This window comes from Bombus huntii, chromosome 6 (assembly GCF_024542735.1).
Source record: "Bombus huntii isolate Logan2020A chromosome 6, iyBomHunt1.1, whole genome shotgun sequence".
In the NCBI taxonomy this organism is placed as follows: domain Eukaryota; kingdom Metazoa; phylum Arthropoda; class Insecta; order Hymenoptera; family Apidae; genus Bombus; species Bombus huntii.
In genome coordinates, this window is record NC_066243.1 from 7,881,672 (window position 1) to 8,131,232 (window position 249,561).

At 35.6% G+C, this 249,561-nt stretch overlaps 19 protein-coding genes and 3 long non-coding RNA genes across 47 annotated transcripts; 10 read left to right on the forward strand and 12 right to left on the reverse strand.

Moving 5' to 3' along the window:
• Nucleotides 1-5,138: 5,138 nt before the first annotated feature.
• On the reverse strand, nt 5,139-20,493 carry LOC126867189 (solute carrier organic anion transporter family member 74D). Of its 2 annotated transcripts, none has more exons than XM_050621432.1 (8): nt 20,301-20,493; nt 16,641-16,829; nt 11,770-12,195; nt 10,275-10,522; nt 9,467-9,737; nt 8,707-8,902; nt 6,953-7,551; nt 5,139-5,661 (listed from the first exon to the last, which is right to left on the reverse strand). In XM_050621432.1, the coding sequence occupies exons 2-8, from the start codon at nt 16,819-16,821 to the stop codon at nt 5,489-5,491; spliced, it is 2,094 nt and encodes a 697-aa protein (XP_050477389.1). In that variant the 5' UTR covers nt 16,822-16,829; nt 20,301-20,493; the 3' UTR covers nt 5,139-5,488. The 2 variants fall into 2 exon arrangements, with proteins under 2 accessions (XP_050477389.1, XP_050477388.1); XM_050621431.1 differs by having other exon boundaries at nt 16,641-16,834; nt 20,301-20,492.
• A 4,627-nt stretch (nt 20,494-25,120) lies between these two features.
• On the reverse strand, nt 25,121-53,738 carry LOC126866905 (RNA-binding protein 24-like). 4 transcript variants are annotated; one of them, XM_050620900.1, is made up of 7 exons: nt 53,315-53,738; nt 50,229-50,445; nt 48,353-48,758; nt 46,774-46,900; nt 43,426-43,486; nt 29,836-30,206; nt 25,121-28,204 (listed from the first exon to the last, which is right to left on the reverse strand). In XM_050620900.1, the coding sequence occupies exons 3-7, from the start codon at nt 48,623-48,625 to the stop codon at nt 28,041-28,043; spliced, it is 996 nt and encodes a 331-aa protein (XP_050476857.1). In that variant the 5' UTR covers nt 48,626-48,758; nt 50,229-50,445; nt 53,315-53,738; the 3' UTR covers nt 25,121-28,040. The 4 variants fall into 4 exon arrangements, with proteins under 4 accessions (XP_050476857.1, XP_050476856.1, XP_050476859.1 ...); XM_050620899.1 differs by lacking the exon at nt 50,229-50,445 and having other exon boundaries at nt 53,315-53,737; XM_050620902.1 differs by lacking the exon at nt 50,229-50,445 and having other exon boundaries at nt 29,989-30,206; nt 53,315-53,732.
• LOC126866911 (uncharacterized) lies at nt 36,204-40,722 on the forward strand. The gene is made up of 2 exons (XR_007690080.1): nt 36,204-39,418; nt 40,004-40,722. It is a non-coding gene; the product is annotated as an uncharacterized LOC126866911 (long non-coding RNA).
• A 5,522-nt stretch (nt 53,739-59,260) lies between the features above and the next one.
• On the reverse strand, nt 59,261-61,834 carry LOC126866902 (uncharacterized). The gene is made up of 2 exons (XM_050620896.1): nt 60,945-61,834; nt 59,261-60,248 (listed from the first exon to the last, which is right to left on the reverse strand). Exons 1-2 carry the CDS (start codon nt 61,509-61,511, stop codon nt 59,700-59,702), a joined length of 1,116 nt encoding a protein of 371 aa, XP_050476853.1. The 5' UTR covers nt 61,512-61,834; the 3' UTR covers nt 59,261-59,699.
• Nucleotides 61,835-62,157: 323 nt separating this feature from the next.
• On the forward strand, nt 62,158-69,140 carry LOC126866910 (gem-associated protein 7-like). Its single transcript, XM_050620909.1, has 3 exons — nt 62,158-62,355; nt 62,728-62,930; nt 68,725-69,140. Exons 1-2 carry the CDS (start codon nt 62,226-62,228, stop codon nt 62,910-62,912), a joined length of 315 nt encoding a protein of 104 aa, XP_050476866.1. The 5' UTR covers nt 62,158-62,225; the 3' UTR covers nt 62,913-62,930; nt 68,725-69,140.
• On the reverse strand, nt 62,919-64,160 carry LOC126866906 (mediator of RNA polymerase II transcription subunit 30). 2 transcript variants are annotated; one of them, XM_050620904.1, is made up of 4 exons: nt 64,046-64,160; nt 63,533-63,949; nt 63,209-63,465; nt 62,919-63,129 (listed from the first exon to the last, which is right to left on the reverse strand). In XM_050620904.1, the coding sequence occupies exons 1-4, from the start codon at nt 64,158-64,160 to the stop codon at nt 63,031-63,033; spliced, it is 888 nt and encodes a 295-aa protein (XP_050476861.1). In that variant the 3' UTR covers nt 62,919-63,030. The 2 variants fall into 2 exon arrangements, with proteins under 2 accessions (XP_050476861.1, XP_050476860.1); XM_050620903.1 differs by having other exon boundaries at nt 64,043-64,160.
• LOC126866908 (uncharacterized) lies at nt 65,683-67,613 on the forward strand. 3 transcript variants are annotated; one of them, XM_050620906.1, is made up of 2 exons: nt 65,683-66,332; nt 66,432-67,613. In XM_050620906.1, the coding sequence occupies exon 2, from the start codon at nt 66,521-66,523 to the stop codon at nt 67,355-67,357; it is 837 nt and encodes a 278-aa protein (XP_050476863.1). In that variant the 5' UTR covers nt 65,683-66,332; nt 66,432-66,520; the 3' UTR covers nt 67,358-67,613. The 3 variants fall into 3 exon arrangements, with proteins under 3 accessions (XP_050476863.1, XP_050476864.1, XP_050476865.1); XM_050620907.1 differs by having other exon boundaries at nt 66,628-67,613; XM_050620908.1 differs by having other exon boundaries at nt 66,901-67,613.
• On the reverse strand, nt 67,455-70,866 carry LOC126866907 (uncharacterized). Its single transcript, XM_050620905.1, has 4 exons — nt 70,648-70,866; nt 69,933-70,066; nt 69,446-69,658; nt 67,455-68,285 (listed from the first exon to the last, which is right to left on the reverse strand). The coding sequence occupies exons 1-4, from the start codon at nt 70,727-70,729 to the stop codon at nt 67,866-67,868; spliced, it is 849 nt and encodes a 282-aa protein (XP_050476862.1). The 5' UTR covers nt 70,730-70,866; the 3' UTR covers nt 67,455-67,865.
• A 5,964-nt stretch (nt 70,867-76,830) lies between these two features.
• LOC126866913 (uncharacterized) lies at nt 76,831-80,291 on the forward strand. Its single transcript, XR_007690083.1, has 2 exons — nt 76,831-79,355; nt 79,861-80,291. It is a non-coding gene; the product is annotated as an uncharacterized LOC126866913 (long non-coding RNA).
• LOC126866903 (heterogeneous nuclear ribonucleoprotein A3 homolog 2-like) lies at nt 80,145-85,291 on the reverse strand. 2 transcript variants are annotated; one of them, XM_050620897.1, is made up of 6 exons: nt 85,124-85,291; nt 84,308-84,511; nt 83,116-83,745; nt 82,110-82,197; nt 80,433-80,486; nt 80,145-80,345 (listed from the first exon to the last, which is right to left on the reverse strand). In XM_050620897.1, exons 1-6 carry the CDS (start codon nt 85,203-85,205, stop codon nt 80,336-80,338), a joined length of 1,068 nt encoding a protein of 355 aa, XP_050476854.1. In that variant the 5' UTR covers nt 85,206-85,291; the 3' UTR covers nt 80,145-80,335. The 2 variants fall into 2 exon arrangements, with proteins under 2 accessions (XP_050476854.1, XP_050476855.1); XM_050620898.1 differs by having other exon boundaries at nt 82,110-82,149; nt 85,124-85,290.
• Nucleotides 80,392-82,083, forward strand: LOC126866912 (uncharacterized). The gene is made up of 2 exons (XR_007690082.1): nt 80,392-80,535; nt 80,628-82,083. It is a non-coding gene; the product is annotated as an uncharacterized LOC126866912 (long non-coding RNA).
• A 10,692-nt stretch (nt 85,292-95,983) lies between the features above and the next one.
• Nucleotides 95,984-102,460, reverse strand: LOC126866914 (uncharacterized). Of its 7 annotated transcripts, XM_050620914.1 has the most exons (6): nt 102,255-102,460; nt 101,044-101,370; nt 100,560-100,627; nt 100,439-100,485; nt 98,924-99,654; nt 95,984-96,598 (listed from the first exon to the last, which is right to left on the reverse strand). In XM_050620914.1, the coding sequence occupies exons 5-6, from the start codon at nt 99,305-99,307 to the stop codon at nt 96,224-96,226; spliced, it is 759 nt and encodes a 252-aa protein (XP_050476871.1). In that variant the 5' UTR covers nt 99,308-99,654; nt 100,439-100,485; nt 100,560-100,627; nt 101,044-101,370; nt 102,255-102,460; the 3' UTR covers nt 95,984-96,223. The 7 variants fall into 7 exon arrangements, with proteins under 7 accessions (XP_050476871.1, XP_050476872.1, XP_050476868.1 ...); XM_050620915.1 differs by lacking the exon at nt 100,439-100,485; XM_050620911.1 differs by having other exon boundaries at nt 98,924-100,485.
• A 4,070-nt stretch (nt 102,461-106,530) lies between these two features.
• On the forward strand, nt 106,531-111,436 carry LOC126867017 (trimethylguanosine synthase). 3 transcript variants are annotated; one of them, XM_050621097.1, is made up of 8 exons: nt 106,531-106,785; nt 107,331-107,466; nt 107,586-109,429; nt 109,501-109,747; nt 109,802-110,414; nt 110,567-110,698; nt 110,756-111,054; nt 111,166-111,436. In XM_050621097.1, exons 1-8 carry the CDS (start codon nt 106,676-106,678, stop codon nt 111,274-111,276), a joined length of 3,492 nt encoding a protein of 1,163 aa, XP_050477054.1. In that variant the 5' UTR covers nt 106,531-106,675; the 3' UTR covers nt 111,277-111,436. The 3 variants fall into 3 exon arrangements, with proteins under 3 accessions (XP_050477054.1, XP_050477055.1, XP_050477056.1); XM_050621098.1 differs by having other exon boundaries at nt 109,817-110,414; XM_050621099.1 differs by lacking the exon at nt 106,531-106,785 and adding an exon at nt 106,796-107,222.
• On the reverse strand, nt 111,088-115,582 carry LOC126867018 (zinc finger protein 836-like). 3 transcript variants are annotated; one of them, XR_007690134.1, is made up of 8 exons: nt 114,360-114,996; nt 114,193-114,300; nt 113,912-114,114; nt 113,640-113,815; nt 113,116-113,568; nt 112,817-113,023; nt 112,272-112,745; nt 111,088-111,358 (listed from the first exon to the last, which is right to left on the reverse strand). XR_007690134.1 is itself a non-coding variant. In XM_050621102.1 (8 exons), exons 2-8 carry the CDS (start codon nt 114,930-114,932, stop codon nt 112,381-112,383), a joined length of 2,085 nt encoding a protein of 694 aa, XP_050477059.1. In that variant the 5' UTR covers nt 114,933-115,001; nt 115,327-115,582; the 3' UTR covers nt 111,088-112,380. The 3 variants fall into 3 exon arrangements, 2 of the variants coding, with proteins under 2 accessions (XP_050477059.1, XP_050477057.1); XM_050621102.1 differs by adding an exon at nt 115,327-115,582 and having other exon boundaries at nt 111,088-112,745; nt 114,360-115,001; XM_050621100.1 differs by adding an exon at nt 115,239-115,582 and having other exon boundaries at nt 111,088-112,745; nt 114,360-115,001.
• A 238-nt stretch (nt 115,583-115,820) lies between these two features.
• Nucleotides 115,821-117,286, reverse strand: LOC126867020 (leukocyte receptor cluster member 1 homolog). Its single transcript, XM_050621103.1, has 3 exons — nt 117,141-117,286; nt 116,962-117,061; nt 115,821-116,883 (listed from the first exon to the last, which is right to left on the reverse strand). The coding sequence occupies exons 1-3, from the start codon at nt 117,161-117,163 to the stop codon at nt 116,083-116,085; spliced, it is 924 nt and encodes a 307-aa protein (XP_050477060.1). The 5' UTR covers nt 117,164-117,286; the 3' UTR covers nt 115,821-116,082.
• Nucleotides 117,287-117,335: 49 nt separating this feature from the next.
• Nucleotides 117,336-118,165, forward strand: LOC126867024 (small nuclear ribonucleoprotein F). Its single transcript, XM_050621110.1, has 2 exons — nt 117,336-117,505; nt 117,769-118,165. Exon 2 carries the CDS (start codon nt 117,792-117,794, stop codon nt 118,056-118,058), a length of 267 nt encoding a protein of 88 aa, XP_050477067.1. The 5' UTR covers nt 117,336-117,505; nt 117,769-117,791; the 3' UTR covers nt 118,059-118,165.
• Nucleotides 118,154-119,134, reverse strand: LOC126867023 (chromosome transmission fidelity protein 8 homolog). The gene is made up of 2 exons (XM_050621109.1): nt 118,696-119,134; nt 118,154-118,610 (listed from the first exon to the last, which is right to left on the reverse strand). Exons 1-2 carry the CDS (start codon nt 118,767-118,769, stop codon nt 118,283-118,285), a joined length of 402 nt encoding a protein of 133 aa, XP_050477066.1. The 5' UTR covers nt 118,770-119,134; the 3' UTR covers nt 118,154-118,282.
• A 139-nt stretch (nt 119,135-119,273) lies between these two features.
• LOC126867021 (type 1 phosphatidylinositol 4,5-bisphosphate 4-phosphatase) lies at nt 119,274-121,378 on the reverse strand. Its single transcript, XM_050621104.1, has 6 exons — nt 121,150-121,378; nt 120,879-121,063; nt 120,593-120,802; nt 120,376-120,516; nt 120,212-120,266; nt 119,274-120,068 (listed from the first exon to the last, which is right to left on the reverse strand). The coding sequence occupies exons 1-6, from the start codon at nt 121,232-121,234 to the stop codon at nt 119,983-119,985; spliced, it is 762 nt and encodes a 253-aa protein (XP_050477061.1). The 5' UTR covers nt 121,235-121,378; the 3' UTR covers nt 119,274-119,982.
• Nucleotides 121,379-121,448: 70 nt separating this feature from the next.
• LOC126867022 (uncharacterized) lies at nt 121,449-122,997 on the forward strand. Of its 4 annotated transcripts, none has more exons than XM_050621107.1 (3): nt 121,449-121,584; nt 121,903-121,993; nt 122,089-122,997. In XM_050621107.1, exons 2-3 carry the CDS (start codon nt 121,905-121,907, stop codon nt 122,699-122,701), a joined length of 702 nt encoding a protein of 233 aa, XP_050477064.1. In that variant the 5' UTR covers nt 121,449-121,584; nt 121,903-121,904; the 3' UTR covers nt 122,702-122,997. The 4 variants fall into 4 exon arrangements, with proteins under 4 accessions (XP_050477064.1, XP_050477065.1, XP_050477063.1 ...); XM_050621108.1 differs by having other exon boundaries at nt 121,477-121,993; nt 122,089-122,264; nt 122,352-122,997; XM_050621106.1 differs by having other exon boundaries at nt 121,478-121,810.
• LOC126867025 (E3 ubiquitin-protein ligase lubel) lies at nt 122,734-147,282 on the reverse strand. Its single transcript, XM_050621111.1, has 22 exons — nt 147,131-147,282; nt 144,174-144,263; nt 143,693-144,097; nt 142,295-142,501; nt 141,319-141,546; nt 140,398-140,870; nt 138,662-139,956; nt 137,428-137,687; nt 137,238-137,333; nt 136,478-136,642; nt 135,679-136,035; nt 135,216-135,399; nt 131,268-134,855; nt 127,846-130,865; nt 126,042-126,239; nt 125,435-125,713; nt 125,272-125,361; nt 125,024-125,180; nt 124,187-124,517; nt 123,616-123,741; nt 123,347-123,515; nt 122,734-123,063 (listed from the first exon to the last, which is right to left on the reverse strand). The coding sequence occupies exons 1-22, from the start codon at nt 147,245-147,247 to the stop codon at nt 123,034-123,036; spliced, it is 11,865 nt and encodes a 3,954-aa protein (XP_050477068.1). The 5' UTR covers nt 147,248-147,282; the 3' UTR covers nt 122,734-123,033.
• Nucleotides 147,283-151,413: 4,131 nt separating this feature from the next.
• LOC126867193 (hillarin) lies at nt 151,414-177,506 on the forward strand. 5 transcript variants are annotated; one of them, XM_050621436.1, is made up of 12 exons: nt 151,414-152,148; nt 156,699-157,148; nt 163,050-163,314; nt 169,331-169,447; nt 170,014-170,186; nt 171,421-171,664; nt 172,378-172,604; nt 172,868-173,089; nt 173,183-173,332; nt 173,725-173,914; nt 174,410-174,667; nt 174,901-177,506. In XM_050621436.1, exons 2-12 carry the CDS (start codon nt 156,805-156,807, stop codon nt 175,210-175,212), a joined length of 2,502 nt encoding a protein of 833 aa, XP_050477393.1. In that variant the 5' UTR covers nt 151,414-152,148; nt 156,699-156,804; the 3' UTR covers nt 175,213-177,506. The 5 variants fall into 5 exon arrangements, with proteins under 5 accessions (XP_050477393.1, XP_050477397.1, XP_050477395.1 ...); XM_050621440.1 differs by having other exon boundaries at nt 163,083-163,314; XM_050621438.1 differs by lacking the exon at nt 151,414-152,148 and adding an exon at nt 154,002-154,025.
• Nucleotides 177,507-223,034: 45,528 nt separating this feature from the next.
• On the forward strand, nt 223,035-230,209 carry LOC126867026 (toll-like receptor Tollo). The gene has a single exon (XM_050621112.1). It carries the CDS (start codon nt 223,692-223,694, stop codon nt 227,619-227,621), a length of 3,930 nt encoding a protein of 1,309 aa, XP_050477069.1. The 5' UTR covers nt 223,035-223,691; the 3' UTR covers nt 227,622-230,209.
• Nucleotides 230,210-249,561: the final 19,352 nt, after the last annotated feature.

Genomic DNA, 249,561 nt, shown 5'->3' on the forward strand with positions numbered 1-249,561 from the left:
AGTTTGCAAACTACTCCTCGAAAAAAGTATTGAAATGTGATTAAATTGTTTTTATTTCGATTCATAGGTGGATCATAGATGTTCTTTGCCAATTAGATTTGATTAGGAAAGGGTGTCAAATAATTGTAGATTTACGACGATTATGTAGACGAACACGCTGAGCACTTATGAAATTCGTTGAACGTTTTCTTCGTTTGGCGAACAGAACAATTGAAAATTCATAGCGACGAACCACTGTGCATAGTACTGTTTACTCGCCTCTCATTAAATCTTGCACAATTTATAAAATAGATGTTGAAGCTTCTTGCAAAATGACGACTACCGGCTATTTCATGGGAACAACAAATAAGACAATTGTCTGATACACGTGTAGAACTTTTAATTACTACTATCTTTCTGGCACCGTATTTAGGAAAAGTAAACGGTCGTAAAAGCACAATTCATTCTTTCGGTAAATTTAACGCATTGACAAATCTTATGAGATTAATCAAAATAAAGTAATTGACGTAATTTAAGATAACCTTTCGAATACAAGATCTCTTTCCCGTCAAACATATGACAAACGAGACAAATCAAGAGCAGAACTTGTAAATCAGTATTATATATAACCTATTTCAACAGAATTCTAATCCCTCAACATCGTTCCCTTGAAATTGCAGAAATACAGTTGATACTTTTATTTCTCGTCTCAAACGTAGATACAATCTTAAAATACCAGTTTTGTCCGTTAAACGGAGAAGCATCGACGTCTAATACTTTTTTCCTTTTTTTGGAATCGTGAAATCGAAAGTTTTCTAATAAATGACGAAGACGATTGTAAGGAAAACGTATTAATCACGTTGCGGTCGCGTCACAATAAGAATGTTCGTATTGTGCGGCTGATCTGGTAAATTAAAAAGCAAGAGCCTGGAGAATCGGTCTAATAGATTGACAAATTTTGTTAGACGCGCTGAACGCTACAACCCACTTGCGTCGCTAAATTACGCAGCATTCGTAGAATAGAAGAATCAAGGCCGGACGAGCTGTATTAGAATCATTATTATTACCCACAGTTAATGCTAATCGTCGTTTTTCTCGAGGGCGAATGGCCTTCTATTCCTTGCATACTTTTGCCGACATAAATGCGAATAAATATATTGATAGCTCTTGCAAAATTGTTCCCCTGCTCGATTAATTTTGTAAATCTTTTACTTTCACTTATTTCGTTTATTATACATTGAATATTATATTTATTATTATATATATATTATATTTATTATTATATATTTATTATATTTATTTATATTCATTCTCTGTTTTAATCAACGCTGCGTTTGTGAGTCTTTGATTTCGTATTAGATGTAACTCTGTGTATGCACTTTATATGCTGACTGTTCTTCGTGCACATAGCCTCTTCTACACATAGCCTCATGGGCCAACCATTTAAAATATAATTTAATATAATTATACAAGGTGGTTGGTAACTGGTGGTACAAGCGAGAAAAGGGTGATTCTACTCGAAAAAAGAAGTCGAAAATATAGAATAAAAAAATTTTTTTTAATTTTTCCATCGAGACAACGATCTACAGTGTGATCCGTTATAACGTACCACACGCGTACCGAGCGAAAATTCAAAGTCGATTTCCTCGAAAACAAAGCCTCAAAGGAAAAATTTTCGTTCTATATTTGCGACTTCTTTTTTCGCGTAGAATCACCCCCTTTCCGTTTGTACCACCAGTTACCAACCACCCTGTATATACGTATACAACATGCGTATTGTATTATGTTATAGGGTAATTACGATAATTACATATTGTAACAATGTAATAAAATAACTGAATATAAGGGAAATCACATATATCGCCTGTAATTAAATTTATCGAATTGTCATGTCGGTAATCCTTTATATTTATCTCAGTTATGGTCTGAGATGTCCGACCAGAAATCAAATAAAATCTTCTGGAAGATAGCGAAAGAAATCGATTTATATATAAACGAAACGTGTTTCGACCAATATTAAGAAAGAAATGCAGGTTAGAAATAGCAAGACGACGGTTGAAACCGGTCGCTTCCGGTAAGCCGCGCCGCATACCTCTATCCTTGTTCAATGCGTATTGTCGACGTTAGTCTAGATCAGACTATACCTCGACTCAGAAGACGTTGATGAGGTCTATATGAAAGATGGGTCAGGGTCATGCACAATGCACCGTGTACACACAACGACAAAACTTCCTAATACGAAGCCGACCCGTACATTCACGGTAACGCCTTCGCGTGCTTTCAAACGGCCGGCATTGATAAAAAATGTTCAACTTCTACTAGTCGTTTTATCTTCGGTCGTAACAACTTTATCAGTTGTATCGCGATACGTGATTTCGTATTTCATACAAATCCAAGTGTCACATATTCGTTTTATCGATTGTTCTCGGTTTCGTCAATATATCGTGATTACAAATAGCACGGCAAACATTCGAGCGATGTAAACATTTAAGAAACAAGTTAAGAAACCGATCACATTCGATTGTCCTCTAACTGCTATTCTGCAAAATTTTCCATTTATTATTATAGCATTCCTAGACGATCAAAGATTTTTTAGACGATCAATATATATACTACAAATATTAGTTAAGCATGAATTTATACTAAAATTCAAGAAGCTATTTCATTCTGATTGATTTCAAGTTGGTTTTTGTTTGTTTATTGAAATTACTGGAAAATTGAACAGCCTTTAATCATCGAATGCATCACTGAATCCTTAACGAAGCATTAAAACGTAACAGAGACTTTAACAAATTATGCGATAATTCATATTTTAAGAATAAATTGGGCCTCAAAATAAAGAGGCGATAAGAAAAGTGAGTACTTCTTGGCAACGTTACGTTACCAAAACCGATATTTAGATTAAAATAACTGTTAACGTTGCGTGTTTTTGCATATGTGAGGTTTATTCAAATCTTCTTGCTAGCCGTTCACCTCGGCTGTGATCAGGTCGCGTGGAACGATATAGCCGACAATCGCCACGGTTCGTGGTACTCGGCGAGCAAGAAATTCTCCTACAAGAAACACCGAATCAGAGACAAGGTCGAGAAGCAAGCGGATCCCGAGGGGAGCGGGTGGTCGAGCGACGAGCGACCATCGTAGTCGTGATTTTTCTTTATTTACGGTGGAGTAAGGCAGGGCACTTAATCCTCCGGTAATGCCAAAGCGCATCCTCCAGGAGCGTGTCTAAGGATGCGATCGATAGAGACGACCTGACGTCACGAAGACGTCGCGGAATTCATTACGCGGCTGGGCCTTCTGCCTCTGTCTGTCTGGGCTTAAAAATTAAAAGGCTCTCAAACAGAAACTCCCTTTTTACTTTCGGGCTCGCGGGTTTGTAATCCTTTGACTAGCGGAGGTCTCTGCACGAGCCTCGACCCCCGAGAATTTAGGATGGAAGTCTGAAAACAAGCCTTCAGACCTTACCCCCTTCCCAAACGCTTTCCTTCCTCTGTCGTTGAGCGGCGAATCAGCTGAAACCGTCGATCGCCCGATTTAAGTTTACTTTCCGTTTTTTTTTTCCTGTTTCATACAGCCAGTCGAAACCCCTTTCTTCCCTGTGAGCATTACGGCCTATTTGCGGGCGATTTAACGAAACCATTACGAACCATCGGACTGCTCCAAGGGGACGATCTTCGTTTATCGTATAACGAAATTTCAAATACGCTCGATCAAGTAAACATTTCTTACCCTGTTCGCCGGTGACGAACTCAGCTGCGTTACCAGTGATCTGCATGGTTTATTAAAATTGTTGCTTAAAGATATTTAGTACATTTTTGTGAATATATAACATACTTTCTTATTCAATCGTTGCTCAGCGGAGATTACCCCTTTTCTACCTCTATGTGACAATTAAATTGACGCTTATGCTCGCGTGAGACATGAGCTCAGCCAATACACGATTTTTGACAAATCATTTTCTTATTCATAAAAGCGCCGCTTTTTCTTCACTTTCTGTTTTTTATTTTGCATTTTATTGTATTAAGAACGTAAGATATGACGTTAGAATTATAAAACAATATGTTATTATCTATATAAGCAATTTCGTTAAAAAAATCGCGCAGTTTTGACTGCTTAAGTCGATGAAAATTGCATATTAAGGGATGAAAAAATACAGTCGTTCATGTACAACGGTTCACGACACGTATTATAGGAAATTTTTGTGAATATATTTCGTGTGTTGTACAAAACTTTTTCCATTAGCGTTATTGTGAAACACGATTATCGTTGTAGTGACAAAAAATATTTAATATATAGCGTGAATAATTGCTATAAACATATAATTAATGCTAAAGGTGTTCGCTCTAAATTAATTAATATAATAGAAAATCGATTGTTTAAATAATTTCGTTACCTTCGTGAAGTGTGTTTTCAAGAAATATCGTGCAACTTCTATATACATTTTCCGATTTGTTTCGAATTTTACCAGTGTGATTATGTTGCTTGTATCATGTCATATGTCATACAAAATCTTTTACATAACACACATGACATATTCGGGAACAGAGTCTATGAATCTAAATACTTTCGTGAGCTATTGATATGTATATTTCCAAGTAAAACTAGCCCGGGCTTCGTTGTACAAGGATTAGACGTAAATCATAGGATATTTATAGAGCCTAAATGTCTTTTTCTAAGTTATAAGTAATATATATAAGTTGGAAACCATTACATTGTGCTGGAAATGATAATAGTTTTACAATTAAATCGTTTGCCACATAATATTACATTATTAATGCTAATTGATTGATATAGTTTAAACAACCTACTGTTAAAATTTATATATTGAAAATATATTATAAGTTTATAAAAGTTTGATAAAATATATTTTATTAATTATTTCGTTATACATCATTGTACGTTAGCATTACTTTTATGCAACTCGCTTTTTAATGAATATGATTAACTGTTACAAAGGAACAACGCATTTGACGCCAAAATATACATACCTGGTTGTTTTGAGTTCAGTTCGATCAAACGTTTCTGTCTCGTCGAGTATTATAACTTTGTTTGCCATAGATTTAACGAAGAAAGCCCGATTTTCCTCGAAAATCAGTTTTTAATATTTACTTGCACAAGAACATTTAACGATCAAAAGAAAGATCATACACGATCAGAAATTTAATAAAAACTCATGTTTTATTTACAAATAGATAGGAATAACGCTGTACAGTCGTGCAAATATTTTAACAGTCTGGAATGTAATTTAAAAAAGATAAAAACATCAACATTATTTAAATGCTTTGAATTTTACTTTAATTTACAGTCGATCTTTCTAACTAACTATTCGATAGGACACGTGAAATTTATTAAAGATACCCCTATGCAATTTGATATGTAAAATAATATCATTCTAATCGTCGATATTGAGTATGGAATTTTTTTTAATTTACATAACAACGAATAAAACCTAGTGTTTTACGTGGAACATTTTGACTTGTAATCGATAGAAACGATTATTGCTCGTCTTTTAGTTTACATTTCCGTTCATTTCTTTCTTCTTCTCACCGTCGGCAGTTTGTGACGCCTCGTCTTCTCGAATAAATTCGCAGTGTCTGTCGCTTTCTTGGGCGCCGTAAAGATCCAAATTCTTCCCGAGATAACAAACCGCTGCATCGAAAAACACTCCTATTATGGAGAATCCTAAAAAAAGAAAACACATTGTCGTGCAATAACAAAGTACTTCCATGACGAGATCGCTAAAAGTTCAATATGTACAACGAAGATTAACCACATCTTCGACATGAATAAGATAAAACGTATGAATGAAAAACTATGCTAATTTCTAATAACATTTGATGATATTTAATTTGTTCTATTTAAAAAAATTATTTAATTTGTGATATCAGGCTTGCCCAATTATTAACAATCGAAAGTTTACAATTGGATCAGCATCGAATCGTTATGTCACTACATGTGGTATAATTTACACCGTAACGGTATATTTTTAAAGTTCCACCCAGACGAGATAAGATAAAAATTTTAAACTTCTTTATCGCTTATTTGCTACCATTCGAATCTACTATTGTATTTACATTATTTTGTAATAGGTAATAATGTAATCAATGTTTTATGATACTTCCCTGAGTATGATAGAAACTCCTGTATTCCGATATACATAACAGGGAGACGTGTACGTTACAATTATTTTCGTATGGTACACATCAGTATGTTTGATATAATTTTAATCAGGCTTTATCCTTTTTCTAATTTTATACATATATCATAAATATTTATTTAGCGTTCCTGTTGTAAAAATTGAAACGCGTTTGAGTTGAGGGAAGTTGACAAAATTTGACACAGTATATCTTTTCCTATAAGCTCCACCGTAAAGTCTAACATAGTACTCTCAAACAGGCACAATTTAAAAAAAGACATAAATCAAGAGCGAAAATAAAACTTTTCTAATAAGACTTCATTTTCGAGAAAATCAGTTTTTGAAATTTATACGTGTAATTAATGATTTGGTGGGCCTTAGTATACATCTTTCTTTCTAAATATTTAGAAGCATATGCTTACATTTACAAACATGATTAACGTTGCAGTTTACCACTTACTATGCTATTACTAATAATAAGCTTGTTATTGATATGAGCTACTAGTTTCTATTAGTTTATCGATATTAGAGTTAAGTGCGTACGTACCCTTCTGACATATTGCACATTCTGGAAATCAACTGTCTCGAAGATAAAATTTTATTTTTAAGCAACTTAGTTTTCGTTTCCACCTTATTTTACGCTATACTAATCTATTTATTACATTTCACTTTCCACATGTGTCAAATCTTTTCTTACTAAAAGCATGTAACTTCTAAATATAATACTTTTTGTCTCCGTTTCGACTGAATATTCGACAAATTGGATTATCCCTCTGTTGTCCACTTAATCAAGACAATTTATAATACACTGTAGAATTACTACTAATAAACACTTACCTGCTGACGTTATATTAACTAAATACCGGAAGTTTCTTCCATGGTGGAACCAGCAGTTTCCTTTGGTTCCGCAGGACTCCTCCCAAATCAAGCAAGTCGAGTCAATAATGGCTCCGTAAATAATCGGGCCCGGTATCAACGCAAACAAGGAAATGATCATCAGCGTAATACCCTGCGCGAAGCTTTTATCCTTCTTCTCGACGCTGCGATAATTGACCAGCACGTTGCCGATTTTTCCGGAACACGCTAACGTTTGTATGACACAAGTGAGCACCGTGAACAAAAGATAAGGGCGGCTGCAGTCATTCGTGCATGGACCAGCTCTGACTTTGTCAAAATTCATCGCATGTGGATCGTTCACGTAGATCGATTGATTCCTCGGATTGTAATCGGTAGTGTATCCGAAATGACTTTCGAGATCTGGCGTGCTCAGTAAAGGAAGACAACTGCAGTTTCCAAATTCCTTGTCGTTAATTATTGTTCGACAACCAGCATGGCAAGCAGAGAAAAAGGTCGTCTTCGATGATACATGACAGACTGGAGAATATTTAACGCCATCGCAGTTACAGTCGGTGTTGCAACTAAATGTTAGGTTCATCCTGTAACAAAAATGAATTAACAAAATTTTATTCGTATCGATATAACGTTGTAATATAAAGGTGTTAGATAACAATTTCACAGCAATGTATAACTGATTTATAATGTTAGTATACGTTTAGAAATAAGTATGAAAGTTTACCGTGTATTAAATATCATATTTAAATACATAAAGGATATGTCATAGTATCAAGTACAAATCAATTACAGTAAGTACAAATAATGCATAATTAAGTAGAGAAGATATTGTGAAAATGGTATTATAGAAAAAATTATAATATCATAAATATATGTTAATAATTTACTTGTTTTCATATATAGTCGTCTGTTCTATTATTTATATTGCAATGAAGAAATTAGAAACTTATAGGAATTACATTCTTCAATAAAAGTAGCTAGAGAAATTAACTATGTAATTATCAAATTTTAGCTTCAATATCGATTTACACTATGTAATTTCATGTATATCAAATAATACAGCAAACAGTTATCCAGAAGTTCTGAAAAATTATAATTTTTATACTTTCTAATAATTTGTACACGACGAATGCGCACATGATCCTAAAATATATTCCTCGGACCTAGCATTTAATGTTTTTAATATATGTAACTTCAAGACACTGTAACTCATGTAGAATACGTAAAAGTCACATTAAATTGTATAAACAGCGCTCTACATATTAAAAAAGAATAATAACTTACGTTAACAGAGAAGTATAATAAAACCTAAAGAAATGTTTTATCCAATGATTTTTAGAGTATGTAATGCTCTTTACTAAGAATAATTCAAATACTAATTATTTCTATCAGTATACATTTTTATGTCAACATAATAAAGCGACTCTATTCATAATTAATTACAATTATCTTGTTACATATTAGAGCACTACTATATTACAAGATTTTGAGAAATACAGGAGTAATAATAAAATTATCACATTTTCAACACAAAAATTTACAAATGAATTTACAACTTAATTCCTTATAAATCAATCTATAGGTTCTTTCTTATGTTACTTTCCTTTACGCATTACGTTATTCTTAGTGACGGCTTCATGAAATTGTACTTTTCCACTTTCCTTTATTTATAACGGAGCTTTTATTTATAATCTGAGAGTAATGTAAACAATGTTCTATAAGCAAGAAAACGTACTCACTGCATAGTCTCTAAGTTGAGACCCTGAATGCCAGTATCGGAACAACCAAGAAATATAAAGAGTATCTGACCAGCGACGAAACAAATACCGACAAACACATTCCATGCTAACAATGGTCTAGGACCAGGTTTAAATTTGCTAATGATTAATCCAGAAAGCAGAAATCCTAGTACCATACCAACAAGCGATATCGGACCTTAAAATATAAAATCTTATGTTTAATAGCTTTGAGGAATTACATACTTTGGTAATCAATTGCTTTAACCCTTACAGGACTGATGTTTACATATACGCAACTCTGTACATTAATAAATTATCAATTAATCAATTGGCATATCAATCGTTTCTACATTAAAAGTTTCTGTTATATATTATTTTTTCTCAAACAAAATCACTATCTATTATCCTTAATAATCAACAGTTAGAAAGAAATACAGTCTGCAAAATATTATATATCGAGTTGTTGAACAACCAAGAATTAAATTACACAACGTTTCAAACTTTGGCAGACGACTGCATGCCAATGAGTTAAACAATAAATTCATTGTCAACAATCCGATCTTTACATTCTAATGCACAGTATTTGATACATTTGATACATTTTAATACGTTGTGTCTTCTTTACAAAGACATCAGGAAAATCGTGCTTTTATTATTAATAAAAAATCTCGTCTACGCAATCAAAGAAAGATTCAATCCTGAAAGAGTTAAATAACTAACAACAGTTATTTTCAGGACGTAATTTTTTCAAGTGACACACCTGCAATCACAGTACCACCAGCAGCAGATGTGCTGTATTGAACCTCAAGATATTTCGCCAAAAATGTTATGTATGCCGAAGCACCTAACACGTAAAACACTCCGCTTAGATTATTGAAAGTTAGCAGCCAATTTGTTAGCAACCTCATCATCGCTTTCGGAAATTCACGCATAGTTGGAATATATTCACTTTCTAAAGACTTTGTTGGTTCCATCGGCTTCATGTATTGCTCTTGCACAGTTAGGTGCAATTTCAATGGAATACTACCATCCTGAAAAAAATGCATAAAGTATCATTAAATTCTCGACTAAAAGAAAGACGTGTGAACATATGTGAAAGACGTACATATAAAATGTGATCAAATATTTCAAAGTATACCTATACAGAAAATATAGCAAGTAATTCAATTAGTTAATTTTCTTGTTGATATTTCCACTTATCTACTAGACGTATGAGTGAAGATATGATGTTGTAAAATTCTATTATTAAGGGCAATCAGAAATCTTTAGTAAAACTTTACCGTTGCAACCATTACGATTATTATTTTACACGTCACTTTGAAATTGTCCATATTTTTATCTAAAATAGCTATTATGCAAACAACAATTTGCTCCTTTAGTTGTATCACGAATACATAATTACATCATTGTATATTGCACAATTCAACTTGGAAGATTTCAACATTATCGATACGTTTCTGTGCATACGTAAGCTGCATATGTAGACATTGCAAGGTAAGCAAACTATATTGTATTAAATTCGTATTATGCATTGAACGATAAATTCTATAGTATTAATCATATTTCACCTTCTTGGCAGTGTCGATTGCAGTATTTGTTTCTGTCGGTAGATTTCGTGGAAACATTGCTATTAGAATAGCAAACATGCCCATAGTGGCGCCTAGAATAATCCAACCGAGCCACCATGCACCTAACCAGCGTGGATCCTTCTTTGTAATCACAGGATGTAGACTGGGATCTATGTACAAACTGAGACAGCCATAACCCAGTAGGAATCCTATTGCTGGCCCAACAGTTCTCAGAGCAAAGGTGAAACCTGGATAAAGATTAAATAAAAATTAATATTCTTGTGTTCTATAAATCGTACATGGCGCAGATATTTGGGCAATTAATAATAAAAAAATAATTATTCATTATTTCTATTAATTAAATTGGAACATATATGTTCGAGCCTTTTAGAGTTTACGAATTGTATGTAACTTGAATAACATTAATTATAATATTAAATGAAAATATATAATAATTGAGCTTCCTAAAATTTGTTTCAAAATAGAATTAAAAAGACTCAAAATCGAGTAAATAAAATTATCAACCATGCAAGATTGATTCCCAGTAAAATAAAGAATTTATGTTTGTACCTATACTGTGTTGACTGCTAAGATTATTTGGTAAACGAAATATTTGGTAAATATTTATTAAAAGCAACAGAGGGGGAGAGAGTTTCTTCAAGCTTTATTTATAGATATTATTAAAGTTCTCTTTTTTAATGTTTTAAGATTAGCTAGTAGTTGCATTTAGATGCAAAAAAAAATATTTATACATCTTGGAACTTCCTCCCCACGCATCTAAATCAATAATCTTAACTCTGAACAACTGTAGAATTTGGCGATCTATTTACATTTACACGTACATTAAATTATGAAACTTTAATACATTACATTATAATACCTTGTATAGATACACTATTTGAGTCTGATCAGCGTGTACAAATTAATGATAAATCGATGATTAGACCAGTACTTACTACCTTCCTATGAAATCAACCGATTATAAATTCAAATTACCTGTTAAAACACGCATGTCAAAGGTATCTTTTACAATTCATATATATTACTATTATACATACATTTACTATTTGAATATCAAAAATTAAATTTGAAAATAAAAAGCTTACCAAATAACAAGACAGAAATTTTAAGCTGCATAAATGCACACAATGCAAATAATATACAATATACGTATATAGTATCCAAAATATGGTACTTGTTGTGTTATATAATAGATAAAATAATCTTTCATTTTATCTCTGTTCCACCTTTTTCGCTATATTCATAAAAATATGAGTTTGCATAAATATCCATGGTTCGCTTATATCAATAAATATTTACATAGAATAAATAAATAAATATATAAATATAAATATAAATATAAATAAATATATAAATATAAATATAAATAAATATATAAATATAAATAAATAAATAAATAAATAAAATTTATATAAATAAATATTTATATAAATATAATAAAAAAAAATATATAAATAATATAATAGGTAAATACCTAGAAGCATCGGAGTATTCTTCTTTTTGGTATTGTCATCCAGGTACGTCTGACCAAGACCGTAATAGAGAGTGGTACCGATTCCAAGGATAAACTGAGAGAGGAAGACCAAGAGTCGTGGAAGAATGCTGACGTCCAAGAGCGTTTCCTCGTCGCAATGGTCTGGTTTGATGACGCGTGGACAAATTGCTAGATCTTGGGGTATTGTGGTTGCGTTCAGCAGAGTTTGGTCAAGGTACTCCTTCGTTAATGCCAAAGCATCTCGTCCTGGTCCGTACAAGAAGTGTGGAAGAGCGAGGACTAGGCACGAGAAGGCACTAAGACCGACACCAACCGCGATCCATCTTGGACGGTGACCAGAACCTCCGTAGTAGGTTAATATCAGAGATAAAATTTGAGAGATCTCATTGCCAGAAAGGATTAATCCTGAAATAAATTCGGTTCAAATAAATTCATGTGACGTAACTATTTCTTATTTCGTGGTATAAGAAGAGATGCAATGGGAACAATGCTTGATTTTTATTTATGACAATTATCGCACGTGATTGTGTAAACACACGTTTATGTATATCGTATATTATTGTGTACGAAGCTCAAAATTGTAAATTCAATCAACATCATATTAAAGCAAAACTTTAGTAGGTTGAATTATTCTACTCTCTGTAATAGAAAAGTATCAAATTATGATAAGACGAAATGAAGATTAGTTTAGCATATAGCCGATCAAAGTTACAAGGAAGTTATTTGTTGCGCCTGAAACGTTTCGAAAAGTTTCGAAATTATTGTAAATAATTTATAAGATATTAATTATAATGATTTTATAATTAATTATTTTAATTAATTTATATCTTATATCGGTACATTATACAGAAGAAACAGTTTGTTGAATTTCGCGATCTTCTATTAATTAAATTAAACGGACCGAGTTCATTATAGATATTTTTGCAAATATAGCCACCGCTTAAAGATGTTGATATTATAAATGCTCTTTGTGGAATCTGCATTTCTAGAGAAGAATTGCTTAAAATCTCCGAAAAATGATTAGTTAAACAAATTTCTCAATACGTTGAAGGATCAGATGAATATTTTACTCAAATGATTATTATGAGAGATTATTAAAAGAAATGATTATTACGAGAATATTATTTCAAACGATTTGTCGTATAAATAATAGACGTTGCAACTACGAAATGCTAAATTTTTCCAAAATATTTAAAACAAAGTATTACAATTCTCTTGATACATGTCAGAATTCTTCATTTAATTTAACGTAATATCTATGTTTGCCTATGTAAATTAATGTAATATAATGTTTAGTTGTGTAAATTAATGTAGTTACTAATCACCGAAATGGGTTGATGCAACAGAAAAATAAAGTTAAAAAATTAAAAGCATTAATGTAACTAATTAAATTACTGTATAGAGTTTACTTTCAGTTTAAGCATAATATGTATTCATAAAACATTAAGATACAAACTATGTAGACTGTGGAGAATGATTAATCTGAATATTTGCAAGATGTCAAAAAATCATACATCTCTCATACATCTGTATATCATCTTATCCATAGAAAACAATCAAATCAAAAATAATAATTGATATTTTTCATGTCTATCAAGTGTTAAATAACTGTACTTTGATCAAAAAGCTGCGTTTTTTGAACCATAATATCAAATCATAAAGATTAACCACATACGCCAATGGAAATAATATTTTTCTTTTAAGCCGGACATTAGTATGATTCTGTAAATCCTAACTACGACTACTAATATTTCTTCTTCTTTATTTTATACATTTTATTGATTTATTGAAATTCATGATAATATTATAATACGGAGACTTCAACGAAAGAACACAAATGTATAAATCGCATTTTTAGTCTTTTCTTATAGAAGAGCAACTTTACAATAATAAAACAATTTTATTGTTTATTGTTATAATAATTTTAAAATAAAGAAGACACTATTCTATTTCGTTTTTGCATTAAATTCTTGCTATTCTCCAGAACGTTCCAAAAATATTAAATGAAACAGAGAAATATTCTCACATTTTCAGGAAACCGAGTGAATTTATCAACTGTTTGTCAATATATTATCTTCCTAAATTAGACATATTATTCTCATTTTCGACTGTGTTATATTAAGTTATGTACTTATATTACATCAAGTACTCTTTTTTACATAACTGATGGTATTAAAACCAGGAAAATCTGTAAATACGAACTTATTAGCTTTATTTCCTACGATCCTCACATAGAATTTTGTCTAATTATCCATCGTCCTAGTCGTATGGAATATTTGTTTCGTTTCTAAAAAAATCACGGAATTCGACAAAACGTATCGTTTGTATCGTTAACTCCAATGGATATGTACAGATATCGATCGATCGAATCAACGTAATAATACCGACCTCGTAAAACCGCGAAGTCCACCGGCTGAATACTACACGTTCGTGTGCGTAAGAGTTGTATCGATTTCTCACGCAGCCGCTGTAACACGTAATTAATGTTCATCCAATTGCGTGTCCACGATGCAAATAATGTTTCAATCGGTGGGCCAGTTAATAGCCAGGGTGACAAGCGAAACAAACGAGAGTTCTTCGATTCTTTTGCATCATACAATTGTGAGACTCGAACAAAAGAAGATGACAATAAAGGATTAATTTGAAAAATCAAAGCGAGGTCAATTAGATTAACATCATTACACGTGGACTCAGCAATAAGTTTGCGCGATATTCATTACTACTAAGGCTTTTCTTAAGCGAATCGGACATTTTTGTTTTGTTAAATCATTCTTGATAAAATGAAAAATGTAATATATGTAACATCTAATCAATATATATATAAGACACGTAAATAATGCGTACGCATAATATGACACCTATTGCTATTAATCCAATAATCTATATTCAAGGAAATTAATTAAAAATTATATTCGATGATGTTGATATCATTATCTAGTAGAAAATTATGGTTGAATATAAAGAATAATTGAAAAGGAATTGTTGACGCGTTGTCATTGATTGATTTCGCGTGTTAAACGCGGAGCAACTTTAACGGTGGGACGAAATCGAAATTGATAAAATAGCGAAGGAAGACGATGATTATTTCGTATCAGAATTGTTTTATTATCACAATGTCTTTATGGGTTAAAAGTTTGCGCACGAAGCCACCGCTGTATATTTCTTCGGAGACATATTGCTTGGTCGAGAGTTTTATAATAATTAAAATGACCTAAGAATCCTAACGAAAATTAGCGGTAGTAGGGGCAGAGCACGACGACGCGTAATTAGTCGATGAGCGTTAGACGAAGTTTAGACAGGAACAGTTCTATATAATAAATCTACACATACACGGTTTTGACTAATACTAAGCTTCACAGAAGCAGGTTTCAAATGTCTACTAATTCGCAATTCTCTATGCACCTATTTAATACGCTTTCTAACTTTGTCCAATAAAATCAAGCAATAGCAACAATAACAATAAAAAATCAGTAATAAATTTCACCTAATACAAAGTGATTTTCGAAAGTTATAATTATCTAAATTCGAATTATCCAACTACGAATAATTATAACTCAGCTTGCTCGAGCATTATACGTACATTACTTTTAAATAGTATAGGATCATTTTTATCCATCTGCGTTCTATCTTGGCCTAAAAATGAATCGTCCTTTTCAAAGTGCTGTTTGAAAACAGCATATTCTATAACAGTATGTTCGTATGTCTTTATAGTATCCAGCACTCGTTATTCTAACGACAGATTTCTCACTTCTATGATTGCGACACTACTTACTAGACGAACGCACACCGACACGCGATTTATCTTTCGTCGGGGCCGAATGCGTGTACGTGTGCAAATGCAAGTCCAAGTACTTTAATACGACTAGAATCGTAACACTTGGCTACTCGGTATCAGTGACGAGAGAAATCACAGTAAAAATAAGAACCGCGAAATACTCGAATGTTCACAGCTTCCTATATCTCGGACAGATTTTATTATTGTTGCACGAAAGAGTCGGTTTTATGTGATACACCTTACGATAACATAAAATCAGAGAAAATATAATTATTTACGTAGAATTTGTTGAAATTTTGTCCTTAATACATAAGATATTGAAAAACGAAAGGATGTAAAATTTGAAAAAGTCTTGTAAAGTACAATATAATTCAGCATAGGTTCTAGGATCAATATTTCTGTTATAACTTCATATCTTTTTTGGAAGCTTAATAAATTTAGTCCATTCGTTTATAATAGAAAATTGTAATAAAATTTCAATGACAAGTAAAAACTGTACGTTCGTCAGAGAATATGAGACAAGGGAAGGAACATTTAAATATTTCTACATTATACGTCAATTCATAATTTATACAAGTGAATATTCATATGAAAGGAAGACATATTAAACACAGTTTATAAAAAAAGTTGTTTTATATTCTATGTTCCCTTTTATGTTAACGATAACATTTCTTCTTAGATTTCTTTAATATATTTTCAGATCTGCATCATTCCTTGCATTTAACGCGTTATCGAAAAATATATTTTATCCTGATTTTAGCTTCTATATCGATTAAGTATTTTTTACTTCTTCCAGCTGCGACTGTAAATCTTTAACGAATTTAACACTTATTATTTTAACGTCTTGCATACATCTATTTAACAACAATATATCTCATATACCTTGAGATAATAGAACGTTCGATGAAGTACGAGAATAATTATAAACTATCTTAGATATTACTTTTTATTTTAAACCTTGGAATTAATTAATATGATACGTTCGATCATATTACTCCAAAGGCGATAATTATAATTCAGATTATACAGGTAAACGAAACAAGGTGACAGGTTAATAAAGTCAAAAGGTTCTTACCAGTTGTCCGGCTAGGTATCTTAAATCTCTTTTCCAAGGTTGTGAGGGTGACGACGATATAAATAAAGGCCATCGCCTGTACAGTACCGAGGAGCCCGTACACGGCGATGAAATTTTTTGGGGTAGCACGATCTCGTAGCCATCGGGGATAAATCCCACAAACTCCACAACCTTTGCTCATCCCTCCGACTACACTGTAACATTCACATATCTCATTTTTTCGAATTTTTTGGAACATTTTAGAAAATTGTTATAAAATATTTCCTTATCAACATTGTAATGACGATATATAGCATACACCTTGTTAATTACAATCTGATCGAAGAATAAAATACATATCGTATTTCACTTATAATCTGTTAAAAGCTCTTCATTTTGTACAGTAACTTGCAAAAGTATCGTGCCAATATCAATATTAGAAACGAAGAATAAAGATCGAATAATTTTCTGATAACGGTATAACGATAGATCTTTATTACTGATGCAAATTACAGACTAATACTTTGGCATACTACTATAAATCATCAAATATCGCAATAATTTATGTATTTTTGCTTCTTCTTATCAAACAACTAATATAAATCATTTTTGTTTATCTATGTAAAAAATTGTTGCTGTTTATTATATCGTATGACCTGAGTAGAAGAAAATCATATGTCTCGACAAAGATACGAAAAACATGTTCATCATGTTTAAACGTAATTTCAAATATGAAGAGCCTATAAACCACATGTATATGTGTATAGAAATAAAAAGCTAACAAGGTCAATTATAATAATTGCATTAACTTCTCTATAGAACACTTCTCTCTTCCATACAATTCCTTTAGCAGCGATAAGTCTGTTATCTACCGTTATAAACCGTTTTAATCATTTAACGATTAGCAGCGGTCGCTCCACTTATTACCATTTCATTAATCCTTCTTCATTATCATATAAATATATGTATTATCATATAAATTATGTGGCCGCAATGATTCAAAGCGTTGTTTCGACGAATGTATGTGTGCAAATGTTGATTTTATCTATTTCGCTGCATCAAATCTTACATTCTGGTAACGATTAGTCCGAATTTTCGGATATAAGTCACAACAGAATGTTCCTGCGTTAACAAATCTGTTTCAAATAAATAAATTACCTACTTTGAAAAATCTTTAGATATGTTTAGATGTATTCCCCACTCATGATGAATTTTCTCATATTCAATAAATCGTCTAATTGCGACAACACAGAATTGACGAGCGGAGGAACTAAAATAATGATACGCATGGAAAGTAAGCAACACTCTAAAAGCTTCGACATCCTAGCTGTCTTACGCCTCGTAATATTTCAAGTTTACACATTTTTGAAAAAGTTTCTCAACTCGTAAGTATCTTATAGCTGGAATAACCAATGGTTCCTATCCTTTCTGTAATAGGCAATTTCATGAATCAAATTCATAAATAAGCATAGTCAATTTTATCAATGACACTTTCGACACAAGAGCGATATCGCTTTATGATATGCTTATTAATCGACCGTGAATAAAATTCTGAAATACAGCGAAATTGTCATTAGAAAGAGATTAGAAAGAAATTACAAAATTAAGATTAACGAAAGATAATAAATAAAATCAATCATAGAAATACGTGCCTGTGATTACGAAAGTGTTTTGAAGAAGAAATTATTAAAGTTTTGCGTTTGACGCACGAACTGAATTCAGCTCAACGGCGCAACAACCAATTGAATCCAATTCAATTTCTACTACCTTGCAGAAATTCTTCCAGATTATTGTAATGTAAATAAATACAACGCAGAATAAGCGATAAACTCGTTTTTTAAAATTCCTGACTTAGGTCACTTTCGTAATCACCGCCACATATGTGTAATGTATGTTTGATTTTACATTATGAATTCAACGTATGAAAAGTTCGTTGGTAAAATATCTGAAAATTTTGCAAGTTACATACGCGCATAGCGTACACGTTAAAAGCACGCACAAGTGAGACTTAATATCTAATGAGAAATTACAGTAAAATAGAGTAATGCTCAATGTGATTAAATATGTCCAATAATAGCATTCGCAAATCATTCTTAGAAAGATCCGCGATTCGTAAGGAAGATAACAACTTTGCAAACTGAAATTCATATTGTCAAATAATTTGTTTGCTAAATGTTCAGATACTGCGAATGCGTGTCTCGTTGCATAAAGCGATAAAGCGAAATTCGTATATAACATCGTCTAACCGTTAGAAGAATCACTATAATATTACTTTTTTCAGCAAAAAAAAAGGTAATATGTATGTCTCATGTATGCAAATGTCAAAAAGTCAAACGATGTAATGGATTTATTTACCAACGATTTCCTTGGTAATTGTCGAGTGCGCCACGGGCACCTGAGATGATTACGCAATTGCAATTTAACTGGGTATAGATTTCGTTGTGACGCTCGGAGACTGCATTAATACGGAGTTCCAGCCGATTGTTACTTCCGCCTCGTCGTGCCACAAGAAGCACGCAAAGAATCGCGGACCTGACTTTATGATATATTCGCGAGTGAGAAGAAGTCGCAGTACCAGCAACGTTCAACGTAAAAACAAAGATTTCAATTAAAAGCTTGTGCAAAAATTATCAAGGCTTAGTTGACGTTCGTCGTTCGCGATAAAACTGCTAAATAGACAAGAATCGAAAGAGAGAAATGAAAATACAACTGAGAAAAGCTAAATGTTACGATGATGTTCTCAAAAACAATAAAATTCACTGAAATTCATACAGGCTCCATGACGATGACTATGTACTGTAATTAGTAAGTATTGTGAAACGTTACGAGCTTCCGGCATCGGCTATTAATCAAAAGCACGAACATTTTTATATGCGAAACATGCGCGTAATAGAACTATAGGTGTACGAGAAACCGGTAAACAGTTGTGAATGGAAGTAAATGTCGACAAAAAACGTCCATGATGATATAATAGATATAATAGTTATAATGATATAATAGATGATATAATGTAATAACCTAAGATAGTTCTATACCAATCTATAGAGTAAAACGATCAATTTAAAGTAATGTTGATCAACGTAACATATTTATGAAAGAATAGGATGAAAATTCCGCCAAATGAAATATTTAGAGCGAGGAAGAATTGACAAATAGAGCAAAATGAAAAGATGGAAGATTAAAATTGTCATTGTACGAAGAATCTACTGTACGTATCAAATAAATCCAATGAACAATATTGCACACCATAGTACAATAATGATAGATATTTGACTGTCATGTGTAAAAATGACAAAGCTACATTGTTTTTAAACAGTTACGTGAACATCGAATAAAGAACGTAGACGCTATACTATCATCTACTTACTATGATAACCGATAGAATTTTTGTTTCCCAAAAAATCCAATATTCTTATGAAACACAATGTATAAATAATATTATAAATTGTATATAAAAAAACCGTGAGATGCGTTTAACTAAGCTTGTATGCACTGCAATAGAAGCACATGATCGTTTATATACGTACGATGTAATTCGCAAGATATTTTAGCAATTGATTAAATGTGTAATAAAATAGTGTGGAAAAATAAGCGATCCTGATAGAAACATTAGCACTTACAACAGAGAGCACAAAGTATGCAAGAGAAAGCGAAAACACGCGAGAATTCTATTAGTCTCACCTTGACCTTAGGCCACGTGCTTCCGCATGGACTCAGGAAGGACTTCCAGGTCGCGAGTCCTATATGGATCGCGATCCTCGAGTCTTTCCTTGCTCGTGACCTCCCTCGTCCGCCGAGTAACTAAAAAATCACTGAGCGCTATGAGCGCTCTAGTTTACGCGAATAAACGCGGGGTAACTGAGGCTCGCTCTTGTGTCAATGGCAATGCTCCCCTACTACATATTTCTCTATCAAAACGAATAATAAACGGGGCATCATTCAGAAGACGCGTTATCAACGAAGCACCGGTGCTGACATCTCATTATGTTTACCCACGATGACCAGTTGGCACCGATTCCAAAGGTATCTTGAACTACGGTTGGTTGCAGTCTATGCTAAACATACAACGGCCAACGTTCATTGTTTGAACGAGCAAACTTTTCCACTTATTTCTTTGTTTGAGGAAATGAGAAGGGGTACACCTCACCGATTTCAATGAGCTTGAAATATGTTGTCAAAACCAACATTCTGAACAACTTTCTCGCATACATGCAACTGTCGTTCGTTCTTCATTTCCGAGATATTCACAAAAATCTGCGATTAAATTTAATTTCGATTGCGCTTCATACTGGCATACAGGTCGTCACATTTTGATATAGCTCAACCTACACTTAACTCATTGACGCTAGTCATCTTTAATATAAATAAAACAAGATAAATCAGCGGGCTATAGGTTGGAGTAGATTAATATTCGGCCGGTAACGCAAACGTGACTTAATTCTTAGTTCATGCGATTTTGTAGGTGCATGATAAATTCGACTACTACGATTTATTATTATTTATATACAGAGTCCGAATAAAATGTAAGTGCGGGAACGGCGTGACTCGCTGTGTAAAAATAAGAGAAAGATATAGAATAGAACTTTTTCATTTTCGGCTTAGTTTTCGAGATCGAGTTTAGAAATTTATCAAGTATACTTGAACATGGCTAATTTCAGGACAGAACTAAGTAATCGACAGGAGGTCATTCTACGTGTAAAAATATAGTGGAAATATATATGGTATATGGATATCATTAGGTTACGTGTGTTCATTCGGAGAACATGTATACATATGTATTTACTAATTCTGATTATAACTGTTGGAATACAACGATATCAGTCGCATGCGGATAGAGTGTTTGATCATACGGATTCTTCCGTTCGTTGCCCAGCGCCATCCCCACCAGCGTGCGTTCGTGAGATGCACCACGGCAGTTAGCACGTGCATGCTTTTTCAAAAAACGCCGGAAGAAGCGTGAGGATATGGATGGAACATTCTAGATGGGCACGTCGAGAAGCTACTAGAAGGTTCTGTGCCACATGTGACGCCACACAGCACCCACACAGGTCACACTTATTACTGCGTAGAGAGTGGGGCTCTAAACCTTTTCAAGGGCCATGGGTCACTAAGCCAGTCTGTGAATAACTAGCCAACTGTCTACATTCCAGAACGCACATTTATAACTCTCGAAATAATTGTTTAATAAATATCACATTGTATTATTTCAACACAAACATTGTGTCTTCCACAGAATATTAATCCTAATTCCAAGATTAAATTCTAACAGCTTATGGGCCCAGACCCAATGTGCTAGTGTTGAAATAAGTTCGTGACTAAAGTTAATGTTAAACAATTAACATAAAGTATTACAGTGAGGTATAAGTGTATAAGTGTATAAGTGCGGACTAAAGCAAAATAACAATGGCAGGTAGTGCACGTTTCGAGATTCAAATCGAACACAACGAAAACTGTCAACATACCTGGCACAAGCATTTCGGGCATAGAAATATAAACGCGATAAAGCAATTAGAAAACGGCCTTGCGATCGGGATAAAGATAAAGGACTGCGGAATAAGGGAAATTTGCGAGTGCTGTATAAAAGGGAAAATGACGAAAAAATCTTTCCCTAAAGAATCAACGACAAGAACGAGTAGTATTCTGGATCTCATACATACAGATGTTTGTGGCCCAATGCAGACTGCAACTCCAGGTAAGAAACGGTATGCTTTAACTATAATTGATGATTTCAGTAGATTCACAAAAATATATCTGATGGAAACAAAACATGAAACCACGAAATATATTAAAGAATTTGTGCAATCAATGAAAAATCAATTAAATAAGGTACCTAAAGCAATAAGATCAGATCGAGGAAGGGAATACGTCAACAACAACCTGAGGAATTACTTGCATAATGAAGGTATAAAGATTCAATATACAGCAGGATACTCACCGCGGCAAAATGGAGTCGCTGAAAGGAAGAATCGCTCTCTAATAGAAATGGCTAAATGTATGCTTATTGACGCCGACATGGACAAGAAGTACTGGGGTGAGGCAATACACACAGCCAACTAGCTGCAAAATGTCCTACCCACAAAACACACAGGTAAGACGCCGTATGAATTATGGTATTCTAAACTACCTGACGTCAAAAATCTTCGTCCTTTTGGTACTATGGCATATGCACATATACCTCAAGAGTGTCGAAGAAAATTAGACGAGATAGCAGAAAAATTAAGGTTTGTCGGATATTCGGAAGAATCAAAGGCATACAGACTACTCGATACAGCTAAAGATAGAGTAAAGATAAGCCGTAATGTGATCTTTCTTGAAACTCATAAGGAACCCGGGACAGAAGAAATTATTTTTGAAGAACAGACCGTTACTGAAGGTACAGTAAATAAAACAGGAGATAACAATAAGGAAATTATTGAAGAAAAAGGACCCAAAGATGAATCCGAAGATATTCAAGGTTCAGAGCCAAGGCGATCAAAAAGACTAAATAAAGGAATTCCTCCTGATAGGTACATGGGAGCACTAAACATGACAGTTAGCCTAGAAGAGCCAAAGGATCGAAAGGAGGCACTATCAAGGCCAGATGCAGAACTGTGGATAAAGGCGATGGATGAGGAAATGGATTCGCTGAAGAATAACAAGACTTGGGACCTCATGATTCCACCTAAAGAGCGAAAGGTTTAAGTGCAACTAAATTGAATTTTCTGTTACAGAAGTGCAATTTGCAGAATCAATGATCAAGCGACTAATATCGTTGAGGAAGGGTGTTGGAATACAACGATATCAGTCGCATGCGGATAGAGTGTTTGATCATACGGATTCTTCCATTCGTTGCCCAGCGCCATCCCCACCAGCGTGCGTTCGTGAGATGCACCACGGCAGTTAGCACGTGCATGCTTTTTCAAAAAACGCCGGAAGAAGCGTGAGGATATGGATGGAACATTCTAGATGGGCACGTCGAGAAGCTACTAGAAGGTTCTGTGCCACATGTGACGCCACACAGACACCCACACAGGTCACACTCATTACTGCGTAGAATGTGGGGCTCTAAACCTTTTCAAGGGCCATGGGTCACTAAGCCAGTCTGTGGATAACTAGCCAACTGTCTACATTCCAGAACGTACATTTATAACTCTCGAAATAATTGTTTAATAAATATCACATTGTATTATTTCAACACAAACATTGTGTCTTCCACAGAATATTAATCCTAATTCCAAGATTAAATTCTAACAATAACATTAGTATATACGTGACGAACAAAGAGATAGTGCAACATTTCCTATATCAATAAATTCATTAAAAATTATTTCTTGTTAACAATGCCGGCCACTTAATGACGCCGATTACACTAGTACTGAATAGATACTAGAGTAGAGTGGATATTACTCTAACCCAACCCACAACTCAAATAAACAATAATAAATGTAATAATAATTTAAGTGATCCATACATATTTCGACGTCTGGCGCTTGTTTTTGCATCAATCGATTTCGATGAAATTTTCAGCATGTATAGAATTGATATGGATCTACTAAACGTACTTTTTCGTTGCAAGCACATATAAAAAGTTTGTACAAATTGATCTTTACTACTTTCATCGCCATTCCTACAATATAAATTTTCTTCTTAAAGTTCTTTTTTCGTATCATCCAGTGAACTAATCCTTTCAGCTCTTCACAAAAGTTCAAGTTTGACTGTATCTATTTTGTAAAATTTTGAAGAGATCGGTTGATTAATCATTGATATATCATGGAAGTCAATTCGCTAAACACAATTTGAAGTTTCGCATCCAGCAACCTCTAAAGCAATAACTTTACCATTTTATCGAATTCAGGAGTAAAAATGTAGGAAACCATTTACGAGGTATAACAGTTTGAGAAGAATGCAGTAAAGGAATCGTCAATTTTTTTTCTCCACTAAATGGGAATATCCCCTGAAGGAATATTAGCTTAAAAATAGATGCACGAAATTCACAAAAATAAATCGATTGTACAAATATGTACATCACTTTTAAATACACCACCAACACTACTAATCTAACTAAAGGAACTCTGCTTTTTCTTCCTTGAAGACATTTTGTAAGGCAGGACATCAAAGAGTGACGAATTTATAAAGATTCACGAAGGAAGCCAAATCGTTGAGTTATTTTGCCAAAAGGCGCAACTGGTTATTTTTGTTCGGTCGTTGCGGGTCTGACTTAGACGTCGAGGGCGGTTTCCCCTTTGCTCGTTTTTGCGGCCCGCCGCGACGCTTGGCGTCCAATTCCACAAGGCCATTAAGATTATCTTTAGCCACGAAAAACGACAAGATCGGGTTCCATCGAGGCGACGAAGTCACTTGCCTTAGTTACAGGAGAAAAAGGAAATTTGTCGTAAAACTGGTGAACGATAGCATCGAATAAACCCGTAATTCGTTTCGTATCATTAAGACAAACGATTCATAAAGGACTTTCTGATGGAATAAGTTTGGACAATGAGGATACCATTAAATAATATATAATCTTCTGAAAATTAAGATTTTATTTCTTTTTTTTCTGATTTTTCGGTAATCAATGTTTGTGTTTCATCTCTTGTAAAGAGTTCAGATGACATGCGAAAGCAACAGACAACAATAGTCGCGATCTATCATTAGACCAAGACGCATTCGCTTTTTATTTCTCTCCGAGACGATATACATATTTACTTCTGTTTCGTTTCGTTAACTTACTAATGGGGTGTATAATATTAATATTATTAATGATAACAGGCGATATATTACAACCGTTAATCCTAAGAGTATAGGATATTCGAAAGTGTGATGGTAGCCGTGACGAAAATACGCATTCCTCACGGCTTAGTCCTAAAGTTTTTCTTCATCACGTCGCAACAGATTTTTTCCGTTCGCAGTAAATTTGAACGATCACGTATCGCGTTCGCTTTGTCATTAAGTACATGAACAATAGTGAGTAATCGATAATGACAATAATATTATCAATAATTAATAGTAATAATAATTATCAATTTATAATAATAATAATAATAAAATAATAATAAAATAATAATAATATCATGTATCAATAGTATTAATTTATTTTCCTATTATCTTAATCGAACGATTAATGTAATAATTAATTCCTAACACTAAGCCTCCCTAACAGCATTTTTTGCTAACTTTTTACAGGACTTTTGGTTACCATCTCCATTTCTTCGTTCATATTACCTCTACTTAAAATTCTAACAAATCTAATTAACTTCATCTCGAAGGGTTTAGGACTAGACAGCCTCATTGTTCATAGCCTGATCCTCTGTCTCCCTTCTTGTGTGCTAGTTACTTCTTTTATTTTCGATCTCCTCGTTTGGTCTCCTTTTATTTTTTATTTCACCCCTGTACACGCGTTAGCGAATAGTTTTTCGCTAACGAAACACTGACTAGTTTTTAACCGTTAAAATTATTCGGTCGTGCTAATTAAGGCACCTGATTACTTTAAAATGGGACGAACGAATTCCTTGTGTCTTGCAATTTTTTCTTAAGCAACAAACAATTAGTAGTAGCGCACATTAACGTTGAAGAATTAATAATTAGGTAAATTGATCCGTATTTAGAATAAATTGTAACAATATATAACAACTGTAATTCGTTAATAAATATATTGTCGCAAGTATACAAATGAAGTCGCGCTAAAAATTAAATGATACGCCTATTATTCGTATTTAAAAATTTTAACAACATTTATTCGCGTGCAAAACAATAGTTTTTGTTGATCAACGGAATTTTGGTGCTTTTACGTCTTCGTTTTTAAGTATTCGTCTTCGCTTAATTTCATGATTATCAACATTCGATAACCAGCAATGTCGATTCGTTCGTCCGTTGGTCCTCACTGTTCATTTAAATAACATCTATAAATTATGCAAAGAAGGCATTATCTTAAGACACTTGGTGATTTCGCTGACACGCGATTCTAAGGCAACATCGGTTTAATTGTAACGCAATCGTCATTACTTACAATCCCTTGATATGCTTTACTCAAATGAATCTTTTGAATCTATTGACAGAATTTTCATTTCAGAATAGTTGTTTAATAAAAATTCTTTTTAGCGAATTTCAAATAGAATACTTTCGAATAAAAAATTAATTCCACGAAACTAAAAGTTTTTACTAAATTAGAGTTTAACAAACATTTGATGTCGAATTTATAAAATTTAACATTTTAAGTTAATCTTCATTTACTACAATAATTAAAAACAACGTATCGTTTGTACATAAGCGGGAGTTGCTAAAAATATAATAACATCGACGTAATTTAAAATCAAACTTAACTTATTGAGAAATACTTCCCTACGTACTTTAAAATAAAGGAACGAGAGTGTATTGAAAAATTATTGCTCTTTTTGTATCTAAATAGATAAAGAGTTACTTTAAAGTTTCGTGGACAATTTATTTCTAAATTTTTCATATGTCTGCCATAAAAAGAGCAATGTTCCTCTTTCATAAAGTGGAAAACATATTTCATTAAGTTCAATATAAATAAACTGAATTATTCATTTAAATGTAAAAAGTTTATAGTTTTTGACCAATATTCAGAAATGATATCTGTATCACTCTCAGTCCTAAAGGATCGTAAGATAAACAATTGCAATGAAATAGCGATTCGTGAAGAACACCAAAAGTTATTCGTCGATACTGGAAGTATCCGTTTCATCCCCCAAAACTTATCATCATTTAATTAACGCTTACTATCTCGTAAAAATACATGTCTCGAACAATATCAATTCTGAATACGGATCAGTCTTTCAGTTCTACCTAATAGCGAGTAATTGTCGTTCGAATCGTATCTCAGTTACTTGTAACTGTCAACATCGCAGATCTCGATCTCGGATTTTTCCTTAACGTACGAGCGGTATGTAAGCGTACAAAGATCCGGCGTTTCTAAAATGTTCGCGCGTCTACTGAAAGCTTCTATTACCCATCGTGCTCCATTAGTTATAAATAATCATAATGCTAACAACATTACATATCATCTTGTATCTCGAAGTACATTGGCCGAGAATGCCAAAGTTTGGCCCTATAAAGGAGAACGTGGAAAGGAAGATTAAGGTGGGGAAGATTAAATGTTAAGTTAATAAGAAACTGCCAACCGCCGATCCTGAATCACATCCACAGAGCTTCCTCGTTTTCTGCCTCTCATCGGGCGTCGTTCCCAAAATTAACTCGTGAGAACGTGGAGTTAGATTCCGAGTAGTTGAAACAATGGCTCCTTCGTGCGCGGTACACCCGCACCAAATAATGCCTGATCCTCGAATAAGGAAGGAACTGAGTCGTCGTAGAGGCAGATGAAGACTACACGTTTATACGGCAGCGAGGATCAAGTTTTGTGTTGCGAGTTTAATGCCTGTGGGACAATTGACGACGGTACGAATTTCCTTGCAGCAATTTGTCCAACTTCTATTGCAATCTTGCTTCCTGAGGCGTCGTTTGATACGGGAGTCCTGGGAAGGCCGCGCCTGCCGCTGTTGCAGCTGCAGCCGCTGCTGCTGGTAATCCTGCTGCTGCACCTGGTAACGTCGCATACGTATACGGTGTCACGTAACTTGCTGCTGCTGCGTTCGCTGCAAAAACAAAGAAACCGCTTTCTAAGCTCCTGGATGTTTCTCCGATCTTAGCGCAGGTAATCCTTTGAGAAAACAATACCGATTACGACTAATATGAATGTAAACCGTATATTTTCAAATATTGCACAAAAGCATTTCTATTTACAATATGCTTTTACGCTTTCCACTCTAAATAATTCGCTAGAAGGAAATCAACCAGTTGACACAGATTGACAATTTAATTTTTCTTCGAGAAATTAAATTACAGAATTTTAATGTCTTTTAATGAATTTTAATGTAACAGGATTACCCACGCTTCTTCCTAAAAAAATATCATTATTGTAAATATATCTTTAATTTTTACTCATTTTTTATTAAGTCTTACATTTATCGAAATTCATTTTCGATTCTTTGCCAGGACAATATCATTGCATGATAAAAGCTTACTGTCATCCATCGTGACATTTTTCCCACCACCACCGTAGACAGCACATCAGAGCATTAACAAAATTTGCATGTCGATCGTGTTGAATGCAAAGCCAGCATAAGCATGCAATGTTGCATTTCCACTTTTTACCATGTCTGTTATACCAACAGCAGAACATTCCAGCGCAAATTAAAGAAACCTCTGTACAAGCACTTTTTGTGTGATCATATTTCTGAGAACGTACGAATAACATAAAAGTAATAACAAATAATCTTGAAAGTAATAAAATGATCATTTAGCACATATTTCGGAAAACAGACTGTAGAAAGTTCTCCTGGTAAATGCAAACTGCATTGCTTTAATTTTGAGAAAGCTTTCCAATAACCGATGTAAATCGAAAGAGCTACAAAACATACAAATGTGAAGAAGCGATAAGTGAAACGAATAAAAAATATTCTCAGCAAGATTCCCACTAAAGATATCAAAGATATCATTCCCTAATTCTAAAAACGTACGAGATCAATTTTTTATCTCATTGTGTCAATTTCTTTTAAGAATCATGTTAAGGTTCGTTCTCAGTAAGAAAGACGCAATAAACGAGATATTTGAGAAGCCTTAAAACACGAATTTCATCATAGTCAAAAAAATCTGCCAAAAATGTCGACACGTGCAGCTTTTTAAGTATTGTTAATCTTTACTAAAACTACCTTGTTACGCAAACTTTATCAAGTGTAATCTAGCTTCCACATGCAATCTTCTATGAACAACATAAAAGATATTAAGATACATTATACGCACATGCGTTCAAAATTTATAGAGAAATATTTTATCCTTAAACACTACGACTTTATGAATTTGCAAAACTTTTAGATATACAGTAGAAAGAAACAAATTTTAAACATTAACAAATTCGAACTATTTTTTTTTAACTTTTCGAGAATAAATGTGAGATTAACTTTGTAAAAAGAGAAAAAAAACTAATTGAAACCCGGTAAAAACTTGTGCACATTTGAAGAATAAGTTTGATAGTTAATTTGGAAAATTTGTGGGAATCTTGCAGAGATTCCTCATGGAAGTAGAGCTACTTCACTACGACAAAAACAGAAGAACGATATGATCCAATTCCTCTTTTATTCTCTCTCACTCTCGCATACATTTCCGTTCGCTCTATCGCTTGCGTTTCTTCTCTTTCGGTGCGCTTGGTTTTCTAATAATTTTCTACCGTTGCTACGTAGCACGGACGGCAGAAAGGGCGGCAGGAGAGCTTTCTCCAATCGTTGGCGTGCCAGCACCGCAGGGCTGCTACCGTTGTGCTGCTGGTGGTGGTGTATCAGCCCGTTGCTGTCCTTGCTCTGGACACTTTTCAAACACATACCAGCCGCGGCGGCGCTGGTATAAGGATACGCCTCGGCGAAATTGTACGATGTTCCCGGATACGTGGCGGCCGCTGCCGCGACGTTTTGGTACTCGTAAAATTGTGACGCTGCTGCCATCGCTGCTGCATGGGTCAACTGTGTCGCCGGAAGCGGTACCAAACCACCTGGCGCCGCAGCCGCCAGGTAAGGCGACTGGTACACGTAACCTGGTGGCACCCTGAAACCAAAATCATCCAACGGTTAGACAGTTCTACGGTCAACGATCACGCAACGGCACTCATACATCTAATACGAAGAATACTCGCTGGTTAATCATGGTGGACTAGGAAATTAACACTATAACACTGGCAACGAGCCGTTTAAAACGTTATACGGTTGTATACTGGATAGTTATAATAAAACGATTATAAGGTAGTCAGTTGATATTATTGGCGACTAAAATCATTTCACTTTTAGTACGATAGTAAATCCTATTTACGCAACGTTTCATTTGCAATTCTTGTTCTGTTTTTTAATATTTAAAAGATTCAAGGATTTGCTGAATATTTTTTTATCGCTATTTCCTCTTCTACATAGATTTTGTATGAAGTTCAAAGAAATTAATGTATTCATGACACTTAAGTGAAAATTATTCTTTTTATGTTGTGGAGATTTGTTTTGTGTCTTTGATTTGTGTAATGGACTTTCGTGAAATACCTTGTGTTATTCTCATTATTTTTTATATCGTAACAAAACTATATGCGGTCAGAGTATCGCGTTTCTTAACTTCTCTACTAGTCCTCCGTTTACTTAATTTGTACGAATTACTCCATCTGTTTGGTCCTTATATATGTTTTTCATAGATTTGAAGAAAAAGACTTCGTACTAGTATGGCATAATAATACTCATAAATATTTATGTGTATTAAATCAAAAAACGCAATCATCTTCTAGATGCAGAAGCCAATAATATCAACCCTTGGTACTGTGTGTTTGAACTTACATTGGAAAATAGTAAAGCAATTGCAATATGTTGGGTACATAGTAGCTAACGCTATAGCAATTGCTATAATTAACAAGCTGCAAGGTATTCCAAATATTTCTCATTTTAGTTTCAAACAATCATTTTTTCCTTGTGTTTAGTCCACCAGGATCATTTAGTCCTACGTAATCACACTTGCTGTTCGTAACAATCTGTGGTCCATCGAGTTTCTTGATTCTATTATCATCTCTCTTACCTTTTCTAAGGTAATCAACCGAACTTGATGGACACCGGAAGCTTTAACAGTACATTTCTCCCTGTGCAGTTAAGAACTGGAGGAAAAGAGTGAAAGGAAGACGGTTGGAAACTTGCGCGTGTAGAACTATGTGTATAGTGAATGTTCCACGCAAGCGATGTTCTGCGTGCAGCTAAGTAAAGCGCGAATACAATCTCGTACTTTACCCCTCCCTCAATTAAGATAAACGGTTTATTGGAAAAGCGTTTGGTAATAGCTAACTTTCTCCAGCAGATAACACGACGATCGCTAATGGACTCGGACTTGACATTATGTGACTACGCGTTCGTATTTGTATTTCATGGCTCCCGACGCCATAGCTGTGCCAGGAAATCGTCGAAAATACGATCAAGAAAGAAACGAACTTTTACGTGAATTCCACTTTGAGAGGATTAATGGTCGTAAAGTTTTTCCTGTAAAAACATGTGTCACTGTATTAATAATCAATTCTGTGTTATCTGAAACCGTACTTTGATATAACATTTGATAATCGAATCTGAGTATTATCCGCGTTTTATGCCATCATTTCAATGTTACTTTCACGTGTATACCACTGCAAACGATATATTACTCGATAAAAACGCGAATGTAAATGTGTAGTGTTCGTGTAGGAATTATTCGATGCGTGAGTAAAGGACAAGGGAGGGCAGGTGGACGGAAAGCGGCGCGTTATGAGAATGGTAACAGTGTGGTATCACTAAGGCGTGACAAAAAAAATGCGCAACAAATCCAATAAAATAAAAAAAAAAATCCTCAATGTGTCGGCAAAACAACAACAAACCAACGACAAACGTGTGTGTAGGTCATTTCACGAATATAAAGATACTTCTCGATACACGGCACACGATTACCTAACACCAACGTTAGTATACCTAAAATTCACAGGCGTAAGAAAGAAACAGAAAAGTGATACGTTCCACGGCAGTGCCTCTGTCTCTATCTCTTTTCCCTCTTTTTCTTTTTCAACGCGAAACGATCGCGTGTAAAAACTTGCCGCCCCGTCACGATTCTCCTTAGCGCGTTCTTCAATTTATCGTGACACGATCATTTTCTTTTAACCAACGACCCTTCAAACTCAATTATCTTTCTGCAAATTCTTACCGATAATTGATCGTTTAGCTGTATGAAACTAAAAACCGGTATCGAAATTAATTCGTTGCCTTCAGCTGTAATTAATAATTATATAAATATTAAAATATGAAAGATGCGAAACTTACGTTTCAAGTGAAAGTTTTTTTGCTACATCTGTAGAATATTTTTTTTTTTTTCATTTGTACCTATATTATAGTATTGTTAAACACGATATTTCACGTAATTATTAATACATTGTTTGGTAACTGTTTCATACTTTTGTGTGTAATTTTTATAACAGACATGTAACCAGCAAATCGCGTTTTGAAAGGACATACATACAAACACAGGAGACAGCCCTGAACTTTTTCGCGGATCGATAATAGCTAGTGTCCAGTCCACGAAGGAAATCAATATGTTGTCCTGTGGCTTCGAACGATAGTTTGCTTCGTCGAATTAGTGCACATCAACATAGATTAATGAACGTCGAAAACGTTCTCAGTAGCGCGTATTTCTTACCCGTCGTCTCAAAATTGAGTTACTATTCTGATTCGCTACGAAATTCTGTATTTTTAATGAAGATAAAAGAATTAAAGAAACAAAATGAAACGATAAAACAATTATCTGACATCATTAATAAATCAATAAATCATGAACAAATTGATATTGATAAGTAAAACGATATTAATATAACTCGGTTAAAACGAACATTTTGTTAACCAGTGACTTGAGTTGAAACGATACGTTACAAGATCGAATAACAAAAAATTAATTGTAATTTCAGTTATTGTCTGCTTCGATTAATTGCACGTTTTAAAAGATTACTTACGTGGGATATTAATAACATTATAGCAACGTTCGTATGAAAGAAAGAATGAAATATAGCAAAGAAATGACAAAAATAAGGCAAGTAGTATGGAATTAAAAAAGTATCTCTGCATACCTATAATCTTTAATCAATTTATATGAAGAAATTTTCGTAATAACGTAAAAATATTCATCCTTATATATCACGTTCGTAAATACTGGATAAACTGTAATATACATTTATAACTGGTAAAATCCTTAAGTAATAGTTATCATAAATTAGAAACATTTATAAAACGAGTCTACATAGTGTTGGCAAAACGAAGATGAAATCAGGAAAATATCATAAAACATAACTTACAGAATAAATGAAGATGATAGAGGTAAGATTGAAGCAAACGTTTTAACATTTTAATTTACGCAAATAATCGTCGATCTATTAAACGCGATGTTGGTGTAAATGCCACGCGATCGAGCTTAGGTTTACAATGCTTTATTATTGTCACACTGAATGCATAAAAAGACATCACCTGCTATATTTTTTTGCCGAACTGATCGTCTAAGAGATTGGTATATCGGCGATCGTCGTAAAAATATTACACTTGGCTTGTTACCAGATGGCCACCAGATGCTTTCTCGAGGTACTTGCAGCCAATTTCTCGATTCTGACAATTTCCCCCGGCGAGAACTCCACGCCAAGTTTACGGAAATTAATAGGTTATTTCGAATCAAGTTTATTTCCATGCTTGAATATTTCTGTTTAACTGCGAATGACGACAAAGTAATCTGATTTACAAACAAGAATTTTGCAAATAAGAATTTTTGCTTCAATGAATATTTGTTACCGAAGTCTATTCCTGATGACATTATATATGTACATACACAAACATAGAAACTCCGAGAAAGTACATACTTATTATCGTCTTAACCTCTTAAGCCCCACTTTCGTAATATTACGTTTGTTGCGTACAATCTTAAAATTCTACTTCCGTAATATCGCATTCGATAAAAATCGTAATATTACGTAAAGCGTTTCTTTTCCACACATTTTTCTAAAACTCAGTGAGCCCTTAAGGGGATAAATTATTTGAAAATCCGTTACATCATGTAAAATAACAAGGCGAATCTATTTGTTAATATGTAATACGATTAAACATTGATATTACAGTAAGTAATATTATATACTAATATTTTTAAATATATTAAAGAATTTTCTCATTTCCCTATTTATTTATTCATTCTATTTTAGACTTGATCCCTGTGCTTTACTACTTCAACAAACTTAAAAATTACTCAAAATAGTACATTCAGTCATTTCTTACACGAATTTTTTATACTACATCGTTGTTAAATTTTTCATTTTTACGTCAATCTCAACCATATTTATTAAAAACTTACGTAACTGAAATGCAATATTGAATATCTGCATTGCACGATTCTCAGTCCAGACCTTGGACAACTTAATAAATTCACGAAATCGCCTCATCAACTTTTGTATGATCTTTTTTTTTTCCTCCATTTTCTATTGGATTTATCTTGCTGACGCATCTTCACCGCGGTCTGTGCATTATGGATGGCTCGCGTGTCCTCAACCCCGCATTTTCTACTCTGCGTGTTTTTATTTTACCCCCTCTATCTTCATTTCTCTATATATTGTTCTACCCAACGTGTACATATATCTTCCTAGTTGTCAATACCTTCTAATTCTAATATCACTTTAGACAACTGACAATCGCGCACAACACATTTTAGTTAACCGAGTTGGCATTGGAAACCAGTGAATCTTTTTCGATCATTCTAACGTAAATTTTAATTACAAAACTGAATTTTTGGTATGAACATATTTGGTATTTGCGTAGCAGAGATTCAAGATCGTACTCAGATTTTGCATCACAATTCACATATCTAAATCGAATCGATTTATCTATGCTTGTTGTTAATTATCGTCTACATGGGAAAGTGTACACAAACTAAACAAAGTTTTTTGTTGCAAATTTTCGAAATTTTCTTTATGAATATTCTTTATTAATTCAATTATCCATGTAATGAAAATTATTCTTCAGAAAGTCATTTGCTATTAATGATCAACGATATCGAAAGGACCTAAAGGACTTAAAGTGGAATCTGATTCAATTTTTGGAAACTAAAAGAAGTGTATAAAACCGTTTTCAGAAGGATTAAATATTCATGTGTATCGTATATAACAATATCAATATGAGATACAATTAGATATATGATCAATTACCGATGAAAAAAAATTATTACAAATTTGAACGATATACAGGGTGGCTGGTAACTGGTGGTACAAGCGGAAAGGGGATGATTCTACGCGAAAAAGGAAGTCGAAAATATAGAATAAAATTTTTTTTTAACTTTTTTTGTTTAATTTTTTCATCGAGGCAACGATCTACAGTGAGATCCATTATAACGAGACGTGACAAAGTGCACGCGTACCGAGCGAAAATTCAAAGTCGATTTTCTCGAAAACAAAGCCTCGAACGAAAAATTTTCGCTCTATATTTGCGACTTCTTTTTTCGCGTAGAATCACCCCCTTTCCGCTTGTACCACCAGTTACCAACCACCCTGTATATCGCATTTTCATCTAATTAAAAGGTAATCGTAGATTTTAAACATTCAGACGATGTAATAGCACGGTACTCAATGAATAGTGTGACTAATTGTCAACAATGAGTTCGACCTAACTATAACAGAATAATTTCTGAGCAATAACATTGATCGCCAGGCGCATTCGTCCTTGGGATCTTCGTGCAAAAACGAGGCGGTTGTTTTAATGGTCAGCATAATTTTCGCGATGAGAAATTGTCGGCGACACATCACGAGGAGACTCGCATAGAAGTTTTCATACGATCGATGTAACCCGTGGATATGCTTGTGAACGAAAAAAACATGCCATATACCACACAATTTCTCCTGGGATTAAGTGTGACCATCACGTACTGACAATTACAAAAAGAGAATGTCATTTTCGTTCCACTTCGAACTGATAAAAATAGATACCAATACCGATAAACTTATGAGATATTAAGGTATTATTAATTCAGTTGTCAATGGATCTAAACGTAGCACGTACTTTAAATTGTTCGTTAAATTGTTCAATATTTCATATTCGCTCTCGAAATCGATTCCAACGAATCGTATCTGATGTTAAAGGATACAATTTCGTAATACGTGGGCCAAGATTAGGTGATTTAAGATAGGTATCTGCTGGACGAGTAATTCATAATTAATAAAATTATGCAATGAAATCATACGGAACTATTTGAGGAAGCGATCTTAACGATTGGAATAACGTTACACAGAACACTCATGGATACAGAGGAACAATATTATTGGAGAATACACACTTTCCTAAATTCAGTTTAATTTTGTATCTCATATTCTTGTACCATCTTTCCCTTAATTACTCCGTGTATGAAGATTATCAGTCGCAAATAAAGAACAATGAATAATTGTAAAAACGAGCTAATTTCGAAATAAAAAGTAAAAATTTATCACAATTTAGGAAGAAAATCGAGATCCGTCCTCGCGAAGTTTAAACTAGACTGATCGTATCATCCAGGAATTTCCGTTCATACTGTGCAATTGGTCACAAAAGCACAAGCAGAAATATTAGAAGATAATAAGGAAAGAGAAAGTTAGAAAGAGCAGTTAAGAGTATAAAATATATGAATGGACGGATAGGTAGATAGATAAATAAGAAAAAGAAAGAGAGAGAGAGAGAGAGAGAGAAACAGAGTGAGAGTGAGAGAGAGAAACAAAAAAGGCGTTTCATAGTCACGGAAAGGTTTGCATTGTCCTTTCGTGACATACCTAAGTGACCACCCTCGATTTCCGACGCAAAGTGGTCGTACACCGCGATTAAGATCTCCTGACTACGCGAAGTAACGCGAGGGCGGGCGCGTGGACAAAGATACTTAATAGTCCCTTCTAATTCATGCGCGCACGCTTCCAAGGACTTGTATATTCAAGTACACGAAACGTTCGTTATATGTACGAGGGTTGTAAGAATTCGCTAGAAACTTATGAAACGTCTAATTTAGCCATGCCTAGCCTTAAACGAAATGGGGAATAATCAAAAGTATCGTAATTGCAAATTCCTTTAATTTATATGTATGACTTGTGAGCGCAAGGATACGGTTTCTAGAACAACTTCAGATGAACGTAGAATACTATTGGACATGATAAGACCGTATCTGTTTTGTGATGAAATTTCAAGTTTTGAAATTGATCTACCTCTGACTCTGAAGTAGTTTCTTACGAAATTTAATTTAAAAGAAGCTACTTTGACATCCGCGAATCTCCATTTAACTGCAGCAAAAATTACTTTATTGAATTGAAGTATAACTTGTCTTCCCATTATATTTCCTCCAGATTTAATTTCCTCGGCTTCCTCCACAGGCTCTACCTATGTATTCACGAAACTGAAATAACTTCTTAGTGATTGACGATTGCATGTGGAAAAAATTTCAAGAAATAAATTTCCTTGGTGCAGGACATGAAAACACTGGAGCATCAGTACATAAAGTACATCGAAGTTGAAAAGTGTCACATTAGAAAATAAACAATTTGTATGTTTCCATAATTAGATGACAAAATTTTCAAATTGGCTTTATCTTACATTGTCTTTTTCAATGAAACCCTTGAAGAGTTGGAAAGGCTATATTTGTATACATAATATATCGTAAAACAATGGTTCATAATTTCAATGTTATATCCAAATACTGAAAATCTAATACTATCTATGTATACCATGCAATCGATGACATTGAAATTACGCTATTTACATACGAATAAGCCTCTCTAATTTCAATGAAACATCCTCAATGAAATAACAATACTATAAGCAACAAAATTATTAAGTCTCTAATTTAGATAATCTGGCTAATTATATCATTGAATACATTAATTACATTTCACTCCTATATATTTACCTATTTGTTTGATACAGTTAATAATAGACGATGCGCGAAATTTTGATAGAACTATGTATTCCTTGTCTCAAGTTAATTTTTGCTAATTCGCAATACAATTAGTGAAAGAATATTTGACACGATTTCTATATGATCTTATGATTTCAGGTACATTTTTAGGGAGTTCGAAAATTGTCCCATATAACATCATCAAGTTCACACATACACGTGAAACTGTGACGGCACGTGTGCCAGGTGGTCGCACCGTAATTTTCCCTTTAGTTTGTTTCCGGATTGCGTGTTGATGAGTACCGTACTTTCCAGAGTGTATAGGTATATCCGAACACCTGTGCGTTACAGAATACCTGTTTAATCGTCAGCTCTGCGATGTATGCGTATCAATTTGTATGTGTACGCGTGTGTATACTTGTAGAGTCAATGCGCAGTGCACAAATTGTATGAGCGCCGGCGCCGTGGATAATCCAATAGGATGATCTGCCAATCCTTGGGAAGCAGAACAGACCAATGGTGAGTTCGAGGGTGGTTCTTCCACAACTTAATTGTTTTTTTGATAGCACGTTCTTCTACTACTATTCAAACTACCAGTCCGATTAGAATAACTTGGACGTGGAAATGTGGCAACCCAAGGTCGAAGAAAGTAGAGCATCGACGAAAAGTAAATAAATGAAGGTGAACGCGAACTTCGAAAAATGTTATTAAAGTAGATTTGTACGAAGATTTCTGGAACACAGCTCACGGAAATAGAGATCTGAGAATTAACCAAGATATATAAACATTTCGATGCAAAGTACAGTAATTTATTGGAATAGCTTTTTTCCAGTACCTACATGTTAAATGACTAACTGTTAAAGGAATTACGTAAAAGAAAAGGCGGCAACCTAGCAGCGAAAATATAAATTTATCTTTCAGTACATGTATCATTATGTGTTGAAAAACTGATTATTCATGGTCGTCCTTGAGATATTAAGGTAATAAACTGCGCTTCGAACGTGCAAAAAATTATGATCTCGTAAAACGTAACTTGAAACACGACATTCAGGAGGACTCATTTTACGGTTATTTGGAATACTTGATTTTACCACTGCAAAATTAAGCGCCAGAAACTAGAATGTTTATCTGCAGTAGGAGTGTATAAGACTCGCCGAATGAGTGACAGCGACAGGTGGATAGAAGCATCGACAATGAAAATAGAAACAGACATTCCATACGGAGCGCCGACTATGAACCTCTTTTCTAAAAGCAATACTTCAACTACGACAAATTCATGGCTAACTCTGATGAATATATTAACATCACTCATCTAGCTTTGCAATGGATGGATTCCAACAAAATATGATTATTGCGTACGTTTCAGTTTCGTATTCGGTACTAATTTTTGTCGAAATGTCTAACAGATAAAAGCACGTCATATGAAGAATTTAATTAATTCGAAGCAAAAGCTCTATATTTATCATTAACAATTATACTTATGTATATGAAGTAGTTCATCTTAAATTAGTTTTGCAATTGTGACCTACAGTATATTTTATATCAATAATATAACGTGTATTATACTAGAATACACGTAATATTAGCAGTACTACCTCAATTATTTACAAATTAGTATCAGATAGAATAAGATATAAAATATTAAAATCGAGGAAATAATCCTCACGTATCCGATGTAAATTAAAGAATAATTTATGAGTCTATTTTATTGAAACGCTTCTAATCAATCAAAAATTAAAAAATCATAAAGACTCGCGATTATAACAATTGTCTCATCTAATAATACGAACACTAAAACGGATCGTGAAAAAGGAATTTACTGATATAAAGGAAAACGACCAACCCCAATAGAAATAGAAATTTTCATTATGGCACGGCTCTTTGTAATTCCGTTCACAGAGAAAGAACAGTTTTAATTCGTGTTAAAAATTCTCCCGTAGAAACCCTCGACGGAATGGCTCAAACATAGAAGCTGACACGGGGGACAGGTGGATCTAAATAAAGATTGGACCAACGCCAGAATCTCCAAGATGGCTGAAGCGAGATGCGAGGCGTGTCATCGTCGTGGTCGTCGTCATCGTCGTTGTCGTAGTCGTCGACGGCGCGACGGACCGTTGTGAAAGCTTACGACACTACGAATTTACTAGCACCGAGAAAATCCTCTCTGACGTACAACACATCTTCTGGTCGGTGTTGGATTTCACTTTTCCACCTACGTTCCGCTAATTTGAGGACATGTGCTTCGCAACACGGATCTACGATTATGCGTTCGATGTAAATGATATTCTTGCCAATCTTCTTTCATATTAATAATCGAGATATATATTGAATTTGCGTATTTAATATTTGATGATATTTTATATTGGCAAAATTCTCTCATTCTAATTCTTTTACTATAAATAGAAAGATATTTTTGTTTTGCAGTTTTGGAGTAAATGACGACGGGCAATAATTTTAATATTATTCAGAAATTATAAAATAAAAACATGAAAGTTATTTTTACAAAGCCACTACGACTTTATCTACGACGTTTTAACAAATTATCATATATGTATAAGTTAGTTAGGTGATTTAAAGTACCAATTTCTCCCCAATCAGTTTAAAAAAAAGATAGTTTGCATCGTTGTCCTATCATAAATAAAAAATGAATGTAAAATTATCGTAATTTTTGTACCCATTATCTACCGAACATTTTACACGTAAATTTCTTTTGGACTTACTAGATCACATAAAATGTAATTATTCTCACGTTCAATTTCACTGTGAAACGTAATGTAACACAAGTCAGGGCGCCTCCCGTTGTCTTTCGATTCAAATAAGAACATTCGTTTGATAGCTCGTTTCAAAGAAAGAAATATTTACTGGCATTTTGCATTGCAGCTTTGCTAATTGCCAGTACATAATTTTGATATTGCATTGTCATGGCATAAAATATTTATGTCCCTGTAAAAACAAGTTACAAGGAATACTTCGATTTCCAGGCTTGTTTTCTTCAATTTTCTAATGACAGACGGTACACCGTGTTATATTAAAGTCCAAAAACCACCACGTACAACACCAAAAAATACAACACCAATAGCGACACCAAGTGTAGTGTAAGCCTTAACCACACACACAAGGTTATTAATATTATAATGGTTAGCGGAGCCTGTACACTTGACGAATCTCCGTTTCATTTGAACAAAATTCGTTCATACATCAAATGGTAATGCGTTAGTAAATATTTTCTTTTTTCCCTTAGAATTAAGATATTTAAAAACGCCGGTATTTACTCGAAATTTATAATACGGGAGATAACGATATTGAGAAACGTTACGACAATTTTTGTTAGTAAAACAGGAACGAATGTATTTCTGGTTCTTTTTTCTCTTCGTAGCGATTCTACCTTTCGATACCGTTCGATATCTCCACGAATTTCTATGCTGCGCCCAAGAATCTGACTGGGCCAAACGGGGTAAACCGCGATAAAATCGATTGCCACGATGAAAAATTAATGAACGTTGTCGTGTTTCGCGGCGGTGCGGGTCGATTTCCGGTGAAAAATACGGGAGATCCACCGCTTCGAAGAATCGACCGTATCGTTCATAATTCAACGAAATTCTGCTGCACACGGTTAATCTCCTCTTGCTATTTTCTTCTCCTTTTTTCAATAATCAAATAAATAATTCACAAAGCAAGCGTTTTACGTGACGGTTTTCCGCAAAAGATCATTCAACAAATTGAAATTCATAAAAATAGTCGAAACTTCGCGAATGATATTCTATACTAGTTTCAATCCGAAAAGATAAATACTTACAATCGTAAACGATATTATACTATATTCAGAAAAACGAGTTATCACGATTATAGTAAAGTTCCAATCTTTTAAAACTGAAGAAGACCCGTCACCAAAAACAGACCAAAATGATATAAAAAAAAAATGAACAAATACGTGAAAACAATGCACGCGACAAAAAATTTGAAATTTAGGAAAAAAGAACAAGATACTCCATATGAAACACACTTAATATAAAAAAAAGCCGAAGTGGTAAAAAACCTATACGAAACATAACAAAACTTTAAGTAAACTAATTAAGTGAAATAAAATGTTTTGATATTTGATAATAAATGTCGCCATCGGTGTTCGACTTTGCAACATTTAATAGCAAATTATACGTCTGTTTGTGTTACAGAATTTGGATTTTAATGGAAAACATACTACGTTGCCTCACTGTTATCTTGTTCACTAAATTAACATATATTATTGCGAATTAATTAGACAAATTCCTATTAAGATCATAATTATACATAACATTATAATTATTGTAATTAATATTAATATTAATATTATTACGATTATTATGATTATGTTGATTAAGAAAAAGAGTGTAAAAGAGTAAAGACCAAAAAAGTCAAAACCAATAAACAAACAAATCTCTCAGCAACCGCAATCATTATCATATCACTTCACGTCAACCTCATCAAGAAAGAAGAAACAAAAAACACAACCAAAAAAATACAGTAGTAGAAGAAGAAGAGGCCGATCCTCGGAAGTCTTTGATTTTGTAGAAATAAATTCGTGGGTACTCATGGCTTCTGATACGTGTGCGTGTGCCGCGTTCTTTCTCTCTCCCTCCCTTTCTTTTTCATCGATTGTAAATATCTCTGCCCCTTCTTTCTGTTTCTCTTTTCATATATTTTTCGTTTCATGTCTCTCTGACTCTTTCCATTCATCTCTCTTTACATTTTTTTATATTTGCGCTCCTTAGAACGGCCATGGCGCTCTCAAGGATCTCGAAAAGGGAATTCTCGTCTTGCTCCCTTACGCGCAAGCGTCAGGATGCTGAAACGTTATATATAGTCTATCTTTAACAAAATATTCATAACATTATCAAACTGAAACCGTCAAGCGAGTACCTTCGTTCTCGATTTTCGAGTATTTTCTTTTTTTTTTTTCTTTTTCTACCGACCTTGTACGATTTCTCAGTTCCCTAAAATTGTTCCCTTCTTTAGTTGTATGTAGTAAACAAAATTAGTACCAAAAAATCAGAGAAAAATTATTCTAATGTGTCTTTCCCTTAATTTTGTAGCAAAATACGTCAATTATTGCACATTGTTAAAAAAGCCATTTGAAAAGTATACTCGGTATGTCGTAAAAAAAAATACTACCTTAACTACTCAAAACCGAAAGATCGTTGGTGCATCGTTTTTGTCTCGATACGTTCATGTTAGATTATGTATAAACGATGCAACTTTACAATTCAATTTCAATAATGAGAATGCTAGCGAGGACTCCTCTTGACTTATGCTATTTTTCAATGACTACAATTACAACATGTATATTCTTAATATTTTTCGACAAATCACATCAACATAGACTCACCCATATTGGCCAGGAAGAACTGCGGGGTATCCAGCTCGAATGCCAGCAGCGAACGGGAATGCTGAAATCATAAACAGTTCGGAGTTAATCCTATTTACGTTTCTAATGGCCAGCCCTGAACTCGAGCACCCGTCTTCGTGTAAATCGAACATCCTGTTCTTTGCAAATATCTCTACATATTTCTTTCCACCTAGTCTAAACGAGAATATTATTTACCGGTGTCCGTAAAACAGTATATGCGACAACAGATATATTAAGATACGTGTATATTCTTTTTTCAAGAATAGATTTCCGATTTCAGAGAGGATAAAGAGATAAAGAATAAAAAATTTATTAACATTTTTCTCATTTTTGCTATAATATTTGTGATATGTAGAAATAATTATCGTGAAACATTTTTCTTACCGCTTTCATGAGTTAAACTTAATAATACTTTGTTTAATAATACTTTAGTAAACTTTAATAATAGGTATAGTTAGTATAAAGTATAAAAATACACATTGTACTTCGTATATATGGACATAATATGAAAAATTACAAAATGTGTACTATATAGAATAAAACTTCAGGATTAATTTTTTTAATTTAAATTAAATTAAACTGCGGTATATTAAAAATCTTAATCGAAATATTAAAATTTTTCATTTATTTTAGATAAAATGAACTTGTAAGATATAATACGTTTCAACTCCACTATTTTCTTTTTATTGAATAAATATTGTAAATATAAGGTTACAGATAATAAACAAGTTGATTTTAAATATCAACTTGTTCGTTTCCGACACAAAGCTTTGTGACTTCTTTTGTGATGAAATAAGTATGAAGTATGTAGCTGCATTGAAAGTTTATGCGTATGAGTAATATGCATAACATAGCATTCATTTTGGATACATTTATATTCTGATTATGGTAATGACATGCTTTCTGTCAAAGAATAGATTATCATACATAATACGATTCAAAATCATTATTGATACACTCTCGAAAATACGATACAAAAAAAAGCAGAGTATCTCAGAAAAAAACATACACTAAAGAAATTGATATCGATAAATCAATGCAACTAAGCAAACTAAAAGAAATGTTTCATATATTGTGATGACATATACTTGTCATGCTTCAATGTTGCTTACAAATACTCAGACTTATATTTTTTTAATATACGAGGCATCTTATAAAAATGTACTTTAAAAGTCAAATATTATAGCGTAGAATACGATCGGTGATTACTTGAACTTTGAATATAAAATATAAATTTAATTTAAATGATAATATTAATTATATCGAATTTGATACAAAATTGGTAAATTCTTTGGGAAGGCATACTTTAATATTAAAATATTAAAAGCATCACAGACTAACTTCAAGACAAAAATGATTCTTGCACGTTGAAAGAAACAAGAAACAAAAGTAGAACCGGCAGTCGGGTTAAAGCAATTTTAGACTTAGGTGCCGAAGCGCCAAGCTATCTTGGCCCGGAGCCACGACTAGAGTTCAAGAAAGTAATTCGAGGGACGCTTTTCGATTTGCACAAATGTCGTTCGTAATGCTGTCTTTTGCCCTTTCGTTGTTGCTTCAACTTCTCAAATTTAAAAGCAGTGAACTTAAATAGTTACAGAAGTGGTAGGGTCGTTATTTTCCAGGAAGTTTAAATTTGAATAAGATTAGAAATTCTAATTATGTATACATCTTTTACTTTTCCCATAAGGTAGAAATTCTAAATTTCCTGATTGGTATCCAAATGAAATATCTCATTAAGAGAACCTTTGTGATGAATTTCCGAGTAACTTGAGCACGTGTTCTCGATATATCAAGCAGAAGTGTAACTCTTCGGCCAAGAAGTACGTATATATTATCTGTTGCTCTACCGAATGGGATTTGCCGATTTGGCTATGTTTCAACAACGTAAAACCCGTGACAATGACGCGCAAAAATCATCTGAAAGATTACAAATGATATCTATTCCGGTAAATTTATCAATGTCTCGGGACAAGGTTTTGGAATTGCATTCTCTGTACAATTCTACGAATTATGGATAATTTGCCAAAAATTTGAAATTAGTTCGTTGGTAATACAAACGAACCATATTCCAAAATTTTATCAAATATTAACATTAATATGAAATGAAGAATATTTGTTAATATATGTATACAGGGTGGTTGGTAACTGGTGGTGCAAGCGGAAAAGGGGTCATTCTACGTGAAAAAAGAAGTCGAAAATATAGAATAAAAATTTTTCGTTTGAGGCTTTGTTTTCGAGAAAATCGACTTTGAATTTTCGCTCGGTACGCTATAACGGATCTCACTGTAGATCGTTGTCTCGATGGAAAAATTAAAAAAAAAAAAATTAAAAAAGAAAATTTCGCGTAGAATCACCCCCTTTCCGCTTGTACCACCAGTTACCAACCACCCTGTATTTTTAAATACAGAATAAGTCAATAAGATCTAACACTTGAAATAACTCGTTATCTATTTATTTAATGCAAAAATGTTTGCAATTTATTGTATTCGAGGCGACTGATCGGATAAAAACATTTTCGTTTTTTGACGCCTTATATTTTGTGAGATATCAAGGTGACTTTGAATTTTTTAGATAATATCGGTTTCTTTATACTCCGTTGTAGCCGCTAGGAAGATCAATTCATTTGGCCTTGAACCTCAAAAGGAAACGAAAATTTTTGATGCGTAACTGCATCCCGCGTCGAGCAAGCTCTGTATCGGCTTGAAGATAGGCACAAATTAGTATTTTGATATTTGAAACGCGTGTTTTCTTACGTTTGACTGTATCTGTGATAACGTTATTTGATCACCAACGACTAAAAGAAGCTACCTCCAGTATTTACATTACTTTGGACCTTAGATTTAAAGTAAGCAATGCAGTACCAAAAAAAAAATATATGTATACATAAAGTCAATCTTAAAAAACTTAGAAGATATAAGACATCAAGGAAATCAAAATGTATTCATGCGATCAATCCCTTCGAAACAATAAATTTTATTTCAAACATTTTTCGATAAAGTCAATAGATAACGAATTATTTCAGGTGTTATTCCTTGGCTCACCTTGTGTGTAAAAAGATATCTTTTATAATATTTTGTTAAAAGGTTCGAGACAATTCGAACTCTTTTTATATCCATTGATAAGTAAAAATAAGTAATACTAGAATACCAAAGTAATAATTTAAAGTAAATTTAACCGAAAAGTTAACACCTAGGCACCAGTCAAAATAAAAACGTTTAAGCGACAAGAGACCAAGACCAAACACCAGCAATTGTCGAGTTTGTCCCAAATATTTCGCACAATTCATGTTCATTGAATAAGCATTTACATACTGCTGAACAAACTTACTCGCTTGTAGATTACCCCTGGGCTTAGCTCCTAGAATTGCCAGGTTGACGTTTGCTTTGCGACCGTCGATTATAGGGTTAGGGTCTTTGCACGCCCTCTCTGCTGCTGGCCTGTCTCCCATGATCACCTGCGTACAGATCCGATCGATTATTCGACTAATCCTTCCGCTTCACCTGGATCTTGCACGCCTCTCCCTCATAAGCAACGATACAAGCCGTGTATGTACCATACATGTAGTACCCGGATATTTCAACGACGTTTCAGATAATCTATTCTGTTAGTTGTTCTAAAAATCGATATCAATTTTTCAATATAAGCCTCTATTGTTATATACAACAATTATTCGGTTCATTAACGAAAACCTGGTTTCTAAACTAATATTGGTAAACTGTGTAAAAGAAGCTTAAGAAACAATCAACTTTACGTTCAAACATATTTCTTTGATTATTTTTAAACTTTGTTCGAAACTTCCTGCGGAAACTACTATTTCATGTATGTATGGCATGGAACGTGTTCTATTTTCTTCATTACGCTTTTATTTGTAGCTTGATATTAAAAATATTTAATTTCAAAATAAACGAAACTTCTTTAATTTATCGATAAACGAATGAGGAACATTTAAGACAAACTTTATATTTTATAATAAACGGATCGAACAAAGTATAGATGGTTACGGAATTCATAGATACAGTACAAGAATACAAAATGAGTGAGTAAATTAATGAAAAAAGAAAATGTCTAAGATATTATGGAATGTTACTGGAATCACCGTAATAATGATCGCCAACTAGTTTTCAAGTGATAGTGTAAGCACTACTACAGGTAATAACGAATATTTTTAACAGAATTTCCTTTCGACAATAAGAGCAATAAGGGCAATAAGGGTAATAAGGACGTTGACTCGTAGATTTCCATATTATCCTTTGTATAAGCAATGTATATTTGATAGAAAGGGAAACTGGTAATGAAGTACACCTACACGTATATACCTTTACGGAAGAAAGAACATCACGGTATACAGAAAATTAACAAAACAAGTCTTTTTGAATATGAGTGAACAAACTGGTTACGTTATCGTAACAAATTATACTATTATCTTTGTGCACTTAACATGTTTATTCCAACGGTCAACGACGGTTGAAGAATCTTTTCGAGTTTATATTTTAAATGAAAGCTTGTAAAAATATATAAATCCTATGGGGATAAAATTATTGAAAACAAAAATTACTACAAAAATAATGCCTACATAGGAATGACATCAAATTATACATTTGTTAAAACAACAATTTTTCAAACAAAATCATTTTGATTATAAATAACTAAAAATTAAATTCTATCGTTCCTCGTAGCTCCATTTTTTAATTGTAAAACCTTATGCTGCAAAATTGTTAAGATTTGTGATCGTCAAGATTTAGTACATATATACCTTTGATATTACTAACAATGGTACAAATAAAAATATACATAAGCTACTCACTCTAAACTATTCACAAAGTCAAAACATTTCACAACAACAGCTATGAATCAGGAAAAGTAAAAACATATCGAATAAATAGAATGTGTTATTTACGATACTTACGAAACCATAGCCTCTACTTTTCCCAGTTTGCCTATCGGTAATGACCACGGCTTCCTCGATATCGCCATATACGTTAAAATGTTCCCTGAGACTTTTGTCAGTTGTGTGGTAGGGTAAACCCCCAACAAAAAGTTTTGTCCAAGTAGTATCTTTTTGTTGAGGCGTAGTACCAGCTAACGCACCAAGGCCTGAGACTAGTTCGTCCGGCCCTGGCGCCCCAACAGCGCCAACCGCACCGACGGCACTGAGACCAGCGGCACCAGGCATCAACATCCTCCAAATTTTGGCGAGATCACCGCCGGACGGGAGGACGACTTGCTCAATTTTGACACCTTCTGTGATACTTTGGTCAACGCTAATTACGTCACAGGCTTAACACCATTTAGACGATTGACGATCTGGTTATCTAGAATTGAAAAGAAATTCAAATTTTTATTAAGTACTAATTCTGTCAGTAGGACGTTCTAATTCGATAAACATTCTTCTTTTAATATAATCTACACTACTCTTAAAAAAAAGCATATTATGACATAAAGAAAGTGTATTATAAATTTCCTTCCCTTTCCTTAAAAAATATTTTTTATTAGAACTTAGTATTCATTGAGAGAGTAATTATTTTTTATGCGCTGTAAAAAAGGAGAATTTTTTCTAAGATGAAAAGATAACTACTGTACGTTTATGCAAAGTATTACTGTCATTAATTATTAAGTATCAGTTACTGTTATCTCTGACGTAATTTTCACAACTAAAACACGAAAAGCGATAAATTTTCTTTGCATTTGCGAACATATTTGGCTTTCTAGTCATGATACTCCAGAAATACTTAATAATGAAATTCTTTTTAAAAATACAAACGAATAAAAATAGCATCAAAAATACATATATAATAATAACTATTATGCTAAGACTTGAGAGAAATTGATAAAATTGTACATACATGGTTAAAAATACAAAATGCATGAAATACAATTTTATTGCAACCGAAGAGAAGCAAAATCAATAAAATTCTACGAGAAGACTGAAACATCCTGAAACGGGGCGCGATATGAACAAGGGAAAAGCAGAAAGTACGCGTTTAGAATTCGATACCCGTGATGGACGACCCTCCAACGAATCGCATCGCCCCGCATGATCTTCGTGAAATGCATAAACATACGTGCACAGGCATACAAGGATTTACGTTCATATAAAAAAGATTTCATGTATCCTACATTGCACGACAGTGAGAGAAAGACTAAAGTAAACTGTTTCTCCCCTTCTTATCCCGATACTCCAAGTACTGTTCTACCCTCTTCTCTCAATTCCCTTGAATCGATAATTCCTTCGTGCATATAAAGAGAACAGATAAAAATCCCCTTCTGCGCGGAAGCGGGACCCCCGTACACCGGGAAAAACCGGCGAGCCCGCCGGGAACAAGAACAGAAACAGGCACCACTGGTATCGTGCCAAAAGAAGAAGGATGCGGAAAGGTGGGTACCTTGAAGAAAAAGAAAAGGGCAAGGAGAGAAGGGACCCTGACCTCCATTCAAGGCTCGGTAACGGCCTGAAAAGGGAGCCAGTTTTACTTCTTGTGAGGAGCAAAACTGCCCGGGCCGAACCTAGCTAGTACGGAGGGTATTTTTCGTGTGGCTCGGCTTTCGAGTTTCTGCAATGCTGCAGGCAAGGATAGAAACAGAGGTCTACAGAAGGGGCCCTCTTTTTCCTTCCCTTCCTCCGTCTCTCTTTCTCTTGCGCATTTTTTCCTTTTTCCTCCTTTCCATATTCTTCCACTTCTTTCTCACACTCATATTGTGAACACCAGGCGCAGGCCCTGCGCGAAGTGGGCCCTACGTTCTCTCCTGATCCTCTCCTCTACCCCTGCAACCCCCCACCCCACCTGCCTTACTACTACCAGCACCGTTCGTGACAGTGCACCACTTCGCCAGGACGGCCCTTCCTCGTCTGTTCTGTCGGATCCCCCAAAACGACGGCAGCTGCTGCAGAAAACCGGTGCAGCACGCCGTATAATCATATTGTTGTATTGCCATTGGGTTCCTCCTCCACCACCATCGTTGCTCTTTCTCTTTTTCACTCTTTCTCCCTCTTTCCTCATCCTAGAACCAAACGTAACTACACTTGGGACGTTCGGTCGAGCATAAAGGCCGCTTTTCTGAATTCAGTTACCGTGGAAGCAACGACCGTATTACGTACATAGTTAATAAATACTATGTTTTTACAATTCCAACATTTTTGTAATTTTCTTCTTGAATACGCTAGCAAATGAGATTTCGACAGCCGGCTGCGAGAATTTTTAGGTATTCCTCCAGCACAAGTGTGCTTCGAAGATCCAAGTTCAGATAACAGGCACGTTAGTATAGCCTATACAATTCGAACATCCCGGTTCTCGTACAAATACTACAAGAACTGAATCTCTTGAAAAAATAGAAATTCAAACATGGAATATTCTCAACTTTGTTATCATTTAAACACTTGATTGTCTGTTGTCTTCTACATATTTGCTGGCTTCGTTACAACAATAACAACAGACTACTTGAATTTTATATCGAATTTCTAACTTAAATAAAAATTATAATTATGTAATATATAATTATAATTTAAGTTACAATTATTTAATATATAATTATAATTTATAGAAAGTGTACAAAAAATAACTGTCAAAGGCCAACCGAATAATGAAAATAACAAGAGGTCGTTTTGTTAACAATATAAACATAGAAAATCTTAGAAGAAGAAGATATTGTAGAATATCCATGAATGTTACTTGGGTAACATTCAAAATTAGAAAGTTATTTAAAACGGGAACGTTTGTGCATTTGGTTCAGTGCACAAGAATCTTCACACCGAGTCGAGTAAAACGATTCTATAAAAAGTAATATCAGCAATTCGAGATTCTTATAAATCAGTTGATTTTTATAAAGCAAGAAAAAATATGCGCTCGTTCGTATAATATACTTGAAAGCTACGTGCATTAACATTGTAAATATGTATTTCGCGCACTTTCCTTTTAATAGAAATCATTATGACATGTATAAAGCATCGGAAAAAATAGTTCCATCCTTTCAAGTAGTATAACCGGCCACTGTAACAACTGTACCTAGAGCATGATAACTAAGATCTGTGTCGTGCATAGATATGTTTAATCCTACTACTCTATTTGAAAATAAGATCATTAATAAACGTCTGATATGTTTCATAGAATCAAAAAAATAATTTATGCTATTAATAATTTTAGTATATTGAATTTATCAATCATATAGTAGATAAAAAGTTACTCATAAGCTGAAGAAAATAGGTCAAAATAATATTCAAGTGAAAATAACATACATAATAGTATCTGAATATTAATTAGTCACTTAAGAAAAAAAGATACGCGTGCATTAAAATCTAGAATTAGTAATACTGAAGCAATTTCATAGAAATAGTTTCGATACAACTAAAGAAAGTCTCAACTACATATAATTGTGTTCTGATCACGGTGCAGCCTCGCACATTCGACACTGGCCGATTGCCACGCGCTCGACGAAACACACGAAAATATCTTCTCGGCCAAAGTCGCAAAGGCCAGAGTTTTAGAAAACACGAGACGATGCCCGGCTTTGCTCGTGGACCGTGAAAAAACTTTGCAGAAAGAAACTTTTTAAACGTGAATCAAACGATACCATTACCAGTTGGATATACGAAATTTCTTTTTTTAACACGTTGGTTGAGATGTTATTGTAACTCTAAATGTTGTATCTCTTAAGAGTGCATAGAATTAAAAGCATCGTTAAATTATTTATGTTCTATATCAGAAGACTTGTTGAAACGCAATTGACAATGATCGTGTACGGTCTTGAAAAATGTATATGCTACAAATACTCAGAACCATGCAATTTTAATTGCTACTATTCTTGAAATGCAAGAATACTATACATATTCTTCAAAAACGATTTCTACTGGATGAAGATTATATTTTAGATTCTTATATCAAGCATATATTCTTTTTCTAATAACAATAAAACTTATATTCAAATCAAATTATTTTATGGAATATTTGATAATATATAGGCAATACGATGACACTCCAATTAGTGACCTTATTACGCGATCATTATTTTAATTTTAATATTGCGCTACACTTTGTTTACATAATATTATTTCTTCTATATATAAATCTTCTATACATTTCTTCTATATAAAAATTCCTATAAAATATACGTATCATTGTATTGTACATAAAAAATTACAATTTTAAATAAAAATATATTTTCTTTTTCTGGTAAAAAATATTGTATATCCTGAAGCAACGTATCTATCGAAAAGTCAGAAAAAGAAATTAAAAAAAAAATGATGATTCTCCGTTCATTTACGCCAGACGGCTGTAATCACCTGCACACGTTTCCAGGCCTTCTGCTAAAGAGAAATCGTCGAGCCGACGTCGAGGTTTATTAATAAACGTTGTGGTACACGTGCCCGTCGTCGTGTACCCCTTTGTCGCGACGAGACCGCTGCAACGGGGGTGAAAGAGGAGCGACCGAGAGAATAAGCAGATCGTTTTACGAACACGCAAGATGGCCTCGCCGAAACATTTGGCCATCGGATAAACAGTATTTTCTAGACATATTTTATAATCTCTTGCCCCATTTCGCTTACTTTATTAAAATGATATTACAATATGGGAATATTCAAACATTCATACTGCAAATATCGACCTAAATTCATTAAAGCATTGTACATGCAAGAAAACCTTTCATAACGTTTCCAACAAATTATTATTTAGAAATATTGACATATAACAATGGCGAATAAACAATTACATCAAAATATGTATTTGTAACGGTATTGTGCTATGCAATGCCTACTTAGTAACTCCATAATTATGTTATCGAAGAGCCAAAATATCGGATATGTTTCAACACGATTGAGTAATCGAAACTCCAACGGAATATTTGTATAGAAGCGACGTAAATGTTCAATACGCACCTTTAATTTTTCGAAGCACTATCACCTGATGCACTGGAACGTTGCTTTTTAATCCCAATGAAAAACACCAGGAAGATCTCCACACCAATAACGTAGGTATCCTTCCAGCAGTGCAATTATCAGTTGATGATAAAAATCGACGTTATAAATTAAGTGCACACGTTCAACAGCCGTTCGCGTTAGGAAAAAATTTGATTCATTACTACGATATGGGAGAGAATTTCCCGAAATCTGACACGTTTAATGAACTGATAATATTAACGCGAAACACTTTTGATGACACGTAAGTACGTAACGAACGATATACTTTACAACTGACAATTTTTTGTACACGCACACATCCGACACGAACGAAGATCCACGTGCGAGTACCGAACTGCCTTTAAGTTTGCAGTTACCGTGCTGCGCGCCAGTTCGTCGGGTTCTTCGACGATTTGTAATTTCATTGGTCCACTCAAACCCCCACTATTGTGTAGTACCAGTAGCGTAGCGCTACGACGACCAAATGAGACACGAATGAGATGCAAAAAGTAAAATCAGTTAGTGACGACGTGTTGACAAATCTTTCGTCATTTTACCTCGTAGAGGGATTTTAAATGCTAATTAACCGTGGATTAGAAGCTTTCGTGTTATTATCGAAATGAAAGATCCTATGTTTTTACTTTCTGATAATTATACGTTTTACTGATGATTTCCCATTCTTGAGAATAGAACAAAGAAATAGAGATAAAATTGATTTTCATTTACGCCATTTGTAATTACTCATACAGCACGAGATATAACTTTAACTATGCGGCATTCGTTTATTCTCTTTTTAAAATTTATGACACCATTATTCACGCTGTTATAATGGATAGAAAAGCAAACAAAAGACATTGTGGGTTAACTTTTATGCATACAATCACATTATTGCCACCTATTTCTTCTTTTAATTACTACTGACTAACGTATTTTTAACAATGTCGAAATTAAAATGTAACAAAATTTAGAGACAATGTGGCATTGGTGCATTTGCGATAGCGTTGGAAAGTAGCAATACCAATCCGAAATGATCCTACAGGATCCACGAGGCAAGGCGGTGGTCCGTCGAGGAGTATCAGCTGTTCGAATTATTATCGTTGCAGGCGACGGCAGATGTTCACTAGGCTAAAACGCTCCCTCGAAGGCTTTGAACCCGCTGATCTCTTTTCTTCGGAGCGGGTGAAAAACTTTCAAGGAAGCCTAACATCCCGTTCAATCTCACACAATATCCAGTTCCTTATCCTTGCTTTCCATAAGAGAATGAAACAAATTAAAAAAGAAACAATTAATAATGATAATAATGAAAAGAGGAATAAAAGCTTTCTCGATTTAATTCAATAGGAATCTTTTTAAACACGGTGTTTGTAACTTCAAAACTATATTTCATTTGACTTTTATTACTTCAAATGCTTCTGAGTGTCCTTCTTTATGACCCTATTTTAATATTATTTATTATACAAAATAGTCAGTTTCATATGGAATAACAACTTCCAAAACATTGAATATACATATATGTATGAGGTGTCCGCAGTAATAAACAGACAAAAGTAATGTTTTTAAAGGATCTCATAGATAATTGCGACAAAGATAATTTAACCAATCTCTTCTTCGATTTTGCACAATCGGTAACCTCTGTGTGTAGCATTGTTCGAAACCTGCCGTAGTTACGTGTCACGAAGTACGTATAAGATATCATCGTCGTCTGCGTTTGAAGGAGACCCCATAGGTTTGTGGCACGCGCTGCCAGCTGCCCCACAGCTGTCTCTCTTCTCTGTCGTCCCCCATACACGAGACCGGGGTTCTTACCAGAGTGTAGTGCATTTACCACACAGAAGGAGTCTTTTCGCCTCTACATGCATGTACACCAAGTTCAAAATGCGTGTGTCCAAAACATATTTCGTAGGTATACTTACGTACGTTGTTACGTCGTTGCGTACTCGATGAGGTGCACCCTTGAGAAACGTCGAGACGTACGGCTCCAAGAGATAAACCGACACTTATTGTTTAGGAATGAGGTGTTTCTTCGACACATTTTCAAATATTTATAATATTTCGCATTCCAGTAGACACTTTTAATTTTTCTTGCAAATTTGTCTGAATACGTAATAAGAACGTGCGGCTAAAATTATAATACATAATTATTACGTGTATTAACCACAATAAAAAACGTACATTTTGTTTGTACAAAATTCATTAGATCAAACTACTTTACTGATCACGCGTGTATACTAATAGATATACTCGCAAATAGTAACACCTTGTAAGAAAGAAATCTCGCTACAAATGTGCATAAAAATGTTCAATAAGATGTAAAATACACGGAAGGATGAGATAACACGCTAAACAGAGAATAAACGTGGAATATAAAATAAAGATCTTGTGAAAAGATCAGTTTATATTTTTATGAAAATTCTATGGTTCACATTGTTTTCAAATATAAATTGAAACTTCGTAGATCTGTACTATATGTACTTCTATTCACATCCAATTGGTCCTACAATAATTGTTTCTTGAATATATACGGTAGCAATATTTTATCGTTTTACTAAAATACTCTGTGGGGTTTTACATTTGCGGTTTCTCATCCGGTTTGTCCGATACGCAGGAAATAGTCCTGAAGTGTCCTAGAGGATGCAAGGCTATTAGGTTTCGCGTGGAAAAAAGTATGAGCGATGTAGAAAAAGGTGGGGGGAGGAATAGTGACAGGAGATGAAGAGAGCAAAAGTGCTTATACTGAAAGTAGAAAAAAAAAACGGAAAATCAAAGTACGCACGATGGAGACCGGAAATCCCAGGGCGTTCAACCCTGACACCCGGTATATATTTAGACTTAAGGAGACACACTCTAATCTGATCGCATAGATAAGGATGAACAGCCTATCGAATGCAATATCTTAAAACATAGTAAGTTTGTTGTATTTTAAAAAACAAATCAGTCACTTTCTAGAGAACAACCAGAATACAAACGATGATAACAATAATAATAAGTAATATGCAGAAGATCCCCGGCTCGTGTTATATAAAATGGAAATTAATTAAATGAACTAAAATAACGTGTACATTGGCATCCTTTGGCAACTTGCAAATTTGTGCAATAGATAATCTACGCCGTTTCTGAGGAACTATGTTCGTTAGCACATTGTCCTGATAATATCGACATCCCTTTCCCTCCTCGAAAAAGAGTTAACGCTTCCGTGAAGGAAGTCGATCGTTTCCTATTTGCTTATTGCATAATCACGCACGCAATACTGTGTCAGTGTATCGAGTCTACCCCTATTCATACATCAAGTTTCAAAATAACCAAGCATGTGTGTATAGGTATAGGTTTTACACTTCTTAAATATTTACTGGATTTTATCAAAATAATTATGATTTCGTTACGTAATGAAACTATAATTATGTTATCAAAACTTTCATTTTCAGATCGTTCCTCAAAAATTTGTAAGTTATATATGCTATACTTTTTTCAAATTTCCACAATTAGATAGAATGTCTTATAACTTTTCTTAATATTTCTTAATTGTTAAAAATTTTATGCCTCCTGATATATCTAAAATAATGAAAATGGCGCTAAATAAAAAATTTGATTAAAATATTCTTAACTTAAAGCTAATTAAAATATTCTTACGGTAAGCAGTATAAGTAAGTAACGCGTTTTATAGTTTAATTGAATGAATAATGAAGATCAGAGGACAGATAAATTTTCTTTGTGAAAAACCATTCGTAAAAGCTGCAAAGTATTCGCGTCTTTAGAAACACAATACCAGCAGTGGCGGCCTTCTCGAAATAGACGAGAAGCCCAGCCCTCCAAACTCGTCCGAAAATAAAACAGGTTTCTTCCCTGCAAACCACGCTGTCCGATTGGTAGACTGACAGAAGAGTTTGCCGATTAAGCGACAATTAAAAAGAATTGCGATTTATGTTCCATTATTGTCAGATTTTGTACAGAAAGGTAAGTTGCAACTCGCAATGATTTTCCGTTTACAGATTATAACAACGACTTAATTAATTGTCAAACAATCTACAGTTCACAAAAACCAATAGGTACATTTTCTCAATTTGTAAATTCTATTACCAACAGCGTATATTATTATATTATAGAGATATTGTAAATGTAATGAAAAGCGATTATTCTGAACTTATTATTTCAAAAAACACTTGGTTAACAGTCACACGACAGCTATCACACGACACATTACTTACAATACAGTTACAAAGTGTTAAAAAAAATAATTTGATGATTATAAAACAAATACTTCTTCGTTTAATATAGGAATAGAATATTTAAAAAATAAATAATGCGTCATAAATCATAAACTTCTATAATTCAGCCTAAGATCTACGTAGAATTTAAGAGCGCGCTGCTTTTATAAAATAATTATAGGTTATGCTGTTAAATTAATTAAAAATTAATAAATTTAATAAATTAATAAAATTAATAAATTAAAAAAACACAATATAAAGATCAGTATCAATGTTAATAATTAGTGTATGAGCGATAGACATTTGGCGTATGACTTGCATTAAAAACTATTAATTCCATTATACTTGATTCATTTTCATCTTGAAACAATACCCAATACATTTTTTTCTTATTCATACTCTTGGAATAACCATTATCTTCATTTTTATTCGATACATTGTTCATTAACACATGTCTTAATACTTTCACCTTTTTCCATTTATTCTTTGGCAAATTCTTCCGCATATTATCATTTGCATTATATGCAATTTTTTGAGCCGGAAATTTACTAAATGATTGCGGAGACTGTGTTTTATCATTCACTTCCAAAATCATATTCCTATTTTTATATTGCTTCATGTCTTTATCGAAAGACCATATATTCGTTAGATTATATATTTCTGCATATATTTCATGTACTTTCTCAGAATTTTCGCGTTTATAATTCCTTTTTCTATTCAACTTCATAAAAGAGTCATTAGCTTTTCTAGCTGATAAAAAAAGTGTCATAGTTTCCCATGATGAGATATTGTCGTCATGATCATTTACTATTGGACGTATTTCTAGAAACATAAATATTGTTAATATAAAATAACTATTCTACTTTATGATACTAGAAGTTGCATGCAAATTTTTTATTCTGTAATGTAATATTAGTATTAATTTCAATAGAAATATTATATGATAATTATAATCTTTGACAGTTTATCTATTTAAGAATATAAAATCTTATATTTCATTAATATTCAAAATGAACATGTTAATTTTTCAAAGTTTTATAATGTTATTTATATTATTGGGTTGTTAGTAGCAGTTCTGACTGTTTAAATATAAAATTCAGTTTTATTCTTGACTGGAATGGGAGACGAATTTCAAATAACGGAACATCAAAACGAACGAAATTAATCAATCATCGATTCATTTCGAACGAAAATTCAAATCAATATACTCCCAGTTCGTTATTAAGTACAATAATTGCAAAGAAATAAAAAATCAATCAATCATCAATATTAATCGTCAATAAAAGGGGTATTATTTTTTTAAAAAACAATAGCTAAACTAAAAAATGTTGAACCTTAGTTGGATTTTCCTATCCTATTTACTCTATCCATCTATTTTACAATATATTTTACCACAAAATTTCAGGCACTAGAAGCCTATGAAAACTGTTTGAAAGAGTCCATTATTTTTAAAAAACGAGTTTTCCCGAACAAGCAATTATAAGATCATTAATAGATAGTAAATTGTACTTGAAAAAAGGTAATATGTACAATGTTCAATAAAAATGCTATTTCCATAAAGGTACGTTTCACTATGAACTTTTCAAACAATTCAATACTTAATGTTTAATAGCGTCTGTAATCATAGAATTGCATTATCGAATAGAAATATTACATGCACAGTAATACTTACTTGTTTCGTAATAATAATATAGAAATATTGAAGTAAACAACAGAAGTAGAAATACTTTTATTCTTTCACAATACATATTATGTAGTAATGTTTTCTAAACTATTTTTTGAATTATACGAGAACGTGTTCATTAAAGGAATGTAATGAAGCAATCCGTAATTATTACTGATCTATCCAACGTAGGTACACAACACATTGTTAGTATAGTACATGAAGGACATAGTTATTTACACCCAACTAGGACATATACATGCATATATATATACTAAGAGACAATTCATACAATACATACAAATCATTCTACTGACCGATAATAATCATTTAACACTTATGTAACTGAATACATGTTATATTATACATTTAATTATATCTTTTAAAAATATATCATGAAATTTATTTCATTAATTGGAGAATAAAATATTTTATTTATTAGCATATTACTCTATCACGAGCATTTACATTGTTACGTGGTTTATACGTTACAATGATCCTAGGCTACAGGTCTGAAATCAGTATTGGTAAATGGTGGTGTATTATCTGATGTATAGAAAAATCGTTTATAGTCGTTAGGCGGATATTCGGGATCCTGATGAAACTGACTCGATGGATAAGAATCAACAGGTGGTACGGAATAATAGTTATATCTGTTATCTGAATAAAAATTCACAGGTTTGTCATAAGAAGGTAAATTGTAATTAGTATGTTCGTAATCGTGATATTTATGTTCGTACGATTCCGTAGTAAAATCGATTTGGTTTATGTCTTGTGGATATCCTTCATAATAGCCATAAAAAGGTGGATTTGTTTGGTTGTTATTCGCTGTTGAATTTTGTGTAGTATTGATTGTCATTGAAATTTGAGTCGTATTTCTACTAGCTGTGTTGGTAGGAACCATTGCTTTATTTATAGTTTGTAGATTCGATGTCATTAACGAACTATCAGCATTTTCACGTTCTTTGACAATATCTTTCACCAAGTTGCCTTGTTTCGTATTAACTCCTTTTCGCATAATGCACGCAATAGCAGAAGATGATTGTATCTGTTAACAAATGAGATACTGTTATAAATTATATTAAATGAGATGATTATATAAATTATTAAATATTTCTCTTATTTTCTTATAACAAAAGTCAGCTTTATAATGTATGTGTAATGATATCTATCGAAATTTGATATTCATTTTTAATCTGCTACACCACTTTATGTACTCTTCCTATATGTTACTTATAGTAATACGAATAAAGTATTGTAGAAACTACTAGTTAAAGCAGGACATTATTCAATAACCTAGAAGAAATTAAGCTTAAATTCATTTTTCGTACTTGTGATTAAACATATTTATATGAAATATTATGTCAGCAATGTTTATATATGCAATGTTCCTATAATATTCATATTAATTGTTAGATCTTTACAATTATAGCAAAATTCAACAAAAAATTCGAAATACTTTTTAAATATTTTAATAATAATTTATAAACACATAGTTAAATCAATTTTTATTGAATGATAAATTTTTAAAAAATAAGGTTGATAAGTGATATTTCAGTTCATTATATGGCACAAATAAAAGTTAAACACATACTTAAATGTATAAACATATTTATAGAAAACGCGTACATAATGCGTATACTAAAATGATGATTATATCTCTTTAAATTAAATGCCATGAAAAATGAAATATCAGATAATTTTCTGGTCTAATTTCTATTTGCTCACTTTACCAAATCCTTACCTTCTCTTCCGCGTTCCGATCGCCCTCCACTTGGGAGTCTACACTCTTGTCAGTATCTTCAGTGTCGTTCGGATTTTTGATGTTTTCAATTTTCTGAGCTTCCTCTACATATTCGTCACTATTATTTAGCAGATCAGTTGGTTTGTTATCGAACAAGTTCAATACTTGCGGATTTTGTGTTAATGGTTGAAAATTGTTTTGTATCCCATTAATTGACTGTGACCGTAGTAGATCCCATAAAGGATAAATTCCGAAAGGAGTGGCTAATATATAAGGATACGACACGTAAGGATAAGGATTATAAATTGCAGCAACTTGAGGTGAAATTCGAGAAGCACCAACATTCACACTCAACGGTGGCAATTTGGTGTAGGTTTTTACATCGGACGACGCTGCACCTGCTAAACCACCAACACTTAAACCAGCTAGAAAAGCCAAGCTTCTTAAAATTTTAGATTTCCTGTTCGAAGAGTCGATCTTCATATTCGCAATTTTCTCTAAGCCTTGTAATGTAACCGAGTTTTGTTTCGAAGACGTATCCATCCGAGAAATTTCTTTCTCTGGCATCTGGATGTTATCACTATCTGTAGTTGTTGCTCTTAATGATCTATGGATTACTTCTAAATTTTCTGTCGTTGCTGTAACTCTGTAACGTATTCCTAAATAAAGCGTAATAATTAATGATACAATTCCACTGGAATGTAAATGTATTTATTATTACTTATATTTAACATAAATATAAATACTTACTACCGCAGTTAATAAATACAGTTAAAAGCACAAAGATCGAGAAATTCATTGTTACTGCTTGATGTTCCGAACAAGAATGAGAAGAAACTGAGGAATCTATTTGACAAAATTCAAAACCTGCGGGTTGCCCTCATCTTCTATCTTGTGAAAGTGTGTTTTCTAGATATGGTCGAAAATATGTTAATTGTGCCTAAGTTTCTTCGTTAAAATATGTGGGTTTTACTATGCATATTAAATATCTAATTTTAACATTATTATTTATAGTAATAATATCAAATTTTCTTAATATAAAAATTTTTATTATTAAAATTATTTTTAAATTTTTCATTACTTACACAAATACATTATTTTAATAGAAATAATAATTTAAGAGATAATATACAGGCATAATATTAAGCTGCGACATTATTTTAGTTTTTTAAATTTGGCGGGCATTATAGCGACACTATCTATATATATATGTATATCGTGTTGCTTTAGTTCCGCCATAGAAGAAGTCTACTTTTACGAATCAACGAATTTGCAGACAAAATGACTGGTTCAGTTGAAGATAGTACACATTTGAATGATAATATAAACGTGGAATTTGCGACTCCTGAAAAGCAAGAAGCACGTGCATTTTTGCGCGAACGATTTCTTCGTGTAATTACTGGAATTGTTGGTATGAAATAGCACTTTTTTAAACCTATTTCCTTTTTCTTCAATCGAATAAAAAAATGTTTTAACATTCCTATAAATGCATAATCTTGTTTAAATTTTTATAATAGCAGCTTTCCAGGAAGTTAGAGCAGTTGAGTATAAAATTGCTCAAATGTGGCGCCAGTATCAAAAAAAACTTAGCCTAATGCGCGAATGTACATAAATTATTAATTTTTTTAATGTCAAAAATATTATAAATAAAACAATTTAGGAATATAAAACACAAAGAAACTACATGATAAATTTACAATTAGAATTATTATTATCTTTATTTTAAGGCTAACTAGAATTATTTGAAAAGATTCATCATGTAATCATAAATTATTTGTTATAGGTAAACAAGCAGAATTTTATCTGTATGAAAATACACAGGTTTCTGCTCAATTTAGAGGTTGTGATGTGGATTGTTTAGAAGTGTTTGTACGGAACTTGGAAACACCATTAGGCACAATTCCAGAAGCTGTTTTAAGAGCAAGTGACATTATTTATCTAAATATCCATGATATTAATAAAGAATAGTAAAGCTTCAAAATACAAGTAAGTAATATTAACTCTCTTATGTTACATAGAAAAGAATACTTTTATTTTTCAACTTTTTTTTAGTAACTTATATAAATATTTATTTACATTTTACAATTCACGAACGACGCATATTTAACATTGTATTTATTTCCGAAATAATACGTCTTAAGTGATCAATGATTTCCTTGAGATGTCTATTTTTTAATACCACTTGCTGAAAAAATTAAATATAACATTTTAATTTATGAAAAAAATATTTGTTTCCAATGTTTTATATTAATGTTTATACTTACTTCCATGATTTCCTTGCTTTCCTCACAAGCAAGTCTGTAGGCTTCAGAAGTCTTTTTCTCATCGGATTTCATATCCCATTCTTCTTTTAAAGGAATTAGACTTTCTATATGCGTATATTCCATACCTTGAAGTTGACAGTTTTCATTGCATTTTTCATAAATTACTCTCAAACGTCTAAATAATAACTTAAGTGTCCTTAATTGATCCTGTACTTTATTCTTTTTTTCATTAGCTAAATTTGCACCTTGTGCCATGCCTAAAATTATAATGCTATATAACATAATTGAATGTATATCGAATACAACTAAGTAATCTTATTATACCATTTGGGGGTTGAAGAACTCTTAATGTTTGGAAGATTTCCAGGCTGCGACTAACAATGTCTTGTACAGTTTCTTGACCAAATCTGCATAAACTAGCAGTGTTAAATTCTTTATTTTGTTGTTGTTGTTGAGGTGGTGGTTGCGTAGGTGGAACAGGAGTTTGTGGTGTTGTAGCTTGGTTGCTTGCTTGATTACTCTGTTGTACCATTGCAGCTTGTTGCTGTTGTTGTAATTGTAATTGTTGCTGTTGCATCTGTTGTACTTGTTGTTGCATTGCAACTGACTGCTGTTGTTGTTGCTGTTGTGCCAATACTTGTTGAGCACTGGGCATACCCATAGTATTGGAGCCTACTCCACCTACACCAACTCCGACTCCGACTCCTACACCAACTCCAAATTGTTGTGGATTTACCATACCTATCAATATTTTGTATTAATATTACTGTATTCCTCTAATATTTGCCTCTTGGTCACTTTCTGTAACTAATACTTATAATACGTTATACTTACTACCTTGTTGTGGCCCCATTAAGCCAGATACCATCTGTCCTCCGCCAAACTGCGTTCTCATTGCAGATTGTTGTACACTAGGGAACCCAGATGGGAATGGATGTTGCTGGCCAGCCATCTTGTCACAGCTTTAAATTTGAAAAATTAAATTGAATGTAAATGTGTGATAGTGTAAAGAAAATCAGACAATAATTAAAAAATTGTTAGGTTAAGTACCCTTGTAATGCTATATTTTGGCTATTTATATATATTTTACAATTCCGGACAACACTTTTATTTAAAAAATTTGTCTTCAAATAACTGATATTTTATCTTTAAATGTAAGAAGCAAAATAATCATTAAAATGCTAATCCTAAAAGTCACAAATTATATTAACTTTTTATTATATTAACGAAATCAATATTTTTTGTTACGATATGTTTCTTACTTGGTAATAAATCGAAAATTACAGAATCACGCCATCAGCAGAGAAACAATAATAAAATATGCACATTTCCACTAACATGTGCAACGTAAAAGGCACAAATTACATCTTACATGCACGTTGTTGACATCACATCGCGCATCTATAGAACTAGAAAGGAGATGAGAGTGTTCACCCCCGTATTTCTGGTTGTTTCACAGTACAGGTGCTGCCCCATGCGGCATAGTGTTGAAGGTGGAACACGCTGGCATATACAAGAATCTATGTATTTAAATTTAAAGTTAGGAATTTGCCTTGTTTTTTGTTATATACTAACGCAGACAAGAACCTATTGAGTTCCATGCTACAAGAACCTAATTAATTGTACGGTTCTACAGAAATGTTCGTCCCTACTTTTCTATCTGAGACCATCCTGAATAAATGCGGCGTCTTGTATAAATCGGGATGCGTTTATATAAATAATAGATTGTATTTCCTCGAAATTCGCTTACAATATCATATCATTTTAATTAAAAAATATTACGGGCATATTGATAAGAATGTCATAAAAAAGGGCCAATAATATAAAAGATTTATTATTGTATTGTTGGCTTATCGATATTCGATCTTGAATAGAAAAAGAACTATGTAATTGTATTATTCTAAATCCTAAAATATCATTAAAATGCTAAAATGCGAGGGTTCTTGTAGCGTTGAACTTAATAGGTTCTTGCCTATGCTAGTGTACAATCAAATAGAGCAAATCTCTAATTTTATAGGGTTTTGTATATGCTGCCTTCAGCACTTCGCCGCATGGCGCAGCACTAGTCCGGGAACAATCAGAAGCATAAGCGTGGACACTCATTTCCTCTCTGTTATTATGTTGTATTTAAAAAATAATGTATATAAAACACGATATCACCCTGAAAGATCATCTTATTAAAATAAAATTTTGACAGGGAGAGTTACGTAAATATAAATTCTTGTAATCAATAATGGCAATAATGTAGTATAAGCGCAAGGACAGCAGCTTTTACTATGTTAGTAACAATCGTCTATTTTGATATATATCTATTCATTGTTTTTGTAGAATAGAATTCTCTTTCCTAAAATTAAAATATAGTGATATCTTTTAAACTTTCTTCCGCCCGTCATTGTATATATAATATACAGCTATATCTTTAAAATATAATACTATTTATAATAAGAATATATACATATACTTACGTTTTACAGACATTATGTTTTCCAGTTTGTTTTCATGTATATTTCACAATATACGTGCACTGAGAATCTAGTAAATGAGTATACGTTATACTTTTTACTGTTCAAAATTCCATTATATGTACGTAAATGTATAACATTAATGTTCTAAGAATTTTATGTGAATATAATTTATAGATACAAAATGTAATGTATACCTCTTTTATTTTTAATATATAATAATATTAATATTATATTAATATTATTAATTAATAATTATAATTATTATATTATTTATATAATAATTAATAATATTATATAAATAAATATTTTTAATATATAATTTTAATATATAATATAACATTATTATAATAAACATGGATATTATAATACTTGGCGATAAATTTAATTCCAAATTTATTACAACAAAATATAAATACACTTTTGTTTATTTCTTTTCACTTTTTGTTTTTTCAATTTTTCACTTGTATTTTAAAATTATATAAATAATATTTTATACAATATTTCTGCATTTAAGTATAGATGTGTACTAACGATTATATGTTAGAGAAGAATAGTGAAACATCCCTCAGAACGCAGGATCAAAGTCGATGTTAAATTCTTGGAAAGATACATAGGGCCAAATTCGGTGGTATTCGAACAATGTCCAAACAGGAGATAAGGTCAGTGCGCACGAAATGAACACAGTAGACATAACGGCCCAATCTTCAGTCCCCATGCACCTTGCTTGCTTTTGCCTTCACATTGTTTTTCTGGCACAGTCAGTATCTATCTCGTCGCAGACTGTTACTGGACGCTTTAAGATACGTGAACGAAAAATAACAGTGGCAAGTTGATCATCTCCGGTACGATGCCTCGTAAATCATTATTTTTCATTGTGATATTATTCAGCTTTATTCTATATGTTGAAAACAAGGCGATTGAAAATCGAAATTTTCAATCTAATATTGCAAATAGTGCTTCGAGGATACAAGATCAAAACATAAATGAAAACTTCGACTCCGAGGTAATCAAAAGTGAACGCTCAAATAGGAAAATAAACCACACTACTTGTGTCGGAAATTGTAATGAAAAAAAACAGAAATTTTTAAGTGAAAGCAAGCACATATGCCCTTATGAAAGTAAGGAATCGTGCTTAATATTCTCTTTGTCGAAAATTGCTAAAGTTCAAGTGGCTAATTTAAATCAGCCTTCGACGCATCACAGTTTAAAATCAAATATTTTTGACAGTGTGTCAAAAGATGCCAGAAATTCAAAAATAAACGAAGAAATAAAGGAGGAAGGGCAGTTCAGGCTCAATTTCATAAATCGAAACGAGGACAAATATTTCCAGAATTCTTCGGAGAAACAGATGAAATCATCGAACGTTCATTGTCGAGCAATTCATGATGTTTATATACCAGAAGTGAAGCAGAATTTACCAGCTTTTGCTTGTGTATTTGGAAATAATACGTTCATTTTGTCGAGTGAAAGATTTCTTCAAGATCGACGAACATATTTGGATATAAAGATTGAGGAAAATACATTTAAAAATATAAAATTTGCTCCGAAAATGTCCAGAACCAATGGATTTGACGTGGTATCTGCTCTGCTTATTTTAAATCGCATTAATAATAATTACAGGATAGAAATGCACAAAAATATTCCTAATGAAGGAAAAGTCGATCAGTCAGAAGAAAGCCGATAAGAGACTATCAAGAAATAATCGTGTTTCATAGAAGATTCAAATACCCGGTGATAATTTTGAATTCATTATCTTTTGTTAGGTAAACAATACATGTAAATATGATAATTGTAACTATATCAGTAACTATATATTTGTTGCAATTGAAAGGAAGTTAAACAATTTTATAATGTAATTGCAAATATTTTTCACGATTTTTTTTCTTCCAGTTCTGATGTATTGTTGTTAAAATATTTGATATAAATGTAATTCGAATACAGCTCGCAGTCTATTTTATTTTGTATCCTATCTTTAAAATATCTTTATTCGAGCATAATAGGCATGACGTATTCTCGTAGATCGACAATGCATAGTACACAATATTGTAATTCGATTTGTAACACTTGACAATAAACATTTGAATCTTAAAATCCATTGGACAAGTTTTATCACATAATTCTACATTGTTCATATTGCTATAAATAAATCTCACTATAAATGCTATATTATCATCTTATCATCTTAAGTCCGATCATATTATCATCTTCACTTCGAATTTCCTAGATCGATTCTCTGTTCGTCCTTCTTCTGGTGTCGGTAACGTTTTTGATGAATGGGTTGTTTTTTGAACATTGGACGAAACATTCGAAAATGGTTGTTCCTTGACAGGTGGTTTATCATTTATCGTGAGTTGAGTTGTCGGATGGCTTTCTTCAGTAAGATGTTGCGCAAGATCCTTAGATATTGACGATGAATCGTCGGTGATGATTCGATCGTTCAATTTAGTTCCACTAGAAATTCGTTCGTTAGTTTCCTGATTCGATTTATCCAAAGTCGATGTTAAAAGATGCAAATTGGAATCGTGTATATTATCTAAATTTGTTATTCCTTCCCCGATATCAGTTCGTAAGTTTTCAAGATCTGCTTTTTCTTCTTCAGTTAATGGATTAACCTTAAAAATAAAATATTAATTTTGCCAATTGTACACACATTTGAATAATAGTTTTGAATTCGTTTTACTACAGAATGATAACTACTATATTTTAAATGAAATCGTTATAACTTATATTTTTCAAAATGAGGATTGTAAGTTGCCCTTTGTAAATTTAACTTCAATTGCATATTTTATATTTACAGAATATTCACAAAGAAATCATATTTCGTTTTGCAATCTTCCGTATATATTTTACTAATTACAATAGAAAAGATATCGATACAGATTCGTAATTGTTCGTTAGCTACTAATTTATAATTTTCTTCTAATACTTCAGTGATAGGATTTACGAATATTTCTTACAACTGTATGTTCCGTTAGAACCGATATAATTTATTTCTTTCAAGAAGATTAATGGTTAGAAGTACTTTAATTTTTGTTTGTGTTCTGATTTCAGACGAAACCCTCACATGACTTAGTATATGTAGCAATAACACGTTCGGCAATGTTGGTAATTATGAAGCGTGAAACATGAATTTTTTTAATATAGTTTTGACATATCCAGTTTGAGAAAGAAGCACTTCTAAACATTTCTTTTTTGATTGATTCTAGGAATATCTTTCTTGTTAGCATATATTAGACTTATGTCTTTCATGTACTCAAGAGTAATAACTTCCATCGATGCAAGTGTATAGATACTGTTTATGTACCTAATCAATGTGTACATGTATGTATATACGTAATTTGTGATCAAAGGTTTACACGAATGAATTTTTGTTCAATTTTGTTTTTCAAGTTATTTGAGATGATCATTGAAGTATTAGTTTATCGCTATTAATGTATTATGATAGAATAAATGAAAAGAACAGACGATTTAATGAGTCATTGATCTCTCCCTAAGATTAACCATTTACGCAGGTGTCAGGTGAAAATATATAGGACATAAAAGCAATTACTACGATTAATCGAACTGGCGGTAATATTTTTTCCGCACTCTCGCATCATCCGTTGTTAATGCGCATATTACCATCATGAAGCAATATCCATTTTTGGTAAGAAAAGTGTTAGAAATTAATCAATATTATATGATTTAGAAAAAGAGCAATTATGTTTTTTGGTGTTTTCCTGATTTATATTTTAACAACATGAAAAACATACGAAATAAATGAGATTCATACTTTAACCACAGGTTTTGAAGCAATTATTTTCTTTACGTGTTTCTCTCGATGTCTTTTTACATCGCCCTCTGTTAATTTGCTATTCTTTTCATCTTTAGGATTAAAAGGACTGCTCATTTGTCTAATTTTTACAGGGTGAACGTTGTACTTATTAATTTCGCCTTCCTCAAGAATAATAGCCGGAAAATCAGAAGTATTATCTAAATCGGTTTTCTGTAACAACAATTAAAGGAAAGATTTTGACATTTTACGAATTTACATTCAAATATCGCGATTGCCATCGCATTGCAACGAGTGAAATAAAAAGCTGGAATTATTTAAAAAAGTAACTTGTGTTGTAGTAACTTTTCGATACTATAGTTGTGCTTATTAATTTCGACCAGTAAAGAAGAATTAGTTCGTAAAATGCTATTAACTATTACAATCATAATTCTCTTTTTACAAATTTTTATTGTTTATCGTTAAATTATTCAAATGGATTAGTCACCTTGGATAAGCTTGGTCCTTCGTGAAATGCCTCGGCTAAGGCAGGATTTATTTCCTCCAATGGTTGATCACCATGCCGTATATAAACCGGAATATAGCCTGGGATGACAGGTAATACTTGGAGTGGATAGGAATCTAGAAGAAATTAGGATCGAATGAAAAACCAAAAGTAAATTGATATCGGAACGAAGCAAGTTGTAGATTTTGACAAACGATAATTTATAATACTATAATGCGATATGACAGCGTGCACTAGTCTTGTATTACAAAAAATACTCGCGCGTGTCATGCATGTGTAATTTATTTTTTATAATTGCGAATCACATTGTATTATTGATAATTGATAAACGACATACGTATAGTTATTTTTGAGTATTATATGAAATAGGAAACCCGTGGGCAAATTGTACCAATCAAAATAAGCAAATATTTTGCGCAAAATATAAACTCCGATCCGTCATAGTTTACCAAGGACGAACGATATTTAAACAAATATTCAACACACTTTTGCCCGTTATTAGCTATTTCGTCTATACACTTGCTTCCCATGATATCGATGAATTCCATTAATCATTTGATCGCTACTCGAATCACAAATATCCCGAAGGCACACAAACAACTTAACACTTGTTCCCGTAACAATTTATAATAAGCACCATGTAGATTTGAATACACGCTTGGTTCACGCGGGAATTTCAAAAATTCCTTCTACTCACGGACATAAGCAATCGAGAGAGATATTAGAAACACAAGATTGTAGACGGTCCTGGTACCACGCATCATCTCAGCAGCCTGCATCTTTGAACGGTACTAAGCCCCTGGAGCACGGGGCTCTCTCCTTTATATCTACGTTCCCCTCTACCCCTTCGGTCTGTACTACCGAGAGGCCCCTCGGGGTTAACGCCGTTCCGTTAATATCGGAGCAAAAAGTCAAATCTTCCTTCACTTTCGGCAATCGAGACGACCTAACAACGAAGCCTATTCGGACATTCTCTTGCTGCTTTCTAGGAAATTCACCGGTATATAGAACCGGGTTTTGTAACTTAACCGCATTCGTTTTTATCCTCTTACTAGGATTTTGTTTCATTGAACAAGAGACTAATAGGCTGAGCTGCGTGTTCCACAAAAATAGTATGCCGTCGTTGAACATCAAAAAATTCGATCGCTTGAAAATAAATTAACGAACGTTAATCATTCGTCCATCAAGAGTGCTTTTTTGTAAACATTTAAAAAGATATGTTATAATTTGGTAGCTGCGATTTTTTTCTAATAATCTGTCGAAGTTTCGTGTTCTATGCGCTTGAAACATTTTTTAGAAATTGAAAAGACGAAAAGTTCAAACGTAGGATTGTTGGTTAAAGGAGAAGGTTGAAGAAACCTTCGTGCGCTCTTTCGCTCGCGAAATGTGCTGCTGTTAAGAATAGATTCGATCTCTTCGCGCAGGTAATCGTACCCCGCAAGACTGCCAGAGATCTTCGACCTTGAGTCTTCTTCTTCCTGATCGTTCAAGTGAGTCCGATTCGAAGATCGATAGTGCGTAAATCTTACGAATCGAAGGCCAATATTGATCGACGTGTGATAAGTATTAATAAATTGCAATCGTAGATTCGTTTGATGAAACTTGTTTATGAAATCTACATACATATTTCTTGCGTAATTTTATTTTTAAATTTTTCTATGTTTCAGGTAGCATTATATTTATAGGAACATATATTTATCATAATAGTTATTTAACTCTTTTCTAATAAAATTCCTTACTTAAAGAATGACTTGTTCGTAACTTTCCTTCTATTTTCATAGTTAATAATAGAAATAAGCGAAAATAAATACAAGTATGTACTATACACGTATGTATATTATAGAGAGATTTATACTTACACATAATATATTTTACTTTACAGGAAATTATAATCTTGATATCAAAGTAAGAAAAAAGAAAAAAGGATGGTCAAGTGAACAGTTTTGTCAAGCAGGACGTTTTAAATACCAAATATCAGTTACTTAGATACTATTCGAGATATTAAGGTTTGCTTAACAAGTGTTTAGATTCGTAGCTACCGTTAGCTTATTGCTTTTTTGTCTGAGTGCTGAGTAAACTTTTTTTTATATTACCAGATCACCTTTTCGTCCTTTGATTAATCCGTTATTAACAATACCTATACAAACTTACATATATATAATCTTTTCTTTTTAGAAGTCATCGTTTCACAGAGATCCTGTATTGTTTAAGCTGTTTCTTTTTTCAAAAATTCTAGTTACGTTTGATTATAGCGTACATTAATTAAATATTACAATTAATTAAAATATACTGTAGGAAAATCATAGATACACAATAAACTTGGAATTTTGAATTACATGTATGGCTGAAAAGGTAGTATTTACATTACTATCAAACCATAGAATAGAAGTATCAATATTCTACTATAAATATTATTATTAGGAGAATCGTAACTCAGATAATTATGAAACCTAGCAATTAGTTGATTGTGAAATATAGCTATAATTTAGCAGTATTTATTATAATCATATATCGTTTTTCTATAAACTTTAAGGCTACTTTTAAGATTCTGGAAAATTTTACTTGAGCTCGTGCATACTGTAAAGTATAATTCTTAATCTCAAATGTCACAATTACAAGAAATTATATAGTAGTTCTATTAACCCCTTTTTGTTTACAATAGATTTTAGCACAAGAAATCCTATGATAATTCCCTGTAAAAAATGACGCTTTTAAAATAAAATTTCAATCGTTTAAATATCAGAAAAAATTAAGTTTTTATTTACGTCAGGTAATTATTGCTAACATTGTATATAACCAAATATTGATACATCTAATTTTCGTATAAAATCGAGTTGTGTTTTTACGCGGAACATTAAGCTATGTATGGTGCTAACTTGTTGTTCGTATATTTATTCTTATATTTTACTTCATTCGATAAAATTGCATACAATCATGCGATATGATTCTAAAAATAAACTGCTTTTTAATTTTAGTGCTATCTTATTGTGACGATTAAGCCCCAGGGCAACAATATATCCTGAACGAAAGGTCAGGATCACCACTCAATGTACAAAGACTCGCATGTCCACCTTAAGTAAGCTCTTTCTATGGCAACATATGCATGATAACAATTATAGATACCACCCGTATATATACCACTTTCTAGTTTATTTTTATGATGAATTTTACAACACATACATTAGCAATTATACTTCCGTACATTCAAAGTAAAAAGAAAAGTCACAACTAAACTGATACCTCATGAGGTATTGAATCTTTCCTAATATCGTTTTGTACAAAAAGCAATAGTCATATTGATACTGACTGCCTGACTTAAGAAATGTTTTTCCTTTGTACCATAGTTCAACTTTGTTAAAATCGCTATCAAAATAGAGGTAGAGTGGTTTATTCACGATCGATGTTATGACAAGGAAGATTAGTCTATGTAACTCAACGTTCCTTAGCAATTAATGGATTTGCGAAGACTGGATTATTAAAAAGTTGCGTCACTTTCCATTTTACAATGCTCGTAAGTATGTACCAGTCAGCGCGAGTAACGTGTATCATCATCGATCGACGTCCCCTTTTCCGCTCGTACGTGTCGAAGAAGGGCGTAAGTGATGAGCTGCTACTAAGCGCTATATTGCCGGATGTATATGCGTGCATAATCTCGCGTATTGACACAGTTAGAATTCTGGTTTAGTGGGTCGTTCGTATTAGCTCTTAACATTATTTTCGGAAAAAAATTGTATTGCCTACGAAATTTTTTTGTAACGTATTTTTGTAGTGGAAGTTACTTACCTCGTATTAAACCAACGATAAAGAATATTCCTATAGAAAACCGGTTTCGTATAAATGCTACCTGTCATTTAAATGATAATTATATATTAAACATATTATTTAATTTTCGACTAATCCCTCGTAAATTGATTAGAAAATTTGATACTTTTACCTGAGAATATATCTATGAGAAAAATGATATCTTAAACGTAGAGTTGAAAAATATAAACGCGAAAAATATTAAGTAAAATTCGAGTAAAGATAGATAGGAAGAAATAGATGTTCGAACAGGTGTCTACAATAGGAATGAATCATCGATTCTTCGCATGTTTTCAAATCAAATGAAATTAATTCGGCCATCGCATATTAATTTTCGTGTCAAACGTGTATTGTGAAATGTGGCACGACTACTTCGGCTACAATTGGCAAACAGAAGCATATTGACAATTCTTACTATACTGTAGAATCAGGCGGAGTTGTTATATAAAAATGTATTATCGATTCCTTGCGAATCGAAACGACGTTTTTCGAAAGAACTGTTTTAACTTTTTATGGACGCCGTTGTGCGAACTGGATGCGATTCCTCTCACGAAAAGGAACATCTTCATGAGAATGTGTACGGTTCTAGCGGTTAGACTTTTCTATGTATATTCCAGTTGGATGCAACCGGTTTCGTTTTACGACCCTAAAAAACTGCTGAGGATTAAATTAAAGCCTTGTCGTTTTGCAATCATCAACAAACTTAAGTAACCCTGGTCCCAGTCGCATAAAAGGGAAATTGACGTTTTATAAAAACTCCCGTCATCGATCTAACAATATTTCACTTTGTACAACTTGCATCTTATCTCGTGTGCAATTATTATCGGGACGTTTACAAAATAATACAACATGAAATGGTACCAGTTTAGCATTTAGATTGCTGATGTCTGCGTTATACGAGAACATTGAAAGTCTGGCGACAGTTATATAAATCGTCGTGTATATTACGTCGTCTGTAGAAGATTCTGACCGAAAGATAGAATGCTATTCCTATTGATATGCGCCAGTAATAATATAATTTATGAAATCTGTTGCTTTAGGTGACTACCACTTGAATCGCAAAGATTACATATTAATCATAGAAACGCAACATTGCAAAAAATAGTCTACGTATATGACTTCGAAAATAATAATTCCAACTTTCATTTTGGACAATTCCATTTTCTATTTATTCCATTTTCTATTATATTGTATAAATTTCTGACATATAACTCTGCAATATAGTTATATATATATATATATTACTCACTGGTGTTACAGGTTTAAGGAATATATATATATATATACATTCCTTTCCTTAAACCTGTAATAGCAGTGAGTAATACCGATGATTCATGATTAAAAGAATATTTCTACGTTATTAAGATAATTTTGATCCCATTTCTGATTTGATATGTTTCAGATTTTTAAAGATATTTTTCATAAGTATCGCAAAAAAAATAAAATAACAACGTGTTTGTAACTGTAAACGCGGCTTTTGTTTTTCCAACAAGACAGTTATTTAAAATCATTAGTCAATGGTATACTTGACTAATGAATCATTAATCAATATTATACTTGGCTAATGACTTGTCAATGAAAACGTTTGTGTACAATATGTAAATATCGTATTTAAATAATATACAAAAGGAAAAAGAGGATGATTAAACTGATTTAAGTCAAGGTTTTTCCACGTTTACCTATTATTTATGCGTCAGGATTATGCATGTATAATCATCAAATCACGCTAGCGTTAACTATGATTTTTAGTGTTTACTACTGTTTCATTATCGCCAGCAAAAAATCATCGAAATAACAGGCTATAAAGTGGGTCAGCAGTATTCCTGTCTATTTCGACACACCACATAACTTCACCGATTTAACGAAAAACAATTACTCTTACAAATGACTGAATTTATCGTCTCGATACTGTAATGCGTAAAAATCAGAACGAATTCAACACGCACGTTTCGAAGACCGGCTTATCATCTAGATAAATTATTCATGCAAGGAATCATGGAAGTGTAACAGTGAAACTGCAAGGTGCAGCTCTCACAGAAAGCAATTAATCACACGTTTACTGGATCCAGTCAACTATACTTTAAACTAATTTTCGTTCCCGTTTAATAAATTAAAAATATGATCAGTTCTTATGTTTTTGACTCGTGATTTAGTCACTTAATATTGATGTAATATTTTAGTTAGTAGATATTAATCATGAAACACTATAATGAAATATTACTATACTTTCTTATAAGTACCTACCAGTTATTGACCACTACTGTTTCTACCATGACCATCACTACAGTAATTTGCTTCTTTATAACGCAAAATATGGAATGTTATATAAATACATGTAATTAATTGTATAAATTTTGATACTGTTTGAAATTTAAACGTTCGTGTTATATCTTACGCATACTTTCATGCTGATATTGTTGACAGTCCAAATTAAATTCTACAATATTTCAAAAATTACAAATAATTAATATGTAGAATTTGTCATTTATTAAAATAAGAACATTATTAACGATATAAAAATAAGAATTAATGCTTATATAATATTAATGCCTATATAAAATTTCATTTGAATTATTGTATATCTCAAACTTTTGTTTTAAAAACGATTATTACTGTAGCAGACGAAATTTCATTTCAAGTTTATAATAAATAAAACTCTATTTCTCTTTACGTAAATTAGTGATAACATTTATCACGAAATAATGAAACTGAAATTTTGTATTAATTTTATCACTAATAATTACTATAAAATATTGATTTTTTAAATACTAACTGATTTAACGTAATTTAATTATTAATGAGAGTATGAATTATAAAAATAAATTCTTCTTGCGCGAGGGAATAATTTTATTTGATTCGATTATTGAGATGTTATTTGAACTATTTTACAATTCTGTGGATGTACACATAAATTTACAAGTAAATTGTAACGTACGATTATTTTAATAAATTTCAATATTAAAAAAACAGAGATGTGTGTGTTGAGAACTGGAAATAGCAGTAAAGCACAGAAAGATTTTTATTTCTGTGACGCAACGTGTACAAAATTTTGATACAGGTAACGTTGTTTTCGAACAGATCGAAGGAGAAACCGAGGTCTGATTATTTCACTGGTCGGAGTAAGTTTTTACGATTTGCCCCTTGTTCGCCCAGTTTTTCCTCATTGCACTCCTCGTCCAGAAGACCTCGAGGGCCGTTTGCCGTCGGCGACGGTCAACGACCGGAAAATACTTGCAGATCATGAAGAAGAAAATGCTGAAGAAGAAGACTGGCAAAGCACTACTCATGATTGAGACTTTGATGGAAGTCACTAGGTATTCAACGACCTGCAGACCCACATTTTCACTTCGCTTCTTATGAAGTCCTGTTGGATCTCTGCTAATATGATAATTAAGTGTATTTTAAGTTCGAAATTTTTTACATCATTCAAAATTTGATATAACTTATTTACGAACTGATTGTATGATTTCAATCAATGCGATCGATCAGTTTCAATGATTTTCGTTGTAAAATTGTACGTACGAATTGTATGTACTTTAATGTATTTTAAGAATTTGTGCTGTTTCCGTTTTTATTGATGACAATTATGCAGCGGTGAATTTAAAATATAAATCTCAGAGTTGAAACGCATTATAATTAGAATATCAGTGTTTAAGTATTTATAAATGGAATAAATATTACGCAACGCTATAGTTAATCGACTAAGAGAAATATCATACAAATTAAATTGATACATATAGAATTATGAATGTAACTTAGAAGGAAAGCGACATTTAAGAAACAAATACTTGTAGCTCGTAACATAAGATGTTTAAAGAGAAAATAAACATAATTAGGATCTAAACGAAAAATCCTTTGTAAGAAATGCAATAATTTTAAATAAAGCTGTGCAACAAATTATATAATAACCATACAATAATTCTATAATAATTTTCAATATCAAAATAATCGTATTTGATATTGTTTGATTATTATTTCACATATCAATATTTTACAAAATGTATATGATAGTTCATCGATTAAGCTATAGATAGATAAGAAGCGCTATAACTTTTAAAGGATAGGCTACAAAATAATAAATCGCAATTTTTTAGCGCAAATAGTAACATCATTCAGTCTGCATGATATACAAATATATAAATAAAATATTAAAGTACGGTTTAGTGAATTTAATTTAATTACTTCTTGCTTTTTCTCAGTTGCTATTATAATAAATATGCGAAAAAAATAAATGTAGTTAAATAGAAACCTTCAGATTTATCGCTGATAGATACATTAACTATAGAAAAGTGAAAACAAAACGTCTATACAATAAATGCAGTTATTTACATTTGCTACTTCGAGTAATGTATTACCTGATTCTTCGGGGAATCTTATCCAATGCGTACTAGGAATTTGAAATATCGATGAAAATCTAAAGATAAATTACAATACTTATATGAATAAATAATTCATGAAATTTTAATTCTTTATTACTTCATACTAATTCGTTTGCCAGTCGTAATTTATATTATATTACAGAATCACACAAAAAATCTGTTCTACCAAACTTATCAAACTTTCGTTTCATTTATACGGTAATTGTTTCCTTATATTGCTACGTAATTGTTGTATTTAATGCTGCTGTAATTTTTGAACCCGTTACTTATTCTGTTCTTTCATCATGCTCGCAATACTTACATTTTCTAAATTAGTTTATGGAAATAATACACTGCACGTTGAAAACGAAAGCAGACTTAAAATTTCATGAACAGTTAACATGGTACATTTTTTTTTTTTTTTTATTTTTGTACTATCGAAACACGTTCGACGTTTCTGGACGTATAGATCAAATAAATTTTTGTTTATTTTCATACTAATGTTCGATGAGGTAAATGATGAGAAAGCGTGTGATCACAACTTGAAACTACGGATACGGATCACGTATTCGCAGCAGCACGGAACCTATCACCTAGTCTCGGAGATTTGACTTCGTTTCGGCGCGGATTTCGTTCCGCACGCGCGCGCGTGCTCATTCCTTCCTGACAGTCTTGGAAAAATAGAGAAAAGAATCGAAACCTTACCGTTATGTTCACCCAACTCGCGCCATAATTACAGCATGGACTTGCTACTTGCAAGATGTATACAACCATAGCCAGCGATATAATGTGCACAGTTTAGACCATGCCACAGTAACAGCACGCTCGTTTCTTTTAGTAATTACATGAAATTGAATCGTGCCTATCTATCAACGTTCGACGCGTGTAATTATTCATCTCTGTTTTACCTTGCGTGTGACATTAATTATCGCCGTGCAAATGTATATTGCATGCTTAGTACTGAAATAGCTATCTAGATGTTAATGTCACTCCTTTAGAAACTATAGCGTGTCGCTAATGTCTTGATTATCGAACGTATTATATCATCAATTGCAACGAATTGTGAACTATTAACCAAGTGTTTATTAATATTTGTGTTTATTAATTATTGAGTAATATAAAGATGCAATTTTTCAAAATACCGTTTCTTCATAGAAGAAAATTATCATTTAAGAGACGTAAAAATTTGTAACACGGTATAAGAGTCGGTATAAAAATCGTACAGGAGCTGGACGAAGAAGAAGTAGTAAATTATCTTTTTTTCTTTTATATCGGTCAAATTTTTAAATAATCTATCGCATTTATATTAAATCTATCAAAGCAAACTAGCGAAGATATAATTTTCTCATTCATAATTTTCTTTAATGCAACATATGTAAAAGAACAAATAAGTACAAGTACGTAAGGACGTGCATGGCGCCCGCATTTTGAGCAAACGAAAACGAATAGTTCGCGTGTAAATGAAGTTTCATAAATGAGCAGGTATTTTCATCCAGTCTTCACGCAGATTCAATATAGAGTCGTGGTATCGGAGGCGTAATTAAACCGGTCTTCCACTTTATCACAGATTATATTAGTAATAGTAATCACTACTCGGTTCAATATCTTGCTTCAAGTTGCAGCTGTTCAGAATAATTATACTTCGTTCTTTGATCATTGTTGGGTTAATTATTGTGACGTGACGTGGTATCTACTACTTTATGATTTTAACAGAGCAACAAAAACAATTCTGTTTTTCTTTGTCTAACTAGATTTTCCTCGAGAATGGCAACAGCCTTTCAAGGTCAACGCAGGGTCGAGTTAAAGATTTCGCAGTACCGATGATCGATTATCTGATTATCATAAATACAGGTACCTCGTAGATCGTAGAAATTAATAGACCAACACGCATTAAAGGTAACGTGCAATGCACACAGCATGTAAAATGATGCTCGTTAACGCGTTGCGCTCTCCCCTTTTAACGATGAACATCAATCAGGAATAGAACCTGCGATTATTTCCTGGAAATCCTGAGATTTTATTAAAAGCAAACCTGTTTACTATTTTTTCATTTATTCGGTACTTGATACATGTTACATAAATCGGCGATTAAGATGACGAACGTTACGTTGTAACAAACTAATTGAATATGATTCCACGTATATGTTATAAAAGTCGTTGAATTTTTTGCGAATATTTTGGGCAGCATATAACTTAAAACATCTTCGTTGTTATATTCTATTTGGTTTATTTCCCCCTGAAAATAGAGAATTGTGTTATGACCAACAGTAAATAATTAACACAACATATAGTATTGAATAAGTAATGGAAGTTTAATACATACCAGCTGGAACCTGCTTTCGCTGAAGCTGAAGCATATGAATTTCCACCACCGCCACTACAATAATATAAAATCACAAGATGTTATTTCAAATATTTCGAAAATGGTATTATATAATAATATAACTTTTACTACTTTAATATAACTATCATTATAATGGGCAATATGATTTTTTAATTCATATTTGTTATTTTTCAGACAAAAATAATTTAGTTTAAATGGAACCTCGTTCAGTTCAGTCAGGTTGAATTTAAACTTCTTAGAAAAGTTAGAAGTTCTAAAGAACAATATATTAAAAACGAAAAGTCAACTTTACAAAGTAGGATTGTTGAAAGACGTCATCCTGTCATATTTGGTGCTCTCTTAAAAGAGTTAAGTATAGGACATGGAAAATGCTATAGAGATTATGTCAGAATTTTCGTAGAAAAGTTTGAATATTGGCTTAATATAATTGAACACAAGTTTTAAAATAATTATCTTGGTTTACCATCAATTAGAACAAAAGTAGAAACAACGTTACGCTCCTGTCAAGTCAAAGAAAGAAGGACAGTTAAGAGATTTACGCAGTGTCTATACCGGATATCGTGTTTATAGCTTTTCAAATATTGAAACAGTCTCCTCCTTCGTGCCTTGAAAACTCTTATCGATGTATACAAATGTACTCAAGTAGAAATAGTTCGCAGAAAATTGTGAAATGAAGTTCTAATTAAACGTATGCATACCCAATAAAGTCATTTGTTTTTCGAAAACTCATTTGTCAAAGTTTTATGCTAGAATTTTTTTCTATTTATTATTCAGTGCAGAAATATTCCTCTTTCATTTCTATCTACTAATGATGATGGTGTATCTTGCATAAAATATTAATCTTCAGATGCAATTTCTCTGCACTACAATTTTTATTGTTCTTCGTTACTTTTTAGTGTTCTATTATTTTCTGATTTATTTAAAATATACAGGTTGTTCCAAAGTTTAATAATCGAACAGAAAATGTTATGTAAACATAAATCATTTGAAGCTTCTTCAAAAAATTATAGTAAAAATACATAATGTGAGAAAAATAATTGGATTTTTATGTAACTTGCATAACTTTACACAAGAATAATAAAACAAACAAATCTTCATGAGTGTGGTGAACGGTTCATTGAGAAGAAATAAATTCAAGTTGATGCTGTCAGTTTTGTATCGATAGGAACAGTCAATATTTTGAAATGCAATGTTAGCAGTCAATGACCATGTTGATTGTAAACCTATTCTTATTTATAGCATAGTAACTGTAACGTGTTCTTATTATTCCCTTTCGTATCGCTATTACAAGGCTGTAAATGACTTATATATTTTTGTTATGTTATATCCATAAAATACTATGATAAAGTTTGGCAGTTAAACCCTGAAACATCCTATATAAAAACCTAATCTAAAGTATAATTTGGAAAGCCTATTTCAATAACTTCGGTATAAAATCGTTTTTACCAATAAAAAAAGATAGCAGTATCAAATGAGCAGTCGATGGCAGTTAACAACAATACGAATGAGATAAGCAAAAATAATAGTATAACGAAAAATTCAATGAGTTGCAAGTAAATTTGATAAATACTTATTATGAAATTTCTTCTTCTCTGTTTCTTATTTGTTGATACTCTTAGATACTACAATATTTTAAGAGATAATTTAATACTGTACCATGTGCTGCAACCACCGCCGCCAGATGGATATCCACCGCCTGCAACCGGTATAACAATAACGGGTATAGTATCTATTTTTTGATATCCTATAAAAATCACCCAGCGTTAGAAGCGGAAGCGATGCGTTATTACTTTGTTATATAGCTTCATTAAATGCATTGTATCTTTTCGTAATAGTTTCAGAACAATATAAAATATATGGTATATATGATATACCATATGCTTTCATTAATAATTTATCATTGTGTTCCATTGTACCACAGCATAATATAATTGCGCGTATGCTCACAATGCTGTTAATATGTTATAAATCGCATGCATAAAAATCTGAAGCATCAGTAACGCAATTGCAATCAACGCTTATTTGTTAAGTTGCCAAATTATGAACCTGTTAAATTTCAAATACCAAGTAGCTGAAGCCTACTATACTATATCGTTAATTCTTACGATTAACGGTAATTTGTTATTTTTGGTTATTGTTTCAATTTCAACACGTTGAAATATGGTTCAAATCGTGCGATCATTTTGTGTATCCTAATTATAGTAAAGGACTCTGTTACATCAATAACTTTGCACCAACATTGATATTTGTAGTAATAGGTGATACAGCTAATATTTATTACTGAATAATTTATAAAATAAGTAGTTATATTCTTATAATATCTATATCAATTTGTTACGTTTAACATTTAATGCCTTTTATCGATTTGTTGTAGTATCGAAACAATGGAATGTGATATTAACATGTTATTTTTTATTTTTTATTATTTCATCAAGTAAATATATTTTTTTGTGGATGTATATTCTGGTTAAATTCGTTTAATATAAACTTCAATATATTCAAATGTTTTTAATACGAAAATATAATAGAAAAAAGGATACACACAAACGTATGTTACACGAGACACCGAACGTGTTAAGCGAAATTTTAAATCTACGTAATCTATATAATTCACAGATAATCAGTGTTTAAAAAAATAAAATAACATTAAATTGTGTCCTACCTCCTCCGCTGTTCGGATGACCTCCGTAACCTCCTCCGTTATGTCCTCCTCCTCCAGGGTATCCTCCCCCACCACCAGGATATCCACCTCCACCTCCACCAGGATATCCACCTCCTCCTCCACCAGGATATCCTCCACCTCCACCAGGATATCCACCTCCTCCTCCACCAGGATATCCTCCACCTCCACCAGGATAGCCCCCTGCTCCACATCCTCCAGATCCGCAGCCACCTTTGTTGTATCCTCCTCCAGGATATCCTCCTCCACCACCACCTAATCCACCTCCACCTCCGAATCCTCCGCCACCTCCAAATCCGCCACCACCTCCGAATCCGCCTCCAAGTCCACCACCAGGATATCCGCCTCCCCCACATTTGACGCACAATGTTCTCTTCTTACGACTTTTGCTTAATTCATTTAATTTTGTTTTGAATGGATATAAGTTTCCTATATCATTTTTATAAAGCTTCACTTTAATAAGTTTAGCTTCACCGGTATTATTCATTTTTTCAACGTTCAAATCCTCTTCATCTCTTAATTCATCTGCAACTTCATCCAGATCCACTGGTACACCAGTGTCTTCCTCATTTTCGTCTACCTCGAAGATTAGTAGTACAGTTGTCAATGGATCTATTTTAATTAAATTATAGTTAGTTCATAGTAATTACTTTCTTCATAATATATATGATATCTCAATTGTTTCTATCGTGCATAGCTGTCAAAGAATCATAAATCATAGATGTAAATCAGTTCATTATTGTTTTACGTGGAATAGTATTCTATTAATCATTAACACATATCATGGCAGAGAGTAAGATTATAATTTAGGTAACTATGAAACTGAAAAATTGATGCTTGTAAGAATTGAGATACGTGATTAAATTCAAAATTTCTTAATATTAGCTTCTACATTTCCAGAATTGAATAAAATTGAATATATTTTATATGTTTAATTGATAATATATATATTTAATATTTAATTTAAATGTTATAGAATGTTAATATTACGTATCATCGTAATGTTAATATAATGTATCATACAATATCAAATACAATACATGCGTTTGACAGTTTTATTACTTTGTACACTATTTCGTTAGCTATGCACGAAACTTTAAGTTAATCAATTTTTTACGCTTTTCTTCTTTTCCTTTTTTATATTTCACGTAAAGAGTAATTCGTTTTTAGTTACCTGTTAGCTCTGGAACATGTTGGATGACTTCATTTGTAAACATTTCTTCAGAAGTTTCACCACTAGCATTTTTCAATCCAAAAATATTTATAACGAAAACCATATACTGGTGTTCTTCTTTTTGCGGATAAGGAGGAGGCTTAAGTTCGGTCGATAAAGTAGTATCCTCCTCATTGGAAGATATTACTGCAGTCGATAATTCTTCTAAAGGTTTGTTACAAAAAAGCGATTACTATGTATCTTCATTTCAACTATATATGTGATAAAAATGATACAATAAAACACTTTTCATCTTCTCATCTTAAACAGAATTTTTATAACATGACGTTATATAGAACAAAATGATGATGTAAAACCTCTGAAATACTACAGATTATTCTACACCTTCTATTAAACAAAAGAATACAGGCAACGTACAGCCGGTAGAAGCGATACAATGAAGTCGTAAATTAAAACGTTAAATGGTTAAACGAACACACCGATTGATTTAACCGCACTCACAGCCGTATATTGTACATGTCCCGTGACAACAACTGTCAAAGATTCCTACCTATTTGAAAGAAAGAAGTAGTTCTGAGTTAACGTTGTACCGTCTTGGATAAGGCTGGGAAACTTCATCTTCCCTAAAGTAACTTAACTTAGATTTTCAAACATGTAAACTTTAACGTTTGACCGATATAACAACCTCGTTTATATCGCTTCCACTGACTTTAGAATGCAATGCGGATAAAATAGAAAATTAAGCTTCTTAAAAAGATTATTGTTAGGTTCTATAAGAGGTTTGCATATATGAACATGCAATATATATTTTCTCACCTGTAGTTGGTGCAGCCGATACGACTGTAATAAGGAGAAGTAGGAGCAAGCCCCTAAAACTCCTAGTTGTTTCGTGATCCATTGTGGAGAGCTCGAAACTCTCAGATCACACTGTGCATCGGATCTTTCATCTTACTGCTTTTATAGCCATCGATCTTTATACACGCACTACTTCAAAGCAATTATATAACATTACGAGTAATGCGATGAGCCTCCTCCCCATCCTTTTCCATTTACCTACTACCATTACAACTTCATATTTTTGGTTTTTCCGTGGGAATTCCAGTTTCACGCGTTCATGCACACTGTAATGTTGTTTTCAAGTGAATTCAGTGTACTCGTTTTTCGCTTTATCGATTATCACAAAATCGGTCGTAAGTTAGTTAGGTGATACTGAAAGAAATGTAATTAGTGTCGAGTCAGGAAACAATACACGCCAATAATCAAATCTTAAAAACTATCCTGTGAAATGTGTTTGTTCACGTGCATATATCGAATTTCTGAAAGCATCACGTGAACTATCTCGATAACATAACCTTCTCGTTGTGCCAAACAGATTAGTGAAATGAAAAGTAACTATTCTATCGATTCTTCGAACGCGTTAAATAACATCAGCAGTTAGACTATGTTTGACCCTAATGAACGTATTATGTTTGATAAAATGTAGCATAAACTTTTTACGTCAAGATACCAAGAAAGGACGTTAAAAAATAACATCTCCTAAAAATATAACGTTCCGTAATAAAAGAGCGTGCTGATAATATACATTAAGTTGATGAATCTTTTTACTTGTCAAATAACTTTCTGTCATAGAAACAGACGACAATTCTCCTTACGTTCTCTTGTGATTTTGACAAAGATTTGGTAATTTCTCCTGTCTTGATATATATTACTTTTTTAAATAAAACGTACAAAAATTGCCTTTTATTTTCCATTTAAAACTCTTGAGTTTGCCATTATTTCGATTGCATAATAAGTTAAATTTAAAATATCTGTGAAGTGAGCAGAAATGATTGAAAACTAGTATCCACGTTCGTATGGGTCTTTAAAGTTCATATAATCCTTTCTAAGAAAAAATGTAAAATTACGATGTAGAGACTTACTTCATATATGCATATACTGACAATAGTTGTTAACAACTTCTTTTTTTTTTCTTTTAATTAATAAGGATTGCATTTTATTTTAATACTCAAGGTCGAATGGAGTATCGTTATCTCGCGAGATGTTGGATGCAATAGCAAACGATCACTGTTTTCAAATAAACGATGTTTTTTAACATAACGATAAAATAAATATGTCGCGAATAATAATATTGTTTGCAAATAATTGTTGTAAGTAATGATAAAAAGAATGTTAGAAGATAATGATAATAATTGAATTAAGGTATATAAATTTAATAGTTAGACACTTTCGAAACATCGTAGTAGATGTTATAATTTATTCGATCGTAATCAATGATTACCTAGTATGCATATATACATATTCATAGATCACTGGAAAAGGTCTAGTAATCTAACGATTATGTACATCTGGATCTAGATCTAGTACTTACGTTAGTTTTACCGATTCTTGCTTCCTATATCTCGAATTTGTCGTACATTGTATTTATCATCATATCAATTTATCATCCCTTAATGTTACTAAAAAATGTTCCGGTGGAATAATGAAATATTACAAAAGAAAATAATCGAATATTCCAATCTTGATGATAAATTCGTCATTATTATGTGTAAAGGTAGAAATCGGTGAAAGGTTGAAATGACTCATAGTAACGATCATTAGAAGTTACAACGGCTTTGTTTCAGTATTTGTTATCTGAATTGGAATACCGTGGTTGTTCGATAAACGCTTGTTATTAATTTTCAAATACGCAAGTTACGATATTATTTTCAAAGAAAAGCGTATATAGAGAAGCATAAACAGGCAGATAAACATTCTCATGTAGAAATAGATATTAAAATGAGTAAACGGTATAGAGGACCTCGAGAAGGACAGAATACTAAATAAGCGTATGATTCACATAAATGCGCTACATGAATGCAATAAATATGCTTTTTACAGTATCATGATCGTTTTTATAACTGTTTGTGTCACGATTTATCTTTTTCGTGTTAAGAGCGTATTTTCACAAAATTATAATTCGCAAGAAATAACTCGATTTCGGAATTGTTAACTAAGAAAATATTTGATGATTTACACGTTACTATTTTTAAAATTCAATTCGACGAAATGTGCTTCCGCTAAATATAAATTGGAACATGAATACAGAATAATATAGTAAACAATTTTATTTAGTTTAAAGAATCACGATTAGCCAGATTTTAAAGGTAGAATATTTTATATTAAAGAAATAAAAGTTCTAATATATTTAAGGAACAGAATACAGAATAATACCAAATAAATCAAGGAAATAAAAATAACACAATGATGCAATAATAATACAATACACAGAAAATACTTGCGCAACTTCTTAATTCACAGGAACGAACTTTTCCCCTTCTATGAATAATGTAATTTGTGTTCATTTTGATGATATACAGAGATAGTCAAATAAGATACTAGGAAAACTGTAAATTGTACATCTACAGCTGCGGTTCTTTTTGATTCGTGTCTACCTGATTGATAATTTATGGAAATTCTTAAGCAAAATGGTGAGATCACTGTTTCATGTGATTCGTACGAATCGTAGAAGTTTAAAAGCTATCAGCCAAGTAATCGCATCATGTTCTTCCTGTTGATTGTTTTAGAATCTTAATCTTTCATAACCTTGGCCTATAGAGATATCTATGAATAGTAAAGAATTCGATGAACACATTTCTCAATAAAGATTGAAAGGGGTAAAAGTTTCTAGAAAGTAACTAAAAACGTTTCAGTAATTTTTATATCTTTAAATGTTTTATTAAGTATGGCACAATTTGGCATCTGTGACGGTTCATGTAATTTTTTTTTTTTTTTTTTTTTTTAATATGCACTCTTTGATGAAATACCTTTCCAAGAGATTTATCGCAGCTTTAAAATGCTACTTAAATAAAAATAATAATAAATTGTTGTTTCGTTAATCTACAAGCGTAGAAAAAATCTGATTGCCCCTAACTATAATTGTGATTCACGCGATCACACCGTTTAATTCGTATTTATACTCGGCGTTCGTACTTTTCCACAATCCCATAAATCATTTTCCGATGTGCATCGTGACTGGCCAATTCCACTTTTTGCATTTATATATTCATTCAAGTACAAGAATGCACGACTGAATGATGAATGGTTGCGTGTAGGAAGCTACAACATTATTAATTATTAATCAATTAATTATTTTTATTTCTTAGGAATAAACATGCATACTTAAATAGTGTTAAGTCTTAGTAAATAGTGAATAGTCGAGCAATTAGATATATGTCGATGATTGTGAAAGTGACCTATGTCAAGAATCTAAAAAAGACGAGTTCATCGGCTATTTTGCGTCGCGTCTATCGACGTTACAATAATCTGAAACTATCTCTACAAAGTAGCAGAAACTGCATCATTGGTTGGTGTTGTTTGTTGCGTCGTTAAACAAAATTCAGTTGATACGTCAAATGCAAAAACTGTAAATGTCTCGGAGCAAAAAATACATGTATATTACTTAGGCCACTGTCGTAATCACCTGCGCGTGTAATAACGGCTAAAAGATTTTTCCCACGTACATATAAATAAAAAGGAAAGATGGAAGTTAAAATTATATATTTAAAAGTTCAATGAATCTTTCAACTGAAAATGTCCTAAAAGTAAATTTAGCAACGTACGAATAATTAACGGTATAGAGTGTTTTAGTTTATCCTTTTCAATTAATTTAGACTTCATCTGCAAAAAGATAACGAAATTCTTAAATCGTCACTTTTCACGATACAGCGATAACGAAAATTTAAACAATGTATTTTAATTCGTATAAAGGCATAACAACATAAAAAGGTATAATATTATAATTTACAAGAAACATCGTTTCTGTTACTCTTCGCTTTATAATTTATAGCTCCATTACCATTAAGCTTATGAATGCTCATCACAAGTGTTATAATAATTATTTCAGCAACAAAATCAACATACATATATTTTTATATTTTATACATGAATTTTATTTATTTTAATCAGAGATTCATATTAAAACTCATATTCCCTTCTCAGGAAAGGTAACATACGATTGGCAATGATTAAAAAAGACAATTGTACACATTATACGATATATCCATTTTTCGTGTTACTTCTACCACATGTGCTACTGGTAAGATACTAATTGTTTTCCTATATGGAAACAAAATTCTTGGAAGCTGAATCTGATACAAAGTTTACTAGTTTGTTCACTGACACTGATATGCAATGTACAGCATAATATGCGCGGTATATACCGATATGCAATTAGAGAGACAACTAGTAAATTAGTCGTTTCACCCACGGTCGGGGATTTTCTAAATTACCGGTAATATAGCCACATCGGATGACGTCCGCCAGCAGAACGAATCACTTAAAACAATTACCTATGCTATTGCATACCGCATAAGCATGAAATAAGTGTATTTTATTGGAAATAATTCAGTGTTAAAATATGATGTAAATAATCGCGTTACATAAAGCTGTTATTAGTAAAATATTTCCTCTTATACATCGTTAAGTATTTTATTAACACGCTCTTTAAATATATGTTCCTAATAGTTGAGGAAAATGAAATAAGAAGGTTTCGAACGTGGGTGTCGAAATTACTGTATCAATATTCCCGACAGCTCAGTAAACAAACTGCTACAAATTTTAAGCTAGCACACTTATAATTTAGTTGTCATCGATGAATTTAGACTATAACGCAAATACATTTGCGCAGCCTGCTTAGAGTTTTATTGATATTTCAAACTGACAAGCTTCTACGATCCTGAGCAGTAACAATATTTAGCTACACATTTTTCAACTGTGTGACGAAAATTGTAGTTTGCATTTTTGTTCTCTCGTTGTATATTTGTCCCATTCCTATAACTTGTTTCTTCATATTTTCGGAATTTATAACTTTTGAACGAATATAACGGAATGGAAATTTTACAAGCGTCATAGGTCACGCGATTAAATTTTCATTAATAATTACACGGTATGTTTAGTTCAAGAAAGAAAGAGTTCCTTATATTTCAAAAATTCCATACATACGATTGGTAATTTTTTTTAGGAAATTTTAAAAATAATGATAAGTACTTATTAATACAACTTTAATTAAGTTGTAATTAATAACTAATAAATATTTCAATAAAGACAAATTGCAAGCAAGGGCTGAAACTTTAGGATCGAAATATATTGACGAAATGCGTATATACTGTAAATGTTTGTTTTAAATATGAACTTTTGTACTCCATTTGATTTACACTTATAAGTATAAATTAGAAGAAATTATCAGTGTATATATTTAATAAACATGCAATTATATAAATATGTATATTTAACGCTATTATATTAAATTAAACAAGAAATAAAAAACAATCAAATTCTACAAAAAAAAAAAAAAGAAATACAAAACGATAGTTATCCTTAGAATACGGGAAAAGAAATTCTGAATTCAGTAATTAGAATTTTCAAGAAAAACAAAACGCTCTGGATACCTGAGTCACGTCCTTTATTAGATGACTTGAAACAATGAATATAAAGAAATTCGTAGGAAAAACCTAGAATTTTTAATCGTGTATGAAATTCGTTGGTAATTATTTTAAACAATATGTGTCGATGATTATGTAAAACATAACAACCTTCTAGAGTCAATTATTATTAATTCGTTATTTAAATAACACACAAATTGTTATTAACGCCTTTTTGGATATTGCTTCAAAATTGCCTCTAAGTAAGTCATCGAAAGCCGAACTATACCGTAGAAATCTCCTTTCGATATCATTATATCTTTGTTTAAGTATCTGTCATAGATGTTTTGCTTCTAATGTTTATTCATATGTAGTGTTTATTCATCATATGAAAAAATATGAAAGTACGTATTATGTGTTAAATGGGTTTAATTTATATAATATGTTGAATTTTACGTAGCTATTGCCTACAAAAGTTGCTTCATTCGTAATTATTCCAGGATGGAATCGATAAAATAAGAATTATCACTTTAACACTATTATGGATATTATTTTATATATAGTAGTTTCAACTTTTAAAAACTCAAGTTCTATTCATTGTAAATCATTAGGTAAGAAAAAATGATTAATACTGTAAAAATTGTATAATTATTGTTTTTGATTGTACTTATTTTATAATTATTGGAATAATTATAGGAAGATTTATGAACATAAATATTCATTCTATAGATATGTTGCGTATACTCAGTTCTAAATTGTCTTCAATTCTTTTGGCATTTTGATTGGTTTGCGTGTATATTCTTAAGTTGTTTGTAAACACATATTGTTATTATTCATGAAGAAATATTTCATACAGTCTTCAAAATAGAACTTGTCAAGGAAGCTTTTATTTCAGTCTAGGATATAATCATTTTCCCGATACGTCACTATTGCTATTCTTGTGGATTCCGGAACTGTATTAAAATCCTATTACTTGAAAAGGATGACCGCTTCTGGATGATAAGAAAATTATCTTCATACGTATGAATATATCAATTATATCAATAATATATAATATATAATAATATATAGTAATAAGTCAATTAACCAGAAAAATTATCTTATGTTTTTGGGAAATAACATTTTTATACAGTGATTGAAGATAAAATGGATTTTAAGCAAAATTGGAATGAATCAACTATTATTTAAATATTCTTTACTTTTGTTTTTCTAATTCTACCATTAATAATTAAATACAGAGATGTTACCGAAGTACAAAAATACTTTAAAGAACCTTCTGTTACTATATTAACGCATCAGGTATACTTTTTACGAGTCTCTCATAGTGAATAATCGTGGTGTTATGACGTTATAACCTTGAATTCAACTGGCGAATATATACATATCTTTACGTATCCTTAGACAATGAAATTATTAATATTGATCCAAATATTATTTATAATTGTTTTGCTATTATTGCCATTTTTGTATTATCTTAATCAATTTTTTAATGTTTAGAAGAAATCTTTACAAGGCTAGTGCTTCGATGATAAAAAATCACAAAATTTTAGTATATACTGATACAGTACTTAAAAAGTACATATAACAATAGCTATTTCATTATATCTACGCATACATAATTTTATGTTTCCATCTTGCAAGGTTTTAAGTTATTTTAATTTTTCACGTTTATATTATACTACGACAATATTATGAAGTAACTTTTAAAATAAAGTATTTCAAAATATAATTTTTTAGTGTTCGCGCTTCTTAGTTGAAATATTAAATATAATTATATTTACAAATGTAAATAAATCAGAAGTTGTAACTAAATTAAAATAAACTAATTGAAAATTAGAAGATTTTATAAGCTATCAAGATATACATTAATAGTATTATTGATCCTATTTGATTTCCTTTTACTCTAACACGAACGAGATGCAGAATTTATATATCACCACAGAAAAAGTACAAGACAGATCTGCCACCTTATAAGTTTTCGAATCTCATATTCTGAAATACCAATTGTGCAAAACATCAGACGTTCTGTCATGCCCTCTATCTTTTAAAGTATCTACATAGTATATTTGGATGTATGTAAATATTATTACATAGGAATTATGTACATATACGTATTGAATCCAATTAGCAAAATCGACAAACTCAACGGATGTAAAATTTTTATTTTACATTTGTTTATTTTTAGAGAGATATGTATATTATATTGCGTTCTTAGGATTCGTGCCGATTGCAATACAATCACTGGAGATTTTATATCCTGATTGGTCAACTGTCGTCGAGTTCGTTTGTGGCTCTATCTTGACAATATATTGATAATGGAAAATATGTAATTATAAACTAACTTCATTTGAATGAATAGATAAGAAACTTTTTAACTTATTCTTTCATACAATTTCGGAAAAGATTCATCGTGAATGATATGTACTATAACAGAGGATTAATTATGATCTATGAATTTTTTAATTTATAGGAGAGTGAGAAAAGTTGTTAATTCAGTTAATTGTCACTTGAGCTTGAACGTCGATAACAATATATACGTCACTGCATAATACCAAATAGACGATCGACTAAATCCGGATCGAATAAATTATACGTAAGTTCGAAGTTTCGAAGGATGAACGAGGTGAAATAAAATTATGTTGAATACAATGGGGCAGATAAATATACTAATATGCATGTTCATAATAACGTAATATTAATTTAATACATTAACGTCGAGAGACGTCAATCGACATCTTGTGTTTTTCAAATGTTACCGACGGTAGACATTTTTTATTTTTCCAAGCGTTGCTGCATTTTCCATTTATATATTTACCTTGCAAAATTGTATGAAAAGCGAGACTACATGCATTTAGTATTATTTAATTGTTAATTTAATACTATTTTTTATTTTTAAACGAAATGTAGACAGACTGTTACCGTAGTTCATAACTGTTTTAACCTAATTTTTCGAAAAATGTAATTAACAAATCCACGTATGTCTTATATGCGTAAAAAATACAAATTCACGATAATACGATGAAAGTTCAGCTTAAAACGCAACATCTTAGCTAGAAAGCAACATTCAGTTCTTTCAAATTCTACCTCCAAACAATAATATTAATCTTCATAAATTTCAAACTCAGTCTTCTCAGCTTAGGAGTTAGTGAAAACAGAACAGTTAAGAACTAAAGCGACGAATTGATAAAACTTAATTTAGTTACAAAATTATACAATTTAATGTATGGTTATAAAGATTATAGAAATAAAAACAAGAGAAGATAATGCCTACTTAAAAATAGAACATGAATATAATTCTACAACAAAGATATACAAATTTCATTCTTCGATACGCAATACATCATACAAGAGCTAGTACGATAGCTCGTACGATTAATAACATTATTTCAAACAATTGTATAAATAATCGACCGACTTATTAATAAATCGCGTATTTAATTGTAGAAATAAATTTACATGCTATTGTTGATTATTTTAACATACATATAATTTTCTTTATTGCCGATAGAAACGGATGGTTCGAAGTTTGTTAAAATTTGCGCGTGGTGTGCAGTTTAATAAAAAACCTTCACAACGAATCACTTGGTATCGAAGACTAAAATCTATGTATTTTCAACAAACAAATTAGAACTGCTAACTAATTAAAGATGTGATTAACTACGAAGACTAACTGACTAACGAAATGACAGCGAGTGATAGACGACAAAAAACTAGTGATGTTCGAAAAGCGACTAACTTATACCTAAAAGCAACCAACCCTTAGTCACCTCGTTGCAGTGCAATCGTGGCAAGATATGTCCTTGGAGCAGGGGTGAAGGAGCTGACCGCTGGTGAACGGCGCAGCGGCTTGGCAACAGGATGATCCCGCTAGGTCAAGACTCGACACTACGAAGTACCGAGAACCGTTAGGCTCGGAACCGAGCATCTGGATTCCAGAAGATCCTTTGGGATGCGACTTTATGATACTTCGCTAGCATGGAACCGAACAATGACCGGCCTCTAACAAACGACTTTTCACTACGTGCCGAATGTAGGCTTATTGCAAAGAAACTTGCTGAATAACAAAATAAAAATTACATTCCCGAACAGATTTAAATGTTTATAGCCTACTGAATTAATTATTATCAAAACAAATTTATCAAAGTTTCCGCGTACTTCTATGCGGTAATATATGTATGTATATACATATAAATTTAGTGCGTATGTTAATGTGCGTATATACATACATTTAGTGTATGTATATGTATGCATGTATACCCACACACTAAATATACATACAGGAAGAGCAAGTCGGACTATGCAACCTTCTGAAAGCATCTTCGAGAAATAAGATGAACTTATTGAAGGAGGAAGTAACAATAGTACGAAGATTGACAATTTTTCGACAAAAATTGAATGACTCTTTAATTTTATTGTATATTCCATTTTCGATCGCGAATAATCGAATTAATTATCAATATTATATGTTAGGTTTATGTTATATATTAATTACTAATATTATGTTAGTTAGCAATTTCATACTATTAATATCCAAAAGCGGTGGTGTACAAAGAAATTTAACCAATATAAAAAGAATAGTGCGTGCGTGTGTGTGTGTGTGTGTGTGTGTGTGTGTGTGTGTGTGTGTGTGTGTGCGTGCGTGCGTGCGTGCGTGCGTGTAGTATTCACAATTGCAATAAAATTCTGCATAATATAAAATAGTGTCACGTATGTGTATCTATTCAAATTTTCTAATATACAACGTAATTAAGTAACCGAAAATATATAGACGACTCATGGTAAAGTACCCTAGACATAGCGAAGTCTCGGCCTCGCCACATGACTCGAAACCAGATGAGGCAGTCTCAATATGTATCATGTTACCTACTTACACTTAATCTCAATTTTAAGATAAGTAAATGGCATTCCAATATCTTTCTATGCAATAGGAGAAAATTAAAAAGAAGGTATTGAGATGAAAAGCAAAAGAAAGAATATTCTTACATATGACCATTACAGAAATGTTTGATAAATATGATTAAAATATTTTTAAAATTATCCACACACAATGTACAAGAGAATTTTTATTTCATTTTCTTGTATCGAGAAAAAGAACACTGTAACACGAGAAATTATATCTGCACAAGAACGTCTGATAACTACGCTTAAATATTTAGTTACCGAATGAAGTTACGAAGCTCGCAAATTTTCCTGCACTATATCGTTATAGTTCTTATATCAAATATTTCCAGAAACTTGGTGAATAGTACAAATTTTTAAAAGAAAACTATATTATTAATGATTTCTTAAAGAATTTTTTATTTACATGTTTTATCAAATTTCTTTAATTATGGGATTTAAATTCTATTAAAACAAATACCTCTTAGTTCAGCTTTAACGTTCAATATAAATATTATACCTATATGCATATATGAATGTATGTATATTTTTTATACTCGGAAATTTTCACAAAATTGTAAAATACATGATGGAGATCACTCCGATTTTTAAAATGACAGGTCATACTCAGAAAAATTTGCTATGTAGGTCGCATGTGCGTAGGACATACTAGACAATTTTCATTCAATTTACCTAATTTTGCATAATATATAATATCATTGATAAGTTTCTCTGCTATTATTCTTTGTTGCTCGTTTAATTCTCTAAGGTCACAGGCAATCTTTTTTCCAGTAATATCAAAAATATCTTCTCGGACGTGTGTATTAGATATTGCATCCTTTGAAATTTTATGAGCAAGTTCAACCGGTTGACTTTTCTTATCTTTGCACTTCCTTTTTCGTTTAAATACATTTCTTGTCATTGAAGGAGTTGTTGATAAAGAAGAACTTAATCTAGTTGATACTTCCGGAGATGAAGATAACATATTTCCTCCTGTATCGACATCGTCTTGTTCCTGAAATAGATAAGGATATGTGCATACATACATTTCTTCATTTTTTAGGCTTACGATTAGAGCAGAAATGACAATCGATTCCAGGCACAGGTTAAAGGGGGCGAGACTATGGCCCCGGGCCTTGTCTCCTCAGGGGCTTCGCTATTCGAGAAAAGTGCATTTTATTCTACGAGTATAACGGGCGAATTGTGTTAAGAAAAATTTTAAAAATAACGACAATGTCATAAAATTGTATACTAAGAAATTTAAATATAATTGATTACAACGTAAATTTTATATCACGCTTACGTAAATTTATTTCACTTTAAGTCCCCTCCCCCTTCTTTTTCTATTAAAGAAATCGATATACTTAGGCCTCAAAAACATTAATCTAGCCTTGATCGATTCTCAATCCTTATAATAAACTAATGAATGTGTTATAGCAATTGATATATAATAAACATATATACATAGTAAAATTAGCTGGTAATTCATATCATATCACAACAATTATAAGGGAATATCTATTATTATTGTACCAGAAACCATCAATGCAATGTATGAACTTGTAACGATTCATGTAGATAAAGACGGAAGAATTTTGCAGAAGACAGAATTGTATCAAAAGTTCGCTACAAAATTAAATTTATCCAATCTTACAATACTCAAAGAAAGAAATTTTATCATATCATGTACACTTGTGGATGATCAAGCTCCTTCATGAGTAAAGGAGAAGGCAAATTTTAACAAGACGACATAAAATATTTAATTATGAGCTTAGAATTAGTAGGGCTCACTGTAATGGAAACGCATTTGATGGCTTCAGTGTTTGATATTTTTAATCCTCTAATACAGAGGAACAAAGGTATTAACACAAATTAGCTTTTCTTGTGAAACCCTTTCACAGCTTCTAAAAAAACGTGACTCTATTTAATTTTTCTCTAAAATATAACTTTCTAGGATTTAAAATTGTTATGATATCAATCCCAGTTCTTAGAACTATCATGTATAACATTTATTTTGAATAACTGCTACGAGAAACAAATTATTGCTTCGCTTATGGTTTCTATGTCGCTCCTAGATTAATTTCTTTAGTTCTAATAATCGGTTCCAAAACAGTTATGAAGTCGATTTTTGCATCGATTTTTTAATAATTAATATCATATGTTTCATATGATATTTTAATTTTAAAGTCAAAAGTTATGTGTATATTTTACAAAAAAGATTGTGTATATTTTATACATAAATTTACAGGAAATTTTGTAGGAAAAGCTGATCTGTGCAAATACTTCTGTTCATTATTATATGTACTGACATTTAACATGTGAATGCCACTGTAGTAATTAATAAACTACCGCTTATTAAACAATTTTTAAAGTGGCATGCATAAAATAAATATCTTATTACTCATTAATATCTGGACAAATTAATCGATTTGCAGTAGTAGTATGCACATTTTACCGAATTGAATACGTTCATTATGCACGACACGCACATTCGAATTGGATGAGCACATACTTTTAGATTATGTACGGTATCGACTTAAATGTGTCAAATGAACTAAAAATCTTAAAATTACGAAGAAATATTTCATAATAATTCATATTAAACACATATATGAAGTGTTGTATGGAAATTTTTTGTTAGTATACAGCATTGTACGAAATGAAAATTAGATCCACAATGAACATGTTATCGGTAACATATTATAATTAAATAGTACAATATAATTAAATTATATTATAATTAAATTAAAATATAATTAAGTTACTGAAATATAATATTATTCGCATAAATTTGTCTACTCGCATTAAGTATCATATCTTAGATATCACTGTAATGTCTATAGTTTTATCAGTTCAGAAAAACCTTCTTTATCTAAACTATTCGTATTTTAATTTTATGACATAATAATATTTTATTGTACATAACTGTATTGATCACAAAAAAAAAATTAAATCATTGCAAATCCATCTAACTATAATTTTATTAAATTGCATCCTGTCAAAAACAAACATGTGTTCGGATGCATTCGAACAGTAGAGTATATGTATATATGTCCTCCCTTATATGAAGATAACGTAAATACACATTCAGAGGAATAGAAAAAATTATAAAAGTGTTGATACTCTTACAACGAACAGTATGAATTTTAAATTTTTCTTCGCGGGAAATCGAGAAAATTTCAAAAATGATTTTAATAATGACGAAGCTGTAAATTTGAAAAAAAGAATAATGTTTATACGGATTAGATTAATTAAATATTGTGTATAAATATATGAATAAAATAACTGAGTAAATAATAATTAACTTTTATTTTAAAGATACTAAAAAATAATTACTTACCATATTATCATTGCATTCAGTTTTCAAATTAATACTAACATCACTAAGGTTTTCTGTATCTCTCCCTGGATCACAGTCTGTTATAAAACTTAAAATATCGAAGTACCAGAGGCTTGGTATATATACATTTTTTGTTGATTTCGACTGTTTGACTTTTTTCAATTCTCTTCTAAAACTGCACCGCAAATTGTGTATTTTTTTATTAACGAAATCTTTATCTGACAAAGGATTTATTTCTTTACATTTTTCGATCAAAACATCTATTGCATCATTTCTTAAATTTCTGTCCACATATGATTTTGACCTTATATCCCACAAACAAGGAAGACTCTTATATAATGCAATAAATTCTGTCCAGAATGTGTGATTTTCTATTGCACTCATATCTTCTTACAGAGGTTGCTACTAGAAGTTACAGATGTTTTAAGTTTTAACAACGGCGTCGCGACCTTACTTCCGTGCTACTCTCGTATAGAAGCTGAGATCTGTCTCGAGGTAAATTCCCGTCTCCCGTCCGCGGCAGACTCATAGCGATTGCCTCAACGATATGTCATGCAACCTGATACATCACTACACACGCTACATGCGGCGAGGCAAGTCTCTACTTGAGACGCGGCACTGGCTGCGGTGAACGTGGCAACACCGCCTCTTGCAAGCATCGATAGTTCAACTCTCAATGCTTAGAAGTCTTACAGTGCAGTTTATTGACAGATTGTGTAATTAACGTTTTTCTAAAAGAATTCAACTAAATATACACAATATTTTTTAAATAATCATCATATATAAATAATACACACACAAATACTATAAACATAGCATGTAAAAGTAATATATATATAAGCATTTTAGTTTTTGTGAACATTGTATTCATATTTTTTTGTGGTTCTTAGGAAGATTCGATGATGCGACGCTTGTATTTAAATTATTTATGTATATTGATTCTGAATAAATATAAATATAAAACAAATTTAGACTAACTTATAATGTTAAATTACAGTAATGATATAACTACAGGTATAAAAAATGGATAAAGAAGCACATCAGATGGTAGGAACATAAAAAGAACAACATTACTAATACTAATTGTAAACACAAAAGTTTAATGAATACATAAATAAAAATGAGTAAACATAACTCAGTATAAAACAATGAGAACAACAATGATAACAATCAGAAGACTTTTGAAATCAATTATAACGCTAAAGTATATTATGTTACATTATATTAGTAATTAATAAACATAAGTAACAGTATTACGTAGCTTTTTCTTATTAAAATTTTATAAATTAATAATACCACGATATTGCTCTAGTTCTAGGGGAAACCACTATAGCATTTCAAATTGAAATAGTTATGATGTATAATTGTTATTTCTCAAAAAATTAAGAAATTCTGCTGTTTAAAATTAAGAAAATAAGACTCAAAGATATGAGAAAGTTATACTTTTTAATGGTGTATTTGAAAATACTTTACTAAGATTTTATAAGAAAACTTATAAAGAATTATAAAAAGTACCTCCTACTTTTCTTAGTTTCCAAGCTTAGTTTTCAATGCATATATTACTATAAAAAAAGGATTATAAAATATATAGGCATTGAATCATTTAATCCTATGTGATTATTTAATTCATACGTACTTCAAAGATAAACTTCAAGATAAACAAATTCATGTATGATGTACTTGCAAATGGTGATATATAGTCATCTACAAAAATTATCATATACTTTATAAAAGAACTACTTTTATTTTAATAAAATATATATGGTATTGTATAATAATATATTCATTTTTAGCGTATAAAACAATAATAAATTAGTTCTTAGTCATCCTGGCATACATGTCTTCAGTGAAATTTTGTAGTATTTTATTTTGATAAGAATAATCTTTCTATAAAATATAGAAAAATTTGTATGGTTAATAGTAAATCTCATTATGTAAAGTTTGGAGAACTTTGTAGAATTCAATAGTAGAGGAATTCATTGCAGAATATTACAGCAAAAGAATTAAAATAAAATATATCGAATAACTATTGGACAGTTTTGACTTTAAATTGAACGAAATAATGTTATAAAAAAGAACAGTAATAAACATCAACCAAGTGACATAGATAGGAAACAAACCTGCACTGTGTTACACACACACTATTGCACATTCTGTTGCACTGTATTATAATTGTTTCATTATATTAATGTTTATTGCTATTTTCTATGATAATATATATATATTACTAACATTATTACAAATAAATATTTCATAAAATCGCGGGAAGTCATACTGATTAGGTTATGTTTACATTAAGGCCTGACTCTCACCGTTGCCAGATTTATATTCAACGCAGTTGAGATTATTAGAACTGTGATGCGGAGAACGTTACAATCAATGCTCTACACTAGCCCAAAGGAAGTCACCGCAAAGATAATTATCATCGCCCGTGGAAGACAACAAGACTGCAAAAAATGATTAACAAAGAATTAAATATCATAATTTCTTAGTAAAAACACAGTATACAAAATAGACAACAAAATAGTAAGAACTTAAAATATGAATAATAATAAAGATTAAATAATAAATGATACAACTAGAATTCTAATATAAAAATAAAATTATTATCTAGATTTTGTTTCAAAAATACAAGAGAATAAATATTCATAATTTTTATAATGATTGATCATTTTTACTTTTTCATTAATAATAATTAAAACACAGAACATTGAAGTTCAATAAAACATAATTCAAAAGATCGCTCGAAGTAAGTTAATTGTAACATTGAAAACAAATATTTAAAAAAATAATATATACGTATATAAAAAGGAAAATATATTTATTTGCATGACATATTCGTCTTAGAAACGACTGAATATCGAAACATTCCATCAAATCAAACTAAATGCTTCCCTATTGAAATTAAGTAACGAATATCTATAAAATAAAATAATAAATATTAAAATAATATATTTTCCGAATACATTCTTATTTAAGTAATATCATTTAAGATAAAGATACGAGGCAAATAACAAATAAAATAATTAGTCGTTAGACTATGCTTGCAATAAACGTATCATAAACATAATCTACAGACATCTCTCTTGTTATACATATGATACTATCTTAAACACTTAAGTTTAACATTCATATTTCATTTGTTGAAGGTTGCAAATGAAATACAGTCTGAGAGCTCTAATAAATTATATTACTTTTTATAAATATTTGAAAATACTTCCAATTCTCAACAAATTAAAATTCCTTACTTAAACTGAAGAAACCCCCATACTTGGTAACGCTACATTTGCATGCAACATTAACAAATTGTGAGTTAATGAATAACTTGTACCTAATTATTGTCAGTAAAGTTGTTAAAATTCTGAAGATACATGCAATTGCTAGAATGTGCATAATAATAATATCAAAGAGGAAAATGATATAAAATACTATTTGATATTTCCAATTTTCGACTTCGACTTGTGATAAAAATTATGCCATAAAAACAAAACTCGGAACCCGCGCGCACGATACTCAGAAAATGGCAACGTTGTAACATGAATGATAACTACATCACTGTGGAGACGAAGCCCACACACAGCATAGCAAGCTTAACAACGCGCATGTGCAGAGGGATATGCGGCAAGCGCATAAAACAAAATGTACGAATTGGCGTTTAACATTGACACCGAGCAGACGTATGAGAAAACAACTGGTGATAATTTTGAATAAAGACCAATTGTAAGTTTAATATTATATGGAAGTAAAGTGTTATTCCCTGCTGTAAGAAGAGCAGAACACCGTTCCCATATCATGAACGATACATCCGCCATCTGTAAGCTGTTGCTAGAAATAGGATTTTACTTTTGGACAGGAACTCAAAGCGGTTTGAGTCACCGCTACAGGACTTTTCTCATATCACAATCACTCATTTTCTCACATCTTCTTTCCACACCTTTTTCTGCATGCTCGATGCTCGGTAGTGCTCGATAGCGGCAGTTCTGTAGAATAACCAATGTTTGTTTTTGTTTTTATTATTATTATTGTTAGGTTTCATTGTTAATCTTTGTACACGAAACATATTTTTGGTACTAGCTACTAACAGTTCCGGTGTACTTTTGCAATGAAGCTTTTGAAGTGAATTGGAAAAGAAAAATTTTGTTTTGACTACCTTATAGCAATACTCTGCGGTGGACAATACAAGAAAGTTTATCCTCATATTAGGAGTCTTGGAAAATGGCAAAATGAGTCACATGTACGCCAATTATTATAATTCAATATCAACATGCATCATTTATGAATCATTGCTAGAACTAGAGTGTTATATAGACGAGAACATAAAAGGAGTTTGCTGTCAAGGGTCACTATGGCGCATGTTGTTTGCTTGGAAAGTAACTACATCACAGACAAGGATGGTACCTCTGGCACCAGAACGTAACACCGACGAGATGTCCTTAGTAAATAGTACTTCTGACGATAGGTACCTTATAGGTACTGATAGATCAGTGGTAACACTGACAAGTGTACAAGATTCGCCTATACTTGTACATCGTTTATGCTAGTTTATAATCTGTTACGATAGATCCATCTTATCTGTGGTGATAGATCCTGCATCGCTAAGTATATACATATATATATATTTCGTTCGTGCCTCGTAACATTTCGGTAAATTTATTTAGGCAATTAGGCAATTATTAGGTATTTAGGCAAATAGTTTTGTCTGGTGTTACGTCCCGGAGTTGAACCGGCGCAGAATTATCTCGCGCCGATTTCCTCATGGACATTGCGAGTTTGCAATCTCTTGACCACAGAGGGCACTAATCATACATTTAGTCAGTTATGCGGCAGGACGCTTGTACGCCAATCATGGCTTAGCATCACCTAAAATTTATATTGTATGCTGAATCGTCTATGCAGAAATCCTCGAGACTCTGGCGTGCGTTGTACGGCAATAGTTTCCACGGAATGGGAGAAGACGATACCCTGTGGATTTCTGATGTAGGGGTCATCTGGAGCAATTCTATTTTCTCTGTGACAAACGCGACGATACGAATGTCTCCAATTATCCTGGGCAGCACAACGATTCCCAGAGGGTAGATAGTAGTTCGTACAACTCGCGAAAAATCATTTAAATTTAAATTACAGTTGATTTATTTATATATTGAATTTTTATGGATTCCGTTTAAAAATTATTATCGGATTGTAGTTGATTCATGTAGAAAACCAAGACAATCGTGACGCCGTGGCCAGTCACGTGTATCATTCATAATGTTTATTAAAATATCGCGAAATGAATTAATACATAGCATAAGATTTAATACATTGATATGTAGTTGATTCTAGTACTAAGTTTCAAGTAAATTGTATGCGAAAACATGATAAATCATAAAATTAATTTTAAACAATACAATATCTCATTTAATTTACAAAAATGTTTTCGTTAGAAAATTGGGTATAAATTAAAAATTGATTTCTAATACTCAAATAATAGAAATAATCTTTTGAATTTAAAAAATTGTTTAAGAAGCTTAAAATTCCGTGAAAATGAGTAGAAGAAAATAACATTACTAAATTAATTGTTTCAAAAATGTCAGGAAATATCAGCAATCGGAACGCATAAAAATGAGAAAACATTAAGAATATAGGTAGTATCCTTAGTTACCTCGCGTGAGATGGTCTGTGCGGCTTCCTTCATCGTCTGACCGTCAAGGCCTAAGCACCTAAGATCTCACCATAAACTGAATCTTATTAGCCTTTAATCCTGCAATTATTTTCGGTTTATGGCTGGTCCTTAGAACAGTCCTTAGGTTTATTGCACGTTCTTACAAATTACGGGGAGAGCGGATATTTGTCTAACGGAAAAGCAGGTATTCCCATAAACAATGTCGCCCATGAGACACGTTGGTAGGAGGCTTCTTTCTCCTATCTTCATTCCTAACGTTGGTCATAACCAATGGGCATCGCAGATCGTTACCCTCACTTTCCTAACGAAAAGTGTGAGCAATGAATCCGTTTTCTTCATACAACAAAGACACCCACTCCGAGCTTTCTTCCGTAAGCACACAAGAACGAACTTCATTTGTTCTCATAACTACAAAGCAGTCACTTCATCTCTATACTTGCTCTCTAGACTTGTTCCACAGTACATTCAAGTAACAGTCAAATCTCGTCAGTTAGTTAACACCAACTCGAGTTAAAACACAGTTCAAGGAACAGCAGGAGTCAGAAGTCAAGCAAAATCGCCAAGTCCATGATGGTCAGTCGACAGAAGATACATCATCACAGTCGCCAACATGAAATGAGTCTCAGGTTGTACTCATTCGTAGTTTGTCATTCCACATACGTATTCTTGTATCACATTGAAGTTGTTGGATGGTTGAAAATATACAGGGTGGTTGGTAACTGGTGGTACAAACGGAAAGGGGGTGATTCTACGCGAAAAAAGAAGTCGAAAATATAGAATAAAAATTTTTTGTTTGAGGCTCTGTTTTCGGGAAAATCGACTTTGAATTTTCCGTCGGTACGCGTGCGGTACGTTATAACGGATCTCACTGTAGATCGTTGTCTCGATGGAAAAATTAAAAAAAAAAAATTTTTTTAAAATTTTTATTCTATATTTTCGACTTCTTCTTTCTCGTAGAATCACCCCCTTTCCGCTTGTACCACCAGTTATCAACCACCCTGTATATTAACCTGTTAATATCAGCGTTATATTCATTCAACCACCCTTATTATCTGAACCGAAATACGGGATCGAACGATTCGTGGCGTCGATTAGTCAAATCGTAACGGGAATTTACGATCCTAGTTGACGCGCTTCTTAGAGATCATCACGTATCCCCGCGAACGGTCGAAAGTTCAAATACAGTTCAAAGACTACAATTGAGTAGATACATATTACAGAAGTATAGAATTCTATGCTTTATGCGCAATATGTCTTTTTCTATACCTTATTTGTAATTTCATAAAACAGTTTAGTTTCAATTCAAACCACTATTATACTAAATCGACAATATCGCATGCGATAAGAAAACTGTACAGGAGTCAGGTGATCTCCAAAGCGTGAAAACGAAGAAGCATTGAATGTCATCTCTATTCTGTACCTCTTGTCAATTATCAACGATGTCAACAGGACTAAGAGTATTCTTATCGTTTGTCGATCACTAAGTCGGTTGCAACATTGTCTAGTTCCACATTCTCCCGTTTCTCCCGCTTCTCTCGCGCTGTAGTTTATTTTAATACTGAATCGATAATGTTGCATGTGACACGAAAATGGTAAGGAAGTCGTTACTTCCGAAATCCCATAAGAAAAAAAAGGCATAAAATCTATCCATCACATTCGTCACGTTATTTTTAATGTATCTAACGTAGTCTAAAGACAATTTTTAAAAAATGCTTGTTCTTCATAAATTTCTACATATAATATAATTTATACACTTTGTTCGAGTGGAACAAAAATTATTTAGAAAATATTTAACATTTTTTTTAAATAATACAAAGTAGTGTGTATAATTATGATGTATCTTTAAATTGTAATATACTATCATACTTAATGTACACATGTTTTTCAAAATCAAATGAAACTTAACAAAAAATAGCACTTATCGATTGATTATTAGAACATGATGGTAATCAGGAGCAACTTCACGATGGTGTGCTGTCTAAGAAATGGCGGATTGTTTTTACTCGAGGAAGTTGTAAAAATTTGAGCGTGAGACATGTGGGTGTTGTGACGATTCACGAGCAAATAGTCAATTAAACACTTCTATCGGCATGAGTGACCGCTTTTGGGAACCTTTAGCCGAAGTGTACATCGCAAAACAAGCTGAGTCTACTGACCCTGATCATTACATTTATTGTCTTTGCAGCAGAGTATTTATTCGGTAAATGCAGCTGCAACAGTATGACTCATTTATACTATCGAACATCACAGTTTCATTTTCATATCCTGTACCCCATACCGCGTTTATTCAATTCTTCAAAAATTAAAAATAGTACCATTTTATCGATCAGTGGTGTGACACATGACCTAACCTTGACACCCACTCGAATGAGCTAGGTCACAATGTATTTTTTGAAAACTTAATAATTATTTTCCTTTGTTCAGCTATACATAATAGAAACGAAATAATGTTGTTTTCTTAAAAAATAGAGTTGTATAGAAGTTAACAGTCATTGAAAGTATTTTTTTGTTTTTCTGTTTGATTCTGCGAAATATCGATAATAAACAATTCGTATACCACGTGGGAATTACTTTCTACTTATTAAGCACTGAGATATTGTATCATATTGAACATCTAATTTATATAATAAAAACTATGTAAATTGATTTTTACCATTTTTTATAAGATAAATATAATTAAAGAATAATATAATAACATATATGTTGCTTTAAACTTATGTGAGGTGAATTTTTGTTTACTTTTAGACACCCAGAAGTTTATACTGCCCTTGCTCTAGAAGATGCTAGTAAAGATGAAGATATTGAGAGCGATTGTGTTGGAGAAATGTTAGACCTCCATAAAAGGTCTATTATAGAAACACAATCCATAGAGAAACACGATGTAAGAATGTTTTTTTGTTTTCTATTAGTTATTTTCAGTTAATTCGGTAACATTGGTATCTGTATTAGATTTCGATATAGCATTTGAACAAAAACATATTTTTTCTTCCTTAAAATTAGGAAGAACCAGTGAGCTGTTACTGCAGTGCATCACACACAGACAACAATTATTCCACAGATGAACATGACTCTGTTCGTGATTCGGCTCATCGTCCTACTGCACATTCCCTCACGCAAAAATTGGGCCTGCACCAGTCAGATTCAGGTGCAGACCTATCAGAATATCATGATCAACATGAGGCTAAAAGTATACAAAATCTATTGGCATCTTATGGGAAAACTTTTCAAAATACAGAGACTGAACTGGAAGATGAATTTGACAAAGTGAATGTAATTGCACAGCACCAAGAAGATAAAGATGTAGAATTTAAATGTAAAATAACAAACATTCACTCATCAGATCATCTTGCAGATAACATTGAAATTTTAAGTTATGATCCATCCATTTGTAATGAAAAGGAACTTCATACAGAAAATCCATCATGTATTTTAGAAGACAAAGGTTTTGAGATACATAATATATTTAAAAATGTTTCTTTGAATGATACACAAACTTATAAGGAAGATGTCCAACTTAAGTACAACTGTGACCATAGCTCGTGTGACTATCCATACTATTCTATGTATTCTAAAACTAAGAGTATAATAGATATAGCATGGGAGAAATATTGGTCTAAAAATGGTGAACGTATAATTTGGACAACTTGGATTAGGAAATATGCAGATTATATAAATCCAGAATATTTGCAACAAAATGCTCATTTAATAAGTAATGAAAAGTTAGAAGTGAAAGATACTATTGAAAAATTTTCAGAGCAAAATACATGTTTTCCTAGTCAAGCACACAGAAATTGTGAACTTGATCGCTCAAATTTTGAGGGATTATTTAGCAAAAGTAGTAATGCTGGTAATAATGAAATAAAAGCAAAAGACATGTGTAGTATTAATTTTTCATTTGATGACATAAGCAAGCAAGAGATAAGTGACAAAGAAGCGGAAGATAATAGAAAGAAATTGACAAATTTTGAAGCATCACTGGAAACTGGAGATGGTTGGAATCCATTAAGTCCTTTTAGTATGGAAGAAAGTTACAACCAGCAATCTAATGCGGAAGATGAAAGACTTTTAACAAGGTGTGATTCTATTAACGAGTCAATAGCAAAAACAAATGCAACATCAGATTCTATGACAAATGTCACAAAGATGACTCTTACTAGTTCTAGTTGTGACTCTATTTCTACAAATTCATCTAGTCTCATCAGTTCTGTAACTAGTTCCATTGAAAGCAATATAACAAACACAAGTTCTGATCAAGATAATGATCAGGAATACACACCAGAAGATACTGATAAGTATTGGCAACATTTATGGAAAGAAAATTTCCAAATAGAGTACCAAAATCATTATAAACTATTTATAGAAAAATATAAAAGGGAGCAATCTGAAATTAGAAATCAAAGTTATAGCCAGGAATATAATGATATAGATATGAAAGAGGAAGGAAGTGATGAAAGTATAGACCAAGATTTTGCACAAAGGGAAATAGACACATCTAATGAAATTAATATTCCTGAAAGTAGAAGTGCACCTAATAAAAATTTTTCTTATTCTAAGAAAGATAAGACAAAAAAGAAGCGATTAATTATGGAATCAGTGGGAATGCTCATTCAAAATTTAACGGTAGAAGCAAAAGATAATGAAATTGATGCACATAAAAATGAAAAAATTAATGAAATGGAATGTTCACAAGAAGTTGAACATGATCAAACTTCAACTACAGAAAATGAAAATGGTGCAATTATTTCCAATGATACTAGTGGCAACAATAGTATTCAACGTAAATATTCTAATGATGGAGATGGAGATGAGCCCAATGAAGATAAACCTATAACATTAAAACGGAGGTGCAGTGTAATTATATATGTTTATAATCTGTTAAAATATGTAATATTTATCTATATATCTTTTATTTTAGTCATGAGGCTGATTATGATGACACAGAAGAAGGCCTGGAATCAGTAAAAAAAGCATTTTCATTGATGGGATATACTTTCAACGAAAATTACGAACAATCTAATTTCCAAGGAGAAGTAGTATATAGAAAAAAAAATATTAGGTTACAAAATAGACAATTAAAAATGAAATATTATAAACCCAAGCCAATAAATAAACATATATACTTTGATGATAACGGAGTGGAAATTACTAACACTATAGATAAAGTAAATAATTTTTTTAAAAATAAAAACGTAGATATATAAGTATTTTATCTTTAGTGTTTTGTTTTACAGGTGAAGCATTATTTATCATACTGTCCTGTTTTGCCACCAGCAAAGACAGAATTACAACCCTCTGAAAAAGGTTCCTACACAGCACAATTGACGTCAAGTTCTGATGATGAATGTGATCATAGCCTTAAGTCAAAGTTACAAACAAAACGATTTGTATTTAGTAAACCAAGCACAAGTTCAATAGATTCAGGAGCAGATAAAAAACAATTTGATGATGTTCACGATACCTTAAACGTATTTGATAAACAGGGCAATGTTTTCCAAAGTATCAAAGATAATAATATATACTTTGATCAGGATGAAACAAGCGATTCCACAAAATGTGTACCAGAAAATCAAGTTTTCGAACGAGAGAACTTTGATGTATTAAATGTCAATATGGATATAGATGAAAACTATAGTAACAACGAAATACAAAGTATGAAATTATCAGATGAAGATAGCGTAAAGAAGACGCAAAAGAAAAAACGAAGGAAGCCACCCAAAAGAAATGTAAGCCTGCCAGTAGAAATAGACAATGATAAAACTTTAATGAAATATTGGTTCAAAAGATACCGCCTATTTAGCAAATTTGATCAAGGCATTAAATTGGATCGTGGTATGTTCTATGATATTATTTATATGTATAATAATAAAGATTTGTAATCTTCAAAAGACTAACAGTGAAATATTTTATAAATTATTCGATAATGTGCTTACGAACTTTTAAATTTTTATAATAAAATACTTTTTTTATTCTTTTCTTTATAGAGAGCTGGTACTCTGTAACACCAGAAAAAATTGCCGAGCACATAGCTCAACGATGCAAATGCGATACCGTGATCGATGCATTCTGTGGAGCAGGAGGGAACGCTATTCAATTTGCTTTTACATGTGAAAGAGGTGCGTTCGTTGCGTGTGGGTAATTAGCATAGAAACTCAATATCTTTATTTTTACAGTTTTCGCAATAGATATAGATCCAGCTAAAATCGAAATTGCTCGAAATAATGCTCGAGTTTATGGTGTTGAAGACAGAATAGAATTCATTGTTGGAGATTTTATTAAACTCGCATCAAAGTTAAGCGCAGATGTTGTGTTTCTAAGTCCTCCATGGGGAGGACCTGAATATGTCAAGAATGGAACATTTGATCTCAATAATATTATGCATCCCATTGGTGGTGTAAATTTATTTAATATAGCAAGAAAAATCACAGATCATGTGGCCTACTTTCTACCTAGAAATGTAGATACAATGCAGGTAAATTTTTATAATTCAAGAAGATTCGAAAAATTTCGATATTCTATGTTACTTTACTTTATAATGCACTATACATCAATTGCTTTTATTTATATATATACAAATTTACAGCTTGCCATGTTAGCCGCAGTAGGTGGTGGTGTAGAAGTGGAACAAAACTTTCTTGACAGAAAGCTAATAGCTTTAACAGCTTATTATGGCGAACTGCCCAGAGACTGTTAGTTGTGATACGAGGTGTAATTTCCGGGAAGATCCACATCAGTTGCTTAAAAAAAGGAGCTTCTCACGTTTTATGAATAATTAGCTGTAAATAATAACCTGTATCAATTTGCTTAGGATGTCCTTAAAAACAGTATTTTTTATTTCACTTCACGTTTTTTTTTACAAAATACATATAAAAAGGCAACTGTATTATATGCTATAATTTATATATTTTTTATTTTATATATATAGTTAAATATATTTTAAAACTTTCCTATTGGATTTTTTAAAAATAATATGTTTACATATGTCCACCAGTTACCATTTTCACAAATCTCGCACTTAAGCAAATTGATACCGTAATTCCAATTTGTGGGGACATATTTGTGAAATCCAATAATTAATATACGAAATCTTTTAAAAAGATTTTAAATTGAATCTTCCATAGCAATAAGTATTATTTTTACCTGATGAATAATTAAGTCAAAAATATCAGAGCATTTCTCTTTAGTCCATCATGTAAAATATTATTTTACTCGTATTGTAAACCATACGAGACATTGTAATTTACATTTTACAACGGTTCCCAGATTATTTTACAATTTTTATGTACACTTCTACTAATTTCTTATTAATTATCAATAAATACATTCAAAATCTTAAAAATGTGTTTAAATATATAGTAAATTACATTCTTAGTAAAATTTAAAATAAAATATCTCAAAATTACATTCTTTTAACTATAAAATCTTGTTTCAAGACAAAATAACAATTTTTTGAACAAATATGAACATAGAAACCGTGAATGCAATTAACTGATTGAATGTGCATATGTTCTCATTTCTTTAAAATAATGTACAAAATTAAAATTTTTTTCAAACGAAAACACTTAAATTGTTATTGTTTGTGTTTGCTGATATAGTGTACAATTCCAAAAATAGTATCAGATTTAGAATTTAAAAAAATTAATATATTAATTCTAATTTCTTGTCAAAAGAAAACAAATTGATTCATACCTTCTAAGTAACGTGTGACTAGCATTTCTTCATTTACTTTGAAGTATAAATTTCTAGGTGTTTTCAAATATACAGGAATATTTTAATTAGCAACTTAATATTCCGTATTTCATGTATCAACATTAATAGTTGTTGCGCCTGATTCCTCAGGTTCTGCAGGTATAGTTATACCACCTGTGTCTATACTTTCTTCCTCTTCCCTTGGAATTTTTAAAAAACAATGCATTGTTTCTTCATCTTCTTGTTCAATTGCTGAGTTACTTTTAGTTCTACATTCTCTTGTTGGCAGTGAACCTTCAAGATGTTTTGATGGTATCTGTATTGTAATCGTTTGTGATGTACCGTCTGCAGACGTTGAGGAAGACATTAAATTTGCTTCTAAAGTATCGCCCACTTTTGAAAAGGCACCTAAGCAACTATAAATCAATTGTGCAGCCGCAATATTACCAGGAAAAACTTCGACATTTTCACTATCTGAAAAAGTATATAATTTTATTTTTTTTTATATATCCATTAATTCTATTAAATACAAAATTGAAACATACCTTTTTTTTGCATATTCGCTTTGATTAATCCCTTTTCATGGTCTCTTACATGTTGTATATAACTTTGATTTTTAACAGTTTTGAAAGGACATAGGTCACATGTAAATAAACCAGAAAGTAAAGGATGTCTAGATTTCAAATGATTTTTATAACTACTACTTTGTATTGCTGTATAAGAACAATGAGGGCATTTATAAGGTCTAAAACCTGAAAATATTATTTATACTTGTAATTTTTAAATACATCCTTGTACTATACACATCTTTTTCATCATTTCACATCTTTATTATCATGCATACCTGTGTGTTGCATAATATGACGTCGTAACGTATTGTGATCACCTGTTTTATATTCGCAAAGTTCACAACTAAAGGGTTTGTCACCAGTGTGTTGTCGTAAATGCATTTGCAACATTGCTTTTCTAGCGCTAGAATGTCCACAAACATTACAAACATATGGTCGCAATTTTGAGTGGACTGCTTGAATATGACTCTTCAAGCATTTGGAATTAGCATAAGTTTTTCCACACATATCACATTTTTTTGAAGTATACCACCGCGTTACTTCCAATGTTTTGCGATCCAAATGCATAACTCTATGATTACGCAATTGACTGGCTTGTTTAAAACATTTACCACATTCTGAACATTCATACTCGCGTGTCTCACTATGCACACGCATATGAGTTAAAAGTTTGACCATTGTTGCACTTTTATATGCTTTACATATTTTACAAGTAAATAATCCTATGTCTAAGAAAACACACATAGTAAAAATCACGTTTTAATATTTTATTGTCCAGATATAGATATTAGATACTTACCAATTTGATGCTTTTTCCATAAATGTAAGCTACACTGTCTCCATTTGGTAAATTTCATATCACGGCAAACGCTACATTTAAATGCTGTTCCATTTTGTGATTCCGTATGACAAAGTGCATGTTGCTGCATTGTTTCCTCTGTACAAAATTTGTATGGACATCCTCTATATGAACACCTAGCAAAATATACAATTTAATGAGTAAGTAAAATAGATAATAGATTTAAAAGATTGATATACACGATTGATATAACATAAGAATAATATATATACTTTATGTTTCTTTCCATTAATTCGATCATTTTTTTATTGAGCATATATTCAGAATTTAGAGGTTTTTGAATTTTAACTTGACGTTTTATATCATTACTTTCAACACTCTGTCCTATACACTCTAATAACCCAGAATCTTTTGAATCATCTGTTATATTTTCTTTACCACCTCTATTGGCTCCTGTGTCTGTTAATTGATGATCCTAAAATAAAAAACATTAATATGATATCTTTATATTTACTTTCCTTTATAACAGACCAGATAAATTTTAAATAATTACATTTATCATGTGTTCTTTACAATCTTCAATAGAAGGAAAGCAATTAGAACATTCTCCACACATATATAACAATTTTACTTCATCTGTAATCTTAGATTCTTCTTTTATCTGAAAGATGCAATATCAATGTAAGTATTTGGAGAGAAATAATTAATATTGTAACTCACCTCTATATCCACTTTAGGATTTACATGCGTTTTCTGAAAATGCTGTAATAATTGTGTTTTGTCTTGAGTGGTATAAGTACATATCTTACATTTAAATGCTGTGACAACTTCCACAAAATCATTAGCATTTACATTATGTTTCTCAATTATAAAATTTTTTTCATTTTGACCAGTAATAATTTCATATTGTTCTTGAGAATGTTCATCAATATTTCCAATTACTAATCCTTCGTTGGTAATGTACTGTGGTTCACAATTATCATCTTCTTTAGGTAGCAACACTGTTTTTTCTTGCGATTCATTTTCATCTATTACTTGACTAAAATCTAATTCTTGTAATTCTCCATTTTGAAACGCATAAACCTGACCATCTAAGCAAATTAAAGAAATTGATTCATCATCTTTTTCTACTTGTGGTTCATTTATAAGATTAATTGTATTTTGTTCTTGAGTGGTTGATACAGCTTTTGATATATCTATAGCTGGATCTGATACAGTTTGTAAAATATATCTAGTGCCATTTATTTCATAACTTAAATATGAAGAATCTTCAACACTTCTTTCCTCATTCATGGTGATGATATTTAATTAAATCATACCGTTATAAAATTCTTGACGTTTAAATTAATAGTAACATCTTGTCTGTAATACAAGTATAATTTACAATTAATTAATAACAAATATTTATTTCCACCTATTATACAAGGATTCTAAACATAACTAACAAAGCAAAATTTGATATTGTTAGACATAGAAACTAGAATATATATCCAATAATATACTAATATTCTCGCACGGAGATTTTAAGAGTACATATATATAGCACAGTCTATTCAATAACACAATATTCAATATTTATTTACTTGAATTATACATTACCTGTCTAATATAAAATTTTATAAACTACACTAAACGTATGCATCACTATATTCAAAGTATACAAAATAAATGAATTATTTATAATTACATTTTGAAATGCCGATATTTGTATAAATTAATGAAGAGGTTATCTTAAGGTCGATTCGTAACATGACTTAAAAATGTAATTCTTCTAACAATAATTGAAGTTAAGCTGTTATATTTTAACGACGTAAAATAAAAGCTTTCACAAATTATCATTTCTCCGTAATTAAGTATATTCATAACTGTTCAAATTCGAAAATCATGTTACGCGAAAGTAACTCGCGCGTTCTATGCGTCTGGTTCGAGATTTCAAAATGGGGCTTCAAAATTTTGAGCGGAAATATTTAATATATATACAAGGAGAGAATATTACTTACGAGAAAATTATTTAAGTCAAGTGATGAACAAGAATACTGAAAAAATGACATAAACGTCAAATTTTAATACATTATCCATGAGATCCGTGATATTCCACCATCTTGCATCACGTCATACCGCGAAATTTAGCACAATCTAGTAAAACGAGGGATATCTGATATTTCATTTGGCAATAATTTAAAATTCATTTTTTTTCTTTTTTATTTGTATTTTATTGCGCTTTATAAAATAGTACTATTTAAGAAATATATATATATATCATATTGTGTTATATTTTATATTTTACAAATGACTTAATGTATTAGATACTAAGCATAGATGTTATGAAATTTTATACAAATATCTACATATGTATATGGATGTTTACATAATTGTAGTAATAATGAATATTAGCACAATAAAAGAAATACATGTAATTATAAAATAAAAAGCAACTTACATTTTACTGTTCTCTCATTGGATGTACACTAGGAGTTCTTTCAGCATTTTGTCTAGCAATTTCAGGGAAGAACTGTGAATTATATTTTTGTTTTATAATGGGTTTGGGAGGAGTCTTTGGTGCTACTGTTGGAACTGGATCTCCTCTCAATTTAGCCAATAAAGCTTCTGTCCTTAATTTCTCAGTTTGTTCTCTTAACAATCTCTCTGCTCTTAACTTTTCTACATCTATACTCGGTTTTTCTACATTTTGTCTTTCTTTATTTTTATGTTTCTTATGTTTTTTAGATTTTTTATGTCTGTGTTTTTTCGAAAATTTTTCGTGATCTGAATCATCACTTTCATCTGAATCATCTCTTTTCCTTTTAATAGTTTCTGTTCTAATTTTTATACATTTTTCTATAGAGCCAGATCCCATTATATTTAAATATTTCTTTATATCATGAATGGGATCATGTAATGTCTTCTTTTCAACTTGTACTTCTACATCCTTTCCTGTGTCTCTCAATCTTTCAGGTAACTCTTCATACCAATTTTTCCTACCTGTTGCTTCATTAGTATCTTGTCCAAGATATGTAAGATATCCAATCTGTTTCTCATACTTTTCTTTTTCTTCCTTTTTTTCTTTTTCATGTTCTGCATTAGGTTTATTATAATCAAGTTTTCCTTGTTCAAGTTCAGCAAAAAAATTAACATGATCCCATTTTGAAGATGAGGCATCTGTATCACTTTTCAATGCTTCTGTTCGTCCATCGTATTTTGCTCTGGCTTTCTCTCTCAAAAGATTAATTCTAGCTTCAGTTTCCTAGAAAAGTATTTCAAACTCCATTGATTACATAAGCAATGAACAATTAGCTTCTGTTTTATTCTTATTCATACATACTGCTTTTTGAATTCGTTCCTGTTTAAGTCTTTCTTCTTCTGCAGCTTTTGCTTCATCACGTCGTACACGAGCAATGTTTTCCTTAGTACGTACATGCCACCTAAAAGGAATAATTTTTATAATTATTTTAATGTACCTAAAGAAAATATTCATTATATACGAATTCATTTTAATTATACCTTTTCTTTGGTAAAATGTTCATTTTTAAAGTGTAATTACTTTTAATGAAAAACACAAATTCTTTATTGAAAACAAATTAAAATTAGATATCCTTATAACTCTATTTATTTTTAATTTTATTAATAGATCCTTTTAATAAATCGTGTTAAATGTATATAAATGTATACAGATAATAATCGTGTATTTTGATAGAAATCACAAATTACTACAAAAGTTTTGATAAATTTAGGTTATGTGTTCTAAGAGCGTGCGCCATTTCTGATTCTAACAACACAATTGCACGCTGCTTCAAATTCTAGCGTCTTGTTTTTATAGGACTTATAAAAAATTCGGAGAGTTTTCTATTTTATCATTTTTTAAATATGTAAGTACAAAATTTTCATCAAAAATAACAATAATTTCACAATTATACGATACATAAGTTTTTAATATATTCCCAATATTTATATATATAAAGTTAACCTCAACATTTAATATAATTGTCAAACAGTATCTCATTTAATTTAATTTTTGCTATTATGTATTATATTTGCATATATATTTTAGGTGATATATCTATTTATATTTATTGAAATTGTTGTTTTAAATATTTATAACAATATATGCACTGTGTAATATATTTTGCAGAAATTAAGGAAAAATACTACACAATGGCTGCAACAATGCCAATAAATCCAAAACCATTTCTAAATGGTTTAACTGGAAAACCAGTTATGGTAAAATTAAAATGGGGCCATGAATATAAAGGTTATCTTGTTTCCGTCGATGGATATATGAATTTACAATTAGCTAATACAGAGGAACATATAGAAGGAAATTGTACTGGCAACCTTGGTGAAGTCTTAATCAGATGTAATAATGTAATGTATATAAGAGGCGTGGAAGAGGAAGATGAAGAAGGAGAAATGAAGGACTAGTTCCCATAATGTTTATAAATCAATTTAGGATAATACTTTTTATTTTTAAGTAAGATTAAGTACAATTACGTAAGACTAAAAATTAATAAAGCAAATTGTTTTTTAAACCTATGTAAATTTATTTATCAGCAACAATACATTCATATTTATATCACAATAGTTTATTTCAATAGCACAGTGTACCATAAAATTACACCAATAAGGTACAATATTTATACATATGTTTAATGACATTTTGGGACATTTGTTACAATAGGTTTTGGCCTAGACTTAAAAATTAATTTCTTCTTTACAATTGCTTTAATAACGTATGCCGTTTTTACTTCGGAAGTATTAGCTGTATTAGTTTCCTCATTCTTTTTAACTAAAACTGCAAATGGTTTTTGAAGCGCCATTTCTTTTCCTTGTAATACATGAATGCCGATTATAAGTATAGGTGTACCAGATTTTGTAAAGTGTAAATCTCCGATATATACATTCGTAATATTCACGGAATTAAATTTTAAATCACCTTGTAACTCAACAATCGCCCATTCCTCACATTCACCATCTCTAAAAAAATAGCAAAAAAGCACTTTTTATTTGTGACAAATATAAAAATAATCAATATTTCTGAAACTTAAGTAATAAGTAATACTTTTTTATTGGTACGATCATACTGAGTTTTGGCGGTAAGTGGTGTTTACACACATATGTATGTGAGATATACATATATGCATAACTAAGTATGAGTAAAGTTACTAGAACATGAAGTATAAGCTTAGGTCGAGTTTGCACTAAAAAATGAAACAAATATAACTACAATTTGTAACAATCACTATTTATTGTCAGATAATTAGGTTTAAATTTTAAACAATGGTTTTAGATTGCAAATATTATATGATGTATGTAGTATTACATAAATAATTTTCTGGATTGGAATGCCATTACAAAACAGAAGTAATAGCTTTGCTGTTTAGTAATGAATCAATCAATTTAATAATATTACATATTTCATATACTTATATCTTTTAAAATAATATCTTGAGTAATAAAAATGTTACTGGAACATTTATAATATCAAAGTTTCTAATTTCAATCTCTTTTATCTAATATATTATGTCTGAAAAATGCGACAAATTTAAATGTTTGCAACTATTTGTTAACCAACACTTGAATAAAATTACATTCCTAAAAAATGATATCGTTATAATTCAATAATTTAAACTGCAGCAATGGTAATAAAATAGTAAAGTTCAACATATGTATTTTATATAATTTTACTTGCATGTCAAATAATACATAAACCCAAAAACGTCTGTCAAACGATATCGATTTATAATTTCTTCTTAAAAAGATATTTTTATTCTTTCGTTATCTGACAATGCAAGTTCGTAATTGCAAACACAATATATATAGCTGTATGTATAGCTGCTTACAATTGGAATATTCATGCAAGAATGTTTTATTTGCATATATATCTATGTATGTATATATGTGCATTTTGTATATTTACTGTAGATGTAGAAAGCATATTTTCATTAGTATATTCTCATTCAAATATGAAAACAATATAATGGGGTTGTTGTCTTGGTCCTGTGCTTGACAATATAAAAGTGCAGAGGAACAATCCTTTGTTTTTTAAATGGATACCCCAACTTCTAGTACTTTTTGATATATTACCTTATGTGAGAAAATGTCATACATTACAGTTACACATCCTCTTCATCCGTAACATGTACATTTGCATATGTATATGTAAGAATATTACTCATTACTAGCAATATAAACTTACATATGCATGTGTAAGAATGTACCAATTGTCCTATAAGGACTTGTATGTCATTTTATTACTATAAACATTTGATCTAAATATATTATTATACGACATAGATGTTAGAGGAATTGGTTTTAAAATATTAGCAACTGATTGTCATTTAGGGTATTACATTGGACCTTCTATCATACTAATTTTCATTGTACAATAATAAATGCTGCGTCCAAAGCACAAAAGTGCCAAGAGAAATGCACCTGAAAACAAAATTTTAAAAACAAACCTAGTAAAAAAGACAACTTATTACTTGAATAATATGTAAATGTAAATAAATGTTTATATGCAAGAAGTTTATATATTCAATTAATAATTCAATTTGAACAAATTTTATTATACTCACCAACATAAGCTACATAAATTCCACCACTAGTTTTTGCATATGCATGTGTTCCAACCTGAAAATAAAGTGGTATAAATTGTAATCTGTTTTAAAATATATCTAAATTACCATAAATCTTCATTATGTAATTTTTTTAATATATCAGGTGTTATAAAAATACTTACAGTCACAGCTATTGCAATTACTAAGGCTATTAATCCAACAATAGTGAATGCAATACCTCGACCTCTAGCAAAATCTGGACCAACAGAAGATATTTTTCGGCAATGTGGACATCGAGCCAAAGCATTATTTAAGGTATTAAACTAAAGAATGTAATAACATATATATTAATTATTAAGATATTTCAATCATATAAAATGTTCTTATGTAAATCCTTACCAAAAATGTGTCATGACAGTGACCACAGCATACCCTACACATTCCAGGCATAGATAAAACAGGTGGTGTAATTGGGCTTGGAGCAAGATTAATAATACGTTTACAGTTTGGCCTTGGACAAGCAATACGTTGTGAAGAACTCTTACATATTAATAAACAATTACATGGGCAACGGACATATTTCTTTCCAGGAGGTGCATTTCGTATGGGCTAAAAAAGTGATTTATGGCTTTCATTTCCGATATGAGAATGAACTCCAGTGAATTAAATTACTTTGATAACATACTGTAGCTTCATTACATTGACAGCATTTAACAACATGTTGATCTCTTTTACCAGAAATATCTATCATAGCTTGACAAACCCTACAAGTGACCATAGGCTTGCCACATTGACTACTTGATTCGTATGGAGGTGGCACTTCATCAGGACCTATTGCAGATACTGTACTAACAGTCGATTCCACTTCATCTAAAGTAAAATGTAGTAGAGGTAACCATAAGCAATCGGATTAAACAAACTTAATTCTTCCGTGATCAAAATCGAATATTATTTACCAACGAAATCGCTGCCGTGTGAACTATAAGTGACATTTTCATTTTTTAACAACGGCTGTCGTTCGCCCTTCTTCCCGTCTCCCATGTCGATCTATTAATTTACCCCTTAATGACAACAATTTATTTCAAGTATTGTTTGACAGTACTCCCGGTGCTTCGATGACAAGGATGACAAAATAAAAATTTTTCTAACACCCTGCGTGGTTCTGTCTGTTCATAGAACAGAAACTATTCACCGAAACGAGATATACATTGGTTTCAACATTACGGATCTTTAATGGATTGGTTTAGGAATCCTACAGGCATTGTAACATTTTCACAGGTTGGCTACCCTGTTACTCAATAATTGTGACGTCTCCAATGTAATCGTATTTGGAGGTTATTGTTTCCTTTTTTATCTACTTTTCTAACGAAAACAAAGAGCACTATTAATTGGTAATGATATTATAAAAGTCCAGAATTTTTTGAAGCATTAGCGTAATCTGTTTAGGAGTCATACTACCACTTTTATCGTTCGTATAGTAGTACACTTTACACAGTTCGATCAGTTTCGCTCGTCAGTATACTTTTCGCATTTAATGACTTTTTAAACAGCTAAATGGTATCACGTACTGTTTAAGCGGAAGTTTGTATTTTATCATTGAAGATATACATATTATCTGTATGTAGTGTAAATAGCTTTAACCTAACACTCCATAACAATACTCTATTTATGAATTTTTTTTTCGTACGTGCGTGTGTGTAAACAAACAGATATGGAAAAATTAACACATTTATGGAACGTGAATCAATTTATTACAAAATTAAATTGTTCACAAAGTAGAAATTTGCAAACGTTTTACATGTAAGTTGTATTTTATTTATTTGAATATTTATATATATTTTTGAGTAAATAAAAAATTGATTACATACTAAATAATTAATATTATTGTATATTAGAGAAAGATGTAGGCAGTATACGCGTGGAATACAACCATCGTCTCAAAATTTTGGTCCTTCTGTGATGTGCCCATATTGTGGATCACTTTGGAATACTATAGATCATAGCATTAGATTATCACGAGGTAAACCACTTTCTAAATCCATAAAAAAAATTGTACACTCTATGAATAATGGTAAGAAAAGAATACCTGAAGTTCAAAGAAGTTTGGCAGAAAAATGTTTAAAAAATAAAATGAACAAGTTGGTACTTAAATGCTCAGTTTGTTCAAAAAGTACAAGAATATCTTTTAATAAACCACAAAGGGAAAAAGTACAAAAAATTAGGACAGAAAGTATTGAAAGATCAAAAAAACGGAAGAAGAAGAGGACCAAGGATAGAACAGCTGGCTTAAATGTTTCTGGAATTTCAAATTTGAATGAGAAAAATGTTCAAACCGAGGAATTGAAAGAAACCAACATAAAAAAAGTTAGGAGCACTGCAAATTTTATTACACCAACTCAACAGAAAATAAAAATGATTAATATAGATCGATTAAAAAACATAATAAATCAAGGTGCAACACCTCCAAAAAGGAAGAGTTTACATAGTTTCTTAACAGAGCTTTGTTGAAAATTAGTTTATTGTTAAAGTATTTTATAAAATTTTCTATAAACACAAATTCACGTTTATTACATAAAAAACATCTGTAACCCTTTTATACATAAACCAAAAAAAGAAGATAGCGAGAAGAATAAAAAAATTGATATTTTAGTTTTCAAGTTCTATACTAAAAGACTGATTACTTTTATACATTAAATACTAAACAATTTTCAATCTTTGTTTACTTTAATCGTCAATAATTGTTCTCTACATCACTGTCCATATGATAAAATAAATACACTATACATGATGTATTAGAAGCGGAACTCACGTAATGTCGTTCATTAATTATTACCCATTTATCACTCCAGCGGAATCTCCTTCCGTACAACCTATAAAACGTCCATACATTAGATGTCACGAATAAAATCCTCCCAATGGTACGAAAAATTACTATTCATTTCAAGATAAAAATAAACAGAATGTACGAGGATAAAACCAAATTCTAATCCACAATTGCAGATCTCTATTTTTTGGCAACGTGCAGGCGCGTGCGCGTCACCACGTCGCACTTTTCGGTTGCGAAAGTCATGCGTGAAGGTCTACTTTCGTGCATTTCTTGTTAATTCGGTCAGTGTGTCGGGGCAGGAGTACAGGAGAGGAGTTGTTAGTCACCTGAATGCACGCCTCGAGATAATCCCGCTCGGACATTTCCTGGTCCTTCGCAGGGGGAACTTTTCCCCGACGGCGCAGCTCTTGCTTGGCATCGTTCAAGTCAAAGATCGCCACGGGATCCAGCTTGCCCTTCAGTACCAGGCCCGCCAAGTACTCAATGTAGTGCTGCCTGCGGGGAAAAGTACCCAGAATTTAGTCGTGCAATGCACGATGCCTTTTCATTTACCTCGATCAAGTCCCTCTTGTAATGTTCCGGATCACGACCGTACCAATTCGGGGGCAATTTGATCCCCGCACGTTTCACGCAAGTCTCGAGATCGTCTACGTTTAACAAGGGAAGCGGTTCCAGTTGGGTCTCCCGGATCTTTCGAACTAGGTATTCGATATAGTGGATCCTAAATATTTGAATATTTCGTTATGATAAAAGGACACTATTTTTTTAACATTTGCATTACTTTTTATGGACCAGTGTTGGCTCAAAGCTTAAATAAGTAAACACTTTTATTATATGTTTTCTACTTCTTTAAATAGATTTGTTTTTCTTTTTGTTTAATATAGTAACTAGTAAGTATTAGAAAGGAGATCGATAACAACGAAGGCCTCAAAAGCATTATTTTTTATTTTACTCGCAAGTTATATCGTTTTTTCTTCCTTTTTTAATTTATTTTATTCTTAGTCATTTTTATTCTTTTTAGCCCTCTAATATGATAATTTGTACGAGCTTTTTTTCGTATAATTGCAACGGTACCTTGGTTTCATCGAGAAAGGTATTCAATTATAAAAGTGGTGGTCGTAATAACGGCGAATGCATGCAGAGTTACGGGGGAACAAACAAATTACCTGCACAAGCCAGCGTGTCCCACAACGACATCTGAATTGCATACCGCATCTACAACACCGGTGGGAGTTTCTTTCTGCAATTGCACTTTGCACTTGCGCTCGCCAGCCGGACCCTCTGTGTCGTACTCGATTCCATTATCTCTTAACAGCTGTTGCAACTGCATGGGCTCCTTATCTCGAAGATAGAACAGACAGTTTCGTGGATGGTGTGCGTGAAGGCCCAGTTTCGCGCAATACTGACTGACCGAGCATTTTGCTCCCATCATGAATGCCTTTCCGCAACCGCAGCAGAATTCGTACTTGCACTGGCTACATGTAAAATGCATACAACCTACGAAAAAGTATCATTTTCGGTATTTATCGTTAACATTAATCAGAAATTAGTATTTCAATTAAGAAATATCTTTTATCCAGCATTAATTGCCTACTCGACTGATAAAGATATTTGAAATACATAGAGAAGTTACACGAACATGAAATCCTGCATCGGTTAATTTAGGTAAGAGTTATATAAATTTATTTCTGGATTATAATAGACTGCGAATATATAAAATATCCAAAGTATGTAGAGTATTCGTCACAATTTTCAGTAGGTGAATTAAATCTATATTTAGCTTCTATTTCTTTTTATTCCTTTAAAAATGTCCGCAGTCTAATGATAGCAATGTACTTCAATATTTCAGGAAAAATTCATTTAGCAATTGTTTGAATACTTTATACTTAATTGAATGCGTCGCCTATGAAAGCTCTATTCTTTGTTTAAAGTTAGCAGCATTTTAAGAAAAATTCATTGCAATTCAAGTAATTAAGGCTTGAGAGCTAGTTGAAATACTTTACCTCCCCTAGACAAGGAGTAGCGAAATTTGCATTTAGGACAATCTATCCCATTATCCGCGAGGTGCTTGGCTAAGCCAGCGGCTTGATTATCCGGGTCATTCTCGTCTTTCCAAGCAGCAAATTGCTCGCACGTAATTCCTTCGTGCTGTTTCTCCCACTGAAAGTGAAACCACCGTCAGAGAGGATGTTTGTCCGCGCTTGCGTAACTTCCATTTAATTTTCGCGTAATTATCAACATCAGCACGTACCGGTCTTCGACACAGTGCACACGTGACTGATCGACAATCGGGACATATTAATCTCTTCTGATCCGGATCCGCGTAAAATCCGCTTGAACACTGAAAACAACACACATGACGTTTCTCCAATCGTCGACTAAAGAGGATTGTACGGTTTATATAGAAGAAACACCTGAATGCACCACTTAAAGTTTGGATCTTGCATTAATGTTCTGTCTCTCAGCTTTCTTTGGAAGAGTTCATGAATCGGAGGATCTAGAAGTGTTTTCAATTGTATGTCCAGGTTACTGAAATATTCTAACACCTCGTCTTCGTTGGCGTCTTTTAGGTTTGGCTCCTTACAAAATGGACAAACTGCGTCCGTGATATTTCTGTCGCTGATTTGGATGGTGAAGTAGTTCTTCGCGCACTCGTTGCAGCAACGGTGCACGCATTTCAGCATGGACACTATCTGGGATTAAAAATGTGTTTTAATTCAATTAAAATTCAATTATACTGCGAATATTCATGGATATTTCAATTTCTGTGTACATTATCAAAGAACTAGAACTCAAACAAGGGTTTCATTTGAATATTCTAATCTTTTCAATGTTATAAATAGTACTTAGCGTATTTTGTATACTCTTACGTGTTACAGTCTCTCTGTATTCTATATATTTTTGTAGGCTTCAATCTTTTATACATGCATGAACATTCGCAGTCTACTCATGATCAGTTCAAATAAAAGATAAGTTTTGTATTCTAAGATGAAATAATGGGCATTGTATTGTTTCAAGTACCTGACTCATCGCAAAGCGACCTGTACAAAGTTCGCATTCTTGTTGCAAGAAAGCCAATGCCGATTCTACGCTGGAACACTCTTTAGCCGCATGAAGAGCCTCGACGTCTCCAAATTTCAAGGCCAGCAAACTAGCGGCCACTTCCGCCTCATCGTAGTTCGACGCTTTTCCTTCTGCTAAGAGACGTCGAGCAATTCTCTGTAAGTGCAGAGGAAATTCTCACAACATTTACTTTACAGAGAATCATTTCATGGATAATCATGTCATCGACACGATTTCAGTGACACCGAATCGTGATCACGATATTTAGTCATCGACATATTTAGATTACCGGCAATCATTTCACCGACAATGTTTTCTTCGTCACCGAGCTTCGTCGACGATATTTACATTTGTGTCGTCGATTTCTACCGAGTACAAGAATTAGTCGACAACTATCAATCGGTGAATCGTTGATTGACAAGTGTTTTATGTTGTGTTGGATAGGAGCGAGTGGTAGAATCGGTCACGTTACTCGCTTGCACAAACAGGTCTAGACCAAACCAATACCAATTCGTGGCAGGGGGCGAGGAGAATCTGATTTTTGGTCAAAACATATTTTTTTAAATCTGCTCCAATGTGCTCTGGACTAGATTTCTTCAAGCGAGATACAATACCAGAAAATAAGTTCGTACTTTGCCCGAGTTCACTGTGAACAGTTTGTCGAATTTTGTGTCGATTATCGATGTTGTCTGTCAAAGTTGTTCCTGATAAAGTTTAGTGTTGACCAAGTTTGGTGTCGGCGAAAACAGTGTCGGTCAATTTTGTGTACATCAAACAATACGGACCTGATATGATAATTACACGTATATCACATCCATTTAATATGAAAATACGATTAAAAATAATACCGAAATTATGAGATAAATTATGGAATTTTTGAGACTTAGGGTAAAGATTGACGCACAGAATAGTATACAAGGACAATGGGCATGCAAAAATACGATAAAAAGATACTACACCAACGTCTAGAAACGAGCTCTGCATATTTTTAAGGTAACGTCGTCCAGTCCGTGAATAAAATATTAATATCGTGTTTATTTGTCACGGACAAACTACTGAAAGTGACATTATGGAACATTAATACGTAAATGGACGATCGTAAAGAATACAGAATGACGAACACGGAATACACAATGACCGTAAACAATTAAAAAATTGCTCGATGCTTGTGTTCTTTGAAGCACGTTAAGAGATGTTGTTTTATTCCCTGGAACGAAACGATCGTGCCGGAAGAGAGCGTGTTATTCGCGTGCGTTTAAATTACTATAAAATCCCCGAAAGCATCCGACAAATTGGATGATGGAAAAGTCGTGTTCCACGATATTAAATTAAACTCTCGGTGTGCTTTCTTCGCGGAGCGCATACAAACCTCGAGTACGTTTTCGCGTGTACACCACTGTTCTGTTACTTTTTAATTTAAACACACAGCGGAGCAACGCGAAACAAAGCGACATGCTATACAACAGCAATATTAGTCACGGGGAGAAACAAGAGGAGTACTTACCTCGCGCAAACAGAGAAAGAGCCAAATGTGCGCTAGTTGGGTGGAAAAAAGAGTGTGCTTAAAAGATACAGTCAAAACAGGGTTAAAATTTTAACGGGAGTCTGTCGGGTATTTTTTCTCTCTTTTTTTCGTGCGATTTTTTTTTAAGTCTCATCCGCTGTTTCAACACTTTTGATCGAGCTGTTTGTAGACATTGGTCTGTCAGCGGCAAGTACTGACAAAGTCGACAATTGATTCTGACAACTGACGTCTACTGACCTCCCTCTCCGTTTTGGGAGATCCCCCTGTCTTCAAGTTGCCGCTTCTACTTTCCACGTATTCCCGTTCCGTATTTTCTTCGCCCTCGAACCGACGGATACAACTGGCCACCAAGGAGAATCGTTTCTTCGATGTTCCTCCCTGATCTACCCCTCTATCACAGCCTGTGCTCGCTCTACGACTCGCTTTCACTCGCTTGTCGCTCGTACGTCTCGCTTTCGTTACCTCAGTCTTAGGATCTGTCTTATTCTGTCCGTTTTTACCAGAGTTATCGTTCATCTCAAGTTTCCCCTTTAGTTTACCAGGCTTATCCTTAATTGCGTCTGTGCTGTTCTTTAGTGGTATTAACTGTTCTTTTGGTTTTTTAATGGAATGAGTTTTAGAAGTGGTATTTTTTAATGTCTCTTTGGTATTGTTGTCTGAATTTGTCATTTGCTTTCGTTGGTCCTTTACGTCAGTGCTATCAGCTCTCAGAGTTTCGTCCTCCTCAGACGAAATATAGTTTAGTTCTTTATTATCTGTTTGTTCCACTACTTCTATTCCTTCTTCTTCTTCTTCTTCTTCTTCTTCGAAAGAAGAGTCTTTCACGTTCACGCGAGTTTCACTGGAATTAGAATCTTCTTGGCTGTCATTATCAGTTATGTATTCATTTTCAGAATCTTCGAATTCAGAGTCGGATATTTTTGCTTTTATCGCGTTGATTGTTTCCTGTAGCATGATTTCAGCATCGGTTAACTCTTCGATGCTGTCCGACGTACGATCGGAAAGCTGCTTCCCCGTTTCTGATATTTCAGATTCCGTTGCGCTCTCGAAGTCGGAAGTGGAAGAGTCATTATCAGAAACTTCCTCCAGCTCGTATTCATCGCTGGAAGTGGTATCATTTAAATCCAATTTCTTAGATATCGTTTGATCTTCGTTGGACCCAGTCGCGTCTATTTCCTCGTCATTTTTCTCCGATGCCATCGCTGACTTCGTTTTTTCGCTCCTTTCGCAAGTCTTCGCCCGAGTGATTGCAGTTTTTACCATTAGCGTCTTTTTGTCATTTAAATTTCCGACTTTATCCGGCTCAATTTTTCGCTCTGCTCTGATCTTCGAAGCGCTTTCGGACGAACTACTTTTCCTTGCTGTTTGTTGGGTAATCGATGATTTCGCCGAGGTGCTAGTTAACTCGTCACCGGATGCCGCTTTCAGAGATTGCTGAGAACTTTTTGGAGTCTCTTGCACTTGTGGAAGTCGACGTCTCGCTGTGAATACGGGAATCCTCGAAAGGAAAGAATGTTTTAACGTGCCGTTCCCTTTCGAAGATTTTTTAGCCGTCATTCCACTATTTTTATCGTTAGTCTGTGCATTCATAATTGATTTTTTAATTTGTTCACAACCTTTGGACAACGTACTCAAGATTGTCGATTTCCTTTCCGGAATCACTTTCTTCTCCGTCGATTTGGAACCTTTTGAAACTTGCTTCTGTCTAGTATTAGCTGCTGATTTTGTTTTATTTATCAAACTGTTCGATGGAACGATCTTTATGACTTTTGCGATTGTTTTTCCTGGACTTCTCCTTTGGTTCGACAAAGTCGATCTTCGAGTTACTTCAGCCGCGGCATCTTTCGCCTTTGCAATCGTTGCGCCTCTCGGGCTAACTTTTCCAAAATTCCTTCTCGGTATGCCGGTAGATTTTTTAACGACTTTCACGGGAGACCTCCTTCTGCCGACCTTTTTGGCAGGAGATTTGGATCTCTCCTTGACTGCAACTCTCGAGGTAACCGTCTTATCAACTTCATTTGCATCTACTTCATTATTTTCAACGTCTACCGCGCTTTCTCCCGAAATCGTCACGATCTTGCGTGCTTCGGTCGCGCTTTCTGTTTGCAATTTCGCCGTCTCAATCGGTTTTACTTCGTTCTCTGATGGACTTTCTAGAACCTTTATTGGCGCACAATCGTTCACCGCTAACATGGGAGATTCCATGATTTTAATCTCTATAGTTTCAGGTACTCCTGGAGGAACATCGTTAATATTATCGACGATCGAACACTCAGTCTCTGGATTTTTATTATTGGAATTAACGCTTAATTCGAATTTTAATATATTTACAGAATCTTTAATAAATAACGCAGCATCTGCTTTCTTATCTTCTTGCCTTTCATTCCCTTCGATTTCACTCGAGCTTGGAGGATATAAATGGGACGCGTTATTGTTCGAATCCTTCGTGATACTTTCATCGTTGCAGGGAATCGAACTGGAAAATTCGTTAACGTTTCCAAGCACGTTAGGAACGATGTAAGTTTCGAGATTCGTATCGGTCAGATTTAGCTCGACAACTTGACTTTCTTCGTTCGAGTTCGATGCATTATACGACATATCGTTATTAGGAACAACGAGGTTCTTAGGAATGTTGTTAGTATCCGTAGAATTTAGCTTGTTAACGGCAGATTCGGTGTCCAAAGAATGCGAGGTCAACGAGGAACCGGAAATACGAGGGTCACTCGAGATAGTTACTATTGCCGGTTCGATATTCGCTATTGCTTCGCAAGCTGTATTCGCCTCGACCTTGTTCGAAATAGAGCCAGAAAATATTTCTTGGCCATTCTTTTCTATTTTTGACTCGTTGTTCGCATCGATTGTTTCCATCGATTTGTTTGAATTATTTCGTTCCACGATCGTCGAAGAATTTTTTTTTATCTCTATCAAAGAGTCTTTTGTTACATCGTTATTTTTTGTAGGAGATACCGATAGAGGGTGATCGTCTTTGACAGGTTTTAAATGAATATTAATTTGTTCGCGAGTTTCTTTAGAGTCGACAGACTTACTTGCTGAAGTTATTGGCGAAGTATCGATTTTGTCGTTGCTCTGGGGAATGTGACATGCGACAGAGATAGACTGCTCTACTTTTTCAGACACATGCAAAACTGCTTTCGAAGTTTCGTGTACGATTGTTGTTGGTTTGTTAGGAATTTCTTGAACCTTGGATTCTTGGGTTGATTTGGGAGTATTAGTGTATGGCCATTTGGGAACATCGCGTGGAATAGCTTCGAAATCCTTCGAAATTTCGTGGATACCAACGTTAAAATTTTGAGAAATCTCGTCAACAGTTTTTAAATCTTTCGACATTTCCTGAATGGAAACGTTGGAGTCATTAGAAATTTCCTTTGAACTAGATTTAGAATCTTCTGAAAATTCATGGTTAGCAATTTTGGGATCTGAAGATGCTTCTTCGATAACAGCTTTCGAAGCTTTTTGGCTAAGTGTTTTGGAGTTATTGGATATTTCCTTTGAATTAGATTTAGAATCTTCTGAAACTTCATGGTTAACAATGTTGGGATCTGAGAATGCTTTCTCAACAACTGTTTTCAAATCTTCCGAAGCTTTTTGGCTAAATATTTTGGAGTCATTAGGAATTTCCTTTGAATTAGATTTAGAATTTTCTGAAACTTCATGGTTAGCAATGTTGGGATCTGAGGATGCTTTCTCAACAACTGTTTTCAAATCTTTCGAAGCATTTTGGCTAAGTATTTTGGAATTATTGGATATTTCCTTTGAACTAGATTTGGAATCTTCTGAAATTTCATGGTTAGCAACTTTGGGATCTGAAAATGCTTCTTCAATAACAGCTTTCGTATCTTTCGAAGCTTTTTGGGTAAGTATCTTGGAATCAGTAGATATTTCATGTGAACTAAGTTTAGAATCTTCTAAAACTTCATGGACAATAATATTAGAACTTGAAGAAGTTTCGTCAACAATTTTCAGGTCTTTCGAAGATTCTTGAATAAGAATTTTGGATTCGATAGATGTTTCATCTGAACTAGATTTAGGATTTTTTGGAACTTCATGAATGGTAATTTTGGAATCATTAGACATTTTTTTCGAACTAGCTTTAGGATCTTCTGAAGCTTCATGGATAATAAGTTTGAAGTCTGAAGAAGCTACGTGAAGATCAGTTTTCGAATCCGAAGAAGCTTCCTGAATAAGAATTTTGGGATCATTGGATACTTCATTTGAAGTAGATATAAAACCCTTTAAAACTTCAAAGATTATAGATGCAGGATTTTTCGGAGTATTAGGTATAATGTTTTTAGAATTTTCAAAAATTTCTTCAGTAAAGGTTCTATTTTCCGATACATCATGTGTGACGATACCAGAATCCATCGAAATTTCAGAGGATTTAGGATCACTAGGAATTTCATCGATCTTGGAATCTTTGGAAGTTACAACACTCTTAGGATCTGCAGAAATTTCCTGAGCTATTTTAGAATCTTTTGAAGAATCTCGAATAGCAACTCCACTTTCCTTAGAAAATTCATCTCGAGCAATTTTCGAATCTTCCAAAATTTTACACTCAGAATTTCTAACAAGATTATCCTCAGAAATTTTCTGCGATTCAATTTTAGAATTTTCGGAAACTTTGTAATCTACAGAATTATTTTCAAAGTTAATTAACTGAGAAGATGCTGCTACCTGGGTCACGACCGAATTAGTATGATTATTATCATGCGATCTACGATCAGACATAACATCCTCAGATCTTCTATTGTCAGTCATCAAACTGCCATCAATTAATTTCACGCGGTTATCATCGCTAGGTCGAGTCTCGATGATAGACGTTTGCATGTCGGATGATTCACACGTTCCCGAGTCACATGCGACCGAGGATGATATCTTGTCCGATAATGATTGTGCGCCAATGGTCCCGTTGTGTCTCATCGAGCTATCGCTTATGAGTGATTCGCTGTTCAAAGATGCATTGTTAAGTCGAGGATCTTTGATGCCGGTCACGGAAGAGTTGCCAGCTTCCTTTGACGATGATCGTTCATGAATAGGTGGATCGTTCCATGTATGGATTTCCGGATTCGCGTCGAGATGATAACGATGAGATGAATCGACTTCTACCGAAGATACCTTTGATCTATCACTGGTGATTTCGTGTACTGGACCTGATAACTGCTCAGAATTAGGTACCTTGTCTAGCTTTTCATCGCTGTTAATATTATTCGCGGCTTCTGGCGAACTTACTTTAGTTATCGTTGTTTCAGGTTTCTCTCCACTTTGCAACAGTGTTATCGTGTCTCCTGGGACCCGATTCCCGTTAAATTTCACCTCCATTGTCGCTCCTCCTGCGCTAGTATGCGAAATATTATCGCTTTTTTCGTTTTTACGTACCGTTTCGAGATCATGTAGCTTTTCGATGTCAGTCGCGGTCGTTTCGGTTGTTACAGTTTCGGCTACATCCGATACAAGCTCCTCTGCATTTTCGACGCTTCCCAGAGGTACATTTTCATTCTTGCCAAACCCAGTTTCGCTGGAAGCTTGAAAAGACGTGGAATTCTGATCTTCTGTTACAACTTCGAGAACGTTCGCTCGATCGGTCTCGTTGCTCGATTTCTTCGACGACAGCATTTGCATTGCCGATATGAAAGGGCCCAGTAATTGCTCTGGCAGCGATTTCACGGCAGATAACAGTGCCTCCACGGTGGCTACTTGCGTCTCGTTGCCTTCTGGACGAGCTTCCGGCGAGACGTTTTCAGAACTTTGATCTGTCGAGCCATTCTCAGCCGTAATTATCGGTGATTGCGCTTGTTCGATAACGTTGCCCGATTCTACTTTCGTATCTTCCTTTATAGGCCTTAATTTATCCAATGGTCCCGTCGTTTCTTTACTCGTTACGTCGATATTCTCTGAAATCTCCGCGTCTCCGTTTTCGCCGGAATTTTTAAAACTCTTAATTAATTCTGTAGAAGTTGTTGCCTTTTGAAGGGACTCTTTGCCTTGTTCCAACATTTGGTTTATTAAGTCGGCTCGTTCGATTCCAGTTTGCGAAGAACCTCGAGCCGATTCGGACGTCTTCGATACACTTTCGGGTAAACCGTGATCCGATACGTTAGATCGCAAAGAGACATTCTCCACTGAAGGAGAGCCTTTATCTACTTGCACAGCTCTTTGATGAGGATCAGAAGGCTTTTGGGATGGCGATTCGTTTTTCTCCGAACGCGACGAAGAAGCTTTATCTATTCCTTGGCTGCTTTGACCGGCGTCTGAAATCTTTTGAGACGTCGTTTCGCTTTCTTTTACGCGTGAACCACCTTCCTCGCCCTTTACCTCAGCTACTTTCAAACTCATCTCCACCGTTTGCTTTACATTCTTTTTCGACCTGGTTACATCGCTCGTTTTGGCTTCTGCTTTATACAATGATTCTTCTACTATACTGGAAGACGAGACACTAACTTCTTCATCTACGCTTCTACCTTCTTTTGTATCAGGAACTGAGATCTCTTTTATCTTTTGTTCACTCGGATTCTCCTTTAACAAATTTTCTGATTGATTAGGGATGTCTTTCTCAATTAAATTTATCGAAATACAGATGTTTGGGTCGTTGTCCTTAGGTACAGCAGCTGGATCAATATCCTCAGGTAATGTGGGTTTAGTTACATCGATATTTTCTTTTTGCAACTCGTCCGATCGAATTTTTTCATTTTCTTTCGTATGTGAAATTTTTTCTATCGTTAATTTTTTTTCAACGTTGATCTGATTCTGGTTTAATAAATTTTCTGATAGATTCTGAACTTGTTCTTTAATCACCTTTATAGTGGAATTGTTATTTTGGTCTTGTTTTTCAGTTATAATGGACGTATCAGTCTGATTAATTCTTATTAATTTAGTATCGTCTTGATTGGTTCGTTTTGGTTCCTCGTTCTCCACTGTTTTAAGAGTGCTGGCTACATCGAGGTCTTGTACGGCCCTTGGGACCAGATTTTTATCGATTAGAACGATTCGATCGTCAGTGTTAACTTGATACAGATTATCAGGCTTATTACCGAACGTATTCAGGGGGTCTTTGTCATGTTGCCAGTTATCGGTCAGTTGTCTGAGGGCTGCCAGTTGCTTTTGAAAGTCGGCCTGCAACGCGACGAAATTTTCTACGATTGGTGACATTACCTGCTTCCTGGCTTCAGCGTCCGACACGTTGGTAACCTGTTCGGAACCTCCCGTTCCACCACCGACCGCACCTGCTGTATCTGAAATTATTTCAACTCGATCATCGTGAATGAAAAGTTAAGAACGAAACTATCGCTTTGGTAAAACGAATATTTATCAAATATAAAGATTTATATAATGAAAAGTTCGAGGATATATTTCTATGATACTAGGTAAAATAATCAAAGGATTTCTATTATACACGATTTCATTATACCAATCAAACAAATAATATGATAATGATTAATTTTAAGAGGATTATTTAAGAAATTTAAAATTACTTTTTAATTATGAAATAGTACAATACATCTGCGATTTTATTATACAGGCTATACTTAAAAATTATTCAATCTGTTTTTTATTCGATATGATCAGATAATTGATACGTAATATTTACTGACCTTCCCGCGGTGCAGCCTCATCGTTTTCCACCCCAACCGGAGGACCCCAGATTCTCATCAAGAACGGCTTGAGCTGATTCTTTTGCAGCTCGAACAAAGCCGCGTCCTCGGCACCAGAATTATTTTCCAATGATTTCACCACTTCCGCCATTGCGAAGTTGCCTTTCTTCATAATTTCCTCGCACTGTCAAATTTCCGTTTCATTTTTCTCATAATAAAGTGCAACATAACATTCGAAGATTAAAGAAACTGTTTCAAAAAGACGGTACTACTTTCCTTAATTTCACTAAATCAACAAAATTCAACTAACGTGCTACAAGTTCATAGTCAACTAATATTCATATTAATACGAGCTTCTTTCGCTTCTGATAATTACAGACACAATTTAAATATTGGAGCCGTCTCTTTGTTGCAGTCCTTCAATTCGAAAGATTCTAACGAAAAATACGTCTAAAATTCTTACTTTTAGCTGTCTACGTTGAACAGCCATGGCGACAGCGTTCCAAACGTCTCCCTTTGTAGCTCTCAAGGCCTCTTTCGCCTCGATGGCGGAAAGCATCCCGATATTGTTTTCCTTCAGTTCTTTTCCCTGAGTAGTAACTAAAACTTGTACAGTTTCCACCAAATGGGGCCACTGCGTCTTCAGCCAGTCGATCGGGCTACTTGCACCCTGTGACAAGGCCACCTGAACATCATCCGTGGAATAACCGTGCTTCTCGGCTTCCCTTAGAAGCTCCACGATCTCCAAACCTTGTCGTGTCAACGTTGAAATTCCCTGTGAACTTGGGCCAGCTTCGAAGAATCTTGGTTGGCTCGATTCCTGAAACACGAAGAATAATTCGATTGACGATAATTAAAATAGACTTACGAAGGGTGCACACGTCAAAAACAGTTGTAGGAAGGTCTCATCGTCGTAAGATGCACTTTCTGCAGAGTAACAACGAGAAATGAACAATCTTACAGGCTTAAGACTATATTAAGGCTAGTCTAGAACAATCTATAGCACGTAACAAAAATTTGTTGTTTATTAGATTAATGGTCACACAGTCGTAGAGAAATTTGAATGGAGAGAATATTTTCTTAGAAGTTCCGGTTGGAATGATAGGTAGAAGTTGCGCTGTAAAAGGTTGTAAATTGTAATTCCTGCCTACGTTCACACCGAGGCTACGAAACTGGCACAATCGAAATCGTGTGTTAAATTGTATTGGAGATTAGATCGGATTAGAAACCAATAGCTCTCGAGGGATAGCTGTCAAGTTTACCCTGGAACGGTAATAAAGGTGGGTGGAGTCGACGGAATTTCTTCGTGTACGATCTCTGCTGGGACCGCTGATCAACTGCTGAAGATACTGCTCCTGAATCGTTTGCGGATACAGATCTGGACTATTGGCGAATCTAGTTTGTTCCTGAAACAGACGCTCGGCATCCTTTTTATTAATTGTAAGTCGTTTTATGAACTTGCTAGGTCTTTGGATGAATGTACTTTAAATGCTTTGCGTTAACGCTAAAATTACCATGTTTGTAAAAATGACGAGGTTTTCTCGAGTTCTATTGATTTTGCAGTTATTAAAAGATATGTAATTGTCTTTGAAAAAATTACGGCTGATTTTTATTCAAGTTACTATTTATTTTTAATTATGGCCATCCATATTATGAGACAGGAATCGATCATTGTAACGTTTGAGTTACATTTGATAGTTTACAAAAAATATTTCAAACGAAAGTTCATTGGTATTAATTCAAGAACTCATTTTGGGAATATTTTTTAGTTAATTCTAATAATCTACTTCTAACATTTAAGAATATATTATTGGTAGTTCCAGTGTCAAAAATCGAAGTGCGCATTTGTTAGTCATCTTCCAAAATGATCAATCAAACATCCTTCCCAATGAGCTTGATAACTTTTAAAAGCCAAAGATAAAACTATTGTAAATCGTTTTAAATAATCTTAAATATTTGAATTACGAGACTTTTGTTTCGATAGAAGAACTTGAATATCTACATATTAATCTTTCGTATTACCTCCGCGTCGCTGTCTTCATAATATAATAATCCCTTTGAGGTGGATGCAGCTCTTACGAATCCAGCGCTACTTCTTGCTGGAGGATAGTCGTACGTCTGAAAAGTATATTTCATATCCCGTTCGTGCTTCTTTTACCTTTTACCAATGACCCATTTTGCGATAAAAAAAAGATGTCCTATTTTCCCTTACTTGAGTGGAAATGTTCTGAGGAGGAGGAGAGGTTCCAGTGGAAACTGAATGGCTTTTTGGAATTTTCTCGAGCATTGGTCGTTTCATTGACTCTTCCTCATTTATTTTCGAAGAAACGATATTGCTTGGAGCATCGGTGCTCTTGGTCGTCACTGATATATCGTTTGCTATCAATGTAGGCTCGTTTCTTATCACTGACGAGGATTCAACGATTGATTTCTCTGGAACTATCGCAGCAGAATCTTCGTGCATCGCGGAATCTGTAAATTTAAGTAATCAGGTCATGTTCTAGATGTTAATTTGGTAATACCGTGGGTAACGTTGCGGATGTTTATGCAAATTCATATTTTCATAGATAAAAATTCGAATCCACTCAAATATTTGTTTCGTTCATCAAAGATTCTTTTGGATATTTTACACATTTGTATATAACCGTATCGTAGGTATTCTATGCTTTCTTGCATTTCCATTTTTGTATAAATACATAAGCATCCGTAGTCTCTTTTTTACGAATATTTGGAATCTTAGACTTGAATTAATGAAAAACGTCATTCTGATGCAGACTGTTACCTTCGTGAAATTATTACGTATAAATTCTCACAGTACAAGGAACGGGGCATTAGAATCATCGAAAATACAAACAGGCAGGGTATACATATTATTTTTGTTACTTTCTAAGGATTTGTATATTTAAAAAGAAAAAAAATTTGTTTACAAATATAAAAAAATGAAACATTTACTTTCTGTTAATGATATTCAACTTCAAGACCAGAGAATGTTAAGATCTTCAGGACTTACAATGAGAAATAATTCGACAACGAATTCCGGGTGGAAAGAACATCAGCCAAATGCACGCTCATGCTTGAAACTAGCTCCTCTTGAATGAATAATAATTGCGTCAGACATGATCTTAAAAAAAAGAAGAGAAATGAAAATGAACGAGAGAGTGGCTTCATTTCAAATACGACTATGCATTTGGTATCCACTGATCGTGTAGGAAACACTTTTCATGTCTCTTTATTATTCATCCAAGGATATACATCGACAAAGGACAATCGTATCTTTTATTCAGCTGTTTCTTTAATTTTTGTAAAAAAAAAAGGAGGTAGGACAAACAGAGTGCATGGACCGAGGGAAAAAAGGAGAAACACTCAAGAAGAGAACAGGTACAATAATTCTAATCACTGATTCGACTTGGTACCAAACGAAAAGCTGATTTTACGCCTTGCTCTACCTTTGTTCTTTGTGGAACCACTATCCCCGCTCTCTTCGCTGTTTGAAATCTTTAACAGGCTGGTCCTCTTTTCCAGATCAGGACTAGGGTTGCTAATGTTGCTGGACGTAATCGCTAATTCATTTTTAGGAATCTCACTCAAACCACTTTGAACATCTTCTTGATTTTCTTCGCTACTTGGTGGCAACGCGCTGCTCCTCGTTTTGCAACAAACTACGCAGACACGATCCTTTAAATCGTTTATGAAAGTACAATGCTCGCATGCCCATTCTTCGTTAGGAATTTCCATCGTGGTACTCGTTTCCTCTTTCAGTTTCACATTTTTCGGCGACTTGTTACGTTGATCCACACTCGTTGATCCATGCTTCTCTTCTTTGCCTACCGATGGTGGTCTTTCTAAATGTTTACTTCTTTCATTTTCCATCTTCTTTACTAAAGCTTCTTCCCTTCTTTTCTCTTCTTCAATAAATCGTCTAACTTCTCGATTTTCTGTCTCGATATATCGCCGAGCTTCTTCTTGATTCTTATTCACAGATCGCGTCACGTCTCGATCCTCATTTTCACGTATCTTCCTAGAAACCGATTCACGAGATGGAGTTTTTCTAATACTCTGACTATCAGAATCATGAGGCGACATTCTTCTAACAGAAATTCTCTCTGCTTCTTCCATTTCTTTTCTCAACGAAGACTCTCTTCTTGAGACACTTTCTCTATCACGCGAAGCTTCACGACTTCGTAGATTCTTCGTAGCACGTGGTACATCGTCTTCATCCCTAATGGATCGTGAATTATCAATTCTTTCTACTTCTTGGATTCTTCTAGAGGCTTCTCTGGAAGGAGTTCTTCTGGTAATTTGTGTGTCACTGTCTATAGAGGACCTTCGAGAATCTCTACGAGAGGCTCTTTCGAGATCGTCCAAACTTACTTCTCTTCTCACAGAGGAAGCTCTTCTTGGAATCATCTCGTCGTCCCTTCGTCGAGGAACCATCTCTGATTTGTCGAAGTGATCCTCAGAGGAACTGGTTACTCTAGAGCGTGTTTGTAGCGTGGACCTTCTGTCTGAAGAGTCATCGTCGGTGCTTTGTCTACGACGGTAGCTGCCGTTTTGAACGCGATCTAATCGCGAATCCAGCTTGGAGAGCCTGCGTTCGTCTTGGTCATATCGTCGTCGTGAATTTAAAGTGTTCTTTTGAAATTCGTCATGGTTCTTTGGTGATGTTGGATATCGTTTGATAGTGTGACTCTCGGACCACTGATCTTCTGTACTGGTCATTCTTTCTTCTGACATTAGCCGTCTGTAAAATATCGAATTATTATATTTAAAATATTCCAGAATCTTTTTCGTAGAATTTGCGACATTTAGATTGTGGATATTTAGACAATTTCATATTTTTCTGGAGATATCTAAAGAGATGGAATCTGGATTTCTTTTTCTATGATACGGTTTTACACGAGCCATTAAACTTATAAAGTAATTTAATGAACATTTCAATTTTAATAAATTTCAATCTCTATATTTTACAATTGACAAAACTTTCGTTTGTATTTCGATTGTAATTAACTCGATTAAATAAAAAACAAATTTTGTTTTAAATATATTGGAATGATAATTTTATATATTTTTGCATATCACGTATACTGCGTGCATTTTTCCACCTTTGAATTTTCCACAAACCCATAAACATCCGCAGTCTACTAATACGAATTTCAAATTATTAATCAAATTTCTAACTTACTCGCGACGATTTCTATTTAACAAATTTCTAGACCCATCATCTTCGTGGTAGCTTCTTTGCCTTGTACTCCTAGACACACTTCCACGTCTGGTGCCCCTAGAACTTTTAGAGAGCCTGTCGTCGAAATCTGATTCACCAGAGTCTTCAGAACTAGCGTCAGACGGTGATCCCTGCGATCTTCTCGATCGTGATCTGCTTGCTAATGATTTCCTAGATTTCAGACTTGGTGATGGCGAGACTGCTCTCGATCTTCTGCTGGATTTCACGCTCCTTGCTGGGCTATGTGATCTTGATATAGAACCCGGATAGTGTGGTGGAAGCATTTGTGACGGAGGGAATCCCATGGGATAACCCCACATTGTTGGGTGATTTAGACTCATCGTGGAACCACCCATGGTCATGTCCCATGGTGGATTCGGTGGGTACCACATTATTGGAATACCTCCAGGACCTAGATGCGCCATTGATTGAGCCTACAATAAAATTCAATGGTAATTTTAATAATAATATGAAACGATAAATGTTTAATCTTACTGATTAATTTTACATTATTAACTCCAGAATATAAATATTTATAATTCTTACGGCCGATAAAGCTCTTGTTTTTTCCTAATAACGCGTTCGATCATCGTTTATTAGAGCTATGGTATTATAAAAATACAAATTTGGAAGATATCGGAATTTTTTTTTATAATTTTATTAGATCTTAATTTGTTTCCAATAGATTTAATACAAATATCTTTATACATTTATCTCGATACATGACATATATATCTTTTTATTTAAAAATAAATCTGCATTTGCATACGATCAATTCAAAAAACAAATTCATACAAAAATTTCTTTGTATAGTTCCAAAATAGAGACCACGTCAGCTAATGGGACGACATTCATTTGTGATGTTTAGTTTAATAAAATTACCTGATGCATTCCTGGACTCCACATGTGTGGCGACGATAAATCGCAAACACTGGCCGATTGCATCATAGATCTAGGCGGCGGCGGCGGTGGTACCGGAGGTGTAAGTTTCGGGCTGCCTACGCTCAGTGGCCTTGTATTCAATGTATCTCTCGAAATATCGGAGGGAGGATGCCTCCTTCTGTTAACATCCTGCGCTCTCATTGCTTCCTGATATTTCCTGTACCTTTCCTGAATATTCGTACGTGTGTTAAACAATTCACGTTTCTACCTTTACCAGCCATTTTACACGTTTGTTAAATACATATCTCGTATTACTATTTAATACGGAGGCACACTATCAAAAAGCACTTAACAGATCAAGTACTGTATAATGCGTAAATGTTTCAAATATTAATTAGTTATTTTATAATACTCGATGAATAGTAGAAGCCTACTGAATTACCGAATAACGTTGCGGTGCACGTAATAGTAAATGGTATTCGATGAATAATAGGTTGCATTCATTAAACGTCAAGCACTACTATTGAATAATAGGGGAACGTGTAAAATGTTCATTAAAGTTTTCTATTAGATTGGTGCATATGAAATGTCGTTCCTATGAAATTCGAATTTGACAAATAAATACGACTTGTTAAATTTTGTTCTACCGTCAATTATTAATCACATCGACTGTTTCACTTGGAAAGATCAATACCATCCCCCATTCCACCAAAGATCTTTCAATATACAAATCGTTTTAAAAGAAGTTGTAACAGCTACAGTATTCTAAGAATTTTTAAATTCTAGAACCGATAACTTTTATATGTAAACCTGGAATAATGAAACAAGTTGATCATTGAAAAGTATATTGTGTCGAATTGCATACTGTAATTGCTTGAATTAAGTATATATGTATAAAAATCTATTATTTGAACAAATAACATATTATACGCACCAATTTAATGTTACGACAAGAATAGTTGACGAAATAGTTTACCTGCAGCGTAGACATTTTGTCAGTCCCTGATCCTGATCCTGTTCCATCGTTGGTGATAGTATTTACAGACTGCATGGATTTCGACACTGTTTTCGTGTCAAGGGTGGCTGACAGTGGCCTGGTGGTGTTTGGAAGAGCTCGCTTCAAGCTGTCGACTCTTTCGATCAAGGAGAGATTCGTAGATCCCTGGTTTTGCGTCGATTTAGCCTAAGCGCGAAACCTGAACTTTATTACATGGCCATCGTTTGGAAACGTTGTCGTTTTTTCCATCATGATTGTTGAAAACGTTTTCTGTGTTTCTTTTTTTCGTGGATAGACGACGATGGAAAAAGGTATTCGAAAGAAGAAGAAGATGGCGGGTGTTCGCGGTTGAAGGCAGCAGCGCTAAAATTAAATTGCGGCGACGTGCGAGGCTAAATCGATGATAAACAAAGCGTTAGTAGAAAAGAAAATAAATTAAACGATGTCCTCGACGAATCGAGAATGCTTGCAACTTAAATAACGTGAACGTAATAAATTAGACTTCGAATAAATCGATTCTTAATTCTACGTTAGCGACAAAGAAATGGCGATGATCAGTGTCATTGCTGTAAGCTGAAAATAATTATCTAATCTGTGTAACAACGTGTATTTTTAGTGAATAAAATATATGCATATAATAAAACGATGTTTTAGTAACGGTACGGGAAATACGAAACGGTGTATGACGGTTAAATCGAATCACCGTGTTCACCGTGCTCTGCCATATTCACCGTCGTGCCAGTCGCTCGAAGACAAAAGCACGAGCATACAAAATTTGCATAGTGCTTCCGTAAATTGTGTCAGCACGTATCTTTTCCCGCCGTTACGTTATTATCGACAGAGTTGAAAGAGTGAACAGGTATCAGTGAATACGGCAGTAGTATTTTTGCGGTAACGTGGTGTATTAAGAAGAAACAACGTCGATATACAATAATAAAGATCTCTATAAAATCTGTCGATGTATCTGTGGAACAATTCTTAGATGACTATTTAAAGCTCGATGTGACTGACGATGTTCGATTAACAATCTTCACGGTGCCTCGGTGTGACGTGTTCTCTCGCAGAAATCAGCGAAACTGGCGCCGCTCGAAGCGTGGTACAGCTAACAACTAGTAAGAAGCAACATCTATTCAACAAAACAACATTCATCGATAAACGACTCGAGGTCACAGGAGACAAAGTTGCAATTGCTCTTTGTGTTACAAGATTCGTGATCTTCGCAACTTGGTTTCCGTTGATCCCGATACAATCCGCTAACAATCGTCCGAATAGATTCTGGATCTGAAGCTCAAAGGTACCTAGTATCGACAAGACGTCGTCAGCCTGAAAGAAAATTCGCGGAAAGGGATGAAAGCTTCAGGCCAGGTTGCATCCTACCTGAGCGCTCTTGCGATTTCTTCTTGGCGGTGGGATTGGCGGCGGAGACGATACATTTTCTCCTTTTGGCGGTAGAGGTGGTCGCGTTTTCGTCGCTAGATCGGTCAAGATTCTTCTTCGTACGTGGTTTTTTCTTTTTGGGTGCTTGTGGTTCATGTCATCGCAGGCTTCGCAATAATTCCCATTGCAAATATCGCAATGGGCGAAAACGTTCTCGGTGCCACATAAGGCGCACTTGTACGTCATGCCCGGTGTCGAGGACTTCTGTGCTTGCGGTCGGGTCGGAAATTCGATGATCTCGTAGTCTGGGTCACCACAGTCTCCGGAGAGCGATGGCGGTGGGACTTTCGGTGGGGTCGGTGGTTGGCGTTGCTGCTTCTGCTCCGCATCCTTCTGCTGTTGCGCCTTTTAAGGATGAAAAATTGCGTATTTAAGATTGATTGAAAGAAAAAGAAGAGATATTGACGGGAGAGTTACGCACCAGTACCCAGTGGGGCATGGACCTTGCCATGCGCAACCGGGTCGATGGGTTCGAGATGGCCATCGGGCGCCATTTTTCAGCTCCCGGGTTCTGTAAAACAGATATTTAATAATTATTGGAGGAACCTCGAAGAATTTCCACTTGAATTCTAATATAATGTTTATTAGAATTATCTATATCTTAGGAAGTATATACATTTTTACGTTAGCGGTTATGAGAAAAGTTCCCCTAATCACAGTTGTTATTATTCTTCTCCAATGATTTTTATCCTTGTCAGATGAAAGTACATTAACTTTCCGTTGAAGTTTTGAGGCGCACGTGTAATGATATATGTATAAAGCTCAATCCAATTGACAGTTATCATTTATTCAATTACTTAATGTTATATATTACTTAAAAGTAAAATTAGTGGAAATTTGTATAATATATGGATTGGTCCAGGACACCGTAGAAGTAGTTAAGAGTAGAAAAAATGAAATTGATAAATGCAATCGCCTGCACAATGAATCTCTTTAATTGTTTGTATAGGTGCGATGCATTCTTGCAGTCTCGAATTGGGATGACAAGCTGGCAGCATCGAGTAACTCGTGTTCAGCTGCCAAGCTGTACGTGAATTCATGTCATCGCACCTTGGACTAGGTGTCTGAGTAGAGTGACTTCGCTAGACAAGATTTTTCGAGTGGATCCTCGAGAAAGCGTGACGTCACACGGTTGATTCTTCGCCGGAAGAGGCCAAAATCGAATCTATTTTTACGAGGAAAAATCGTGTTCCGCGTCTCGAAATAAAATCAAGCCACGCGACGCTATATCTCTTCGCGTTGACTTGTATACGTAAAATACATAAATATCGCACCGTGATCCTCTCAAATTCATTCAACCTTTCCTCGATATTTAATCCAGACCTTTTGGAATTTATTTTAATTATTTGCATTTACATTTTTCGTTTTTACAACCGTTTAAAGGGCAAATATATTTCGTTCGTTAATGAATACGGTTTACGTTTAGCTTCACACTCTTTTAAGCTTTTTACGCAAGAGATATATTTTATTCGTTTGTGAATGGAAGGAAAAGTATTGCTTTCTTATTTTCGAATTGCATTAAAAATTCTTAAAGAATAACAATTTTTTTTTATTAAAGAAGAGTAATTTCGCGGTTCCAGCCTTCGCGGCGGCATGAGTTCCACATGCATGAATTAGTCCCTCGAATTAGAGCCCTATATCTTTAGAACGTTTACCCCTTCTGTTCTTCTCGACTGTCCACACTCTTTTGTTCTACTACGAGAGCAACAAAGCACCTAATTCCCAAGAATTGTAAATTTAGATTCTGCCACGATCATCATAAGAATATTCTGTCTCAGACAAAAGTAGAGATAAAAATTTTGACAAACATGTGAATTTCATCCGACATGTTAGTTAATTTTAAGGTGAGAATTGCCTCGATAAAAAGCGAACGTGCTACACGAAACTCTATTTCCCGACAAAATTGCAAAAGTCTACAAGAGTTGGTCACGTTCCAACTTCTAGCTCCTCCCTACCCACTCGAGTTTCTTCTCCAAACATTTTTCTAACTACGTAATAATATCCCTTCGCGAGCCTTATTATCTTCCATCTAACGAGCAAGCATCAGTTTCGATTTTGTAGTGAAATATTCATCGTGATCGTCATCCATCACTTCGAGAAATTTCAAGACCAATTATAGGAAGAATCGTACGGAAAGAAACTGATTATTCCACACTGACACGTGTCACAAATCACGCAGACCCCGGAAACCAGCCATAAGTACATAAAACTGCGTCTCCAAGTCCGATCCAACTAAATTAGAACGCTATATATATCCATTCCTCTTGGTGGTTTCACACGAAGCGGAATATTCAGATGCTTTCGCCGCGATAGTGTCACCGAGCTGCACGCCTGTAAAAGCGTAGCTAGCATCGCGTGTCTTCATAAACAATCCGCTTTTCAATCCCCGGTTTCTGGTCTGCACCGGAAGAAAAAACGTGGAACTGCACGTGAAACCCACGGAAACACGGACACGAGCGTATATCCTCTCGTGTCTTCCGCGGTACATACACACGAAGATTCGCATCGATTGTGCGTCTTACGATGCACTTCCGTTTCACCTCGCGAAAGTAAAACCGGTGAAATTCGCTGGTTTATTCTCATCGATTCTGTTTGCCTCTCATCGCGCTGCTTCGTCTCTCGATCGCTTTAGGTTTACATCCTTTTGGAACGATTGAGAAAATTTAAGTGTGCTCGATTATCTGTGCTGTATTTTTGTGTTCTAACATTCTTACATCACGTTACTATGCAAGTTCGACGATGGGAGGCCTAATGCTTTCCACAAACTCCTATCTCCTCAAGCTTCTTTAAAATAATCACGGAAATGTAACATGACATAAATCTCTTCGATTGTTGCCATAGGTGTAACGAATTTTCGTATTTTCGCATTCTTACATCGTCACTACTTTATGCAACCTGAATGCCGCTATTTTATGCGAGGGGGAGACCTAAAACTCCCTAGAGTTTCATTGAAATAATTACAAAAACGTAACGATGAATCTTTTCCATTGTCCGCATCGGTACAGTGCGTTCTTGCTCCATCGCATCAACACTTTTCCACACAGTTTGAATAAGATAAAGCTTATAGCTCTCTATATAAAGTTTTTATTTCCTCTAAAAAATACATTCTTCCGCGAGAGAAAGAGAGAGAGAGAGAGAGAGAGAGAGAGAGAAAGAGAGAATTTGGGAGAATTTCAAGGCGTCGACGAAGAAAAGAGTAGAATAGGGTAAGATGGTGGAAGTTGTACGCGGTGGAGCGTTTCCAGATTGATGCACCGTGTTATCGGCGAGCACGTAGAAAACAAAGGACGCACTGTGGGCCCGGGATCAGGGAACGTCACGCACGGGCACCGATACGCGGCAGATAATGGCACTCGTGAAAGGAAGATCGACACTCACATTCATGTGGGACCTCGCGGAGGCGATTTCTCCGGTTTTCCTCGGGAACTGGTCGTCACGGTACTGGCTGCTTCCGACCGTTCGGCACTGCTCGTCGTCTACAAGAAGCTGTTGCATCGCCACCAGCCGAAATCTATTTCCGTAACGTTGGCTCGCTGGACCGATGCCACCGTTTTACCGAAGTCTCCCCGTTCGCGTAAATATATCGCGACGCCGCGCGCGTTTAGAAGCGTTAGAGCTGGCACTCGCTCGACAAAACCCAATGGTGTCTTTGTACGTTCTTTAGAGACACGCTATATAGAGGGATCTGAGCTTTTTTGCGCGACTGCGAGTTCCATCGGGAATCGTGATGGGAAAATTGGGACAATTCGTGTGGGACGTTCGTCGGAGATTTTGTAGGGTGGAATGGAGGAAATATACACACGAGGGTAACTAATGGTGCAACTGGGAAAAGGGTGGTTATATGGGACAATATGAGTCGAACATGTGGAGTAAGAATTTTTTGTACGAGGCCTCGTTTGTGGAAAACTTGGTTTTAGATATCTGTTTGACACATTGTTATCGATTATCTAATGCAATGTGAAGATAAATAAAAGATATAAAGATATATGATATAAAATACAAAAAGGAATATTAATCTGCGATGAGACCAATTAAGAGATATAGTTATGTAAATGTACGCTTAGAGAAGACAACTCTGATAAGTGACATTTTTCGTTTTTTACAAGGGCGATTTTAAAACTCAATAGGTCAACCAACCTTCAATTATATCGGGACTGTGCTTCGATTTATTTTTGAAACTAAATATACATTTTGGCTATCTTGATGGTTCTAAAAATATGAATTGTCGTAACATTAGCTTTTTTCCTAAAATTTCGTAGGTTTGTCATCTATTTTAAGATATTAGGTTGTTCCAAAAGTTCCTTTCCATTTGCTTATCCATTTTGTTCTATTACTAGAGAATGGATCATACGTAATTCAATAAAATAATATAAAACAGAAAATGTTGTGCATTTATTATTTCCTTATAAAACGAAAGAAATTTTTGAGACAACCTAATATTTTGGATTTAACAGACTTTTCTACTTTTCGAGTTTGGTAAATAAGAATCTTCCATACATGTTGCACGTATGTCTTATATGCAATAGTTAATAAAACCCAAATATAAGCGTAATACGCATCGGCGATCGAAAAATATTACACAGAAGTGAACGAATTTACATTTAGAGGAATTTTAACGACACGCAATAAATTAATGAAAAATTTATTCTCTCAATAAATGAATTTATTTTGAAACGTGTTTCATCGATTGAATCCCAGTCCTAGTAGATATTGAGCATTATGTGGGATTATCTCGAAGAGAACATAAACGCAAATTAATTCCGTTACTTCATCGCAAGTTATAAGCAATTCGTAATGAACCAATGAAAGACAACTCTCTCTCTCCCTCCCTCCATTCATTTGCAACAATAAATTTTATGAATAAATCCCGGGCATTGTTTCTCTAACAATCCATAATGCAATCGTACTCGAATCAATGATATAATCACAGAAGAAGCGAAACGTGTTCGAATTTTAATGACCATCCAGTATCAGTATCGTATCGAACATGACATGAAATTAACAATATCTTCGAAGTAGTATTTTCATTTTATATGCAACTCGGATAAATCATTCTTCACATAGAAACATACAGAACATTCTCGATAAAAATAAGAATTTCTATAAGATATTCCAAACATGTTGATATAGAACAAATAATACCTTGGAAATAGTATTTTCACTTTATATGCAACTTAGATAAACCATCGTTCACATAAGAATGTACTAAAGCTTCAATAAAAATAAAAATTCTTATTGCGATTCCAAGTATGGCGATTCTTTGAACACCTAGAACGAGGAAAAACAAGTGTAAAGAACGATAGAAAGGTGAAGTATTCGATTCAAGTTGAACAGTCGTAAAACTAAATACAGTAAGGTGTAATTATATGCTAACTGTTGTCGGCTCAACTTTGCATCTGTATTATATCCATGGTTGCATCACCGCATACAACTTTGCTTCCCACGTGTGGCGAGACATTCGTAAATACTCGCGTGGGTATTGAAACGTTTCGTTCGACGGCGAAAAACTTTTGATTCTTTATACCTCCCTTCCCTTCGCCTTCGTCCTCTCCATTTTTTTTCTCTCCCTCCGTCGTTTTAATCTTGAACCGTAAGAAACAGGTCTACGAGCAATTTACTAAATCGGGAACTGCTCGCACGCCACGTCAGTCTGGAACGCCGGTTACCAAGAAAGAGAGATCTCGCCTTACAGTCTTAACAATTCATTTAAATAATTTATCGAATCCGCCGTTATTATCCACCGCGTGCTCAACCTGCTTTTCATTCAAACGAAAAAACATCCGCCTGTACACTCCACTAAGCAAATGATCTCATTGGAGATATCGAAGCACGATATCTCGGTATCCCAGGTGAAAACAACCATAAGCAGGTTGATGGAGGTTTAATGCTTCGTTCTTGTGCCTGTAACAGATTCATTAAGCGGGGGTCCTTTTTTATTCACGATTTTCCACTTCACACGGAAGGGAAATTAATTAACTATTTCACCGATTTTAGCTGTTATAGATGAATGCACGCATTCGTGGACAGTTTATAGAGTTAATTTTACATTTAAGTTGATTTGCAATATAAAAGCATAATCATATTCGAGTTTAATTGACGTTTAATCGGTATTTCGTAGTGTCTTTTTTGTCCAAGATCGCTACTCTCAGAAAAGGAAGTTGACGACTTGTGAAAATATAAAAGTGTAACGCTGTAAGATATCTGTTAAGTAAGCTAACGATATAGTTAGATGGTATCTCACAATAAATTATCGATTATTCTCGTCTTGAATTTATGTATCATACTTGAGAAGAATCGTTTTGCAAGCTATTTTAGAACGTACAATAACAAATTTAATTTATTTCCTGAGTGCTATAGCATTCGAATTGTTCGATTCGTGACACACCAGACGACAGTTTAAAGCCCGCCCATTGTCGTCAGAACATTAACAATCGTAACTCCAATCGGGTTTAACATTCCAACCAATCGTGTTCCCAATGCGTCAGTGAAAGTTGGCCATAAAGAAGTAGGCAAAAAATGACGCCCGAACGACTCGGAGGAATCCCGATTTCGCATCACCTGTAATTAAACAGTAAACTCGCAATAAATCGAATTGCGGACTGTACTTGTTTCAACTCGCAATTAGCGTACGAGCATCTAAATGTGATCACAGCCGAGCATATCCTAAAACGGTGGCCGCCAGTCTCGGTAAACAAAATTGTGACTCGTTCTCCGCTTTCTTTTTTCCCATCACGTATCGATCAGTTGCTCAAATGAAAGTAGTGAACCGAGACAACGTTCCAGCCAGCTCGAGAAATCATCGAATTCTTCGGGAAATCATCCAGGAATTTCGTACATCATCAAACATCGACCGTATACAAATAAACTTATTAGATCTAACCGAAAGATTCGTATATGCAGAGTATTTCATACGCTGCAGTCAAACTTCAGGAGTACTTACTACTCATCGAAACAATGAAGAAGCTACTAAAAAAAAATATGGATCTAAATATTACTAGTTTTGAAATTATAAGACTATGAATTTTCAATTGTGAACCTGTAACAGCACGAAAGAAACTCTATTGCACGTTTATCTGCTACTTATCGAGTAAGTTGTTAGACAAAATCAAGCATAATAAACATCATGCTGATTCTACGCGTTTGTGCCGATGTGATGCGGTAATAACGAAAGAATGAATGTACTTTGTCACTTTATCATTACGGCACGTGTGTAAGCACAGTGCTATCCATCATATTCCTCAATCTGCTTTTACGCTAAAGTAGAACTCCGTTTATACGAACTTTTTGGCAGACAAATAGTTTGTATAATAGAGTTCACCAATTTCTCCCGTAACTATTATTTTTCGTTCATAAAGTAGGAGTTTACAGTCAGATAAATCTATTCAACTAATAGCAGTTGATTTCATCAAAATAATTGCAATTTTGCTATATTTAAACACTACCAGTGTGACAAAGGAGAAATAGAGAAAAGACAGAAGTATGAAGATTTTATTCTAACGAACGGTTGAACGACGACGATGAACGTGTATCATCACAGGTGACGAAGACAGAACCTCGCCAGGTGAGCGCACGTAAAGAAGTGTAATACCCACACCGGTGTAGCCACAGTTCTCCAACTATAGCGCCACCTGAGAGCCAGCACGGTCCCTCAAAATGGCCGTCCCTCTCACCTCAGATCTTCCTGGAACGTCGAAGGAAGCAGGTGGCGATATTCAGGTTCGACCTCTCGCGTGGCCGCCTCGCTTGGTGGCGGGACCTCAATTCCAGGTGACGGACACACGAAAACCGTGCCAGAAAACGTTCGTACGCGTCGACGTGAAGGTCGAGACTATCAGCCCGGTCCTCTGTGGTGTACTCGATAATCGAGATCGAACAGCCAAAACCGGAACGTCGTTCCGAACAGCGTCGGAGCGACTTGATCACAGTTTCCACTCTGTTAGAGATCCGTGAAGTCGGGATATCCTACCTGCCAGGTGGACTTGTTCCTGGAATTGCTCTTTTTCGTTCAATTCTTCGTTCGTTCGATGGAAGACGGTGCGCGCGCGAACACGAGGTCCTCTGATATTGGCCCTGCGGTGATCATCGGGACCTGGTGATTTCAATGCACGGTGCGGCAGCAACGAGAGAGAAGCTCGTGATATCGTGCGCGATTTTTTCGCAGTGCCTTGGTTTCTCATAGACGGAGTACGATAAAGTCAATAGAAAGTAAATCGTGGAATATAATCGATCGTCGATCGTGAGACTCTGTCATCGAATCATCAATAAGAAGAAACTTATTAAAAGACGGGACGTATAGAGGAAGGAACGGAAAGTTTGCGAAGAGATGTTCGAGGTGGACCAGGACGATCATCGAGGATTCTTGTGGACCAAGCTAGTGGACATGAAAGCATGAGAACGTGAGTATCCACGCAGATATCGTTCTGGTGTCGGCCACGGGGAAAGAGGGAACACCGGCCTTGCTGGTTATATTCAGTTTTTTTTTTCATTCCTGTTCGCTGCTCCAATTGTCTTGCCGCTAGAACGACCGGTCGAATCATGTGCCTCGTTTGATACTCGCTTCGGCGAATATTCTTCTACGAGATATTCTCGCTGATGCTTTGATTATCGGTTTCATAGGCGCACGATTTATTACGTGGCTCTTGTATTCGCGTGATACACGTGTTTGACAAATCTGATGCGCCCCGGGGGATTCTCGCGATTCTCGCCTTCTCCACGGTGCACGGTGAAATCATTCAAATCTCTGGGATGGAAAAGGACGGAGAGTGACGGAGAAGGAGGCGTGCAACGTGTACCAGGCCCCTTCGATGTGCCTGTTCAATGGAATGCCCGCTATTCACCGGTACTTTCGCGCGTTAAGTAACCAGACAAACTGTCGCAAACACGGGAACACGCCTTTTCCGTTAACCTGTTGTCTCCAAACATCGAGCAGGCTTCGAATTCAGACTCTTCGGTCCACCTCGATATAAGGTTTCTCGATTTCCTTAACGCGATACATGGAGTTACGTGGCTCGTACACGCGCTCTACGTAGCTGTGTGTATGTACGTTTGTGGGTTTGTGTGCGTACGTGAGCGCACGCGTGTGTCATTGCATGTATACATACGTATGTGCGCGCGCTGAGCGTAAATACCTAGGAGAAGGTGGGCCAGAATGGGGACACTGGTATTCAAGCGGGCATTATCGAGTGATAAACGACGCGTGGAATGCAATAAATAATTTTCACATGCTGGACGGTACCAATTTTCAACGAATCGCGATGTCACATGCTCGGGAAATCGTTTTTCTCGTTTGATTAGGTAGGAGGTTTAATTTTAGAGGATATTCATAAATCTCTGGATATTTGAGAGTTTGAAATATATTTTTTGCTAAAATAGGTTGAGATTAGATCTTGAAAATATACCTAATATAATAATAAATGGTTAATAAGTGACAACTTTACTTTATAAACACGTAAATTACGTGCTAAGCGTCTGCTGATTAATGGATAAAAGTGTATAGATAAGATTGTAACATATAAAATGTCCGTTTGAAGGCTTTAGATTCTTTACTTAGATTACGTCAAGAAGTATATTGTTCGCTTGCGGTATGATCATCTCATCTCTTTTGTTTTGTGTATCTTTCATCTGAAGTAGTGTTGGAAGTTTTTCAGTATTTCTTTTGGAATGATACAGTGAATACACACGAAATTTCTCTCTTTTAAATATAGGTTTTTAAGATACCATTGCCAATGAACATTCTAGTCGTCCTTGGTTTCTAAACTTTTTTCCAGCCGATACCGTAGCCATGAAAATAGATGAACGAGACAACAAATATGTAAAAAAGAATTTGTACGAGAAATATCTAAGAATATTATAAATTTGAAAAATGTGTAGCTTTGATACACAGTGTGTTAATAAACTGACTTTGCTGGCTTATAAAATTACATTTATTTTAATCGAAGGAAAAGCACATTTTTCGTATGATATCTACGACCAAATGCATAAATACGTATGTACGTCGATATTTCGTTTTACAAAATTGCGCGTTCATTGGTCACACACGCTTAACACGATGAATGAAAACCGACGAGAGACCGTAATTGGAAGTGTCGCGTTTTACGAGGACTCGTTACGATTTCCTCTTTCGACGTTGCGTAACGCGATTGAAATGCACGTGAAGTCGGCGATCTGTTCGAGCGCGACGGGGACGTTACGAATTAACGATTGTGAAAAACTAAAAAGCAAGGTAAATCCGGAAAAGACGAGCAATGTGGAAGAAATGAAACGCTGGATGCAGGTGAGATTTACGAGCGTCCTTAAACATTCACGACTACCGGGACGTCATGGGACGCAAATCGACCGAGCTCGTTACCTCGTTAAATCAGTAAATTCCACATAAACGAGGACTATTCAAAATATTTTGTTCGTAAAGATTGCGAACAAGTTATATGTGAGGATTAATAGTAAAAATTCGTGCCTCTGCAGTTAATGATTAATAGTAGATTCGGTATAACAATTGAAAAAACGATGCCAAACGTTTGACCTATACCATATGCAAATTAATTTCAAAGTTTCCCTAGATATCCATCCTACACCGATTTAAAACGTGTTCGAAGATAACGTTGATAACGTTTCAACTATTTTTACGAATCCACGTTCCATCGATAAAGTTTCCAACAAGCTAGCCTCCATTGTTCAGTCGACGTATCAATCAGATATTTTCAGTGTTCACGGCCGAGTGGCACAAAGAATCGTCGTTGCACGCTAGGATAAACGTTAATAAGCCTAGAACATGTTTAATATCGACAGGATATTCGCGAAATAAAATGCTTTCCCCGACCACCGACTGTCCTACATATGCCAGTTCTCCGGAAGGAGAACTTTCCAGCGTGTCCATCTTCGTCCGCGAATTTTTGTCCTACGCTCATCAAGGAGAGACTCGCAGCGGCAGAAAAAAAGAATCAGTGCGTGTCGTGGCGAGCGGAAAGCCGCGATTCGGTGATGCGTGAGACGAGCTATCCTGCGTTTATTACGGTATTGTTGTGCATGGTCGCTAACGGTATGACGTAATCGCCATTGTGGTCGCTCGCTGCGCAACGGGAGAATTCGGTCGGTGTACAGGAGGAATCGTGGAAAGAAAAGGGAAACCTCGATCGTCGTATCGTAACGCGATTACACCGGTGAAACCGAGGTAGTAATTTGGGAAACACGCTCCACGGTTCATTTAGAAAGTTTCCAGTATGATGCGTGACTTCGTTCGAAAGAAGATACATAATATGTTTCTTTACGTTCGTGTAATTTCGTGACGCAATCGTGCATTAATGTATAGAAGAAGATTGTATGTTTTTAGCATTACATTTTGTGATTTTGTGAATAGAATACTTTCGAGCGTGGTCAGTTGGTTTCATGCTCGTTTCTGGTTATTTTGGCTCAGTAGTTCTTGTCGTCACATCCATTGAGACTTTTTTTGGCACCGTTGGTTCTTTTGATTAATCTCTAATATCACTTTTTATATCGTCGTTAAAAATAAAACTCATTATTGAGCTTATAACGTGACGCAAAGAGGATACAACGTCGAACACGCAGTTTTGCCTTCACGATCATTTTCTCAGTTATATCGCAATCATAGCGTTAATTGAAAATCTAAACTCGTCATTAGAAACACGTTAAAGACTTTCTTCTATAGAAATCTCGTTAACAGAATATGATTTCTGCTCGTGGAAATACAAATTCAGAATACAATCGAAAGAATCTATCGAAATTCGAGCGGAGCTTGTTCAAACATCGTAATATATGCCAGAAAGCAATTATCGCAAAGCAGAATCAACGAAATCGTGGAAAATCACGAATTTCGTATGCAAACGAATGAAATTCGATGGAATCGTAAGTTTCTCAACGAGAATTCATTATTTCTGTCTATAAAAAGCACAGAATCTTTTTTCCACAGTAAATAATTTCCTCGAGTATCGTATCTAGAAACATACGCAAACGAATAAAATTCGATAGAGTCGCAAGTGGCTCAGTAAAAATTCGTTAATTCCATCTAGAAAAAGCGTGATAATATAAAATTATTACTTCTATCTATAAAAGCGTAATAATTTCCTCGAGCCTTCTGAAGCAATCGTAAAGATGGACATGAACGTAGGAAACGATGAACAAACAGAGTGGAATGAAAAAATGCGATTTCCACGATGTGATTGTAACACGAAATCTGTTATCTTTCGAACGAAGCGTTAACGAGGACGTACGTGTGAAAATCCCGATATGACGTTATATGTCAGACTTGTGTACCGTGAGCTCGTGAAATCTGTTGCAATTATCCGTTTGCTGGTCGCCCACTATGAAAAGTATTGGCAACGAATCGTTGCAAAAGTCGACAGGAAAGTGTCGGCGGTACTGGTCATTCTTAATAGCGCTAATGTGTTTATAGGTTTATACTTTTTAATCGCTCACGATCGAGATGCTATCGGTTCAAGTTTTCTGTTAGCTCTTTCGTTTCTTCCTATCTTGTATATTTCTGTTTTTTCTTTCTCTTTTTTAAACATCCTGCAGAAGTAATTATTGAGAGTTAAGAAACAGACGCGGTCTGATTCGTTTGCACGCGTTTTGCATCGAGGTAATTACCGCCAATTAAGGCACACGTTTTCAGCTTATGAAACATATTTTACACCTTTCTGCATTTTGTCGTGGAAACAGAAGGAAGATGCATTCTCTATTGCAAAAACAACGGTACACTTACATACATACATAGTTGCTTCATCATTTAACACAAATAAATTTTATTCTTTTTGCAAATCGACTGTGAAATCGCATGAAATCAAGCCTTGTTTTAATCCCGATTTTAATCTTCACCTTAACCTTCGCCCGAGTCTTTACCAAAATTATCATATTATAAAACATTCAATTTAATTCTCTTCGTCGTTCAATTTCGCCTAATATTTCGACTGATACGATAATTTTCACTTTCAAGGTCGTACGCGGTATGTTCCACAGCGAGGTGCAGCGCTGACTGAGGACACAGAAGAATCAACCAGGAAACGGAAGCCTAAACAACGGGATTCTGATCGAGGAAGACGATGTATCGGCCGAATTTTTACGAGAGCACGTGTTTGAGATGCGCTCAGACCGTCTACCAAGTGGACAGAGTCGGTCCACTGAAGGACTTCACGTTCTTTCACGCGGGCTGTTTCAAGTGCGCGATCTGCGGCACTAAACTGACCCTGAAGACTTACTACAACAACCAGCATACGATCAACGACAAGGAGGTGTACTGTAGCAGCCACGTTCCCAAGCCAGGTCCAGGAACCTTGGACGGATCTAGTGTAGGCATTAGGTCCGCGCTGAACGTACCGAGAAGCGGTTACGTCAATGAACAGATCAGAGCTGGTGGCGCGTCGCCGCGGGGAGTTTATCCACCTTGGTAAGGCACTCACCATCGTACCTTAACGCTAGACTGCGGACTTTTATGCAAACTTATATTTTCCAGAATATAACTAAAAAGGTAGAAACTTGGTATAAAATTGTTTTACTTAACAAGTACTATAAATTATACCTTGGGTATTTTATATATTCTTTCATATTATATGCATTCTGTGTAATTGTACACTTTTAAATTGCCTACAAATGTATAGAAATCTGTAGTCTACTTGTTACTATAGCGTCTGTGGTACTATAGATTGTTTGCCGAGGCTCGAAGAAAGCAGAGTTTCCCATTGTTCAATTTTACTGATTACTGTTCGAGTTTCGCTAGTTTATTCTGTATTTATTGTTGTACTCCTGTAGTAAGATTTCGAAGATTTCTAACATAATTGATAGAGTCTGTGTAAAATAAATTGTTGCTCGTAGTCATTGAAAACGGAATCTTCTGTTGTAATTCGTCCACGTTTCGTGATAGTTCAATGTTTCTTATTCCATAGAGAAGTGGTCTCGAATAATTGATTTTCAACAGGCTAAATAGCGTCGCGATTTGTTAATAATGTTAAGCTTCGTGTAGATCTATCAGCGATCCTCTAGTTTAAACAGAGTGAATGGAAGCTGATAATGATTTCATGTTTTCGGGATATAGAACTTTGCAGTGGATTTGTGGAAGGAATGTGTGCTGTAGACTTGCTAAGCAGGAGGTAGTAGAGTGTGTTAATTTGGTTCACTGAGAAATTGGTCGAGCTTCGGTGAATCAATTAGCACCAGGATAGGTGTATCGACCAGGTTGAAAGTCGTTTGGTTTGATTCGTCTTAGAACTGGTCATAGGATTTTCGTTTAGCCGAAATTTTCTTCTTAAAACAAACCTATTCAGACTCGATTCTTTTTAAATTTCTAGTTTCTATGAAATACATTGTAATTTCAAACAATCAATTTGCGGTTCGTTTCTTTGTTAAAACAAATTTGTATAGAAAAGAAAAATCACAGTTACTTTCTTCATGCAATCTTACATCGCTGCACCCAAGTTAGAAAACGCGAGAAACAAATTGGATGGCAATTGATCTAATCAATGCATCCCTTTTCTTATTCCCTGTTACGTTTATCGGAATATCAGTACAACACGACGATTCTTCGGTACTGTTATATGTATCTACAGCATTGCAGCAATTCTACGAGGGAAAATAGAAAGAATCTGAGAAATACTGATCGGAATTCACAACGTAATTTCGTTACTAGAATACATTGGACGCAATCTTCCTATGATCGAAGAGATCTTGATTAAATAACAGTAATCATAATAAGGAAATTAATTACACGTAACACGTGTGGCAACTATTTAGTTGCAATTGAAACGAGAGTCCGGTTATTCGCATTGATTTGTTATCCTGTTCGTGTTGTTGGTTCGTGGCCGTGTTACCGGAAACGGCTGACATACTGTGCGGTAGCATGAGGTGTCATCGATTCAGGAAAAGTGTCGTGTCGTGTGGAACGTCGCGGTAACATATAATTTTCAAGTCTAAATGTGGGAGGGACGTGACACACGCGCGTAATTAAGCCGCGGCTTCTTAAGTCGCGCTTGCCGATTCCAAGGACGTGGCCTGATCGTACGTAACCGGTATTGCTATTCCAAAGGTTACAGGTTGAATTACGCTGGGAACGTTTTACTAGCACTGCTAGTAATGATACGTTGAAAGCGATCGTTGAATTAACTTGAGCATTTCTCTCTTTCCTGTCTTTCCTCTTTTCTTCTTACCTTTATGAATTTTTCCGAGTTTAATATTTTCGCGATTCGCGAGATGACGGATAAAATATCTTCTACAAATGTAGATTATAAGAGAAAAATGCGGCAAGTGCAATATTTTCCTTCATTTTCTGTTCTTAAACTCGTGTGATGATCGAACAGGAGAATTTTATTATGAAAGTGAATTCAAACTGAAGATGATCTGTCAGGTTCAAAAATGGTCTTCTAAAAGTAGCTGATAAATTAGGAAATTTTGTGAAAGTCAAAAGTATAAACGGAGCAATACATATTTTGAAAATTTTGACGAAGATCACTGATCTATAGATGTTAAAAAATTCGTAATAAATTCACGAGTATAAGAAGTCTCTCGCTTTTTAAGATATTAAATATCTATCTTCAATCCGACTCAATTGAATACACGTACTTGATTTTTGAAATTGAAAACTTCGTAGAAAATGAAGTTTATCGATGTGGCTTTTGAAAAGCCGATTTAATCCTGTACGAACTAAAATATAATTCATATAAATGGAATTCTACTCTACTAGATTATACCCCATTTAAAAAATCACACTCGATCTATTTTCATTTTTAAAAATCTAAATTATATTATAATTCGTACTTTTATAATATTTTACCAATTGTTTAAAAATATGTTATTTCCAAGAGATTGAGAGCGTTGCAGAAAATCGCGAATTTCTACGTACGATGCATTTAAAATTCCTTAATGAGAAAGAGAAAATCATGGTTGGGTGAGGGAGATTCGTCACGATAAAGTCGCGTTAAACCTCGTTAAAATTCCATCGTTGTCTGTCACAGTTTGGATTATTCATTCTGGTTTTCTTTTTAGTAATAGAATCATATACGATGTAGCCGTTAAACGCAAATTGCTGTACAACAGCCCCGACAGAAAATTAACGTGCACGGCTCTCCTTTACGTTTCCTGTGTTTTAATGGCTCTTGAACGATCCGCCGGAAAGTCGATCGACTCGCTTCACGTTCGGTTTCACCACTTTCCCTTCGGTGTTAAATCGAGATCGCCGTTTAAGTGGAGTATAAATGGTCGCGCGGCCTTTTGTGCTCAAACGACCCTGTTAACGGTTTGTTAACCGTGTTCCTTAACCTTGACGACGCACGATTAATGCTTTATTGCCGATTCGATTCATCTTTTACTGATTTCGATTTCATCCCCGTAAAATCGAGTTTTTTAATGATTTATAAAGGACACTAGATGTTTCAAAGAAGAAGAGAAAATTTGCTTTTTACAACTATTAGTTCGTTCAGTAAATTCGTGCCGCAGTTATACTCTTCGTGATGCATTTTCCAAACACAGAATAACAAACGACTGAGATGAATGGTCTTATATGATCAAATTTAGTACAGTGGAAGCATTTGAGAGGAGGAAATTTAATTTTCCCATCTTAACAAATTGCGAGCGAGACGAATATTCTTTGTTAGTATCTCTTGGAAAATTAACATAAATTCGATTTCTCCAAAAATTTACGTTACAACCGAAGATATTCATTCTTCTGGCGATTTCACGAAATTTTTCACGCGAGAATTGACGCGCAAATCGGTCACGTAACACGGACACTTCTCTACAAGTCTGTCGAGTCCTGAATTTTTTTTACCTATAATTATTTGCCACAGAAATTTGCCACAGAAAGTTTGGTTGGCAGTCATTCCCGGGGCCTATATGCATACGTGTTAGTCGAGGCATCTGGTTCATCTTCGTTACATAACGCATCGCCACATTGGCCTTAATCCCGACCAGGTCTTGAACAAAGTGTGAAACCGCGATTGTGCGCGCGAGAAGCACACTTGCTCTCCGGCCGGAATGTCAATGGCTGACCCGATTTCCTTGAAATAACGAGCTCGCCTCCGAGAGATTCATGCGGACGCGATCGACCAGACGATCCTGCGTTCATTTTTCGATCGATCCGGAAAACAAGCGAAATATCTCGTTGCGCGTTAAAATATAAGTGAAATTGCTTTCGATAATTAGACCGAATAATTATACACGTGTACTGCAACAAAACTTTTGTGTAACAGTCTTCGTGATATAGTACAATACCGAATTGAAGCATTAAGTTAAACGCTAAAATGTCCAGCCAGTCGATTTTAATCTATGTTAATCAAGAAGCAGTAGTAATTGGAAGTGAAATACAGTTCTCATTAGCTAGATCAGAATCAGCAAGATTTTACTGCATAGTACATCATGTACCTCACAAATAAGTATAAAACGGTAAAATCTATTCGATTTGGCTTAATTACAAGAAGAAGGAGCGTGTTGTGCCTAAATTAAACGATAGTTCGTTTGGACTAATTCTTTTTCCCAATTACACCCTGCAGGCTATAAAATCGATCAGAGAAAGACCTGTTGCAACGTTCAGGAAGTACCTCAAGGTTCCAAAAGGACCAGTACAACCTCCAATAAACGTACTAGTATAGAAACGTTACGTAAAGGTCGATGGGTCGTGAGAATGTCTGAATTTAATCGTTTGAACCTCTCGAGTATCGAATGCATCTGTTTCCTGAAAATTCTAAAGCCGTCAATTTATACAAGATATTTACTGCGCCTGGAGAAAATGTGATATTCGATACAAATTGAAAGTTTCCCCCTGGTTTTATTAGTTAGACGTGACAAGTATTCCACTTGCGATATTTTATGTCTGTTTGTATATGATATACACCCTGAATATTTTTCGGAGATTTCTATAAATATCTGCAAGTGTTTTAATACATATGGCTTGGATATGGATAATACTTCTCAAGCTTACGAAAGTATTTAACTCTTATTATACATTTAAGATGGCTATTCATGTTGTACAGTAATCTTTTTATTAAATATATGTTTACAATGAACATCTTGTAATCTGTATGTACGTTCTCAGATTGGTTTTATATTTGACCAATATAATTACGACAGTCGTGTCTCATTACGATGTTAATGAAATTTCAAAATTTTGTACTGTAACATACGATAACGAATAATATAAACACAAAAGTCCTATGGTAAGCCATTCAAATGCTTTCGTGATCCGGTGTATATCGTTTTCACCATTGAACAAACCCGCGAGAAGTATGCGTACACACATGGGTTAACGCGTGTGCAGTGGAAGAATTTCTTGTAGCTGCGTTTCGCGAGTTCTCTGCCTCCGGCTGACATAAGGAGCGCGCGCGTGCACACGACAAAGACAGAATGTCTGAATACAGAGAGAGAAGAAGAAGAAGCAGCGGCTTCAGCCGCAAGTGAATGAACCCCGGAGGAGAGAACGAGCGAGAGAAGGTGTAACACATTCATTTAACCAGAGACTTTCTGGTTTCTCATAAGCGATGCGGTGCTCGTGCGCGAGACGGCTGTTGTCAGGATTTTTCCTAAGTCGAGCCAATGAATCAGGCTCGTCGGCTCAGGCCCGACGACGATAATTAATCAGGTAATTAGTTCTAGGATGCTTGTTGGAACGCGGCTGAATCGTTGATGAGCTCCGCGCGAAGCAGACTTGCACGTAGGAAAACGTTTCGAAGGCCCCGTTAAAAAGGCTGACCTAGTTCTTCGATGCGCGGAATCATTGAATTTGCATGCTAAATGCCGGAAGCTGCGGCAAATGTTGCACGAGTCAGGATCACGGTTACCAGGAATTTCTTTTCTCTCGGTTCTCTTGTCGTTAAATGAAGCTCGAATCGAGTCGGTGCAGCGATTTAGCTTTGCTGTATTTCTTAGTCTTTTTCGTCTCGATCACACGAAGGGAAATTACACCGACAGGCGATACGGTCGAATTATTTTTCGCTTCGAATGATCAAATTTTACGTTCATCATATTTTCCTAGTATTTTTATTTTGACCATGTGAGGGAAAATTGCTTTGGAAAATGACACGACTGGCACACGCTTGTTACGGTTTTTTTATCATTGTCCATTTGAATTTCACCAAGAAATATCGAGTGAAAAAGGCGATATCGCTCGCTTTTGCTACGTTGATACTTATGGTGCTATTTGATTTATTCGAAAGAAGATCACATCGTATAATAACATTACCTAACTAAAGTTTCCATCCATCGTACATTTTGATTTTTTGAAAGAAAGATGACATTCTATAGGAGGCAACGACGATGACGACGATCCCTAGTCCCCCTGAAGACCCGTTGCATAATTTTGTTGCAGTTACGATAATGTAGACTCGCCTAATTGTGCCAGGCACCTAAACGGACATGGTTCACCGCCGGCCACGAATTCGTCCCAGCGTGATCTTCATGGGAACGCCGGCGGAGGAACGTCCTCGCCGTACAACCACAATTATTCCGGCGACGGGAGCTACCAGTACGGGAGATTCGACGCGAGCGCGCTTCACATCGCCCATGCCCTTAAGCAGACGGAGCTTCAGAAGGGCTACAGCAAGGCACGCGAGAAGCCCATCGATTATTATCTGGTGAGTCATTCGCATAGTCCGGTGAAATCATTCGTCACGGTCACCGCCATATTAGGAGCGGGTTACCTCTATTCCAACACCGATCTGCCGCGTAATTACGCGAGGTATCGAGCTTAATTACCACTACGCGGACCATCGTTTTATCAAAATATTATTACGGCGGAGCCCTCGATTAATTCAGCTTCGATTATCCGCGGTTTGATTAATCCGAATCTTGGTTACTCGCGTTTTGCTTATTTGATATAGAAGCTATATATACCGTCTACCATAAGTATTCGAATAGCTATTGGTTTTTGGATTTTGAACTTTTAAGATGATGAGATATTTTGATATTGGCTTTTCGGGATGAACAATCGTGTTGCGATTTTGCATTTGCACTTTGTATTTGCATTTTGGACCAAAAAAGTCAATATCAGGATACTTGCTGGTATTTAACGTAAATTGGATGGTTCTCTCTGACTTTAGTTTCTACTTATGTTATTATAATCCTGTTCTTTAAACTGTATCGTACGCGTTTTGTAACGCAAAATATTAAATAAAGTAAAATCTGTTACAATCGCTGAATAAGTGTAATCGGTAAGTAGACTAATGTGTGTGTGCTAATGCTTATGATCGACGGTATGAGGCATCGTTATTTTTTCCTGAAGCACTCGTAATAGTTTTTGTTACATATATATTATATGATAGATCGCAATAAACAAAGAGTACGTTAAACTAAAGACGAGGATAGTTGGGATATTTATTTCAAAAATATCTGGAGCAAGTTGCTTCAGGACTGCGTTAATTACGTTTCTTGATTAATATAACTTCTTAACGATGACCTGATTACGAGAGTTCGCGTTGAAGTATAGAAAATCAGATTTGAATTTCACGCTTTTCTGGATATTTAGGCAGAATTACTTTTCGCCAGTCGAGTCGATAGTAATAAATAACGACTCTTACATCTGCCAGATTGAACTCTCTTGTTAATCGCTTAGCAAACCTCTGAGAAATAACGCGCCAAAGCTTCTTCCACTCATTGTAGAAATTATAAACGTACGTATTTTAAACATCAATCAATCGCTCTCCGAGCAATATGGCGCGATATCCGGTTTCTGAGAGCCATAGGACGCTGCAGAACAAAATCTGGTATTTCGCTTGTGCTCAGCGGCGCGTGAAGATACTAGGAAGAGTGGAATATATACGATAACCAAGTTCGTTGATTAGTTGGAGCGAGAAATACGCGTTGGCAGAAGGTAGACGCGTTTTAATGGAAAATGGTCGGAAGCCCGAATTTCCGATCGCGATGGAATGCGGGCCGGGTACCGGGATTCCATGCCAGCAGCCGTGACTTTCATGCGCGAATCGCTTGACAAGCGAGGAATGTGTACCGCCGCGAAGACGGACCCTACATGAAAATGAGATTGCCGGCTTGCTTTTCCCATCGGTGTCGGTGTAGAAGAAGAAGGCCGAGCCGCTAGTCGCTCCACTATCGGCGCGTTTTCTCTCAATCCGCTTTCGCGTGTACATTCAGCAAAACGCCTCCCGCCGGCTACGGCTGTTATTTATAGTATTTCGTGAATGTCAGCCTACCTGCGTGCACACTCTTACGAAACGAAAGTAGCGTGGGCAACGAGCAGGGTCGTGCACCGTGTCTACGCTTCGTTTCCTTCTGCGTCCCGTTGACGAGAAATCGAAAGATATGAACGTCCTTCGACGTAGTTATTAAGTTCGTTGATCGGAGAATTTTTTTTATTAATTCTATTAAATATATATTAATTATTGATTTACTGGTTCATTTAGGAAGCTTGTGAGAAAATCAACAAGTTTTCGTAGAAGTAACGTTTTGTAGAGTAACACGTGCACCATTTTGTGCAATGACTTATTCTTATTATATTTTCATAATATTTTTACATCGACAACTTTGCGAATCTCTTCCATAGAAACTTTCGTACAAAGTCTCGTGACTTTTGAAACTTACAGTTAATCGAATATTGGCGAATCTTCAAAGACGTTTCCTTAAAAATGAAGCCTTATACGCGAAGGTTTTATTCTATACTTTATAATCTTGCATAAAAAACTGCCATCTTCTCGCTTATACCAGGATCACAGAAACATTCTGTATACATATTATTACTAGCCATTTTTATCATACAGTAATAATTACAATTGCCAGTATCTAGAAAAATATTAGAAAATTATAGAAAGGAGACGAAACTGTCTCCGGAGTTTCTTTCATCGCCTGATTTTTTCGGTCGTTTACGCTTCACGCTCGTTGCAATGGTAGCGGTTTCTTACGATCGGACGATCAACTTCGAAATTGTCCGTTCGAACGCCTCGTGAATCGTCAAACACTGGTGATCTGGCGATGATCATGGTTCTGCGAATCGTAGAAACCCAACATGGGTTTCCGTCTTATTGTCTATAGGTTGGGTAAAGAGAACGATCGTGGAAAGTTTACGAGAGGTCGATAATTGGGAAACCGCGTGGGCAAACCGATCTCGGGCGTGCCCGTCATCCTCTCGAACGTAGAAAGTATGATTCGTTTTAGCTAACGGTCCCGTCGAACGCGCTGCTGGTTATTATCGGTTGCAATAAAATAGAGATCGTTCTGTGTATCGAACTGTTAGAAGAGATTCACGCGATCTCCAGCCTGATATCGATATTGAAATAAAAAAAAAGAACAGTTGGATTTTATGGATTTATCAGAGCGGAATGAATTTTCACGTATGGCTACTGCGAATGGTCCTTGAATAGTACGATGCTTCAACCAAATACGAGTGTGGTAATTCAGTGAAAAATTGTAATACTCCAAAGCGTATCAAATTGTACGACTTGTAAATCTGTAATAAATCGAGCTAAACAATTCTAGCTCAATTAATATATTTGTTATGATATCTTGAATAAGACGGTACTAGAATGAAATATGAATGTGGTAATTCAATAAAAAATTGTAATACATGCTTTATATTTAAAAACATACTAAATTCTAAGCTTGGAATAAATTGAATTAGACGCGATCAATTAATACATTTATTATAACATCTTGAATAACACGATACTTGAATCAAATATGAATGTGGTAATTCAGTGAACAATTGGAATATTTTGAAATATACTAAATTATACAACTTCCGAGTCTAGAATAAATCGAATAAAGCGGGACTAATTAACATATTCATTATAATATCTTGAATCAAAGTCAATAGTAGTTTTACGATACGATACGCGTGCGATGCAAATTAAGAGTGGAACTATCGTGCTATTGTTTTATCTCCTATAAACGCGTCCCTCAGTCAAGGTTTCACGCGACGCGGCGACTCAACTTTCTTCACCTGCTTCCGTGACATCCAAGAACAATAACGACGAACGTCCTCGTGAACATTAACCGAACTGTTGCCACGGAAGAACGCGTTTCCCTTGTATCTTCTTTCCATGTCAGCGTGCACACGCGAAGGAAAGCTCGCGCACGGACCCAGAATCGCTTCCGCTTGCGGTACTCGCTTACCACGGCTGACAGTTAATTAGAGAATCGTTCCGCGGCCACGGAAGAAGTCGTATACAGGAGAAGAAAGAGCAAATGAGGGGCGGAGAGGGCCACCGTGTGCGTATCCTGTTTTAAAGAGCGATTGTGGTTCACCTCTCACGCGCCTTCGCCAACAAACGACCCACGGATGTTAATTGGAATCGCTGTTGCGGTCAATGCTGTGTGCCACAGTCTATCGGTTTTATTCTTACTTTCTTCTCGCTCCTTTTTCGGCCAGACTGGCGGATTGAACGACAGATTGGCGCAAATGGACTGATCTTGCGTCTCGGACATTGACGTACGATTATTGTGTAACGATGGAATTAAATTATTCATAACGTTTTGCTATTAATTTAGTTTTCTATTTTCGTAGACATTTTTGTGGATGTTCGTAAAGGATGTTTCTGTTATATACATGTGATAACCATAAGAATGAGATTCTAAAATTGTACTACCAAGATCGAGCTGTTCTTTGAGTTTGGAATTAAATATTTGTCTTTGTTGGTGTTTGAAGAATTTTAGGAGAATTGTCTATCGGTGTTCAAAATATTCGAATGATCTGAGAATTCTCTAATAAATTTTATACGAATTTTTTCGTTCGAGGAAAAATTAATTAGGTAGAGTATCCGAACTACACGAAGCTGACAATCTTGCGGAACTTTGTTTGAATTTAATCACAGACCGATACAAATCTTCTGTTTACGAACGACGGGATTAGCAAGATGGAATTGAATAGACAGCATACGCTTTTTATCTGTATCGCTTTTTATCAATACGCGCGAAGAACCAGAGTCTTATTGAACGTGACAATTTTTAGTAAAATCGACTTTAGCAAAAACGTATTCGCGGATCAAACACGTCTGTCCGTTGGAGGGAAAAGCAAACAGCAGTTGGAAGGTTCGTGACGGAATCTTGGTCACGAACCAGTCACGAAAACAGGCATCAAAAAGAATCATATTTCTTTAACGGCGCTAGCAAACAGATCGATCGAATTAATCCTATTAACGTGATTTCTTATTTTATTCTATTTTATTACATCCAAAGAGAACAAGATCTTTATTAAATCTTCTAGTTAGCACACTAAATAAAATGAAAATCGCGATATAGTTCAACATCCACAAACTTCGAAATGAAAGATTCTATCGAACGTAGAATATGAAACGATAGCAAACGACGAAGACGGTTCTTGGCTATTACAAGAAGTGTTTCTCCAAACAGAAAACAGAGAACTCTATGGTATGGAATGCTGGTTAACCAGTCAGTTGTAGTAAAGTAGTCACAGGAAAGTGCTTCTTCAATGACGCGAGTAAACAGATGGTCCGAATTAATTCTATTAGCGCGCTTTCTCATCGTTTCGTCGATAATTTTTACCGATCCACTCGAGTGCAAACGACAAGATTAACAGAACAAGTAACATACTATAACCATCGATTTGAAAATAGCAACCTCTCGGTCGTTACAAGAAATTGTTGTCTCTTTTTTTTTCTGGAAACAGCCTAATTGCATCTGTCGCCGCGAGAGGCTGAGACTCGTCTAAGCAATTTCAGCAAGCACAACCGCAACATTCCTTACTGTACAGAGCGATTCGACCATAGAGATAGAATCTTACGGTTGTATTTTGTATCTCTGTGGTTTTTTATGCAAATAATTTGCTGTTAATTCGCTATAAATATTCAAAAAGATTTTATCTTACTTGCGTTATCTACGTTGCAATCTTTTCAATTTTTGTTTGAATTAATTTTACGCGATCCTTACAGGCTGTTCTAGTTTCTTCCCGGTATGTTTTAATACTTTTCATGTTTCAATACATGACGCATCTATAAATTTTCAAATATCTCCGTCGAATCGTTTCATACAACTCTTAAAAACTCTAAGCGTAAAAAAAGAACAGCTTCGAAATGTCAGTGCTCTCTAACATTGTCCTTATTTGCGGTTATTTCACGCAATAACGTGCGCTGCTATGACGTAACTGTAGCGTGGGCATTTGAGTTTGTACGCGCGACCGACTTGCGCAGGAAATTGCTTGCGTAACGCTATACCAAATCTGAAGAAACCCTTTTTCAAACTGAGTGTCTATCTGTGTTCCATCGGTTACTTTGTAAACGGAGAACGAATCCACTAATGCTCCATCGGTACTCGTTTCTCTTTCCCTACGAACGCTTCGATTTGTCGAACGATTCTGGAGCGCGCATCTTGTTTCCAGCCAAAAGGAAAGCAGAAACGCGGCGTGAAAGTAAAGCCGACAAAAACTGGACGACCGTCGCTGGGACGTTTAGGTGCGGCCTCCGCTTTTTGATAGACGAAGAAGATGCCTCGGTTTAATTGCGAGCCATCCCTGGTGAAACTCGTTCGAGTTTCTGCTGAACGCGATTCCCGAAACCGATCCAACGAGTTCCTTTAAATTTCCCGCGCGGCAGACGAGGAGGATATGCAAAAAATTCCGGCCTTCTTTTTCTTTCATAATTAAGAGAAAGGCCCTTGATGACCCTTTTTTTTTGTTGCAATTATCAGGATCGAGATGAGCAGACGCGACTCGAGATGAAACATCGCAAGGAGGAGGATGACCTCTATCGGAAATTCGCTCACCATCGTGAAGAGGAAGACAGACGAATTCGAGAGGAATTTAGGGTACGTGCTTCTTTCATCTTGAACCGAATTTAATTCTATCATATTACACGTATATACAGTTCTGTTAATACTGTATTTGTGAACTAGATGGTGCAATCATGGAAATGAATAAAAACGGAGTTAATAGTTGATATCAGAAAAACGTGAGAACATTATACAGGATGTTACAGTTAAATAGGTCACTTAAATATTTCTTGCATAAAATTAAAGTGAAAGTATCTCTTGAACTGATCATTTTTAGACCCAGGTATCTTAATATTTTTGTCTAAAAAAATAAAAGAAGACGCACCGATTGTTGTATAAAAAAAAAAGAAAATAGAGTTATTCGTTTATATATCGTTATAATTCGTTTAAAAGAATATAGATGATCTTGAAATCTTGAGAAAAAATTGAGAGCCCCTTCTTGGGTTGAAATTAAATTTGAAGCATGAAAAGTTTGCAACAGGGTTAATTAATATATTCCAATTTAAATTCCAAGTACCTGGAGAAGAAAATCGTTTTGGGAATATCTGGATTAATATCGAGCAAGCTCTATGATTAAAAGATCGTGTTTCTTAATTGAATAGGACGAATGGGAGAAGGAACTGGAGGAACTATCGGCCAGATGGGAACGCGAAAAAGGTGGAAGAGCCCGAGCCCAGCAATTTCAACAAGAGAAGGAGGACTTGGAGAAGAACATGACTCTTCGTAGGGACAAGAAAAAGGAAAGTCTCACGCGCAAAATGCTGGAGCACGAACGGTACTTATTACCTAATTAAGCTGATTCCATTGCACGCTGCTCTGATCACGTTCATTATGAAATGCAAGAAAGACAAGCAACACTCTTGGGCTAGCTGACCCACGATTAACCCTTTGATTTGACGATTGTTAACTTCTCTGCGGGAAAACTACCCATTTTCACCTACGAAACTTAGTGTCAGAGACTAAAACAACAAAGTCTTTCCTGGTAGTGTAGCGAGTATTTTTTACACAATGGGATTTACATTGTAGAAAGTGGATTGGAGCGTTAGAAAGAAAATCGAGTGAGATTTTTCTTCGTTAGTACTACATTGTTATATCCACGTTCTATATAATTTTGCATTTCTTCTAAGAAAATGTTGCTTTTTGTTTACACAGCAGCAGTCGAGTTCACTAAACATTGAACAATTTTACAAGAACTTCTCCTTTCTCTTTCTCAGTATTTCACGAATGAAGTACGATCGTTCTACTTGCTAATTAACAAATTCCTTCCTAGTTTATTGTATCTATCGATGATTAAGTTTCACTCAAGTAATCTAAAAATTCAGTTAAGTTCTATGGGATTCATTTGGAAAAAGAAGTTAACATTCAATAGGCGCAGTTAAATGTCGTTTCGTATAAAAAAAAATTTATTTTTAAAAGTACAGAAAGTGATTTCCATTCGAATCCGTAGACAAGGTATCTTGTATGTTAATGGAAAAAATATGCGAGATACTCACCTGAAACGTCGTATGAATTACTGCGTAAGACATCTCGTCTACGTATGCACATATTAAAAAAAACATCCGTGAGTTTAATAAACTTTTCTCGAGTTGTACAAAAAAATAGATACATATTCATGAGCCGGGGATCAAGCGCATCCTACGCAGGAATCATAAAATACAGAGATTTTAGCAAGAAAATATTCCCCCTCGAGAAATATGAAACAGCAAAAAAGAAAAAAAAGAAAGAAAAAAGAAAAAGACAGATCGGAAGTCGAAACGTTCTTCTTCAAATCAAGCGAATTTTACACGAACATCGTTTCATATGCATATTAAAATGAAAATAAAAAAGATTCATCATTTTAACCACATAACCAATCTACATCTTCGCCACATACGCGTATCAACTAGATTTGGATCTGAAGATATTAAAATCAGAATGAAGTTCCAGCCTTTGCATTAGCATTTCGAGAATTGGTTCTTCTCGATTCGCTGATGAACCGCGAATTCTCGTAACTCCTGATCAATTTTCAGGGCGGCGACCGCAGCATTGGTGGAAAAACAGAGCTCGGAGATGTTGGAGCTGATCAATGAGGCAAGAAGCGAGTATATGCGGCAGGAGAGCTTGTATCTCGACGAAGGGGACGGTTATGCCCAGGAAGCACCGCCTTTGCCTTATCCATCGCGTGCTCCACCCCCACAACCCCCTGCCCTCGCAAAGTATCACATCTACAATGATCCTCTGGAGTTTGCTGACATGGATCAGATAGCTATTTCGGTAAGCCCCCGTCGTAGTGCCAACCCCCTTTAACACCGTCATCCCCTTGTAAATGTAACGTCGAGGAAGAGTCGAAAGGGGGTGTGTTACACCCGTGGAATTTTAAACGGACGGCTTGGAATCGGTGCGGACCGATATTTTCATATATTCGAGACGGCCTCGCTTTTATCCGGTCTCCGTCTATACACGAAGACCTCGCGTAATCGATTTACGACCTTTCTTTCATTCGAAGGATAGCGAGGAAACGGTTGATCGCCTATGACAACGGTGTCGTGTCGAGGCTATTCGTTATGATACCATTGAACGGTACCGTACCATTAGTGTGATGGAGGGGTGAAAGAGGTATTGTGCTAGTTCTCGTGAATGTTTAAGTTATACGGAGTCGGTGGAAATTGGGTGATGAGTAGAATGTGAATGTTTCTATGAATTTGTATTTTTATGGATAGAACTGAAAAGGAATCACGGTCTCGAAAATACCTTTCTTAACTTTGTTCGCGAACTTAGCATTCGGAACTTAACTTTGTTAGCAATTTTATTAAAATTCTGTTACATTAGGAAACTATTTAGGCAAAAGTTTATTAAGATAATAGAAATTGTTATTTGGAATTAATAATAGTAATAATTCAATTTAACATGATTTTATGTGTCTTGACATTGCTGAGTCCATCGTTATTATTTTATGTTCTTTTTTTTTTGTTCTTTTAATAAATCAGGTAGCTCAAGAAGATCAGAAAACATTCACGGATCTGGTACGGCAGTTGGTGAGCAGATGCGGATCAGATATAGAAAAAGCTAGGACGATATTCCGATGGATCACCGTGAAGAATCTAAACACCATGCAGTTCGACGAGAATCTGCGCGGGGACACGCCTATGGGCTTGCTGAGAGGCATAAAGCACGGGACTGAAAGTTACCACGTTCTGTTCAAACGACTATGCAGGTAAACGCAACTAATTTAACACCTCGATGATCTTTCTCACGACACGCCCAAAATAATAATTCACCCGTAAGACTGGTTCCATGTTTCAAAATTATACGAATGGAAACAATAATGATAGACTAGCGTTTCAAACGGACCGGAAGTTTCACACATTGATCGAACGTATTAAATACAATTACGATCTCCATTATTTCGATCAATCGTATATTTTAGATTTGGTGTTCTGTTTTTCGTGACTCACTTTGAATATCATATTCTTACAGTTACGCTGGATTACACTGTGTGGTTATAAAGGGTTACAGCAAGTCGGCTGGTTATCAGCCAGGCGTTTGCTTCGAGGACAACCGATTCCGGAATAGCTGGAACGCAGTTTACGTTGCTGGTGCGTGGAGATTCGTTCAATGCAATTGGGGGGCACGACATCTGGTCAATGCCAAAGAAGTTCCTCGTCCTGGTCAACCAAAAGCTAAGAACGATAGTTTGAGGTATTTCCCTGAAACCTACCTTCTGTTTCGAACATTTGACATGACACAGTTTTTTTCAATTATTCAACCTGTTCAACTCTTCGTTCTTCGCAGATACGAATACGACGATCATTATTTCCTGACAGACCCGCGAGAGTTCATCTACGAGTTCTTCCCCCTTCAAGAGGAGTGGCAATTGCTTAAACAACCGATTTCGCTCAAAGATTTCGAAGAGCTGCCTTTTGTGCGTTCATTGTTCTTCAGGTAATGCAACTCTTTCGTCAAATACTCGTTAAAAAACTAAATTCCTTAACTTTCTCGCTTAACAAAGTTGCGTACCCAACCGTTTCATTAAAACTATTCATAGCATACACTATCGATCATAAGTATTTGAACACTTGCGGATATTTAGTACGAATCGCGTGCTATTCGTTGGTTTTATTTTTTAATTTTTTGTAATGAGTAAATCTATCAATTCATTCGCATTATGTTTTGACGCGAATACATTAACGAACTTAGAAGAGACTTATAATAGGGAAATTAAAATTTATTAGAATCTTCAATAAATGTAACGAGTAGGTGTCCTATATAATACTTATGGCCGACTGTGTACACGGAAAAAAAGAATTTACTCACGTTTTATGTAAATTCGACAGGTACGGCCTCTACTTTCCGGATACGAACACGAATGCCGTTATGTACACGGATTCTACGGGCGCCGCGACCGTCAGGATAGCGATGCCGGCTCACATGCAGTCGTCCCTCATCTTTCACTATAATCTCAAGTTCTACGACAACGATGGCGACGGATACGACGGCGTGTCATTGAAACGTTTCGTCATGCAGGTAACTCGAGATACTTTTGCCGCAAAACGGCTACGGAGAGCGACATCTTTTCACGGTTTTACGGGCTAATTATCCGCTAGCCGCATTCGTATAAACTAATTAAGGAAGTGTCATTAAAGGAAGAGACCCTTAATAGGAGTTTAAGAATCGTTTGCTAATGAATTACTCGCCAAGTGAAATTAATTGGCCGACAGAAATTCGCAAAAGGCTCGTAGTTAGGTGGGTTCAGGTCTGTTTAAACATCAGCATTTCCCATGTTTATGACGATATTAGCGTTTTCCAATATTGATTTTCAATGTGGCCTTAACGAGCTGTTTGGACAGTCCACGTAATTAGTCAAATTTTAACGACACTACATATCAGAGTACTATTTACGTTTGTACAGTGTTATGTATGGATGATACGAGCTTTAAAATTAACTGTACAATTTTTCGAAGAACTTTTACCGTTAGGATATTACATATTAAGATTTTATTCGGAAATTTGTGTTCGTAGTCTGTCGTTGGGAATATCGTTGCGTTTCGTGTGCACGCGCCCTGTTCAGGAGCTTTTCTCCTGGATATTTTTGCCAACGCGGTGACACCCAAGGAATACTTAACCGGAGAGCCGATGAAGTTCAAGAGCGTGTGCAAATTCAAAATTGCATGCGAAGAATTGCAAACAGTGATGGTACCATTGCCAGACTGCGCGAGTGGCGAATGGGGTCCAACCAAAGCCACGAGACTGTTTGGTCTCATACCAATAACTCATCAGGTACACAAATAAGACATTTTTAACTAACAATAATTAAATTTTATGCAGTCACAAGCTTCCAAGGTTGAAAAATATAACTCGAGACACTTTTACGAAAGAATTCCAGTTTTACTGAGAGTTTTATCATGTCAATTTGGAATTGCCAATTTCAAGATTTAAGGTGCTTCTACAAGATATATGTCGCTCTAACAAAAGCTATATTTTTATAACCACTTTTTTGTTTTTATAATCAGGAGGCCTTAGTGTTCGCTGGTCGCGAGTTGGAGATCCAATTCCGAATGTCGCGACCGCTGACCGACTTCATGGCGACGTTGCATAAAAACGGAATCGAGGAAAAACGACTCTCCAAATACGTAACGCACTCGATCGCTGACGACGACGTGGTGACTTTCTCGATCAGCTTTCCCGAGGAGGGTCAGTACGGTTTGGATATTTACACCAGGGAATCGACGAGTCCCACGAATGTTCCCCACGACATCACCGGTGAAAAGCACTTGCTCACGCATTGCTGCAAGTATCTGATTAATTCCAGCAAGAGGAACTAGCAACGTCGACTACGATTTCGTATTTTTATGCATATAGTATATATACAATATAACGATTTCGCTGGATCGATTCGATACATGGATACGAAGAAATACATCGCGTGTATAAATTGGTACATGTGATGAGACTAGACTAAAGGTGCTGCAAGTTCTTTTATCATCGTGTTCTTCTCTATTTCCTTTATTTCTATGGATACATTCCTTCTTAACTACGAATTTGAGGAACTTCGAGTGACGTGTAAGAACTAATCTACGAGATTAGCCTTTACTTGCCAGTAAACTATTGATTAAAGAGTCAACTAAAGAGTCGATCAAGGTGACGATTATGCAAGATGATTTTCACGATGATAGCCAAGAAAACAAAGGGGGAAGGTGGTTTTCGAACAACTGGTTTTTGAAACTTTGGCACGAGGAACTTTGAAAAATGTCACCGAATGCGAGAACGATTCCGATCTGACGCGCTACCTCCACGTTCTTCGTAGTTTGTAATAACGATTATTATCTTATTTGAGATGTGTTTGAGGATATAATCATTAGATTGTGGATATTTATGCAATGTTCATGTTTTTATAAACACGACTGTAAGACATGAGAACGTAGGAGAAATTCGTTTCACCTATTAAACATTATAACGAGTAATTGCATTTTCGATATTTGATATATTTTTTCATACTACGTGCATTCTATACATTTTTGCATCTTAAAATGTTCCACAAACGCATAAAAATCTGCAGTCTAGTAATCTTAGTCGAAGGATAAGTTGTGTTTAATAGGGTCCTTATTTAAAATTCGCCGATTCTTTTGCGCGGCGACCACCGTGTCGTCCGTGTTTCAGCGAGAAAGTTGGCAATTATAAGTTAACCAGCTCTGGAGATCGACCATCGCGCTCCGACCGCATTAATCAAACTTTCTCGCCTCGACTCGAAGCATTAATCCCAATTATCTCGGTCCGCTTTAACTCAATGTCGAGAATCGCGTTTCGTTTTTACGCGTTCGAGATATTTGGACAGAATGGAACGAGACTTCGTTACGCGAGGTGCTTTTATGTATATGGATTATGCACACGATCCGCTGATTTTTCGATCGGTCGATAAAAACGAGCAAAATTATCGATCGAGATAAACGATCTATGAAAATAAAATCGGCGAGGAATGGTTCGTTTTCAAGAAAGCGCATGCTTTGTTCTTCTAAGTTCTTCGTATTCTAACGATGGTATATATAAAGCATTCCATTTTTCCTTGTTGCGAACGACCATAACCGCAAAATTGTTACACGAAGCGGAATAATTACAGTGGAAGCTTTTTATCTGGATAAGTCGGGGTAAGAATAAGTTGTAAGACAGTTGGGATAATCGAGTATTTTTGATAATAGTTTATTAGCTACTGCCTTCAACTTTCCATAAATTCGAAATAATAAAGTATAAAATAAATACGAATAACAAAATATATAGGAGCAGAGCTCTTTTTTAACCTCCTCAATTGTGCAAAAGGACCTGACGTTCCAGAAAACTGAAGTTGATGTGAAAGCTACGTTCCATTTTTGATATAGGGACTTTTTTCTAAATACAAGTAAATGATTGCATATATTCGATATAAGAATACGGGTTCATATAATTAGAGCTAAGTCGAGCATAAGTAAGCTCGACCTCGTATTAATTCGAATAATAGAAGCTTAGATATAAGTTCGTATATCTAAAGCTGAGTATTAACTTGTTCGTATAAACGAGGTTCTACTGTATTTCGTTTGTCTCTAGGACACCATAAGGATATACGACATTCCATTTCAGTAATTATGTATCTAGGTTCGTTCAGAGAGATTTTGAAATCACGAAATTTTGCGGCTACGGTGGTTTCCGAAGTTCAGGTGCTATATGTTATTCTGTCAGGATTAGCTGCACGATTCTAGTTATTCTCGTACGCGAGAGAAGCGAAAGCGTTGAACTTTTCAAGCGGAAAGTTTTCAGCGGTAAAAGCTATATAATTGTTCATTTTTGTAATATGAATATCTTTTATCTTCCCCTCTCTCCCCCTCTCCCTCCTTCCCTCCCTCTCTCCCCCTCTGTCTCTCTCTTGTCTTTGTTGTTATTTCGAAGTTACAACAACGCTTATGCAAAGAAAGTTCTCCGCGATTCCTATTACCGGTGGAATAAAGTATAACTCGAGCTTAATATCCTCTTTCTCATTGTTTCATTCTAACGAGCATGTAAATTAATTTTTATACATATTACAGATACGTAATAAAGACTCGTGTTCTTGTAAAGAAAAAGGAAGTAATAAAATCTAATTTTGTGGAAACTTGGCGATATCCAGTTCATGCAGCACAAGATAAACTTGTAATTATTTTCTTTATTCAATTATATTTGTCATTAATGTTCTAATTAATTTAAATAATTAACTTATGTATGTACAGTAGCATATGAAAGCATTCTTGTAGGAACCTTTTATGAATATATTATGTGAGTTGTGCAAAACATTTTGAAATGTTAGTAACACCATAGTAAGACTTGACTCTTATGGTCGTATCAGTAAAATTTAAAACGAATCTGAAAATGTATATAGAAGTTGCAGAATATTTGCTATAATCATATATTCAGTCAGAAATAGAAGTATACAACATGAATATTGGTTTCAAATATATGTATGTATATAATTAATACTACAGATATTTTTAAAAGCTTCCTGCGGTAAATGTTGAAATACTTTTAAAAGTCGCTATATGTGCGTATATGTGTAGTTACCTTTTTAAAATGGTGTCCGTGTCCCGCTTCATTCCCGCCAAGAACTTCATCAGTCCTCCTGCAGATGACAGCACCATCTTAGTTTCGTTTAGTGCCGTCCAACACGCAAAATCCCGCGTTTCGATTAAGCGCGACAAACGAAAAGTCCGTGGCCTGTGACAATACTCTAAACTGTACCAGATCGAAGATAAACGGAAAGTTTTACTAGTCCAAACAGAAAACTAGCGACTTCGAACATCCAGCGTACATTTAAGTTAAAGTTGGAAATATCATGAACGGACTGCAACGAAACCGGTGAGTCTATTAACACTTTCACGTTATACATTACGAAGTATGCTTTGATAACGCGTTATTATCGACTAAGATTATTAATTAGAAGAAAAAATATCGTTTGAAAACGCTTTTTGAAGGCTCCATGTAGTTTGCTATTACTATGACGGATTCACAATAATTCACGGTATACGAACGTTACGGAGAGTCACATTTCAAAATGTCTACATCAAAAGCAATCACGTGACGCATATCCATATCGATTTATCGAAGCGAAAAGCATTTTGCGCGCTTTCTCCCCTTATTTTTCGACCCCAGGCATTCTATGCTCGCGAGACTTCTTAAAATGCGTTCGTAACCGGAATTCCACTCATAACTGGTCGCATTCTCGTGTTTTCTCATAATTGTAAAAAGTTTTACGGTTGAGCCTTTATTAAAGTTCCTATTCGTCTATATTACTATACATATACATATACCACATATTTTCATACATGTATGTAGATAGGCTACCATACATTCATGTACATACATTTATACGTATGAGAGGCAGAGTTTTAAAAAATCAATTTCCAACATTTACGAGCAATTAATGGAGTCGAAAGCGGCAGGATGGTTATCGATTTCCCCGATATCTGATATTAGGATCGCGTTTGAAAGTTAAAACGGTCGCGTGTGTGACATCACGGTGTACATTGTGTACAGGGAGGGCGCTTTCTCGATGTATATGCAGTGAAATTATACTTTATAAAACAGCGTGGCCTCATACGACGAAAAACCGACTAGCCCGGTGTACCATATAGAACATTTTTTCTTTGTCTTTCTTCGTTCGTTCTCTTTCTCACTTTCTCTGTGCATGGATTTACGATACATATTTATCAGCGACGTGAACGAAGAACGATTTATTCGGCGAACCGTGCGACGTGCGACGAGTGACACGATTGCAAAGGACGATCGATATCGCGAAGAAAATCCGGATTTAAGCCGGGATTAATTTAAGAAATAAACGGCTGACCGGCGGAGTTTCAATTCTGAATTTCAGATGCCCTTTTTCAGGGCAACTTTGTATAGTAATCTATCGAAAGCATCGTATAGGTCGTTAATAGCTTCTGGTTAATGCGTGTCTGTGTTTGGTTAGAGATTAGCGCGATAATTTGTCCGTGGATAATGTTAGTAAATTAAGAAGATGCAAGTTGTAGGTTATAAGCTTCTGATGTTGGTGAATCTTAGAGAAGAAGAAAAAAAGTTGTAAAAATTCTTGAATTCTGTAATTCGTAAATCTTATAATTTTGTGATTTTATAAATTACAAGTTCCATCAATATTATTTTTATCATATGCTGAATATGATTTTGTAGGTTATGAAAATCTACTTGGAAAATTTTTACAATATTTGGAAGACTAATAATTTTTGCGACAATTTAAGGTTATTATTTAGGGATTAATCAATTTTTATTGGTTATTTACTTTTTTTATCTTCAAGTAGTACAGATAAATTGTTAGAATTTTAAACGTGACAACAGGCTATAACAAATTTTGAAACAGAATAAATTTCGTATTTCTGAATAAAATTGAGTTTCTCGCATTTCGGTGACGTTATTCAATTATGTAAAACGACTTTTACGCGTTGCATATTGGGAATGGTATATTTTATTCAACTTGAATACTTGTTGTCTTACTTGTCACGCAAAAGTATATTTTGGTACTGACACTTGATACTCCTACATTTACTTTTGATACTTGTAATTTGGTTCTTTCAAAATTTGGCAAACAATATTACGACGTTACTAGCTTTATTATTAAAGTTATTGATATTATTCGAAACAATTTATTAGAATGTATTTATTAGAATAACCTGCAATTTATAAAATGTAATGAATAATATCATTTTAATTCAAGAGAATCTTCGTTAAGATTAAAACAAAGAAGACTTTCACTATACTTCCACTTCCTGGAATCGATCAAATTCATAAACAAGAAACATGATTCCCGTATTTCATTCAATTTTTAGGATCATTAAACTCGTCCCTGAAACGTTTCCTCGTATCTTTATGTTCTGTTTCTAACAGACCACCCGGTATCTCTATTGGTTCTTATCATCGAGAACTAATTATCGAGCTCGTCTCGCGTTATTATTCGTCCCGACAAGGAATCGCAATTCGCATTACAGTTTCTTCGTTGGTGGTATAAAAGAAAGAGTAAGAAGTAGAGGATGGAGAGGGGAGAGGAATAGCGGAAACTCGTCGCCTTTCGAGGAGACGCTAATTAAATAGCCACCAATTCTGGCTGTCCCCTTTGCGGCAACTTCCGGGATACGGCCGTCCGGAATTGGACGGAGATGAGAAAAGAAAGTTTTCTTATCCCGACTTCCGCGGAAAGAATGATTCCCGTAATTCGGCCGAGCGTCACTTTGTAATTTATAGCGCGCTAAGTGGTCCATTGTAATTGCAAATGATGCTATTTACTATTGTCGTTTAGATTATTGTAAACGATCCCGAAGACAGGAAATAATATCGTCATCATGAGAGACAATAGTTCGTTGTCAGTTTCCCGTTTTAATACGCAAAAAGGGTAGGTTTTATTCCATTGAGGATCATGCAGTGAAATATCATGCGTAAAAGTCGTAGCAAAATTAGTAAAAGAAATTTACTATAATTCTTTGTAACTAATCCAATTTTTGCAGTATTGTATTTATGCTAGTTTTTTCCATTTTTATGTTTTATCTTTAGAATATCCCGAACAAAACCAAATCAAGCTACTATTTTAGATAAAAGAAACGTGAATCGTAACGAACATAATGGCACATACGATAACAGCCTAAATACGTCACGTGCACTAAAATACAACAAGAACTTCATTAGCAGAATGTTAATATTAAACTTGAACCTTTTAATGTTAGAAGTTGAAATTGTTATATAATACTTTGTTATCAGCTTTATGTTAATTACAGCATGGATTATTCTTGTGACTATATTTTTTCCGTAGAACGTGTTTTATTTTAAGACGCGCGATCGAAGCATACCTGTTCTTGGTTGCACAAATGTTTGATCAACGTTGCCGCATATTACTGTGACGAAATATATTTACGGACATATGTAAAGTGGATACTTTTTCTTCGTTTCGTATGTAAAATCCTGGGATTTTCACACATTTTACATATACGCTAGACACGCGTTGAATACGGAGAAAAGAATAGGAACAGAAAAAGCTTGCATGTATCAAACATGCATATATATTATTCTATTCAAAATTTATATCATAAAATACCGATAGTCTGCAGTATGTACTACAAACTGTGTCATGAGTATCCACCATTTCGGTTGAAAGGATTGTAAAACTAGGTCATCTGATTCATGCCTTCAACTTTGAAAACTTAAAACTATCCTTATTTCTTTTGTTCATCCTAACAATCTTAACAACAATGTTCACAATATTTTATAAAGTATATCCATTCTAATACAGTTCAATTATTTGATATACGATATTGCCAAAAAATCTACGTGTTATGCGTTATGTTTTTATGAATGAATACGAAATTTGATCATAAATTTGTCAGTTTCAATCTATTTGTTTTGCTTTTTTGACACCCTTCTTTTTTTGCCAAATAATTTTTGATACTATCTGGCATTCCGTTTCTAGTATCTCAAACAATTTATCCACGTTTTTGACTTTCTTTTTTCTCATGATCCATTCCATATATATTTTACATCGATTAATTTACAACTGCATTTGCTAAACTATTTTCAAAAAAATGCACAAACCAGAAGAAAAGTTGCAAACAAATAACACGACAAAGAGAAGGATTAAAGATTCATTTTTGTGAAAAATATTTTCTAAAAATAAGTACTGATTGCCGTAACAAGATCGTTGTCGTGGATTGCCCAAAGATTTTTACACAGCACACCATATTTTTCGCACCAGAAAACTCTTACGCTTACTCTTCAACCCTCTCACACACCTTCGAATAATTGCAAGCCGCATCACTATCTCCCTTCATGGTCGTATAGGCTTATTTATCGTCGATTGTTGTCGCGCAGGGATCAGAGGGGCTCCGGCAACTTTTTCTTGGCGCACGCATTAAAATTCGTGGAGGCCCGTCCGGAGGAGTGGCCGTCGTCCATAGACGACGCGTCCGCTTAAAATACACGCTTATAACCGTAGACACAGTCACGACGCACATATTCATCGGATCCGCGGTGTTAAAGGTATTGCCTTTCCAAGCGACGACTATTTTTGCACCGGTGCGGCGTACGCCCACTCCGCCTTCTCTAATCTCAGCCCGAACCGAAAGGATCTATAATGCATGCCGTACGAGCGAGGGTATTTTCAACCCCCCTGTATGCCTTGCCAGATAGCGAAACACCAAAGGGGGTGAGACCATGTCTATGAGAAGGGAGAAAGAGACTCGGAATATCGGGCATCGAAGTGGTGCGATGTTTTCGAGGGTGGCGTGACCGCGGCATAGTGAGTCACGCGCGAAAACGACTCTTCACCCCCGCGATTCTCTTCGTGGAGGAGAGCCAGCCGTTGCTGAGAACGTCATTTATTTGTAATACGCGCGCCACGATACGCCAAGTTCACCCTCCGAGTAGTCTGACGTAGATAAGAACGCGTTTTCACGCTCGACCACCGACGCTATGCGATGATACATGCCACAGCGGGACCAACTACCCCCTACGATACCGCGACTATTCCCGGTTCTCTTCCGGGTACGAAGAGCAATCGAACGGTGCATTATTTATTGGTGAATCGGAGTAATCTTGCTCGTAGATCGTGCTCGATAGTGGATATTTGTGAGAAGGGGATGATAATTGGCGGTGGGTACAGCAGGGTGATTTTGGTAGAATGAGATGGTTCGGTGGGCTTGAGAATGGGCGGTTTTCAGAGGAAATGGGAATCGGGTTTTTGGGGGTGTTCGGGTGCTTTGTTATCGATGTTTATATACCTTTCAGTCTTTTTGTGTAATCATTTACCGAGCAGTATTAATAAATTAGTGAAAATAAAAATGAAATTGGTAAACGTAGGAAAATAACGGGTTGTAGGTTGTATGTTTGTGTTGAATCGTTTCTATAATTTTCAAGTTATAAATGAAATATATTAGTTCAATAGCACAAGATGATTGTGCAAAGTAAGAGCATATTTCGATGAAGATGCAATGAAAATTTTACTATGATGTTTTCAGCGGTTCAAAGTTGAAAGGATCTAGGAATTTTAGCAGTCCAGTCGGGTACGAAACGAGATAAACATTGCATTTCCTTTTAATCAAAAACAGAGATCCCTCGTATTTCTACGATATTTATGTTTTCATGTGTAAACCAACCTCAAAGCTCGATTACTTAATAAATAATCGTCTCATATAGGGTTTCCACAGCGTCCCCCTTAAATCATGATTAAATATAAATGCAGGTCATGCAGATCCCGGTACTTGGGGTTGTGTGAAAGAGATTCTTCAAATTAAGTGAACTCGAAGAGACATGTCGGAGCGTGAAATAAGCTGGCTGGTAAATAAATTAAATTCTTCTCCTGTCTGTCCTATCGGTTTCACAGTTAGAAATGAAATCATATCAAATTTCTCGCTATCGAGATTTGTCCACCGCGAGTCGATTATTAAGCGCGGTTTTCACGTATAACCGCTCTCGAATATCAAAAACTCTGATTAACTCTCGCCGGTCGTTCACCTATAGCTTTTCAATTGAATAAAAATTTATTTGTATAGCCTAGAAGGACGGATAAATATTTATACGTTATTGAAACATACCACGCGATTATATTGAAATGTTGCGTCATATGTTGCCTATATCTTCTATTGTTCTTGGAATTTTATATTTATATAATTCACGGGATTAGTATTAATCGTTCGTGAAACTCTTTCAATCACTCATTTTTTTTGAAAGACCTGTCGAAAAATATATGCATCATAATATCGTATCAATAACACGTTGAATATCGCTCAAAATGGTATCTAAATAACATTTCTCGCTTCTCTTATTATTGAAAGTATCGTTTGAATAAAACGGGCAAAATACAATACGATTTAATATGAAATATTATTCGAATTTATAAAGCGTTTATCATAAAAAAGAAAAAAAGAAAGAGGTTGTTATACGTACAATATGCAAACGAATAGTGTAATGAAAGTCTCAAAGGAACTTCACCGGAATAACTCGTATCTTCTACAAATATTTATTTCAAATTATCCGAACGGTGTCCAAGTTTGCTCGAAAGCGGGCATTACGTTAAAAGAATATATTTTAATCTCTATCCAGGAAGATTCCCCTTCCGGAATTACCATTCCATTTACCGTACAAGCGTCCCGAGCCAGATAATGCGGCAAAGTTCCAGCCAGAACCGCGCTTACGGCTATTCCTATCCCGGTTTCCTTGCCGTTTCTCTCTCTGCAGGAGATCCACCGGCGAAGAGTGCACGCCACGGATATAAATTCATACGGACGACGAGACGATAAAAGAACGTCAGTTCCTCAGCCTAACGTAAAATTCATCATAGCCATCGCTATTCGTTCGTTGAATTCTCAATTTACTACTTCACGAAACTTTCGTGTATCGTAACTGAAAGAAAGCGAGAAGTTCAATCGCGATACATTTTCTCATCTTCAATGTTACGGTGTTTTTTCTTTCTTTATGAGTCTTTTCATTTGTCAAATTCTTAATTTACTATTCGACGAAACTTTCGATCAACCGCTGTTAGAAGAAGATGAGAATACCTGGAGAACGGTTAATCCTTAACACATTTTTTTATCAACGAATATCCGACCACAGCGTCTTTTATCCCCAGCTTGACTCGAGTATCGGCTACGCCTGAAATCCACGATCGGCCAGATCGATTGCCAGCGGATTCGGGCGATTTGAACGACGATAACGCGTCTGTTCCTTCGCCGAATTTCCTCGATTCAACCGGAACACCTTGATACACCGTTTCTTCTGACACACACGCTTGGAAAAAACTGTGGCCGCGATTGGACCGCAAGATTACACCCAGAGGAAGCGTGCGTGCCTCGGGATCCCATGGACTATTCCCTCTCCCACTAGGATCTTCCTTCGCTTCCTTTCACCGTTCTGGCTCCTCTTCTTAGCGCGTTGGAACAGATGCTTGCTGGATTTCAACGATCGCGGCCTGATAAGGCGGCCAGAGGAAATAGAAAACAAGAGGACTCGGTCCCTTTTGTGTGGGAAAGCAGATGCATCTAGAGAGCTACGCGATTAGGAGGTTTATAGCTTGGTTATTCTTCTTGTGGATGTATCGTTCGGTTTCCTTTGTGTAATCTTTAATTGGTAGCTCTACCTAGTGTTTTCGTTAATGAGAAGATGATATTTTATTTTAATTTAAAGAGCGAGTCTCTGTTTTGATCAAAGAACTTTATAAGTGGACACTATACTGTTCAAGATTTTATTTCTCTCATCTTACGTCAATTTAACACAATACGAAGAGGTTACGATTGATTTTGGTTTCTGGAATTCAGATAGCTATCAATTTCATACTAAGTAGCTTTATTCTTTTCGTATCAAACGAGAAACGAAAGAGTTTCTATAACTACCGCTGTTGGTCTGTAATTTAGTATGTAATTATAGATTACAATAATCGATTGATGTCAGTAGGGCTTACAGTCAGTCACAAAAGTCTTGGTTCCAGCAATTTTCCAACTGTATCGAATTTTCCATTAATTAAACTAGGACATATTCAATACCCGATACAAGCCATTATATTTTTATTAGGAAGAAAAAGCAACAAACCGGGAATTGTACTACCACAATAGCGTAGATACGCTAGTTATAGCTACATGAAATTCAATTCGCTATGAGTGAACTTTTCTGGTCGACTGTACATTACAGGAGGGATTTTTAGAAAAAGTATGAAATTAATGAACACGTTCGAAACACAAGCAAGTGGCGATTCCGCGTGACGAGCCTGTTAAAAATTCTAAGGCGCTCGTTGGCCGGCTACGTGGCTCGGATAAAGTCCATTTGGCGCGTCGTCACGGTGGCATTATGCAAAAACGAATCTTATTTTCCGTCTAATAGCGGAGCCACGGGGGAGAACCGCCACGCCTTCCTGGTCACTATTATAGCGATATAATATACAGAGACGGCTGGGAGTTTTTATGGCGGTGCGTGCAAAATTTATGTGCAATATGTGGCGCATCGTTTCAGTGGAAAGAAGAGTGGCGATGGAAGGAGATGTGGGTGGTGGCGGGAAAAAAGGAAACGCTCCGAGAAGGGGAAGTCACGGAACACACGCTGCATAATGCCGACGAGAACATACCGAAAAAAAAGGAGAAAAAAACAACTGAAATATTACAACTGTCGAGATTTATGCGGCGGTAAATACGTTCGCCATGGCACGCTGTGTTTAATTGGATCTCTCTCACCCTGCCTTAAACCACCCTCTCGTCGAATATTTCAAACGTTCCACGAATTTCCATAATCGCTCCTGTTTGTCGTTGAAAAGTACCAACAGCGTCTCGTTTCCGTTTTAAGGGGGACTTCATGCAGGAAGGTCAACAATCTGCATCGTTAAAACGGAGAAAGGGGTGGTTTAGGGTGAAATTTTGTTACTTCCCTTCGCGTGGAACGAGTTAGTTGAAGGTAACAGCGGTTATTGTCGGAGATGTATTATCGAGGATGAATGAACGTCTTGATAATAGTTAGGGAAGTTACGACTCGCGATATATCTGTTGAATAGCAATTAGGTATGCCGGATTACACTCAGTGGTTACCGATTTTGTTCAACATTGTTGCCGAAAGCTTTATGACAATGTGATTGATATTTCGCATCGTTGGATGATTCCGAGATAAAACTGCGTGTAACCATGTGAAACAATTTATGCAAAGTCCTTGTGGAGTCTATCGTGCATTCTTATAGCATGGAAACGTAAAATATGGTACATTAATCAACTTGAATGTTGATATACGCAAGAGGCAATTGGCGATGTTTACGAGTTTCTTAGATCGTGGCACTATCGAATTATGCTGTGTTTTGGTTTACAACGTTGCGCAAAGTTAAAGCAGTCATTAAGAATGACCCAGTGTAATTGAGTACGATGTGGGTTATATCATTGTGTCGCTGAAATTGTAAAGTACGGTGTATACTAATTCGCGATCTTGTAGAACATTGTTGCAGTCGCGAGAAGATAATTATAATTTCTGAATACCGTAACTGTAACGTCATCATCAGATCTCTTACGTAACATTATCACGTTGTAACGTGCCTAAGTTTCCAATCGCCATTACCGAACGTTCATTTACATCTACTTAGTCATGCGACGAGTAAGTTAACTCGAGCAAATATCCAACAGGATGATGAAGAAACGAAGCTCAAAGAGCCAGTCTCAGTTAGACACGTAAGAATTCCTTCGTGAAGTCCGTATATTCTCTAAAGTGGTCTTGCGGTGGCGCGTGCATTTGGACGACTATTATGTACATGCAACGAATATACTGGAGACACGGCGACTCGGAATATGTACACGCGACCGATGAAGCTATCACGAAATGTTCTTACGTAACTAAATCGAGAGTTGTACCGAAGTGCATCGTTTTCGAAAGAATTTGTCCGGAATGCGAAACGATTCGTAGTAGCTGATTACTTAGCGAGGAGGGCGGTGGGATGGACTCTTGTTGGCGAGATGGTATCGAAGGTACGAAAGGAGAGTTCTTTTCGAGATGAAAAAGGTATACTCTAGGCGATTAAATTGTTCTCCCGATTGTTCCGAGTAATCAGCTTTGTAATTGCTCCTCTTTCTTCCTTCATCGATCGTGTCTACTCAAGCGTCGTCTGTATAGCTGCGTCATGAATTAATGATCGTTAATCGCAGCTTTTCATTAGAGGGTTAATCGATTGAAAAATGGGACAGCCATGCTTCAGATAACGTTCACAGAGGAGACTGTGTATTGATATCGTGTAATGTAGGTACTTCCTTTTCTAAGTTTTCTTCGGTGTTTTCTTAACAACATACTGCTGGTTTTCTTACACGACGTTTTTCAACGAAGAATTTCTTAGAGAAATATCAGATTATCTGGAAGTAAATTGCTGTGTTTTAATGATTTTTAATGATTTACTTGAAGCTTCGTGCAATATATTTATATTACAGATTTCGAATGCAAGTTTATTATACGATATAATACTTTGAAAAGATACCTGTATCTTGTAGTCATCGACGTAGCATTAAAAAGACACTTAAGAAATTGGTGCAACGTTTATTAAGCTTTCTATGAATTTGAAGCTTTTTGATTAATCATTAATAGAAAATCCTCTACAATACGCACGATGCTATATAGACTACTAAGGAATTTATGAATTTGATCATTTCAGATCTTTTTCTATCAATAAACTAAAACATTTTTTACCTCGTTGAAGAAATTGTTTAATTTCTAAACATCGATTTAAGCACCTTCGATCTTACTTCAATGTAATATACAAAAACCGGAATATCTTTGCATTTATATCGTACTTCGATCAATTTTTGTCCCTAATTTGTTCACCTATAGTAACTATTCTGTTCTTTTCTTCTCTGACGTCACGCGCCCCTGATTCTTTCGATTCTCGAGTCCAGCCGTATTTCGAAGCGTGTCCATCAAAACCGGAAGCACCGTTCCCTTTAATTTGCATATTGAAAAGAGAACCGCCCATCGTTTCGCGACAACACGTCCGCCGGTAGAGAAAATACCAATCAGCCTCAGTTAAGAGGATGGTCGGTCGCAGGTGAACGGTGTCCAATACGATTCTGGGATGCGTCGATCGGCACCGATTAACGATTTACCGATGACGACAGGGCCAACTGGCAGGCACGGGAAACGATCGCAAATAAATCAGCAAATAGTAACCAAGTAAATATTCCAGGGGCCCGAAATTAACCATCGGTGAATGGGTTTAGGGGAGGTCATGACGGCCGCCACGGGTGTTTGTTCTGCCTGGGAAATGACAGCTGACCCGCAATCCCAGTGCTCGGAATCGCTTTGCAGAGAGGGACGGCGAGGTTGGCTGGGGGTGGTGAGAGAGATAGAACAGAGAGGGTTGAAACTCTTCCTACGCGATATAATGGCACGAAGAGCCGACGGAAATGAATCTTTCCTACATACGTTCGCTTACAGAGTAATGCACTTTTGATTATTCAACGATGACGCGATCGAGAGATCGGAGCGCAATGGATTATTCTGGGATAAAAAAAAGAAAAAAAGGGGCGCTGCGATGGATGGTGTCTCTCGGTGTTGACGTTTAGATTTATGAGAGTTTTTATATTTCTGCCTTTTTTTATTTTTAAATGTGATGTTCGATATTTATACGATTCATAATGTACCGGGAAAAATCAAGCGACAGTGGTTTTCATTATGACTAATAATTGTATAGTTTTTCGTCTATAGTTTCTTTTAATATGATTTCATTTTTTATTATGAATTCGAGCTTATATATTAAAATATGTATTAAATGTATTTTACACACTTTATGTATTAAATATACATGTGTCTCGTAATTGATGTACTCGATTTTCATTTTCTTCTTGAAAAACAGAAACTATTCTTTCGAAACTGTTTGGTAAAAAATAGTTTGCTTTATGCAGAAATAAAATAAATGGTCGAAGGCAACTTAAGAATGCTTGTGTGATGAGGACGAAGATAAAATAGTCGCTTATTGTTACAAGTAGACGAATCGAGCACAAATATCAATTGAAATAAATAAAATGTAAAGATAGTGGTTTGTTGGTTTCCGTATTTTATACCAAACTGAACAAACATCAGGTCGGACATATTTCTTAAATAACTTGTGGAGAATTGCAGTTAGAAGTATCCTCATTGAAAAAGTACATTTCCATTTCTGGTTCTCTGCCGGGCAGACTCTGTACAGTATTTTTGTTGCCCCTGTTTCATGTCTCGCGCGATTTATCTTCCTTAATTAGGAGAGAAGATAGAAAAAAAAGGAAGCGGAGACCAGCGTTGGAATATCTTACAAACGAGGTGCTCAGGATTTTGTTACTCGAGATGCAAAAAATTATATCATAAAGTGGCCTCCGTGGAATTTGAACAAGGCTCCGTGGCTTGTTTTGAACAAATCCTATTTCTTTTGAGCAAAGGATAAACTAAGATTCGCGAAAGGATAAGCGAAGATTCGTTGAATCTTACTACAGATGAATCATTCAATAGCGGGGCCTCCGACAAAGTCTTGTACTAAAAGTACGTGATCCGAAATCGAATAGACCGAATACAAACAGCTTTCGATCCACGCGAAATCTACGCATTCCGTAACTTTTATGCCAAACAAAATCTGAATTATAATATATATATACTATCATTCATAAACATTCGCACAGGAACAGTAATATGAATAATTAATAATATGTTTTCATGAATATTAATTAATTCAAAAGAATAATCGAAACTCGCGACTGTTACCGATACGAAAGGAAATCAATCCTGTTGTAGATTATGGGATTATAATCAAACCGATGAGATTATTATTACGACATTAAATGTATCAATCTTTTTAAAACGTACCGTTTTATAAAAATTCTTAATGGTTGTGATTATTTTTCAAGGACTCTTCAGGTTTGTCTAATTTTTCGTATGAGCATATATTATAAATAAGCTGGGAATCTTCATATATTTATACAAAATTTATAATGTACAGATACATAAAATTTATGGCGATAAAGTGGAGTACTCGTGTCAATTTTTAATACACAAATGAAATTTCCATCTCTTCAGCGTTGTTTATAAAAATGTAATTTCGCGTAAATATCCTTTTTGAAATAATAACAAGAGGAACGTCAGCCTAGGCGAATCTTCATTTTCGAAAACGATTAATTACACAGGATATATGATAAGAAACCGGCACATTGGAGAAAATGACTCAATAAGAATAAGCGTTTCCTCGTAGTTGAACGTCACCACGTTAAACAAAGTAGGACAAATACGCGGCGAAAATTATAATGAAAACAGTGTTGAAAGAGAAGATACGTTGACTCGTCGTATTTAATTATATCGTGAAAACGAGCCTCGAATCTTTGCGCATTATTTTTGCATGGTTCCGGGGCAAAACCGCGACGCGCTGGATCGTTCAGGGGAACGAAAAGGGATGGAGAGGTAAATTCTCTGCGCCGAGGGAGCCGTTTGTTTCAGGTTTCAACGTTTATTCAACAATTTTTGTTTATCGAAAGAGAAAGAGAGAGCATGAGACCGCGCGAGAGAGAGAAAATGAGTTCGTGTGTTACTTGCTTAACGTGCGCCGAATAAATTACCACAAAAATGCACGGATTATGTGCATAAATATCAAATCCAAGCCGTACCACTAAGTGTTTACCCGATTATTTGGCTACATGTTCGAGAAATTTATCCCGAATTCTTTGTGTCCGAACGTTTTTACGGGTGCGGATGGTCGACTTCTAAAGATCTGAATAGCTTTTCTTCTTCGTCTACGCATACCTTGGCGAACTTCATTCGAATCTCGCGAATATTAAATGTAAATGCGTGAGGCAATGCGGTTGGCTGGATTGTGGACCGAGAAGGAATTATTCGATTTTATTTTGATTTATAAATGTTAGATTCGCGCGGAATAACACGCTTTCCAAAGAGGGTGGAAACATTCTAGTCAATTTGAAATCATCGAACATTCGATAATTGTTTTTCAGAAGCATTCAGCCTACTGTTCTCTCTTATGGTTTAATGATATCCTTAAAGCGATTTAAACTGAAGGACCTATGTTTTATTTTAAAGCATAGTATGCAAATATGCAATATTTATAACGCATTTCTTTATGAACGAAAAAGATACCAATTTAGTTACAGGATAAATGATATTAAAGAATAAATAACAGGGTTATAAATGGGTAATTTGTTTCAATTAAAGAATAAATGAAACGATTGAAAATTCGAAAATAACCAACAATATTTATTATGCAAGAATCCGATAATTTGTTGAAAATGGGAAATGAAGTGAGCAGGATGGGATTGTATCGAGTAAAATATTACGAGAAATTCTTTTATTGAACCACGACGTTGATAGCTTCTTTTTCCTGCTCGTTTTCATCTCGTCGGCTTACGAAGTTTCAGCGTAAATTGGATACCAAGTATATGAGATCGTTCGTTCGTACGGTTTTGAGCCACGATGACAGGGATAAGGACGCGATAATCTGATTATAAAGTAACGGAAGAGCTATTGGAATTTCTATAATCCCTTTGGTTACACGATGTCATTAGCTCGATGGGAATCGGGCCGAACTCTTCATCTGGATATTTTATGATTCTAATTTGGTAAAACGAACCAATAAAACATTATATTCCATATTTTATATTTTTCCTAATTAACGTGCATACTCTCGTTTCGTAAAACCATTCACGTTTATTTTACAAATACCAAATGATGTCGACGAGGTTCCAAGAATTTCCAAAAATAAATCATTCGTGATAATAAAAATATCGATTACTCGTTACGAATACCATCTTTTTTCGTTACTGCCAATAAGGATATGACATGATCTTATTATAAAAGAACTAAATCCATCTATAGAGACAAAATTATCAAGATAACAGGATCGTGTGAAAGAAACGAAAATTGACGATGGTGTTAAAGATTTGCTTGATGATAATTTAAATGCCAATAACTTCAGAGTAGCATTAAAGGCACTTTCCATTTTATTTGTACAATTTTCTAATGCAGACGTCGTTTCACGAGAATCCGTAACTGAAGAGATTGGAAGGTTCATGATTAAAACGAGCTCTGTCCATGTCTGTCTTTTCCCATGGAAACAAAACATTACGCTGCAATCTTTAAATCACGTTCAATGGATTTCAACGTTTTTTTAACAACATATTCATCGTATTACACAACTGTTGTAAATATAATGACACCAAAAATTCAATGATCGGAAACGATCAAAATTCCGTTTCGTTTTTTCCCGATCAGACAATCGTTCCAGTACCCTACGCGTCGCCGTATTCATCGCTGATCGTGACCATTTTGTGCGACACCGATCGTGCTGATTCCGTGAATAAATTAGACTTTTGAAATCTAACAAGCCCGCGATAACCTTTCGTCTGAGAAAACGGAATATTTATGGTCGCCGGAAGGTGGGTATCAAAAAAGAAGAAAAAGAAAGAAACACCAATGTCGTAAACAGGTTTGGAAACGCGTCAGATCGGCACGGAGATAAAACGCCATCGTTCGACGATGGTGCGTCGGTTTCTGGTGATCAACCAACCCGTTGGCCAGTCATTTCGCCATGGCCCTCCGCCATGGAAACACGCTGAATAGTTTGATTTGCGCCGGAAACCGGTTTTTATCGAGCCGTGTCCTCCTCTTCTCTTTTTTTTTTTTTTTTTTGCTTAACTGTTCATTCGTTTCCGTGATGCTTTTCGCACGATTGATTTGGAGAGGACGTGTGGCCGACAGGTTTTCAACTTTGACGCGTACCTGTCGGATAATTAACTGTTTCCGTCTTCTCCATGCCTGATACGATTCGTATCGGACCTCTTTTTCACTTCCTCCACTTCAATAAAGCCGTGGGTGGCTTTCGTTGAACTGGCTCGGTCTTCACGATGATTTCTTGCACGTGCAACTTTGGATATCCCGTTGATTCGTGGATTTGTGACGGGAGAAATAAAAACACATATCGTTTTTGTATCGTGAGCTTGCTAAAAGACTGACGCATCTTGAAATACCCGCAAAAATCAATTTTAAAGGATTGCGTGTGTCGCTATTATACTGCAGATTTTTATGCATTTAGGAAATATTCAAATGTAACGAAGTATACGTAATATGGAAAAATATAGAGAACTGTAATTTACGCTTATCTATGTTATCTTCTTACGATTAATAAAATTGTGAAAGTAAATAATTTATTTCTTCGACAAACTTTCCTAAACATATCTCTTTGTACTATATTCCAAATAAATAAAAAATATAAATATAAAAGATATATTAACAACATTCGTGAAATAATACACGTGGATTTGCTTTTGTTATTATTGCGTGTAATCCAAATATTGTTTGGAACATGGAACGCAAACATCAAACATGAATACAGTACTTTCGATACGGTGTATTCGTATTAACGCAAAGCCACGGTTTATCGTATGATTTATCCGGCTGATATTGTATTCGGTAATCGGGCATTAAAAAGTGAGAACGTGTCGTAATGACTATGTACGCGTGAGTAACGAATATCGCAATTAAGCTAAGCGGGCGATTGTAGAGTAAGAGCTTCTCGTATTTATTTCCGGTCTTGATTCTTGCTTGATGAAGCGAAACGCGTCGAGAAATCTCTGCACGGTTATACCTAGAATTGTACATTATGGTGGCTAACTGAGATAAATTTCACGGTGAATCTTTTCCTCAGTGGAAAATGTTTCCTCCTCTTATTCAAATTACTGATGCTATATTAAGGTCTTTATCATATCATCGTGAATTAAGGTAGAGTTAGTCGAAGGTCAGAAGGACATTCGAGTCATGCTAGATAATGCGTTTTGTAATATTAAATTGCCAATATTAAATGGAAAGGTAGTTTCGACGTGGCATTAAAAATTAAAGACATATTAAATTTTAAATTGCTCTTCCATAAAAATCTCAAAATATTACTTATTATATTCTTCAAACGTTGCTTTCATTAAACTAGTCGTTAGATAGAAAGTGCGTTACAAACCTATTACATAAGCAAATTGTTTGTATAATAGGTTGTATTATAACTGTTATATACATAGTTGTATTATACTAATCTGTAGATCACAATGAAGATTGATAGGTTAAAGTAAGGAAACTTAATACCAAATTTATCAATTTCAAAATCCTCACTATCTACATGATCAAGAAATTTAAATCTCTTTATTAAACAGATTACTCAACGCCATAGTATACCGCAACACGAAGTTCACTGGAACAGCTAGGTAGTTTTTTCTTAGCACTTTGCTACCGGTTTAAGTAACAAGCTTTTTCGGTAACCATAGAACCTATATCACAGGAACGACTTTGCGTCTATGGTGTATAGGTGCTCTATAGGCGCTCCGGATCCCTTGGGTGGGCCCACAGATGCGTGAAGAGAAGAAAGGAAAAGGGAATATTGTACGTCACAACAAACTCCATCGTTGTGTACCAACAGGCCTCGCTACGAACTGTCCCCAAGATTTTCTAACGGCGAATAAATATTTCCGCCGGTCGGGATCGATGCTGTAAAACTGTTCAAGGGACGAGACTCGCTTTGTGGCCTCGTGGGATCGCGAAACGATCTTAAACGGCCTCAAGGGACGATACTTCCGGTGCGGAAACGTCCGTGTTGCTTCGTCCAAAAGGACAACTTGACATTAACGTAGAAAAATTGCTTGTAAAATTGGACCAGGATTGGAAATTAGGAATGGGATGATTTGAAATTTGTGTGATTCTTCTTCGAAATCTTGTGTAATTGTACTTCAATGCAATGTTTCTAGTTGGAAGTAAGGGGAACATTTTGTGTTTCAACTATTCTATTAGCATCCTTCTTACGTAATCCGTATTTCAAGATAACAAGTCGATTGTTTATTCTCAGAAACCCAGTGACTAATGCAGATGCTTTTCCTCGACGTCATTAAGAATAGGCAATTAGCTTGCTGCGATGCTACAGATAATAATTAATGGAGAAACTCAACGATGCATTTATAAGAAATATCTTATATATTCTTGTTCAAACAATATAATGTAAACGTTTGAAATTACTTCAAAGGAAAAGAATTAAAATTTCCATTCTTCCAAGCCCAAGAAAATAAATTTTCTTTTCAGTAAAAGAAAGACGGTTATAATGGATTCTTTTAATATTTTATCGTATCTATGAATTTTAAATCTTTCAAGTGTAAACAATGCCCTTTCTTGTCGAGGTTCGAGCCAACATTGCAGGTAGCTAGCTATGTCAGGTTCTAGGATGACACTGACACTCAATACTACCTTAGAAACGTTCTACGGTGGTCTTGAAAGGTTGAAATATTGAACGATAGACACTTACTCAAATTCACAGACAAACGGGCCGAGATACAGCGGCATGATGTCGAACGCGTTTTGGTATTCTCTTTTCCCCGCGTTCTTCCGAAATTCTCTTTCATGAAAGTATCACGATGTCGCGAGGCGCCGACTACTCTGGAAAAATGCTACACGGCAACTGCATATTCTCCGTAAAATATACTGTGAAAGTTAAAGCGAGAGTATTTATTCGAATGCGAATGTTCTTCAAAACGATCTTTGAGAAAATATTGACAGGGAATTGATCATTTTATCTTTTATCATTTTATATTTTATCTTTATTATTTATATTTATATTGACAGGGAATTGATCATTTTATCTTTTATCATTTTATATTTTATCTTTTATCATTTTAATCTGGTCACTTTACGAGCTAGCAGCTTTAATTACTTTATATCTAGCACAATTAAATACAAGTTAAAAATTGACAATTCTAATAATAAAGTATACTGCCATTACCGAAATGTATCTTTTTCACTCAAGAAATTTCATTCAATCAAGAGGATATTATCTTCTACTCGTCTAGTCTGACCGCAAAGCCACTCGCAAAAGGACTACCTTCAATTCTTCATTCTTTCTCTACCAGCTAGAAAACTAAAAATTGATAATTCCAATATTAAAGTATAGTCCCATCATTGAAGAGATCATTTTTAACCCAACCCATCCTCTTCATTCTAAGAACATCCGCTCGAGAGAAGATTATCTTCCACGAGTCTAATCCCACTTCAAAGCTGTTCACAAAAGGACTACCTACAATTCCTTAGTTTTTCTCTATCACCAAAGAAGCTCCTTCTTTCGTTATCCTGCAATCTGCCGGCGATTAAGGGTTGACTTTCGTACGTGGCTCCTCCAGAGCACTCATCATCACTGTGTTCTTAGTGTCACAGTAGGTGATACCGGTACACGTGGTCGTCTAATAGTAGACATAACCGTTTCATCTGTAGAACATCGGGGATGTCGAGGCGAACGATTCGTCTCAGCCACGATGCTCCCTTTCGAGATACGTCGTTTCAACGAACGGAAGGGATACAACTCTTTTTTTCTCCCCTTTATCTCGATCTTTGCCTTCCGTGTTGCTTCTTCTCCCCCTTTTTCTCCTTCTTCTATTTTCTTTTTTATTTGTTATTTACTTCGAGAGAATTTCCATCGCAGTGGGGGTGTTCAGTTGCTCACAATGAGAACTAAATTCGACGTCTTTCCATTCTCGGGAGTCATTTTCTGTCCTTTTCTTTCTTCGTGATATTCGAAGACCTTAGAGGAGAGATAGTGAGAGATACGGGCGCATAAAGGAGAAGGAATCGGCAACAATGAGGCAAGAACGAACCGATGCTCACCCTGTTGCCAGTCAACCGATGAACTTGTGCGTTTTTGTGGGAACCCTATTTATATATTTCCCTGACATACCTGACCCCGTGTGGCCAGAGTTTCTCAAGCTTTCCTGATCGCTCGACCGTGACAGAAATCTATAATTTAATACCGAGACAAGCATGGATTGTTGTTAACGCCATCAGGGACGTTCCTCGAGATGTAATTATATGCTTGAATGGAAAAATTATTGATAGATAAGTGTTGCGTGGATGTTCGTGTTCTCCGTATTTATAGATATCTGTTGTTTGTTAAATATAGCGTTACATGGATGAGTCTTGACGTTTTCTGTATTTACAGTTACCTTCTGTTTACATCGATAAATGTAGTCTCGTATATAAAACTTATGGAAGTAATGGAAGTAATAGTGCGACCTTTTAAAATATTAACACTGTTCGTTTAGGTGCTAATAATGTAATATTCGTAGGATTAAAACAAATTATGTCTTACTTGGCTGAGAACTAAGTAAACCAGGTGTTTAAATTATCAGGTAAAGCTGCAAAACTCGAAGAAGCTCGCCTGATTAATTAATTGCATTTTCCCTTTAAACTTTAGTTCGAGTTTAGCTTTCTCTAAAGGTTTTCACCTAATTAAAGTTATATTAATATTAAGAGACCAAAGCACAGAATTACCGTCTAGTTTTCCTACTAGCTCTAACTAGAATATACAAGCAATTTCAACATTGGAATTCCAATAACAGTATATTTAACAAACGAAAAATAACTGCAAGCGCAGAAAACATCAAGATATAATTAAAAAACAAAAGATATATAATATATATAATATAATATAACAAAATATATAAGATAACATCGAGTAACATTTTTTCATCCGTCATTTTTCTTACTGAACTACGAAAAAAAGAAAAACTATTCACTTCGTAACATTGTTAACGCTCGAAGTAACGATATTAATGTTGAAACAGGTGTTCTTATAGTTTTATCTCTTGTTAAAGATATACATGATATTTATTATTCTAAAAGAATGATCAATGATTTTTCCCCACCTAGGAATCAAACGAAAGTCGTTTTATTCGAAAAGAGAGAACAAACCATTCACTCTACTCAACAATACCGCGCTCAACTAAAAATTCAAAAGTGAAAACCCCTGTTTGCTCTAAAACGCTGTAAATCTCCGAAAAACTTCTGTTCCTTGATTTCAGCAGGATGAGCATCGCTGAAGTTTCTTAAAAGGCACAGTATGGAATAATAGGATTACATAAACAACGGCAACAGGGCATTGTGGTGGGAAGATAGGTAGACAGAGAGTTGCAGAGGTAGCTGGCTAAGGTGCAGTTGGCCAGGCAGACATTTGCCGGTATTGAGCTCGATACTTTGTGGATTTCGTACAATAAAAACACCACACCTCACAACCACAACCACAACCACCGTGCAACAACGACACCGTGGTGTCGTCGTCGCCTTAGTCTCCTACCCTTCGCCAAGCGGTTTCATTCAAGTAGCGACACGCCGCTGCTTTCTATAGGGGCGCCATCGCCATCGCCACCCCACGAGGGAATTCCACGGTTAGACGCGTCCTTCTCTCCACCCCTAGTGTCGATGGCCGGTACATTGTCAAAATATTGGCGTCGATCGGATCGTGTGAGCCTTTGTGCACAGCCTCATGCCCCGAGCTGACTTTTTCCAAAGCCACCCCACGATTTTCTGAAAGACTTCTTCCCCACCCTATTTACGACAGCCTACGTAGAAACGCGTGACAGTGTGCGAAAGTTAAAGAATCTTCCTCTTCTTCCTATTTCATGAATTCACATAGCCACGCGCTGCAACGCTATCGCTCGTAAGTATCTCTGGATATTTTGATTGATCTGTATATAACGATAGTGCTCGAGTTTGATGAATCGAGCCTCGTAGAGGCTGAATTGATTATTTTTTATTAATCCCCGAATCTCATTGTGTTGGATTAAAGAACACAAATGACCTGATATGTTCGTGAATTGATGATACGAGAGGATGACATAGATAATGGTGGATTCTAAAGTGGATTTGAAAAACAATGTTTTTAACATCGTCGTTCTGTACTTTTTAATTTGCGGAATTGATCGATATGAAAATGAAGAATTTACAAAATTGTCACCAAAAATGCATCGTCCTAAACCTATAAAATTGTTAAATTCAAGATAAATTTAAACGAATTACATATAAATATGAATTACGCTCTGGTGATTTTAGTGTAAAATAAATCTTATCAGAAATAAGCGAATGTCCGGATACTATCGAACTTTGAAACGTAGTATATTCGTTCTCTTTCGTGGATGTGCGAGACCTTTTGTCCCGAAAAACGATCGACACGAGATGCCAAAATCCACGTGGATCTACAGAGAAGTCGAAGACGCCGAGATCTTTGAGCTACGGATTTGCGCTTTCGAAAGAAGGGTCATTGTCGAAGTAACGAAGAGAAACCACGTTGGACCATGGCGAATCGTGCGAAGAAGATAAATGGCGCGCGAAGCACTTCCGTTTTCCCCGCTTTTAAATACTCGCTTCTACCTGGTATTTCGCTTCTCTTTTCACACAGGAAACTCGATACACGCGCTCGCATCAAAGCACGTTCGCGAAATTCGGTTTAGCGTGCTGTCGATCGCGATTCGGGGAAAAAGCTGTTGAGCTAATTTTATTTCGGACGTTTCGCAATGGCTCGTGTCTTGCTGGGTCTGTTTCAATATCGGACCACTATAATGAAATAAAAGAAGATTTCAAACGAAAAAAAAGACAGAGACAACCAATCGAAATGAAACCAACAGAGTCGGGGTTCGAATTTCGTGGAAAAATTGCCACTACCATTCTTCGTCGATTGAAATTTATTAAATTTCGATATGTTACACGTGCAACTGCGATGGATTTGCTGTTGTTCTTTGTTTTAAATAATCGATCAAGCTTACACCGTGGCCCAGTAGCTCAGATACGCGCATCATATTCAGTCGTTCATACGGTCCCCATTGTTTCTAATACACTTGATGGAGCAAGAGCACGTTACGTGTACACTCACGTTAATGGTTTGTTACATTTGTGCAACGTTCCAATAATTTTCAATATACTGACTACGCGTACTGACAGCGACAGAATGACTGACAGCGATAGAATGACTGTCATCTACTTACGAAGAGGTACTGTCGATGTTACGAGGGTTATAATTGACGTTATTATACAGGAAGATAGGATGAAAAGACGTAGCAAATTTATAGTTAGGAACAAAAGCCTCGAATGGATTAATAAATGTCGAGAGTAATATAACGCGAGAGTTAATTTGGAAAAGGGGAAATAAATAATTGTCGAACTTTCTGAAGAACGAATCTATTCTGCTAAATTACTTTTAACCGAGTTATAATACCGAGCTTCGTTGAACTTAATATTTATAACTCATAAAGGATTATAAATACGGCTGTTGCAACATATTATTATAATTTAAATTACAACTTATTTTATCATATAGCATATTATTATAGCATATCCTCAAGATAACATTGTCGTAAATAAAAAATGTATATACAAACAACAAACTAAGATTATTTAATCGTAAATTCAAACATACTTTCTAATAAAAAGAAGAAAGATTTGATTTGTCGCTTTCTCGTGTCGGTCTTTTTTCCATGAAGCTCTACAAAAATATAAAAGCACATTAACTACAGACTTCTTGTATTACACTCAACTAAACAATTTAGGAGTAAACGACTACCGCACATTTACAGGAAACTGTGCATAGAAACTGCGAGAGGGAAGATAAACGACGATGATATTCAAAGAAGAATGTGCAATAATTAATTTTCGTTGTCGGCAAATGGGAAAAGTCGCAGCCGCGGGCAATAAGACGTTATCGCGTTCGTTTTTTCTCTGACGGCCGTTCCATCGTCTCCTAGGAATTCAAAAAGACGGGAACGACGGTAAAAAGGGACTCCATAGAAATCGCCTTATCGTTCATCGTTTACGAACGTCCCCCGGCAGACCGCAAACTGCCGGCCATAACCGCGACGCGGTTGGAACAGTTTTGCGAAAGGTAGACGCGAAACCGAGCGTACACTGGCTACTGTTGACGTTTCTTCCGTACACAACGTACGTTACAACAAATATCAATTACCATAAACGACCATCTTTCCCTCGTTATTGGTGCTTCTATGAAGAAAGTTGGTGGCTAGATGTTTACCGAATTTATCTTTATTTTTCTTAATCTATTAAAAGGGTTGAAAGTGATGTAATACGTAAAATACGTGTATTGATTTTGTCAAGGTACAAAAGACAAATATAGTGTTTTTTCAAGGAAAGATATAAATATATTGTTTTCTTAAAGTACTATACTATAAAGTACTGTATTAAAATAACATTTGACCATAACGGCGAAGAAGACAGAGAAATAAAGAAAATTTTCACCATTTAAAAAGATTGCTTATGCTATAGCTGTGGATATTTCAATTTCTTCAAACTTCGTAAGATCGTAGGATCTATTTTTTATACTCTCAATGTTAAATCACGGAATTGATTGAAAAAATAATACAAATTAAACGCGCTAATCCAATGTTGAATTAAACAAAAGTTATATAATTAAGAGTGAAAATTAAAAGAAGATTCAGGTCGTTCTTCGATGAAATTAAATCTTAATTCTCAAGTCTTTTCAACGCGCAATTTACAAAAACGTCGGATAAATTCCTGTAGCAATAATTTCCCGAAGCTTTTAAAAGTACAAGTTCCATTTTTTTCTTCGCCACTTGAAGCCTCACGAGCAAAGTCAAAGACGAACCCGTTCCTGAAACAAAATCGTGCATCATCAAACATTCGACGCACGGGTGCAATAAGTACGTCGTTAAAGTGACCATCAGGCGTTCATCGCGATTCATTTTGGGAGAAGAGCTTTAATTACAATTAATACACCGCACGCGACGCGGACGTTCCTCGCGGACTATTAATGAGCCAAGAGGCGACTAATTGGCTTTGAAAGCCATCACGTTCCCAAAGTATCGTGCGTACCTTACATTTATACTTATTAACCCATTAAGCATCAAAGTTGCATTAACGCAATATTTCATTTGCAATTTTTTTCAGTTAATTTATTGCTATCGAATTTTATTCATCGACATTGTGTCTATGGAAGGGAATATCAAGAATTCTTTTCATATTACTTTCTTTCTTATCGCTATTTTTTCCACCTAGATCCTACAATTTAAAGAAATTGAAGTGTCTGCAATACTATGACAACTAGATCGTGAATATTAATGCAAAGTCAAATTTTCGTGAATGCAATTGAAGAAATAGAATGATTATATTTTGAACGTTCTATGTATTTCTGTATATTACGTGTACTCTGTGCAGTTCTGCAGCTTTTAATTTTCAACAAGTGCATGAACACTGGCAGTGTAATGGCAAGATTTTGATTCTTAATGGATTAATATTACTCTTTACGCCCTTTTTCCCCTTTCGCGAGTGAAACCTCTTTAGGCCAATAATGGACTGGTCCCAGCGGTAAGCGGTTTCCCTAAACGATTCACGCTGTTTGCTGCGAGTATTAGCCGTATTATACGCGGCCTCGTAGGGTCTCATCTGCATGAACATCTGACATACGGCCGATCGAACCGATTGCCACCCCATCTGCCATACTTTTTGCCATCCGCCGCTGTTGCCATCCCTTAAACACCTCTCGATCACGAGCTGGCTGCATCCAAGATCAGGGCCGTAGACGACCCATCGTCCGCATTCCGGAATTCCACGCGCCTTCTCTTTGCTTCGCATCGGATTTCGGGAACGTCCGCTTGCACACGAGAAGACGATATTCCGCACGAACGTTATGAGACAATCTGCACGCCGCTCGTGGCACGTGCGCCACCTTTTTTAACTCCATTCTTGTGCAAGTTTGCGAATTCGAACCGATTCTTTGGAATTTTTCCGATCAATGCTTACCGTTGCTGGTTATATGATAGCTGTATCAAAATATGTATGTCGTGCTTGCTTTTGTAGCGAGAGCCTGGAATTTGGAATTTTAGATTATTTCGTAGGTTTCTCTTACATCTTCGGACATTGTTTTAAGAATCTTCACTTTTACACTAAAAATATTAGGATATTATAAATATTAGTATTCGGCTTGATTCCATCAGACAGGTATATTTTCCTGGTACTTGTACAGATATTCCAAAAGAAGGACTTTCCTACCATATCGAAAATAATTTTCTGAAACACAGAAGAATATTTACATTTATCCAAGATCGAAGGTTCGAAGCTGTACTTTTCATTTATGATACAACAACCTACTGCATGATTCCACCAAAAAGGAATTCCACACGACAAATATCTCATCGCATCACAATACCATTATTATTAGCTTTACGCTTATCCCACTTATTACTTATTTATCCGAACTTTCACTACGAAAACCACCTTTGTTACACAATAACCAACCCAATACACGATCCCACCCAAAAAGAATTCCACGCGACAAATATTTCACCGCAGCACAATAGCAACAAAAACCCTGGACGATATTCATTCTCCAATTTCAAGCACCGTACAAAGGCGAACGATTACAGATCCATGGCTCGTCGCCATACAAATCCAAAACGTCTTGTATGTAGCATCGTGGTTCCAGGTGACGAAAGCGCGATCGTCTTGGTCGACCGTTAGCTCGCGTTTGTTCGTCGCGCGGTTATTCATTATCGCTTGTCGCCGCTGTAAGTAGAGCGAAGGGGGATATCCACGGGCACAGCGCATAGAGAAGACACCTTAAAAATAAAGGATGAGCCGCGGAATGGGCATTGTGAATATTCTTTTCAGGCGGGAATTGGCCCCGGAGTCGTCGTCACGACTCGTTTGCCACGAATGTCGTCCAAATGTTGCCGCGTGACAAAACGCGGAGACTTTCTTAAGTCCGCGCGTTTTGTCACGCTTCATACGTATCCCTTGACGAACAAAAGGGTACCACGGTGCCGCGGAATACGCCACCATGCCGTAAGAACGCGACGTTTACCAAAGAAATATTCTCGCATCCATCACATCGTGTGCCAAAGCTACACTTCACAGAAAAATGAGATGAGAGGAAGAGAAAGAGAGGAAAGAAACAAATAGCGGAGGTGGAGCGTCTTTTGGCTCGATGATCCTCATTGTCGTTGGTAATATTTTAACCCATTTCAGACCCATTTCCTCACTGTCCCTGTGCGAGGCAAGGTAAGATTATTTGAGTCAGAAGGATATTTGAGTCACGCTAGGTATATCATCTTCTTTTTAATTCTACAAATATCGTTTAATGAGTTTTTGAAAAAGATCTATATTTGAGAATAGTCTATTTAGTTCGTGATTAGCAACGTGATATATATGATAGACATTTAAATATGTGTTTTCCACGAAGATATAATTCCTGCTTATCAAGAGAAAATATGTTTCTTCATTGTTGATATTCTCAGTTCCAATCAGCATAATTCAATGGCGTGTACACATTAATTTATTTCTCATTTTTTATATCTTCTCTTGCTGAATCTAAAGTATCACGATATTTCCCCGGTCTTCTGTTATCACGTTGCATATTAATGGCGTATCGTAATATATAACAAATTTGATTATCGCAAAAGCAAAGCAAAGTTGAAACATTGGTGACTCAAATAACCCTAGCTTAGCATAACTTCCATCCCCTTCCGTTCTGGAACGAATGTATAAAAATGAGGTTTCGAGTGTTCCATAGGAACACACGTGGGAATCGCGTGGTTAAATAGCCGGTGAAGAATGTGCCGTTACGAAACGTTTGTTGTCCCACGAATAACGCCATCCTTTCTTCGGTATTTTTCTTCTGCTTTGAAACGTTAGTAACGAGTTCAATTGGTGAACACGATCGAGCTTAATGAAATGCACGAGAATTCTCGGAGTCAAAGCAAACATTAACTGGACTCCAGTCAGCGTTCAGGCATTTCTTCCAGCTCGTTCGTACTGTGTACTTTTTAAATTAACAATGAACTAAGGATCCTTCCTGCGCTACTTTCTAGTCTCTACTTTAAAATAGTCGTCCAAATCGTCGGCTGAGTCTTCCAAATTTTCCATTACGTATATCCTTGTTCGAAAGTTTTAGGATAGTTGAAGACTGGGCAGAGTTAAATGACATGTAAAGTGTATTATCAATTCTACTAAAGAACACATTCAATTTAAAGTTCGTGATCCACGTCAAGTAACGAAGATTCATAACATAAAATAATGGATAAGAAGAATAGGCAGAATTCAAAATAGGATTCAGGAAATGGTTATTCCTTTTTCGTCAGGATTTTTTGCATTTCTGATATCAGATACAAAAAACGAACACTTTCGCAACGTTTCATAGAAAAGAAATATTAAAAATTAAATTTATGATGTAAAATTTGCGGTATTATATTGAGATACTTGACAAAACATTTATTATGCGACAATACAATATTTATTAAACATTACGTGCATCGTTGTACTACTTTCCCGATTGTTTTTTGTTACGTTTCAGTTACAGGCCGTCTGACTCATCGATGACCCACATACTTACCTATACCGTTTATCTCTCATTCTTGTTAGACATTACCAAACGGTTTTCAGCGCAATTCCTTATCACACGTTCTACATACTTTTCTACGCTTACGAAAATAGATGTGGGCTTTATATTTTGCGCGATAAAATATTTATTACGTGTCTCTGAAGAAAAAAAAATGTAGAAGTTTATAAATTACAAATATCGTGCCGTAACAAACGAGATCAATCGTTCTCAAGAGTATAAAACGGTTTCATAGGTTGCTTATGTAGGAGACTTTTATCTGGCAGCATCAGCAGATAATTGTCCCTAATGGTTGAAGCACAACGCGTTATGCTGCTGGATCTCAAGCAGCGTTCACAAATGTTAAACAAGTAACAACCCTTCACGATGAAGCACGCCCTAGTCTGCTGTCCCTTTTCTCCCCCTGGCCCTTCAATTTAATCAGCCTCATTCAGTCTACCGCGAAACAACCTGCCACATGGTGGCCATTGTACCGTGTACTGGTTATTATTAACGGCACACTCAGTGTGGATCGTTTCGTCAGTCTCTCCTCCCTGCTCCTCTTCCTCACTTGTTCCTTCTTCATCCTTTTTGTCTAGCGCGCTATCACCACCGTGAATAAACATCGAAACCGCCATATGCACTCTTGTGCCTTCTTTGTCGTTGCATTAGTGCCATTTACCCACCCCATGCAGTGTCGCGTGACTAAAATTTGTCAGAGAGTTCATCGCGCGTTTTTCCACCCTATATACGGTGACACGCGTCCGGTTTTAAAAACTGCAAATGTTTATTTTATCATATATAATATATTGAAAGCGACGGACAAGTGTTGTTCCAATATGGCTCTCGTGTCGTCGTTTGGTTATATTTTAATAACTCGAAATACGTGCTTTAGTTAATCGTTGTAACACGATGGAGAGAGAGAGAGAGAGAGAGAGAGAGAGGTTGTTTGGCCATTTTATCGAGCAGCGAAAAATGGTTACAATGTAATTTCATTTCGTGCACTTTCGCAGCGTTTTCGGTCATTGCGATGTTACGAGCTTCGAATTTATTGGGAAGAATAATGGTTGAATGAGGGTATTATGTAAAATGAAAGATCTGTCTTCAAACGTTTAATTTAGCGATTTTACGCGTTATCGGGAAATATTTGTAATGACAATGGATATTTTGTGGTAATAAATTCTGGCCATGATAAATTATAATATAAGTAATGTAGTGGATTTTACGTTGGTTGGTATGGACGCGACGTAACAAAATTTTATTAAAGCTCGATTTAGAGTTGTGTCTTTTCATCTTTTACATATTTCGTATATATTGTATTATTAATAGGGCCGATATAGACGAGTGATTTCTCAGCGATAACGTTACGCAATTCTACAGGATTATATTTTTAATAATACAATATGTACGAGCGTGCGAACTCGTTATTTCAAAATGTACAGATAAAAGTCGCCGTCAGAAGATCGAACTGTGCAGCGTCTACGTTGCAAAATTGCAACAATATTACATTGCTCGTTTACACCGAAACCTAGAGATATAAACCTGGCAAATTACAAGCGATCGCTGTAAAGTTGCAACTTTCTCCGATACTTCGCGCCAAGTCTAAGACTTGGAATTTCTAACATTTTTCCAACAGTGGATTTTACCGCGTTTTCTTCGCCACGCCGCGAAAAATTCCCGATAGATGAATACTTGATCCAACAGATCCAGGAGAACATGAAATATTCACAGCGAAATACCCGCACATCGATGTCAATATACATACAAATTTCGTCGTCATTGTTACTGCAAATATCTCACGTTCAGCTGCAGAATCCTTCGCTTAAATAAAAATTGTTCGTACAGCGTGACACGTGAAACTGTCGGTTGCATAATCGGTACAAGTTCCTTTCTTCTGTTTGGAATATTTTAACCAAAGGTATATAGCTGTACACGAATAGTTCTTTCAAAGGTTTCTCTACTGGGATCTAGCATGGACGGCATTCCGGAACTCTGTCCCATCAAATTTAATGGCAGCAATGGAGGACACGGCACTTGTAAAATAAATTACACTGCTTTTTTTTCCTCGGCGGTCGTTGCGTCTTAATGTTACAATAAACGTCCGCGCGGTGACTGATTGATACTCACAATAGAAACTGGCTGCTAGTTCGAAATGATCGATATCATCTTGCGCGGTCAATGTAAACGCGGTTTACAACCGATGCCAGGACGAGGACCATTTTTTAACGTTCTTCGACGCTATCGGCTGTAGTTCGATGGAAAATTACATGGATTTGAAATATTTTATAGTCGTTCTCTCACGGTTGAAATACTGTTGCCCATGACAAACTTTAAGAAAGAAATGATTTATTTCGTGCTTATACGGGAAAAGGGAAAAAAATTAAAAATAGTGACTGAGTTGGAAGTAAAAAGGGAAGAGGTGAAGTTTCACGAAGCTTAGAATATTTCATTTATCGATCAACTATGACGACGAGAGAATCGCTGCTTCGACGAACTAGTATTTTAGGAAGTATAATGAAATCCAATAGCTCTTTAATTGTAATTGGTAGGTTGTATTGGAAAGAATAAGAAGAACAAAGTTTTAATGTTTGATATAAGTATTTTTTAACGTAACGATGCCCTAAAATGGATATTCTCCATAATGAAGATTATAATTCCGAAAAATTGTTGCCATAAAAAATACAATAGAATCGAATTCCATATACATATTTTTCAGGCTGATCGACTTTTCCTGCTTGACGTCTTTATAAGGTGGAATATCATCTATCAGGATCCAGTTAGAGGCGATTCTCTTCGAAAAACTCTTTCCGATTGCCATGGTAAATTCATTATCGCGATCGAAAGTGGCGAAGCGATTAAAGGATAGTTTACCCGAGACCGATACGAAGACAAATCGAAGCGAATCGAGCGTCAGGCGTCGGTCGTTAATCATCGCAACTGCCATAGTCATCTTCATCATTATCATTATTGTTAGCCGCCACGAGTAAAACCGATGGACTCGTCGATTTTGACTGATGCATTCTATCATATTCAATATTCAATCGTGAATTAAATCGATCTCATAATCGTACTCGTTAAGCTCTTTCACCGGCGTTGCGGATCTATATGGGATCACAATGATGATCGAATTTTCGTACTCGGGGCACCGTTCTTCGTTCTAATAATTCTTTTTTTATCTTTTGATAATTCCATGTCCGGGCATGATTTGAAATAGAGAGAACTATTTCGCGCGGCAAGCAACATTTAATGCTTGGAGTATCGTTTTTTATTGTTAAATATACCATAAATAGTAGAAAATTAGTAGCACTCTTCCAAAGGGTTATATTGATATTATTATCATTACTTTTTTATTTTTTGTTGTTTATGTTATATTTGTATAACATATTTATAAAATATATTTGTGAAAACGTTTTATGGTGTAATAGCAGATAGAAGAAAATATAAAATGGATACAGTATGAATTTTAGTAATTCTTGCACCAAACATTTTTCTAACATATTATTAATAATCATCTATTCCATTAAATATAAATTCATTTTGTAAAATTATGGAGTCTTTCTATATTTCCTACGCTGTAAACTTTCTTTCATCCGCTCGTGGAAATCTTTAAATACTTCGATGAGCCGCTGCATGTTAAAACTGCTTTTCATTTATGTCAAATTTTATACGAAACGAATTATACTTATAGCTAAGATATAGCGCCTATACATGATCATGCGTTACATGTAGACTGTGTTACTCTCGTGACTGGTGGATCGCTTCTTTCTTCCCCCTTTTTCTTGTTTCCTTTTTTGCTCTCTGTTCGGCGTGCAACCTTCGGCATATGCAATTTCGAGAAACTTGAACACTCGCGTGCACGTGCCCTCAAAGTTCACGTGTGCACGTCAGATTGGAGGCGTTCGATTGCCTGGCCGGGAATCAAGCTGAAAGCGGAGCCCTTGTTGCGTTTTAACCCCTTAATGGATAGGAACATGATGGTTTGTTACGTTGTTTGCTATACGGATGGATACACGAAGCCGGATTTTTGGCTCTCTTTCGTGAAGCACGCAGTGAGTGGATGTTGTTTGTTACTATTAGTTGATAAAATGTAGCTCTCCGATGAGTAGTATATTTTAGTTTTCAAATGTTTTGTGCTATTTTTTATTAGCGAAGTTCGTTATTGTTGAGGATAATTCTTTTCATTGTACATTATACGCGGAAATAGATAGAATGGAAAACAACAAATAAAAAGTGGTCGTCAAAAATAACTCTTTTGATTTGAAATTATGCATGAATATGGAATTGCCAAATGATAAAAGGAACGTCATTGTGTGGGAAAAGTGGATTAAGTCGCGTTATTTTCATACAAAAGCAATGGAGTTCGTGTTTTCTATGTCGAACCTAGACATTCTATCGGAATTAGTTATTGCACTGAATATTTCGCGATCAGATCTATTCTCAGTGAGGTTCGTAAGGGAATTATTATTTGTTAATAATAAATATAACGAGGTCAGACCCTTTTTGTTCCCAACGCATCAAAGATTATCGTCCTGAATATTTTACGATACTGTCTAGACATTATGTTTATCTTGCGGATGTTTGCATCTTTAAATTTTCCCAATTGCACAAACATCTACTATCTAATTATAACCTAATAATCATTTAAACGTATTTCCAATTGATAAAAATTATTATAAAATATTTCATCGACAAAATTAACTTTCACAGAAAAAGACAGTATCCGTGTCATATCTAGTGTTGGAGACTGCAAGTGAACAGTTAAAAGGCGCGTTAAATATGGTCTCGAACAACCCTTGAGGCTTAAAGGAATCGTTGATACGTCGCATAAATCGTTTGGGTATCTGGTTGACACGCATCCGCGGATAAAATAGCGTTTCTCCCAGGTAGTTGGGTTGGAAAGGGGACGACAGGGTGGGCCTAAGCCTCTTGTCAGGGTTGCCTATAAGGACGAAAGGCACGGGGCTTGTTCTATAACTACTTTGACACGTTCCCCGGCGCTGTTGTCAGTGAGTTTCGCCTTAAAGAACCGCGGGATGTCGTGTAGCTCGCAGCGGTACATCGACGTCCCGCGGCTCTTTCAATCGAAACACTTGGAAACACTTTAAAACTGTCCTGTACCGCCATCCAAAAGAACTTTCAGGCCTCGAGTCGCATTTCGCGCCGCGTGATGGATTGGATTTATGCGAATAACGAAAAAACGCGAACGATCTCTGGGACTTCTTCGATCCTTATCGAGTCTCTATGTCGAGTCGATCGATCAATGTAAAAACTCGGGAGGGAGAAAAAGGTTCGTGCACTTCGTTCCACTTTATGCAGATGCATTACGATGTTGTTCATAAGCGACGATCACAGGAAGAAAACGTGATAGCTACATTTTTGTTGATCTGCTGATTCCAATGTCACTTTATGATTAATCAGGAGAATTTTAATATGACGCAATTAAGAATAAAGATATCCTGTTAGGGACGAAGGTATAAGTCTTTTAAAAATAGTTGATTAATCGACGAAATTTTATCGAAGACGAAGATGCATGTAATTATTAAGGCTAAGAATATTTTAATATCTTCAGTGTTGTAATGGCAATTTTGAAGGGGACGAGAAAATACATGTTTAGCTGCACAACTAAATATAAAGATAATTTTGCTACTTGAATAATTTTGGTAATTAACCACGAATTCTTCGTAATCCATGATTTCGAAAAAAAATCATTCTTAGAAGGTTTCGATAATTTCTTAATAATGTTTTAGGTTTATCTAATTGTTTCACACGTGTCCAAATACTTATAAACGGGGGTGTACTTACATAATTCGTTCTGAGAAGCAAGTTTTGACGAGGATCGTGTTTTTCGATGTTTAAAGGTCGCGTTATTTTGTTCGATCGAAACGAACGCGGGTGCAAACTTTCTGAATGCGTAGAAGGATTAATTAGCTTGCCATATTTAAGGTCAGGGGTCGTGCAATTCGTTTCGGTTTAAAGTGAAACGTCGCGTGAACGTAAGTGTTGTTTTAACGGAAAAAAATATTGTGGAAAGTTATTAAATGTCAGAATTTTTTTTTTTAGAATTGAACCCTTGTTTTGGCTATTTATGTGTTAACAGGAATTTTTGAAGGATATTTTAAAATCCTCCCACTATTATTGTAGTTAAAAGGATAATAAAATTGAAATGAGAAACGTCAAACATAAGAAATCTTTTTCAACAATAAAAGCACGCTAGAATTGAATAAAACAAAATTGAAAGAACGTAGCAAGGTCAAATGTAGAAAATGTATGTTCAAAAATTAATGAACTTTCGATTCTTATTAAAAGAATTAATCAAGCACGAAAAAATATAGGGAAAGCGTCACGTACATGGTTTTACGTAGTTGTGAACGGTACTTAAAAATTTGTGGTCGCTTTCTCCCTCGTTGTTGCATTTTTTCCCACGAAAGATCGGAAACAATTTCACGATGATGAAGTAATTAGCGATGGTATCGCGTAGTTTAGCTGTTGGAAACACGTGCATCGTGCCCGTATAACGATGAATCTACTTTATTACGTACTGGGAGTGGTTCAGATAAACCACTAGGAAATATTACGTCGCATTATCGATGTAACCGCGTTCAGAGCTGTTTTATCGTTCATTACGCAATGTCCAGTCGGTGAGTAGATTACCGGGAGAGTCGTTCTAATGAATTTCATCGACGTCTCGCCCGGTAGTTATCGCGATTCCCAGTGTACGTTTTCCGATAGTGTTTGTTACCCGATCGAAAATAACCTCGCGATAAACTCTGTGAAACGCAAGTTTAATTATTTTAAGCGAGCTGCGCGTTTAATGCGGAAACCTTTGATACGAATATGTGTTTATGAAATAACAGTGAGATCGCGTTTTATCCGACGCGATACAATTAATTTTAATTGCCGTTAGAGATTCGAAAGTGGATGTACGTAAAGCATTGACGAATTCGCTGCTGCTGACGTATATCTATATATGTGAATGCACCGCAGAAATGGAAATTTTCATAATAAAAATTCAACAAACGCGACTGCCAAGCAGGAGGATCGATACGTTATCAGTACAATAAAGACTCCATATTTCTCTCCATTTACTTTATCATCCATTATTCACGCGACTGGACCCCCGTTTGTTTCAAAACGTTATCTTCAACGATAACTTCTCCTATAAACCATCTCTAGATATTCTTTTATCTTACCGTTCTCGTCACTGACTGAATCTCCTCTAAAGAATCTTCTCCAAAGATACGAATCAGTAGTATAACATTCCCGTTGACATTGCAGATTGCGAGGATTCGCCGAGTGTCGGATTAATGGTATCTCGACGGGGTGCAACAATGCTGTGCGCCCCCGGAAATATCGGGCTCCGTTTTGATTCGTGGACACCGATCCCTTCGTGCTACACCCCGTCGGGAACGATCCAATGTAAATCCACGCGCGTGTACCTACAAATGTATATTGGCGAAGAGAGAAATAGAGAGAGAGAGAGAGAGAGATTTAAGGCGACTCATTGTCGAGAAGGGTCCACCGAAATTCTCGCCAAGAAAACGCCTCTCCCTGACGCCTGTTTCCTTCGATTTCCTCGCCCAAAGCCACGTAACCGTAAAATGGCCGATCTCCTCAATACACCAGACAGATATGCACGTTTTATTCGTTCGACAAACCTTCAGAAAGCTGTATAAAGTTCGAGAAGGTTATGGAAGATGCGATACGTTTCAGTCATGTTAACAAAGGTTTATATTCAGCTCGTGAATGTATTTATTTGAACAGTTACCATAGAAAATCTGTATATACATATATGTTGTGTCAGTTGTATAAAACATTTTCAAGTTCCACTATAACGAGACACGATTGTGGTAATTATATTGGTAAAAGTTACACCCAATCTGAGAATATGCATAGAAGTTACAGGATATTTACTGCAAACATACTTTAGTAAGAAATTAGTGCGCAACATGAATAGCTGTTTTAAACGCATAAATGTTTAAAGATAACGTCACTAAAAATATCGAGGTTTATTGGTACAACGAATAACTGATTGCTTAAATACTGTAATGATCTCCGTGAAATATATATCTGTACTAAATATCTCGTAGCTTCTATGTACATTTTCAAGCTTGTTTTAAATCGTACCAGTGCGATCATGATAGCGAAATCCCGTTACTGTGGCAATGAAATTTCAGAATATTTTCACAAAAAAGCTTGTACAACTGCTGGAATGATTTCATAAGCAACTGTACGTAGATTCTTGGTTGAACGTCGAAGAGAAGAGTTTAGGGAACGCTCAGTGAGCGTTTAGGGTATACGTCTTCGATAAACCTTAGCAAGTTACGTTACGAAGTCGAAGTCGATCGAGTTCGCTCGTTGCCGGACGAACTTCTGTGTCGAATAGCTTCGGAATAGCCGATAGATATTTACCTCCGGGCGTCCCAAGTATTCACGAAATTACACCGAAACTCCCCGGATATCCCGGGCTTCGCGTGATCCATGAACGACGCCGGGAATTCGATCGGCTCGCTGCTAGGGAAATTCATGGCTTTCCACGCGAATTAGACGCTACCTTACCCATGTACAAGTTCTGTCGAACCTGCACCTAAATAACATCCCAACGATCGAATCTTCTCTCTCTCTTTCTGGTTCATCTGGTAGCCTAAATATTTGTCCTGCCGAGAAATATTCTCGATTCTCGTGTTTGGTTCCTGGTAGACTTTTAGGAGCGGCCTGGTGGAACCCTAAGTTCGACCTGGTGAAACGATCCGTGTCGAATAAATACTGGCTCGTTAGCGAAAACGTCGATGGAACAGACGAGGCTGTTCCAACAAGTTCTCACGATGCCCAGCCAATTTAGAGGCAAGCGATTCGAAAATATTTCGAAGACATCCTTTGGAATTTTCGACACTCGATTCGTTCAGGAATTTAGAATTTCTTCAAAATCCACGGTCCTTGGTATTATGTCAGAGCTGGCAAATCGGCGTGTTTCGTACTTTTACAGTTTTGGAGGTATACTTTTATTTTATACTGACCACTTACAATACCGCGTAACATAGAAGTCACACATTAAAACATGTACCCGTTATATTTATTGAAGAATTCTAGCAAATTTTACGGTATTTGATATTTCACGTTACAAGGCACGCGTGTTCATTCTTTTCGAACTTTATTTTCTTCGTCTATTACTATTTCACTATTTCATTTTATTATTACCAGTGCGCCAGCACCAAACCATTTATTTTCATTTGTTCCGTCATTTATTCTTTAAATTATTTTACGGATCTATCTCGACGCTTTCAAGTTCATCGTGTCTGTCGTTATCGGTTTATTCTACGTACCATTGTAATACTTTAAACACACGTATCTAAAAAACGAAGTTTCACTGCGAGAAACCCTACTAGAGTCTTGCTGTACTCTATAAATACATACTGCTAAATTATTAAACTTGTTTCAACAATGTCTTGCCCTTATTAATCTCGATTTTCTTTCACCCTTCTTACTAGGCAACAATACATGCTCCAATTTTTATACGTACGATATTCTCAATCAATAACAAAAATTCCTACATCCTATCTGCATAATTATCCCAAAGAAGTTACTATTACTTCAACCAAGCTGCACGAACCTTTCCAATCTCATTCCACCGAACAGACTACAATCTCCCACCTGTGCCAACTCCGGAGACTCGCGTTGGACCGATTCCTGGCGATTAGACGACGGCGGACGAGTCGTCGTGCGGTATTCAGAAGGCACGCGTTTATTCGCGTGTAGCCCAGTACACGCAACATTGACGGTGATGAAACGAAGCACACAGGGGCGGTCTGCAGGCGGTCTTTCCAGCACGAAAGCTCCGCCTGCGACTCGATGCTACAGTACATGCACTGAGAAACGTCAACGTTCTCTTACAAGCCACGGAGAGGGCCGATCGTCCCTGTGTTCTCTCTCCGCATCTGCCGACACGTTTCAGGTATCCCGGTACGCGATCGGACCGTGCAGGACACCAGACGCGTTGCCAGGGCCATTCGCCACGTGTCGCGAGACCGGCTCATTGGTATGCGGCATACGCGCGATCGTAAGGCGCGCGAGAATTTGATCAGCCGCGATCTTTTGATGTCTGGAACCGTGACTGTCGATCTGGCGTCTCACGATGGAATCTTCCTGGTCACGATGTCGATCCTCGAGAACAGGAATCGACGTGCAAGGCTGCAGTCACATGGGCGTTGCGGCGACGTCCGTTGTAGAAATATATCGTCGTATTACATTGAAGAGACGCACGTCTATAACGTATAGGCTCCGATATACGACGGTATATTTCTACAACGGACGTCATGCAACGGACGTCGTTTCGATGCTCGTACGATCCCAGCCTATGAATGATGTTGGTGAAAAATGTCTTTCTTACGCCAAAGTTTCGTAATTATGCAGAGAAAGACATCATCGATTTCATTTATTTATCTTCGTACTTTAGTCCTTTTAAATTCATTTATACATAGAACCACTCTACGCGGCGTTAGTTTCCAAAATAGCAAAAGTCCCTATATTTGGTACATTGTATGTCGAATTTTTTCTCATGCGATTCCACATAAATTGTAATTTTTCTTTTTATTTATTACCTAACCAAGTCTGCTATATGACACCAACCCAAGCTCCCCAAAAGTACCTTTCCGTGTATCTCGGAAGGAGATCAAAGTCGAAGGACGGTTACATGTATAAGTGAAATCATTCAGAATAATTTACAACATATAATACATTATATAATTCATGTTTACTAGTGAGTATACCCCAGTATGAACACGTGAATGGGGTGGGTGTTCTATGATAGGGTGGCTGCTCTTGGGACAATGGGAATAAGATATTGTTTTGGGAGTATTGTACGTTGTTATCTAAGCGTGCTTGTTTTATCGATGAACGTATTATTGAGTATTGTTGCTGGTATGGGACGATTTGGATTATTTAATGTTGTTTGGGGCAATTGGTCTTAGGTGGTTTTGGAGGAAGAATATGTCAATGTACGCTACGATAAATTTATTAATTCGCAGAATATACATAGAATCGTTAGATATAGAGAAAGAATAGTCATTATTAGATCGCTATATTTGTCCATCATAATTTATGAAGTTACTATTTTAAATACGTTCTGAAGGAATACTGACTATTAAATATTATCTCTTTACTACAGACACACTAGTAAATTAAAGATTTTCCAAAAATTCCTATTTCTCTCGACCCATGCTCTCAATTTCACCTTCCCTTCAATTATGTTCGAACGTACCAGCGGATTACCAGGAATGTTTGTCACACAGTAGAACCGAGAGCGTGACGATCCCGTGACTTTCTACCGGATAGGATCGGCCTCTATGCTAATGCAGCACGGCGCATCATGGCACGATACAGTTTTCCTCCTTAACCCTTGGTTGACCCACGAGTGAAAGTGCAGACGATGCCCGTTGACCGTACGTTCTCCTCGCAGTACGTCCGATCGATCGATCCCGTAACCGAGACGGAAATCCTTACGAGCTAGGCAACCCACGGAATGGCCGATAGACGACTTCCGTGGACGGATAGTATCGCCAACGACACACAGCCAGTTTGGTGTCCCATTGAAAAGAACTCTGACCTCCCTTCGCCCCTCGCCAAAGCGGATTTCATCCTGAACGTTTCGTATTCGACGAGATTCAGCTGGGAAAGCGAACCGTACAGAAGGAAGGATTAGATTTTCCATGGAAAATATCGATGTTTGAGGTTGACGCAGGATATTAAAGAGGATGTATCGAGCATTATTACGCGAGACTCTCGTAGTCGAGCTTCGCTGTGACTCGAATGAATTTTATCGATGAAACCTTCACGGCACGGTTTTTTGAATTCTTAGGGTGGACCTCCTTGCATAAAATGGGCCTTATTCTTATGGAGATGAATGCGGTGTACTTGTGATAGGTGTTGAGTACACTTTGATAAACGGAATATTGTATGATCCTATTTTTAGGAAGCATATGGCGTGTTAAAGATATTTTATGTTCATTTTGAGTTCGAATATCATGTGACCCAATCTGGATATCTTAGAAAACCTGGTAAATGTTATGGTGAACGATGTTATGAATTTCGACCTAAAGATGTTTTATGGATAATTCTTGGTGCAATGATTATGTTATTAGGATATATTTATTTTTCTAGTTTAACAAAATAGGTAAGTATGTCGGAGTACGTGTAGTTGGAAAAGTTTGTTGTAGAATAACCTCGTCCTAGTTTGCAAGGCGTTCGTAGAACGTTACCTTTAGACTTTGATTTCCAAAAATGTATTTCATTTATATAATTAATTAATATTAATTTAATTTATATAATTAAACCCAGGCTCAACTTAGATTTACTAACACAGATTGTACTACACGCGAAATAAATGTACAAAGGACTGCAAGAACTTACATATTTAATAATTTCATGTATTACTGAATTATTATATCCTGTATTGCATGAATTTAATTTATGCAGTTAGACCTATTGTTGGACTTAATTTATATTTAATTACACAAGGAATCTCTAGAAAACGGACCTTCGTAGAATTGGAAGAATTTATTTAATTTGATGCATTCCTGTATCGTTGTATCCTAACATTACGTGAATTTAATTTATATAATTAGGCCTATTATTGAATTTAATTTACATTTAACTACATATTCAGAATTTACAGAGTACGTATTTTCGAAGGGTTCAAAGAATTTATTTCGTTCGACGTATACCGAGGGCGTTGTATCTTGCGTTAGTTGGCTTGTTAGCGGTTAGTGATGAAGTCCTGCCTTCGGAGTGCGGCATCTCCAATGCCCAGCCGCCATAACGAGTAACGATTTATGCGTTAATATATCCTGGCTGTTGTACGGGCAGGGGCAAACTGCTTTTCGAAACCGATTTTTCTTTCATTCGACAAAGAATATATCGTGAAACTTCGTAAGGCAAGAAATCGTGACTGTTCGAATAAGAATATATGCCATACGTGAATAACATCGCTGTCTGAAATAGCTGTAAATCCAACTTGAAACTTTAAACATCGCTGGCTTATCTATATAACTATACTGAGATGGAGTTATTTAAATTGCAAAAAGTAAGATGTTTGAGCCAGACTAAGCAATTTGCCTCGTAATTCGTCAAATTCACTTATGAACAATTTTGAAGCGATCGACGAAGACCAGAGACAGAAAAGACGATAATGTAATTATGATAGTCATTTCTCATTACGGTGCTCGTGAAATTTTAAAACGTTTTATACAATACCTGAAAATTTTCTTGATAGGTGATAAGCGTTGAAACACTTTTGTGAGTCATATGTGTAGAATATACATAATATTTTCTTATTATTTTGTTATTATTAGATCGCGGATTTTTATGCAATTTTATATTTTTATGAAGAGAATTAAACCTACGTAGGTATTTATTTCGCTTACTAAATATCATGACGAGTACTTCACTTTTGATATTTCATATGTCTTAGTATATTATATGTTTCCCATAGCTTTTTGTATAACAACTTCCATCATTGTGTGCAAAATTCAAGGTTGGATTTTAAGGTATTGCAGTAGATTCGTGTGTCCGTAACACGTTGATAAAATCAACCTGTTAAACGATTCTCGCGTACGCTGTTTCCTCGAATCAATCGGTTGGACAAGTTGCAGAGTGAAATTGATTCTGTTATCGAGTTTGCTTGGGTGGAATCGGCTGACTGATGTGTTTTGAAATTCGGGCATTACGAGGATAGATCTAGGTGTCTAAGTTATTGCTATCTCAAGCTGTACATCTTCTGTTCAAGTTTCAGGAAGTTCGATATACTGTAATGCGTTTTCGATTCTACGCGATTAGCCAAGCACTTACGTGGTTGAGTAGTTATCGTGGTTTCAAATTGTATTTAGTTGATTTCAGAGACATCATACGCTGTGCTTCGAGCGCAGAATGAAACAAACATGGTGTGAAATTGGGGCGAAGGAATTTTTGGAGTTTTAGAATATTAACCCTTGCATCGATTTTCACAGATCTTTAATCCTCCAGACTTTTTATTCTCGAAACAAATATTATTTTTCGTAGAGGATTTTTAATTTACTAGCATCGTAATCTCCGCAGTACTATACCCTAATTATCATACAGAATTGGGTATCGCAACGAAGAAATACAATACTGTGATACTGTACAAAACTATGTACTCTTTCCAAAAAAAGATCAGTGTTTTAATTTTCACAATACAGTATTCTGCACTAGCATCGTAATCTCCGCAGTACTATATCCTAATTATCATACAGAATTGGGTATCGCAACGAAGAAATACAATACTGTGATACTGTACAAAACTATGTACTCTTTCCAAAAAAAGATCAGTGTTTTAATTTTCACAATACAGTATTCTGCACTTTCTTTTAATTGGAAACAGACCGATAAAGAATGAAATAATTATAACAATAGAGATTATAATCTTCACGAATGACACGAAGCTTAATCACGTAACAATTATATTGAATTTTTTGTGCACTTGTTACATCATCCGTTGATACATGTTTCAAAGGCTGTCTTAATGACACGAATGACAATTAATCCGCCAAACGTTTGACGAGATTGATCAAGTATTCCAATTGGCACACAAAGTGGTTAATCTTTGACCACGAAGAAGTGATATCAGTTTGACAACATGTAAATACGTAATGAAGTGTGGAAACCCCTAGCGTTCGAAACTGTAAACGCCTCCATTCGTCATTGTGCGCTCACTCTGCGGCTCCGAATTTATAATCCCACATGTTCATCCGGTATACTTCGCGTGATTCATCGCCTTACGTATATACATACGTGTCCGTGACAGATGAGTAACCATCTCTTCGAACGAATGTAACGAAACTATTAAATCGTCTGTTGTTTCTGATACGATGTATCTTGAATATATTGTACATATCGATAAAGCGTAGGAAGAGCTCCAATCCCTAGAACTTCCAAGTTAGAATCGCGATATGTTAATCGAGAGAATAGAGAGAGAGGGAGAGAGAGAGAGAGAGAGAGAGTGAGAGAGAGAGAGACAGACAGATGGAACGAAAGATTGCTAAATAAGCCATACTGGAATCAAACTGATCAATTTTATTAAAATAAATCGTTTTATTTTTTAGAGATTAAATACTAATTATTTGCAGTAGATCTTTGATTATTCGATCTAATCATGATACACATTGCTTGGATAATCGAATAGCTTTGTTTTCTCGTGAGATACGATTGGTTTCTTGAAGTGTTTTATAAATATTAATTATAATAATTATAATAATAATTATAAATATTAATATTCAACAAAAATATTTGTACATAATTGGGCTAAACAATTTTTTTCATTGTCTTGAACATCAGGCATAGTTTTGAAACGTCAGGCATAGTTCGAAGATCGTAGAATGGATGGCGCTAGAAGTATACTTGATCTTTGAAACTACCCCTGAATAGAAAAGACTTTATTAAAAAATAACGAAGAATAATAATGAGGCCATATCAAATTTTCATATAAATATTTTTATTTTGTAGTAGTAAACAGAAGGGACAATGATATTTGACGATCGAAGAACGTCTTAAGGATCGAGGAGCTAGAGTTTCGACTGTGAAGAAGATACCAGACAACTTTTTCTGACGGTGTTCTCAATTCATTCACGCTAGGTTGAATATTGATACATGTTTACATTCGTTAGGTTGGAAAGTTAGTTGGAAGCTACGTGTTGGAACGTGTTAAAGTTTCTGGATCGCGAGAAAAAATATCTACAGCCAAGTGTTAATGATTCTAGATCGTTTTGGATAGAATATAGGAATAAGTGTTAATATTTTTGGTCAGCTTTGCCGACAGATTTTTAAGCGTTGTCGTTTACGAAGTTTAACGTGGAAGTGTAACAAAGCATTAACACCGAGTCGTTATTATCACTGACTCTAGTTTTTAATGAAACTAGTACAAAAACACTAAGCCTGATCTTGTTATACTTTATTTCATAGTATTTATTCTTCGATATTTATTTATTACATTATTTTAAATCCTTAAACGGTTAAAATATTTCAAGATCTTTAACAAAATTATGAATATGGAGCAATTTTTGTTCTTGCAATGTGAAGATATAATAAAGTACCTGCTAATACTTATGTTATTTAACTATTGATTAATACTGTAACATTATTAATGCCGACTATTGTTTTTAATTAGACTGCTATAAAAACATTTTGACTAAATCATTAAACTAACAAAATATTCTTTGGTGTCTAACCTAAATGCAGAAAGTCCGGCAACTTTCTGAAAATTTTCAATAAAATTCTCAACATCCCCCAACGTCATCCATCCCAAACCAACAGTTTAACCCTCAAGCTCTCGAGAAGAATAAAATTCAAAGCATGACTTCTCGTCCTTCTGCCGGGAGAATTTCCAAACAAACTTCCAACCAGAAAGACTTGCCTCTTCTCCCATCCTGTGTACCGGAAGCAGAGGACGCGTGTACAAATCAGCGGTAGAGCCCATAGACAACAAATCACAGGGGTTGTCCGGTCGAATGCAAAGGAACACGACGCTGCTCGTCGCTTATTAAGCACCGACAACCCCGGTGAAGGCAAGAAAGGTCCGTGGGTGGGGGAGGGAACCCTCGAAGACGGGGAGAGAAGCCGCTTGATAAATGCGCGCTCGTACGCCTAGGAACCAGTTTCGTGTTTACCTAGTAAGTAGCGTTGTCAGTCAGCTGGTTTGTTGCATCTTCGCAACGAGGCAGCCGCCCGTGGCGTAAAACGCTAGCACGCTTACTCCTTTGTGTATACTTGTTCCTTTCTCTTTGGATACATCTGTGTGTGTTACGCAGAGAGAAAGAGAAAGAGAGAGAGAGTGAGAGAGAGAGTGAGAGAGAGAGAGAGTGAGAGAGAGAGAGAGTGAGTCGGGCGTTACTACTATAGCGTATATTCGTATTCAACGGGAGGGAATTCAGTGGGGACCGTTGGAGGGATATATACAGAGGGTGGTGGAGGCAAAATTGGCCAGTGGTGGGGAGAGGAGTGGGGGGTTGCTGCACGCCGGCAGTCATGCAGGGTGCGTGACCGTCGATGGAATAGGGATTCGGAGTCGAAGTCAGTTGCTGTCGGACGTTCTTGGAGGAACGTTGTCACGTTCTCCACTCTCCGATTGTACTTCGTACCATTGTGCACACGTAGTTTCTCACGAAGTTCGGTCTTACTTTTAAACGATCTTATTTTTAACCGCAGTCGCCTTTTGAGATAAGTAGTAACCGTGACAACGTATAAAATATACAAGTGATCGAGGAATATCAAAGTTTGTGTCAGTCAGTGGTTATGATCGTTCGGTGTTTATTTTATTCGCAGGTCGAACAACATCGTTATTGGGGATTATCCGTTCTCTTATTTTAGTGTCCTTGTCTCGTCGATCAGTGAAATCTCTGCTACGCGCTATTGACGATATCGTCAAAGATTATCTCGAAAGTTTCCACTGCTGTTTATCGGGAAAGGGGAAAACGGCGTGTAACGCGTATCCGAATCGGCTCGGACAGAAGTGGTGCCGTGACAGAGTGACTATGAGTGCGTGACGACCGGAGTGCAACGTTACGACGATTGGCTTACGCGACTCACGCGACGGAGGCGAGTCAGTTTGCGAGCTGTTGCGAGTAACGACGCGCGTGCGACAATTGCTCGACTATGGAGTCGACACGGCTTCGTTTGGCGATGTTGGGGATCGTCTGGTCGCTGTTTTTCAACGCTGGAACGATACACGGCCGCAGCATCACCAGTCTCGAGGCACCGACCGGCTGCGAGTGGAAAAAGGACGGAGAGGATGGGGAAAAAGCTCTGGCCTGTAGGGTTAGAACTATCGCCAACGTGCCCAGCCTAATTGGCAATCTCTCGGCCATTCAAGTGGACTCGATCAGTTCTTTGGCCTTGGAATGCAGTGACGTGTTGTTCTTCGAGAGCCAGATAGACGGGCCGCACGGTTTCTTCTCCCCTCTGCCTCGTTTGGAGAAGCTTCGCGTGGATTATTGCAAGATCCGATATCTGCCAGGCGGTGTTTTCGCGTCCGCGCACAACTTACGCACGTTGTCCGTGAGAACGCACAACGGAGATTGGTCGGCGATGACTTTAGAGCTACACAGGGATTCTCTTCGTAGCTTAACGTATCTACAGCATTTAGATCTGGCTGATAACAATCTGTGGACACTGCCGTCTGAATTGCTCTGCCCGGTGCAGAGCCTCGCTACATTGAACTTGACGCGCAACAAGTTACAGGACATCGTTTCCCTGGGCTTCTCCGATTTGGTCGAGTCGTGTACGCCTAGTCTCGAGGTGCTCGATCTCAGCAACAACGATCTCAGCACCCTGCATGATCGAGCTCTGAGCAATCTGCGCAGCCTAACGGTGTTGAAGCTGCAGGAGAACGTGATCACAGCCGTGGGTGATCACGCTCTGGCTGGATTGACCGCGCTACACTCGCTCAACATGTCCAGCAACCGTCTGGTAGCATTGCCGCCGGAATTATTCTCACGAACGAAGGAATTAAGGGAGCTGATACTTAGCAATAATTCGCTGGCGGTATTAGCGCCGGGCTTATTAGACAATCTGGTCGAACTGCAGATACTGGATTTAAACAGCAACGAATTGACGAATCGCTGGGTTAACAGAGACACGTTTTCCAGACTCGTTCGACTCGTCATTTTGGATCTGTCTTTTAACGCGCTTACGAGGATCGATGCACACGTGTTCAAGGGTTTATACAGCCTTCAAATTCTAAAACTCGAGCACAACGATATCGAAACACTGGTAGATGGATGTTTCGGCTCCCTGACGAATTTGCACTCATTGACTCTTTCGCACAATCGCATAGCGAGATTCGATCCAGCACATACGATAGGTTTGACTACTCTGAATCAGCTCTTTCTGGATACGAATAAACTCAGAACGCTTCATCGTCACGTGTTCGATAATCTAACCGGCCTGCAGGATCTTTCTCTTCGAGGAAATTATCTAACGGAGATCCCGTACGCGGTTCGCGTGCTCCGCTCGCTGAAGACTCTTGACCTTGGCAAAAACCACGTGTCCAGAATCGACAATGACTCGTTCGACGGGTTGAGCGAACTGTATGGACTACGGCTGGTAGACAACAAACTGGAGAACGTGTCGCGCGAAGCGTTCGCCGCGTTGCCCGCGCTGCAAGTGTTAAATCTGGCGAACAATTACATCCGTCACGTGGAGCAGAGCGCGTTCGCGAACAACCCGGTGTTGCGCGCTATTAGATTGGACGGGAATCAGCTAACCGAGATTCGCGGCGCGTTTACCAGCCTCACGACCCTGGTCTGGCTGAACGTGTCGGACAATAAGTTGCTGTGGTTCGACTACAGTCATCTGCCGAGCAGTATAGAGTGGTTGGACATACACGCGAATCAGATAAGCGAGCTTGGGAATTATTACGCGGTTAGGAATACGCTGCGTATAAAGTTGCTGGACGCGAGTTACAACCAAATCGTCGAGATCGCTGATGCGAACGTGCCTGATAGCGTGGAGACGTTGGTCCTGAACAACAACAAAATACGCTCGATCGTCCCTGGAACTTTTCTTCAGAAGAGGAGCTTGGAGAAAGTCGTATTGTACGAGAACGAGATAAGAAGCCTGGACGTGGCCGCCATAGCGTTGCAGACAGTACCGGAGGACGTAGAATTGCCACAGTTTTATATCGGAAATAATCCTATTCTGTGTAACTGTTCCATGGAATGGTTACCAAGAATCAACGAAATGGCGCGTCTTCGACAGCATCCTCGAGTGATGGACCTCGATTCGGTCACGTGCGAAATGGTTCACGCGCGCGCGACACCGCGAAGGCCTCTACTGTCGCTGAAACCGAAGGACTTCCTCTGTCAATACGTGGCGCATTGTTTCGCCCTGTGCCATTGTTGTGACTTCGACGCGTGCGACTGCGAGATGACCTGCCCGGACAATTGTTCGTGCTATCACGACCACAGCTGGTCGAGCAACGTGGTGGACTGCTCGAACGCCGGTTACAAACACGTTCCTGAAAGGATACCTATGGACGCGACCGAGATCTATCTGGATGGGAACGAGCTCGGTGACTTGGGTAGCCACGTGTTCATCGGAAAACGCAGATTGGAGGTACTGTTCCTGAACAACAGCGGCATATCGGCGATTCATAATTTCACGTTCAACGGTGTGGGTGCGTTGCGCGTCCTTCACCTCGAGGACAATGCGCTACGTGAGCTGCGTGGCTTCGAGTTCGATCAGCTGGAACGCATGTCCGAGCTCTATCTGGATCACAACGCGATCGCCACCGTGGGCAACACGACCTTCAAAAAAATGAAGAATCTCGAGGTGTTAAGATTGGACAGCAATCGAATCGTCAACTTCAGGCCATGGGAAGCATTGCCCAGCGTCGGGGATAGCACGCGGGTCGCTTTGGAGGGTAACGCTTGGAGCTGCGAATGCGGCAGCGCTGCTAAATTGCGCGGCTGGCTAGCCGAGCATCGTGGGGATCCCGAGAAGATGTACTGCCGCGACGGCGCCGAGACTCTGGCGCAGGCTATGAAGCGTTGCGGCGATCCGTCTACAGAGGCCGTCAGCCGTGGCATTCAGGAAATCCCTTTGCTAGGTGGCAACTTTGTGCCGCTTTTAGCGGGCGCCTTGGTGGTTGTGATCGCCATTTGCCTGTTCGTCGCGCTCGCCTTCGCTTTTCGCCAGGACGTGCGTCTCTGGGCGCACGCACGTTACGGTCTCCGCCTTGGAAAAATGACCACGCCGCCGGACGAAGAAAGGGATCGCCTTTACGACGGCTACATAGTCTACAGCGAGAGAGACGAGGATTTTGTCTCCAGATTCTTGGCCGCGGAATTGGAACAGTCTGGCTTGGCTCTTTGTCTTCACTGGCGAGATTTGCCACCGGCCAGGCCGCAAGAAGCTGTACCACCGGCTGCGGCGGCAGCCAGACGCGTCGTTATCATTTTCTCGCCGGTGTTCTTGGCAAATGAATGGCAGCATACGGAATTTCGTGCTGCCTTGAGGACCGCGCTGGAGAACATCAGACCCAGCTCGAGGAAAAGACGCGTGGTCATTCTTCTGGCCACGGAAGCTCCTGCCCGTGATCCCGAATTCCAGCTGCTGCTTCAAACCTGCACGGTCGTCATGTGGGGCGAGAAGAGGTTCTGGGAGAAACTACGGTTCGCCATGCCCGATTCCGTGGGCAAAAGGCGAGACAGCAAGAAGGTGAACGACCGAAATCGCAAACCGGCGCGTTACACCGCCGCGCCGTCCGCTGGCGACGTATGGACCAAGCCTAATGGCGTTTTGGTCGCACCGGTGCACGCACCCACGCCAACGCCCACGCAGTCCACCTATGTCAGCTCGGCGTCCAGCAGAACGGAGGACGAGGACAGCGGCGCGGAACATCAGCATCAGCATCAACATCAGCACGGCGGTTACAGCGCGTTGCACACCGGAAACGCGCGGCCGGCGAGCCTGTCCTCGAGGGGCAGCCATCTTTACAGCACCATACCGGAACCACCGGTGCCCACTGCACCTCCTGGTGAGGTCTTGACGCATCCAGCCAATCCTCGTACTTATTTCGTCTAGTATAGACGGTCCTCGTCGTCCGTCGCGCGACGATCCACGATTCACCGTGTCAGAGGCTGGACTCTGATGGAGCCTGCGATTGTAAAAAATTCGCTCTAGGAATGGGAATGAGAGTGGAACAAGGAGAGAAAGAAAAATAGGAAATGAAAGGAACAGAGAGAGAATGAGAGAACGTATGTTGCGGTAGGATATTTGTACAGTTTCGTTCGCGATGGACCGACGCGATGGCGTACACGCGACGATTCGCCCGGTGTCGCTCTGTTTGCTCTTCCACTAGAATCGGTTGATTAGGGATCTTCCTCGGGTTTCCGTGTTCCGTGTTACGGAACGAGCGAGGAGGATCGTTTATGCAGGGGTTTCGGGGTCGGGGTTGGACGTCGGTATCGGGAGTATCGCCTCGCGAGAAAGTGTTTTCCATAGGACGCGAGGCAGCCTCGAACCTTTTCGTTTACCTCGACGAGTACGAACGCGAATGTCGATAAAATCAAGAGAGCCAGGTTTATTTGATACAGGTTCCTTTGTAACAGGGAACGCACACGTGATCGAGTCATTATTTTTTCGTACTAGAGAGGAGGAATTCAAAATACAGAATTTTTTCTCTTTACGACGAACATTTTTCGGATATATGTGTATGTGTACGAAGCGAAAAGAGTAAGAGCTTTAGATGATAAAAAAAAAAAAAAATATGGCAGTCAATGAGGACATAGAATGTAATTATTGTTCTCGTCATTCCTTTAGGGCCTAAGATGAAACAGACACACTGACAAAAAAAAAAGTATTAAATTAAACGCAACCCCAGAGATTCGAAGTAGATTATAGAAATTCTTCTTCGTTGTTGCACGACCACCTCGTTCAGGATTCGTCTTCGCGTGCATCCTTCGATTTCTGAAAGCGAGCGAAGAAAAGGCCAGGCCTCGAAATTCTTCTCGTCATCGGGGCTTTCGTGACGTCGAGAGTTTCGATCACGCTTGAAAAATAACTCTCACCGGCCGTGCCGCTTCGTCAGACTAGCATCCACCGATTTCACCGTGCACCTCGATCGATCGCGAGTTTTCACCTTTTTTTCTCACGTACGTTGTTATTTATTTTCCATTCGTTCGCGATTTAGCCGACCAAGTTCTGTGATTTCGTTTGTTTTACGACCCTTCGACGATTGCGATATGATACGTTTTTGTTAAGGATCAATATGTTTTCGTTTTGAAGTATGTGATTTTGTTTTACGAGAAAATTGCGAGATTATGTGTCTCTCAGAGGCTATTACGATGGTTTTTATCGAGAGATATATACTTTTCTCCGAATGATTAGAAGATTCGTAAATCATTAATCGACAAAAGTTCGTGACGTTCTTTTTATTTTTTGACGATACTTTCGTTTCTTTAAAAATCGTAATCTAGTTATTTCAACGTTCTTCGATAACCTTTGTTTTCTACGATTTAACGAACACGAGAGTGGGGAGAATTAAAGCTACTCAAAGATTTCTATTTCTCGTATAAATTTCTCCATGCACGATGTAAAATATAATTCACCCCATTCTCGTGAAAAACACGTAAAACCATCGTGGTAGCTTCGTATTTCTCAAAAGCGATGGATACGCTCGTATTTAGTTCCAGATTAATTTTTATTTCCGAGGACTGTACGTTTACTTCAGCGATCAAGCGTTTTTCTTCCAATACGGTGTATTTTATATTTTTCTCCCTTTCTTCCCGTAAAAGAGCGCTCGGGAACGCGATCGAGTTGGTAGCTACAGGATCATCGAAGCGTTCGAAGCGGCCCGTACACTGATCGGAAATGAAAGAGAGAAAAGACGAGAACGATACGTGTCGTACGTGTCGCGTGTGTGCTCCGTGATCCCGGGGCGCGCTCTTCTTCGTACTAATTGTATATTTTTTCCCCCGCTCTCGGGAGACGGAGTCGGCACACCCCTAGTTCTCATTCCTGTCGTTCGTTCGTCAATTCGTTAGCTAGAGAGAAAGGAATTTAAACGAATGTGTGGGAGCATTAACGAAAGATATCGTCTCTTAGAAGCGCGTGTTCGAGAAAGAATAAAGAGAAGAAAAAGAGAAGTTAGTTGGTACATGGATCGAGGAGGAGATGAGAGAGTGTGAAAATAAAAAAAGAGAAAATAAAAGGGAAAAAGAGGAAAAGACAGGAGACGTCTAGCGAGACACACCTCGTTCCTAAGATTCACGACTGTCTTTTGCGAGAAAAAGCAACGGTCGCCAAACGCTTATTAGTCTGTAAGTGAATACCTCCTGTAAATACTTGTGTATAATCTAACGTTGTAAATAACTTCACGCACACTTCTCAAGCACATCAAAGTGGCCAGGCACTTGTACCTATATATAGGGCTATTAAACTGGTCTCTTAAACGGGAGAAAATTTCTCCACTCTCTTCAAGGAATTTGCGGATTTATTAATTGTATTGTATTGTTGTAAATACGCTCATCGGATCACGCATATATATTATATATATATATGTATATTGTATTCACGATCTGTTACGTGATTATTAAATTAATTGCCACTTTCCATTTCAGCAAAGAACCATGAGAAATAAACACGTTTGTTTTGTAAAAAAAAAAATATAAGTGAAGGAAGAATATTCTTTTGTTCCCTTGTCACTTCGCCCGTGAGAAACCGTGTTCGGGTCAGTGAACGCGGCTAACTCGAAAGTTTTCCATCGGAGGAAAGCCCCGAACTTTGACGTCCTTCGCGAACTCGTTTTAATTCGTCCGACACTAATAGCTTTCTCCCCTCGTCGAACGTGGCTCCTCTTTTCACCAAGTTGCTCGCCTTCTGATCGCTTTTCTCTATCCCACCCCCTCTTCCCTTTGTCTGATCTTTTTCAGTTTCACTCTTTCTTCTTTCTTCCTCTCTTTTTCTTAACTTGAACATCGAACGTAGAAACTTATTAATATTGGTCGGTGATTGTTCCCTGCGTGAGATGGGCGAGTACCTAAAGCGCTTATTAATATTCCGCGACTGAATGACGTGGCGGCTACAGTCGTACGATAAATTTTCAGGGTGTATATCGAGCTCCATCGATAATGGTATACCTCTGGCTGCATAAACTCGTTCACACTTTCACCTGGCTGTATCAGCAAGTAGCCAAACCTGATAATGGCCAGTTATTATTCGTCGGGTTTCGAGGGAATTTTTATTAGACACTTCAAGCCTCACCCTGGGGAGGTATATGGTTTTTGTGGATGAGACGTGCGAATATACAACACAGCATTCGCTAAACTTTCACTTTATCGTGGTTTACTATACTTTATTATACATATACATGTACGATAGGGACGCTTGACTATAAAATTCGAAGTAGAATGGTTTAATTCGACTTTTAGAGGTTGCATTTTACTAATTAAAGACCATTATATATATATATCATATAATTCGTTTCTGTTTCTTTATCATTGCTTAATACTCTTTCCGTCGCTATTTTTCTCTCCATACGGATCTCACAGTTTTATGAAAGTAGGAAACATCAAAGCATTTATAGCGATATCTTTTCTAAATTGTAAAAACCGTCTCTGTGTCTCCGATTTGTAACGAGTTTCTGCAAAATGTTCATTACTCTAATATATACTTTATGTACTTTGACAAAACCAGATGTAAATTACTTTGCTCGTGTCATTTAGTAAGTTTATGTTTATGTGAATTTTATACTGTTTGGTACTTGATGGTTTAAAATGCGCGATATCTCTTATCGTGATATCTGTGCGCGATTCAGACCAATAGATTATTCGTTACATATTGCGAAGAAGAGTCACTATCTTTCTGTCTACGAAACTGTCTTACTCACAGTTTTCTACTCGAGTTGTTTCCTGCTGGTTCTATTAATACGATCTATATCGAATTCGACGTGAACAGTTGGATTTAATCCGTCTGGATTAAGATTGGATTATACTCGATAAATTGAATTTCTCTCTGATAGTTGAATCTCTAAGTTGAATCACCTGGTGGATATTTTGGGAGCGTTATCGATCATTTACGGCCGTAAGTGTTTGGTTTTCGAGAAAGCATCCTCTCGAGAGGTTTCTTCAGGCTCATACAGGAAATAGATCCTCGACCAAGGCGCGAACACTTGAGAACGTTAGCTGCAGTGGCTCGGGAAAGTACTTGAACACTTGCCATAGAAAACCTTTATGTACGTATCATATGTGTTATGTAAAGACGTATTGAAACTTGATTAGCAGTATACGTGACATAATTATCATGATTGCATTGGTAAAATTTAAAACGAATTTCGGGATGTATGTAGAAATTATAAGAATTTTATTGCAAAAAAAAAATTAATATATAGTATGAGTAACCGTACTGAATATTGAGGCTTATTAAAAATGAACTATTCTACTATAACTAACTATAACTATTAATGACTGTTCTATGGAATAACGATTGACACTGAGATCGACTTCCATCGAATTATTACAACGAATAATTGATTATACAAGGGTTTTTGCAAACTTTACGAAATAATATTTTTGCGTCAAATATCTTGCAGGGTCTATGTACTTATCCAGATTTGTTTTGAACATTATTAATATAATCAGTCTAGTACATTATAGTGCTGATGAAATTTCTACATTTTTCGTGTATAATACACATACACACATGATATATTTCTAAAAGGCTTGGGAGCATAAGTAGGAAAAATCTGCCGGCTTTCCAAAAAAAGAACCCGCTTTACGCTAGAAACGTTTTGCCGAGGAGGATGATTAATAATGAAAATGATAAATCGCAAAAATCTACATTATTTTTGCAGCATGTTGTACGTGATTAATTATAAGAGCCGCTTACCTTAAGCTGTTATTTCTGTGCTATTCAATAACTAATGGAGTGCGGAGAAATTGAATCATATATCGTCAAACGATAAATCTGTTACGTATGAACGACACGTTATAGTTTCGTAACGAGTTAGCGTGTTCATTTCCAGCCTCTGAATAGGATATTTGCCTGTTCGTACTAAGGTAACAGTTATTACAGAAGCAGACCTTTATCACGATATAAACACTTCGAAATGATTTCCAATCATTGCCTTAAATCTGTTCGAGGTATAATAGCGAAACGTTCCCTATATCGTCATACAACTCATATTCAAATACAGGGTGAGTCACGTAGAGCTTTACGAGCTCGTTTCTTCGAAACAGCTGCGAAGACATACAGATATTAAAGTTGTTGCTCCTTTTTTTGAAATTAAATGAGATACAACGAGGAGTTGGAATGGTAAACAACGTAAGTACCAGAAGTTTTTTCTATTTCAATTCCTCAGTCACTTGGTATGCAACGAACTTTCGGCACAAAGTATCATATTTGAATATTACATTAAATTTCAATCAATTTATTTGGTTGACTGTTTTAGAAAAAAAAATCGTAAAGCTTTTTGCAACTGACTGTGTACACTTTGATTAACACTTTGCATGAAATATGTACTTTCCTCATTTCTCCTTTATTAACCCTCGCGATCCAACATGGGCGTAGCATAATAACCCATAAATTTTCAAACTTATGCATGCTCGAACCTTACATAATTTTCTTCCCCCAAATATAATGATTATTTATACGATAAATTATACATCCTCTGGAGCCTTAAATTAATTTACTCGGCAAGAGATTTATCCAAAATTAATACTGCCTCCTGATAATGCGAGTCGTACTAATTACTCGAACGAATTCAAGGAAACCGAAATAAGGTCGATCAGATTGAGCACAGCAGTTGACACGATGGCTCTGAACGTTAATCCGAAGCCAGGCTGGTTGGTTTTTCCCCGCGCCAGTTGTAACTCAAGCCGGGCAACGTTTTCCCACGCGTGCGCTAAATAACGCCGACATTAAGCGAGCAAGACGGCTGGAAGAAAAGGAGGAGAGAAAAAAGAACGAGAAGAAGGAGTACCGTATAGAAAGACGATGCGGAAGAAGCGAACGACACAGAGACTTGCGGCGACGGAGAAATGGCTAAGATAAGCGGAACGCGGAATAATTTATCGCGTTAGCCGTATCGCGGAAAACTGAGACGCTTCTGGGAATAAAATGTTAAATACGGCGCGTACATGCACCCTCGCCAAGAATACCTTTATCACGCCGGCCAACTTACCGAACAGACCTTTCCAACACGGCCAGCACAGCGGCCGTGATAACAACGGAAACGCCCATCCCCTCAACCTGCTGGAAATTACAGTCCCGCGAATACCGAGCCACGAAAGTGTTTAACCCTTTGCAGTCTTGTGTCATACTTTCGTATATGGCAACGCGTGATTTCGTAGGGTAAAGGTGTTAGGTTGAGAATTTTAGGGGTTCGTATTTGGGATATTTTTAGAGGAATACGATTAACATTTCTTAGCGTGGACTTTTGACTTAGGAATTTTAGGATTTATTTGGAATTCTTTTCGAACGATTAAAATTTTTTGGGACGAACTCTTAAGTTAGGAATGTTAGGTTCCTACATGGAATTTTTTCAAAGCAGTGTGATTAAAATGTTGCAGCAAGTAACTGTTAGGTTTGGAATCTTTTAATTTATTTGCGATCCTTCTAGGGATGCGATTAACATTTCTCAGAGGAAACTTTTAGATTAGAAATTTTAGCTTCTATTTGGTATTTTTAAAAGGGAACGTGATATGCAGATAAAACATGATGTCTCTGACACTAATTAAATACGAAGCTGTCAACTTTCCTTTCATTCTGAACGATTCGAGATCTATCACTCGCTCTACTCAAAATCAAGTTGAAAGACGCTTAAACTTGTTCCCCTTTATCATAAAACCACCCTTTAACATACTCTTCCTCCAATCTTCATCAGGAACATTACGCATGATCTCTTCTCTCGTCCCAACGAGACTCGACATTATGCGGGCTATATCGCACATATTTAATTCTGTACACCGCATATACGCGATGAGAGACCTACGCAGTCGACTGTTTGACCGCAAAGGGTTGCAACCCCTGCCGCAACCTGAACCAAGAGAAGCTTGAGCTGGGTATCCGGGAATTTCACGCGCGTTACACCGTCAGGTCACGTCCTCGAGCAAGATTCGAGGGCATAAGTTACAGTTGGTTCGTAAGAGGATGGGTTTGGATCGGCTTTTAAAGCGTCGTTTTGTCTCTCTCTCTCTCTCTCTCTCTTTCTTTTTCTCTCCATTTTCCACAGGCTGAAAAAAGATGCTATCCCTTCGCTCTTATGAAGGTAATAGTTTTATCAAGAGGCATAAAGATATACAAGCACGTTGCTAGAAAATCCCAAAGCGGCGCGGAATTAAGCGGCGAGGGTGGCGCGCGTGTACTACGCCACGAGTCAAATATTTGAATGGCCGCGGGCCACGAATACTAGAAAAGAGCCGTGGCGAGCACAGGCTAATGACATTATGACTTTAGGATGCTCTCGGGCAAATTACATTTGCCGGGCGGGTTGCGCCGCGCGGCCAGCAAATGGAATAATAATAAGAGCATGCTGATATCGAGCGGAATAGTGGGTCATATAGACGCGTTTAATAATCAAAGTAAGCCGTCCGCGAGGCCCGCCCCCGTTAAGTGGATCGATAATTTAAGGCTTTTCGGCGGCGACGCTGACAAATTCAAGCGTTACCTTACAGTTTCAAATTCGGACGAATCATTGTTCCACCAATTGTAAGATCAAGATCGTGGTTGGCTTGAACAGACGACTGACAGCTGAATTAATGACGATCCTGACAAACGTTTGGCGACTCTCTTGGTTTGCTGTAGGAATATTATTATGAAATTTGGTGGATTTGTGGTAACAGTAACTATATAAATTCGACCAAATTGTACGAATTGATAGCAAATTAATGGCTAGAAGGAGTATTTGATAATTCGTTATAGAGTTACGAGATCGTAAATTTTAAGTATAAAATTGAAGTTAGTATAAAAGTATATAATTGAAGTATTATCTTCCTATCAGAACTTGCAATAGAAAGGAATTTACTTTTACATTTTTATCTCCTTGTAATTTGCCTGAACTTTATTATCTACCTATTTATTATCAAACAAGGGAAGACTCAATTGGTTTGAATTTAATTAATCGGCGTATAAATATCATAATGAAACACAATGATGTGCAAATATTGCTTGTTAGAATTGAAGAAAGAACGAAGTAGTCCGTACATTCTGTTTCGAAGCACAAATTGCCAGTGTTGGAAGATATGTTGCGTTAACTAGGTTCCAATTAGAAATGGAAATTAGAACGATCGTCAGAGAGACTTTTAATCGTTAGCTCTATAGCACCTATAGCTGGAAAAGAATGCATTCGTGCACGAGTCATGGGAAGATATGAACAATGCCTATGGCATAATTATGAATTAATTGGACTCCGGTAGAACACGTGTAATAATCAATGAAAACTACTTCGTACTAGACGAGTTAATATTTGTTATACGCTACAATTGTAACGTGAAATATTTAGAAGCTCGCATCTGAAAGGCGTAACGACTTTACAAGATCAAACTACTTAATGTGTTAACTATTGACGATTGCTCTTCTATCAGAATTTTTTTGTATTTACGATTCTACTAGGATTATTAGTGAAACTTTACGCGCCACAAGTTACAAAGTTTTATTATTAACTGGATCGTGTTACAGTAGCAAAACGAATGAAGTTTTTATGATAAAGTAAATTTTATAAACTACAGATCATTTAATTAAACTAAATTTGTAAGAGAAAATCTATAATTCGATACTTGTAACTTGCCAATACACTAACGTTATTAGTTGGTAAATTATTCTGCAAGAGAATCCAGACTATTGTATTCGACATCGAAATATCGGAGTCTTCGATCGAATTTCACTTAATTATGAACAACGGCAGATTTCACAACTGGTAGTCACTTAACGAAGGCGACAGAATAAATGTAACGAAATGAAAAATCTATATCGTATAATCGGAACTAACAATTCTAACTAGACGATTTTTAAATTAATCAAAGTTCACCGATAGTGATTTTGATCGTTTATATGCAACTTTAATGAACAACCATTGTTAACGAAGAGTTCCTCTCTTCATCGATCGCGTACAATATACGATTGAAAAAACGTTGAATAAGAATTGGACGTTCAAATTGGAAACTGATGCCGCGTCAATTAACCAACCTATCGGTTACAATTTATTTGGATCGTTATAGAAATTTTTCATCGATGGAAATATTCAACTCTTTCAATAAGGTTCCCGAGCAAACAATAGGTTTCTTTTTCAGGCAATGCGGACAGATATTGTCTGTCAGATTGACTAATAATACATACATACAAAAGGCAGTTCTTCGTTATGACGAATCTTTATTTTTGACAAACAATGCACGTAACTTAATACCTTCAGGTTTTCATCCATTGCCGAACACCAAATTTTTCACAAAAGTAAATCTTCTGTTCTCTTATTATCACAAAACCTATCATTCTATAAGCATAATTTTAAGCATGTTAGAAATCCAACAGATCAATTCCATTATTTAGACGATCTCTTGAACTCGTTATATAGACACATATCAGCGTTCGACTTTTTAAGGAACAGACGACAAGTTTCCAGTATATTTATATATCGGAAGATAACATAAATAATTGCAAGTCACGAAATGATTATAAAAAAAAGATATTTATAAAAATTCCTTTATTGCCAAGGCCATCGTGAAACGCGAACAGAGTACAGTCCTCGAAACTACCTCATTCTCTATCCTCGCCAATTTCTGAGAAAACAGCAACGTAAAAAGAATGAAAGGAACAACATCCCCTTTTCCCAGTCCATTCGATTCGTCTGTGAATCTCCCATTCGGTTCGCAGGACGTCGAACGACACAAGATAAACGCAGCCATTGAAGGGGTGGGAACCATCGTCGGTGCTCGTCCGAAGAAGCCGATAGCCACGTTGTATGCGATATCCAGGTACAGTCTTGGCGTTATCGAGACACCGGTACACCGTACGCCACAATTTCGAGGGTCATTTATTTTCGACAGGGTTCGCGGCAGGCTTAGCCATCCCGCTGTTTCTCCGCATATACGAGTGTCTTCCATTCCACCTCTTCCACTTCTATTCCTTTATTTTCTTCTCATCCTTTACCCTTCCATTTTATTTCCCTCTACCCCTTTTATCCTTCATTGCTCTTTTTTTCGTGGTTTCCACGCGATGCAGGCAAGCTGGAGGCGCCGCCGCATCAATCAACTGTCGAACGAGCGACCGCTAATTGCACCGGCCATAATATCTTGATCAATCGAGTGTGGGGCGTTGGAATTAATTAGAACGATGACGTGCTCGATGGAACGATGTAGTCCCGGAGGCGGACGTTCCTCCAACGTGGCTGGTCAGATAGCCTATCTTAAGTGAGCAGTTTCCACTCTCGCCCGGCTTGGCCGGCATCAGAAACAAGAAACGCTACCCCCGGATAAAAGGAACAAATTGCGCCGCCCGTGGTGAGTTTGGCGCCTGCCCCTGCCAGCTCCCAACCTCTGCCTCTTTCTCTCGCGCTCTCTTTTCCTTTTCGTCCTCGTCTCGCCAACAGGATTAAATATGATTCCGAGATAAATTCGCGACACGTTCTTTTCTCGTTCACTTCGATTCTTACCAACGCCCTGCCGATAAGCAATTTTATCAGCTCTGATCGATTCTATTAAGCTTGGCAATGGGAAGCTTAGGCTTCAAGTATATAGCCTTTGGCTCTTGACTTAGGTGGTGGGGTATGGCGTTAAGCTTTTGTTTGATATTTATAGAGAGGGTGTTGAAGATTCATTGAACGACCTCGTATTTTTTGGAGCCAGTTTGTTTGAATCGTTGGAGAATTTTTATTGCTACTTTGAGTTTGTTAATTGGTAGTGTCGAGAGTTCTTTGGATTATGGAAAGCTTCGAAGAAAGTTTATAAAAGTATAGAAGATTCATTGTATACTTTTATCAATATCACAAGTCAACATTCAGCCAATGCAACGCTTTATTTGCGATTTTGTATTCTTTGTATTAACGTATATTATTAAATTTTGTTTTCTAACATTGTGAAAATTTCAGAAGATTTAGTAAAGACGAATCATACGCAGAATTTAAATTCAGTCGTTCTAAATCATGAAAATTCTGTTACGTCCCTAATTTCTATACAGGGTGGTTGGTAACTGGTGGTACAAGCGGAAATGGGGTGATTCTACGCGAAGAAAGAAGTCGAAAATATAGAATAAAAATGTTTCATTTGAGGCTTTGTTTTCGAGAAAATCGACTTTGAATTTTCGCTCGGTACGCGTGCGCTTTATCACGGCTCGTTATAACGGATCTCACTGTAGATCGTTGTCTCGATGGAAAAATTAAAAAAAAAAAATTTTTATTCTATATTTTCGACTTCTTTTTTCGCGTAGAATCACCCCCTTTCCGCTTGTACCACCAGTTATGAATCACCCTGTATAATAGATTTAGTAGAAATTATTTTATATACGCTTGTTATATAAATTTTCAGAAAAAAATTGTTTTTCTTAGGTACATGTATTGCCCTTCTAACGAACCAACCATGTAACGTACGCCCTTCAATAACATTATTTCCACAACATTTACGCAATATTTTACTGCTCGCTTAATCTCTTACCGTACGAAAAAATAAACAATCCCCTCTATCGAATACTCGTAATTTCTGCCGTTCGCTGAATGACACGAAATTCTTCAGTCGTAATTTAAACTCGTGCGCGGAAGGTCGTCACAAACGCTCTCCAAACAACGCGAAAGCAAACCAAAAAAACTACAAAAATTCCTCTTCCACTCAATCGACAATCACCGTTGGAATTATTACTTTCTGAAATCGCTGATCGTCGAACACTCGACTTATCCACAGTCAATCGAAGACTTTTAGCCTCGAGGATGCGTAATGTATTTTGACAGGCGTGTCCTGGAGGATCGACAACGTCGAATTCGTAATTGTAGCGCGGCCTCTTGCACGTCTCAACGTTTCTCCAGAGTCATCGCCGCGTCACAGCCCGAAATTACAAACTTATTCTGTATTAAGTGGCCATTCTACGACCCTCCTCTCGCTTACCTTATTAGGAATGATTACGCCATAACAGCCATCAACTCAATTTCCCTGTGTCGGGTCTTCGTCACATCGAAGTTCTGACGAGTCCGGAAAAAAATGCATCGTAACAGACGGTATAGCGGAAAGAGAAAGAGAAAGAGAGAAGGGAAAGAGTGGATCTTATCGTGTTTTTGGATGAAAGGTGTGAAACGCTTGTCCCGACCACGGTGTCATCCGTGTTCCACTCGTGTACACTGGAAGCCGGATTATCGGGGCAGCGTTTAACCGATTATCCGGGCGTCATTTATCTGAATGCTGGGAAAACGTGTTTATATATGTGTGTATAGCTGTGATAGGAGAGGACTTGTCGTGAAAGGTGCTTCGTTTGAAAGGTAGGATTTTTGTGTAAACTTCCTCTTTCTGGTATATTTGGGAACGTTGCGTGCTTTCAAATATTTATTTGACATATTTTCGCTACGTTTTATTGAAACATGTTGTATCGTGTACTATTAAAAGAATATTAGAGTTTCCAAAAATATCGCTACGTCGGTAGAGCGTGGAATTTTGAAAAGCCTCGGATTGAAACGAAACTTTTGTTTTAAATCTTTTATTATGGATTATTGGAAGAGTATTAAAATTCTTAAAATTGTTTTATATTTTTACATATTTTTCAATATTACGATATTAAAGCAATAACAAAAAAGGAATTTAGAATTTTAAAGAGCTTCGAGAAAAATTCATTCATTGGTTGGATTAATTGTTACGTTTATTGAATTTTATTGAGATACAATAAAGAAAGAAATCTATGTTCTTTTTCAATGATTTCAATATTTCTTTATCTAGACGGGCAAAATATGTATTTGAAAAATCTGGTAGTTAGAGAGCAAATTGCATAAATAATGAATCAGTCATAAAAATATTCACAAATTGAGCAACTTTAATCCGAAACAATTTTGTCAGATTAATTAGAACAAAAGGAAAGCAAATATTACACACAAATTGAATTCTCAGGGGGATCGTACAATTACAAAATGGATTCAATGTAACGCCCAGTATAAAATGCTGGCTCTTTATTCGCCAAGCTCCCGTTGCGCTCCAGGTCCATTGAGACCGCATTAATCTTCGGCGAATAACAAGTTTTTGCACGGCTTAAATGTATAAAAATTCGCTGAAAGTCGTCAAAAAGCTTCGCGAAAAATGTACAATGGTTCGCTTAAAATGATCCGATCGGCAAAGAAACGAATTACATACTTAACGTTGTGAAAATAAGACGAACGACGTTAAAAGGATAGAAGGGAGAGAAAGGAAAGAAAAATAGTAAAAAGAAGGTAGCTCTCATTTAATCTGACGAAAGCATTTTTTTCATTTACGAGAATAGTTTCGAGACGAAACGTTATGATAAAATGTGAACATGAACACTGCAGTGTTATTCACCTGAACAATCAAAATTTCTTTAATGAAATCACGTTAAACTTGCGATGCACGTACGTGAAAAACGATTTTAAATAATTCCTCTGATATTAATATTCTTTATTTTTTCCACTTAAATTCATAAAATTAATAATCACTGCGAAACATAATGAATCGAAAGCTTATAAAATCTCTTCACCCCATGTGGCTTCTCATAAACGAGGGTGCACGTTAGGAAAAATTCGATATTGAATATAAACTAACGATACATTTGAACCCAGCGATTTTAGCAAGCCAGTTTTATTAATCGTTCTATCCCTTAACCATCGTTATCGATTGATCTCATATAAACGAATTCGGTCGCCCTAAATCGTTCCATTTTGCTGAATGCACGTTAAGACTTTAACGATTCGAGGGTTACGATTAAACATCTGTTGAATATTTTTTCCCTGTCGACGAACGATCGCATGAATATTTCGTCAGGAGTTGATTGAAATTCGCTCGTATTTCGCGCGGAAATAATTAAGCATTCGTTAATATTTTGGCATAAAATCGACCGCCACAATTTGTTAATATCCCCTCACGGATTTGTCACGCGTATTTTAATATTCCGTAGCGAAACGATTACCTCGGTGGTTAATAGTCGATTGCGACGAGTATTCGGTATTACGAGAGGACCATCGCCACTGTATTTTCCCAAATATTCGCGGCTTGAAACAAAATGTCGAATTTTGTTGTCGCTTTAATATTTCCTTTCACGGATACGCAACAACTGCGATTTTGTTATTTCGTACCAGAGAGCATGAAATAAATATTTCATGACCGTTTCGTTCGTTGACATTTCGTTGATTACGATTTGTTAATATTATTCTGCGACAATAGCTGGCATACGTTCGAGAGTGGAGAGAATCGTCGAGTACACCATCGTTTATAAGCATTAGAACGTTTACAGAAAGCGAGGTAAACCTGAAAAGTAAGCAGAAAATTGAAGGGTTTGCAGTAAATTACGTTTAAATTGTATTTATTGGACAAGAGAGAAAAAAAAAATATAGGTTTCATATGGAAAACTGCGATATATAATGTACTATATTATAACCAATCCCGATACACGTGCTATTAGTTTTTCCATCCTCAGAAGGGTATATTTAATTTCTCTCAGTTTAATTTCGATTTTCCATTCGGATTTTAGGTCAACTTTTCTGAGTTTTGCCTCTGGTTCAAAAAAATTCCCCGACGAGACTTAAATTATAAATTAATATAAATTAAATTACAAAAAATTAGAAATATTAACGCATATGATAAACTCATTACATTCCTTTTGAAATTCTCACAAACAGTTCTCACAAATTTTCGCATCGTTATCTTGCACAAATACGAAATCACGATCGCTTAATCACTTCCTTGATAATTTAGCCCAATTATCACATTTTATACGAAACCAGGAAATGTTCTGATATTTATGAACGGGGGTGTACGTTGGCGCAAATGCCACTGGATTTTACGTACATACACCTACTATATAACATTCATAGTACGTGTGCGTAGGTACGTTTTGCTCCAAGGGATCGCGAATACAGACAGCGTTAATAAAGATGAGTGACGACATTTAATTAGTATTAGCCGACGCTGTTCGTGCAACGGCATGTTAAGTGAGAGTGCCGAATGTCGCTAAGATTTACTCTTCGAACGAAGGACATTACAATGTTACGTCTGTGTGACGTTTCTGCCTGAATCAAAATTGTTTCCTGACTGGGACGCGGTAATTTATTGCTTCTCCGTATTTCCTTAGCAATAGGCGCTCCTTTGGCAAATAGTTTGGCTCGTTTTCGCCCCAATTGTGTCTTACAGTATCGCGCAATTTTACGAACAATCCCTTGCTTCAACGATCGAGTCCGATCAGGTTTGAATTTGGTGCGTTGAATAAGGGTTAAGGTATCGAAAGACTCAGCTTTGAAAGTGAATAAGTTTGCGAGTAAATATTTTTTCGTGCGAGGATTATAATTTATCATTTTTGTAATTGTTAAAAATACGCAAGTGCATGTAAAAACAAATCCGTTGAATTTTATTCCGATAGAATCATTGGTACGGGATATTTAAGTAAATATACATTAAAGTAGCTTTAGCGTCAAGAATTTCTTAACATCATCAGTAACCTATGTTACAAGTTTCATCTTTCCAAGTTTCCAAAGTTCAAAAGCAACACGCCCCTTAATCATGCCGCGTTTTCTCTAAAATTCAATGGAAATTCCAACAAAACTCCTATGCGTTCATTTCACCTGCCGTCATCTGTTTAAGCAGAAACGGGCTCAATAAAGCGACTGAAGTTACATCGTTCGAGTCGTACTCGATATAAGAACGATTAAATGAAAAACAAGAGGGAAGAAAGAAGACGAAAAAGGGGAAAGCAGCGAAACGAAACAAAAGGAGAAGACAAGGAAGGGTCGAGTGGCTGAGGAAAAACGGTGACGACGCTTAATTCGCAGAAAGGCCACTTATTAGCCGTAGACGCTTTCTATCCAGGAGAGCACTCGTGAACGTCGCGACTATCGCTCCAATTGTCGAAGACAAAGGGGCGTAAAGGGCGGGCTGCGGAGGTAAAGGGCGCACGGTGGATGCTCTCCGAATAAAACGGACCATTTGACAAGGGTGAGAGGGTAAGGGTGAGAGAGCGAAGGGTAAATATGCAAGAGCACCCCTGGGCTTGCCTTACCAGAAAGGAAGCTCGTGCAACAGAGATAGATGTAGATAAATAAAGTAGTTAGAAGGAGAGAGACGAAGCTAAGTAAAACGACGAAACTAACTTGGAGAAGGCTTTCTGGCTGCTCCCACAGTTGTGTTATTACAGGCAACCCTAACCTCCCCCTTTCTCTCGCGAAATATCAACGGAAATGTGTTACATTCTTTGAAATTGTCGCACTCTCGTACGCGACACCACGAGGTATACTGTCGTTTTTAAATATTACGATATTTACAGAGAGTGAGATTAGTTGCACGAATAAATATAAAATTACAGCGGAGCGTTAATTAGTCGAATCTCGATTATTCGAACCGTCGGTGTTACAACCGTCGCTATTGTCACCAATTTTTGGAACCGGGGACATTATTACTTTAAAAAGTAAACTTTCTTAACATTAACTATATGTAAGTATCGTTTATTCTACGTGATTATTTTTTCATTCGTGTAAAAGGAACGTGTGTATGTTGTTTACATATTACAAACAATTTACGATTAATTATAGTTACTAGTTTGTATAAATTACAGCAGTAATAGCCTTATATTCGGTAAGTAATCGTAGGGTTCATTCAAGTGGTTAAGTACACGCATGTTTCGTTATCCGAACTGTTCGATTACCAGAACAATTCGATCTTCCCAACCACCTCGGTCCCGACTGATAATCGATGCTTGTTTTTGTATTTAAGAATTTTATTATCTGACTTAATTGCGATTATTCGTGCTGTTATTAACTCGATTTAATCGATTGACTCAAACCATTAAGTTGAAACGTGTTATTAGTATGTCGCGTTCTGTTCCAATGTTTCGTGAACGTTCCAGTTCGTTTCTTCAAAGTAGTCCCGAAGACAATTAACCTAACCCGAATCCTGGACAATTATGTAAATATGTCATCGTGAAGGTTTACGATCTACGAACTATTATCTGATTTGAAGCGCGTACAGTGAGAGAAGAAAGTATTTGTATATTTGGAGTAGAGAAATAAGAGACGAAATATTTTCAGTTAGTCTTCTCCTCGATAGTTTAAACAAATTGCCAAATTTTCTATAAAAGCAGGACGTGTCCTGCTACTTACGACAATGAATGTAAAGGAGAGTTGAAAATTAGATTGGGGGGGTGGAACGAGATGTTAAGGGTGGCTCGAGAAAATTTCGTTTTCCTTCGATTTCAATGGAAGTCGCGGCTGGCTAATTTATTATCGGTGGATTGCGTGCGCAGCCGGGCTCCAATTATATCTCGACGTCGAGGGAAAAGCCTTGGAAACCTTATAAATACGAAATTTCTGGCGCAGTTGGGGGGATGGAAAGAGGTCGGTGACGGTATTTCGCGAAAATTCCGTCTTAAAATTACCATACAATCCGGAATTTCGTAGGGGTGCACCGATGTAAGTATACGACGACGATGGAGGAGAGTGTGGAAGGGGAGGGAAATTCTTAACGTGCCGTCGTAAGACACGTATCGTTTCAATATCGCGAAATCCGTCGACCGTTTTTCATTGACCGGCGCGATTCGGTCTGCTACAATATTCGTTCGATAATTAAATTTTCTTGGAAATTATCGAATACGGATAGCAGGATACGCTGGGAAATTCGACGTACTGTCGAAGAAATAAACTTACCCTCAGGCACAAGTGGGAGCTTTAAAAAATTCCACAGTATTCGGTGCAATATTAGTCTGAGACATTTTTGTCTCTTTTTATCGTCATTTATTAAAGTAAATTCTTCGTATTTGACCTAATTTTTCCTAAGAAATCTTCCCTGGATTTATGGAACATGGTAGGAATGAAAGAAGGGTCGTTTCACCCCAAATCGATCACTTTTCGACATCGAAGTCTGGGATTTTTTTCTGACGACTGACTCTTTCATTAGGGAAGTGATATATGATGCAACACACGTGAAGTTCGGAGGAGTTAAAACCATCATTTCCTGTATCTCGGGTTTGTTTAAAAAATACACAGGCACCATTTTTGTCTGTCTTCATGAAGGTACGAATTCTAGAAAAATTTTACCTGTATTATGCAAACATAAAATGTAATGTTATTTCATAATAAATTGTACTATTTTACTATTAATTTCCTATTCGTTTTTCTTCCAAAATTCGTTCTTTCACAATTTGTCATGTTTCTGTTAAATGTTCAATTTAGAGATATTTTGTGCTTTTTCGCAAAAATAGCAATTATAAGTGTCTATTGTATCATACGTAGTAGAATTATTTATGAAATAATCTGATGAACACACTTCTCCATTTGATCTAAAAATAGAAACGGCATGATTCCATACGAACGTTTCTTCGTGGGAGTCGAACTGGTTGGTTCACTAAAAACAGTGTTCCATCCCAAACACAGGTTCACAAAATCGAACGGATAAATTCGAGTTAAATGACGCGGTAACCAGTTGTTCTAATGAAATGAGCGAAATTCCATTTGTCCGCGAGACGAGAAACGAAGCGAATATACAGAATGAGGAAAAAGGTCGAGTCGATCGTGAAGAGAGTCGGTGGATCCACTCGAGGAGGATCCTTGTGAAGTGAATGGAAGCCGAAAAGCCGGGTGGCGCACAGACCCCCATAACCCGTGTCTAATCCGAGTTCGTTTCGGCCGCTCACGGGGCATCTCCCATACAGTTTGTCCTTTTGCCTGTTCATAGCAGGACCAGACGAGATTCCAGTCAGCCGCAGATCGCTGGCACAGTCAGTTTCCGCGACAGGGACCGGCTATCCAAATCGAACGTTTCCTTCGGGATCTGCGCGGAATGGCCGACTACGCTACCGATCGAACAGCTGCTCTTTGTCGATTCGTTGAACCCGTCGCCTCAGAAGGCGACCTTTTCTTCCAGCAGCCCTCTGTCTCTTGTTTCCCAATCATTCTATTGGGTTGGCAACTAAATGATTGCGGATTTTGTCAATACCTCCTAACGACAATAGTTCGTATCAGGTTGTTGAAATTTTTGTTATTCATCTTGCTGTGTTTTGTCTATTATACAGTTGTCGAGGTTTCAAGAAAATCATGTCATCTGTGCGTAGTTTTGTAACACATTGCTTGACAAATAGCGAGCGCGCGCGTTGTGTACTTTTTACATTACACATCGGAGACTCAAATATTTGAAAATTCGGAGATCCGGGAATTCTAATATTTGGAAACTTCAAAGTTCGCCACTTCGAATATTTGTTAATCCGGAGATTTGGAAATCCCGATGTTTGAAAACTTCAATATTTGAATATTTGTAGATTTTAATACTTGGAAATTTTTTAATTCGGGAATTCGAATATTCAATAGCCTGGAAATTTGGAGATTTCGATGTTTGAAAACTCCAATATTTGAAAATCCGAATATTCGGATGTTCGAATATTTAGAAACATAAAAATCGATGAGTTTAAATATTCGGAGTTTTAAAAGATTCGGAAATTCTAATATTAAAAAATTAAAAAATTAAAAAATTTACAACACTCCACATTTGAAAATTGGCAAACTCTCGTATCTCTTCAAATTTTTCCTCTCTTCTAATATTTCTAACGAAGTATCTGCGAGTTTCGCGCGAGAGTAGATCGAGGTGACTCGTGTCCTCATCGGATAATATTGCGTTGCATGCCGATGCTATTTGTTCTTTGGGAGCGTTTCTCGCGGTCGTTCGCAGGTTCGCTGAGCTTGTTTCCCTGGTGCAGTAGAGATTCCGCGTTTCATCGCGTCCCGTCACGTCGCAGGGTTTTAATTATTCCACGGGAACAGGAACAAGCGGCAACTGCTAACGAGATGGCCCGATAACGCAAATTAGATGGCACGCCAGATCGCTTATTAAAGGACAGGCTTATTAGAAACTTGCTTGATTCTCTGTTTTTTCCTTCATCTTTCTCCCATCTTCGTCTTTCTTGTTTCTTTCTTATTTGCTGTTCGTCGGAGCGTGGATAGAAAACGTGCTGCGGAATACATTTTTGCGAGTCTTTCGGCAACAAACCTCGTTAAGGTGAAGGGTCGAGGGACCTGTCGATACATTTCCCATCGGGAAATGTGCTACGCCGTAATGAAATCGAGAACTCGATTAAACATGCCCTACCTAACACAAGTACCGGTATATTCCACGAGCATACGCCAACCGACTAGCCGGTAAAAGGAAATTTTACGAGCCTTTTAGGAAATTCGCGGGGAACGCGGAACAGGAGACTGCTAGCGCGCCGGTCGTTTTCTGATAAGCCCAAGGAATTTATAATCGGCTCGTTGACAGTGTCGGTTTCTTGTATTATACGGACTAAAGAAGGGGACACATACTTCTAAGTATGTCTTCTAACAGAGCGTTAATGGAAGTTTTAGTTTACAGAAGTTCTTGGAAGATCGTAGTGCAAAATGTTTGCGAACGTTTGCTTTGTTATGCTCAAAAAAATATATGAAAAACACTTTCTCTTTATAAAATTCTCCTTCTATTCTCAAGCTTTTATATAGAAACCTGTTGTAAGCTTTTCGCGCTACGATTTTACAACTTTTATATAAGGAAGATGTTTATTGTTAACCTTTGGTTAATTTTTTCTTAGAAAATATTATGAATCGTATAACGGTGCAATGTAATAACGAAAATTAACATTAGAAAAATCTAAATACGCAAGTACGTAATCTTTAAGTTACAAATAGAGGAGATTAACATCAAAAGGATGTTTTGCGAAGATGAAAATATGAATAAAATCTTGACGTATATCGAACATGTCCTATTTACTCTCCGTTAAGATACAAAAAATTTATCAAAATTAAGATACAAAAAAGAAAAAAAATTTTTCTCTTTAATTCGCGCATCTGATGCCCACCCACAATTAATATTATACCAAACTGTATAAAGAATAATTCTCCTACAGCTTCGTCCTCGAATCTTCAAATATCGTATTACGTCACGTTAGAAATATTGGAAACAAAATATTTGTCAACTTTCGCTTCGACACTCGAGCGATGTTTGCTCGTGCTCGAGCCATGCTTTGAACGATTTTCAAACTTCGCTGGTGTATGGATCCGAGATTATTATATTTTTACCTCGAACGAAGCCAGTTTTCGCGATCGTGCTCGGTCATTCTGTGGGAAAAACATGCACCGATTCGTCAGGGATCGAAGGGAACACGTGTTCCGGCCCGTGTCCAATTTAACCGGATACCATGGCCTAGGTCGAAGTTTCTATGAAACACCACCCTCTATTGCTCCTAGTAGCGGAAAGGAAGGAACGTCAGTTGCACGCATGCATCTGGATCATTGTGAGATGTCTAGAGAGAAGCTCTGTGAAGGTGGACGTGGAAATCGCTTCGAAATTTGGCCACCGTGACAACGTTTCGGCGGCACGAAGCATCCACAAGGCATAGGATCATCGCGATGCTTTCAAATCCGCACCTTGACTCGACACGCTGAATCATCTTAGAGGGGAAGATGGTTTTTTCGAGTTCTTTCGGCGTATTGCGAGACCCTTCCAATGAATTTTCGTCGAGTAACATAGTATCAGATATTTTACACTGGTTTAAAGATAATTTCAATATTTCATAAAAGATCGACAATGGCAAACAATTTTTTATTATCGAACAAAGTTTCAAACGCAATTTGGCTCTTATATAGGAAATTTTCTGATTTTCTTTCCTTTTTTTTTTTAAGTTAAAAAAGTTAAAAAAAGTTTTTTCAACTTAAATAGAGATTCTCAACGCGAGAATTGATTGTAATTTCAACAAATAAATAAAAAAAAAAAACTTAAATGGAGGAAATTCAAAGGAAATCAGAATTGGTAAATTTTGAAACGTTCGAATTTCCAAGTTTCTTTAAGCATTCGGCATTTCCATTCTTCGATCTCTAAATTTCCATATATTTGAA

Coding starts and splice junctions, on each gene's coding strand:
- LOC126866903 (XM_050620897.1), bottom strand. CDS start 85,205: ATGGATCACGAAACAACTAGGAGTTTTAGGGGCTTGCTCCTACTTCTC. Junction 83,746..84,307: donor ACATGTTCCAGAGCTAACAG/GTAACTAAAAAC, acceptor TAATTAAAATAG/ATCCATTGACAACTGTACTA. Junction 82,198..83,115: donor TCATCCGAACAGCGGAGGAG/GTAGGACACAAT, acceptor TGATTTTTATAG/GATATCAAAAAATAGATACT.
- LOC126866902 (XM_050620896.1), bottom strand. CDS start 61,511: ATGCCAGAGAAAGAAATTTCTCGGATGGATACGTCTTCGAAACAAAAC. Junction 60,249..60,944: donor ATCGGAACGCGGAAGAGAAG/GTAAGGATTTGG, acceptor ATTTGTTAACAG/ATACAATCATCTTCTGCTAT.
- LOC126866906 (XM_050620903.1), bottom strand. CDS start 64,160: ATGGCTGGCCAGCAACATCCATTCCCATCTGGGTTCCCTAGTGTACAA. Junction 63,466..63,532: donor AGTTCTTCAACCCCCAAATG/GTATAATAAGAT, acceptor TTATAATTTTAG/GCATGGCACAAGGTGCAAAT. Junction 63,130..63,208: donor AAAGCAAGGAAATCATGGAA/GTAAGTATAAAC, acceptor TAATTTTTTCAG/CAAGTGGTATTAAAAAATAG.
- LOC126867024 (XM_050621110.1), top strand. CDS start 117,792: ATGGCTGCAACAATGCCAATAAATCCAAAACCATTTCTAAATGGTTTA.
- LOC126867022 (XM_050621107.1), top strand. CDS start 121,905: ATGGAAAAATTAACACATTTATGGAACGTGAATCAATTTATTACAAAA. Junction 121,994..122,088: donor AATTTGCAAACGTTTTACAT/GTAAGTTGTATT, acceptor ATTGTATATTAG/AGAAAGATGTAGGCAGTATA.
- LOC126866907 (XM_050620905.1), bottom strand. CDS start 70,729: ATGCAGGCTGCTGAGATGATGCGTGGTACCAGGACCGTCTACAATCTT. Junction 70,067..70,647: donor TCTCTCGATTGCTTATGTCC/GTGAGTAGAAGG, acceptor AATTTCTTCTAG/ATTCCTATCCACTCCAAGTA. Junction 68,286..69,445: donor CTTCAAAACCTGTGGTTAAA/GTATGAATCTCA, acceptor TTTATTTTTAAG/GTTAATCCATTAACTGAAGA.
- LOC126866905 (XM_050620900.1), bottom strand. CDS start 48,625: ATGTTGATGCCTGGTGCCGCTGGTCTCAGTGCCGTCGGTGCGGTTGGC. Junction 43,487..46,773: donor CAGGGGTAATCTACAAGCGA/GTAAGTTTGTTC, acceptor TTATGATTTCAG/CATTCCCGTTCGCTGCTGGC. Junction 28,205..29,835: donor GTCCGTGCTACGTAGCAACG/GTAGAAAATTAT, acceptor TTGTTTTTGCAG/CGAACGCAGCAGCAGCAAGT.
- LOC126866914 (XM_050620917.1), bottom strand. CDS start 99,307: ATGAGTGCAATAGAAAATCACACATTCTGGACAGAATTTATTGCATTA. Junction 96,599..98,923: donor CTGAATGCAATGATAATATG/GTAAGTAATTAT, acceptor TATCTATTTCAG/GAACAAGACGATGTCGATAC.
- LOC126866908 (XM_050620906.1), top strand. CDS start 66,521: ATGCCTCGTAAATCATTATTTTTCATTGTGATATTATTCAGCTTTATT.
- LOC126867025 (XM_050621111.1), bottom strand. CDS start 147,247: ATGCAACAGCTTCTTGTAGACGACGAGCAGTGCCGAACGGTCGGAAGC. Junction 125,181..125,271: donor GTGCACTGTGTCGAAGACCG/GTACGTGCTGAT, acceptor TTTCACTTTCAG/TGGGAGAAACAGCACGAAGG. Junction 123,064..123,346: donor ATCTCGAGGCGTGCATTCAG/GTGACTAACAAC, acceptor GACGTTTTATAG/GTTGTACGGAAGGAGATTCC.
- LOC126867023 (XM_050621109.1), bottom strand. CDS start 118,769: ATGTATATCTCACATACATATGTGTGTAAACACCACTTACCGCCAAAA. Junction 118,611..118,695: donor ATGATCGTACCAATAAAAAA/GTATTACTTATT, acceptor CTATTTTTTTAG/AGATGGTGAATGTGAGGAAT.
- LOC126867020 (XM_050621103.1), bottom strand. CDS start 117,163: ATGAACATTTTACCAAAGAAAAG. Junction 117,062..117,140: donor AACATTTTACCAAAGAAAAG/GTATAATTAAAA, acceptor TATTCCTTTTAG/GTGGCATGTACGTACTAAGG. Junction 116,884..116,961: donor AGGAACGAATTCAAAAAGCA/GTATGTATGAAT, acceptor ATACTTTTCTAG/GAAACTGAAGCTAGAATTAA.
- LOC126867193 (XM_050621436.1), top strand. CDS start 156,805: ATGTATCGGCCGAATTTTTACGAGAGCACGTGTTTGAGATGCGCTCAG. Junction 163,315..169,330: donor AGCCCATCGATTATTATCTG/GTGAGTCATTCG, acceptor TGCAATTATCAG/GATCGAGATGAGCAGACGCG. Junction 173,915..174,409: donor TGAAACGTTTCGTCATGCAG/GTAACTCGAGAT, acceptor TTGTGTTCGTAG/TCTGTCGTTGGGAATATCGT.
- LOC126867018 (XM_050621102.1), bottom strand. CDS start 114,932: ATGAATGAGGAAAGAAGTGTTGAAGATTCTTCATATTTAAGTTATGAA. Junction 113,569..113,639: donor ATGGAAAAAGCATCAAATTG/GTAAGTATCTAA, acceptor GTGTTTTCTTAG/ACATAGGATTATTTACTTGT. Junction 113,024..113,115: donor TCATATTATGCAACACACAG/GTATGCATGATA, acceptor TAATATTTTCAG/GTTTTAGACCTTATAAATGC.
- LOC126867021 (XM_050621104.1), bottom strand. CDS start 121,234: ATGGGAGACGGGAAGAAGGGCGAACGACAGCCGTTGTTAAAAAATGAA. Junction 120,803..120,878: donor GTCAATGTAATGAAGCTACA/GTATGTTATCAA, acceptor TCACTTTTTTAG/CCCATACGAAATGCACCTCC. Junction 120,267..120,375: donor TAATTGCAATAGCTGTGACT/GTAAGTATTTTT, acceptor CTTTATTTTCAG/GTTGGAACACATGCATATGC.
- LOC126867189 (XM_050621432.1), bottom strand. CDS start 16,821: ATGAGCAAAGGTTGTGGAGTTTGTGGGATTTATCCCCGATGGCTACGA. Junction 12,196..16,640: donor GATACCTAGCCGGACAACTG/GTAAGAACCTTT, acceptor AATTTATTTCAG/GATTAATCCTTTCTGGCAAT. Junction 7,552..8,706: donor CTCAACTTAGAGACTATGCA/GTGAGTACGTTT, acceptor TTTTTGTTACAG/GATGAACCTAACATTTAGTT.
- LOC126866910 (XM_050620909.1), top strand. CDS start 62,226: ATGACTGGTTCAGTTGAAGATAGTACACATTTGAATGATAATATAAAC. Junction 62,356..62,727: donor TGTAATTACTGGAATTGTTG/GTATGAAATAGC, acceptor TATTTGTTATAG/GTAAACAAGCAGAATTTTAT.
- LOC126867026 (XM_050621112.1), top strand. CDS start 223,692: ATGGAGTCGACACGGCTTCGTTTGGCGATGTTGGGGATCGTCTGGTCG.
- LOC126867017 (XM_050621097.1), top strand. CDS start 106,676: ATGAGTGACCGCTTTTGGGAACCTTTAGCCGAAGTGTACATCGCAAAA. Junction 109,430..109,500: donor CCTATAACATTAAAACGGAG/GTGCAGTGTAAT, acceptor CTTTTATTTTAG/TCATGAGGCTGATTATGATG. Junction 110,699..110,755: donor TGCTTTTACATGTGAAAGAG/GTGCGTTCGTTG, acceptor TTATTTTTACAG/TTTTCGCAATAGATATAGAT.